At 38.4% G+C, this 214,456-nt stretch overlaps 3 protein-coding genes and 2 pseudogenes across 8 annotated transcripts in view; 3 read left to right on the top strand and 2 right to left on the bottom strand.

Moving 5' to 3' along the window:
- TRARG1 (trafficking regulator of GLUT4 (SLC2A4) 1) overlaps window positions 1–5,086 on the top strand; it is a 17,269-nt gene extending 12,183 nt beyond the window's left edge. The window contains exons 2-3 of the mRNA XM_079130994.1: window positions 538–670; window positions 2,390–5,086. Of these exons, the coding sequence (XP_078987120.1) occupies window positions 538–670; window positions 2,390–2,403 (147 nt within the window). The 3' untranslated portion in view covers window positions 2,404–5,086. The remainder of the gene's footprint in view (window positions 1–537; window positions 671–2,389) is intronic.
- A 23,504-nt stretch (window positions 5,087–28,590) lies between these two features.
- Window positions 28,591–79,329, bottom strand: GOSR1 (golgi SNAP receptor complex member 1). Of its 4 annotated transcripts, none has more exons than XM_079130981.1 (9): window positions 79,215–79,329; window positions 76,835–76,955; window positions 72,298–72,385; window positions 71,855–71,962; window positions 69,595–69,686; window positions 67,343–67,417; window positions 50,325–50,354; window positions 35,140–35,220; window positions 28,591–32,243 (listed from the first exon to the last, which is right to left on the bottom strand). In XM_079130981.1, the coding sequence occupies exons 1-8, from the start codon at window positions 79,243–79,245 to the stop codon at window positions 35,148–35,150; spliced, it is 618 nt and encodes a 205-aa protein (XP_078987107.1). In that variant the 5' UTR covers window positions 79,246–79,329; the 3' UTR covers window positions 28,591–32,243; window positions 35,140–35,147. The 4 variants fall into 4 exon arrangements, with proteins under 4 accessions (XP_078987107.1, XP_078987106.1, XP_078987105.1 ...); XM_079130979.1 differs by lacking the exons at window positions 28,591–32,243; window positions 35,140–35,220 and adding exons at window positions 39,067–41,054; window positions 44,496–44,578 and having other exon boundaries at window positions 76,841–76,955; XM_079130978.1 differs by lacking the exons at window positions 28,591–32,243; window positions 35,140–35,220 and adding exons at window positions 39,067–41,054; window positions 44,496–44,578.
- Window positions 63,443–67,335, top strand: LOC306656086 (NADH dehydrogenase [ubiquinone] iron-sulfur protein 3, mitochondrial-like; annotated as a pseudogene). Its single transcript has one exon. The product of its transcript is annotated as an NADH dehydrogenase [ubiquinone] iron-sulfur protein 3, mitochondrial-like (transcript).
- A 7,105-nt stretch (window positions 79,330–86,434) lies between the features above and the next one.
- Window positions 86,435–165,035, bottom strand: CPD (carboxypeptidase D). Its single transcript, XM_079130771.1, has 21 exons — window positions 164,229–165,035; window positions 156,922–157,169; window positions 138,216–138,358; window positions 137,277–137,446; window positions 136,004–136,356; window positions 135,069–135,260; window positions 132,602–132,769; window positions 123,894–124,003; window positions 118,384–118,486; window positions 117,560–117,702; window positions 115,930–116,099; window positions 113,132–113,455; window positions 105,037–105,232; window positions 101,814–101,949; window positions 100,477–100,608; window positions 98,305–98,400; window positions 98,143–98,207; window positions 93,350–93,481; window positions 92,655–92,840; window positions 92,263–92,362; window positions 86,435–90,540 (listed from the first exon to the last, which is right to left on the bottom strand). The coding sequence occupies exons 1-21, from the start codon at window positions 164,963–164,965 to the stop codon at window positions 90,314–90,316; spliced, it is 4,131 nt and encodes a 1,376-aa protein (XP_078986897.1). The 5' UTR covers window positions 164,966–165,035; the 3' UTR covers window positions 86,435–90,313.
- On the top strand, window positions 128,342–131,935 carry LOC306656049 (heterogeneous nuclear ribonucleoprotein A3-like; annotated as a pseudogene). Its single transcript has one exon. The product of its transcript is annotated as a heterogeneous nuclear ribonucleoprotein A3-like (transcript).
- Window positions 165,036–214,456: the final 49,421 nt, after the last annotated feature.

A 214,456-nucleotide genomic window follows, 5' to 3' on the forward strand; every position in this document is an offset into this window, starting at 1 on the left:
TCATATGATCTGAAAGGTGGGCTTGGTTGAACAGGGTGTGGTCTTGGGTGGGAAATAGTAGGAGGGAGGACAGTTCCCTTTTTTTTCTGTGGGCGAGGGGGGAGACTCACAGAGCAAAGGGGACAGGCAGAACCACCGGGCTCCCTTGGGGTCCCAGTGCGGCTGTAGGACTGAGCCTTAGGCTGAGGTCCAGGGGACTTTGGCTTGTCTGCTCCTGCAAGTTGGCCTGGACCTACCCTCTCTGACCCTGGGCCTCCACTGTATCACCTGCCCCTACTACCTGCCCTGTCACCATCCTGGATTTCTTGGTTTGGCTTCCACCTGTTTCCCTGCCAGTGAGGGGCAGCTCGGTTTAGGGGCCCCCCAAGAGGCCCAGGCCCTTCTCCAGGGGAGCCTTCTTCCTTTCCCTAAAGGGGTTGCTGGAGTGGGTGGCAGTGGGGGATGGCGTGTGTCTAGAAGCCCGTGCAGAGGCCACCAAGGGCTGCCGTCCTGAGGCCCGCTGCCGTCCTGAGGCCTCTGCTGTCCTCCTCTCTGCAGTCTAGAAGTAGCGTGCAGCAAGGGGACCTGGATGGGGCCCGGAGGCTAGGCCGCCTCGCCCGGCTGCTCAGCATCACCCTCCTCATCATGGGGATCATTATCATCGTCGTGGCTGTCACTGTCAACTTCGCAGGTGAGGCCCAGCCGCATTGGAGCAGGGGGAGCTCCTGGGGAAGGGGCAATGGTGGGTGAGGGGAGAAATGCAAGCTTTGTGGGGGCCAGAGTCTTATCCTCTCATTCCAGAAAAGTGGGCCAGTCCCCAGCAGTGACGACTGAGTGGGGACGAGCTTTCTGACTTGTCTTATGCCTGGGCAGTGAATCAACAGAAAAGGGTGTGGAGAGGGCACAGGCCTTGCAGCCAGACTCCAGTCTCAGCTCTGATGGCCCTGGGACCTGGGCCAGTGTCCTGTCTGGCCGAGCCTCAGTGTTTTTCTTGTATAAAGTGCCAGGAAGAAGCCTCTGGAGTGGAAGCTTTTGTGAGCATTACTTGAGATAATGGATGTGATTCTGCTCTCTAAACTCCGGGCTGGAGGCACAAACCTCCTGGCTGAGACAGCCCGGGCGGCTCAGAAGCAAACAATGCGTGCAGAGAAAGTCAGGAAGCAACACTTTGTGAGCACCCAAGGTGACCCAGTGGAGTCATTCCAGCCAGGGGAACCCTTTTCAAAGGAGATTCGCAGCTGCTCATAAAGCCCACACAGCGTTGTGAGTTTGGGAGCTACCCGGTCTCAGAGCTGCCCCATGCCCCGCGCCCTGGGACATGTCTGCTATTCAGTGATCAAGCAGATCTTTTCTCTACAAATATTGCTCTCAAATGTGTTCCATGAACCCACAGCAAAGGCATCAGGGGGGACCATGTCTGAAATGCCCCACCCCTCCCACCCACTGAACCAGATCTGCATTTTTGTAAGATTCCCAGTCCAGACATTAAAGTGTGGGAGGCGCTGGTCTGGAGTGTGGGGAGCTCAACTTGGGCAGAGAGCGTGGGATTCGGTGGTGGGACCAGGGACAACCATGGGTTTTCAAGAGAGGGAAGTGTTCAGGTTTTTGGTTAGCCTGCCTGGGCTCAGAATCCAGGGCCCCCACTTATCTTCCTGTGGAAACTGAAGCATGTCTCATAAGCCCTCTGAGCCTCAGTTTACTGCTTTAATGCAAAGAGAGATGGATGTGCAGGTGCCTGAGAGGCAGGAGCACAGGGTTAGGGTCACCTTATGAGGCTTCATTCCTAGGTAGGATGTCTCCTTATGATGGCAAGATGGAAACCAGCAGATCTAGTAGTGGCCCAATAGCTGCATACATTTTAATCAGGCCAGTAATTAAGTGGGAAAAAAAGTGCCTGTTTTTCTTTTGCTTTTCTTTCTTTCTTTCTTTCTTCTTTCTTTCTTTCTTTCTTTCTTTCTTTCTTTCTTTCTTTCTTTCTTTCTTTCTTCTTTCTTTCTTTTTATTTTTATTCTCCTCTCTCTCTCTCTCCCTCTCCCTCTCCCTCTCTTTCTTTTAAGTACTGGGGATTGAACTCAAGGCCATGCACACGCTATGCAAGCACTCTACCACTGAGCTACATCCTCAGTCCTTTTTTTTCATTTTGAGACAGAGTCTCACTAAGTGCCCAGTCTGGCCTCGAGCTTGCAATCCTCCTGCCCTGGACTCCTGATCTGAGTAAGCTGGATTGTAGGTGTATACAGGTGTGTGCGAAAATGACTCTTTTTCAACAATTATAGCAAAAGTCCTAGGGCCAATTTTGATTGGCCCAGGTAGTTTTCCCACTAGGAAACAAAACCAAATCCTCAATGCAGGTACTTAAAGACCCAATGTTCTGCACTCTGTTCTGCCATACCTGTTCTTTTCTTTACAGTTCAGAAGAAATAAAAATAACCAGGGAGCCATGCAGGCAGAGGCAGACCCTGGCCAGCCTGAGAGCTCTGAACCCACACCCTATCCACCACAGGAGGACTGGATGGTGATTGCCAAGTGCCCACTTGTCCTCAAACTCCAAAAGCACAAACTTGGAGGGAAACCCCAAGTCGCCCCACTCTCAGCCCACATTAGATGGAAAATCTGGAGAAAGAATGGAAAAGAAGAAAGGAAAGAAGGAAAGAAGGAAATTAAATGTACTGTGAAATCTATGAATAATGCGGTTTAATCTCGTGGACACATCCTGCATTTTGACCCCAAGGTCTGGTTTGTTTCTCATGCCCACAATTTCCTGGGACCTATGAAGTAGCTAAACTGCCAGAATGAGAAGAAAACCAGCTCCACAAACAAGACCAACTAGTGTAGGGAAAGCAGCAGCCCAGGCCCTTCATTCCGTGGACAGGAGCAAAGATGTGGGACTTTACCTTTTATATTTTTCTCGAAAGCACACTTTGCATGCTCTGTGCCACATGCCTGCTGTGACCCCCTACCTGAACTCACGGGTGAAGCTGCCACTCAGCACATGCCTTGGATACTCTCGGGCACCCAGTGGTGCCTCGTCCTGGAAAAGAGGCAATGGCCACACTTAAATCTTTGCAGGGTGGAGACACTTACAGGGATATTGGCAAAGACAAGTACAGGGGCAGCATGACCCTGTCATGACACACTGACCTCTTCCCGAACTTTTCAGCCTCAAAGCCTCTCTGCTGAGGACCCTGGCCCCAGCATGGTTCCCAGGACAACTCAGTGTGCCTCTTGCTCCCCGCCACACCGCCCTCACCCGTGTGCTGTAGCCTGGGACACCAACCAGGAACTTCTGGGACCTGACCCAACAAAGGGCAGCCCGTGGGGAGGGCAGAGCTCATCCTGCCAGATCCTCCATGATCCGGGGTGCAAGTTTGAGAACTTATGCAAAGTGGCTCAGAGGTCCAAATACAGAACACTCAGGGTCCCCATGCAGAGGCTCCCAGCCCAGCCCTATCTGATGCTCTGTGCTTGGCCCTGTGTCCCTGGACGTCCACGAGCAGAAAATGCTTTCTCTGTGGAAGTGGTCTGGGGACCACCCCTGGGGGACTTCCCATGAGCTTCCAAGCTGCTGGGGTATTCGTGCTGCCTGAAAAGGAATGGGCTGGGTTGGATCTGCAGTCCCAAGACAGAGGGAAGGGCTTAGTTGAAGGGTCCAGTATTTGCAGACTGAGGGGCCCCAAGCTTGGGAATACACTCACATGTCCATAGGCAGGGGGCTGGACACCATGGCCTCTGAGTCTTGGGACCTAATGGGACACCTGAAAGGAGCTGAGCAGGGCCCTCTGCCTCCCCGCTGTTTGCTGGCCCTGTGACCCTCCCCAGGTTTTCTGCCCAGCAGAGGCTGTGCCCACAGGAGCCTCACCTGCTCCCACGTGCCCCCCCGACTTCAACTCAGACCTGGGGAGGGATGCTCCAGGCTTCCCTGCCTCATGGTCAGGGTTACTACCCTCAATGGGGGGACAGGTTCCCAGCCACAGCCCGTTTTGCCTGTGCCCCACCAGGGCCCTCGTGCCCCTCTCTGAGGCCCTCGCCTGGCTCCCCGCCCTCTCGGCTCCAGGGCAGTGAGTTAGCACGGTCTCTGGCTGCTGCAAGGTGCTCTTGGTGCTGTGGCGGCTCTGAACCCTCCAGACAGGGTCTGTGTGACCGCTGGCGGGGCAGGGAAGCTGGATGGATCCCTCTGGGACTGGTGTCCCTACCTCAGTTCCCCACTAGGAACTCCCATTCCCGAAGAGGGGGGACTAGTTTGGTTTGCTTTATGAGCTCTTTGAGACCAAAATAAAGGTGTCCCTGTTTGTTGGGTAAGAACCAGGGGGGAGAGGGTATGAACCAGAGTATTCATATCACTTGGGAGATCAGGACGGGTAGGGGAGATGTAAGGTCTGTGGAATCGTCACTTGCAGGCTCCTGGTCTTGCATGGTCTCCTGGTAGGCCCCAATGTCCCCAGGTTCAGCAACCCTGGAGAAGAGGGAAAGGAACTGCATGACAGTCACATGGGGAAATGAGGCCACAGTGGGTCTCTGACCGCAGCCTGTGCCTCAGAGCATCGCCATGCCCAGGCCTTCCCACCCTGCAGTCACAGCCGCACAACAGGCCCCACTGTGAGGGCACGTGCGCGTGCGCACGCGCACACACACACACACACACACACACACACACACACACACACACCCTCCTGCTCCAAGCCCAGAACAGTGGAGGGCCCTGCTAAGGTGAAGCCAGGAGCAGACAGCCCCGCAGTGGCTGGGCTGGAATATTCTTGCATTCAGATCAGAGCAACCTGAGAGTCTTCTAGTGGTACTAGGGTCATAACTCAGAAGCCCCAAGAAGCCAAAGTGAACACAGGGCAGGAGTGAGAGAAGACTGAGGGGAAGGTCCCCACAGCCTCTGACCAGGGGCAGCCTGGCATCTCCAGGCCGCGCTGAAAGCGGGAGGAACAGTGATCCTGCTGTTCCAGCTCCATCATGGGTCCAGCCACCAGATGCATGAACACGGTGGTCCCTTGGCTGGGGTGCTGACCCAGCCTCTCCCTGGGACCCTCCCCCACTGCCATCACCATTCACACCAGTGACTCTGTATTTCTTGGCATGGAAAGAAATAAAGCTGAACGTACCTGCTCACCTGCCTGTGTGTGTGCACTGCCGAGGTCCAGGGGCTCCAAACAACTGAGGGGGGAGCAGTCCACTCAGCCTGTTGGTTCTCAGGGTGGGGGTGGCCCCTGGGGGCCCTGGGCACACTGGGGCTCCACGGCCAACGCAAGGCATTTCTCTAAGGAAATCACTCATCCTTACCAGGCCTCAGTGTGTCCCACTGGGCCACGCTGGAGCCATAGTTGGCCCCCAGGTGTTCTTTCTGGATATCAAGAAAGCTCTTGGGCTGGAGAGAGTGGGCAGGAAACCAACTGTGGCTGGCTCCAGCCATGTGCTGGGCTCTTTGTACACAATGATAAGTCCATGTGGCTATTTTAATGTCCCATGAGGGAGGCCAAGGGGGCAGGTGGACAGAGCCACCAGGCTGGGTGGCCAGTAAGAAGGGAAGGAAGTGCTGCCAGCATGGAGGGCAAGAGACTGGGGCAGAGCAGAGTGGACTGGGGCACGGGGTGGGGATGGGCTCACCTGGGTTCAAATCCTGCCAGGCTACTTACTAGGAGAGTCCTTGTGGGGGAACTCCATAGCCTCTCTGTGCCTTCTCAACCAGGAAATGAGAGAATCCAATGGAATAATCCATGTTCAGACTCCAGGACTCCCTCTCCAGCTGCTGACTCAGACTCACCAGCTCCCTCCATCGTGACAGAACAAAGGGCTGCCGCTGGAGCATTCATGGGAACCAAAGATCTGTCTGGGCCACAGCCTGTTCCCAGTTCTTTCCCCATCACTGGTCTGCCTGCCTTAGCTTGAACACGTCCTCAGGCCTGCCTCATGCCATGGAGGAGTGGGCCTTGTGTAAATTCTGTCCCCATGGCTCTGGCTTTGCCTAGTCCTACGGAGGGATAGTGATTAGCTTCCCTTACTTCCCAAAGCAACCAGGAAGTGGCTGTGTGCACATCAATCTCATCTCAGGAGTCCACGCAATTCAATTTAACAAGCACCTTCTATATGCAGACCTGGGGCCAGCAGCGGGCATGCGGAGATGAACAAGCACAGGCCTGGCTTTGCAGAGCTCCCGACCCAGTGAGAAAGGCCAGCAATTCCAGCGGACACTCAGGAGGGTTTGGGTGGGTGTTCACTAGAGCTCCAGCTGGAGCAGCAGGCTGCACCTGGTCGGGGAGAAGAGGGAGCACTTCCTCTAGGGACCTTCAGGGCCCCTTCTTCCACCCTCCCACAAACTTTTACTAAGCACATATTATGTGCCACCCACTGGACTGGATCCTGGGGGCACAAAGATAAAAAAGGGTAAATGAAGTAGGACGGCATTTCCGGCAGTGTCCTCTTGTAGCAGAAGCCCCTCCAGACCTTAAAAAGCATGCGAGCTTTTCCAAGGGAACTGTCCATTTTAATGTTTTTGGCTGCACCATCTAGCATGTGACACTCATGTTTCTGTGCAGCCTTGTGCCTCAGTGCTGCCCAGCAATGATATTTACAAAGGTATTTTAAACTCTACCAGGGGGTACAAAATTAGATGCAGTGCCACCAGGGTGACACTACAGGCAACACTGGGTGAATGGGCACCTGCTGCACAGCCCCTGTTGATGGTAACCACATTGATTTACTGCCTGGCTTGGTGGTCTGAACGTTTCTTTGGCATGATTTGTCAGACACAAGTCAATTTCATAAATTTAAAAGGGGCTGAAGGGAAGGCTTGTGTTTTGGAATCACTAAGGGAAAATTTGGAGCTCCATAAGAGGCTTCCAATGACAGATGACTGTGCTTCTGGTCAAGGGGACTCCAATTCCCCCATCTATAAACAGGGTGATGATCCCATGGCTCTGTGGGGACCAAGAACATGAGGGTGTGAGAGGACAAGAGCTGGGCACATATGTGGGACATAAACAGTAATGTCCTGATCCAGCCTGGTAGCCCCTCTCATCCCAGAATCTAGAAGGTTCTGGGTCCCCGCAGGCTGATTCATGAGTCACAGGTCTCCTCTATCCCAGCTTCCTTCTCTGATGCACAACAAGCCTGTGCCCAGGAACCGAGCACCCCTAACCCTGTGCCAAACCTTCCATGCATCAGCGATGCAGTCTTAAGCAGGATCCATCCCCTCTCTGGGCCTCAGTCTCTCCAGGTGAAGGAATGAGCTGGTCTAGAGCAGCCTTCTCATTCTGGTCACACGTGGGAATCATCAGTGAGCAATATACAACCCGGATACCTGGGTTGCCATTCCTAGCAAATCAGGCTTAACTGGGGTGTGGCCTGTACATCCAGGTTTTACAAGCTTCCCAGGTGTCCTCATGGTCATTTGAGGCCAAGAACCACTGATCTAGACTCCACAGCCTTGCTACTCAAAGTGTGGTCCCTAGACCATTAACATGAGCATCTCCTGTCAGGAAAGTGGAAGCTGAGGCTGCACCCTTACGCCTTCGCTCTACCAATTAAACGGCTTGCATGCACGTGAAAGTTGGACAGGCTCTGGTGGAGATAACTGAAGTGGCCTCCCTCCAGCTCTCTGGTTCCTCAGGAGTGGGCCAGCTTTGCCACAGTCTCAGAAATGGAGAACCCTGGAGAGACACTTCAAGCCGCATCTTCTCCACAGGGCCTGTGTCTCCCCACTGGAAAGAATAACCTTCCTTCCGTCCTTCTTGCCCTCCTACCTTTATGGGTAGATTGTGTTTACTAAGAAAATCTTGAAAATCTTGTTTCTCACCACCTTGCTTGCTTGAGAAGCAAAGAGAAAGGCAAGAGATACCCCAGATAATCTTGGGGGCCTCACAGTAGCAGAGGCTTGCACCTCACTTTCTAAAGTGTTGCCAGTAAGGCTGCAGCCTGGGGTGGGAGGGTTGAGTATGATTCCTGAGGGATGGTGGGGCCTTCTAGAATCTGCCCAGGCATGAGGGAAAGCCAAGTGGATGTCTTAGCTGCCTGGATGAAAATTTCTACTAACAATAAAAATGAACACCCCAGGCACACACACTCTCTCTCTCTCTCTCTCTCTCTCTCTCTCTCTCTCTCTCTCTCTCTCTCTCTCTCTCTCTTTCTGGATTGAACCCAGGGGTGCTTAACCACTGGGCCACATCCCTAGTCCTTTTTATTTATTTTCTATTTTGAGACAGGTTCTCACTAAGTTGCTTAGGGCCTTGGTAAATTTCTGAGGCTGGCTTTGAACTCGTGATCCTCCTGCCTCAGCCTCCTGAGCTGCCACCATGCCTGGCTACACCCTGGGTTCTCTAGAGTGTCCAACCCCAATCTCCAAGCTTAGAGGAAGAGGGAGGATGAAGGTACCCTGAAAAGCCATGCTGTCCCCAGAACCCCTGCCCTGGACAGGAATCCCCATTCCCATGGTCAACTTAAGTTCATATGATGCCTTCGTGAAAATTCCAAAATGGCCTCCATAGGCAGAGGAAGTATGGAAACTGAAAAAAAGTCTCCCTTCCTGGGGATGCTTGAAGCCTCAGCAACCAGCCTGGTGCGCTGAGGGTAGCTAGATTTCAGAGGACCTGGATACCACATAACAGGACACAACCTGACTGGCTGCTCTGATCGGGGAGAGCTGTGGAGAGACTTTCCTGGATCTGGCAATAGAGCTGCTGGGCTGGAAGCTGGGCCCCGCCAAGGCTTCTGCCTCCTGCATTATTGATCTGCTGCCTGGTCTTGGGTGTGAATAATTCATCAGGACAAGGAAGTACCCGAGTTTTGCAAATTGGCGGCATCCCGGCTCCTCCCCACATCTCCCCACTTCAACTCTCAGTGTTTTCTCCTCTTTGCTTAATGGGTTTCTGAGAGAGAGGAGGGAGAGAGAGAGAAAGAGACTGAACGGAATCTCAGGTTTCTCCGCCTGCCCAGAGGGCAGGCCCGGGAATGCCTCCAGCTCCAGATTTGGAATTGCAAGGAACTTGGTCTAGGCCAGGATGGAGCTGCCTGCAGCCCCTGAACCACAGAGCGCTCCCCTCTGTGCATTCCTCCTTGGCCAGTCAGAGACAATACAGGTGGACTGAGCTGCACATTCTCTTCACTTGCAGCCCATGTTCAGTAAACACGAGCTGATGTTGATGTGATTTATAATACATGATGGCTTCTTTCCCTATAGCTGAGGTCTTGGGAAGGAGGAGGTTGCTGGATAGCTGATAGGGGGAAGGTCCTGTGGTTAGAAATTCAGGAGGGTGGGTGCCAATGGGGATAGGTGATGCCCCAGGTAGGGCACCGTCGGTTGGGGCGGCAGGAAGGAGCAGGGGTTAGAGATGGAAGGACATCAAGAATCATCCAGAATTCTATAGTGATTTTCTATCCCTGATCAGACTTTTCCAAACTACATTCTCTGCAGGTTGGCAAGGGAGGATCCCCAGAACACTGCGGCTGTGTGGGGAAGGGCAGGCACGGGGTAAACCAGCTCAACTCTAATCCTCTGAGGATCTGAGCTCCGTTCTGTTCGACAGTTCCATTGAAGGCATGTGGATTAAGGGTAATGTAGAATGTATGCTCCTCAGGCTAAACTCAGGCATGCAAGAGATGCTGACCTCTTTATAATCAAATTTAATTTCTCCTTTGTCCCCATTCTGCCAGATGGCAGAAACTTCAGCTCAGTCAGATCAGATCCCTTGTCCCCTTCCTGGTGTGAGAAACTCACTCACCTGTCCAAACCCCAAAGTATGGCCTGAGAGACAATGGTACAGAGAAGAAAGCAAGATTCTAACAACCGTCTTGCAAGATCAGGTGCCTGCTGGTCAGGCACATCCGAAGCAGTTGCGTTCAGCATCTTTAGACTGGTGCACAAGGTTCCTCCCCCTGGTTCCTCACTGGCTGAGTACTAAGTACTAAGGGGCGTACTAAGTACTATAGTTCCCAAACGTGACCTAGGTTTTACCGTCTCCTAGTAGGTTATTTTAAAATATATATCTTTAGTTGCCCTGCCTCCCTTTGTTCTCTAGTGGTGGGGAAGTCTTCCTGCACTGAGTGCCTTTTGGCATGTCCACAGTTCGTCTCTGTGGGTCACCCCCACCCCTTCCCTCTCGCCTCCTGTAAATCAAGAGGCTGTGAATTTTTAGCTCTGATGTTAACTACTTGTAACTTTCCATGCTGCTCTCCCCTTCAGTTGCCTTTCTTACATCCCAATTTACATTTAAGGCTAAATCCTGTATTCTGACAATGGGCCACTGGATTTTATATTTCTCATACAGGGGGTTATGGCCCACGAAGGTGACCGTAGTCTGGTCCTCACTGTTGTCACTGAGATATCCTGATTCCATTGTTCTTAGTTCCTGAGGATGGCTGTTGAGTTGACCTTCAGTTCCCTGTTGATGCTCTGGTCCTCATATACTTACAGATAATTCAGTTTTTCCTTCTGAATCCATTGGGAAATAGCTGAGGCCCTCCAAACCACTGGTGTTTACATAAGGTGGAATTATTTTTTTTTCTCACTTAACAAGAAGTCCAGGTCTAGGATGCAGCTCAGTGGTAGAGCGCTTGCCTAGCATGTTCAAGACTCTGGGTTCCATCCCCAACACTGAGAAAAAAGTTCACACATGGGTAGCCTAGGGAGATGAAATGCTGCCATGGTGTCATCACTGGTTGTCACTGAGATAATCCCTCCATGGTGTCACCATTTATGTCCCAAGTATCTTCAGTCCTCTTGCTTCATGATCCTGGCTTAGGGCTTTTGTTCTACCGCATGGTCACAGGATGGCTGCTATAGCTCCAGTCATTTCAAGTAGCAAGGAGAAAAAAAGGAAGGAGGAAGAAAGGGGGAAGGCAAAAATGACACATGAAAGCTGAATAGTTTTCTTTTATAGAGCTTTCCTGGACATTCCACCTAGAGACTTCTGCTTTATGTTCTTTGACCACAGGTGGTTCATAGAACCACCTCTAGCTACAAAGGAGGCTGAGAAATATATATATATATATATATATATATATATATATATACACACACACACACATATACATATATATATATATATATATATATATATTTTTTTTTTTTTTTTTAAGCTGTGCACACTGATGCCCCAAGGAAAATCAAGGTTCTGTTCTGAAGAAAATGAGACTGGGTACTGAGTAGCACCTAGTGCTTCAACTGGATGTAAATTATCAAGGTATTAGTTAATTAATGTATGAACGAAAGTATCAAGTTAAAGTACAATCATTGAAAGAACAGTTGCAGAATGCCTACCTGTGTGCCAGACACGACTGTGTTTGGGGAACTTAGGGTCTAGAGTCTGGAGAGATTAAACAAATTAGTTCTTGATCACAACCTAGGGTAGTGTTACCAAACCCAGGCCTGGATGTTCATCCCATGGGAAAAAACATGGGATGTTCTCCCATGGGAGAGAGACAGGCTTTATTGGGGGCCAAAGAATGAAGACCTGGGTGCTCTGCTCACAGATCACTATCTCAAATTCAGGGAGATGCAGGACAAGAATAATGAGGGCCAGCTGGGTGCAGTGGCATGCACTGAGGTCCCAAGTACTCAGGAGGATGAGGGAAGTCAAGACCAGCCTGGGCAACTTAGTGAGACCCTGTCTCAACATGAAATTTAGAAAAGGGCTGGGATGCAGCTCAGTGATAGAGCACTCCCTGGGTTCAACCCTGGCTATCATCATCATGATATGATGATGATATAGTGAGAGAGGGGGGCTAATAAAGGGGAGGAATATTCATGTATTTTCTGGGAATAGGTGGAGATCTTTCAGGAAGCCAGGTGCCACCTACTCTCACTCCTTTCATGGTCTGGCATTTCTGGTCGTGGTGGCTGGTGGTGTCCTTTGCTGGGGATTTGAACCCAGGGCCTTATGCTTGCGAGGCAAGCACTCTACCAACTGAGCTATCTCCCCAGCCCCCTGGCAGGTGTCTTTAGGGGAAGAAGAGGCTGGGCAAGTCAAGTCCAGAAAAAGCACTTTCCCAAATGATCTGCATGTCCATGTGCAGAGCTGAGTAGAAATCTGGCCCCAAAGGTTAAGGAAGCAAAGGAGACAGATACAGTATGAAGGCACAGATGCCAAGCCTTTTCACCCTGTTCCTGTCACCCATGTGACATCTGCAGGTCCAAGCAAGAGTTAGAATTTTCGGCAAAGTGGCCTTTAAGTCCCTGGGCGCCTGTTATCACCACAACCCACATGCCAGAAGTGTCATCCACAGCAAAGTTCATAGGAGACGAGTAGGTATTGCCCAGCTGTGTGACCTCCCAAATTAGTGGTTTTAAAGACATTTATGAGCAAGTGAAGCTTGGGGGTTTATTAGGGTTTTCCCTGGTAACAGCAGGTGTTGGAAGCACCCATGAGAAGCTGTAATGGGGGGACCTAATACAGGTAAGGGAATCAGGGCACTCTCCCTGAGGAAGTGACATTTACACCACTTTCTGAGGAAGACATCCAGGTGTGGAAGTGGGGAAGGTGTTGAATCGGGGCCAGCCAATGACTGGCACGGGTCAGGTCAAGGTGGGACAATGCTGGGCTCTCATACAGCCATCAGGGAGGTCAGTTAGTGAACCTGGCTCACGCCCAGTGATTAATCTCTTAGTTAAGTGGATTAATAATCATGGTGGGTTGATTGATTGCTCATTTCCTATGATAAAACCATTTAAAGAAAGAAGGAAGGGATAGGCAGGCATGGGGGCTCACACCTAATCCCAGTTTTAAAAAATAAAAAGAAGAAGAAAGTGAGATAATCTGTATCTACATTGGAAGCAAACATGGACTCTAATTCAGTCCAGTTCTACAGCTCATACTGAAAGCTGCCACGTGCCATGTCATGGCGGGCACAGGGAGGAGGGGTGGGAAATGTAGCTCCAGCTTCCGGAGCTCCTGAGTCTTCAGGGAGGTGTAGGGAGCCAGCCTTCTGCTGGGTCTGTAGCGACCACCCCAACAGGGGACAAGGAAGTAGGCCTCAGCCTCGTGACTGGGAAAAAGCGTTCTACAGAAAAGGGCCCCACTGTCCAATAGGTCAGAAAAACCCTGAATTAAATCAAACTAAATCCAGTGACTTGACTGGAAAGCTTCTCAGAGCCTTTAATAGGCTGAAGTACACCATGGACTCTCCAAGAAATAATTAGATATTCAATATTTCCAAAATGAATGGTCTGCCTAGCTCTTTCTTTGAGGGACATTTTCTTCTAAATCTACTTTAGATTTGCAGAACTAAGCATTTCTCTGTGTTCATTAAAAATCGTAAACATTCTTTTTTTAATGACTGGATAACACATACAATCCACAGCCTATTTACTCATCTGTGCCCTCCCCTTGCTGGGCATTTAAGAGTCCAGTTTTTCTCCCTTCTGTTGTTTTTCTATAATTTAAAATAGGGCTTAAGCACTAAGAGGAGCAAATTTTTTAGGTGTTTCTGGGCAGGTCTTTGCTGCTGCTGCTCAGCTGGATTCCCTGATCTCCCAAGCCAGACAACTGGCTCCCACAGGGGCACCTGACTAGGTCACCATGGCAACCACAGGAGTCAGGAAGGGAAAATGCTCACAGGATGGGGACTGGACAAGGAAGTCCAGGCCTTGAGGTTGACCAGACTAGACTGTTGGGGGACTCTGTGGGGATGATGGCCTTTACTTTCTTCATGTCTCTGGGGAGCACCAGGCTACCACAGGTCAGTCAGAGCCTCCATCTTTCCAGGAGCCTGCTGGAACAAAGCTCAGGCTGGGAAGTTGAGTGACTGGGGCTAATTAGCCTTCATTCCTGCCTTGGTGTGAGCCCATGCCTCCAAAACTTCTTTAACTCTTTTTTATTGGATGGAGAATTTTCTTTTAGAAATTTCTCAATTTGGTTTGAATTCTAGGTTCCTCAAGGAAGCTGGTAACAAGTATCTCTTTTGTGTAGAGGAAGATGTCTCTGGGTGAGAGCAGAGCAGACCCTGGCCTTGGAACACTCCCAGGAATGCAGCCAGTAGAGGGACTGAGGTGCAAGGACCCGTGTCCCAGAGGCCCCTGTCTGATGGGTGCAACACTCGCCATGACTCTCAGACAGTTGTCCAATTCTGTAGAGCATCCCTCCTCCATGGAAACTTTCTGTGTGCCCGGGGCCAATGCGAGATTCATTCTTAATTGACAAAAGGGTGTTCCGGGGGTGCAGCTCGATGGTAGAGCACATGCCTAGCATGCACAAGACCCTGGGTTCAATTGCCAGCACTGCAAACAAACAAAACACTACATAAAAGCAACAGCAAGCTATTTATGTCAAACTGCTAACAGTAGCCACGTGGGTGGGCAGTGCGAAAACGGCTGCCTTTCGGTTTTTATTTCATAAGCCTTGTATCATTGGAAACTTACACTGAACTTTATTCCTATATTACTTTTATCATTCATAATTTAATTAAAAATAGGAATATACAAGGGAGGAAAAATGATCCCTTTACTCCATTAGCTGAAGCAATCAATGTGAATATCTGAGCATTATTGTCTTCCAGGCTTTTAAGAAGGGATTTGTTTTGAATATACAGCAACAGTCACTTTATAGGGCTCAGCTAAGTGCTCTTTGCACAGCAGCCGGACTTTGCAGAGCTTTTAAGACGCAGGGCTCTTCCATTTTCCTGGAGCCCGCCCTCTGCAGACATGCCAGCCTCGCCCAACCAAACAGACTGGAGCGCAAGGTGGAGGTGCGGTGGGCGTGGTCAGAGGGGCTGGAGGCCCTTGGAAGCCCCCTCCCCCTCTCTCTGCTCCGCCTCACTGAGCCTGATTCTGAAAAGCTCCCGGCCTGTGCATTGCCCCAGGGAGGGTCTCAGAGGTCATGTGTCGCCAACCTTTGCTCTGCATTCAATCCTGGCTCTGGGTCCTCACCAGATGACTGGACACTTCTGTCAGGCTCTTGTGGCCAGTCTCTCCTGGGCCCCACCCTACTGTCTTTCTTTGCTGTAATACTAACCCTGCCCTCCTGTGACCCCCGCTGCAGGCAGGGCTGCTTGGCCCCTGCTTTGTCCAGTGGGACACAAGGACTCCTCACGTCCTCCTCCTTCCTCTATGGAAGTCAGAGCCCCTTCCCCACTTATTGGGCCATTCTGAGCCAAGGTGTCCATGGAAGGGGCAATATGGATGCTGGGAAGCATGTATTAGTATTGAACCAGGATCTAAGAAAGGGCCAGTGTGATTTATTTCCACCACTAAAACCAGATCCTACAGTTCTCCCAAACTCTTCCATCTGTTGGGGGCTTTGGGAGGCTGGTTCCTTCTGGATGGTTGGCAGATAAAGAACTTCTAGGGTCTCAGGACATTCCCTGGAGAGGGGAACACAGTTCTAGGCTGAGCTGGAGGCCCTCCAGGGGAAACCAAGCACGAGGAACTTGTGTTTTGATCATGACCTCTGGGAGCTGCTCTCAGGCTGGCTAAACAGGCAGGAGGTAAACATGCACCCAAGGCAACCAGCATGTGGATCCCTGCACAGGGGGTTTAATTATGAGTGTGACATAATGACAACAGGACAAAAAGTGGGGCAAATAGAGGGGGAAAATGTTTTCCTGCAGCCTGTGGCCTCCGCATCTTTTATGCCTGGGTATGTCCCTTCACCCTCCTGGGTGATTTTCCCCAGGGCTGGGGAGTGTTTTGTTTCTTCCCTAATTTTATTTTCATTACATCATTGCTACAAGGTCCCTTGCAGCAAAATTGGAAAATGTAAAAGTACATAAAAGAAGAAAATAAAATCTTTCCCCTCTTCATAGCTAGCCACTTCCTTTCACACCAAGCAGCCTACAGTTTGGCACTTGCTGCCAACCGAATTCACCTTGTTGACTTATTTACTTGTTTACTGTCTGTTTCTCTCCATCACATGCCTAAGTCCCATGAAAGCAGGGACCTTGTCTGTCTGCACACAATGCTGTGAGCCCAGGAGAGGGCCTGGTGCGCGGCAGGCGCCCTACTGCATGCCTGATGGACAAGTACTCAGGGGAGGTCACCTTTCCTGCTACTCCCTGTACTGAATTCTATACCCAAAATATAAGGAAGTTTTCATGTCAGGTGGGGGTGTGGCTGAGGGAGGTTGTGGGCACAGGGAAGGCACAGAGAAGGTGAATCCCATGAAGGTGACATGAGAGTCACATGCCTACCCTGAGTAACCCGAAGAGGGACAGAATGAGGAAAAAGGAAGGGTTCCTGTCAGACCCCCACTGTGTGATGACTTTATCCTTTATTCTGGTAACCCTTTCTGGTTGTTTTTCTAGAAATCAGAGAGGTTCATTGACTAGCTCGAGATCTCGCAGCTGGTCAGCAGTGGAAGTTAGAACAGGAAATGCAGACGCAATAATAAGAGCTCCATCTTTTAGAAAAACCTATTAAATCAGAAAACCTGGGTTACATTTTAAGAAGGGTTTCAATTAATAAGACGCTCCGAGACACATCTCAAGGGACTTAAATGCCCTTTGCATTTGGATGCTGTTCTGTCAAAAGTCTTCGTCTGTGTTGCTAAGAAAATGGATTTCATAAGAGTGAATTTGACAGAGAGGTCTGGGCAAACTAATTAACTGAGGCAAAGGTCGCAGGAGTTTCTGAAGGGTGACCTTCCTTGAGGAAAGTCAGGACTCCTGCAGTCTGACTGATTTCATATGAATTTGCCTTGATCCACTGAACTGTAAAGCTCTGTGTTGGTTAAAATCTTTTAGATGATTGTGACACCATTGTGGTTAAGGTAGATGGTAACAGTTTTTCACTTACATACGGGCCACCACCGGATTTAAACTAGATATCACGTGTCCTTGCAAATTAAAAATGAACTGCCCGACTTTTCTTCTCTTTGTTCTTTTGAAACTACAAATGGTCCCAAAAGCAGCTTTTGAAGTGATCCTTGCAGCCTGCAGCCTCCCCACAGCAAGTTTACCAGTGTGATCCCAACAGAGAGACTCGGTTTCTAATTCAAATTCTGCAGGTCTCTTCGGTCCCCCATAGCAGGGCTCTTTCCAACAACCACCCCAGCGCGGTCCTCCTTCCTACAGCCGCAGCCATCCGCACTCAGCCAGCCAGGACTGTATCTTGTGTGCACTTAACACGACAGTCCAACCCATCATTTTATTTATTTTATTTTTTGGTGCTGGTGACTGAACTCAGGGCCTTATCATGGAGCTACAACCCCCAGCCCAATTTTTTTTTTTAATAATAACTTTATTTTATTTAGTTTTGTATATGGTGCGAAGGCTCAAAACTCAGTGCCTCACGCATGGTAGGCAAACGCTCTACCACCAAGCCACAAACCCAGCCCACCCAAAGCCCAATTTTTTTAACCAGAAGTCTAAAGGGTTCTCTTCTCTGGATTCCTGTTCACGTTCTGGGAAGTTTGTCCCTAAAAGTTTCTTCAAGCTTAGTCCTGGCCTGAATGGTAGCACCAAGTGCGCCCTCCACACACACACATCAAGGGTAAAGTCCCAGCTGCCCAAGGAGCCTCTCCAAGAAACCCCGTGGGGCAGCAGGCTGTGCCCCAGAGCCCTCTGCCCCTGGAGGCCTGCTGTGCTCAGAGGCATCTCCCCAGAGCAGATGTCGGGAAGCCTGCGCCTGCGCACTGAAGGTTTTGGAGGATGCATAGTCCTGAGGGAGAAAAAAGTCCCTGGAGTTTTCTCCCTGCTGGAAGGAGGGATTCATTGATGCAAACATTAAGAAAGCCCTGGGCTGGGGACTTGGCATGTGACTGGAGAGCAAACAGAAAGTTACCCCCACCACGCCTGGCTAGTGCAGGGATGACGGGGTAACGCGCAAAGCACAGAGCAGTAGAACCCGCAGCAGGTAGCAGAGTTCCATTTTCACCAATGGTTTCTCATTCTCAATGCTAGGCATCTGGAGGAGCATCCGGACGACCCCATTCCACTCTCAGAAGCTCAGTTTTGTTTTAACAGATTCACAAATAACATTTATTGAACATCCACCATATACCACTTCTTTTCACATCTCTTTTGAGCCTCATGACAACCTAAAAATAGGGATTAGTCTTCTCATTTTGCAGCTCAGAAAACAAAGCCTTAGAAATGTTGGAGTTATTATCCAAGGGCATACAGCCAGCCACTGGAAAATAAAAGTTGATATCTTTGTCTTCCATCCTGACAGATAAGACTCTTTGAAATCAGTTTTTCTTTTATTTCTTAAAAAAATTTTGAATTGTGGTAAAGTACACATAACAGAAATTTCCATCTCCCCAGCTACTCTGTTGTTCAGAAGCTAAGCTAGGCCACCACGTGTAGGGCGGTGTCAAGGAGGGTTAGAGGAGAGGCCGAGGCCTACTCAGCGGCTGCTACCCAGGTTACAATGAATGGGCCCAGCCTTTGTGACAAGCATGGGAGACAGAGAGGGAAACAGAGGACTGAGAAGCCACCACAGGGTGACAAACATAAGGTGTCTCATTTGGAGATAACTTGTCCCTCCTGAAGAAATGAATGACGTGTAAACCATAACTTTCCTGGCACTGGATCAAAAGTTCAAGGCCTGCCTGGGCAACTTAGTGAGACCTTGTCTCAAAATAAAAGGTAAAAAGGACTGGGGCTGTAGCTTGGTGGGAGGGCGCCCCTGGGCTCAATTCCCAGCGCCAAAACAAAACAAAAGAAAACCATCCCTCAACCACTTCGAAGTACACAGTGCCCTGGTGTCAAGGACATTCACTTTTACAACCATTGCCACCATCCCTCCCAGAGACCTTTCCATCCTGTCACACTGAAACCTGCGCCCGCTAAACAGCACCCCTTCACACTCCCGCCCGACCCTGGCAATCGCCATTCCACTTTCAGTCTCTAATTTTGACCATCTAGCTGCTCAGGTACGTGGAATCCTAGGATTTATCTTTTCGTGTCTGGCTGCTTCTACTCTTTGCCTGATGTCCTCAAGTTCATCCATGCTGCAGCGCACGTCAGGATCTCTCTCCTTTAAGACTGAACAATACTCCATTGTGCGTGTCCTCATTTTATCTATCCACTCAGCTGTTGATGAAAGTGTGTGCTGCTTCTACCATTTGGCCATTGTGCAAAATGCAGCTGTGAACACAGATGTGCAGATATCTCTCTGAGACCCTGCTTTCAATTCTTTGGGGGCACATCTATCCATACTATTTTTAATTTTTGAGGAACTTCACAATTTCTCATTGCAGCTTCTTACATCTTACATCCTCACCAACAGTGTACCAGAGTTCCAATTTCTCCACATCACCAACATTTTTGTCTTTTAATTTTGATAGTAGCCATCCTAACGGATGTGAGTTGTAAGCCCAGTTTTATAACCTGTTCACTGTCCCCCAAAAGAGTGAGGATGTAAAGGGAATAGACATATGGACATTGATCAGACATCAGGACCTGCCATGGAGGAAACTGAAATGTTAACAAGGCCTGGAGAAATGGAGGGAAATAACCACCTACATGGTTACCACGCTCGGTACCTGGTACCAATGCCAATTCCTAGCACTACACACACACACACACACACACACACACACACACACACACACACACGAGAGCAGTATTAGCACAAGGTAGAAGAAAAGATCAATGGAAAAGAGTAAAATATCCAGAAGTAGATCTAGAGACTCACGATTGCTTGATTCATAACACAGATGCTACTCTAGTGCCATGAGGAAAGGACCCAAGTACACTGGTCAACTGCATGTCCATGTGGAAATGACTTTGGACCTCTGCCCTCACAGCACTCATGGAAATCAACTGCAGAAAGAGTATAGTACTAAATGTGAAGACCAAAACGATACAGCTCCTACTAGAAGCCGTTGGAAAATATCTCTGAGGCCTTGAGAGTAGATGAACACTGACCCACAGAGGAAAAAATGGATAAACTGAGTTACATTAAAATTAAGAATAGCCAGCTACATTGCTGGTAGGGTTGCAAATTAGTGCAGCCACTCTGGAAAGCAGTGTGGAGATTCCTTAAAAAACTTGGAATTGACCATTTGACCCAGCTATCCCACTCCTTGGTTTAAGTCCCAAAGGACTTAAATTAGCATACTACAGTGATGCATGCAGCCACTTCAATGTTCATAGCTGCTCAATTCACAATAGCTAGATTGTGGAACCAACCTAGATGCCCTTCAATTGATGAATGGATAAAGAAACTGTGATATATATATATATATATATATATATATATATATATATATATATATACATACATACAATGGACTATTACCCAGCTATAAAGAATGATAAAATTATGGCATTTGCAAGTAAATGGATGCAGTTGAAGAATATCATGCTAAGTGAGATAAGCCAATCCCAAAAAACAAAGGCGGAATGATCTCTCTGATAAGTGGGTGATGATACATAATTGGGGGTGGGAGGGAGGCAAGAACGGAGGAAGGACAGATTGTATAGAGGAAAAAGAGGGGTGGGGAGGGGCAGAGGAAGGAAAAATAACAGAATAAGACAAACATCATTACCCTATGTACATGTATGATTACATAAATGGTGTGACTCTATTTTGTGTACAACAAGAGAAACAACAGTTGTACCCCATTTGTGTATAATGAATCAAAATAAGTTTTAAAAAATACAAAAACATTAGGGGGAAAAAAAAAGAATAGACAGCCACTTGGGAGGTTGAGGCAGGAGGATCACAAGTTGGAGGTCAGCCTCAGCAGCTTAGAGAGACCCTGTCTTAAGATAAAAATAAAAAATAAAATAACAAGAACTGGGGACATGGTTCAGTGGAATAGCCCTGGGTTCAATCCCCAGTAACAAACAAACAAACAAACAAAAACAAAACAACAAAATCCCCAAACATATAACCAAGCCCAGGAGTTTGAGACTAGCCTCCAACCATTGTTTTAAACCATCAATTCTTTTTTATTTGTTCTTTTTAGTTATATATGACAGTAGAATGTACTTTGACATATCATATATACATGAAATGTAACTTCCCATTTTTGTGGTTGTTCATGTTGAGTTACTCTGGTTGTATATTCATATATGAACACTGGAAAGTTATGTCCAATTCATTCTACTGTCTTTCCTTTTCCCATCCCCACTCCCTTCCTCCCATACCTCCCTGTCCAATCCGGTCGGTGAACCTTCCCCCACATCTCCCCACCTATTGTGAGTCAGCATCCATATATCAGAGAGAATATTCAGTCTTTGGTTTCTTGGGATTGGCTTATTGCACTTAGCATAATCGTCTCAGTTCCATCCATTTACCTGCAAATGCCATAATTTCATTCTTCTTCATGGTCAAGTAATATTCCAATGTGTATATATACCACATTTTCTTCATCCATTCATCTGCTGAAGGGCACCTAGGTTGATTCCATAGCTTAGCTATTGTGAATTGAGCTGCTATAAACCTTGATGTGGTCATGTCACTGTACTATGTTGATTTTAATTGCTTTGGGTGTATGCTAAGGAGTGGGATATCTGGGTCAAATGGTGGTTCCATTTCAAGTTTTCTGGGGAATCTCCATACTGCTTTCCAGAGTGGTTGCACCAATGTAGTCTCATCAGCAATGTAAGAGTGCACCTTTTTCCCACATCCTCACCCACATTTACTATCACTCTTATTCTTGATAATTGCTATTCTGACTGGAGTGAGTGGAAATCTCAGTGCAGTTTTAATTTGCATTTCTCTAATTGCTAATGATGTTGAACATTTTTAAATTTATTTCTTGACCAATTGCATTTCTTCTGTGAAGAGTCTATTTGGTTCCTTTGCCCATTTATTGACTGGGTTATTTGTAAAACCATCTATTCTTAAGAAAGTAAAAAGACAAGCTACAAAAAGGGGAGGGCATGTTTGCAATGTACTTATCCAACAAAGGAAAAATAACTGAAAAGATGTCCAATAAACATGCAAACATTTGAAGGAGCATTTCATTACAGAATGTATCTAATAGCTAATGAGCACTTAGAAACACTCAGCCTCAGGGATCATCAGGGAAATACAAATTTGGACCAACAACATCACGTGTTGTGAGGCTACGAAGGACTGGAATATTCATTCACGGCTGCTGGGAACGCAGATTGGTGCAACTACTTTAAAAAACTGCTTGACTGTATATTCTGAAACTGAAAGTATGCATAACTCATAATCCAATAATCCTCCCCCATCTATCAACAGAAAAGTATACGTATAGTCAAAAATGTTCATTGAAGCAAATATGTAACAGTTCCATACAAAAATAAAAATTGCTGGGGTGAGGTGGTGCGTGTCTATAATTCTAGCAGCTCAGGAGGCTAAGGCAGGAGAATGGAAAGTTCAAAGTCAGCCTCAGCAACTTATCAAGGCCCTATGCAACTCAGCCAGAGCCTGTCTCTAATAAAATATTTTTAAAAAGGGCTGGGGATATGTCTTAGTGGTTAAGTGCTGCTGGGTTCAATTCCCAGTACATAAATTTATAAATAAAATTTATAAACATAAATTTATAAATAAAAATTATCCACTTATAATAGATTGGCTAAGAACAATGTGGAGATTCAGAGGTTCTCAAATGTGAGTGGACCTCAGAATCATAGGGAGGCTGGTTAAACAGCTGATTTCTGGGCTCCCTCTGTCCACACAGGACTCATCTCATATTCCCTACCCCTCAACTGCCTTTATCACAGCTGAAGACATCGGCTGATCACCTCCGTCCCTTGTTGCCTCCTGACCCACATCAGCAACAGAGAGAGATAAGGAGGTCTGCCTTCTGGCCACCAGTACAAACAGGAAAATCTCTCTCATGTCGGGTCAGTCCTGTACCCTTGACTTTGTTGACATACTTATAAGCATTAACTCACATAACCCTGCCAACATAATTAGGTCATTATTATGATATAATTACAGCAGCCATCTTTTTTTTTTTTTTTTACATCTAAAGAAACAAGTTTATTATTTTCATAACCAACATGTAAATGGGCACTGATATGCAAAATAATGTCAGTTGATAAAAACAATGACAATTCACAGTAGGCCTACATAATACATGATCATATAACTGCAGAACTCTTTAAACACAAAATTTAGCTACTAGAACCAGAAGTTGAAGTCGGATTGAAGGTATCCTTAATATTAGGCCTAGGTCTCAAAAACCTACCAATTCTTTCTTTTTTTTTTATTGTAAACAAATGGGATACATGTTGTTTCTCTATTTGTACATGGAGTCAAGGCATACCATTTGTGTACCTACCAATTCTTGAATGAATTCTACTGTGGAACTGTTTCTTGACTACTTGTTGCATCTCTTTCAGTGTGAAGTGAAACCTTTGAAATTCAGGTGTGGAGTCCACAAAGTCAAGAGGGTAGTCCAAACTTTCTCTCACAGCAGATTAATTCAGCAGCCTGCTTCTTCGATTCCTTCTCTTTGGACAAATCCCTTTGTAATTACACCTTTAGGTTTTGGAGGACAACCTTTTTCTTCATCATCTCCATTTAACCACACCTTATCATCATCCAGCTTTGTTGCCAATTCACCACATTTTTCAAGAATCTCTCTGTAACCTCTACCTCTAAGCCTTGGAGATCATAGGTTTCCTTCTTGTAAAGATTTTTCCCGGGCATTTGCTATGGTTATTTTTTTTTTACTTCTTCCCAACTTTTTGCCCAATTAAAAACTGCATTTTTTATATTGTAGATTTTAATCTTGGAAATTCCTTTTTCTCTTTTCTGTTGCTCATCTTCACTTTCTTCAAAAATTACCAGACTCTCTTCAAGTTGCTTCCATCTATAAAGTCATTTGCAGCTCAAGATCACACCCTGATTCATCGGTTGGATCAAAGTTGACTGTTATGAGGAAAGAATATACATTTTATTCGACCATCCTCACTGGTTAGTAATTCAGTAGAAGGGTGAGCTGGGGAACTATCCAGAAGTAACAATGCCCCAACATCCTCTTCATGGAATCTTAGGACATTAATTTGAAAATGCTAAACCTCAAGAACAAAGTTTTGAAAGAACCATTCTGAAAACAATTCTCTGGTAAACCAAGCATCATTACTAGGTTTATATATCACAGGTAAGGTACTGGTGTCACACTTCTGGGCAGCTTTGATTTGCCAATAATAATTGATTTTAACTTATGGGTTCCATCTGCATTTGCACACAAAAAGATAACCGTTCTTGTTTATTTTCCTTCCTGGCAGGCAGATATCTTTTCTACTTGCCTGAGTGTTTTCTGGCATTGACTTCCAAAAGAGGTCAGTCTCATCCCTACTGTATACCTGAGCTAGATGCAGTTTCTCCTCTTTGATTATCATAGTCAGTTTTTGTCTAAATGGCTCAACATTTTCTGAAGTTGAACTTAGGATCTGTTCTCCACATACTTTTCGGTTCCCTATTGTGTGCCTTTTTCAAAACCTAAAAAGCCAACCAGTGCTAGCTCTGAAGTCTCTTTGCCCTAAACATTGTGCAAATCTCTCTGCAGCATCCTGAAGCTCCACGCCTCTAACAGGGACAGCAGCTGAGTGTTTCTGTTGGTACCACATGTAGACTGCATCATCTGCATCACTGAATGTAGCTCATGTCGTCCTCTTTCTCTTCTCAGCTCCTACTAATGGCATGTCCTGCTTCAGTACCAAGTCCAAAATCAATTTCTTATTCTTTTTAATGTTATAAAATGTTGATTTACTGATTCCAAATTCATCCATTACACTTTTAAGACATCGTCCAGCTTCAATCCTGCTGAGAACCTTCATTTTTTCCTCCAAATTCAATGTTGTATATTTCCCTCTTTTATTCATAGCGAATTTGATTTCCAAAATAAAAGAAAGGGAAACGCCTTACTGAATTGGGAAAAACATTTTAAAATAAGAAAAAGCTAATGGAGAGTCCCAGAAGGTTCTGGCATTTGTATTTGAGGGTAATGGGCTGAAAGGGATAAGGGCTCATGATTGAAGTGGGAGTCTTATGTACTCAGAATGTTGCCACTATCAAAGTCCTGCCTGGCTGCTGAAAGACATGGGAAATCCGTTTTTGGAACCCCATTGTTTTTTCTCTCCCTGATGATAGGGTTACCTACATACATTCTCTAATTCAACAGAGGGAAAGGGACAAAATCAAGAGGAGATGCACTGAGAGACTTGTGCTCACAAGAACAGAACCAGGTGGGTTAAATCAATACAAAGTTGATGCTCGAGAAGGGAGTAGGAAAGACTCAAGGGAAATGACAGAGTAATCCTGTATAGCAGAGATGCAGTGTGGCTTCTCTTCTTCCGAAACGACCCGACTTTACCTCACTGCTGGAACAGAAAACAGTGCTCATGTTGGCTCTGTTTGACGCATTTACTGGGCAACAGTTCATCTACCTGTATAGACCCCAAGCCTCAGGGACCCTGGCATTGGAACATGTAGAGAGCTGGAGCTTGGGGACAGTTGTATAGACCCTCTAAATGAAGGAAAGTCAGTAGGTTCTGTTCCACATATGAATGAAATTCAACATTTATTGTATTCAAACCTGAGTGTCTATTATGTTGCCAAGATTATATGTAAATAATTTGTTAGTGGCACTTTTCCACTCTCAGATCTTCTTCCTTGGGTATACCAAATGTATTCTCAAGTATTCTTTTTTTCACTGAAATGATTCCATATTTGGGATATCAAATTTCAGAATCATGGAAATTCCTAGAGCTAAGTCTGAAAGTTTTACAAATACTTAACCATAGTTTTTTTTTTTTTTTAAAGGTCTACCGTTTCACTTTTGTCTTTGTTTACATTAGGATGTTAACATACTTTTCATATTTGAGACTGTAATTTCTCTTTAGTGTAGATTTTACTTAATTTGAACCAAGCATCAGTCGCCTGAAGAATTCCAAAGGTTTCTCTAATGGTGTTTCTGACCAGTTGTTTCTCATAAGTGCTGCTAGCACACTCTTCTGTACCCTCAGGCCTCCTTTCAGGGCCTCCTGGTGCTGCCCAAAGCCATTCCAGGTCTTGAGAAATGTTCTACTTTAGATTAATTCCACGGTTTTCATCCCAGATAAACACTTTCATGAGAAGAAACAAAACTGCCACTTTTATCCATTCCAGGTGCTGCACGAGCTGCCTGCTCTCCAGGAGCCCGCAGCCACAGCCGGCATGGCCCGAGCAGGGTAGTGAGGTCGGGCCCGAAAGCGGGAGACTCCTTCGGCTTGGAAGCGACGACTCTTCGCGGCGCCAGGAGGGGAGCCGCCCCTCGGGAACGCCCTGAGCGCAGGCGCGCGGTCGTGGGGCACCTCGCAAAGGATCACAGCAGCCATCTTTACCACCCCTTTTAGAGAGAAGGAATTGACCATTAGCCAGAGCAAGTGAAAACTCACACTGTGAGGGAAAAGTAGAGATGGGATTGAAACCCACATCTGTGACTCTGGGTCTGATGCTCTCTCCTTCAAAACTGGGTACCTAGAATGTCAGGCATGCTTATTTGTCTTCTCCAGCTATCCAGGGGCCTCCAAGCTCCAAGTCCAAGGCAAGGCCTTCTTGCCCCCAGTGGCAAATACTGACACTCAAAGAAAGATGCTTTTTGCCTGATGTGAATACAGTACTGTTTAGCTCTGTGATGTGCTTGTGGTCATTAAGAGCTCAGTCTTGAAAGGGATTCTACAGGCAGTGTCTGCTATTTCTGTGGCTCATCAGCTGTCTGGGGAGGTGGACGCAGCTGTAATGAAATGCTGATTTTTAATTTTTTAAATTAATTATTTATTTTTGTTTTGTATTTTTTAAAATTTATTTTTATTGTAAACAAATGGGATACATCTTGTTTCTCTGGTTGTACATGAAGTAGGAGAATACCATTTGTGTAATCATACATTTACATAGGGTAATAGTTTTTGATTCATTCTGTTATTTTTTCCTTACCCCCACCCCTCCCACCCCTCTTTTCCCTCTATACAGTCCCTTCTTCCTCCATTCTTGCCCCCTCCCACCCCCCATTATGTGTCATCATCCACTTATCAGCGAGATGAGATCATTCGTCCTTTGGTTTTTTGAGATTGGCTTATCTGAAATGCTGATTTTTTGATCTAATCTTTTGGAGAGAGGCAGAATGCCTTTTTCTTCCACATATCGGTTTTTTTTTTTTTTTTTGGATCAGGGATTGAACTCAAGGGTGCTTACACTCTGAGCCACATCCCCAGCTTTTTTAAAATTTTTATTTAGAGATGAGGTCTCACTAGGCGGCTAACAGCCTTGCTAAGTTGCTGAGACTAGTTTCGAACCTGAGATCCTCCTGCCTCAGCCTCCTGAGTTGCTGGGATTGCAGGTGTGCACCACCGTGCCTGGCTCTATCAGCATTTTTGAACTAACTTCTTTTGACTTTAGCAGAGCCAGGTGAGAAGCAGTGACTCTTGGAGTGCAGCTTGTGGCCTGGAGGTATTCAGCACCAAGGCCAGCGTCACAGCTCAGTTGAAAGCCCAGCAGCCATAAAGCAAAGGTTCTTCAACACTGGCTGCAAGTTGGAATCACCTACACAGCTTAAAAACATACTTTTTAAAGGTCTCCGCTTCATCCTAGTCCAATTGGATCAGAAGTTCTGGGAGTAAGTTCCAGCTCTCTTACTGATGTTTTCTAAATGCAACTTAAGCGGGTGATTCTAATATGCAACAAAGATTGGGAACAACTGCAGTAATGAATCCACACAGGAAGTGGAGTGTCCCAAACAGGTAGCACTAGGGGACCATGAGACCATGAGTTTAAAAGGAAACTGGAGGGAGAGGTCATTTAGTTCTGCCTGCTCCAGACTGCTTCCATGACATGATTCCTGGCCCACTCTAAGTGGGTGAATGCTAATCTCTCCATCCTGGGGCCATCCCGACCTCTCTTCTTAGGATATCCAAAAGTTCAAGAAACAATTAAACATCCCTCTTGACAAATTGGAGAGTGCCACTGGGTCTTTAATCCATAACACAAACCAAAAACCATCCGCCCAGTTAGAAATCATGAGGTTGTAGACTTAGTAGTCTGAGAGTTAGCAGAATGTATTCTGCCTTTAAGATTTTTAAAAAGAAAACCAAGTGTCACTTGGTTATTTATAATGAGATCAAAATAAGATATGACTGCATAGTTAAAAAATAGGGTGTTGGTTATATTTAAACAATTAATCAGGGGTTGGGCATCTGCATGATGACATTCAATGTGCCACTGCAAAATGTGTTGCATATGAAGATTTAATGATGTGAAAGTTGTATGTGCTGCATAACATGAAAAAAATCTGATCAAAATACAGTATATACCATATTATCACTATTTTGAATAAAACGTGTGTTTTAGACTTTTTTTTTTTTTTTTTTTTTTGGTACTGGGAATTGAACCCAGAGGCACTTAACCACTGAGCCACATTCCCAGTAATTTTTCATATTTTATTTAGAGACGGGCTCTGGCTGCGTTGCTTAGGGCCTTGCTAAGTTGCTGAGGTTGGCTTTGAATTCTTTTCTTTTTTATTTATTTACTTTTATTTTTTCTTATTTTTTTAAGTTGTCAGGAGGCCTTTATTTTACTCATTTATATGTGGTGCTCAGAATCGAACCCAGTGCCTCATACATACTAGGCAAGCACTCTACCGCTGAGCCACGATACCAGCCCTGGCTTTGAATTCTTGATTCTCCTCCCTCAGGCTCCAGTGTCGCTGGGATTACAGACGTGCACCACTGCACCCAGCTAGACATTTGCAAATAAATAATATGCAAAGTAATAACAGCCATTATAGAATGTTGGGGGAATAGAACATTTTATTTGCCTTGCGTGATCCATATTTTCTACAATAAACACATGTTAATTTTGTTGGCAAAGAAAATTTTACTTAAAAAAGCTCAGATACTGAACCAGTGAATTGATCCATAACATTTTCCCATTTTCAACACAGAATTTCAAGGAGTTTTAGGCTGAAATACACCAAATTTCATGTCATAATCAAATGATGTCCAAATTATGGCAGCAATATACTTCCCTGGAATAAGTAACTTCTTAAAAAAAATATTGCATTGCTGGGGATTGAATTCAGGGCTTTGCACATGCTAGGCAAGCACTCTACCACTGAGCTATAACCCCACTAGGGGACCAGTCTTGCTAAATTGCCCAGTCTGGGCCTTGAACTTGCAATCCTCCTGCCTCAGCCTCTTGAGTAGCTGGGATTTGGGGCATGCACCATCACACCCAGTCAAGAACTTCTTTAAGGAAAATGTCAGTGTTTACTTAGAATTAACTATCAATCTGGTAGAACACAGCCTAGGAGATGAATTTAATTTATGTGAAATTTTTATGAACTAATGAATGGACTGAAGAACAAGATGGGAATAGTCACAAAGAGGTCTTGGAAGAGAAAGCATTTCTTGTTAATTCTCCATTGCTTTCTTAAAAGGATGTGAACTTGGATGGGGTGCTAACCTGCCCAGGCTCTACAATACCTACAAGCTACATCACATCCCAGGCGGAAAGCAGAAAGCACGCTGTGAGAAGGAAAATGAATCAAACCTGTGGTCACAGACAGGCTGGGAGAGCCCTTTCTGGGTTCTTTTCATGGGTGATCTTCAGTAGAAAAAGGGCAGGAAATCAGGAAGTTGGAACAGTATTCACTTCAATATAAACACCACATTCTGCTTGTCTTAGTGGAGCCATGGCCCAGACGTCATCATTGCCAACTGTGCGCCACATCAATGATTGAATCCGATCCAATGCGGAACGCTCATGGTCCCATTAATGGTTCAGTGCTCCAATTTCCTACCAGCGAGGAGTTTCTGAAGTGCTCTTGGCTAAACAGAACGGTCTCCATCTGTCCATTAAGAAATATGCTTTCAATACTGATGTTTTCAAAGCAGCTATTTCTCTTTTTAAAAATATAATTTAAATGATTAAAAAATGCAGTCTATGCTAAGTGAAAAATCCAGAGTCCTCCCCATCTATGACCTCCAGTCTGCTCATTGTTTTCAGTAGGCAACTGATTATGTTATTTTCTTGAATATCTTTCCCAATATTCTACATCCTATAACAAAGAGCGTATTAAAATGGGTGAAATATCTGAACAGACATTTCACCAAAAAGATATGCAGATAACAAGTGCACACATGAAAAGGTGATCGACATCCTTAATCATTAGGGAAATGCATGAGAGATCACACTGCACATCTCATTCAGTGGCTAAAACTTACACAAAATGATGGAAAGGATGTGAACTGGGACTCTCTTATACTCAGTTGCAAAATCAAACACTTAGGAAAATAGCTTGGCATTTTCTTAAGGGGTTAAAAACACATTTGCCAAATGATTCAGTGATTCTTCTTATAGGCGTTTACCAAAGAGAAGAGGAAGTATGTTTATATGTAGATGTGTGCATGAATGTTCAGAGCAGCTTTGCTTGTAATGGGCCCCAAATGGAAACCTGAGAGGGCGAGAGGAGAGAAATGGATGAGAAAATTGTGTCCCATTCACACACTTGTCACAAACAGGACACTGTTTCAGCAGTGAAACAGAATGGGTTATTGGGATACACAATGACATACTTGAATATCAAAATAGTGAAGCTGAGTGAAAAACGCCAGATTCCCCCACCTCAAAAGAATACATATTCTATGATTCTACTTATATAAAACTCTAGGAACCTATTATCCCATTGACTTGGGAAGCTAAGGCAGGAGGATGGAGAGTTCAAAGCCAGCCTCAGCAACTTAGTGAGGCCTTAAGCAACTTAGTGAGACCCAGTCTCAAAACAAAATATGAAAAAAAAAACTGGGGATGTGGCTCAGTGGTTAAGTGCCACTGGGTTCAATTCCCAGTACCAAAACCAACCAACCAACCAACCAACCAAACAAAAATTCTAGGAAATGCAAACTAATTTATTGTGACAGAAAGCAGAGCCATGGTTACTTGGGGTGAGGGGGTAGGAAAGGGCTGGAGGAGTTTGGAGGGTCACAAAGGAACTTTTGGGGGTGATAGATATAGTCACTATCTTGATTAGGGTAATGGTTTCCTAGGTGCATATGTAAGTCAAAACTTATCACATTGTTAACTTTAAATATTTAGTTTCTTGTCAGTTACACCTCAAGAGAGATATTTTTTAAAAGCATGTATGTGACACACATGTATCATTTTCTCCACTTAGCAATGTCTTAGGGATGATTTCTCATCAGTCCACAGTAAATTACCTTTCTTTTTTTTAATATTTTTTTTTTGGTTGTAGATGGACACAATACCTTTGTTTTTTATTTATTTATTTTCATGTGGTGTTGAGGATCCAACACGTGCTCACGCGTGCTAGGCAAGCGCTTTGCCACTGGGTCACAGCCCCAGCCTCAGTTACCTTTCTCTGTAAAAGCTACCTTACTTATTCATTCACTTACTGATGGACAGTTATTTAAAGTTTTTTTCATTCACAATCAATGGTGCCATGAATATCCTTATAGATACATCTTTTTTCGTCTATGAGATTCTTAGAGGTGGAGTCACTTGGTCATAGGTTATGTGCATAGATGCTACAAGATTGTCCCATTTCTCTTACTGGCTCAAGTCTTATGACTCTGAAATGGAAAGGATCATTTCTCATGGACTGCCAAGCAGCTACCTGAATTCCACAAGAGGGATCTCCTTGGCGATCACTCTCCCACGAGTTGATAGTGCGGTCCCATTTTACAGCTACTCTTTGCTTCCAAAGTTTTCTTTGATAATAGGGATGTCTTGAAATGGCTGTGGATATTTGGGGTATTGCAGTGCCCTCTTCACCTGACCAATCACAGGAAAAGAAAATGGAAGGGTTAGGTGTACACAACAGGGAAGGGGTGGTTAATGAAGAGGAAGAACGTGTGACAACATGCAATTCTAAGTTGCTGCACTTTAGTTCAGGGCAACTGGATTCTTCTATTTATCTCTTTCTCCCTTTTCAATATTTCCTGAGTGCATACTATGTTCCTTGTGCTGGGGAATATAAAGATGAACTAGGACAGTCACTGCCCACGAGGTACTCACAGTCCCCTCATGGGGAGACTGGGAGTTACCTACTGAATGTAACAGGATGGGATAAAATGCTCTGATGGAGGTTGAGGGAGCACAGAGGAAATCAGGAGGTACAGAGGAGGGGTGGGTCAGAGAGTCTTTCCAGGGGAAGAGGCATGGGTTGGGTATTTATGTTCCTCCCTTCAATGTCCATCTATTGAAATCCTAACCTCCAGCATGACAGTATTAGGCTTGGAAAGACAATTGGGTTAGATGTGCTGAGCCTCCATGAATGGAATAATTGACAAGAAGCTTGCTTTCTGTGGTGAGTATACAAGAGCCATCTGTAAACCAGGAAGTGGATCCTCATCAGACACTGGATCTACCAGCACCTTGATCTTGGATCACCCAGCCTCTGGAACTGTGAGAAATGAGTTGCTGTTTAGCCGAGTCTAAGGTAATTTGTTCTAGCAGTTCAAACCAAAAAGACATGTGGATCTTAGTCAAAATTGAGGGGAAAGTCATGTAACATACAATTATTTTAAAATGTATAATCCTGTGGCATTTAGTATATAGTCATAGAGTTGTGCAACCACCACCTCTGTGATTCCCAAACATTTTATTACACAAAAAAGAAAACCCTATGTGTCACTGCGGTACCAAATCCGCGGATATTTGTCACCGCTTGTAGCAACAATTTGCACGGGTCTTATGGGTGGTGGACTGGAAACTGAGCTACTTCTATCTCTGGGCTGCTTTCTTGCTTGCTTGTTTATAGAGGATAGAGGAAATGAGGCTTACTTGCTTTGAGAGGAGAGAGAGAGAGACTTTGCTTAAGAGAGAGACTTTGAGAGAAGGACAGGCTTTGCTTAGAGCTTAGAGGAAGAGAGACTTGCTACGCCTCACTTAAGGTCTGCTGCTTCTTACTGGTGCATTCTGCATCCTGTGAACTAAGGGTGCGTATACCTAAGGTGCTTTAGTGATGCGTCTCAGTTCTCTGCTCTGCGATCTGCCTTCTGCCGCTTTCTGCTAGCTGCTGTTTTGCTATCTTTTCTGCTAATGGCTTCTCTGCGCTTCTTTCTGCTAGCTGTTGCTCCACAGTCCTTCTGCTTGCCACTTCTTTCTGCTAGCTGCTGCGTTTCGCTGTCTCACTCTGCCTACGCTTATATCACCTCCAGGAGGCGGAGAGCAGGGCCACGCCTCTTACGCAAAGATTAGCAAGATGCTAGATGTCCGAGCAGGCACAATTAGGAGCGCTTGAGAACACATGTGCATACATTGTGTGCGTGGAGGATAAATCACCTGAATGTGCTTATGTCAATTAACCTCCTCGCTGCCGATGTGATCAGGCGCCATTCTGGCGCCATCAACATGGCACAGCCCCCAACACTATGCTCATTAAACAGTTTCTCCTGATATCTAGGATTTTAAAACAAGCAGGAAGCATTTCATAGGCAGGCTTGGAAAGAAGACCATTCCAGAAAGAGGAAGTTTACAAAGGTCTTGGGACATGAAGTCACCCAGAATGGTGAGAATGTGCGTGTCATGGGGGTGAAGGAGTGATGGACGAGGCAGCACAGAAGACAGGGCAGAGTGGAGATCAAATGTCCCATAGGCAGCATAAGCTGGTCAAAGGTGTAAGGAGGAATAGAGGCTCATTTGAACCATCTCCATTCCCAGAGTAGCGCTGCCAACTTTAACATGAATTCAATTGGAGTCAGGGTTTCTCAACATTGGCATTACTGACATTTTGGCTGGATAATTCTTTACTGTGGAGGCTTGTCCTATGCACTTTGTCCTATGCACATTTACTAAATACCAGTAGTAGCCTCTCCGCTTTGACAATCCAAGATGTCTCCAGACATTGTCAAATGTTCCTGGGGAAGGCACCTCTAGGCGAGACCAGTGGAAGAACTCTTGACCCAGTACTCCCCAGTTCTAAAAGAGAGATTTAATACTCTGGTGCAGTGGGAAGCATGCGCTCTGAGCTCCATGCTGACAACAGGATACAGGGCAAGACCATCTATAAAGGCATTGGATTCTAAACTCATGAAGACAAGAGAACTGGTATTAAAACTTTTGCGGCATTTTAAAACAATTTCTTCCTCCATTCACTCAACAGTCACTTGATGCCTACTATGTGCCAGGAACTGAGGACACCATCGCTGGGATGAGTGAGGGAATTAGCAGCTTTTTCCTTCTAGGCACACAAAGGAGATGCCAACATTCTAAAAGAACAGTAGCTCCTTGTGGATGGGTAGGGAAAGGAGGAAGGTGGGAAGACGACAGAGATGTTGAGCCTCCTGTGAGATGGGAAGTGGTGGGGAGGGACCATACACTTGTGTTGGCTTCCCACCAATGTCCCTTGCCCTCACAGTGCCCCTGAGAGGGTGGCAGCACCTTGGGGAAATGGCTATGGGATGGGACAAAGATCCCTGTGCACAAGGGTGGCACAGAAAGGGAGGAACTGGTGCCTTCAAAAGACTACATGGCTCAGTGGGATCTGTGGGATCCAGTGTGAATCTGAGTGTCTGCTCCAGGGTCTGGTCTGTGAAAGACTCTTGGGAGCTTTGCACAATCCAAGAGGCAAAGGGAAGTAAAATCAAGTATGAACAAGGTTGACTTTTATGTTTCATTTTTTGCAAGCCCAGTAGGGTAGGGGCTCTAAATCAAATTTAAATGTTTTGAAAAAGTTTAGTGACATTTTCTGTGTAAAATTCCTATACATGGTATATAGGTGAAGTCAATAGTACCCTGGCTCTCAGGGACTTTTCAGTCCTCACTGGCCATCATTTCTTGAGGACATTTTGAGTAATTCTGTACCATCATTATCTTTTATTTGACTTGATCTCCACAACTGCATAAAGTTGCTAGAGTCCATTTTGCAGCTAGGAATAGTTTAGTAACTTGCCATGGCCTAAAAGTATCAGATCCAGCACTAGAATATAGGATGCCCGACTCATTCTTTCTAGGAAGCCCTACTTATAGATGGGAAAATGGTTAGGCCAAGGGCAGCTGACTGCTATCAGGAGGACCCTGTGATTCTGAACAAATATTTCATCTTACAGAATTTGTGACCTCCTCTGTAAAAGGAGAAAGCCACTTCAGTAAGTAAAGAGGACTTCGTGTGTTTTATGTACACATTAAACAAAGTGGTGGGCAGACATTTTTTGGCTCTTTGACAGCATACTGCCCTCCATTCTTAGGTAGCAGCCAATATCTAGGACAGTGATGACAGGTTATTCAGGAAGTTAGGTTAGGTCACTATGTGTGGGGGTGATGTCAGGTGGGAAGTTAAAGGCAGGATATCCACTCACAGTGGCTGTTATACAAGTAATGAAGAATCCATCGACACAGGATCCATCTTGTGGGACATGCAGAGAAATAGGACTGAGGACCTATTCCAGGGTGAAAAACACAAAGTACCACAATCAGAGATAACTTGTCACTTTCAGGGAAATGACTGTTTAAATCACATGTTCCTTGCATTAGATTAAAAGAAAGTAACTATATATCCTTCTCAAGCTGTAAAGCAATTTGCATAAAAGACTAGATATTCAAAAAATATTTAAAAGAAATGAACTAGTTAAATAATTGTTTCTTAAAAGTTTTCTCTCTCAAAGGAGGGAAACTGAACACTGTAGATCAGGTAACAGACAAAAGACCATTGTCAGAGGGCAAGAACACCTTCAAGTAATAGCCAGTATTCCTCTAGGCAGGAACTTAGACTTCTTGGCAGTCTTATTAGTTTTTAAGTATCTTGGTAAAATTAATAGTACAAGAGTTTTGCAAGCAAAGCAGCTCTGCTGAACTGGGAATCTTAGCCAAGCTGAGCAGAAATCATCAGGCCAAAGTGTATTCCCTTCTGCTCCAACTCAGTCACACAAATCTATACTTTCTGAAGGAAGAAGATCCTTTTCTCCTGGCTTTGGCTTTAGACAAACAAGAAAAAATGTCCCAATGGCAAACATTTTCAGTGAGTTTTCCAGCCACCTGTTCATTTACTTCTAGGCATTTCTGATATCAGACAAGGGTGTGTTGGGGCAGAACCTCAGAGCCTTTTATATGAAAAGGGCAGATCAGTGCCAGGTGCAGTGGTGCACACCTGTAATCCCAGAGGCTTGGAAGGCTAAGGCAGGAGGATCATGAGTTCAAAGCCAGCCTTAGCAACTCAGTGAGGCCCTAAGCAACTTAGTGAAAGCTTGTCTCTAAACGAAAAGTAAAAAATAAAGGGCTAAAGATGTGGCATAGTGGCTAAGTGCCCCTGGGTTCAATTCCCAATACCAAAAAAAAAAAAAAAAAAAAAAAAAAAGGCAGATTAAAAAGCAGTGGCAGTCCTTTAGAAGCACTGGACTCAAAGGGAAAGGCGCCAACTGAGGGTCTGTAGTGATTGCTCTGAGTCAAGCCTTGCCTCTGCTTTCTAGGAATAACTCAGGTTCTATACTAGAGTATGAAGAGGTGGGTGGGGAATGTGGTCCAAGTTAAAAACACTTAAAAAAAAAAACAAAACGTTTTCTAGTGGGGCTCAGGGGTGCACACCTATACTCCCAGTCACTGGTGATATAGCACCCCTGGGTTCAATCCCCAGTATTGGAAAAAAAATAAATTAGTGGGTTGTTCACAAGATGATTTTTTTTTTTTTTTTTTTTTGATACCAGGGATTGAACCCAGGGGGCACTAAACCACTGAGCCACATCTCCAGTCCTCGCTCCCCTTTTTTTGAGCAGGGTCTCACCAAGTTGCTTAGGGCTAAATTGCTGAGGTTGGCTTTGAAATTGTGATCTTCCTGCCTCAGCCTCCTGAGCTGCTGGGATTACAGGCGTGGGCCACCATGCCCAGCCACGAGTTTTGAACATTGGTTAACAGTATTTTAGCACCTTTATTGTTTTATTGTGGACTTTAGGACACCATGAAAAATACTTGTTAACACCAAAGATTTCATAATTACTAGTCCCAAACTGCCTCTGTGGTTATCGTTCCAATACAAACAACTGTAGGCACAACCATTTAGATATTTAATTTATTATTAAATTACATAACAAAGCTTCTTCTATACAGTCAGAAAATGCACATTTAGATGAGAACAAAAATTAAGTACAAATACAATAAAATTGGTTCCAAGAAGCTATTTTAAAAGCAAAAAATTAGAAAGTGCATTTGGAAAAGAATAGATTTTAAAAAATCTGTATTGGCATTTTTCATGAGAAAACATCTTCCATCATAGTCAAGTGTAATTGGAATTGATTTCCGCCTTTCTAAGAGCTAACAGGATAGAAATGGATGAAAATAATTTGATACTAAAGTCAGATCTTAGGTTAGGTATGAAGAAAATGAGAAAGATCCCTTATGACATGGCTCAGCTTTGTCTCAGCTTCTTACCCAATAAACATCGTTAAAATTTACTTGTTCCTTCCTCATTTTCTTTCTCTCTATGAAACTTAAGGGTATGTAGGTTTATAAAGGAATAAATAAGATTAGTTTATTAAGACCATGATGAAAAGTTCTGCATCATTTTGGGGAGCAGGCTAAATAACTTCTAATCTAAAAAGAGAATGAAACAGTCATTGTAATTTGAGTAGAATCCATTTGTTCTTTACTTACATTTGCTAACAAACTCAGGGTAACACTGGACATGGTCATTTATCCCCAATAGCTTAATTTAATATTACATGTTAGAAAACTCAATCAACTTCCAGAAATTATATCTGGCTAATGACAAAACACAGGTTATTAGAAACCAAAAAGGCTAGATCAAGTCCTAAAAGTCATTTCCATCAAGTTGGGATCATTAACAGTGAAACATAAAATTCATGGGGAGGAATGAAAATCCAAGGTGCCTCAATTCCACAGGGACCAAGTTTTGCATCAAAAGGCCTAGTAAATATCTTTTTCTATTCAGATATGTTCACATTCAAAAATGGGAGAACTAAGTTAATATTATTTGGTTCCAGGTACAAAAAGTGTCCTCGAAGTGTTTTTTCTCATCTGTCTCCATTCTCAGGAGTTTACTCCCATGTTTGGTCAGAGTATGGGGCAGTATGGAAAAAGGTACTCTCTAAAAAAGTGAATTTTGGTAAAAGGAAAGAAGAATAGTGGAGAAGGAAAGCCCTTTTCTAACACTAGGAAAATAAAAAGTGAGCAATGCAGGTTACAGGGAGTCCTACAGCATCATTAATAATAATAATAACAAAAAGAACAAGATTTCCAAGATGGATAATCTTTAATATTTAGATATCTGAGCTTAAACTTGAGCAGTAAATTAAATATTTTCACTAAGGTCATTGACAAGCACTAAAACATAATCTTAATATACCATTCTGAACCAGGCAGTGGCACATGCCTGTAATTCCAACTTCTCAGGAGGCCAAAGAAGGAGGACTGCAAGGAGGACTGAAAGTACAAGGCGAGCCTGGAAAACTTTGCAAAACCCAATCTTAAAAAACAAACAAAAGAAGAAACAAAAAACACTATTTGAAAAACTTTGCCTTTTTTGTTGCTATGGGTTTTCAAATTTTTTTCATGAAATTTTTCAATAGTTAGTAAAAAGATCCAAAATGGAAAGACTTATATAAGACAATGGCCCAGTGAACATAACTTTCCTAAGAGGCAACATTTCACTGGGACCAGAAATAGAAAATTCCTTCTGACCTCATCTGGGTTCCGAGTGGCTTTAATAAGTACCTAGCTATTGGCTCCTGGGTGTAGCAACCGCTCTGTAAGCAAGATGGCAAAAAGGGGAGAAAAGCCAGATGATTAAAAAAAAAAAAAAAAAAAAAAAAAAGAAAAAAATTTAAAAGGCTTGAGACAAATTTAAATAAGCAATTTCAGGATCCAAATTAAGATCGTTTCCAAAAGGGGCACATAATTTCCTTTCTGCAGACAAAGGCAGGAACTGAAGAGGAAGGCAAGAGCACTCTTCCATCCATGTACACACTCTCTTAGCTATCTGGAGCACCTCACTATGGGTGACAGCAATGGGAGGTTAGTCAGACCCATCTGACACCAACATCTACACCAAACTTTTTCAACTTCCTTGGAAGAACTAGTTCCTTTATTTTCATAAAGAAAATAACCAACATAATTCTATTACTTCTTGTAAGCACAACCGTTCTGGAAAGGCTCATCAGCCATCACTGTTTCTTTGCTTGACTGCAGCAAGCTAGATTAGCCTGTGTCTTAGTTTTACTCTCCCACAATCAGGTTTAATGAATGAACCAAGTAATTGGACCAGTAATAAAGGCTGGTAGCATAATTAAATAAATAACTTTATTTATGATATTTCAGATTTTATAAATGCCAACTATATAGCAACCAAAGTCCCATAAATTCTAACGGAGGCACAATCACCAATCAAGGCCCTTTGAAAAATCAAAGATAATACGAATATCAGGGGAGAGAAGTTTTGTTTTCCCAAAAGAGAATTTAACAAATGAATTTCCCCAATCTTTTAAGTTTCACAATGGGAAAACTTAACTTTCTTTTAAGGGCATCCCCAGTCAATGAACTGATCAATCAACCCATATTTATAAAAATAAACCCCATAGTTAAGAAAAATATATCAAATGCCCTTCATACCCAGAATGTAAGAAAACGACACCAGAAGGATAAACCTCTCAAACAGTCCCACATCTGATGTTAGTCCACCCATGAAGCAGTTCATCAAGTCCACCTGAACAGCAGCATATACACACCATAGTGAAGAATGACAAGCTAATGTCCTCATTCCCTGTGGCACAATATGAAGCTGATATAAACATCAAAGTAAATTCCAACGGGGAAGAGCAGCCTTCTCTTGGTGAGGAGTATAGATGTTAGAAGTCTTTAAACTATCTGGTAGTTCAGTAAGACAAGTAATGGATTTACAGAAACTGAGAAATGGTTAAACTGGGAAAGAATTCTGGTGAGTAGTTTACAGTTTTGTCACTGTCCAGGGATGGTAATAGAAGACTGGTGCAGATAGATAGATTCTGTCACAGGCACCTTCAACAGTGAAATCATTCTTGAATGTTTGGAAAAGCTTAAGAGATTTGGAATGAATAGATTTTCACAGAACACAGAATTCCTGATACATCAGGCAGTAGTTCTTAAACTTTTGCTCCTAAGTTGTGAAGCATTTACAAAAGGATTATCTGGATAGTGACTCCTGAATGTCTTTTTTACATGTGGTTTGTTGAATAAATCTCATTGAAAATTGAGCAGTCTCCCTGCCTCCAGTTAGCAGCATTAATGCTGACATAATAAGCAAAAGTTGGGGGTGTTACAGACATTGGCTATTAGTTTCTTTATTTTGTCGTGGTAGAATTAAGATTTCATTATCTTGTAGTAGTAGTAGATTTCTTTATCTTGTAGTGGAAAAAAAAAACAAAAGAGGCAAAGCAATGACTGGTTCCTTAAAAAAAAAAAGTCTGTTATTCTTGATATTTTTCTAGCAATAAAGTCAACCCAGTATTTAAAAAAGAAAAGACAAAAGCTTTTTTGCTGTGTTTTCCATTTCAGACAACCTAAAACATGCTTGTTGTTGGCTTATCAGCATTTCAAAAGAATCTGTGAAAAATGGAGTTTTCCTTGAATATCAAAAGAGCTGGGGACAGAATAGAAATCTATAGCCCAGACTATCAAGAAAGGACTTGTGATTTCTCATCATGAGTGTTAAATAAAAGAACAAGAATTATTTTTATTCACAACCCAATCAGCCGGCTAAAAGAAAAGCAGTCTTTGGACATAGAGAAACCTGGCATTTTGAAGAGTCCAGCTGTAAGATCTGGCTTGTCATCAGACTTCAACATTGTCACTGAAGCACGGAAGTTCTGTTTTTGATTGGTTTACTTACCTCGTAGGGAGACAAAAGCAACTGAATGACCCCTCTGGTTTTTTTTTTTTTTTTTTTTTTTAAACTAAAAAATGGGGAAATGTGTGTTAGAAAAGATAGCACAGAAAAACTGTGGCTTCAGCACGACCTGACCATGTCACAGAGCCATACTATTAGTTTGAACTCATCCAGGTGGTCAGATTAATTGTCAGGACAGTCAACTTCTCCTTCCTCCTTTTCCTTATTCCAGATCACGGCATGAAAGTGGTGGTTGTCAAGAGTCCATGAAGATGTCCCATCAATGGAAAGCATACAGCAGCAAAAGGATGGTACAGATACCAATTACGCCACCTAGGATGAGTGAGTCTCGCCGCTTCCTAAGGTTGATCCTCTGAATTAGACTGTTCACAGCAGGAAAACGATCTTTGGGAAATGTTTATTAAGGTCATATTTGAAAGAAATCTCTTTATTGAAAAGTCACAGGAATTAAAAGAATAGGAATGAGTGGAGTCCAGAAAGAATAAGTAGTAAGAAGAAATTAGGGGGCATCACACTGAAGGAGTCTTTAGCAAACACATATTCCAAAATTGGGACAAATTCAAGTCTGCCAGTTTTGTATGCAATACTCAAATGAAGAGAGAAAAAGAAAATGACGACAGCGCCCATGTACTCTGGGATTACTGCCAAGCTTCGGGTCAGGGTCAGGGCCAGTGTGGTTAGGACCAGAGAGATTCTGCAGGGCAGGGAGGCACAGTACAGACAGCTACTACCTCCCTCATCCTACTCCCCCTGTCCTATTTCTCCTGTTGCCCCCCCAACCGCCTTCTTTCAGAGGATTGGGCAGTTCTGCCTGCGGGTTTTAAAAAAACCTGATCCTTTCTCCACAGAGAAATAACTGTTCTTGGATTCAAGAAAATGGTAGAAGCCTATCCTAGGGTCTATATAATTAGGTACTGGTAAATTATTTAAAATTTAAAATATACTTGGCAGCAATAGGCGGAATATAGAAGAAAAAAGGGTTAAAATGTTCTAATCGATTAAGAGAACTTTAAGATGGGAAATTTTCAATTTGGGGTTTTTTGTAATAGTTCTAATTCCATTTTACTTAGTATTTAAAGATATCTTCCTACTCTTACTTGTTTGTATGTTGTTGACCAAAGTAACCAAACTGGTTTGTATTTCTGGCAATGGGTTCTGACAATGCAGATGAATCCTCTTTATTAACAGAGGTAATTTATATTAAATTCAGGAAAACCAGTGACACAAACCCCCAAGGATACTAGAGAGCTGGAATAATTCCCCCTCCTTGAGAGAATTCCCTGTGTTTTTCTGTAACAAAATGACTCTCATCATGGACTACATTTGTGTACCCATATGGTCTACATGTTCTATGATCATGTCTTTTAATCTTGAAATTTCTTCCATGTCTATAGAATATATACTGCAGGCATTCATGTATTTTTTGAACTAATTGAAGGAAAAAATACAATTGGCAGAAATAGTTTTTAAAATGTGGAAAAATAAACAAGTACTGAAGTCACAAAGACTTTTACAAAGTAAAAATTTCATATGGAGAAAATGCTTAATCTTTTCTTGTTTAAATAATGATAAACAAATCCATTGAGATTATGGTAAATTTTTGACATCAAGAAACTATCAATAGTAGACATAGTTTTTATGTTTACCTTTAGAAACAACCCCTCTCCCATATAATAACCTAGTTCAGTGCATGTAATCAGGTGGGGCTGACCCTGCCCTCTGCCATCAAGAAGTCATATAAACTCAGAATTGGTCAGTGAGATTGTCCCTTCCCTTGGCCAATGATTGGGTTAGGAGTGGGCAGTAACTCAAGCTGGGGCAACCATAGTCCTCGTTGGGGCTTTTGTGACAACTATTAGAAAGGACTCTATTTTTCCCCAGTTTTCTGATTTGGTGTTGAGTCATCTCTATCATCATGAAGAAATGCCTGCCTGAGAGTGAGGTTAACAGAGGAAGGCCAAGTTACAAGATGGGAAGGGAGGGTAAAGAGAGAGAAAAGGCAAATTTCTGATGATAAAATCTGAGCCAGTGAATCCAGGCATGCCTTAAGTCAAACTCTATCTCTGGAATTTAGTTATTAATTCCCCTCTTTACTCCTTAAGTCAATCTGAATTAGGTTTCCGTTGCTACTTCTCTATGCTATGGAGTACTGACATCTCACACCCATTTTGCTTGTTTGTTTATTTTTGTTATTCTAGAATGAAGTGTAAAATTCCTGGGTGGCTAACCTGTACCAGGCACTATTCTGGGCTCTGGGATTCTTTATTGCCATAAGAGAACTTATGGTCCACCAGGGAAGAAAAACATTCAGGTAAAGAAGAAGACACAAATAACAATGGGGACAAATTCTAATGGACAATTTAGACAGGTTTTAGTGAGTATTACAAGTAACCCAGCTATCCAGCCTCTACATCCATTTAAAAGTTTCAGTGGTTTCACTAAATACTCTAACATTTTCTAAGTAATCCCTGTTTTTGCTGACAACCAAGTTCATAGTTTAAGGACAGGCTGAGTGTGGTGGCTCATGCCTGTAATTCCAGCAACTCAGGAAGTAGACATAGTAAGATCTGAAGTTTGAGGCCAGCCTTGGCAATTTAGAGAGGCCCTAAGTAACTTAGTGATACCATGTCTCAAAATAAAAAATAAAAAAAGAGCTGGGGATATACAGCTCAGTGGTAACTCTCCTCTCCCCGCAAAAAAAAAGACACCAGAATTTCATGAAAAATGCAATGGGAACTTAAAATGTGAATCTCTAATTTGTTCCTTACTGACTGTGGACCTGGGCCAGGCTACTTTACTGAGCAAAATTCTTCATCTGCAAAACAATAATAATTTCTACATTTTTTTCTTTTGTAGTAATGAGGAAATAATGCATGTAACAGTACTCAGTGAACTGGATAGCACTACATAAATAACAGGCAATTCTGGATGTGTGGTTTATGCAAGGGTAACAAGACAAGACAAAATCCACCAAAGAATGGAAAATATCAACAAACTCCAGGATATCCTTTTCCTTAAGCAAATAAGTATCCATGATCTTTTTTTTTGTGGTTCTGGGGATCGAACACAGGGACTTGTGCTTGCAACACAAGCACTCTACCGACTGAACTATCTCCCCAGCCCAGTATCCTTGATCTTAAATAGGTAAAAGTGACCTTGAATTATCTGGGACTAGAATATACTCAACCTTCTCCACAGTATTTGGGGAAGAAAGATTTTTTTCCCCTAAAAGGCTTGTCATCTTTGAGAATAAGTAAAATGCTTCTGAGGGGTAGGTTTATCAGTTTTCTTACTGGGTTTCTTGGAAGTATTAACAATCTGAATTTAAATTAGGAAATTGAAAAATTAAAGAAGTAGTGATCACAACAAATAAGCATCTATCCTGGAATTCAACTTGGGCATGAAGAGGCACAACACTTCTTTCAGCAGTTATAACTCATCTGTATATATGGCTATCATCTAAGCATCTACCACTGACTGACAAAGAAGCATATAATTTATAATGTTTAGATAATAATAATGTATACTGTGGAGTCCTACCATGGATTCACTACATTTACATGTAAGATAATTTTGTGAACAATTTTAAAATTCAGGGTTTTTTTTCTAAATCTACTGATATTAAACTCCAGGTGATACCTTCAGAAATACTATGAACTTTCACAAATTAGGAAGTATTCATCTTAAGTAATTACTCAGGGGCTCTATTGATGCCAGTTACCTCCCTTGCCCACCACCAAGAAAATAAAGGGAAGGAAACAGAAAAGAACAGGTACACTCATCCACCCACCCCACAAAGCAGGTTTCAAACTTTCAAAAGGATACTGGCCAAAGTGTTCATTTTGCTGTGAATTGACTTCAACATTCCTCTCTGTGAAGTCATATTTTCTTTCGTTGCCATAGCAATGCTTCAAGGAGGGAAAAAAGAAACAATTCAATTGTCATTTAATGTCAGTCTGCATGGATTAATCACACCCCTAAAAGTGAATGGAAAACTATGGTGAGCAACATCAACATGGGAAGCACCAGGCAGAAAAATTGGGGGAAATTCACTTCCCAAATCACCTTCCATTGTCTTTTTTCTGAATGACCTCACTGCAACCCAATGATGTCTTTGTGCAAGGCAGTAAGTCATTTGTTTCTTTCAACCTAACAAATGAAGTAAGACATTAGCAAGTCACATAAAGCTTCTTTAAATAGTTTTAAATGTATCCAACTACTAAAATATTCTTAATCAGGAAAAAATGTTGAGAGGGAAGCAGAGAGTTACAACCATAAAAATAGAACCTAAAGCACATATTCATATACAACCAGCTCAAGTTATGAACAAATTATGTTTCAGAATTCTACTTGAGAAACACTAGGCAGATTTTGGGACACACAAGCAACATTATGCTGGGTTTCCATACCAGCTGACAAAGGTCACAGACTGACTGATTATGACTGGAAAAGGGGGAAAAGCCACTCTTTGTAGAAAGCAATCTCTTCCATATGACTACTCTGAAGTCCTATTTAAAAGAATTGAAGTTAACATTTTTTCACTAGCACTTCCAGAATTACTTATTTTCTCTCTTATATGCATGTACATTAGAATTCCAGAGGGCACAGTGAGTATCCATTTTGATATGTAATACACAGAGGAGTGCTTTAGCTATTGACATTATAAAAATCTATAAGAAATAGAACGCTGTGGAGCAATTCTGAAAATATCTGAAACATTAAAAAACAAAAAGTAAAAAAGCAACAAAGACTGAGATTCTGGGAAGATGGCAAGTACAAATTCCTGATCCCATCTCCAACTTATCTTCCTCCAGAACAAAAGCAGACATGCTAGGGGAGTCCATCTGGGGCCCCAAGTTGCCTTGAGAACTCAGGGCAGAAAGCCAGGTGGAGGGCTGTACTTTCTCAAGTGAGGAGAGAACTAAGGAAACAATAGCATAGAACCCTAGATTTTCTTCAATTCTTGTACAAAGACTCCAGTTCCCTTGCTTCTTAAGGAACCCACACAGTGGAAGACTATGGGTCTGCATGTACAGGAGCTGCAGAGATGGAACGAACTGCTCCTAGTTCCTATAGCTGGTGAGATGTTCAGCCTCTAAGGGAAATACTGCTGGGCCTTCCATCAGCAGCTAGATGCCACTGCCTGGGTCTCTTAATATCCTGGTCTATCCAGGAGCTGATGAACACAATTTTGGGCAGTGGAACCAAGTGAAACCTCAGAGAATAGACTATAAGTATCTTTTTCACTTTCTTCCCTGTACCAGGGATTGAATACTGGGGCACTTAAACACTGAGCAATATCCCCAGGCTTTTAAAATTTTTATTCATTTTATTTTATTTAGTTGTAGATAGACACAATACCTTTATTTACTTAAAATTTTTTAATATGGTGTTGAGGATTGAACACAGTGCCTCACAAGTGCTAGGCAAGTGCTCTACCACTGAACAACAACCCCAGCCCTTTTATATTACACTTTAAGACAGGGTCTCACTAAGTTGCTGAGTCTGGCCTCAAACTTACGATCCTCCTGCCTCAGTCTCGTGAATCACTGGGATTACAGGTGTGTGCCATCACACTCATCTACCAGGTTATCTCACTAAAGTGAGATACTAGAGTGAGTACTCTGCACAAATGACATATGAACCAAAATTTTAATTTCAAGATTTGAGAAGGCAAAGAACAAACGAAACTGTAAAGAGATATATAAAAGGATACTTACTGAAACATTTTGGAATAGCAAAAAACAAACAAAAACACTAAATGACATCCCACAAAGCCAGTGACCTCAGGGAACAAAAAGCCAGGGAAAAAGAAAAAGCGAAACAATCTGTGAAAGATGCTGCTGAGATGGGCCAGAAAGATGTCTCTGTGGTTCTGGAAAAGGAGATGATCCTGTCAAGGAAGGCTGTGAGCAAGTTCTATGAATCCAACGTGCACACAAACTTGGTGCTTATAGGGATGAAGAACCAGCTGATGGTTCTGTAAGTGCCAGTTCCCCGCAAAAGAGCAGAGAACTGATGAAAGTCACGTAGAGTCTCATGAATATCCCAGAAATCCAGGCCACCATGTGGGAACTATCCAAAAAGATAAGGCTAGGTTAAGAGAGATATCAGAGAACACTTTTGAAAACACAGATGAGCCAGGCACAGTGGTGCACGCATGTATCCCAGCAACTTGGGAGGCTGAGACAGAAGGATCACAATTTTGAGACCAGTCTCAGCAATTTAGCGAGGTCCTGAGCAACTTAGTGAGAACTTGTCTCAAAATAAAAAATAAAATGAACTGGAGATATGACTCAGAGGTAAAGTCCCTCTGGGTTCAATCCCTGGTACCAAAAGGATAAAACAAAAACAAAACAAAAGTATAGATGATTAGGAAGAAATGAAAGAAGCCAAAATGAAAAGTGACAAAATTCTGTTTGAAATTACAGCAAGGGCCTATTTTAAAATAGGCATTATGATCTTGCAAGTAACAGAATTCAAACTGAGGCTGAGGAATCTTAGGTCAACCTCTGAATCTATATATCTATTATTGAAATTGGGACTATCACCATCTCCCATGCACTTTGACTCACAAGTGGATAGAAATTAAAAAATAATTTCCACAAAGCACTTTGTATTCCTTGGGGAATGAATATTATCATCATACATTAAGTTATTACCTTGTAGAATATGCATGATTTCCAGTATCACATAAAGTATATCCAGACATACTTTCCCATCTCATTCCATCATTTGGAGTTGAGCTGAGGGAAATCTGGGCTATTATTTCAAGGGTCAAACACTTAGGGGTGAAATATAAGCTCCAAATAATATATAATGCTTTTAAAATAATAAATCATTGATGTCCTTACGGGAACTTCAACTTTCTCACCTACTCTGTGAACTAAGTTACTTACTAATTTTTCAATAATAGATAATACTAGTTATACATCTAAAGCTAAACAAATCTATAAATTTAAAAATGTTAGTTTTTTTTAATAAATTGATGACAAAAATCTATATTCAGTTGTACAATATTTTAAATATGTATCTCCAAAAAGAAAGCGTAAATTTTGACATGTAGACTGAATAGAAGTAATTTTGTAACCATAACTAGCTTTATAGTCAGTGATAACTATTATATTTTGAAATAACAGGTAATATTGAAAGGAAAGATGAAGTAGCTTTGGTTTAACTAGAAAAATAATAGTAGCAGTGATTCAATGGTTCTCAAGTTTTCCTATTATTTGAGGTACCCCCAATTTTTATACTTATGTTACTAACCCTTAAATAGGCCAGCTCTAAACTGAAAACTTAATTAAGGTACCCCTGTCCTAGAAGATCAGGCAGAAAGAAAGAGAAATAAAATGAAGGAAAAAAAGGAAAAGAAATACAGGGAAACTTTGATCAGACTTAGGGAAGGAGCTACAAAGGAAATATTTCAGTTGACAAGTAGGTAATTCCATGAAAACTGTTCAGACAGAAGACACAGTGCATACCATTTATACAAAACTTCAAGAACATTATTAAAATCTATTATTATAAAAGAGTATAATCTATTAATATTATTAAATAATGATGGTAAAATAAAAAGTTCATGAGTCCCTACTGATAGAAACAAATACTTAAGAAATGAATACTGAAATATTTAGGAATAAAGAGGCATCATGCCTGCAACTTATTTTCAATTAGTTCAGAAAATAAACTTAAAAAGTCATGTGGCAAAATGTTAACATTTGGGGAATCTTGGCAAGGGTATATTTAATCTGTTGTACTACTGGAACTTTTCTAATGTTTGAAATGATATCAAAATAAAAGGCAAAAAAAGATTAGTTTTAAATAATATAGCTGCTACTTGTAGGTTACCTAGTAGCCAGGCACTGTACAAGGCACTTTTCTCATATTACTAATCTTTATACCAATCTTACAGGGCAGGCATTATCATCAATCTTTGATTTTAAACAGATAATAAAATAAAAATGGAAATAAAAATTAAGATGGCTATAGTTTGGTCAAGAGAGAGTAAAACTTCTCTGGCCATTTGTCAGGCTGCAGTATTTGGAGACAAGAAGTTACTCATTCTTTAACTTCCAGATAGAGAATGCTATTTGAAAAGAATAGTTTCCAATCCTGGGACTTCTGCTGACCCCTTCAGGACAGACCCCTAGCAGATAACTAATACTTCAATGTAGGAACAAACCCTCAGCACCAAATAATCCATTCAAAACAATTTATGTAGGTTGGCATTGTAGCCCAGTGGAAGAGAACTTGCCTAGCATGTGTGAGGCAGTGGGTTCAATCCTCAGCACCACATAGAAATAAATAAATAAAAATAAAGATATTGTGTCCATCTACACCTAAGAAAACAAAACAAAATTTATGTAACTAATAGGGTTGATCAAAAATTGTTCTAGAGGATAGAGTGCAGCCAGGTAGCAGAGTACTTGCTTATTAGCATGTGCAAGGTCCTAGGTTCCATATATAGAATCGTACAAAAACAACAAAAGTTCAAAACAAGTTACTTCAACATTATTTGCCCTTTTTTCTTTAAAAACCCAATCCTGTAAAACTAAATAGAACAAATAATAAAAAAAGAAAAATACATAAAAATAAAAATCCAGTCCTCTTTTCCTTTGATGGAACACTTGTTTGGTTTCTAACTGAACCTGTGTTACCAATTTGCAAATCTACCCTGTACCCAAATAAAAGCCATTTTTGCTTTTTTATTTTAACCTCAGTTATGATTCTTGGTTTACAAAGGTTCCAAGAAGTTAAAGCAACTTATCTAAAATCAGAAGTCAATTAGCATGGCCAGGTTTCAAACTAAATCACACTCCAAAGTTTGAATTCTTTCTACAAGGTGGTAATTATAGTAATGGTTGAGATAAAGCTCTTATGCTACAGTTAGCGAGACTCTAATTTCAATCCTCAACATTATCTATTAGTTAAGTGAGAACAGGCAAACTATTCAGTTTCATGTTTGTTTTGGAGACGGTGTTTATATAATGGGCTATTTGAGAGGATTACATAAAATGTGCATGCAAATCACTTCAGAGCAGGATCAAAGCCCATAAAAAGAATATAAATGTTTATTGTTTTCATGTACTTTATTCTACCTTTCCTGAAAAGTAGTGCTTTACACACTGCTTAATTCTAAAGCATAGAAACCATATCTAGTCATTACTTTTTTACTATCATAAAATACATAAAAATTTCAAACTTAGACAATCAAGTCAAACAAATGTTCCTTAATTTAAGCAAGAAACTAGTTCAATGTTATTATAGATAATAATGTAGTAGATTTTCTATAGCTGCTGTCACAGAAACCAAGGTTATATAAGTGGTAAAACAATCAGATTATGTTTAAGATTGTTTTCTATTAAAAAGTGAAAATAAAAAGATTGAGGCTAAAAATATTAAGTATGAATTAACTGGAAAAATAACCTAAATTAAACAGACTAATTCCAATAAATATGGGACTAAATGTTTTGGGCTTCAAATGTCTCTTTAAGGGAAGTTGCAGTATAAATACATTACTATGTAGTGAAATTTTCATGTTCAAGGAGGATGACTTGATTTTCACTTCAGTTAATAGGGTTAACTTCATCTGTTCATTAAATATTATGTGCAAACATACACCAACAAAGTAAAACAAAAAGAAGTTATTCCTACCTTATTGTTTCTTCTATCAGACGATCTGAACTGCAAAAAGAAAAAAAAGAAAGAAAAAAATTCAAATCCTGTAATTATTAAATATACTTAAAACTTGTATTAATTTTTCTACATTTACAGACCAACTTTTCAGCCATTTATGTACACTGAATACTTAGATTTTTGAAAGTATCTGGAAGAAATTCTAGACTCTGAAATTAACTTACCCACATGGACATAATGTATACCTTACTTTTGTTAGCTTAAATATTTTCTCACAGTAGATACCTGATTGTTAAAGTCAGAACAATTTTTGTGTGTATGGCACTGGGGATTGAACCCAGGGGTGCTCTAACACTGAGCTACATCCTCAATCCTTTTTAAGTTTTTTAAAAATTTGAGACAGGATCTTGCTAAGTTGCTGAGGTTATCCTGATCCTCCTGCCTCAGCCTCCTGAGTCACTGGGATTACAAGTATGCATGTCCAAGCCTGGCTAAATCAGAACAATGTTAATGACAGCACAAAGAAATACAAGCTCTTTAATCTAGATAACTCCAAAATGTCACCACCATCTATCCAAAACTTAAGAATTACAACAACTTGTTGAGACAGGATAGACAAATACAGTTCTGATGCCTGTAAGAGTAACAGGGACTTAAAAAGGTTGCCTCTTCTAAACGCAGTGCCCTTAGACCTACAGATGCCTAGTGGGTAACTAAAAACAGGATAAAGCTTGTCATCTCTGCCTTCATTTTATATGTTTTCAGGTCCCTGTTCAGTTCTGAATGTAGGAATGTGAAACATTTAAAGAGCATTCATCCCAAAACTAGTAATATAAATTTTATTAGTCCTTAAATTAGCTAAACTATTGTGTCCCCCTTCATGACTAAGAGGAGATTTGCAGGGACTATCAACTTTTATAGCATCAGACACTGGAGAGGTACCTAGAAGTCTCTTATCATTCCCTTTCCTGGAAGGATCACAGATCTGATAAACATCCTGAGCAACAAAGTGGAACTAACACCCCTCAGGCAATAAAGAACTTTTCCAGAGCCACCTCACAGAATTAGAACTGACAGAATGATTGTCCAGACCACAGTCTTAATTAGGGATAGGGCTGTGGCTCCATGGTAGAGCACTTGCCTAGCATGTGTGAGGCACTGGGTTTGATTCTCAGCACCACATATAAATAATTAAATAAATATCCATTGACAACTAAAAGAACATTAAAAAGAAAAGAAAAAGCTTAATTATGCACACTTCTTGCTCCCTGCTGCAATTCTTCCTCTATTTAAACTCAACATTTTTGTCAATGCTGGATCTCACTTTGTCTTCCAGATATGGCCATATTGCCTAAAGTTCTTTTTCTGCTTTTTACCATTACCTCTTCCGGGGTTTTGTTTTGTTTTGTTTTTGGGCAAATGGCTAGACATGGTTTGTTTGGACCTAAGAGTCAGGCCTCTGGCCTAGGACTACAGTAACATCCGCAGTAATTATTTACACCTTAAAGTTCCTTCCATTTTTGGGAAAGAGTATTTTTGGAAGCTAAGATGAACCTCATCTTACTAAACTTCAGAATACAAGAATGTGATTTAAAACAACAAGCATACATCTATAATCTGTAAATTGTATGCCTTTATGCATCACACATTAGAAAGAAAAGCAAAAAAGTCATTTTAGGGAGGAATTTATAGGTAGCTAAGTTTGGTAGAAGTGCAACTTTATAGCGGAAAGTAAGAAAACAAACTTTCAAATGAAGTTTGTATTTTCAAATGAAATTTGTATTCATTTGGCACAGTGCAAGGTACACAATGGGCACACAAACAAATATTACATGTTTTTCTCCAACTACTCTTTCCAAAAGAATTTCTAAGTCCATTCTACAAAATAAGTTCAAGTTTCATTATAAAATAGAATAGGAAATTCAAGTTACTATATGAATTAGGAACCAAGATGGGCTTTAAAATGTCATAAACAGCCAGGTTCATAAATAGCACATCTGTAATCCCAGCCTTGGGAGGCTGCTGAGGCAGGAAGATTGCAAATTCAAAGATAGCCTCAGCAATTCAGTGAGGCCTAAGCAACTTAGTGAGACCCTGTCTGAAAAACAAAAAACAAAAAAACAAAAAACCAAAACCCAAAAACCAAAAAACAAAAACAACAACAACAACAAAAAAAAAAAACATAAAAAGGGCTGGGGATGTGGCTCAGGGGTTAAGCACCCCTGGTACCAAAAAGAAAAAGGAAAAAAAAAAAAAAGTTACAAATACCTTGTAAAAATCCTGTGATTAAGAATTTAAAAATCACAGAGGGTGGTTAAAAGCCAGACTGTGCTGGTGTGGCAGTTTAAATGCTGGTTCTACAACTTACTAGCTATCTGAAATTAGACCTCAATTTCCTCATCTGTAAACTGGCAATAATAATAAACCCTATTTATTCAGAGAATTAAAGAGGTTCATGTATGTAAGGATTAGATCAGTATATGGCATGTAGTAAGAGCACTGAGTGTTTTTTTGCTCATTATGGTAGTTTCTCAGTAACTACAGATTGATTCTAAATTCAAGCACAAAGTTGACATAAATTTCCAAACAATTTCCTACCTGATGAAATCTATTCATTATTAAGTATGCGTTTATTCTTTTAACAAATGTGTACAGAAGTGCCCCTGAAGCGTACTGGGTCACACAGTAGCTACAAAGACGCTGACCACTCCAGACTTTACAATGGAGACAGACAACACACAGACCAAGAGCTGTCTTGGTAGAGTGGGTACAAGGTCACAAAAGAGGGTGTGATTAACTTGGGTTAACAGCTCCTTGTCAGCACAATGGTTTGGTGGAATGTCCTCATCAGGGCCTCTTAGTACATTAAAGGGCATAAAAAATAAAATATTCCAAAATACAGACAGCATAATGCAAAAGTAATGACAAGCTAAAGACACTAGTTTTGTGCTAATAGTCTCAATGATTAAAATCAATGAAATAAACTATTAAATTAAGTGCATGAACAATCTATAAATGTGCTAATTTCGTTAAGAATAATGATAGTTCTTACGATGCTTGTTAGGAGCCATGTCCTCTCCTAAATGACTGTTTGAACTTAATCCTCACAATAGCTCTAGGAGACAGATTCTACCATTCTCTTCATTTATAAATAAGGTAATTGAGGCCTAGAGACAGGAATTAATTTGCCCAAGAGTCAAACAGTTATAGAGCAGAGCAAGGATTCAAACCAAAGCAGACTGACTTCTGAGATTTGGCTTTTGCTATTTCAATAAGAGAGCTCTCCCCCTCTCTCCACCACAATCAGTCCCAGTTTTATCCTACTTATAGAGTACTCTCAACCCTACTCTAGCAAGAATCATAGTATAGGCCCTGCTAAGAGGATGAAAAGAAACTGCATGCTGAGAAAATATTTGCAAACCACGTATGTGACAAAAGATTAGTAACTTTGAATACTATGGTTAAAATAAAAATGATCCAAGTAGAAAATTGGTAAAAGACATGAAGAGACATTTCACTGAAGAAGATATGCAGATATCAAGTAAGCACACAGGAAGCTGTTCTATATCATTAACCATTAGGGTGATGCAAACTAAAACTACAATGAAGTATTACTACATACCTGTCAGAAGAGCTAAAATAAAAAATAAGTGAGAACACCAAATGTTGGTGGGGATGTGTAAAACCGGATCATTCATACATTACTAATAGAAATATAAAATGTATGCAGTCACTCTGGAAAACAGTTTTGCAGTTTAGAAGCTAGCTTAAAAAACTAAACTTGCAAATACCATATGACCTAAAAAGGAAACTCCTGGATATTTACCCGAGAAATGAAAACTTATGTTTACACAAAAACCTACACAGATGTTTACAGCAACTTTATTTGTAATAGACCAAAACAAGTAACAATCTAGATGTGCTTCAATGGATGAACGGTTAAACAAACCGTAGTATATCTATACCATGAAATACTAATACTACCCAGTAATAAAAAAGAGTTGGGGAGAGGGGCTGGGGGTGTAACTCAGGGAAGAGCACTTGCCTCACATGTGAGGCACCGGGTTCGATCCTCAGCACCACATAAAAATAAATACATCAAAGGTATTGTGTCCATCTATAACTAAAAAAAAAAAAAATTTTAAAGGGAGGGACCATTAATACACGTGACAACCTGGAACAATTCCCAGAGTATTATCCTGAATGAAAAAAGTCAATCTTATTACTCTAGAGGCTGAGACGTAAGGATCACTTGAGGCCAGCCTGGGCAACACAGCAAGACTCCATCATTTAAAAAAAAAAAGTCAATCTTGAAAGGTTACATACTGTATGATTCCACACATACATAATATTCTTGAAATGACAAAATTATAGTAATGGAGAATAGTGGTTGTCAAGGCCTAAAGAGGCTGGTAAAGGTGGGAGGGAAGTACATGTAATGTGTCTATAAAAGACATAATAAGGGATCCTTGTAGTAAAAGATGTGCTTCATATTTTGATTATATCAATGTCAATATCTGGGTTTTAATATTGTATTATGATTTTCCAAGATGCTACCACTAGAGAAAACTGGTAAAGAATATATGGAATGTCCCTGAATTTCTTACACTTGCATGCTAATCCATAACTAAATCAAAGTAAGAAATTAAAAATTCAAAAGCAAAAGTATTGAGCACTGTATCAAAGAACAACCATAAAAACCCAATGCTGGCTGGAGTTATAGCTCAGTGGTAGAGCATCTGCCCAGCATGTGTGAGGTACTGGGTTTGATTCTCAGCACCACATATAAATAAATTAATTAAATTAAAAAAAAAACCCAATGCCAATTTATACAGAATTCAAAGCTACATACCTTAAGTAGGGCACAATGTGAAGCAGCATTAAGAAAAACTAAAAAACTATCTCTGGAAATACATTTCTATCTAACTCAGTGAATGCCTAGAAAGAAATGTAAAAATACAAAGCCAAGCATTTAGCACAAATCACCAGAAAGCCAGCAAGATACACTTCATTATCTAAAGATTTAATAGTATTTCTCTTATATCTGTTCTCAACCATAAAGTCAGAGCTCAAGTTTGGTAACTAGCTAAAAAACTAGACTAACTACTAGACTGTAGTTAGAAAATAAACTAATTAAATTTTGTACTTCATAGAAAGTTCCCAAAAAAAAGTAGGGTTGAAATGACTACTAAGGAACAGCTTTCTATGTTGTTATATGTAAAGGAAATTCTTTGAGGTTCTTGTGGCACACAAATATAATCCTTGTTTTAAGTACTTTCCTTAAGAGGTAGCTTTCTGCAAATGACATTTCAATTTAAATCATATTTCATATGTAATAAAGCCATTTCCTATTTACATGAATAAAATAAAAAGTTTTGTAAAGCTAATACTTTTGTCTCTCTAATGTATAAAATTAGATTTTCATATAGGTTTTCTTAAAAGGATACATCGAAACAGATCATTTCATATATTTGAGATTTGACAATTTATTCTCAATTATAGTAATTTTATAGCACCAACTGAGCTACAATGAAAGAAAACAATGTTTGCTGTATTAACTGGAAAAAGAAAGCAATCTAAGGAATACTAAAATTACTACTGCAAATATCCTACCTACAGAGGAAGGAGTTATTTTCTCCTTTCAAATCCCCTTAAATATTAATCATTTTTCTTTTAGTCCTAAAATACACTGTAAAGCATATTTCAAAACCCTGGAGTCATCCTCAGAGTGATCTCTGTTTTACAGGAAGAAGACACTAACACTAGCCTAACCATGCATCATGCATGTAGCACACTAGAGCTATAATATTCACACATGAGTATTTCACAGACTACCCCCATCCTAGCATAAATACAGGAAGGCCAGTGATTTTTAAATTTATTCTTAACTGCCCAAAATCTCTAAGTCCTTATTCATTTGACTAAGACCAGATAAACTGAATAAACATTATTCATTAAAAAGCATCCTGGACTTTGTGTGAATGCAATTCAACAACACATTGGCTCCATAAAGATGGCATAATCTAGTAAAAATTGAATCTAAAAGTGCTTTCCTTTGGGATATAAAAATATATAATCAAGAGGCATTATCCTTCTTAGACAAGTACTTCATAACAGCCCAGAGGCATTCTGTAAAGTCATCGACAGCCTGTAATTAAGGAACAAGTTTCTGTTTCTCTCAAGACCAATTTAAACAAGCTAAAAACAATGAGCTAAATTTCATCACCAATTACTGTGTACTGAGGAATTACTAAAGACACATTTAGATAATTTTATTTTTAAAAAAATTATTAATTTCCCCCTCAAAAGCGTAAATAGTGCATGTTGCAAGAGTAAAAATGTGAATACAAGCATATATTGTAAAGCAATTTAAACCAACAAAATATAAGAACCTGGCAAAATCACTTGAGATAACACCTAATTAGAATTCTCTTTTAAAAGGGTAGGTGAGCAAGTTAATAAACATGTAAATGAGTAATCAGGTAAATACGAAAACAAACATAATAAATAAATAAAATTTAAGAACCAATCCCTCTGTAAGGTGCAACAATTGATGATCTGAAGTAACTGGCCAATCAGATCACCTATACCAAGCACTGTGGCGCTGCAGTCCCACTCACAATTTGTCTTTTTTTTTTTCCTATGTAAATATCTCTTAAAATATGCTAACTGAGGGTGGGGGACATTGCTTAGTGGAAGAACAGGCTAGCTCCTAGCAGGAGAGCAAGGCTCCAAATTCAATCAATCCCCAACACCAGGTAAAAAACAAAACAAAAAAACCTAAAACCCCTAACAATTAAGTAAGTTACAGAAGGTTACATACATGCTGTTTTAATGCTAATAGATTTTTATTTTACACATAACATCTGGAAAATACAGAAAAACAAAGATGAAATTAGAAACCATCTGTAATTTCTTTACTATTTACATCAATAGATTGGCATATTTCCCTACAGTCTGAGTAAACAAAGGAATATATTTACTACCTTTTATCATGGTTTATTTAGCATAGAAAATCTGTCCTATAATCACATGAATTTACCTAGTGACAAAAAGTTAAGCACCTGACTCAGAATTTTACCCAGCTGAAAAAGAGAAAAAAGAAAAATAAAGGTAAATCATTAGCAGAAAGATCTTGGGAAGTTACTTTTTACTTTTCTTTCTTTCTTTTTAAAATTTTTTTTTTATTTTTTAGTTGTAGATGGACACAATGCCTTTATTTTATTTATTTATTTTTATGTGGTGCTGAGGATCGAACCCAGTGCCTCACACGTGGGAGGCAAGCGCTCCACCATTGAGTCACAACCCCAGCCCATTTTTCTTTTTTAATAGACTTACTTTTTGGAATAGTTTCAGGTTTACAAAAATATTAAGTACAGAGGGCACAGAGTTCCCACACATCCATTCTCTCACACCTATTATTAACATCTTGTATTAGGGTAGTAATTTGTTAAAACTGATGAATAATATTGTTATGTTATTAACAAAAGTCCACAATTTGCATCAGTGTTCACTTTTTTGCACTCTACAGTTCTTTGGGTTTGGACGAGGGCATATCGTCATGTATCCACTATTACAATATTATATATAATATTTTAACTGGCCTAAATATCTATGCTCCACCTATTCATTTTTTCTTCCCCCTTGCCATCCTAAACCCCTTGCAATTGCTAATCTTGCCTTTTCCAGAATCTCATAAACAAGTAGTTGGAATTCTACAGTATGTAATCTTTTCAGATTGGCTTCTTTTATGTATTTTCAAGTTCCTCCAAGTCTTTTTGGCACTTGATAGCTTACTTCTGAAGAATACTTAACTCATATGGATGTGTCACAATTTATTTTTCCATTCACTTATTGAAAAGCTGCTACAAATATTCATGTGCAAGTGTTTGTAGATGTAAGTTTCCAAGTCATTTGATAACTAGGAGCATGACTGCTGGAATGTATGAAAAGACTATATTCAACTCTCTCTCTCTCTCTCTCTCTCTCTTTTTTTTTTTTCCTGTGCTGGGGATTGAACCCAGGGCCCTGTGCGATTTAGCTATATCCCCAGCCCTTTATCTTATTTTGAGACAGGGTGTTACTATGTTGACCAGGCTGGCCTTGAACTTGTGATCCTCTGGCTTCAGCCTCCCAAGGCTGGGATTATAGATGTGCACTACCATGCTCTGCTTATGTTCAACTTTTTTTTTTTTTTGCGGTGCTGGGGATTGAACCCAGGGCCCTATACTTGCAAGGCAAGCACTTTACCAACTGAGCTATCTCCCCAGCCCTATGTTCAGCTTTTTAAGAAAATGCTGAACAGTCTTCTAAAGTGTTTGTACCATTTTGCATTCCCACCAGCAATGAGAGTTCCTATTGTTCCACATCCTGGCCAGAATTGGTATTATCAGTTATTTTGGATTTTAGCCATTCATTTCATTTGTTTCTGAAACCTTTAAAAAAAAAAAAAAAAAAAGTTCTTTCATGTATCATTCAATATAAGCTAATCTCATCCACATAGGTGAAAATGGAACTATACTTTTTCAAAAGCAATTTGTAAATTATATAAGCCTATTATAGATACACTGTCGATCTAGATCAAGGCACTTAAATACCTCATAGCCTCTCTCTCTTTCTCTCTCTGGAATCTCCTTCTTAATTCTCATCATAAACAACTGTCATATATTTCAAAGTTCAGCTTAAAGTCCTGTCCTTGTGAAGCCTCCTCAATCCCAACTACACTCCAGGAAAAACTAATTCCTCTTTACAATCTAAAATTACACTCTCAAAACTATTTTTTTATCAGTTCACTCAGGAATATAATAAGTACTTAAGGTACATCAGACACTGTGTTATGAGTTGAAGAAAAATAAATTAGTAAAGCTTACAATTTTTTCACATTATCTCATTTAATACTTTTTGAAAATACAATGCCTCACAGATCATCACACTTATTTGTTTACAATTTCTCTAACCAGAATGAGCTCCCAAGAGTAAAGATTAAGTCTGATTCATCTTTGATTCCCCAGAGTTTAGTTTAGTATAATACCTAGCACACAGCAGACTCTAAATGCTTGATAAATGCATGAATAAATGATAACAGTCATTTCTTGCATTAATAAAATAACAATCAGGGTCAACACTGAACCAATCCTAATAAGTTTCCAGGAGGGGATAGTAAAATATCATACAAATACATCTGGGGAGAGAAAATTCCTGTGACAGAGCACCTCCAACCCAAGTCTAACTGTTTAACAAAGTCAACTGAAGATTCTATATTAAAGTTCCTAATTAGGTCATTCTGCTTAGCTGTCTATTTCAATATGGCAGGCAACTATACCACCTGGGCCAAATGGAACTTTGATATGTAATCTTAAAATACCCCATGAATGGAATGATAGACTTTTTTTGTGGGGGCGGGGGTTTGGGGATTGAATGAACCCAAAGGCCACTTAACCACTAAGCCACATCCTCATCCCCTTTTTATTTTGAGACAGGATCTCAGTAAGTTGCTTAGGCCCTTACTAAGTTACTAAGGCTGGCCTCAAACTTGTGATCCTCCTGCTTTAGCCTCCTGAGCCACTGGGATTATAGGTATGCACCACCATGCCTGGTGAAATGATAGATATTTCATGAAATAATCACATGCTATCACTTCTCATAAGCTAAAAATCCAAGTCTGTACTATATAAGTAAACTCTAGAATAGATGAGAGATATATCAAGAAATTTCCATATTTCAAAGTTTGTGGCTACTAATATTACATATAATTTCTGTCACATACTTCCCACTTTTCCACTTCAGAGCAATTGCTGCCTGAGAACCACTATCATTATTTTTTTTTTTAATTTTTATTTTTTGGTACTGAAGATTAAATTTGGGATGCTTAACCACTGAGCCACATCTCCAGTCCTTTTTTGAGACAGGGTCTCAGTAAGTTGCTTAGGGACTTGCTAACTTGCAGAGGCCGGCCTTGAACTCATGCTTCTCCTGCCTCAGTCTCTGAAGTCCCAGAGAGGACAGGTGTGCACCACGACAACCAGTTTTTTTTTTTTTTTTTTTTTGCGGTGCTGAGGATTGAACCCAGGGCCTCGTGTTTGCAAGGCAAGCACTCTACCAACTGAGCTAAATCCCCAGCCCCACAAACAATTTTTGAATGGTGTTTTCTCCTTGGGGAAATGTTTGACAAACTAAGAACATGTATGTGTATACATAAATCATTTTATGTGTAGTTACCAAGTAAATAACGATAAGTAGCAAATATGAAGCTAAACATAAAGCCAAAGTGTAAATACTGCTGTCAGTATAGGTGAAGCTTACACATTAGCCAAGCGATGTTGTCCTCAACACCATCTTCACAGCATATAACATACAAGTTTATATATCGGTAAAGCTACATGAACACATTATGACTCATTAGGGTCCAAAAACAGTTGAGAAACCTAGTGTCAAATCCTTGAAGACCAGGAGTCTATCTTATTATTCCATTCACAGATGTTATATCTGATCATTACTTAATTAGAAATTGGAGGTTATTAATCTATACAGAACTATACAAAGAACTTCTGAGATAAAATCACTGCTTATCAAGGTCACTTAATTATGATCACAGTCCTCTTATTTTTCAAATATGCTCATGGTCCATTGATACAATTAGAATTTCATTTAATTTCTAGCATCAAAAATATTTCAAATTCTATTTAAGAAATGTAAATTGAGAATACATAAAAGGATTTCTACTCTCTTTCTCCTTTAGTATTTGCTTTCCTTAATCTTACAACATTCATTATGTTCTGCTTATAAAGAATGCCTCACGGTTTACAAAGCCCATGCACAACTATTATCTTAGCAACTGCATAATCAAAATCATCCTAAGGGTCAGTGCAGTATGTAGAAGCAATACAATCGGAGGTCCTGGCCTTGAATTCCAGCTTTTAAAGCTGTGTGACCTCAGGGACATCTGGCTAAAATTTTAAGAGAAACAAAAAGGTGAAACCATTTTTAATGTTTTTAAAATGCCTACCTAAAATATTTCTGCAAACACAACTTTTTTTTCTTTTAATTTTTTTTTTTTTAAGCTGTAGGTGGACACAATACCTTTATTTCATTTTTACGTGGTGCTGGGATAACTCAGGGCCTCACACATGCTAGGTGAGCACTCTACCACTGAGCCACAACCCTAGTCCACAACTTTGAATCATGCAAATAACAAGGCTGGTAAACTTTAAAAATTCAAAATATCAAAAGTTTAAATGTAGACTAACAAATGTCATAAGAAAAACAGCTGTTAAAAAGTAAATCTCCGGGGGCTGGGGTTGTGGCTCAGTGGTAAGAGTGCTTGCCTAGTCTGTGTGAGACACTGGGTTCGATCTTTAGCAGCACATAAAAAGAAAAAATAAAGTTACTGTGTCCATCTACAACTAAAAATATTTTTTTAAAAAAAAGCAAATCTCCACCTGGGATTGTAATACTTCTTTAGTCTTTCATGGACAATTAAAAGTATACAATTAAAATACAAATACAGTTACTGGATATATTCTCAGATAATAATCCTATTTGCTAAATAGTCAAAGTAACAATTCTCAACTACAGAAGATTTTGTTTACTTAGGTGTAACTTGTTTTATAGAATGGGTCTTCATTTGAAAAATTATTTGAAACAAATTCTTTACATTTTTAGAGTGCTTTTAATTTATAAAATGACAGCACTAAAGTCATTCACCCTTACAACTGTGTAACTCTGGGGGAGGGGCATCGACCATTTAATTTTAAAGATTAAAAATAAACAAAAATGAGTGGCCAGGTCACTTGCTTTTCAGAGAGGTGAAAAACTGGTGTTTCATTCTCAGTAATGTTATGCCATACTGGTTCCTTAGTACAATAAAAATAAAATTTTAAAGAAGGGAAGGCAGTGTGATGTGGGAGAACTATGGAAATGGGTTAGAAAATGTGCATTTAGTAAGACCAATACTATTAAATAGTTATGAGACCTTGACCTACATCCTTTCTGAATCTTGTTTCCTCATCTCTAAATAAGAGAGATGCTTTTATTATTATTTTATTGTATACAGGAATTTAAATTTTAAAAAGGAATTTCGGGGGAATTATTTTGCAAAATAAAAAATTGGTACATTGGTAATTTCTCTTTGAGTCCTCAAAATCAGATTTTGTATATATTCAGCATTTAGATTAATCCTTCTTGTTATAGTATGTACTCAATAAATACTTGGAGAAAAAGTGAATGAATGAAACAGGTTTTCTATAATGGGACATACATATATATCTGTATGTACATAAAACCAAAATTAATACCTTCTGTTTATATCCATTTGTTCATACAACAAATAGATACTAAGTATTTATGATATAATAGGAACTTGAGACCCAACAATGCCAAAAACTAAAGAAGCTTATATTCAAGGAGGGTCAGATACTAAAAAAATAAAAAGAACAAATGATTACAGGTTGTCTTAACACTTTTTGAGGAATACAAAGTGCTTTGTTAAATAATAGCAAGGGAAGGCCTACTTCAAAAAAGAGAACTGTTTGAGGAGATGACAAGTGAGCTTAGACCATAAAGATGTCTATTAATAAGTTATATGCAAAACTACAAGAAGAATATTCTAAGTAGATTAAATAGAAAAGAAAAGAGTCTAAAAAGAAAAAAAGCTTGATGTCTTTGAGAAAAGAACCAAACAGTATGACTGGTACCTAGTAGGCAAAAGGAGAGAGTGGCATGGATGGAGCAATGGAAAGAGGACAATGAGGTTAGAGATTTAGGTAGCAGGATGATATAGGGCCCTATACTGGTGGGGAAATGGAGGGAGGAAAGGAGTATTAAAGTAAAAACTCATTTCAATAAATATATTAAAAAAAGGGATTTTACTTAACCATACTATTTTAAGGTATAAAACTTATAGTACAGAAGAAAGTGCAGTAAATTCAAATTGATGTAACCAATTGGCTAATAACTACCCCAGAGCCCTGAACATGCCACATCATCTTCTGATAATAGATTTTCCAATCCTCTAGCCAGAAGGATGGATTTGTGACTCAGGCTGAGCCAATTACAGTAAGCCACCTACTGGCCCAGAGATAAATCCAAGCAACTCATTCCTATAGCTACCAAAGAAACTAAATATTTAATTTAAAAATCTTGTCACAAAGAAAACTCCAGGATAAATTCACTGAAAATTCTAATACATATTTAAGGAACAAATAATAAGCCTGGACAAACTCAGAAAATAATAAAAGGGACACTTCCCAACTCATTTAATGGGGCCAATATTATTCATATAATACAACCAAAGACATCTTAAGAATAGAAAACTATAGACATTTCTCAAAATAATGCAGAAAAACCAAATAAAATAAATCCAGCAAAATAACAGAAAGGATAGCTTGGCAGACTGGCTTGCATCCAGGAAACATTGAGGCCGTGGCGGTCAGGGCCTCGTGGTGCTGGCTCATGGGAGACTCAGTGGTGGCTAGGGGACTGGACGACCCTCCATGCTATTGTAGTGGGTGAGGAGGCAGAGTGCCATGGCCAACATACTCCCCACCGTCAGACCACAGAATGATGTGGCCCACAAACGGCTCTCAGCTTTTGGAGAGTATGTAGCCGAAATCCTGCCCAAGTATGTCTAACAAGTTCAGGTGATCTTCTTCAATGAGTTAGAGATCTGTATCCATGCTGATGGAGTCATCCCAGTGCTGACTTTCTTCAGGGATCACACCAACACACAGTTCAAATCCTTGGCTGACTTGACAGCAAGGGAGGTACCAACTCGGCAAAATCGTTTTGAGATTGTCTACAACCTGCTGTCTCTGTGCTTCAACTCACTGATCCGTGTGAAGACCTATACAGATGAGCAGACACCCATTTGAGTCCACAGTCTCTGTGTACACGGCAGGCAAATGGTATGAGAGGGAGATGTTTGGAGTCTTCTTTGCTAACCACCCTGACCTAAGAAGGATCCTGAAGATAGCTTTGACGGCCATTCTTTCTGGAAAGACCTCTCCCTATCTGGCTATGTTGAGTTATGCTATGATGATGAGGTGATGCGGGTGGTGGCTGAGCCTGTGGAGCTGGCCCAAGAGTTCCTCAAGTCTGACCTGAACAGCCCCTAGGAGGCTTTCCCTGCCTATTGTCAGCCCCCTAAGAGTCTCAAGCTTGAAGCTCGAGACAAGAAGACTGAAGATAGCTCCAGGGAAGGCTTATGAATTCTAGAGAGCATCTTATCTATGACTGAATGTTCATATAAATAAATTCCTAGACTAAAAATAAAATAAAATAAATAATAGGATAATAAATACATCATAATCAAGTGGGGGTTGTTTTAGGAATTCAAGATTGGTTTACTACTTGAAAATAACATAATTCACCATATTATAGCAATAAAGGAGAAAAACAATCTCTTCAATAGATGCAAAAAGAAAGACATATAAAGAAAGAATTAATTCAATCCCATTCATGATAAAAATTTTTAACACAAAGAACATGGAAGTACTGTCCTCAAAAGCAATAACACCTAGCACACAAATCTTAGTTTCCGAATACCACTCTTCAGTGATAGGAACCAAATCTGCTTAGAGATGCCAAGCTGGGCACAGTGGCACATTCTGTAATCCCAGCAACTCGGGAGGCAAGAGGATTTCAAGTTCAAGGCCAACCTCCACAATACAGTAAGGCCCTATTTCAAAATAAAAAGAACTGGGGATATAGCCCAGTGATAAAGTGCCCCTGGGATCAATCCCCAATTCCAAAAAAAGAAGTGGTTGATTTCAGAGTTGAGGTAGGGAAAATTTAAGATAAGTCATGAATATTTCATGTTGCCAGAAAGTAAAAGAAGTACTCAAAGAAATGAGAAATATCAAATGATAGAAACTAACCTGAAGGAGCTCCCAATGGCAAATATAGAACAATTCAAATAACAAAGTAATTCTAGTGCTGGATTAAAACCCACAGCAATATGTGAATCTAACCTGATGTAGATAATTAAATGAATAAAATAAATGCTAGAGAAAAGACAGCTCTTTCTTACAGAATTATAATTAATAAATGTAAAAAGGACCCACGGAAATAGAAAATCACCAATAAGTAAATACTACAGTAGTAAATGGAGATGTAAGATTCACGAATGAATGTTAAAATCAGCGGGAAATGTTTGAGAAGAAAGATCATTTACATAGTCTCCAAATTTTGTCTGTTTCTGTCTACTCACCTATCTAGATAAGATCTTATGCTGACCAGGCTGGCCACAAACTCACTATCCTCTGACCCCACAACTTCCTGAATAGCTGGGATTACATGTATGTACCACCATGTCTAGATTCAAATCATCCTTTTAAAAGTAAACTACGGCATTTTTAACTGTTTAATTTCTTTTTTTTGAAAATTTTTTTTAGTTGTAGATGGACATAATTACCTTTATTTATTCATTTTTATGTGGTGCTGAGACTCGAACACAGTGCCTCACACATGCTATGCAAGTGCTCTACCACTGAGCCACATCCCCAGCCCCTGTTTAATTTCTTTTTGAAGCAATAAATATAGAAATACTAATGCAATCTAACCATTATTTTGTACTGCTTAAATATGCTATCCCTTAAATTACTCTGTACCACAAGAAGATATTAATATAGTTTTTGGTACAATGCAAAATTCTTTTTATAGTGGTCTTTATCAAATGTTTATGACAAAGCTATGACAATAAAATAAACATACTCTAGGAGACAGTGCCCCCTTGTGCCAATCAATAATATTCAACAAATTAAGGAAGAACAACCAATTATTAGTTCCAACACTATACTTATATACTTATACTTATATAAAGTTCCTAAAAAAAGCCTTGATCAGTTGGGAGTGCAGTCATTGGTAGAGTACTTGCCTGTGCACAATAAATAGAGAGATATATAAAAATAAAAAGACCCTGATCTTTCTGTGTGTACTTTTGGTTTGTTTTGTTCTGAGACAGGGTCTTGCTGTTGGACCAGTCTGGTTTCAAACTTGGAGGCTGAAGTGATCCTCCTGCTTTAAGTCAACTTAAAATAGCTAGGGCTATTGGTGTGCACCACCATGCCTGGCTCTTTCTGTGTTTTGATTTTAACAGCTTATATTTAAAGTGGCCATCTTTAAAGATAAATGAATTGGACAATACCTAAATCACATATGACACGACTAATGTGACATTCAGTAGCGGATAACTTCAAAACTTTTAACACTATTATGGATACAAGCTACTCAAGTGCTTTTGGGCTGAGTTCAGAGATAACTATTTTTTCTAATCCTTAAGTTCCATAACAAAATACAAACAGCAAAACAAAAAAATCAAAAAACCTAGTATACTTCAGAGAAAAATAGATGACAAAGAAAATGACTATGGTGACTTGCTTTAAAATAAGCATATATTTCATCCAAGTTTTTAGGTATTTTCTTTTGACATCTTGGACAACAGAACTTTTTTTTTTAATTTGATATATGGCCTAATTATCCTTTATAAAGCTTCTTCAATATGTGATAACAGACCATTAAAACATATAATCATTATTACTATAAGTATATACAGTACGTGCATAGATAAGACATATAGACAGTTACTGTGCCTATGTGTGTACATTCATGTGCACGTGTGTGCACACACAGTTACTGAAATGCTTTATTACAGACAAAAGTATTAAAGCACTAGACTTGCTAAAGAGAATACATTAAGACAATAAAAAACATAACAAGTAACAAGTGATGTAAAACACTGAAAAGCACTGTTTCTTCCTAATGGTTGGAACAACCACAATTCTTTTTTTTTTTCCCCTTTCTTTTTTTTTTTTCATGGTACTAGGAATTGAACTCAGGGTCTTGTGCATACTAGGCAAACATTCTGTCACTGAGTTACAGCCCCAGCCCACAGTTCCATTTCTATTGAGCATAGTCATTAGGAAAATCAAGTGAATTACCATTGATGAAGCACTTTCTATGATAACGTCATAAAATGTTTGTTGCATAAGTGAATTAATAAACATAAGAAACTCACAGAAGTTATATTCAATAATACCTACTTTCTGAGGTGGTCATGTTCTTTCAAAAATAGTTCAGTTCTTCTGTTGTTTACTCCAGATCCACTTTTATATGACCTAGAACACATAAAGAAAATTTAAGAACATTTTTGGAAGACAGTGTAAAATCAGATTAAGTGATTGACCCTACTGATAACAAAAGTGAACAAAGTGTGCCTCTTTCATTGTTTTGAATAATTAAAATATTTTAATTTCCTTTAAAAATGCTATTATAAATAAATATAAATGCTTCTCTAATTAAGACCTAAGAGTTCACTATAGTTTTCACCAAAATAACCCCACATTCTTAATCAACAACAAACAAATCTTACTTTTCCTTTCTTTGTCTATTATCGTCTATATCTTCTTTACTTCAAGTGGAAGTAAAACAATGGACTGATTAGAACATGGAGGGGAAAATCTATTGAAACAAAATGTTTTTCTTCAAAACAGTACATGCCATCCATCAACTAAAGTCTAAGGACCAATGTAATGAAGTGTTCAGTGAAGTGCCAATTTTGGCATACTTAAAGGTTTCTATCTTAGTTAAAATTTACAGAAAAATGTCTTATCACTACTGCTAACACTTTCATTTTTTCTGTTTTCCACTAAAAATAAAGTATAAAGATTGAATTTTTAAAAATTCAAGTAACTGCACAAATGCTGCTCTAAAAAAAGGAGAGTCATGTTGCTAAAACTGAGATACTGGCTGAGAGGCAGCACTACTATACAAAGCACAACAGAAAAATACCAGGAAAAGGACAATGATACAACTAACAACATATTGGACTTGGAAGATTGATGACTTGTATTTAATAGTCAATTAACCTAGACAAGTCTCTTAATAGCTAGTTTTGTAAAATAAGACTAATAATTTCTATCTTTATCAAAAGATTATTATGAAAGCAAAAAAGATAATATATGATAAAGTACTATGTAACTGCAAAAAACTACAAAACTCTCAGGTATTGTTTTTATGCCTCATCTCACTAATTATATTCTGCCTTGTGCTATACTATTTTGAATAATGTACCTTATTCCCCTGCAGCACCTAGATTATAAACTCCTACAGGCCAAGTTGGTCTTTTCATTTCTGTTTTCTATTGTGGTTGACATGTCTTACTCACAGTTGGCACTCAGGAAACAGTGTAATGAATGGTTGCACATATTTTTATCATCATTTTTCAAAACTAAGTTATTATAGAGGGTTGCATTCTAGTCACTCCTACGAAGTGTAAAAGTGCTGTTTATACATTAAAGACCACTCTCTACTACGGTTCTTACTGTACTCCTCAAAATGCATATGTAAGTCAACCGTACAGAAACTAAAGACTTATATAAACCCAAAAAGCAAAAATAATATTAATGATTGTCACAGTAGTACAACAAAATAAGGGAGCGTCAGGAAAGTGTTTCTCAGAGTACACACAATACATATCAGTTTATGATAAGTGTATATCATTATTTATGAAACCTAAGTAGCATAAATTTATCACAATGAGACAATGATAGGTATCATCAGATGGCCCCAAATAGGAAAGTTTCAGCTTCAATCAGATGGCCACAGGACTAGACTTGATGTCAGTCAAGTTTATTTGTGAAAAAAATTTCGAGAATATGTATGAAAAGGCTGAAGATGTGGCTCAGCAGTAGAGAGCTTGTAGTACCACCAAAAAAGAGTATGAAATGCTAGAATATATCATCAAGAGTGGGGTGAAGGAATGGAAGAAAAGAATAAATCTTTAAACTTATGGACTGAGATAAGCATAAAAATGTTGAAAGTCCTTAAATAATTTGAGGTAAAATGATGAGTCTGCATTAAATCTGGAAAAAACACGTATTTCAGAATTTCAGGGAAATAAAGGCTAACTAATAGCTACTGAATATAAAATTGTTAGGATAAGGGAGAACAGTAGGAGATAGATGTTAATCAAGGGAAACATGGAGAACTTCAGTTATTGGTGATGTTGTAATTCTTAGGGTTAGTAATAAGAGACCAGAAAAGAACTCATGAAGATATGATCTAAGCTGGACTTTGAATAAAGACAGGAAGGTGAAGGTTGGTGGGAGACAATGATAAAACTAGGGAACCAAGAGATAAGACTGACAAAGTTATCAGGACCGGACTGTAGCAGCAATGTTCAAAAAACATTGAAATGATAATTAGAAACCCTGAAATCTACATTCTGACTGCAATTAACTACAGTTATATTCTAAATCTTAATAAGCACTCTACAAAATAAAAGGTAACTTACTCAATGTCTTTTCGTACTGATCCCATGAGATTCTCCCTTTCCCGTATTGCCATAAAGTTTGCTTTGGTTTTATGAAATTCATGTGTATAATCCTGCAATAAATCAACATCTAGTCTCAACATAAGTCATGTCATCACACTGTAAATTTCTAAACACTATCTTTCCTTTCTATCTTCTAGTACCTTGTCTTATGAGGTAGAAATATAAAGAAAAAAAAAAAATCCTAACATAAAATGATTTCAAGTAGTCCAGGATAAAATTTTGGAAGTTTTGTTTATTTAAACTCAATGGACCTACTTAATAGGTTTATTTCTAAATTTCCTCTTTTTCTTCTTGCAGTGCTGGAGATCACACCCAGGATCTTGAGCATGCCCGCTTTACCACTGAGCTACACACCCCTCAGCCCAAATTCCCTCCTTTTGGTGACCCATTGGTAATATATTTTGGTAATTCCAAAAATGAACAAATGAAGAAGAACAAAATCAAAAGAATCACAAGGAACAAAATAATCTTTAAAACATTTTCCTTTATTTTTATACTACTGTATTTTTAAAAGACATTAAAGAATATTTATTACTTTTTTTAATTCAAAAAAGTACATAAACAGGATGAATCATCTTCCAGAAAGCGTCTATTAATTAATCATTTAAAATCAAATAAAACACACGAACATGGGGAGAAAAGAAAAAGAGAACCCAAAGGTATAAGGGTTAAAAGAAAAACAAGAAATCTTGCTCCACCACTCATAACTATTATCATCCCTTTCTTGTATTTTCATTCAAGAAACGTGTTTCTACATATTCAATCTTGTCCGTTATTTCTTTCATTTTTTCCCCCCTAGCATATAGGACTGAACCTGAGGGCACTCATTGCTGAGCTACATAGCCAGCCCTTTTTAAACTTTTAAAAATTTGAAGCATGGTGGCACTTGCCTGTAATCCCAGTGGCTCGAGAGGCTGAGGCAAGAGGATTTCAAGTTCAAAGCCAGCCTCAGCAGAGAGGCCCTAAGCAAATCAGCGAGATCTTATCTCTAAAAAGATATTTTAAAAAGGGGCTGGGGATGTGGCTTGGTAGTTAAGTGCCTGTGGGTTCCATCCCTGGTACCAAAATAAATAAATAAATAAATAAACAAGATTAAATTAATTGAAAAACAGTCTTGCTAAATTGCTGAGACTAGCCCTGAACTAGAATTCCTCTTGCCTTCGTCTCCCAACTTGCTGGGATTACAGGTGTACACCATTGTGCCTGGCCTGCTTTCACTTTTTGCTAAAGAAATCCCAATATACATTCTGATACACACTCTTTTTTATAGATCATAAAATATCAAGCAATCTTTCCATATAAGCAAATAGAAATCTACAACACTTTTTTCATTTTTACTTTTGGTTCTGGTGGTGTAGGGGACTGAACTCAGGGTCTCCTGCATGATAAGCAGATGTTCTACCACTGAACTATAACCCAAACCCCTACATCACTCTTTGTAATAGCTGTATAAAATATTATGACTATCATAATTTAATAAATTCACTACTGATAAACATTCTAGTTGTTTTCATTTATTTGCTATTAAAAATGCTGCCTTTAACTAATCCTAGCAATTTGGGAAACTGAGTCAGAAGGACATCAAGTTCAAGGCCAGCCTCAGAAACTTAGCAAGACCTTATCTCAAAATAAAAAAAAAAACAAACTAAAAAAGGTCTAGGGATGCAGCTAAATAGTAGAATGTCCCTGGGGTCAATCCCCAATACTGGAAAATAAGAGGCAAGGGGAGGCTTCTAACTGAACTACTACGTTTTTAATACCACCATATAAATATTTGTATTTATTTGGTTTAGTTTTTTTTATATACTTTTAACATTTTCCCAACCAATACACTATTTATAGTAAATTACTCCCCCTTGCATATTATCTTGAAAGTCTGATAAAACTGTAATCTAAATCACCATATTATTGTTGATGCATGAATATTGGCTATTTTCTGTTACAGCTAGCTGACAGGTCTTCTAGAAGTATATGGACCAAGTGGTAAGTATTCAATTTCATAAGGAAAAAGCAAGAGTTATTAAATATTTTCAGAATTTTACACTACTGACCAAAAAAGGGAAAAAAAAAATATATTTCTATAGCATGTAATTTATCTTCTCAGAAAATTTTTCTCTTTATTCTTTTAAATACATATGTACCTATCCTATTCAGGGATTAAAAAACAAATGAAACAAAATTCTTGTGATAATGTAAAAAGTTTCAAGCTTTATATTACCTGTAATATGTCTCTATGTCGCTGTAATGTATGCATCAGTGCTGCATTCAAGGAGGGGACACCTGCGCTATTGGTATATTCTGCCATTTTATCATTTACCCCTGTAAGCTAAGGAGAAAAAATAAATTAAAAAAAAAATTTAGAAAGCACCATAAGCAGCTAAAAGCAAATTATTTTTTTACATACATATGCCCTTTTGACTGACAACAGAACAAAACCCAAGATAGCAGGCAAGGATTCAGCATTTTCCCCCAAATAATTCATGAAGGCTAAAATAATACCCATATAACTTGGGATGGCTGTAATTAAATTCAAGTGGCATGGGAAGGAACACATCTTAAATGAATGGATGATTTCAGTAAATATGTCTGCATCAATTTAACACAGTACCATACATAACAAGTACACAGTTAATAGCAAAACAGTCAACAGAAAGCACTTACCCTTGCCAAAAGTTGTTCAATCTCAATTGCCATTGTCTCAAACATTCTGTCTTGGCTTGATCCATTTAAAAGGGGTGTCGTGTCAGAACTAAGGAAAAGTTCAATTAAAAGAATTCATTACTCGATTCTAGTCCTTTAAAACAAACCTAATAAGGTAATTATTCTTTTTTATAGATGATTTTTTAAGCTGTATTTATTTTTATGTGGTGCTGAGAATTGAACCCAGTGCCTTACATGTACAAGGCAAGCTTTCTACCACTTAGCTACAACCCCAGCCCAAGGTAATTATTCTTAAAGAGGTCAAGCACACTCCTGAAATAGTCCCTTTATTTATTTAGAAGTTATGATATTTACAGTTTTCCTATAAAGATCACATGTCCTACAATATTAAATTTAGTATAAAATATAATGAAATGTAAGATTTTCCCAAGCTTTAATACATCTACTCTTAATAATGGAAAGAAATTCCAAATGCTTGTTTACAGTTCCCCAAGTGGTAGAAAGTAAGCTATGGCAGCATCCAATTAAATTTTTAATTTGATTATGTGAAAGAAAACTGTAGAACTTTTGAATGAAGTCACTGAAATGGATTATAGCTTATGTTATGGGGTCTGAGAAATAATCTCTTAAATTTTTACCCTCCAAAATTACAGTTCCTTAAGTCTTAAGTTCTCTCTTTTTTTCTCTTTTTCTTATGCACCAGGGATTGAACCCTGGGGGGCATTTAACCACTGCGTCACATTCCTAGCCCTATTTATTTTTTATTTTGAGACAGGGTCTTGATAAGTTGCTTAGGGCCTCCCAAAATCACTAAGGCTGGCCTAGAACTTGCCTCCTGCCTCAGCTTCCCAAACTGCTGGGATTACAAGCATGTGCCCTGTGCCCAGAGGTCTCTTTTCTTGACTCTTACCAAGAAGAAATAAAATTGAGATTTAAATGATCCAGAATGGATAACTAGCTGTTGAATAATCAGGAACTAGCTTTCAGTCTGTAGATGCCATGTCTGGCATATTTATATACTAACCCTCTACATCTCCACTTGTAACATGCAATCATCTCATTTTATTTTGCAAAAATGTATTCAACTATCTTTTTATATCTGAATATTCAGTCAAAATTCTAACTCTAATTTTAAAGTGAAATATATGTTTGAAAGGCTCAAATTCTAATATTGCATGTCCTGAAAGTTTCTTTTGCCTCTTTTTGAAAAACCACTATCCTTCCTTAGGTCCCCAATATTACCATATGGACAGATGAATACAAATTGGAATTACTCTGGACACAGAAAAATGCCTTCTTCACCATCCTAGGAATCAGTTAAATTTAATTCCTTTTACTGTGCTCTCTAATCTTTCTGAAGACTTTGTCCTACCTAACAGTGGTAGGGTGTGGCAAATGAAACAGATTAAATCATTAGTTCAATATCAAAAAGTCCTTTAGCTACCACTATTTCCCCCTCTATATTTGCTTCAATAGCAGTAACAACAAGCAGTGAAACAACCAGAAAATAGCTAATATGGATTTTAATTTTAAGATATTTAACTAAAGTTTTTATTAGTTCTTGCAACATTCCAATTTATCTGCCCTAAAATATGCTATCAAAATATCTAATTCTTTATTATGTGTGAGAGCCAAGCCAAAGGGTTATCTCCTAGAATGTCCCCAAGCAAAAAATGTTCTGTATACTATTAATACAGATCCTCCCCTATCAGATAAATAAAAAGGAACAATGGGCCAACTGAAAATAAGGTTGAGGGAAGAAACTGCCTGTCTTGTTTGTGTGTGTGTGTGTATACATACATACATATATATACATATGTATATAAATACACACACACACACACACACACATATATTTTCTTTTCCTACCTCCTGGGACATAGTAGATGCTCATTAAATTATTCATTGAATGAATGAAATGAATGAATAACAGCAATCTCTGTTACTGGTTATTTCATATTCACTATTCTCAGGACAGTATTTGAGTTCAGGGAAATGGTCAAAAACTCATTCTTCACCATCCTAGGAATCAGTTAAATTTAATTTCTTTTATAGATGTGTGATGATTTATGACTTTGAAGTTCTCAAAATATATGAAGACAGGAAGGAAAGATTCCTAGAAGAAAAATTCTGCACGGCTGAGTTTATTTATTGTGACATGTTTTCAACCTGGCATCAAAAAAAAAAAAAAAAAGAAGAAGAAGAAGAAAAAAATTCTCTTTGGCATGTACATTGGATTTTGATCCTCACAACTTTAGGATTTTTATTTAAAGGGTCAGTTAGACTGAAGTAATTCTACAAAGTCAGTCCCAATTCGTAGTAGAATTTCTTTAGGAATGATTTGAGGATAGTTTTTCCTTTAAAAGAGTTAACAAGAGTATGATGCTTATAAAGAAGAGAGAACACAGAATAAGCACCATGGAATACTATCTTTGAACAAACATGAGGTTTAAAATTGTATACTTGCTGGAATAACCAAATGGGAGACTTAAATTCCATAAAAACATTTTCAACCATATAATGTTTACTTGTAAAAAAGAACATTCCTCATTCTCTTTACTTGCTAAAAACAATGATGCTGAGCCCAGAGCAATGCACTACAATGAAGTCCATGTGACATGCTACCAACTTATTTTGAGGTCGCAGAGTCAACTGCTATCTTTGCAACCTGTGTGCCCTTCATAATAAGGAACAACACTTTGCCTATAATGTTAACACGAGTCTTTAGTTGAATGTGCATAATACAGTAGATGGGCTATTTAGTGTGTGGTGGGCTCCATATATAGAAAGATGTGGGTTCAATTTCAAGTTAGGTTTTTGTTGTTTGTGGGGATTTTTTTGTTTTTTGTTTTTTTTTTTTTTGGTCCTGGGGATTGAACTCAGGTGCACCCAACCACTGAGCCACATCCTCAATCCTTTTTTGTATTTGATTTAGAGAAAGGGTCTCCCTGAGTTGCTTACCACCTTGTTAAGTTGCTGAGGCTCACTTTGAACTCGAGATCCTCCTGCCTCAGCCTCCAGAGCTGCAGGGATTACAAGTGTGTGCCACCACGCCCGGCCTGTTGTTTATATTTTTTAACTGAAAAATATCCCGCCCACCACTAATTTTTGAAAAAGCATGCAAGTAAGAGCGAATCAACAACTCTACCACCAACGATTTCATTGCAAGGATATATAGAAACATTCTACATAAAAAACGTTCACAGTATTTACATAAAGTTCTTAGAACAGTACCTAAAATATGATGAATACTCTTATCAATTATTAAAATTATTAATTAGCAAAAATTAGAAACAACATTCATCCATTGAAAGGTTAAACCCTGATACACAGAGTACAGTACTACAAACAGCAAATGAAAATACAAGCTGTGGAAATGCTTCCACAGCTGAATCTCAAAGCTAATGTTAAACAAAAAAGCAAGTTGCAAAATAATTATTGTAGACTTTATGAATTGCCTAGGAATATAAACACATGTAGGAAAAGTATATGGTGGGATACACACGCATATGAATCAAAGTAGGATGCCATCAGGGGCTTCAGATGAATCAGTTAGGGTCATTTTTAAAAATGGGAGACAGATCTATATATCGTTATTTACACCTTTCTAAGTGTCTTAGACATTTCCTAGTATTTTTGTGAAACAAGTAAATGACTTTAAGTAAGCATAAGATTCCAAGATATGAATATATTTTCCATAAGTTCAATACAGTAATATGCTAGTTTCTCACAAAAAGTATCAAAAATAAAAATAGTTTTGATGATTAATAGTGAGGATACACATTGTATAAGATTTACCATAAAAGAATAAACACCAAAAGAGCAGTATGTATACTTTGCATTTGGGTATTTTCTCAGACTCATTTAGCAATTAGAAAACAAAAGATACCATGTGGGCAAATCAGCCATGTTTCTGTAAACTGGCTAAGCTAGGAACTCCTCTTTCTCTCTGTTTTTTGGTGGTGCTGGGGATTGAACCCAGGGCCTTGCACATGCTAGGCAAGCTTACATCCCCAGCCCCAGAACTCTTATTTATCATGCTTGTTTTGTTCTTTTGTGGTCCTGGGGACTGAACCCAGGGCCTAATACATGCTGGGTAAGTGCTTTGCCACTGAGCTAAATCTCCAGCTCTGGAACTCTTATTTTTATTTTATTTTGTGTGTGTGTGTGTATGTTGCTGGTGATTGAACCCAGGGCCTTGTGCATGTGAGGCAAGCACTGTACTGTGGGGAGCTGTATCCCCAGCTATGGAACACTTATTTTTGATACAAACTCATTCTTAAACTCTAGTAGTTTCCTCCTGAGATCATCACAAACTTTACCTAAGGATCCCAAATAAATGCTAGTTTTAGGAATTAAGAATAATTTCAATAAGTCACTTAAAAATAAAACAACTGTGACAAAGAAAATAAAACATCAAAAATTTGCCAATAGGCAAATTACAAAGGTTATATATTTTAGTTTAGTTTGTTTATTTGTTTTAAATCTTTAAAAACATTTTATAGTTTAAGGCATAAGAGACAGAATCTGGTAGTACCTATACCTGTCGCGTCTTCCATCTCGGGTGCTGCTGTGACTGTAACTTGTACATAGTTTACTGAAGGAAACTAGTTTCAGGTCAAGTTCATTTTCCAGTTGTCGAGCCTGTTTCCTGAGATCTTTAACAAAATTATAAACGCAAATAATTAGACACGAAGATTCTATCATTAGACATGAAAATCATAAGACTATTCTGAAGAAAGCAAACTATAAAAATGTTCATATATTGACATTTGATTCAGTTCCTCACCCTTAAAGACAACCAAAGACTTAATCAAAAAAGTAAATTAATCACTTATTTAAACTTCCCATGGAGCAGGAAGGGAAGTAGCAGTGGGAGATGCAAACATTCAGCTTTATTCCAAAGACAGATGATGTTCTAATATCCGTGAAATTTCTACAGTGGCAGAGTGCTTGCCTAGCATGCACAAGGCCCTTAATTTAATCCCCAATACAGCAATAAAATAAAATAAAACAGACCACAAATTACAAAGAAAATGAATGTTTTACGATCAGGATCGCATCAATTTACCAGCTAACTTTATGTAAGAAAGAAGCCATAGTAATTTTTGACAGGAATTTTGCTATCTTTTTATGTTCCGAAGCTTTGTCAGGCTTATGAAATTCTTTTCTTAATAGTAAAATATCTAACAATTAACATAAAGAAAAATATAGCAATTAATAAAAATTTTAAATCATCTTTTCGCAAACTTACTGAAAAATTTGGGAGGTGAAACTAACCATCTGCTACTAACAATGTCAAATATGAGTATGACAGAAAAAAAAAGCATACATTTTAAAGGCAGAAGCAAACAAGCAAGCAGAGAATTTGGTATAGTAGCATTTAAGGGGCTGAGCATGAGAAGCTCAGATATATGTGTGAATTTCCGGATGTACTCTTATTCATGATGGTTAAAATAAAAGTATTGAAATATAGGAAGTATGGTATAAGAATGTCTCAGTGATAAAGAATACAAAACATTATTTCAAATACTTTGCAACCAGAAGTAGGAAGCACAGTAAGATAGTGGAGCATATTTTCCCAGAGACAAAATTCCTTGTTTGAATTTCAGCTGTTATTTATTGGCTCTAAGACTTACTTGCAAGCTACTTAATCTATAAATCTTTTTCAAAAAATCTCTTATCTTCAAGATTTTTCTATGCATTAGAAAAAGCAAATGCTTAAAGCACCCAGCCGGGAGCATTTTGGCAATAATGAGCTGCTATTTTATTACTGCATGGTGCTTCAAAAGAGCATAACCTGAAGACTAGTATTAAAGATACCAGTAGGCACTTCTACATAATTTAAAAATATTTTCTAGCTAGTATACACATTTCAAATGGGCAATTCAAACAGTATGCTTCTCTGTAATTTTAGTAACTGTCTTTTCTTACAGAAACATCAAGTAAAAAATCACTTCGAAAATATGTCAGACTAGTATGTACAAACTTAAAATTCAGTTTCTTAGACCAACTTGCTGATGGTGACAATCCCATGGTTTCCAGAGGCTTCAATGGGTAGCAAGAGGACGCAGGTCATAAAGGGTACAGGGATTTGGAAAGTGGTTTCTATGCTGCAGCAAGGAAAGAAGCAGTTGAAAGAAAAAGATGAGACTTCTTCCATCTTTGCTGTTCATCGAGGTCCAGGAATGAAATTTATATGACCTCACTTGATTGGGTCATATTTTCAGGAATTAAATAAATGCATTTGTCAATCACAGGAAGTTTTTTAGTTTTCTTTTTTTGTGGAAGAGGTACAGCGAATTACAACTCAGTTTCTCTCAACTTTCTCTTTTTAACAAAACCGATCCTAGACTCCAGGGTGAAGGAAAAGTTATTTTCTGTCTTCAAACACCCAATCCTCGAAATCTCAGCCTGAAGCTGCCACCAGGATCCAGTAGGAGACATTCCGCTCATAAGTCCCCGGATGGACGAGACTAAGTTCCCTTCTCTTTTCCCACTCAGTTTTCCAACAGTGACATAAACTCCAAGGCGCTCACTACTCCAGTCTCCCGGGCTCTGGATTTTCTAGCTGAACACTACTCAGTTTGTACCCAAAGCCCCGTTGTCCGAGCTTCACTATCTCTCGACCATTTTTACTTTGGTGACTCCGGCCCCTCTTTCTCTCCAACCCGGTTCTGTCCACTCTGCTCAACCCCTATTCCTGGTCTCGTTCACACCGTCGGGTCAGGCCAGCCCTCTCCCTCAGACCATTCGGTTTCCTCGGTCCCCAGGCCCCAGGGATTCCACTAGGCAATTCCTCCTCTAAGCTCGGCTGCTCAGGAAGCCTGACTCTTTCCACTGCTGCTTCTCCCAAGATCTATCCATACTCAGCCCCGCTACCCATTGCGGGACCCATCCGGAGGCCTCGCCCTCACCTTCCCAGTAATTGCTGGTTCCTGCCGCCATCTTTGTTGTCCAACGTCAGTCGGGATAGGAGAGTAGAGGCGATGCGGGCCAGAGAGTCACCTCTGCCCCTTCTTCCGCCCTGAGCGCCAGGGCCGATGGGATACTCGAACATCCGCAAACACCGCCATCTGGTGGGTCAATTTGTTATCTTACAGCTTTGGAGTAGCAAGATGAAAACTTGAGCTTTAAGCTCCTGAAGCTCCAGTTATGCAGGTCGGCTGGTGTTCGGACCTGTTTGGCGCACCAAATCTTCATCATCTCCTTCATCTTGATTTATCCCTTCGCTCAACAGGTGCCTACACGACTGAGAGTAGAGTCATCCTCAGACAGAATTCCCTCAATTTCCCCCACCTTCCCAGCCAACCTCTTAGGAAGCCAGAGGTTCTTCCTCATCCTGTCTCCGTCGTCCATCGTCAATCTAACATCTGTCATCGTGCTCTATCGTCCAGTCTCTGTAGCATCTGTGCCGTTCTCCACTGGCCACTTTCCCCTGTGTCTACCGTAGTTAGAGTTCCATTCCCTTTCCAACCAGCAAATCTAGAAAGTGTATGTTGATTCCATATGCTCTCCTTCTGACCCCTCAAACCATTAAAATCGATGATCGAACCCACCCTGTACAGATATATAAATTATTAGAGTCTATTGGAGTTGACATTTTACCAGTTCTGGTGAAATTATAGTCATTTTACCTCGTGACATCCTTTTCCCCACTCTCATTTGTAATTTTCTTTAATATTTCCTTTACCCGGGCATTGAGAATCATGTCAGACAGTAATTTTTGCTTCAACTGTCAAACTTACAGAATCCAAGAGAAAACCCTACTCTGTTTACCCACATTTTAGTCATTTCATTTTCTTTCCTTCTTGTTGTTCTAAGATTCCTTCTCTTATCATTTCCTTTCTGTTTTAGGAAATTCCTTCAGTCACTTTTTCTTAAAGAGGTCAGTAAATGACAAATTCTATTTTTTTTTTTTTTCATGAGAATGTCAATTTCTCTTTCATATAAAGTCTGGGTTCTTTCTTTCTTTCTTTCTTTCTTTCTTTCTTTTTTTTTCCTGCAGCACTTGAAAAAAAAAAAAAAATGCCAATTCTTTCTGGCCCCTACAGTTTCTGATGAGAAATTGGCTATTGTTTGAATTGTTTTGCCATTTTTTTCTCTCTCAGTTCTTTCAATAATTGTTCTTTTTCTTTAGTTTTAAAAGTTGATTATGTGTCTCAGGGTAGATTTCCTGGAGTTTTTCTGTTTGGGATTGTTCAATTTCTTGAATCTTTTGCCCAATTTGGGAAATTTTCAGACATTTCTTCAAAATTTTTTCTGCCCCTTTTTTATCTTTTTTCTGGGATTCTGATGACACGGCTGCTAGATATTTTGATAAAGTCCCCAAAATCCCTGAGATTCTGCTAATTATTAAAATATATTTTTCCATTGTTTAGATGGAGTGTTATCTACTATTCTGTCTTCAGGTTCACTGACAAATTGGGTCTTTCCTTTGCCCCTTCTATTCTACTTTTGAGTCCATTTGCTTAGTTTATTTCAATTATTGTACTTTTCAGATCTAAATTTCCAGTCAGTTCCTTATTTTATGTTCTATTTCTTTGCCAAGACTGTTTCCTTGATGAAAGTATGTGTGTCTGTGTGTGTGTGTGTGTGTGTGTGTGCGCGTGCGCGCGTTTATTTTGCTAGGAATGGAAACCAGGGCCTGATGTATGCTAGTGTTCTATCACTGAACTACATCCCGAACCCTTTAAATTTTTTTTTTTTTAAATTTTGAGACAGGGTCTCCCTAAGTTGCCCAGACTGGTCATCCTGCTCCAGGCTCCTAAATAACAGAGATTATATATAGGAATGTGCCAACCACACCTGTCAATGACACTTTAAAAACAATTTTTTTGTTCTAAGTTTTTTTTATAATTGTTCCCTAAAATAATAATGATTCTCCCCTTCCCCCTCCCCCTCCTCTTTTGTCATACTGTAGAATGAACCCAGGCCAGGGTATGCTGGGAAACTTCTCTCTGCTACTGAGCCACACCCCCACACACTTTTAAGACGTGGTCTAAGTTGCTGAGTCTGGTCTCCAACTTGCAATACTCCTGCCTCAGTCTCCTGAGTAAAGTAGCTGGGTTGCCTGGCTAGTGCCTCAAAATACTTTTACTATATCTATTTTAAAATCCATGTCAGATAACCCCAACATCTCTATCATCTTGATGTCCAGGTCTGTTGATTATGTTTTTTCACTCAATTGAAATTTTCTGGATTCTTGGCATGAGTTTTTTTTTTTTTTTTTTTGTATATTATATGTATATATATATCCTCTCCTATATTTTAGGTATATGCCTAATATACACTATATTGTGGGAATTATGAGACTGAATTTTGTTTAAATCCTCCATTTAAGCAGATTTCCTCCTACACTGTGCTAGAGGGGGAAGATGGAAATTGCCTTGGTTCTTCCAGGTGGGGCTGGAAGTGCAGGTTCTCCCTTGGCCTTCATGGATATCCAGGTGTGGGGAGAGCCTTAGTACTGCTCCCCATGTGGCCCCCACTGAGACCACAACAGAGATCCTCATTATTACTGTGCAGCGGTGAAAGTCCTGATCCCCTATTTTGCCTTCCTTGACACCACTAGATGTGTGTGTGTGGGGGGGGGGGGGGGGGGTGGTACTTCATTACAGCTGGGTGAGGGTCCACATCTAGCCCCTCCCCTCAGCCTTTGCTAGTCAGGGGTGAGAATGGGACTTGATTTGTTCTATAGCATTTGTTCGGAGTAGCACAATTATTGTCCAACAATATTCTGTCTTGCTAGACTACTCATTTCTTGGTATTTTGTCTAGAGAGAAAAGGCTTTCCTTTGGATTTTTGTTGTCTGCACCTTTTAGACTTTTGGATTTCCAGATTCTCTAGCACACATCATAGGATAAATGAAGCAAAGAGAAAAGCCAGGAACCCAGGGCCTTGTGCTTGCAAGGCAAGCACTCTACCAACTGAGCTAACTCCCCAGCCCCCCTCACTTCTTCATTGTTCTTTAGATTCTGAGGTTCCTAGCTGGCCTGGTCTGCCTTCTTTTCACATTTTTGAATATATGTAATGTATAAATGTTTTGCTGTATTTAGTGGGAGGAATGAGGGAAATACATCTATCCCATCTTGTCTAGAACTGAAATTCTCCATTTAAATTTTTAATAAATTTTAATTCTCTGCTCACATTCTTCATTTTCTATTTCCATTATTAAAATATGATTGATAACTGAAAAATCTGTACCTCCCATGGAACTATTTCTTATTTTTCCCCTTTGATCTTTCATTTGATCTTATTTTTGGTAAGAGTAACTTTTGATTGGATACTATATATTATAGATAACATTTGAGGATCTGGATAGCTTCCTCCAGACTGTTTCCTGCTGCTTCTTGCAAGGCAGTTCAAGGAGCTTAACCCAGCATGAGGTAGAACTAATGCCAGGTGGGATTCTATGCTTGTTAAAGTTGATCTATTTTTGGTTAGCTCTTTGAGTGGGTTTGTTTCCTCAGGGAAAGCCTCCTAACCAGTACCCCTTGCATTTGATAGGTGGGCTGAGCTATTCTTTTCCTTCAGCCAGTGATACTGCCTGAAACTGCTTGGGTTCTGTGCTTCTTGCCCGACCTCTCGATCAGCACTTACAAATCAACAGATGACTCAAGATAAACATTTTATTATCACTGCTCACCTCCCTTTGCTCTAGGCTCTTGATTTCATTAAGTTCTTCTTACCTTAGTGGTTCTGTAATTCCTCAGGGTTTTTTTTTTTTTTTTTTTTTTTTCATCTGACTTTTCTAATTGTTCTTGATGAGGATGTCTGTTTCAAGCCAGTCTCCCTAGAGCTGAAAGTAAAACTAAATTATCATGTCTAGTTTATTTGTAGATTGTGTAGATGTAGATTTCCACATAATCATATCTGCATATAATAAAATTGTTTATCATATCTGTTATTTTCATGACAGATCTGTCAGTAGAGCAAAATTCAGGTACTTCAGTGGGTTTTTTTGTTGGTTTGTTTTGGTGATGGGGAGAGGGTGAATGGGCTCCAGTTCTGTAGTTCTCATTTCACAAGCAGGATTCTGAATTGTCCTCTTTTGCTTCTCTCTTTCATCCCTAAGGGTGTTTTTCTTTGTTCATTTATTACCTTCACTGGAAGCTGTATTCTAAAGACTGCCCCTTTAAATCACACCCACACTCTTTAAATTGTGCTCACTTTGAAGTACCTTGCCTCCTTTGTGCTCTGACCTGCTTGGACACATGTTTTAGACCATTAAGACTGATGAGGCTTGGTAGTGCATGGGGGCTGTGGCAGGAAGATAGCAAGTTCAAAGCCAGCCTCAGCAAAAGTGAGGCGCTAAGCAACTCAGTGAGACCCTAAGTTCAGTCCCCAGTACCAAAAAAAAAGAAAAGAACGAAAGAAAAAGACTTTGGTGGACTTAGTCTGGCTGGCAGCAGTTTTAGGCGTATGTTGGAACATTCTGCTCTTTGGCATTCATCTCGTCTTCCCTGCAGGCTGTTTCTGTGAGGCCTGCGGTGTGGTGGGGTTGCAGGGTGGCACGTGTAAGTATATGCTAATATTTGGTGATTTTTCTCATTTTATTCAATTTGAAGTTTAAAAATTCTCGCTTCAGATTACACCTAGGGTGTGATTTCTATGATTTTTTTTGTCTCGTTTTGCATTATTTTGTAATGAAATATTGTACTTTGTGATTTCCAGAAGTTCTGCTATCTTACTGTTCTGTGATATTCATAGGTTTATCATAATATTTTTTGAAAATAATAATTTTTTTTTTGTAGCATTCAATAATGTCAACATCTGAAACCTGGATAGAAATTTTCTGCTCAGTTTTACTGATGGTGAAAAATTCCGAGGTCTCCTTCAACTCTAGAATAGAGATACTTCCACTGGAGATCTGAGTTTAACTCAGTCACCTAGAAATAGTGCCACAGGGCTTCACCCCTGGGTCAACCAAGCTATGCCCAGCTGACCGGCTCTAGACATCCCATTTCCTATGCCCAGTCCCTTTTGAAATGTTCTGTTCAAGTTCTGCTAAATAGAAAGTGCATATAATCCTTCCTCTTTGCTCTCCCAGCACCTACACCCTCCACATAAAAACACAGCAGCCAGCTCAGTTATTCTCTTAAACTTTGTAAATTTAAAATTATTAAAATTTAAAAATTTTTAAAATTTTATTCTAAAATTATTTTTTAAAAATTCAGTTCTCCAGTCCAGTAATTGCAACAATCTGCCCACTCCCCATCTATTCTATAATCTGTCTTCAGGATCAATTCTTAAGGATCTTAATGTATTTTCAGACTCAAAAGCCTGTCTGGTCTTGCAAAACTCTTCTATATAGTACATAAGTAACAATAATTATAAATATTGGCATCACTTCAAATATTTGAAATTAGTAGTGATTCATATCTCTCAATCTAAACCTTCCCCATAACCCCCTTCACTTTGATGAAACCTCAGTAAAAATCACAGAATATAATCTGTTTTATCCTAACAATTTCTATTTAATCTGCATTCTATTTCTACATGTTCCATCTTCAATTTCTCCACCTATTTTTATTTTCCATCCACAGCTTTGCCTTTATTGTTGCCTTTTCATATTGCTTCCATTTGAATAAATGCATTTGCTCCCTTCTCAATATATTCCCACTTTCCATTGCCATACCTTCAGACCTCGGTAGCTTTCACCCTTTTGTCTTTTGTCTTCCAGGTTGGCCTCTGAATTTGAACATCTTTTTACAGGCTGACCTATCTCATTCTTGTTCACCTTGTCTCCATTTGTTTACACAAAAATAGGAAACAAGGAACAGGATCCCATGTGACCTCAACCGGAAGTGCCAAAGAAATAGCATGTTTGCTTTCAACATACTACCAGTTAACATAGGGAGAAACTGCAATGTGAAAGTAAAAACTGGGCTGTCTGATTTCACTGTTTCCTAAATTGTGGGTAGTAACTAATGGCCTATTTACTTGAAGTTTGGAATAAATAGTGTAGAATCGGATGGCATTCCAATGCAAGTGAGAATGAGAGATGGCAGCCTATACAATGACACTTATTCATAATTGAGTACTGTGTTAACTTATCTCATTTAATCCCCACTATAATCCTATCAAGGATTATTCCTTAACCAATAGAGGAATTGAGACAAAGAATGTTACAAAACTTGTGCAACATAAGGTCACATAAGAAGCAAATCAATCAGGCCAGTCCAAGCTTGAACCTCTCTGCTTTACTTCCACTTTTATTTCTCTACCCTGGACTATTAGTTCGTTTGTCAGCAGAACCTATGTTTCTTACATAACTTCTTTCCAATCTCTATTACAGTAGCAGTATCAACAAATTGTTAAATAACAAGGGAATACTGAATTCATCATCACTGCCTAAAAGGGCCAGAACACATTACTCTAACTGGGTTTTATCTAGAAAAGGACCAAAATTTTTGTTTTTGTTTTGTGACACTGGGGGCTAGAACCTAGAGTCTTGTATATGCTAGTTAACTGCTCTACCATTGAGCTACATACATCCCCAGCCCTGTACTAAATTTTAATGTTTAAACTGGGTAAACCTTTCAACTTGATTAAATACAGGGTCTTGTGAATACTAGGCAAACACTTTACCACCAAGCTACCGCTCAGGCCCTTTTTGAATTTAAAAAAAATTTTGAGACAAGATCTCCTTAAGTTACCTAGGCAGGCCTTGAACTTATGATCTTCCTGCTTCAGCCTCCTGAATAGCTGGGATTACAGGTGTGTCACCTTGTCCAGCTACCTTTTGACCCTTCTTTATATCCTAAAGATAGGGCACAGAATAGAGGAGAGTGAGCATACTATACTGTTAAAATGCTGCATTCCTACTATTTGTTGTATCATTGTACAACAACTGAACATATCTAGTGGAATTACAAACAGAAGTGAAGTGTAGCTACTATATGCCATGAATACTTCAGAAGAAAGTTTTCAAGTCAATTCATAAAGACAGAAATGTTCTATAGGTGACACCCTGAATTCCCATCCTGGTACTATTCTTTCCCTAGAATAGGTAAAAAAAAAAAAAAAAAAAAAAAAAAAAAAAAAAAAAAAAATTATATAACTTTAAAACTGGAACTATAATTGTCTGATCTATTCCTTTTGATAAAAGATTATGAGACAAAACACAAAGACAAACATCATAAAATAACTTTTATACAGGATTAGTAGATCTGTTTACATATAAAAAACAGAAAGGACCTCATTACAGTTAGATTTCACATAAATTACACAGAATGACTTTTTAAAACTACTATTCAACTTCATTTAAAGTCCCTTTTAAAAATTTCATTTTGAAGGCACAGTGCATGAAATAAACCATACTGTAGCACTTGAGATGAATGGGTATTGGGCATGTCATATAAACAGCTATATATAGTTCTGGAGCTGGGGAGCATCATTCTAAAAAAACAGAGAGGTGAAAAGAGCATTAAAAAAATACCATTACCTCCAGAAAATCTGCAGCATGGCCAGCATAGAATGTAACTAGTACACTCATGTTATGCCATTTATAAAAATCATAATCATACATATTTACATAATTTTTATCCAATTGCTTCAAAATGGTAACTGACTTTCAAATTTCATAATGTAATCTGTCAAATCAAAATCAACCAGGACAATATTATGAAAGTCAAGTGGAATCTAATGAAATTATTGCCCAAAATAGGAGAATTGGGTGTTGGGAGAGATTTAGATTTCCTCATGAACTAGAAATCCAAGTTCAGTTGACATTAATCAAGGATCCTAATCATTCCCCAATCTGCTTTAATTAAAACAAATCAGAAACCCAAAGAGTTATCAGAAAGTTAAAGCCACTGAACACTAACCATAGTGGGATTTTTAGTAGTAACAATAAAGCATAAAGCAAAGATTTAAGGGAAATGCTGGGTTGCTACTGTTAAAACAGTTCCACCAGAGAACCATAATACAGGGCACTATCATAGCATTTGTAGCCAAGAAGCTTTTAATACAGCAAGGGGCAAAACCTGGCACAAGTGTCTTCTGGCATCAAGAAGATAAAACTATTTAATGCTGAGAATAAATGGAAATGGAGGAGCAGGTCATGGTTACTGAGTAACCTTGTATGAGCTCAGAAACACAATAAGCTCAGACATATGCACTACCTTTTATTTATTTGTCAACTTATAATTAGTTTTAAATTCAATATTCACTAATTTAGCAAATCCCATTCAGATGAAAGTTATTAAAGATTGACCAATCACACTGGGTCAAAAATACAATGTTTCCTTTCTGGAAGATGACAAAGTTCCAAAGCAAATTCCCTTCAATGAGATTTGTTAGCATTCCTTGACTGGATGGGATCTCACTTATTACCCAAGTGTTTCCACAAATTTATATCAAAACCAGAGTCTTTCTTTCTAAAATTACTTGGGCTTATCTTTTTGAACCACATAATTAGTACATTTATACAGGCAGACACTTTGAACATTACCTACTCAATCACTTTGCCTTTATTAAGGAGCTGGGAGGGAAGAAGGCTTACAGACTGATCACCAGGACAAAACCATGCCTTGTGAATAAAGAAAGGCACAACTCTGATTTGGGCACATATCTTAATACTGTGATACTTACTTGCCTACATGACTCCAAGGAAATGAAAAGTCTCTAGGAGAAACACTGAAGAAAGGTATTCTCCATCCCATATGGCTTCAATGCCTTCAGTTGTTAATGTGGTCTAATATTAGATTAGATCCACAAATAAAAGACAGAGCAGGGCTGAGAACACAGTCTTAGTAGTCATGGATCCTGTACATTCATGTTCATAGGTAACAGGCTGAGAAGGCCTTGTTTTCCAACTAAATGCATTATTTAGCAAGTAATAAAGACTGAGCAGAATTTGGTTTTCCTTCCAGGAAAAAGTAATAAAAGAACTATTTGTGTGTTAATTTCTTTAAAAAAAAATTATACATAGCTAAAAGGCATGGCCTTTAGTCACTGAGATGTATGTTATAGATACATTTAATTCAAGAAAGAAGTAAACGTAAAGGTATCCTCTAGTGAAGACCACTGCTTTTAAAGCAAAGGCTGTTGCATCAACTTGGTTTCATTTCTAGTTGCAATGTCCCAAGCAGGGCCAGTCACTAGTAGGCCCTTTGTTGGTTCTCTGACTTTGCACTCTTGAAAATAAAGCTGAAAAGAGCAATACATCACATCTTTAAGGAAATGTAAAATGTTATTAGAAGAAATTAAATCACGTATATTTAATATTAGCATTCCACAAACTATTCTGTGTATGTGGTGATACGATAGGTGGCAGAATTTAGAGTTGCTAATATCAGGATTAACATCAAAAAGGTTTAACGTTAAGTCATTCGAAATTATCACCACATTTATTAACAAATATTATGACCTCATTATTCCTGTAAAGCAAAATCTCTATATTATAAAGCCACTTTGGATGTATTTCTCACAAAACCTGGTTGAATGACCTAGGTTAATGGAGTAAACAACTCTACATGAAGACTTTGGGATAACTGATACATTAATGGATATGAAACACAATTTGAAAAGATGAGAGCTAGTTTTTGATCCCCTGATTTAGTACAAGTTCAGCAGCAACTTGGCCATTAAAACATTCAAAGGTATTAAACCATTAAATCATTGGTAAGACTCATACTTACAAAAAGCATCATTTCCACTGTATAAGACAGACACAATAAAATGCAAAACTTTCAGGTCTTTGCCTGACTGGCAGTGAAGATGTCACTTTCACACCACAGCATTTTACCACACGGCAGTCCATAGTTTACATTTTTTTTTTTTTTTTAAATGGAGGGAGCCATAACTAAAAGCTTTCAACTGAACTTTTAACAAAATTGGATGGTCATAAAAAAGAGACTGTCAAATGAAACATTAGGACAAAGAACCCCATCACTTGCAGAGGACTATGTGAACAAGACTGACTGGGCTATTTTTAATGATAGTATGCTATTACTGAGTGAAGGCTCGGGCTGGAGCATGAAGTGTAGATATTTTGTGTTCAAATGTACAGTAAGAATGTGCAAGTAGGTCTCTTCCACACTACCAGATATTTTCAATAGAATTCAGATTTCTAGATGGCTGGGTCATTTGAAAACCATAGGTGTACAACATAGAAAAAGGTTCAAATTTAGGAAATATTAAAGAATTAGGCATTCCTAGGATAAACTAGTGCTTCACAGATAAAAGCAGCAGCACCTGTGGATTTTTACCAAGTTAAAAGATAGGCAACATGAGTTTCACCTTTTGCTAGATCTCCCTCTCAGCTCCATTCAAGTGGACAATGAGACCTTGCACAATAAAGTCAATGAGTTCTCCCTTAAAATGGGGATATTTAGAACTTTACTAAACCTTACAAGAGAGGTAGTAAAATCTTGCTTACAACACAGCCTACCATTTCTGATCTAGCCTGGAAACATGTAGAAAACAAATATGGAAGCCCATTTATTCATTTCCTAATGTTACATATGTTTAAAAATCATTCAATCCATTAAACCTGAATAAGAGTAACTCCAGCTATCTAATAACTAGAGAAGAGTACTCCTCAGTAGGTTGAGAATACTTCGAGTTTTTAAAGCTTTGTGTCAGAATCTGACTGCTGTCCCTGCTTTAATGTTTCTGGATTCTTTTGGCCTTTAAAATAAAGGAAAAAAAAAAAAAGCTAAAGCCACTAGTAAACACCCAATGTGTAAAACACAACATCCACTAGTTGGCTTTATGCTGTTATTACATAAGCTCCAAATAGCTTGTCTTAAATTAAGAAGAAAAACAAAGTGGCTGTCCCATCTCTGCTGCATAAATAGAAATCAGATTTTTTAAAAAGGTTAAGAGTACTTTAAGGAAGGGAAGTTCAAAACTGCCAGAGAAATTCACAGAGAATACAGACTTAGCAGGTTAACTTCCCAAAGCTCTTTGAAGAAGCAAGATAGTCTCTCCTCTTAATGCAGTGTCTCCCAAGAGGAACTGTAATTTTGCTTGGTACTTATGCTGGGAGATATGCAAAGTGTATTTTTCAATGTTTGCTAGAATATAATGTTTCCTCTTCAGTGTCCGTTTCATCCTGGAACTCATGGCTTAGGAGGGACTTCTTGGAGCCAGTGGACATCATGCGAATCTCATCTTCATACTCATCATGATGCTGCCTGAGCCGATGAAAGCCATCCTTGTGTCTGTTGGACTTGATTGAGCATATGCACCAAATAATGCAGGCTGTTAGGATCAATGCCGACATGGTGGCTCCTGCCAAACGAAAACCATCATGTGGGGACATATTGAAGATTATGAATAAGCAGTTACTTACAATGACACTTTAAAAATTTTTTTTGGTAGTTATAGATGGACAGAATGCTTTTATTTTATTTGCTTATTTTCATGTGGTGTTAAGGATCAAACCTAGTGCATCACACGTGCTAGGCAAGCACTCTGCCACTGAGCTACAGCACCAGCCCACAATGACACTTTTAGTAATATGTTCCTCATTTACTTTATTTCATGTATTTAAGAACAAACTTTTATTTATGGTAGAAGCAGTACATATACAGTATGCAAAATTAGAAAATGCAGATGAGCAAAAACAATAAAAATCAATATGAAAACATCTACATCTTTACATTTCTATTACCCAGAGGTCATTTTCAATTCACTTAGTGCATATTTTTCCTGATCTTTGTTTATGCATGTGTATGTACATGCATTTTTTTCTTTTTTGACAATGAAACTTACATTGTTATTCAACAACCTGCTTTATATCAATCACTGACTTCCACTTTTCCTTTCCAGTGAATTTTCATTCAAAACCTCTTCTTTATTTAAAATTTGCATACAGCATTATCAAAATAAGAGTCTTAGTTAAAATAACAACCACAACAACAACAACAATAATAAAATTTAAGGGGCTGGGAGTGTGGCTCAGTGGTAGAGCACTTGCCTAGCATGTATGAGGCACTGGGTTCGATTCTCAGCACCACATACAAATAAATGTTCATCAACAACTAATAAAAATGTTTAAATAAAATAAAATTTAAGTTCACAATAGCTAATGGGTGGTAGAGCCAGATTTAAACCATGCTTGAATCCTAGCTACTGTGTCTTTAACCACTAAGTTTTTCATGCTTTCATCTGGTTCAAGCTAAGAACTCTTTCAGTGCTCCATGACAGGCTCTATGATTGCACCATATTCCTAATGTACCACTTTCTCTCCACTAAGGGTCTCTCCTGTATTCACATTATAATAAAACTTAGTAATTTTGCCTCAAGTCTACGTTGTGTTTAGAAGTGAGCCAAGATTCTTTTGTGTCAAACAGATAAAATACAGCTGAGTATTAATTTTATCACATTTTTTCCCTTAAGCTTTCAGTAATTCAAACAGTGTACAAATTAAACCTAGGAAAAAAACAAACGTTTCCTCTTTCCTGGATCTTGGAAAACCAGAACTAATGTAAGTCAAAGTCCTTGGAACTTATGACCTTAATATAAGGCAAATCATCCATTCAACAACTATTCATTAAAATCCACTACCTACCAACCATGGTTCTAGGCTCTGGGGATGCAGATAAACTCCATGCTGCCCATAGCTTATGTTTTAGTGGGAGAGATTGAAAATAGACAAATGAGTATAAATATATATGTGTATATGTATGTACACACACACACACATATATAAAATCTGATGGCAGGTAGTTATAAGTGCTATAATGGAAAAAACATGGGGAAGAGATAGTGACATGGATACTATGTTATCTAGGGTGATCAGAAAGGCCTCTCTGTGGAGGTGACACCTGATAAAGTGAGGGGGCAAGCCAGGAGAACATATGGGAAAACAGTGGTTTAGGAAAGTCATGTTTAGATAAGGAGACATTAAAAAAAATGATTAGCTGCAGGTGATTATGGAGGTGATCAATCTCAAACTGAAATAGCAAAACTGGTTTTAACTTCAACTACTAAAAGCTAAAATTTCTTTACCTGATACAGTTACCACAAGCTCCCTTGGCAAACCAAATATCCGGTTATCTGTGTCAAAGACTATTACCACAGAACTAGCTGCATCATGATGCACAAAGACCTGGAAAGATAAAGTACAACCATTATGAAAAAGTTTACACAAGGCATATTATATCTCTGCTACATTTTCAGGGCCTTTAAAGCAAACCACAGAAATGACTCATTGTCATCCAAAGTATACAAAAACGCTATAAAAATTTCCCTTTTGTTGCCAAAGGGATTACCAAAAGATAACAAGTTACCACAATCAAGAAGTGGTTACACTTTTTATTTTATTCCCTTCATGCATCAATAAATACAAGTATTATTAAAAACAAGAATTTACATAATGCTATTCAATTTGAGTTTCTTACCTGTGAATGTTGTTGCTGGTACCCATCAGCAATGGCATTGATGTTATGGACACCTGGGGCTAATAGTACATGGAAATAACCTCCCTCTTTTGTGTGTACTTTTATTCCTTCATTGAGTACAATTACTGCTTTAGATATTGGTTTTCCAGTCTTATCTTTAACAAATCCATGAACTCCCTTGTGAACCTGAAAAAAATGATTAAAATATAAATTATATTTTCATGCCAGATATTCTAGAGGCAAGATTGAAGCATGACCAAAAACAAATGAACACCACACACAAAACACCTGAAAGGCTGGTTTATTCTTTCTTCCCCACTGAACCAGATCACATTTGTTACTCATTAATGCTTCAGAGTCATAGGGATAGAGAGAAAAGAGAATGCTGATATAGTCAAAGCCTAAAGCATTAGAATCCAATCTTCCAACGCCTTTCCACCATAGTACCCTGACTCCAGGAACTGTGTGACAGCCAGATTGAAGAACTTGCAATACCTCACAAGGTCAAATTATTTTTCAGATATGTGGCTGTATGACACTTATTTAAACAACATAACATGAATAAAACTCTCTATATACTGTGTTATTTAAAATAAAAAATACAGATTTTTTTAATAAAAGATGAAGACAACATTTTGATAAAGGTTGAACATACTCCTGGGAGTATGATTCTTAGTTACAAAGGAAAGACTCACCTCTACTAACATGCTAAGAAGAGATCTTTTATTTTCTACCCACAGGGAAGGGAGTTGTGCTGCACTAGGAAAGTAGCAGCAGCTTATGTATACTGTGATTTCCGGGCAATGGCCGTAGGTGACGCTATAATCCTGCAATATAAAGTACAAAATTAAATGTAGGAAAATTGATAAGAAAGAAAAATAATAAATGGAATAAAAGGAAAACTTCGGTGATATAAACAAATATCTGTAATATATTTTACAGCAAATATAAATAAATAAACCACTCTGTATAATAATGGGTTGAAAACATGACAGCTCCTAAGAGAACCACTGAGGACAGGTCAATATCTAATTCATTTTTGCATCTCCAGTATTCACTACCATGCCTGGTAGGTAGAAGGGTTCTATTAGGATCTATAGAATAAATGAATAAATTTATAAGTACATGCAGAGAGCCAGCTTCCCTTTATATCCTGGAACTTCACTACTGCTCTTAAAGCTCTAGAGATGAATAAACTCCTGGCCTGGGGTTGTGGCTCAGTGGTAGAGCTCTTGCCTAACATGAAGCACTGGCTTCAGTTCTCAGCACTGCATATAAATAAGTAAATAATAGTCCATTGACAACTAAAAAAAATATTAAGAAAAGAAGAACAAGCCCCTGCTCTCTGATACCCTCAGTCTGAAGTCTGCTGGTGATAATAGCCACTGCCTACAATATAGCATTTATCCAAACACAGGAACTGCCTGGGTGAGCAGGTTCAAAAACTTCACTTACACCTTTTCCTCCCAAACATGTTCTTTTTCCAAATTTGGTTGATGGTATTAATGAAATCTCTTGTCTTTGACTCCTCTGTCTCACCATCAGCCATAATTTGCCAAAACCTGTCAATTTCACCTCTGTTATCTCTGAATTGTTATTCCTTGACTCTTTCCCATTGCTACTATCTTAATCTACCTTTTTTTTTTTGGTGGTGGTACTGGGGATTAACCCAGGGCACTTTATCATGGAGGTATAACCCCAGCCCTTTTATTTTTCATTTTAAGATAGGGTCTTACTAAATTGCCCAGGCTAGCCTTGAGTCACTGGGATTACAGGTGTGAACCCCCATGCCCAGCCCGTAATCCATGGTTTGGTTTTGTTCTGTGTTTTTTTGCAGGGGTACCGGGGATTGAACTCAGGGTCACTTGACCACTGAACCACATCCTCAGCCCTATTTTGTATTTTATTTAGAGGCAGGGTCTCACTGAGTTGCTTAGTGCCTCACTATTGCTAAGGCTGGCTCTGAACTCCAGATCCGCCTGCCTCAGCCTCCTGAGCCACTGAGATAACAGTCATACCATGCCTGCCTCCTTAGTTCACTTTTAAGAGGTTAATTTTTCCATACCATAGCTCAGATCATGTCACTATATCCTCACTCAAAGACTTCAGTGATTTTCCATTCCTACATACAACATTCAAGAAAACTGAAGGAGCTTCAATTTCCATCCTTGTCTCCATCACACCTCATATTCTAACTAAACAAGACTGTTTATCAACCTCTGTCCATATTGCTTTCTCTTTTTTGCTTCACCATCTCTGTCCTAAATCCTCTCTCCTCTATAAAGGGAAGGCTGCATCTTTGATTAGGTGTAGTTTTTAATTTCTCATGGCATGTTAAGAGCTGCTTTTTTCTAGATGAAATCAATTAACTCTCTAACAGTCATTGCTTAATAAGCCAGGGAATATGCCATTTTTTCACTATTATAGCAAAGTGTCTGACATAGTACATTCTTAGTAAATAAAGTAGGAAAGGGAGGCAGAGATGAGAATTACGTCAATTTTCTGGCTGCATATGTGAATGCAATGACCAGCTAACCATCCATCTGATTTGCAGTGGGTGGACCACCAATTAAAATGCCGTCAAAAAGAAACTGTAAAGAACACTTACATAAATGGAAAGGCATACATGTTTATGGGTAGGAAGACAATGTTATTAAGATGTCAATGCCACCCAAAGTGATCTACAGATTCTGCACAATTCTAATAAGATTCCAACAGCTTTTAATGCAGGAAAAACAAACAAATGAACGAAACAAAAAACAATCCTTAAATTACAAGGAGTCTTGAAGAGCCAAAAGGACCTTTAAAAGAACAAAGTTGAGTCAGGTGCAGTGGCCCATGCCTGTAATCTCAGCAACTCAGGAAGCTGGGGCAGAAGGATCCAAATTTGAGGTTAGTCTCAGTAATTTAGTGAGGCCCTCAGCAACTTAAAACCCTACTGCAAAATAAAATATAAAAAGGGCTGGGGATGTAGCTCAGTGGTAAAGCACTCTGGGTTCAATTGCCAGAACAACAGCAACAACAACAAAAAAAACAAAATAAAACAAACAAAAAAAATCAGAATATACCAAAACAAAACCCAAAGTTGTTGAAGGACTCACACTTACTACAAAGCTACAGTAATTAAAGCAGTGGTACTGGTGTAAGGGCAGACATGTAGACCAATGGAACAGAATTGAGATTCCAGAAATTAATCCATACGTTTATGGTCAATTGATTTCTTTTTAAATTCAGGGCCTTTCACATGCTAGGCAAGCACTGTCTAGCACTGAGTTACATCCACTGTCCTTTTAAATTTTATTTTGAGACAGGGTCTTGCTAAGATGCTTAGACTAGCCTTGAACTTGTGATCCTCCTGCTTCAGCCTCCTGAATAGTTGGGGTGACCATGCCTGGCTTGGGTCAATTGTTTTTTTGACAAGGTGACATGCCAAGACCATTCAATGGGGGAAGAATAGTCTTTCCAACAATGGGGCTGTGCCAACTGGATCTCTACAAAAAAACAAATGAAATCGAACTCTTATCTCACACCATATACAAAAAATGAACTCAAATGAGCTAAATCTGTAACTTTTAGAGGAAACATGGGTAAATCTTCATGACTCTGGATTTGGCAATGCATCTTAGATATAACAAAACCATGAGAAAGCAAAAAATAGATAAATTGGACTTCATCAAAATAAAAAAATCTTTGTATATCCAATTCACAATAGCCAAACTATGGAACTAGTCTAGGTGTTCATCAACAGATAAACAGATAAAGAAAATGGAGTTTTATTCAGCCATAAAAATACAGAATTGTCATCTGCAGAAAAATGCATGGAACCTGAGACCCTTCTGTTTATAGATATAAGCCAAACTCAGAGGTCAAGGGTCATATGCTTTCTCCAAATGTAGAAGACAGAGAGGAAAAAGGAGAAGAAAGTGGGGAGGTGATAACATGAAAAGCAAAAGGAATCAGAGAATAGAGGAAAGAGTCAGAGAGGTAGGGGAAGTAATGGGAGGCAGGGGAGTGTTGGGGAGGGATACTGGCCAAATTATATGGTTATATTGTGTGCATGTACTAACATTACCATTATGTACCACTATAATGCACCAATAAAAAATTGTGAAGGGGAAAAAAAGAAAAAAAAAAAAAAAAAAAAAAAAAAAAAAAAAAAAACACTGTGCCTCAAAGGACATGAACAAGAAATTTAAAAAGACAAAATACAAAATGGGAGAAAATATTTGCAAATCATATATCTGATAAAGATTCCATATGCAGAATATATAAAGAATCTTCATGAGTCAACAACAAAAGATAAATAACCCAATTTTAAAATGGGTCAAAATGTGGTGGTAATGCCAGTAATACTAGCAGCCCAGGAGCCTAAGGCAGGAGGATTACAAGTTTAAGGCCAGCCTGGACAACTCAGCAAAGCCCTAAGCAATTTAGAGAGACCCTGTCTCAAAATAAAATATAAAAAATGGGCTGGGATGTGGTTCAGTGGTAAGTGCCCTTGGGCTCAATTCTCAGTACATAAATAAATAAATAGGTCAAAGATCTGAATGGATAGTTTCCCAAAAAAGATATACAAATAGCCACCAAACACATGAAAAGATGCTCCAATATTGTCAGCCATCAGGGAATGCAAATCAAACAACAAGATACAAGTTTATGCCAATTAAGACAGTTATATAATTAAAGTAACAAGTGTTGGGGAGCATATAGAGAAAATGGAATCCTTGAACACTTCTGGTGGGATTGTAAAATGGTACAGTGGCTGTGGAAAAGTTTGGGGGTTCCTTAGAAAATTAAATCGAAATTTACAGGACTCAACTTCCAATCCTGGTACATATGCCCAAAATAAGTGAAAACAAGGGATCAAACAGACACTTGCATACCTATGCTCATTGTAGCATCATTTGCAACAGTCAAAACACAGAAACGACCCAAATGTCCATCAACACATGAATCAATAAACTAATGCAGTATATACACAGATTAGAACATTATTTGTCTATAAAAAGGAATAAAGTATTGATACGATACAAAATGGATGAACTCTAAAAACATCATGCTAAGTGAAAGAAGTCAGACACAAAAGGTTAAATATTGTATGAGTTCACTTATATGAAATATTTAGAATAGGAACAGTCATAGAGACAGAAAGTAGATTATTGTTACCAGAGCTATAGGGAGAGGGGAATAGGAAGTTACTACTTCGATGATACAGAATTTCTGTTGGGTCAATGAAAAAGTTGTGAAAATAGATATGGTGATGGTCATACAACAATGTAAGTATAATTAATGTCATTAAATTATATGGTTAAAATGGCCAAAGGGGAAAAAAGACAGAGACTACTATCAGATTAATTTAAGCCTAAACATATTAGGAAAGCCATGAGGCAGATGTCATTCACTATGCTATATCAGAAAAGTTACCTATTCTTTCATTCAGTGGCCAATATTCATAATTCCATTCTGACAGTGTTCTCATAAAGCATACCTTCATGCTGCCCAGGTGACTATGCCATTCTGCTCCACGCATCACTCCTCCTGGAATATTCTCATCTATAAAAGCATTGAGAGATATAGGGTCAAAGATCATAAGGCAAGACCCTCCCCAAAGGAACCACAATTAGTAACAAAGGATAGGAAAAACATCTACCTGACTTATTTGGGCAACTGGGCTGGCCCATATGCATTGATGGATGATTATTTGCATAAAGAGATGCCAAATGTTTCAGAGTCTCTTTGTTCTCCACTAAAAAATAAAAATTAATAAGAAATCTAAAAGATTTATGTCTAAGTTCAACATCACAAATATAAGTCATCTTCTTCTAATAAATCTTACACCACACTGAAGATTACTAAGACATTACAATTAGTTACATGGTTTTGTTTAGTCCAGGATAATCAGACACAGAAGACAATCATCATCCTTACATTAAAAGGTATTAATGGTAAAGCTATATAACAGGCTAAAAAACAAACTTGTTTTGGTGTGGCAAACTGTGGCCCATTAATAATATCCCTTATAAGTTGTACTAAAAACAGCACAAACTACCCCCATGTGCTATGATTCCACAAAGTTTCAACAAGTAACTGTTTAACTCACCACAAAATTGCAACCTGTTAGTTGAGGTTTAAAGCAGGGAAGGGCAATTCTATACTGCTGATATTTAATTACAAGAGAGTTTCTTCTAAACTCAAAATGGATTAAGGACCTCGGAATCAGACCAGAGACCCTGCAAATTATAGAAGAAAAAGTAGGCCCAGATCTTCAACATGTCGGCTTAGGACCAGACTTCCTCAACAGGACTCCCATAGCACAAGAAATAAAAGCAAGAATCAATAACTGGGATAGATTCAAACTAAATAGCTTTCTCTCAGCAAAGGAAACTATCAGCAATGCGAAGAAAGAGCCTACAGAGTGGGAGAATATCTTTGCCAATCATACTTAAGATAGAGCACTAATCTCCAGAATCTATAAAGAACTCAAAAAACTCTACACCAAGAATGCAAATAACCCAATCAACAAACGGGCTAAGGAAATGAACAGACACTTCACAGAAGAAGATCTACAAGCAATCAACAAACATATGGAAAAATGTTCAACATCTCTAGTAATAAGAGAAATGCAAATCAAAACCACCCTAAGATTCCATCTCACCCCAATCAGAATGGTGATTATCAAGAATACAAGCAACAATAGGTGTTGGCGAGGATGTGGGGAGAAAGGTACACTCATACATGGTGGGGCTGCAAATTAGTGCAGCCACTCTGGAAAGCAGTGTGGAGATTCCTTAGAAAACTTGGAATGGAACCACCATTTGACCCAGCTATCCCACTCCTTGGCCTATACCCCAAGGACTTAAAATCAGCATACTACAGAGATACAGCCACATCAATCTTCATAGCTGCTCAATTCACAATAGCCAGATTGTGGAACCAACCTAGATGCCCTTCAATTGATGAATGGATAAAGAAACTGTGGTATATATATACAATGGAATATTACTCAGCCATAAAGAATGATAAAATTATGGCATTTGCAGGCAAATGTATGAAATTGGAGAATATCATGCTAAGTGAGATAAGCCAATCTCAAAAAACCAAAGGACGAATGATCTCGCTGATAAGTGGATGATGGCACATAATGGGGGGTGGGAGGGGTTAGTGTTAGGGTTAGGGATGGGGGCAAGAATGGAAGAAGGACTGTATAGAGGGAAAAGAGGGGTGGGAGGGGTGGGGGGAAGGGAAAAAATAACAATGAATCAAACAACATTACCCTATGTAAATTTATGATTACATAAATGGTACGCCTTTACTCCATGTACAGAGAAACAATATGTATCCCATTTGTTTACAATAAAAATTAAAAAAAAAAAAAAAAAAAAAAGAGTTTCTTACCATAGGTATTGTGCTGTTTTTTTGGATTTTCATTCCCAAGGTCCCCACACATAATAATTGCCTAATAAATGATCATGTACTGAACTGAACAGATGTTTGTAAAAGATGGCTAGACTCAATAAAGCTAGGCCTTCATTAGATCTGATCTATCTTCTCTGAACTGTTGATTATTTATATATATACAAAACATATATACATATAGTATAGACAATATAATGTATACTATATATACAGTATACACTACACACACACACACACACACACACACACACACACACATAGTATAGGCAATCTTTTTGGGGGGATTGGCTATTTGTTCATAGAGTGTGCTCAAATACCATTCAAAAAATTTAGAAGGGACATTATTTTAACTTGGAATTTCTACCTATGCTTATATAGTATATAAGTGAAATGACATTGTACATACCTGTCTGTACTGGCTTGTCATATGGGTATGTGACTAGCACAGAACCACCATCTAAAGCAACAGAAAGACTGAAGTCTTGTTTTTGAATTAAATTTTCAATAATGGCTTTAGTCTCAGGCTGGGAGGCATTATCTGAAAAAGATAAATACCAAATATAAAATATCAAGTTCTAAATTTTAGTGTATCTAAGAAAATATTCTCTACTTGAACACAATCAAAATGCTAACTTCCAAATTTGTAATTACAAAATTTGTAAATATTTATTTCTCCATAAACTACTATCTCAAATAAGAAATATATACTCTAGAAGGTAGGTTATTTTGAGTTTTACAAACATCAGGATAATGTGTATAATTAATGATGTTAAGCAAGTTTAAGAAAATTCTTACTGAGAAAAAGATGTATATGTCCTGCTTTAAAAAATAACTGAGGGCCAGGTGTGGTGGTGGATGCCTGTAATCCCAGAGACTTGGGAGACTAAGGCAGGAGGATTGCAAGTTTGAGATCAGCCTCAGCAAGTAAATAAGGGGCTCAGCAACTTAGAGAGATCCTGTCTCAAAATAAAAAATAAGAAGGGGTAAGGGATGTAGCTCAATGGTAAAGTGCCTCTGTGTCCAATTCCCTGTACCAAACAACAATAATAAAAACAACACAAACTTAGGGAATATATCACCCACCTTTGAAACAAAATAAAATTTTCAAAAAGTATGGTGTTTTCTGCAGCATTGTTTGTAAAAACAAAACATTAGAAACAAAGTAAATGTCCCTCATTAGAAAGTGGTTGAATAAAACAGGGTATTGCCATACATTAATGGCATACCATGCCATTGATTTAAATGTGATATTGGTCAAATTATATTGTTATATTATGTGCATGTAGGAATATGTAATAAAAATCCTATTAATATGTACAACTATAATTCACCAATAAAAAATGTGGAAAAAATGGTAAAAGTGCATAAGTACTGAAATGGAAAGACATTAATCATAAATTTAATGAAAAAAGTTACAATCCTGTCAACTTGGGATGCTGAGACAAGAGGATCACAATATGGAAGGGAGAGAGAATACATACACATCCTACACAACCAGTGATGAAGCACCTCAATAATATTGATTGAATTTCTATTTTAAAAAACTTTAATTACTTTTGCAAATGAAAAAGGAGAGAAGTTCAAAATGTTTTTTGGATGTCTGTATTTATTTATACCTTGTAATCATAACCTAGATATGAAAGTACTCCATTACCAACCTACAAAATGGGATCAACCAATCTCCTAGCAAAGAGAAAGAAAATTATCTCCAAAGAACTTAAATGGTCTAAAAATTAGTCTTACTTGTGAAATCTGTATCCAAGTCTTTACCACGGGCATTTGTTTGTCCTATCTTTGAAGTACAGTCTTTTTCTTGTGCTCGCTCTCGCCCATCTGGATTTAGAGAAGGGACAATCACAATCCTGGTCCTGTCAATCAGCTAAAACAGAAATTAATAAGTTTAGCTCTGTGTGTAATTAACAGATACTTTTCCATACCTCAGAGAATCTTTACTGTTCATTTAAAATATCATTTAAAAGGAATTTAAATTTTAAAAAATTTTAAAAATAAAATAAAATTCCTTTTTGCTCTAAATAAATTTAAAAAGAAGCAAAAAAACCCAAGGGATCTCCTGATGACATAGGGGCCAGAAAACAATACCTGCACCCCAAATCCAGTCTATTTCCTGCTTTCCTTTGTGAGGTTTTATTGGTATACAATCATGTCCATTTGTTTACATGACTATTTTTGTGCAATAATGGCAGAGTTGAGTAATCAGAACACAGAATGTGTTACAACATAAAGCCTAAACTTTCTTTTTTTTTTTTTAGTTGTAGATGGACACAATGCCTTTATTTTATTTATTTATTTTTATGTGGTGCTGAGGATCAAACCCAGTGCCTCATACATGCTAGGCAAGCGCTGTATCACTGAGCCAAAACCACAGCCCATGAAGCCTAAAATTTCTAACAATAAATCAGAATAAGTGATGTTTGGCTTATTTACTCTAGTAATAATAGTCTATAAGTTGAAAATATTTGAGACCCTTTAATTCACTGGTTCATAAATCTCTTCCCTGGGTAAGATTTTTTTTTAAGGTATACCTTGGGTTTTACCACTGGCCTTCTGAATTAGAATTTCTGGTGATTACCAGGTATGTATATATTTTCTTTCTTTTCTTTTTTGGTGCTGGGATTAAATCCAGGGACACTTTGACACTGAGCTGCATCCCCAGTTCTTTCAGCTCTTTTTATTTTATTTTTTATTTTGAGACAGGGTCTTGCTAAGTTGCTTAGGGCCTCACTAAATTGCTGAGGCTGGCCCAAATTTGTGATCCTCCTGCTTCAGTCTCCTGAGCCACTTTCTGGGTACTTCTGAGCCTTAGCTCAAAACAAAGGCATTCTAAAGTGATCTCAACTTATGAGTGCAATTCAAGTCCAATTAAATCAGTAAAGCAAGTTTCCATAAACTAGGAGTTTTGAAATTTTTATTAGGTGGTTTACCTAAGATTTGTCATTTCTTATAACCATAAGACCAGTAGGTCACAGATACGGTTAAATATATGAATAACCCTGGCTGGGGTTGTTATTTAGTGGTAGAGCACTTGCCTAGCATGCATAAGGCTCAGAATTCAATCCCTAGTACCACAAACAGAACAACATATATCTAAGGAGATTTTTTTTTTTTTTTAATTGGGGGGGCAGTTCTGGGAGCATAAGGAGTTTCTAAAGAAAAACTAATGCCTCTGGGGATGGAGCCCAAGCATTGGTATTTTTTAAAACCTCGTGTGTCTAACGTATAGCCAGGGTTGAAAACTACTGTCTGAGATATGCTCCCATTTTAAAAAAAGAATGAAAAAATATCTTTGAGATACTACCTGCAACTTATAATAAGTCATCAATGGAATTTTTGGTAAAATAATTTTTGATCAAGTCTGATTGAAGTTCATCTTGCCTAGTTACACAGGTCCCTTCTGATCCTTATCATGACATTGGTTCTTTCCAAAATTTCTTTTGAGGGAGGCAGTATGTTACAAGAAAACCCATGGAACTTTAGAGTGAGTGAGATACACTGTTTTTTTGTTTTTTTTTTTTTTTCAATTTTTTTAATTTACTTACTTATTTACAGGAAAAAGGACACCAAAATAGATTCTACTCTTGGGTTTAAATGCCAATTCTACCAATTACTAGCTGTACCACATACTATAATTTAATGAATACCCCTGTCTTTGTTTCCATATGTAATTGGAGATAATCATTTTCACAGAGTTGAGAATTAAATTAATGATATATGTAAAGCATACATAGTACCTGGCACACAGTATATATTCAATAAATATCAATTCTTTTCCCCTTTACTAAATTCATTATAGACAATGCCAATTAATGAGTATTCTAGAATAATGCACTCTTTCCTTCCTTTCCCTGAGACAATACTAAACTAGACTGCTTAAACATACATGACTTTGGGGCTGGGGCTGTGTCTCAGTGGTAGAGCTCTTGCCAAACATGAGTGAGGCACTGGCTTTGATTCTCAGCAGCACATATAAATAAATGAATAATATAAAGATCTATCAACATAAAAAAAAAAAAAAAAACACATGACTAAGCCCCTGGATTAAAGTTCTTGTCTGCAGTCCTGAATGGTTAAAGTAGACAACACCATATCACCGTTTGTAAAGTCTCTTAGCAGCCAAGACATCCAACAATTTCTATGTATTACATCAAAAGAAAACTATGACTTTCATGACATTTTTCAACATAGTTTTCTAGTTATAAGCAACTGAAAATGGAAGTTCCTCAAGTTAGAATGTATAGAATTTTAAGTAAAAATTATAAGGGGTATCTTGACTTAAATAAAGGAGTAAAGAACTGAATGCAAATATCCAGAATTTTCTCCTCACTGCCTCTTAATATATACAAAGATATATAACAGAGGGCTAGGGATGTAGCTCAGTGCTAGAGTGCTTTGCGTAAGGCCTCAAGTTCAATCCACAGAACCACAAAAAGGAAAAGAAAAAAGAAAGAAAATGAAAAAATATAATAGAAAGATACTAGTAATAATGAGCATATACAAAGATCATTCATTTTTAAAGAGTAACACAATGTACTCAGCATAAAATTTAATTTAAGAAACATAAAATTTTTAAATGGTATCCTGATGTCCATGTCACTGAACTTTTTTTTTTCCTGGTACTAGGGATTGAACCCAGGGGTGCTTTACCACTGAGCTATATCACCGGCCCCTTATGCTTTTTTTTTTTGAGACAGGGTCTCACTAAATTGCTGAGGCTGGCCTCAAACTTGCAATCCTCCTGCTTCAGCCTCCCAAACTGCTGGGATTACAGGGGTTTTTTTTGTTTTTGTTTTTGTTTTTGCGGTGCTGGGGATCAAACCCAGGGCCTTGTGCTTGCAAGGCAAGCACTCTACCGACTGAGATATCTCCCCAGCCCGGGATTACAGGTTTGTACCACTGCACCCACCTAGTTTTTTCCTTTTAAAGCATGTCAAAATAGACTATCTCTTACTTGGGTAACAGCTGGGTTCTTTTTGTAGTTCAGGCAGAGAAATTCTGCCAGAGCCAAAAGCAGTTCAGTTCCAACTGGAGCATTTCCGTGAATACCAGCAACAAAACGAATCTTTGGTTCTTCAGGTTCAGATACGTTGGGTTTATTGGAGATTTCAAGGGACCATATGTGACGATATTCAGCACTCTGTCCCAAACTTTCAAAGGCCAGAAACAAAAAGCAAGTAATCAAGCATTATATTATTAACACTGATTTATGTATTTTTAAAAGGAAAATGAAAATAAGACATTAAAAGGCTTTAAAAAGTCTTTATAGAAATAATCATGTCAAAAAACCTTAAGAAAACTGGTTTTCCTTGACCAAAGAGAGTCAAATAGAAGCAAAATAGTATCAGATTTAGGAAGGAATTTGATTTCATTCAGCATTCCTCCAAATTTGGTCCTCTTCCTACCATCTTCACATCTGTCCCATCTTCTATGATCTATGTCTTTTAAATTAACTCATTTAAATTTTCATTATGGAAATAATTAAATATGTGTAGAGAACCTCCCTTTTAACTCCATGTCTATGTAAATAACACACTTTATACTTTACTGTAAATGCAGTATCAGTTTTGCAAATAAAAATAATTCAACGAAAACAAAACAATGGTCAAATGTTCTGCTTGCCCAAGAGCTGCGAGTTTTAAGACCTTCTTTCTTTTCTATATGGGGAGATTTACTACAGTTAGACAGGAAAGCATATTAACATTAAAATTGAGAAAGGTTAATAGGATAAAAGATTATTGCTTTCTCATCATGACATTCAATGATACTGCCTGTCTGCTGATGTGCCACCTAAAACTCCTATCCCCCACCACCAGCAGGCATGCCCCATTTAGGGGAAATAGTTAATGGAAAAGCACATCTTGAAATAGAAGTTTAAAAAAAATGTAAGCTAACTAGATAGCAAAACAGTGCCTAATTTGGGGATTATTTTAAAACAGGAAAGCTTATACCCTCTTTATGGCACTACGATAGATGATTTTAAAACCTGAATGAGGCAGAAATATTCAAGAATAAGTCAAGGAAGGGAGGTAATTGGTATTGCCAAAGTAAATAACATGCTTTGCATCTATAAACAGTATAAGTCAGAATTCAAGAAGCTTTTCTGGTAATATAAAAGGACCAATAAAGAAAGGCAAAAAAATAAAAGGCTAGATAATGTTCATTAGAACAGAAGAGAACTATAAACTCAGGGCAAAACATGAAGTCCCCAACTACGGTAGATAGGCCATAAGAATCAACTAATCAACTAATCATGGAAACAGTTTTGGAGTAACTGTAACAAGAACTGAAGAGGACAGTACCTGCAGGTTTGATTACACGTGGCTGCCGCATTTTGAGACAACAGCCAGGCCACGTAGGACCCCTGGCTGGACTGACTGAGCCCCATTTCTAGGATCCCTCAGCCCGACCGACCACTCCCTGCCTCTGGGGCCCTTACATCAACTGACTGCTCCCTGCTGCCAGGACCCCCAGACCAACTGACGGCACCCTAACACCGGGAACCCAGGCGGACTGATTGCACCTGGCCTCCAGGATCCCACAACCACACCAAACACACTGGACCCCCAGGACCCCTGCCAGACCAACTGCATCCCGTCTCCAGGACCTCCAGCTGACCATGTCTACCCCTGAGCTGCAACTCCCCATTTGACAACACATTTCGAAGCCAGAGTGGCAATCTTGAATAATCCTGGAAGCCATAGCTCTGATCTTCGGGTGGGGCAAATCCCATCCTGAGACGCCGGCTGGAGGCTTGAATCTCATTCTCAGGTACCTCTCATGCATCAGGCTACTGAACACTGGGAGGTTTTATTAGTATATGACTGTTATACAGTAGATTTTCTTTTTTCTCCTTTTTAAAAAAAATTTAAGTTTTTATTTCTTTACTTTCTTGCTTTCTTTTCCTTTTGTTTACCTGTTCCCTCAGAGTCTCTTTCTCCCTTTTTTGCATGCTAACATCCGATTTCTTTTAATTACACTCTCACCCTTTCTATTTTCTAGAACTTCTGTATATTCTTTTCTTATCCCATTAACAGCCATATTCTAAATCCCTCTGCATCCTCTTTGTCCTCCATTAGAAACTGCAGACCTTATTGCAAACCTGTTTGTTTTACCAAAGATAACATTTGAACTCATTTTGTTTATTATGACAATTTTGTTATTGCCCCCATAGGGGCTATTTGGTCTAGGATTGCATAGTGTCTGATTTGGGCACTGCTAATATTGATCTCCCTTAAAGAAAGGGTTTTGGGCCACTATAAGCCTATAGGGGGAAATCTGCAATACCCCAGATCTGCACTGCTAGAGGGGAAGATACATGAACAACATGAAAAAACAAGGGAAGAAAATGATCCAAACAAATCTAGATTCCATAGTAATAGAATCCAATGACAGTATGTTAGAAGAAATGTCAGAAAAGGACTTCAGATTATACATGATTAAGATGATTTGCGAAGTAAAGGATGAGATGAGAGCAAATGCAGGCAATGAATGATAATACCAATAAGCTGAAAGAGCACCTGCAGGAAGCAAAAGATCATTTCAACAAAGAGATAGAGATTCTCAAAAAATACCAAATGGAAATCCTTGAAATGAAGGAGACAAAAAACCAAATAAAAAACTCAATGGAAAGCATCACCAACAGACTAGACCACTTGGAAGACAGAACCTCAGACAATGAAGACAAAATATTTAATCTTGAATATAAAGCCCAAACAGAGAAGATGGTAAGAAATCATGAACAGAATCTCCAAGAACTATGGGACATCATGAAAAGACCAAATTTAAGAATTTTATTGGGATTGAGGAAGGCACAGAGATACAAACCAAAGGAATGAACAACCTATTCAATGAAATAATATCAGAAAATTTCCCAAACCTGAAGAATGAAATGGAAAATCAAATACAAGAGGCTTACAGAACACCAAATGCACAGAATCGCAACAGATCCACACCAAGGCACATTACAATGAAAATGCCTAACATTCAAAATAAAGATAGGATTTTGAAGGCCGCGAGAGAAAAGCATCAGATTACACATAGGGGGAGACCAATACGGATAGCAGCTGACTTCTCAACCCAGACTCTAAAAGCTAGAAGGGCCTGGACCAACATATTTCAAGCTCTGAAAGAACATGGTTGCCAACCAAGAATCCTATACCCAGTAAAACTAACCTTCAGATTGGAAGATGAAATAAAATCCTTCCATGATAAACAAAAGTTAAAAGAATTTACAAATAGAAAGCCTGCACTACAGAATGTTCTCAACAAAATATTCCATGAGGAGGAAATGAAAAACAACAATGGAGGTCAGCAAAGGGAGGAACTACCTTAGAGAAAAACCACTCAAAGGAGAAACCAAGCCGACTTAAAAACCATAAATAAGCCAAATGACTGGAAATACAAATCATTTCTCAATAATAACCCTGAACGTTAATGGCCTAAACTCCTCAATCAAAAGACATAAGACTGGCAGAATGGATTAAAAAGAAAGACCCAACAATATGCTGCCTGCAAGAGACTCATCTCATAGAAAAAGACATCCACAGACTAAAGGTGAAAGGATGGGGAAAAACCTACCATGCACATGGACTCAGTGTAAAAGCGGGGGTCTCCATCCTTGTATCAGATAAAGTGGACTTCAAGCCAAAGTTAGTCAGAAGAGATAAAGAAGGACATTTCATACTGCTTAAGGGAACCATAAATCAGGAAGACATGATGATAGTAAATATTTAGGCCCCAAACAATGGTTCATCCCTGTACATCAAACAAATCCTTCTCAATTTCAAGAATCACATAGACCACAACACAATAATTCTGGGCGACTTTAACGCACCGCTGTCACCACTAGATAGATCTTCCAAACAAAATCCAACCAAAGAAACCACAGAACTCAATAACACAATCAATAACCTAGACTTAATAGACATATAGAACATTCCATCCATCAATGAGCGGATACACTTTCTTCTCAGCAGCACATGGAACCTTCTCGAAAATAGACCATGTGTTATGCCACAAAGCAGCCCTTAGGAAATGCAAAAAAATAGAGATACTGCCTTGTGTTCTATCAGATCATAATGGACTGAAAGTAGAAATCAATGACAAAATAAAAAAAGGAAATTACTCCAAGACTTGGAGACTAAATAATATGCTATTGAATGAAACAAAAAACATCAGGGAGTAGATTTAAAAATTCTTAGAGATCAACGAGAACAATGATACAATATATCAAAATCTCTAGGACACTATGAAAGCGGTACTAAGAGGAAAATTCATTGCATGGAGCGCATTCCAGAGAAGAATGAAAAGTCGACAACTAAATGACCTAACATTACAGCTCAAAGCCCTAGAAAAAGAAGAACAGAATAACAGCAAAAGTAGTAGAAGACGGGAAATAATTAAAATCAGAGCTGAAATCAATGAAATTGAAACAAAAGAAACTATTCAAAAAATTGACAAAACAAAAAGTTGGTTCTTTGAGAATGTAAACAAAATAGATAAACCCTTAGCCACGCTAACAAACAGAAGGAGAAGACTCAAATTACTAAAATACATGATGCAAAAGGAAATATCACGACAGACACCACTGAGATACAGAACGTAATGAGAAGCTACTTTGAAAATCTGTATTCCAACAAAATAGAAACTACTGAAGACATTGACAAATTTCTAGAGACATATGCTCTTCCCAAACTAAACCAGGAGGACATACACGATTTAAACAGATCAATATCAGGCAATGAAATAGAAGAAGCCATTAAAAATCTACCATCCAAGAAAAGCCCAGGACCAGACGGATTCTCAGCCGAGTTCTACAAAACCTTCAAAGGAGAACTCATTCCAATACTTCTCAACGTATTCCAGGAAATAGAAAAGGAGGGTACCCTACCGAACTCATTCTATGAAGCTAGTATCACCCTCATACCCAAACCAGGAAAAGACACATCAAGGAAAGAAAATTATAGACCAATATCCTTGATGACTATAGATGCAAAGATCCTTAACAAAATATTGGCAAACCGTATCCAAAAACATCCTAAGAAGATTGTGCACCACGATCAAGTGGGGTTCATTCCTGGAATGCAAGGATGGTTCAACATTCGTAAATCAATAAATGTAATCCATCATGTCAATAGACTTAAGGATAAGAATCATATGGTTATTTCAATTGATGCAGAAAAAGCATTTGACAAAATACAACACCCCTTCATGCTCAAAACACTAGAAAAAATAGGGATAGTAGGAACATACCTGAACATTGTAAAGGCTATTTATGCTAAGCCCATGGCCAACATCATTCTTAATGGAGAAAAACTGAAACCATTCCCTTTAAAAACGGGAACAAGACAGGGATGTCCTCTTTCACCACTTCTATTCAACATTGTCCTGGAAACTCTAGCCAGAGCAATTAGGCAGACTAAAGAAATTAAAGGGATACAAATAGGAAAAGAGGAACTTAGGCTGTCACTATTTGCGGATAACATGATTCTATATTTAGAGGATCCAAAAACCTCCTCCAGAAAACTTCTAGACTTCATCAATGAATTCAGCAAAATAGCAGGCTATAAAATCAACAGGCATAAATCTACAGCATTTTTATACGCAAGCGACGAAACAGCTGAAAGGGAAATGAGGAAAACGACTCAATTTGCAATAGCCTCAAAAAAAAAATAAAATACTTGGGCATCCATCTAACCAAAGAGGTAAAAGGTCTCTACGATGAAAACTACAAAACATTAAAGAAAGAAATTGAGGAAGACCTTAGAAGATGGAAAGATCTCCCATGTTCTTGGATAGGCAGAATTAATATTGTCAAAATGGCCATACTACCAAAAGTGCTATACAGATTCAATGCAATTCCAATTAAAATCCCAATGACGTACCTCAGAGAAATAGAGCAAGCAATCATGAAATTCATCTGGAAGAATAAGAAACCCAGAATAGCTAAAGCAATCCTTAGCAGGAAGAATGAAACAGGGGATATCGCAATACCAAAACTTCAACTATACTACAAAGCAATAGTAACAAAAATGGCATGGTATTGGCACCAAAATAGACAGGTAGATCAATGGTACAGAATAGAGGACACGGACACAAACCCAAATAAATACAATTTTCTCATACTAGACAAAGGTGCCAAAAATATGCAATGGAGAAAAGATAGCCTCTTCAACAAATGGTGCTGGGAAAACTGAAAAGCCATATGCAACAGAATGAAACTAAACCCCTATCTCTCAGCCTGCACAAAAATCAACTCACAATGGATCAAGGACCTTGAAATCAGACCAGAGACCCTGCATCTTATAGAAGAAAAAGTAGGTCCAAATCTTCACCTTGTTGGCTTAAGATCAGACTTCCTAAACAGGACTCCCGTAGCACAAGAAATAAAAGCAAGAATCAATAACTGGGATAGATTCAAACTAAATAGCTTTCTCTCAGCAAAGGAAACTATCAGCAATGTGAAGAGAGAGCCTACAGAGTGGGAAAATATCTTTGCCACTCATACTTCAGATAGAGCACTAATTTCCAGAATATATAAAGAACTCAAAAAACTCTACACCAAAAATATAAATAACCCAATCTACAAATGGGCTAAGGAAATGAACAGACACTTCACAGAAGAAGATGTACAAGCAATCAACAGACATATGAAAAAATGTTCAATATCTTTAGTAATAAGAGAAATGGAAATCAAAACTACCCTAAGATTCCATCTCACTCCAATTAGAATGGCGATTATCAAGAATACAAGCAACAATAGGTGTTGAAGAGGATGTGAGGAAAAAGGTACACTCATACATTGCTGGTGGGACTGCAAATTAGCGCAGCCACTCTGGAAAGCAGTGTGGAGATTCCTTAGAAAACTTGGAATGGACCTACCATTTGACCCAGCTATCCCACTCCTCGGCCTATTCCCAAAGGACTTAAAATCAGCACACTACAGAGATACAGCCACATCAATGTTCATAGCGGCTCAATTCACAAGAGGCAGACTATGAAACCAACCTAGATGCCCTTCAATTGATGAATGGATAAAGAAAACTGTGGTATAAATATACAATGGAATATTACTCAGCTATAAAGAATAATAAAATTATGGCATTTGTAGGCAAATGGATGAAATTGGAGAATATCATGTTAAGTGAGATAAGCCAATCTCAAAAATCCAAAAGAGGAATGATCTCACTGATAAGCGGATGATGACACTCAATGGGGGTGGGAGGGGGACAAGAATGGAGGAAGGAGGGACTGTATAGAGGGAAAAGAGAGGTGGGAGGGGTGGGGGGAAGGAAAAAAACTAACGGAGTCAATCAAACATCATTACTCTATGTAAATATATGAATATAGAAATGGTATGCTGTTACTCCATGTACAAACTGAAACAACATGTATCCCTTTTGTTTACAATAAAAATAAATTAAAAAAAAAAAAAAGAACTGAAGAGGACCTATAATAAAACAGATAATGCAGAGAAGTGCTAGAAAATGAAGGAAAAGACTCTCAGTCATCAGTTTTACATAAGCTAGTACTACATATTTTCCCAAGAAGCCTCAAATAAATATATACCTAAAATTTCAGGTAACTAACTGTAAATAAAGACAAGAACAGGAAATTACAGTAACCACAATTCATTTTCTAATTTGAGAAAAAGATTATACATGGTCCAACAGGTGAGCTCATAGTTTCAAATTCCTCCCCTTGTCACTAATGAAATAAAACAAACCAAGCAACATTTAGTTATGTGAATGGGCACCTGAAAAGCGAAAAGAAAAGCGGTTGAGCATTCATTAGGAAGAGTAATTTTACATTTCCTAAAGCCTCAGGGTGATACATTGTTAATCTAACAAATAATTCTCCTCCAATGTTCCTCACAGACTCACTGTTTAAAAAGATCTCCATCAACTATCTGTTACAAAATAAGAATCTCCAACTCTGTACATTCAGCTCCCAAATATATCTAAATTATGAGACCCATTCAAGGTGGGTAATAAATCCTATTAAAGAAAAGAAAAAGGGAAGGCATTAGCAAGAAGGTTGACACTCACGTGGTAAGATTTGTAATATGTGGATAGTTCATTACAAGTCCTCTCAAAAATTCTGATAAGTCTTTATATGAATGGTATCGATAAAGAGCCAGATTTGAGGAGGAGCTTAACATAATGCCTTCCAAGCCATTCTCAGCTGAAAGGTCTTTAATTAAAGCTTCAAACTCTTTAGTAGTTGGGTCACTTGCATCTTCAGTGTTGGTGCTATCCCCCCTTCCTTTCTTTGATTCCTTGTTGCCATCTGTTGAGGATCGAACAAGTGTGAAGTTGACCTGAATAGCACCTTCGCTCTTGACAGTCACGTTCTGAGTAACTGGGTTATACCTATAATAAAACAGACAGATCAGAGCCCTGCTTCTTCAGCTGGAGTACCCAAGCACTGGGAAATATAGGATACAGGAATCCTTGGAATAATGTAAATTATCTCCCAAAAGAGTCAAGTTTTTAACTTGGATATAACTTTATTTTTAAAAAACATTAACAAAACCAGACATTCATGTCAAATATGAATGAGTTTTTAAAATTAAATAAAAATGACTTCAAATGAAAGTTTGTGCTTGCAGTGGATGACACCCATGTCTCCTAGAATCTGAGTTCACCTGTCTGCCATCAGAGTATGTAGATGGAAAAGTCTGGAAGCTTAAGAACATTCACTACCAAACACATCACTGTTGCCCTACTTCTCAGATACCCTGCTGCTTTAGTTTATTGAACACTGCCAAATGGAAGGAAAACAGAAAAGACCTTATTGCTTATTAGTGTAAGGTTCTAACTCCTCCATTTATGGACCACCAGATATTAACAACTATAAGTGTCTTCAGGTCTTCACAAAGTTACCCTCGTTCTCATGGGCCTTTAAACTAACTCCTCAAAAATAAGTTAGCCAGAAGCTGTGGAACTAACCTAGATGCCCTTCAACAGATGAATGGATAAAGAAAATGTGTTATATATACACAATGGAATTTTTAAAAAATTTTTTGTTCATTCTTTTTATTTATACATGGCAGTAGAATGTATTTTGACATATTATATATACATGGAGTATAACTTCACATTCTTGTGGTTGTACACAATGTGGAGTTACACTGGTTACACAATGGAATATTACTAAGTCATAAAAAAGAATGAAATTATGGCATTTGCTAGTAAATGGGTGGGACTGGATACAATCATGCTAAGTGAAACAAGCCAATCCAAAAAAAAAAAAAAAACAAAGGACAAATGTTCTGATGCACAGATGTTAACACGCAATAAGGGGGGCAGGGAAGGATATTTGAATATGAACCAGGTTAGGTAATATCAGAGAATTACTATTAATTTTCTTGGATAATGGCATTTGTGGATGATACACAGGAGATGGATGCCGAAATCTTTGGGGGGAAAAATCCTGAACACTTCCAATTTATACTGAAACAGTTCAACCAAAACCGGGCATCCTGTGTATGTGTTTCATCTAGAAAAGGCAAACACAGCAAAATATTAAAAATTGTTAAATCTAGGCATAGGAATAAGTGTTTATTGGACTAGTTTTGTAACTTTTCTGAATGTTTATATTTTTTCAGAATAACATGTTTTTTTAAATATTAGTACCAACCCCTGGACTTTATGCCACACCACTTAGGAAAATGATCATAGCAGAAATGTACTAGTACAATGTAGTAGATTATCCTAATTAACCACTGGATTAGACAAAAGGAATGAAGGCAAGGGAGGAGGATGAGAATAGGAAAGACAGTAAGATGAATCAGACATAACTTTCCTATGTTCATATATGAATACACAACCAGTGTAACTTCATATCATGTACAACTACAAGAATGGGAAGCTATACTCCATGTTTGTATAATATGTCAAAATACATTCTACTGTCATATACAACTATAAAGAACTAATTTTTTAAAAAAAGAAGTTAACTAGGAGGGGAACTATCCTGTGGTAGCCCATACGCTTATTGAATCGTGAAAAAATATAATGGGTAAAAATAAAAGATTTCAGATTAAACAGTCAAGTGGTTCCAATTCCAAGTCATTTGTAAAAGAAAATAAATCACAGGTTCTTTTTCTCCCTCAATAAAAAAAGTCATGAATTCATTTTCTTTTTAATAAACCTACACCAGGTGTGGAGGTGCATACTTATATTCCCAGCTACATGAGAGACTAAGGTGGGAGAAGCCCTTGAACTCAGGAATTTAAGGCTAACCTGAGCAACAAAGTGAGACCTAGGCTTAAAACAAAACAAAACAACAACAACAAAAAATTTAAATAAGTAAATCTTGGTGAAAAAATATCTGAAAAAAAAAAAAAAAAAGAAAAAGAAAAAGAAAAAAAAATCTGTAAAAAAAAGATTAAAAATGGCCTCACTTAGAGAACCTGCAATCAGGAGATTTCACTGAAGCAATAAGGCAAATGTGCAGCAGTAAAAACGAGTGTCTGTGAGAGTTTTAAAAGGCTTTGTTTGAAAGTGAACCAATGTAAAGTATAATATGACTAGAGTATGTGGCAGAACAGGGGTATTTTCTTTTTCTACAACAGGTACTTTCCAGAATTGTCACCAATAGTGAAGGAAATCCCTTATGATGGCTTCTGCATCTGGACAGGAAATCAGAGTAGAAGAAGATAAAGGTGCATAATTCCACAGATTTCTTATAGTTGACAGTTCCTGTACTCACTTTGCCACTAGTGGGGAGTTAACCCAGCTTTTTAAACTTCATGTTGCTCTAGGACTTTCTGGAAATAATCTTCCAGAATGGAACCTAGTTTTTATCCCAAAGACTCAATTCTCAGGCATTCATCACTCACCCTCGAGCAGATGCTGTGATTTTATAAGTTCCTGGAACCAAGAGACGCCAGTAATCGCCATTTTTGTAAGTAGTCACTGGGTGATTAATTTCAGCAACACTAATGGTGGCATTTAATATACCCCTGCCATCAGTGGCATCAAGGACAAATCCTTTAACACCTTGATGAACCTGGATAAAGGACAAGAACACCAGATTTTCATGGTAATCACCATCATCTAATTACTTTGGGAGCTCATATCCAAAATTACAGATTGTTAATAAATAATGTAAACAGAACAAATAGGAATTTAGGTCAGAGTAAAGCTAAATGTAAATGCCCATTAAACAAAATATTTTAGTCTCTAAAGGCTAATTTTTCATAGGTTAGGTTTACCTGTACCATGAAAATATAAATAACACTTTAAATTTTAGAACGGTCTATTTCAAAATACAGGATATTCTACAAGAAAACAGGCCTTGGCCTCTTCAAAAAGGAAATGTCAATTTTTTAAATGGAAGGACTATAAGAGAGTAAAATGAAATAATAAATGTAAGATAAAAATACAGCTATAAAATCCATTTTGGGGACGAGTGTGGATATTTGAATATGAACTAGGTTAGGTAATATCAGAGAATTACTATTAATTTTCTTGGGTAATGGCATTTGTGGATGATATACAGGAGATGGATGCCGAAATCTTTGGGGGGAAAAATCCTGAACACTTCCAATTTATACTGAAACAGTTCAACCAAAACCGGGCATCCTGTATATGTGTTTCATCTAGAAAAGGCAAACACAGCAAAATATTAAAAATTGTTAAATCTAGGCATAGGAATAAGTGTTTATTGGACTAGTTTTGTAACTTTTCTGAATGTTTATATTTTTTCAGAATAACGTGTTTTTAAATATTAGTACCAACCCCTGGACTTTATGCCACACCACTTAGGAAAATGATCATAGCAGAAATGTACTAGTACAATGTAGTAGATTATCCTAATTAACCACTGGCATATTACTTATAGTTTTTACCTATACGTTACCATGCATATCCAAACAGAAGAAAATTAATCATTTCACAGTAAATCACTGAATAAAAATCTGTACCCTATAACCCATCTATCACTTGACAAACACTTAGGTGTATAATTTATGTTGATCTTTGATAAGGTCAGAGTAAAGTGACTACTAGCCGTTAAGAAAAAAAGTCACTATCCTAAATTTTTTTTGGTGCTGGAGACTGAACCTAGGGACACTTTACCACTGATCTACATCCCCAATTCTTTGTATTTTTTATTTGGAGGCAGGATCTCACTAAATTGCTTAGGACCTCACTAAATTGCTGAGGCTGGCCTCAAATTTGCAATCCTCCTGCCTCAGCTTCCCAAGTTGCTGGGATTGCAGGTGTATACCATTGCACATGACTTATTTAATAATTTCCTTCAAATGTTTTCCCTATAAACAAACTTATTTGCATTCATGAATTTTCTAGATAAATATACTAAACAAACTGGAATACAAAGATTGGGTAAATACACTAGAACAAGTTGAAATTCAAAAGGATATATTCTAAAATCACTACATGAAAACCATGTGTCCACCCAAAAATCTTGCTCTTGAAAGGAACCATACTTGACTCCTGAATAATCACCTGCTTCATAAACTGGATTAGAGATCTTCGATTCTGTTCCCAAAACCTTGGCAGATCTTTCTCAAATGGGTATTTCACACAACCTAGTTCAATAGTTACTTCAAAGCAATTTGTTTGTAAATAGTTCCAGTCCTGCATACCACCTAAAGGACAAAAAATTAAAATAAGTTACTTTGAAGTTCTAAATAGTTCAGATCTTAAAAGGCAGGATGCATACCTAGCAAAAAGCCAAATTCATTTTGGATTAGCACTGGTTGAAAACCAATAATGCATTCATGGAAGGGCTCTTTGATGCTTGAGGTCCAGGCAAAACATCTGGATTCTCTGTGTACAAAAAGAATTCAAGTGTAGCCTATACTCTTCCTACTGGCAAAGGTAAGATTCTTTATAACAACCAGAAGTAAAGTGCAACACTTCCACTCAACCCTTTCATTAAGTTAAAGCTCATTACTTTTACTCAAAAGTCAAAAAGCACCAAATTCAAAATAGTTGAAAAAGTTATTTGAGTGTTGTAAACTATTTAAACAATTGTGGGAGGCGGTACTAGAAACTGAACCTAGGGGTGAGCTACCACTGAGCTATAGCCTTAGTCCTTTTGATTTTTTATTTTAAGACAGGGTCTTTTTAATTTAAGTTGCCCAGGTTTGACTTGAATTTGTGATTCTCCTGCCTCAGCCTCCCGAATCACTGGAATTACAGACCTATATCATTGTACCTGGCTAAACAAAAGTTTTTAAAAGAATGATTCTCTCTCGAAATTAAAAAAAAAACCCAAAAAACATAAAAGTAGAAAATCCAAGTTTTAAGGCCTTGATAATCTTTACCTGGGACATTATACCAGTTAGCTCCATTTGTTATTCCATGAGGAAAATATTCATTAGGGTACATATTCTTGCAAGGTCTACCTTGAAACATCTGGGAATTTTCCTGTGGGTGGGAAAAAGAATCTTTACTTACATGTGTTAGTGTCTACATCAAAAAACATAAAAAAGATATAGGAAAATAATAAAAGTGACTACCAATACGGTATGTGAAGGGGAAGGAGGTGAGGGGATGGGGCTATAGGAAGCACTGAGACTTTTTAATGTATAGTTTTCTATGCCAGTTAGAGTTTGACTATGTGAATTTATTTTTCAAAATTGAAATTAAATGTGCTTTGTAAAGAAACACAGAAGACTTCACTTGTTACTTGCTAGTATAAAATGTAGCCCAACAACTTTCTTAAAAAAAATTGGCTCATATTCATGAATTCATTTCTTACCTCCAAGGAACTTGAAAAAAAGACAAAACACATACAATTTGGAGTAAGCAGCTATCCCTGACATACAGGGGACTAAGATGGGTCCTCTTTGCTTTGCCTGCACAATGTACAATTATCCTACTACAATGGGTTATACATTTTCTGCTCTTAAGACAATACTCTTTGAAACAGTTTGTGTCTTTGTGTTCTCAGCATCTAGCCCAATGTCTGGCATCTAGTACATGTACAACTGCTTATTCAATGAAGGCAAAGAAAAACTGCCATGGAGACACAAATAAATGCCATGGGAATCCAGAGGAGAAAAATATTACTTCTTATCAAAGTGGCAAGGAAAGTTTCCTGGAAGAAATTAAAATTTGAGAGATGGTCAAAACTTCATTTTTCTCTTTTGGAAATAGAAAAAAGAAAAAGTGTGAAGGAAAGAAGAATAATTTCCCATTTCCCTACTACCTTGAGAATTAACCTTTAAAATTTAAAGTATATTAATGGTCCCCTTCCAGAAACTTAATATACCAATTGAAGGTCTGTGATCCTATAACACTCATAATAAAAACCATTATTTTAGATCATAGTAATAATTATACACACGCTCTTTTTTTTTGGGGGGGGGGGGGTAGGGAGGGGACTGAATCTATATCCCCAGTCCTTTTTATATTTTATTTTGAAACAGGAGCTCACTAAAATGCTGAAGCTGTTCTTGAACCTGCAATCCTCCTCTCCCAGTCTCCAGAGTTGTTGATTTTACAGGCATGTGCCACGGTGCCCAGCTTGTACATATTCTCTTTTGTTTTCTGGTTTTCCATGAAAGGCTTGTACAACTATCTTCTATGCCTCTGTCTTTATCTTCATTTCCATCAATAGCTATCTATCCATCCATCTAATTATATACATATACTACCATATCATTGGACTAATATGCATATTAATTTTTAAGACTTATTGAATCAATGATCTGTACTACAATTGATGGCATCTTAGAATGGAGGAAATATAGTTTTATGGCCTAGTAGAATGGGACAAAACACAGGTACATTTTGATAGATAAGGGGCTTCAGAAATGTGGAAATGAGTATAAATTAATAATCACTGGTCCATTCCAAGTTTTCTGAGTAATCTCCATACTCCTTTCCCAGAGTGGTTGCACCATTTGCGACTCCACCAGCAATATATGAGTGGTGCCTTTTCCCCCAAATCCATGCCAACATGTATTACTGCTTATGTTCTTGATAATAGCCATTCTAATTGGGGTGAGATGAAATCTTAGGGTGGTTTTGATTTACATTTTTCTAATGGTGTGAATCTACATCATGTATAACCATAGAAATGAAAAGTTGTACCCCATTTGTGTACAATGAATCAAAATGCAGTCTGTAAAACTAAAACTAAAAGTAAAAAAAAAAGAAAAGAAAAAAAAAACTACATCTGTAACCACATCTGGTAAAAAAAATAATAATAATCACTGGGATAACCATAACAAATACTACTTATTGAGTGCTTATTTAATGCCGGTCATATATTTTCTACAATATGTATATTACAAACATGGATAAAATTTTAAAATTAAAGAATACATTTAAAAATCTAAATAGAATATCTAACATTCCTCTTGCATCTTAATAGATCATCTAGTATAAAGTAACTCTGGATACCACAGTTCTAAGACAGTAACTATTAACATTTTGACTTCCTTCTGAGAACATAAGAAGTCAATGAAGACTTCTAATGGATGATATGATATATTAATGGCTCTAGGAGGCTTATTATACAATCCCAAGGGCAAAAAACAATCTTTTCAAAAAGATGGTGCTGAGAAAACTGAAAATCCAGATGCAAAAGAATAAATCTAGACCTCTTCCTCACATACCCAAAAATTAGTTCAAGATGAATCATAAATCTGAATGTATGAGCTAAAACTATAAGATTTTTAGAAAAAAAAAAAAGGAATAAACCTTTATTTCCTAAATATTATATCAAAAGCACAAATGAAAAAAAATATTTTGGACACAATTGACTTTTATTCTGTCTGTCCCCTTCCTCCTTTGTTTTTATTTTTTGACTTATCTGTAGTAAAGGTTTTGTTTCATATTCTCAATACATGTTAGGCATATTTAATCTGTTTGGGGTGCCAACTAATAATTTTCTTCTGCTTCTTGACTGCTTTTTGGTGGTAAGAGAGTTTCTTTGTTTATATGTGTAAAATTTCATTTCCTGACTTTTTGCAATAGTGCTCATGGACTTTATCTTCCTCTGTTCATTTTTATGATTTTGGGCTATTTTACATGAATCCTAGTTTAATGGTGACCTTTTCTCTCAGTCTAGTAAAGATCAGGTACTTCGGTGTGGTTATTTTGTTTGGGTGGGAAGGGTGAAGTTATAAGGCTTTGGACTTTATAGTTCTTTCAGCCTTGGAAAACCCTACATTTATCCCTTTTTTCTTCTTTTCCTCTTCACCATCTAATTGCCAAAGGGCACCTTATCATTTCTTTCATTTTTTTTCCCTCCTCCACCAGGAGCTATGAGTTTGGAAGATTTCCTTTTAAACTTACTCATCCTTTTAAATTGTGTTTATCCCTTTAAATCACACCAGTTCCTTCAAGTTGTATGCATTTTGAAATCTCTTTCCAATATTTCAGTGCTCTTATCTGCCCAGTTCCTTTTTTAGTATTTTTAGCTCTAGAATGTATGTAATGTACAGTCATTCCAAATCAACTTTAAGTTCACATTTCATTAGCTCCCCCCTTCTTCTGTGTTTTCCATAGATTTTCACAGTCGGCCTTTCTTTACCACAAAGCTGCATGCTAGGATAAAGGTGAAACCAACCCAAAGTAAATCATGCTGGGATTTCCTGTTTTTTAAAACTCACAGTTATTTTGCAGTTTCATGATCTTTTGTAACACCAGGGACAGTATTTTGGTAGTTGTAAAGTCATTTTGTATCATTTTGGAAGAAATTCTGGTAGGTTGATTGCTACATATCCATTACCGTCTTTGGCCACTCAGAAGTCTCCCCAAATTATTTATTTTTGAGAAATTCAGAAGCAAAACATTAAAAAAAAATTCTGGAAAGGTATCTTTAGGGGGGTTTGTTAAAGTTAATAGAAAACCTTATTTTTAGGTAAGCTGCTTATTAGCCAAGGGGAAAGAAGGCTGGGAGTAAAGACAGGACTTTAATGATCACCTTTCCCATTAACAGAAGATTCGAAGACCTAAGATTCCAGAGAATGCAGGATGCAGTGAGATCAAGAAATGGATGAGAGGTGGAGGTTGTGGCTCCGTGGTGGAGGGTTTGCCTAGCACGTATGAGGCACTGGGTTCGATTCTTAGCACCACTTATAAATAAATAAATAAATAAATAAAATAAAGTCCTATCAACATCGAAAAATATTTTTTTAAAAAATGGATGAGAATAAGGATAGGATACACACAAATAGTAATAGAGAAGATGGAATCTACATGAACTCATACTAGGTTACTCAGAGTTGCACTTTAATTCAATGCAAAGTGATCTACTGAGAATAAGAGGAATGGAACTAGAATAGAAGAGGACGAAGGCTTAGAATTATCATAGGGTCATAAGAGTCAATTACAAAACACTTAAAACTAGGACTGAGTGTTCAACTGGGGTTAGAGATCATACATATGAAGTGTAGCAAACTGCCATGACTATATGACTATTCTGGGCTGTACTTACTGGGATGGAGAAGAGAGTTGGTGGCAAAACCAACTGGGATGGAGAGGACTAAATATGGGGAAAGCAGATATGATACTCCCTGAGTATCCCTGAAAACATAAGTCCATGGGCCTAGGCTAAGTAAAAATAGAAATCAAAGATTTCAATTGTCTAAGAAAGAAAACTAAGGAACTAGAAATCTCAATGGAATTGAAAAGCAAAATCCTGAAAATGAATACAGAATGTGACGGGAATATGTGCAAAATCTGATCACTTAATTTTTATTTCAATGATTGAAACAATATCTATTCTGTTATTACTTTATGTAATGTCCCTCCAAAAAATGGTATGCCCAAACCAAAGGCAATAAATCTTTAAGGTGAAATCAACAGCTGTGTTCCTTTATTAGCAACCCTGAATAATCTCTCCAGGTCCATTCAGAGAGGATGGAGAAGGAGAAAAGGTGGAATGATAAAAGACTGTGATTAAAAGAGTCGCAGTAATAATCTTCATTATCTATAATCAATAAATCACAGTCTAAATCAGTAGATCCAAAATTAAAATTAATATGCCTGGCCTAGGCCTCAACTTTGAATACGTTTTCTAAGAACCATTTTTAAATGAACTTTTCACACACAAACACAAATTTTAACATTTCTGGTTGGTAAAAAAAAAAAATCCACCTTCCATTATAGGAAGTTTAGAAAGTTTGAAACTTCTGCCTGTTTCCCCTTGCTGTATACTACTATAGGATTTAAAATATCTTAAACCAGTCATTAGCATTTTTTTTTTTTTCTGTAAAGGGCGGACAGTAAAATTTTAGGCTTTACAGACCCAAAAGTCTCTGTTGTAACTACTCAACTTGTCCTCTGCATCTACTAAGATGGCTGCAGGGTTTTACTTTTTGAGTTTGTTAATATGGTGAATTACACTGACTTATTTTCAGATGTTAAAAGAAAAAGCAGCTACACAATCCATATAAGTATGTGTATACTACATGTCTGTATGCCAATAAAACTTAATTTACAAAAACAAATGGTGGGCTAGATTTGGCTCCAGACCTAGTTCATCAATCCTCCACTTTAACCTCTCATTTACTGGACTTACTGTCTTATGATAAGTTATTTACAGACTTAGTGTCTGTCAAATGAAGTAAACTAGCATGCACATATTCCAGGTACTATTCTAAAACCATAACAAAACACATTACCTGTTAAAGGCTAATAGAGAAGGGCAGGTAGCATGGCCAAAAGTGAGGTGAGAAACAAGAAAAAGTCCAAAGTCTGAGTGAAAAGAGTCATAGAAGGCTTAAGAAAGAAAGTACTTGAATTTCAGGACTTTATTTTAAAGCATCTTAAAAAATGAATTAATTTTATAGCACGTGATGCTCAAACGCATACCTACCTTGGAATAAGAAAGTGCTATTTGTTGAAACACCGCATCATCTGGTGATTTACTATAAATGGCAAGCCCTTGTTCATCATCATCAAAAGGGTAGTTAACCACCAAAGAGCCTATAAAGGAAAAGAGGAAAATACATCATGTTACAGGTTTCAAGATGGGTCATTAACATAAAGTAAGTTTTTCACAATACTTTTAGAGAAGGGAAATCAATAAAATTTCACCAAGGCTAATATCTTCAATATAAACGGAAAATAAAGAGTAAGGGTGTGGTTCAGTGGTAGAGTGCTTACCTAACATGCAAACACCTAGGTTCAATCACCAGCAATGTGAAAAAATGAAAAGAAAAAATACAGCAATTTCCTAAATAAAAATCTAAGTAGGCAAGTGAGAAGGTAAATAGCTATCTATGCATGATACCTAGAAGTTGCCTTCACTAGAAAGGTCTTGGGAATTTATCTGAATTTACCTGTCATGTAATTTATCTGTCAAAGCTGAAACTAGAAGTGTACAGGTATAATTCAAACAATTTTACTTTTATAATATTTAAGATGCAAAAAATTGAGCAAATTTTGATACTTTTTCAGTAAAATTCAGACATTTTAATGGAATTTTAAAATAAGAGACCCTTGAGATCCAACTATTCTATCCCCCTCATTTTGGAGATATAGAAGCTAAACTAGGGAAATTAAATGACTTATGAATCTTATGGATAGCAGAGCCAGCACTGACCTCTCTCCCACACACAACTAAAAATTTCTCCTATTGTCCTGCTGGAAATAATTCAACTGGGGTTAAATCATATGACTTTCTCTGACCTAAGATAAAGAAAGTGGTATTTCAGAACATAGAAAGGATATCAACCTCCCTTCAAGCTCCCCACAAGGCAAAGTGATCAGAGTGTTTCTCATGCAAAACCTTTGAGCTACACATGCTCATCTCCCATCACAGAACTGTATCTTTTATTTCCCTATAGTCATATTGTTTTCGTTCGTTCATATGTCCACTTACGATACTTTCTACTGAGCCATTCATCTTTGCGCTTTTTTAATATGCCACATCAAAGGAATGGAAATAAAAGGAATGGAATATTCAACTTCATTTCAGGAAGTAATCCTGTAATAATAAATGCCAACATACATTCACAGGAATAAAATTTTTTTAAATACGCAAGCTCTTGGGCTGGGGTTGTAGCTCAGTGGTAGAGCAGTTACCTAGCACATGCTAGGCACTGAGTTCCAATCCTCAGCACTAAATAAAAAATAAAGTTTTTTAAAAAATGCTCTTTCAAACCCCAAATAGCTCTAACAAGAACAAGATACTTTAACACCTCTTCTGACTCAAATTTAACTACTCGAAAACATTTAATTTCACCCTGGATCCATGGCCCATATGTAAAAATTCAAACAAAAAAAACTTAGCCATCAACTTCTAATACTTTCAAATGACTAATTTTCTTTTTTCTTTTTTTGGTACTGGGGATTGAACCCAGAGGTGCTTAACTACTGAGCCACATCCCCAGCCCTTTTTTATATTTTATTTTGAGACAGGGTCTTGCTGAGTTGCTTAGGGCTTTGCTGAGCTGGCTTTGAACTCACAATCCTCTTGCCTCAGCCTCCTGAGTTGCTGGGATTACAGGCATGTACCACCGTGCCTGGCTCAAATTACTTTATTTTCTAAAGTAAAAATAAATAAATGAATGAATTTTTAAAGGGGTCATAAAAGACTTAATGTTAGCCAGGTTACTTGGGAGGCTGAGACAGGAGGATTACAAGTTTCAGATCATCCTCAGCAACACAGTGAAGTCCTAAGCAACTCAGCGAGACTCTGTCTCTAAATAAAATACAAAAAAGGTTTAAGAATGTGGCTCAGAGGTTAAGGGCCCCTGTTTCAATCCCTGGTTCCAAAAAAAAAAAAAAAAAAAAAAAAAAAAACAAAGAGAAAGTCCAGGTAGATGGACCAATTTGGTCAAAAAAATGAAGAAGCTATAGGGGGATGCTGATTCCAAGTTACCACATACCAGTCTAGTCATAAGAACTGTATAGGTTGCTGTGTGGCAGTGTCCTGACCCTGCTCAATAGCAAACATATAGGATATAGTGAGTGCATGTACTTGCTTTGAATAGGATTTTATTTCTTTTTGAGAGAAAACAGATTTCACTATCACTGAGGGCAAATTCGGTTTCTAAACAGTTTTTTTCTTTTTAGCTGCTTACTTGTGCTACATTTCCCAATGATGTTCTTTTCATAAAAATGTTGATTTCATTGTCGTGTGACACAGAATGAAAAGTCAAATCAACTCTTCTATTAATTTTAAGAACAAAGTCTGTTTTCCAGTGGAGAACATAACTAGTGGATAACATTCCAAAACTATTTTTGCTTGCCTGTATTTTTCCTAGGACTAGGGAGCCTGTAAGTCTTGTTAACTGTTAAAACTTCTACACATTATGATGCTAAAAGAAACCTTATTAAACTTTGAGTCCTGAGGAAGGGATCCCATTGTTTCAATATTTATGCAGAATACAAGAGGATATTGAATTTAAGTTAAATACAGAGAATTTCTCTCCATTGAAGATGGTTGTGTACCGAAGAGTGTGAACTGTAACATACAGTCTGCTAAAAAGAAGAGTCCATGAGGATTTTATTCATTCACCAAGTATTTATTGGACAGAGTGCTAAGCAAGTGATTTAAGGATGATTAAGACATGATTTCCACAGTTAGGAGCTTGGTCATGTGCTTGCAAATTAAAGGTTTGTACCCATGAGCCTAATATGTAGGAAGTGTACTATTTTTGACACAAGTAAAACAGAATCTCCCTTCAAGGTGTTCTGCCCTCAGCAAAAGTAGAAGTCAACACCCCATGCCAACAAACCCATGACAAGAATTATGTGTAAGGATAGGTGGGGGACCCAGAAAACTTCTCAGTGGAGGAAATACATAGCAGAAGTCTTAGAGGAAGTCACATGAAGTGTTTTTTTACTCAACCCAACCTTTGATATAAGATTAAAAAATAAAAATCCTTAATAGTGGAAGGAAGGAAGGAAGGAAGGAAGGAAGGAAGGAAGGAAGGGAGGGAGGGAGGGAGGGAGGGAGGGAGGGAGGGAGGGAAAGGAAAGGAGTGATGGATGGAGGGAGGGAGGGAGGGAGGGAGGAGCGAGCCAGACACAAAAGGATAAATATTATATGGCTCCATTATAGGAAAAATACAGAACAGATAAATACAGAGAGAAAGAACACATATTGTTGGTCCTCTGAAGTTGAAGAGAGGGGAGAATGGGAAGGAACTGCTTAACAGTTATGGGGTTTCATTTGGGGAGATGAAGCTGTTTTGCACCAAGATGTAGTAGATTCTCAATTGTGAATGCACTAAATGACACCAGAATTGTTCACTCTAAAATAGTTAATTGAGAATTTCATCACAATTTTAAAAATTGGTATCAAAATTTCTAAAAAGGAAATCTTACTTTTTCCTATATTCTTTCAAAACTCTTCTAAATTGTTAAGTTGGCAGTGAAGGGGATCAGAATATACCACTCAAAATACATTACCTTGGCTCATTATTTTGAGTTGAAGACATCTGGGAAACAGCAGATATAGGAAGGGCTTTGTGCTCTCCCGGTTTCTGCCTAGATGCCTGGTATAAATTTCTCGTGAAAAAGGTGCCTTCTGGGTACCAGAGGGGTAAAAAAATCTTATCAGAGATAGGGAGTCAAAGCCAAGGTGAGTCTACAAACAAACCTTACTGTAACAGCCTCTATCATCCATAAATTTACCCATATATTTCCTAGTAAGTTTCCTACAATTTACTGCCTCCAGAATCCTAAATCTCTTTCCTTTATCTAGACACTTTTCACAACATATCACCCTTGGTTAAAAGAGTAAATAAGTGCTACAGTCTAATGGCTGCTTCATTTAGAGTTTTACTGTTTTCCTGCGAAGCCTCCCCCATCTCCTGTGCCACAATAAAAATATTAACATCAAACAAAATTCATATACTTTCCTCCTGTTAAACTGTTAATTACCTATTAATCACAAATTTTACCTGACAAACTTGAGAGTAGAGGAAAAGGTTTTTCACCCCTACCAGGAAAAAAAAGAAAAAGAAATGTATTTTCTTTTTTTAAATCTCTGTGCCAAGATTTTAGAACCATATAAGAATTTTTAAGATAAAAAAACAAAGTATGCATGGAAAGAAACACATCTGCATGATTGAAGATGCCTATATCTTAACTATATGCAAAGTCTTGAATGGATATCTGTAAAATATGTCCTAGAATATAACTATTATTGAATTTTCAGATTTAGCTAACATGATATATGAATTATTCTGAAAATATTTTTATTTTTTCTTCTGAAAATATTTTTAGAAGTTCAAAATGAAAAATATTTTCTACCAAACATAGCATAAGATACACAAAACATTTAAAAAATCAAAACTTTATTTTGCCAGCCAGGATGTAACTTTATAACTCCAATACAACTCTCTGAGAACAGCCCATGATTATTAACTGTAGAATTATTTTTTTCTACTACTGGCAATCTTCCAAAGAAATTTTTAGAGAATCTCAATTTACTTCCTAAATCTAAATATCCATAAAAATGTACTGTTATTCAAAAAGGTTATTCTATATGCCATCAAATCTCAGTTGTGATGCTTCTTTGGGACAGTTCAACAAATGTTCACACCAAGTTTCTTCCCTGTTGTCTGCAAAGCTATGCTTTCACTCTTTCTTTTAAAAAACAGCTTTATTGACATAATTCACATAACACATGACTCACCCATTTAAAGGTTTTTAGAGTACTCACAGGATTGTACAACCATTACTTAGTGTCTGGTTGAGAACATTTTCATGACTCCAAAAAGAAACCCAAAACCCATTAGCAGTCACTTTCCTTCTCCCTCTCACTCCAACCCAAGGCAACTACTAATCTACTTTCTGTCTTTATGGATTTGCCTATTCTAAACATTTCAAATAAATGTGATCATATTATATGTGATTGACTTCTGTCACCATGTTTTTCAAGGTTCACCTATGGCTCAAAACAGAGGTAAAACCACTGCCCAGTCACCACCAGCCCCATTCCAGGCTGTTGCCACTGCCACCAGGGGCAAGAAGGCCATGATCCAAAGGAACCAGAACAACTGAGGAAGCTGTTTATTGGTGGTCTGAGCTTTGAAAATACAGATGAGGGCTGGGGAGATAGCTCAGTTGGTAGAGTGCCTCACAAGCACAAGGCCCTGGGTTCAAATCCCCAGCATTGCAAAAAAAGAAAAAAGAAAGAAAAGAAAGAAACTACAGATGATAGTTTAAAAGAACATTTTGAGAAATGGGGAGGCACATTCATAGATTGTGTGATAATGAAAAACCCCCAAACAAACTGTTCCAGAGGCTTTAGTTTTGTGACTTACTCTTGTGTTGAAGAGGAGGATGAAGCAATGTGTGCTCAGCCACACAAGGTTGACAGACATGTAGTAGAACCAAAGAGAGCTGTAAAGCTTGGTGCCTATCTAACAGTAAAGAGAAATTTTGTTGGTGGTATTAAAGAAGATAATAGAAGAATATAACTTGAGAGATTACTTTGAAAAGTATGGCAAGATTCAAACTATAGAAGTTACATTTGCTTTTGTAACTTTTGATGATCATCATACAGTTGACAGAACTGTTGTTCACACACTATTAATGGGTGTAATTGTGAAGCGAAAAAGGCCCTTTCTAAACAAGAGATGCAGTCTGCTAGATCACAAAGAGGTTGTGGAGGTGGATCTGGCAACTTTATACGTTGTGGAGGAACCTTTGGAGGTAGTGGAGGTAACTTTGGCCATGGTGGAAACTTTGGTAGAAGAGGAGGTTGTGGTGGTAGAGGTGGTGGCAGCAGAGGTGATTACGGAGGAGGTGATGGTGGATATGAGAGATTTGGAGGTGACGATGGCAACTATGGCAGTGGTTCTGGTTATAGTAGTAGAGGAGGCTACCGTGATGGTGAACCAGGATATGGAAACCAAGGTGGTAGATATGGTGGTGATGGAGGAGAAGGATATGATGGTTACAATGAAGGAGGAAATTTTGGTGGTGGTAACTACAGTGCTGGTGCGAATTATAAACAGCAATCGAATTCTGGACCCAGGAAGCAGGGCAGTTTTGGTGGAAGAAATTCTGGCAGTCCCTATGATGGTGATTATGGATCTAGTAGTGCAAGTGGTGGATATGGTAGCAGAAGGTTTTAAAAACAGCACAGTTCTTAGCAGGAGAGAGAGTGACGAGTTGTCAGAAAAGCTGCAGGTTACTTTGAGAGGGTTGTCCCAAATGCATTAGAGGAACTAAAAATCACGGAAAAAAAGATGATCCATAGTCAGTAAAGTTACTGCAGCTTAAACAAGAAACCCTTCTTGTTCAGGACTGTCACAGCCACAGTTTGCACAAAGTGCAGCTATGATTAATACAAAACGGTATCAATTAGATGTAAATTCCTGAGGTCTTTTATTTGTTGAAGTTTTGTCTTTTTCTTCTCATTACATCAGGTATATTGCCCTGTAAATGTGGTAGTGGTACCAGGAATAAAAAATTAAGGAATTTTTAACTTTTCAATATTTGTGTGGTTCAGTTTTTCTACATTTTAGTACAGAAACTTCAACAAAATGCAGTTTTAAAGGTGTTTCCTTGTGAGTTAACAGTGAAGAAGATCATTGTTAACTACTATTTTGTTCAAGTTAACTGTAAAGAAACACCTGCTGACATGCAGTTTAAGGGGAATCTATTCTTGTCATTTCCAAACCAAAATAGCAATGGGAGCTATATGTGGACAGAATAGATATTTGTATGTTTGAAATGTACGTTAGATAAATGGGATTGGGTATTTAAATTAGCATATTTGTGAATTTAATAGCACTAAGATTACCTTCAAATGAAAAATCTCAAAATTCCTATTTGTTTTTTGTGCTTTTTCTTTCAAAATATAATCATGATTTTAGTGTGACAGATTTGCTGAGTCCTAGCTGGGTTTAGAACATCTCTGTTCTACATTTACCTTGGTCACATTTAAACCGCTGCCATAGTTTTTGGGTGTAAAAAATGTCTGCTAACCGCTATTTAAATTCTGAAAAAGGGTAGTGGATGTTTTCCCCCTCCAACCTTAAAAAACATTGTTAACTTTTTAAGATACAGGTCCAGTAAGCCTGCTATACTGGAGCAAATTAGTGGGTACCTGCTTTTGTTTTGTTTTCTTTTTAAAGTACATGAGGCCCAAACATCTTGACTTCCTTTCCTTGGCTTAATTTTTTCCCCCTGATAACTTTCAGAGCAAGATAATAAAAATCATGCCACTGAACCCTTAACTGGCTGACATGCTTTCCAGATTTTACCCTATACATTTTGCTGAATAACCAAGGACAGTTTAGGTATAATTGTACAAATAACTTGATGCAGCAGAAATGTAGCACAGTTGCTTAGGACAAGCTTCTCACTTCCCAAACACCTGAATTCCAAATTTGGATAGCCTAAATTCTTACTTAAATTCCCAAAGAACACATTCTTATTCCTTGTGCGTATTTCAACCTAAATTATGTTGCTGTGAGTTATCAATTTGTTTTGGAAGACCATGGTTGAGAAGAGTTATAGATAACAAGGTCATATATACAAAAACCAATGTTTACTGTTTTGCACCAGTAAGTGCTTAAAATTTCATTCAAGTCCTAAAAAGAAAAGTTAATCTTTGTTGTAACATGCACCAGTACTTGATTTCTTTCCATGCCAAATGGTAACCTTTGTGACTATACCACATTTTAGCCACTTCTCAGTTAATAGTTGTTTGTTGTTTCCACTTTTCAGTTATTATAAATAATGCTCAATGAACATTCATGTACAAGTTTGTGTACATGTTTTTAGTTCTCTTAGGTGTTGATACCTTCATTTTTATTCACACAATCATAGCTGAACTTTGGTATGATTTTTAATTTAAAAAAATTTTTTTCAGTTGTCAATGGATTTTTTTTAAATTTTATTTACTTATTTATTTATGTGATGCTGAGAATCGAACCCAGGGTCTCCCACATGCCAGGCAAGCACTTTACCACTGAGTCACAACTATATATATATATATATATATATATATATATATATGGCAATGAAAGATAAAGGAATGCCAAAATCTAAGCTTACATTGAAGAATTTACGAAATTTTAGGGAGAAAATAGTACTAAACATTTGGACCTATTAGTGTTCACTTTTTTATGAATGACAAAAGCATGTTACCAAGTTTCAAGTATGAGAAATAAATACAAAACATCTGAAGTACTACAAGAGGAAGAGGATGGGGGAGGACAAGAAAGTAGGGGTGAACAGGAGGGAGGATGGAAAGAGGGAGAAGAAAGAAGCAAGGAGAGAAGAGAAGAGAAAGGGAAGAGAAAGGAAAAGAGAAATGTGGAAGAGAAAAGGATTGTAGAGGGAGAAGAGAGAAGGGGCGAAGGGGGAAAAAGGGTAGGGGAAAAGTCAGGAAACTGACCTAAAAAGTAGTGAGAAAAGATCTTTACTGTTATCTACCATGGAAGCAGTAATAGAATATTCATTTTAAGAAAACCTAAGACTATAAATAGATAAAATTTCACCAGGATTTTAAAATACTCTCAAGAAAAACTAAAGCTCTAAAAAGAAAAAAAATAAAAAGTTAATCTATGTTGTAGCAAGCACTGGTAATGTACCATAAAGTTGCCATACCTCCGTGCAGGTTTGCAGACAGGACAAATGGATAGGCCTTCATCCAGCTCATTACAGCAATAGTTTCTGGTTGGGTAGGATCTGTAATCTGAACAAACTGGTCTGGGAAATTTCGGTTCAGGTCAAAGTTGTTGCTGTTGTTTCTGCCAATTGCACTTATTGAATCTCCTATGGGATGAAAGATTAAAACTTAAATCATGTTACTTATATTTTAATCCAACTCATACTGCTTCAGCTATCTTAACTCAAAGGTAACTGCGAACACATGCTTCACTATTATCAATTCCACTGTGATTAAACATATCTTTTTTATGCTATATACTTTAAAAACCTATCTCTTCTAGGTCTTTTGAACAGAGAGGTAAAACACACCATCCTTTCATTTTTGCCCTCTGGTCATACTTTGAGAGAAAAAAATCCAATTACACAAATTATGTTAAAAGCATTGCTCAACTGTCAATAATCCACACATAATGACATGATCACAATGTTGAGGGAGTATTACTGACCAGAGGGGGACTCTATTGTACTTTTATACAGCTCACTAAGACACTGTAAAGAAACAGACGAAATGAAAAGAAAATTTTGATAAGCTTACATTAAAGTGCTACGAAAAGGTAAAGTTAGCCAAGGACACAGTTGAAAATTTAATTTGATGAAGGATAAAGGTTCAATTTATACTTAACTATACATATTCCATTTTAATAGGAGGTGAGAACCCTATTACTATCATTAAAATGAGAAAAAAATTACATGTGAATGAAGAGAACAACCAGAGGACTCACTAGTGGCAAACATTGCACCTTTCTCGGAAAGGGGGTGGAGGGAATGTGGGAGAAATTTGTGATGCTGATAACTCCTTAGGGAATTAATCTGAATCAATATAAGGATTAACCCTAGCCTATTTGTTCAAGAGAGCTTCTGGGCAGTAACAACCAGCTAATTCTCCCAGTGGGCAGGTCAGTGCTAATAACCATGTGGCTGCACATTCACACTGAGTGTGGCCTGTTCTACTGACAGAGATCACTACCTAGAAGTAATTGTGGCAGAGTAAAATATCCCAACCCAAAGGGATTTATTGGGCATATTTTAATAAGTTGTTCAGAGAAACTGCATAGGAATAGCTCTGAAAAAAGAAATTTACATTCATCTCCATTAGTAAACAGCAATTGCATGCAACAGCTTTTCTATCTGATAACCCCCTTTCTGCCTGGGAAAGGTATTTCCATAGGAAGAAGAGATTGGGGATTTGACACTTGGCCCACAGGTGTCCTTTACCTGGGATACTTTATCCATGTAACAAACAACTCTTTCTCTCTATATACATTCTTCCCTCAACCTTCCACAGCCTACAGGCACTTCCCTTGCAAGAAGGCCAAACCCCTAACCCTTTGTTTAGCTGTATATAAGCTTAAACACCTTGCCTGCAGTTGAATCTCATTTTGTGTAGGACTCTTGTGTTTCCCCATATTAATAAATTTGCTTTTCCCCTGTTAATCTGCCCATTGTCAATTTATTATAGACTAAAATTATCAAACCTTCAGAGAGAAAAGAGAAAATATGAAACTTCCCTATAGAATCATGGGCTAGGAAAAGACAGATTCTCACTCTTCTAGTGTTCTGCATAAGGCACTCTCTGTAAACCTCTCCCAGACCTTACCATACTGCCCCCCAGGAAAGGCGGACCCACCTAGAGGAAGGAAAGGTGGGCCAGACAAGAGAAGCTGATCCGGAAGTCAACAATTGAGCAGATTTTGAATATGTATAAGGAGCCAAGCGTGGTGGCATACACCTGTGACCCCAGCAACTCCGGAGGCTGAAGCTAGGGGATTGCAAGTCCAAGGCCAGCCTCAGCACACAAGTGGGAACGTAACTTAGTGGTAAGCCCCTGGATTTAATCCCCAGTACCCAAGAATAAATAAAAAGAATATGCCTAAGAAACAGAACTGGGTCAAAAGCAGATTATATCTGACTTCAAGTATATCTGGTTTGATTTTTTACTTAAAAATAAAGTTTTTTTTTTATTAATTTTTTATTTGTTCTAATTACTTGTACATAAGAACTACTGCTAAAAATGCAAGAAATTTGTAAAGATTTTGTGCTATTTTTAACATATAAGAACCATTACCAAAATGAAATAAAAATTCTATTAAATATAAACTTGATCACATAATGAACAGTCTTGTATTAAACCACTTATAAGAATAAAAACAGGGGGCTGAGATGTTGCTCAGTGGTAGAGGGCTTGCCTAGCACCTGTGAGGCACTGGGTTCAATCCTCAGATCAAAAAAATAAAATAAAATAAAGCTATTGTGTCCATCTACAACCAAACATATATTAAAAAAAAAAAAAAAAAAAAAGAATAAAAACAGGGAGAAATTACAGGAAACAAGTTTAAATTCTCTTCTATTTCAAAGTAATCAAGCCATGTGATAATAAAAAGATCAGCATTTAGTTATTCTTTACCTTCCTGAGACTTTTCATAACCATCAGGGTTCATGGATGGCATAAGGTGAATTCTAGTATTACGAACCAGATCTGTTACTTCAGGGTCTGTTCCAAAGTTCTTACAAAGGTATTCGATGAGGTTCAATAGCAGTTCTCTCCCAACTACTTCATTTCCATGCATATTTCCAATGTACTTAAATTCTGGTTCACCTGAAAACAAAGCAATTTTATGTAAGGTTTTTTTTTTTTTTTTATCCTTTTCAGTTATCACAGACTTTGTTTTATAAAGGTCCTGAGCCAAACTGGGTGTGGTGGCATGCACCTATAATTCCAGCAACTCAGAAGGTCTCAAAATTTAAAAAAAAAAAAAAAATTTTTTTTAAAGGGATGTAGCTCAGTGGTTTAGCACCGCTGGGTTCAATCCCTGGTATTAAAAAAAAAAAAAAAAAAAAAAAAAAAAAATCATGAGCCCAAAATTTAGGAGAACAGGTATTTTGGCAAAAGAAAAATCTTTACATCTCATAAAACATCTTCCTTACTAACATGTATGTCTGAGCAGGTTTAAAGCATACACATATACACACACACATACATGTGCATTTAATATAAAAAAATACTATTAGGAGAAGAAATTAAATGTACATATTAAATACAATGCCTAATGCAGATTATCAAATGGATTTTCTTCTTTTCTGGGGAAAGACTGGCTACATTTTTTTATTTTCTTTTTCGATTATTATTATTATTATTTTTTTTTTTAAGTACTAGGGATCGAACTCAGGGCTTTGTGCTTGCAAGGCAAGCACTCTACCAGCTGAGCTATCTCCCCAGCCCTGATTATGTTTTCTAATTCAAGTTATATATACTATAGGTGACCTTTCTGGACAAAGCATAGCAATATAAACCAAAAGCTTTCAGAGGTCAGAAATTATGTGTAAGACCATACCAATTACCTGGTTCATGGACACCTGGGTTATCAGATATCTCCATCACATAGAGTTCTCTTGACTCTACTGATTTTCCCAGTGAATAAAGACGAGTAATATTAGGATATTCATTGGCAAATCTTCTCAAGAAGATTTCCATATCAGGGAAATGGTGGTGGTGAAAATCTTTGGGCTGAATTGGCTGGTGAGAAGATGATGTTCCCTGAGGAACATTAAGGATAGCAACAGAGCTAGGAGTTGCTATAGCCTCAGTCGTGTCAGGAATTAATGCAACCACAGCAGTTGGCTGAAGGGGGAAATCCACCTCTGTAGCTGGTCCTTCTTTCACTATTATGTTATTAATAGTCAATGGCATATATCTGGAAAAAATATTTGAAAAAGGAGATGGCTTGGGGTTAAGACACACGATACTTTAACATCATAACAACAGTAGCCCTGACGTACTCTTACACTTAGTAGTCTATCAAAACTCAAAACTAAATAAATGTGCAAATATAAGAGTTTTAGGATGTTATCTCATACAGAATCTCAGATTAAGTCTTTAAAGAATTATTTTTCTGGACTGGGGATACAGTTCAGTTGGTAGAGTGCTTGCCTTGCATGCACAAAGCCCTGGGTTCAATCCCCCCCCACCAAAAAAAAGAATTATTTTTCTTAACAACCTTTACAGGTACCACACACTAAACTGCTTACAAAAAAAAAAAAAAAAAAAATCACATTCAAGGGAAAGCATATGCTTATTACTCCACTGTAACTGTTTCTACACTACTCAAAGCATAAATTATCTAACTTTTTGCAGTGCTTTATCAAACTGACGTCCCAACCTCTTTTCCTAAGTAGTAAATTTCAAAATTAAATGAAAGATCATCAGTTAAATCCTTATGAAAGTGAGTTTTCACAAATGTGTACAGGGGAGGTAGAAAACCACTCCTCTGGTATATTAGAAAGCCAATGACATTCTTCGAATGTCATTTTCAGAGTCCTGGGTTTCTTCCACGTTTTTTTATCTAGCCAGTCTTGAGGCAATGCTTTACACAACTGAACTTCTTTTCAAACTTATAAAATTGTTTTTCCTCCCAATGCTACCATTATGCTTCACACAGTTAAGACTCTGACAAAACACTCCATGACAATATTCTTATATAAAAGGAGAAAAAAATGAGACAATAAGAAAAAATAAAAGCCAGATACAGTGAGTAATATTTATAAGACCTATTTTTCTGTCTTAGGTATAAAAGAGGCTTGACATTTTAATTAAAAATCTAGTTTAAATTCTTACCCAGGTGAAACTACTGTAAGATTATAAGTTCCAGGAACGAGTAATCTGTGGAAATCACCAAATCTCCCTGCTGTGATATTATGATTAATACCAGCCACTGAGATGGTTGCATTCTCTATCCCAGATCCTGTTACTGAATCTTTGACAAATCCTTTTATTCCAATGTGAACCTAAAATATAAGAATAAAATCTCAGAGACAATTTGGAAAGCAAGAGAATATAACACCTCTCTGCACTGATAGAATTTCTAAAAGATAGGATTACTCTTCTATCTTTCCAAAATATTTTTCAGTACACTTGAAATAAAGTACAGATGAAAGTATTAAATCCTTAAAGTCATAAATGACTGGACTCCACATTAATAAGGTGCTTTTGAAATTCCCTCTCCTCAAAGTCAGGCTTCTAATTTTCTCAACAAAGTATAATTTCTGGTATATCCAATAGTTGATTCATTTGTCTGGTATTTAAATTAAACTAATATTCATGGTTCATATAGTGGTAAAGGCTCTCTAGCAAATATGAACACATGACATGGTAAGAACCTGGGAGTACAAATTTACGGAGTTTTTTGGAAAGGTTTTTTGGTGCTGGGTATCAAACTCACAGCTTCATGCATGCCAAGCATACACTCACCCACTGAGTTACACCCCCACCCCACCAGTAGTACAAATTTAGCTAACCTAGTTTGTAAAAGTGTTCTAAGACAGGCAAAGGAAGCAACAATGGAGCAGAGAACTAGAAGTAGGGGACAGAAGAGGCAGAACTAGAATATGTTGTAACAGATTGTAATCTAAAAATCTCCAAAAATTATCTCCAATCTTAATAAAAACAGATCTGATAAATGATACCTAATAAAGACTGTCATTCCTAAGTAACCAAATTTCTCCCTTATTTAATCCATTATTTCTGTACTCCAGTCTTCCAGTCAGCTACTTTTACCTTTTCAATCAATGTGATCAAAGACTCACGATTGTTCTCCCATTCCTGTCGAAGCTGTGAAGCAGGTGGATATTTGCAACAAGACAGTTCTAATGTAATCTCAAAACAGTTGGCCCACACGTAATTGTAATCCTGCATACCACCTGTAACATGAAGGAAAAAAACAAACTTACTTGATGAAGGAAAAGAATTCTACCCTCCAAAAGACTGAAGAAACTAAATCACCCTTCTCTTGCCATGCATGAATTTTCTTTTCATTAAGCTGTCTGAAATTGGAGAAGCTTATTCAATTGGACATCCATAAGGAAGGTTAGAGGAATACACATTGATAAAGGAATATACATAAAGGAAATACACTTAACTAGTAAGATGAACAGTTATAAAGAGCATAACTACATCAGTTAATAACAATATTGAGGGGGCTGGAGTTGTGGCTCAGTGGTAGAGCACCTGCCTGGCATGTGTGAGGCCCTGGGTTCATATAAATAAATAAATAAAATTGAACAAAAGATTCATTGGTAACTAAAAAAAAATATATTAAAAAAAAAAACAATATTGATAAGAGCTCTACATTTGAGTGTTTACTACATGCCAGACCTGTCCGAAAAGCTTTACACGTATTAACATTTAATCTTCACAACAATTAAATGAGGTAGGTATTAATATTTTGCCATTTTGCAGATGTGAGAAGTAAAGTACAGGTGGTTAAGATTTATAGCAGAATAACAACCAAGGGTGCATGTGATCTTTAAGTTGTGAAGAATATTCATGCCAAAGCATCATTAAGTATCTACTATTCAAACTGTACTCCCCTTTATCAAGGCAGCAAGAGAAAAAAAGACAGTAACTAGGGTGCATAGCTACATAAATCAGGGAAAAATAAAACACAGGAACTCTTTCAGAATGGGTTTAATGGAAGACGGAATTAAAAGAGGAATAAGCATCCCTGGTCAATCATCTTCACCACTTTTATACCTACACAAGCCCACAAACTCATTTTGTAGAAAGTCTTTTACCTTATCAATCCTGTCACTTGATTTTTCTCACATCTTATTTTATGTGGATAAAGACTAGAGTGGAGACTATGATCTTACCTTGCTCCTGAAATATTGCTATCATATGGTTTCCAATGCCCTTTTTTTTTTTTTCATATTAAATGATCCCTGAAAGATGCCCTGAGAGCCCATGTTTGGCTCATTCAATGCACTACTCATCAAAATCCTCCTCTGTACCTGTGCCTGACAAGGAAGACTTCCTTTTTCCCAAATCATCCCCAGATATTTCTCCCCCTTTGGTAGGGCATAGTACAAATGTGGGTTTTGAGGGTCATCTTTTTCCAGTTCCAGCACATTTCAGGTGATGTTATAAAAGATCCTTCAGATCAGAGGAAGGAGAATAATTTCCCTTTCATTGACTTAGTACCAACAGGTATACTTAAGCCATAGATTCTTCTGCCACTTACTGGCTGAGAACCCTTTGGCATTAACATGGGTCTTTACATATGTGCAAGTGAGCATTAGATGATCACAAAGGATTCTTCCAACTCTCAGATTCTAAGATGTTTAAAAATACACGCTGGTTTGATTATAAGAGAAAAGGCAGGACAGAACACTTGATTAAAAAGATAATTCTGAAATCTGTTGGTAGAGAAAAGTCAATGTCACAGTATAAAGCACAGCTTACAAGGAATTCATCAAAGAACTGGGGCTTAGATAACAGAGAAGAGCAAACAATATAGTGCAATTGGTGAAACTTGGTGAGAAATGAAATAGCAAAAATACTGGAGCCTAAACTCTCGATCTCATTTCTGTTGAGGTTTGATTAAAAGCTCTGAGACACACCCGCTTTTGAACTATGTCTACCTTACATCATAAATATGCCCACCTTACCTCATAAATATGCCCTACTTCACTGACATATTCATAGAATAAATACAGCTGAAGGGGGAAAAAAGCTAGGTAAAGAGTAAAGAATCAAAAACTAGTAAAGGCAAAACTGAGCAAGGAACCTTGAAAAAATTCAGGATTCCAACAAATACCATTTGGAAAAAGAAATACAAAGAAAGAAACTGAACACATTCCCAAAGTTACCTGAGCAGGATCACACCAATGCTGATGTGATGTCAGATATGAAATGTCAGGTATCTCAGAATAATTAAAGGAGTTTATCCAATTCCATTCACATTCATCCATGTTAATCAAGTACTTAAAAATGAGGCCAAGTTTTTGTTTACTATCAAGAGGAAGAGACAACTGTATCCATAAATAGTTAACATAAACATGAGAATAGAGGGCGGTGATAATGGTTATAAAACAATGTGAATATATTAATGCCAGTGAACTGTACATGTAATATTATTAAAATGGTTATTATTATATTATGTATATTTTTCTATAATTTTTTAAAACAGTAATTGAGGTACTATGGGCCTATGCCAGTAGTCTAGTAGTTTTAGGGCTGAGGGAAGACCTAGAAAGGTTTCTTGGAGACTTTTCTTTTTTAATTTAGTTAGGTCTCAAAGAAAGATGAGTAAAACCATATGAGCCAGAAAAAGGGATGCAGGGAATCAGGAGCACTCCAGTTGGAGGAAATGGCTTTGTAAAAGGTGCAGGATAGGAGGGTCTGGCATTTGTTGACAAATATCTGTGAGGCTGATAAGCCACAGTATTAGGGCAGGAGCAGAGAACTGCAGGGGTATAGTTAAAAACAAAGGCTGGAAAGGCAAGCAGGGTCTAAGAGGCTGGGGATAAAGGCTTCCTTGCTTTTCTACAGCACTGGGTGGGGGGTGGGGAGGACAGAGAGTATTTTGTTTGTTTTCAATATGAAGCAGGATGATCACAAATTCTTAGACCCTCAACAACTCAGCAAGATCATGTCTCAATAAATAAATAGATAAAAAGGGTTAGGGATATAGCTCAATGATAAGTGCACATGGATAAAAATGATAAAGTAGGTGGCAAAAAAAAAAAGGAGGGGAGCTTTACTCATGTTTTACCAAATGAACTCTACAATCCACATATAAAATGAAATCATAGTGCCAGGCACAATCTGTAATCCCAGCAACTTGAGAGTCTGAGGCAGTCTTTGCAACTTAGCAAGGCCCTAAATAATTCAGTGAGACCTGTCTTAAAATAAAAAATAAAAAGGACTGGGGATGTAATTCATCCTTGGGTTCAATCTCCAGTATCAAAAAAAAAAAAAAAAAAAAAAGGTGGTTAATTAAATGCTTCAAAAAAAAAAAAAAAACCGTAACAGAAATCAGAAGCTAACGTAAGTATTTCCATACGCGCCTAGAAGAAAAGTCTTTTTAAGCATGACATCAAAGTGAGTGAAAGCATGAAAGCAAAATAATGATAAACTATTTAAAATATATAAAACATCTAATAAACATTGTAAAAATCATAAAATACAATACTATGAAAAAATGACAAAGGATTATAGAATGTTTCTGGGTAACAATTTAGAAACATTTATATAAAATCTTTTAAGTAGTCATGCCTTTAACACAGAAATTTCTTTTCCAGAAATTTATTCTAAGATAGCAGCTATGAGGAGAAAGACTATAGTGTTTAAATTGAAGAAAAATAAACATGGAAACAACAACAATGGAGGAAGACCAGTTCAGTAAACTATCATATAAAAATGAACTACCATGCAACCCTTTAAAGTGTTAGACATATTTACCACATATTTACCACATATTAGTCAAAAGGTTATATGCACATCTGTAAGTTTTTTCGTAGGATACAGAATTTTAAACAATTCTCCTTTTTTTTTTATTGTAAACAAATGGGATACACGTTGTTTCTCTGTACAACAATTCTCCTTTACTCAATTATAAAGCAACTCAAAATAGTTTGACAACCTCTCTTAAAAACAAGTTGTTTTGAAGTTTTTTTAAAGTCGGGTTTATGGAGGTATAATTTATATGATGTAAGATTCACCTTATTTAAGTATACAGTGTAATGTATAGAGTCATATAAGCATTAACAGAATTAGGATATGGAACATTAGCACCACCCCAGAAAGTTCCTTGCCCCAGCTTCCATGTCCTGGGCAATCATTAATTTCTTTCCCTATATTTTTGCCTTTCCCAACATGTCATATAAATGGAATTATGTCATATAAATGGAATTATGTAATATATATAGTCTTGTATCAGGCCTCTGTCATTTAGCACAATTCTTAAGGCTTTTGAGACTCATTCATGTTGGTGAATATATGTATATATATTTATTATTTATTTTATATATTTATAAATAGTGATTATTTTTTTGGTACTGGGGCTTAAACCCAGGGATGCACTGAGTCACATCTTCAGCCCCCCTTTTTTTAAAATTTTTGAGACAGCATCTAGCTAAGCTGCTTAGAGCCCCACTAAGTTGCTGAAGCTGGTTTTGAACTTATGATTCTCCTGCCTCAGCTTCCCAAGCCACTGGGATTACCAGTATGCACCACCATGCCCAGGTAAACAGAACTTTTTATTAATAAGTATTCTATTATATGGATGTAATATAATTTGTTTATTCATTCTTGTGTGTGCATAGTACTGGAGATTAATCCAGGGTCACTCTATCAACTAAGCTACATCCCCAGGCCATCATCTTTTTTATTTTGAGACAGTCTTGCTAAATTGCTTAGGGTCTCACTGAGCTGCCAAGACTAACCTCAAGTTTGTGATCTTTCTCCCTCACCATCCTGAGTTGCTAAGACTACAGGCCTGCATCATTTCCAGGCTTGTTTATTCATTCTCTATATGATAAATATTTTAGCTGTTTCCAATTTTTTGGTAATCATGAGTAAAGCTATGCGTAGATCTTAGGGTAGACAGATGACTTCATGTCTTTGAGGTAAATACCTAGGAGTGGTATGGTTGAGTCATAAAAGAAATTTAAGTTTAACTTTATAAGAAGTTTGTTTTTCAACATAGTTCTACCATTTTTACATTGCTACCAGCAATGAATGAATGTTCCAATTACTCCACATCATCAGCTAAAAAGTTGCTCAAATAACTGGTCAATCTTTAAAATTTGAAGCATTCTAATGAGTGTGTAGTGGTTTCTCCTTGTGGTTTTAATTTGTATTCCCCTAATGACTAATGATGATATTGAATTTTTTTTTTTCTTTCCCATAAAAGGGTATCTTTCATGTCCTTATTTATCATCCATATTGGGAGACCCTGGAAGTCAGAGACTTGGTCACATTGCAGATATGATGAAGTTTGTGAAAGGGACTCCATAAAGTTGTCTATGAATTCCTGGCTCACTCCTGTGCTGCACATGTGTGGATCTGATGTTAAATTGCACACCAAAAGCATGGAGAACGCAACTAAAGAATAGGTCGATGCCTAGTTCCTAGACTGGCCCCTCAGTGATGCACACACGGGTAGATCTCAGCAACACCACAAAGGCTTTGAAAACTGAACTCACATCAGAATCACTGCCTTTTATTGGCGAGTCAAAACTTGTAGCTGAACCTAACTGGGTCATTCCCTGCTAGAACAAACAAACACAAAGTTACCATTTAAAAATATATATATATGATTCAACAAGACCTATGGGCTAGAGGTGTGGCTCAGTGGTAGAGTCCTTGTCTACCACACTCAAAGATGGGGTTCAATCCCCATGACAGGGGTGGAAAAGTAGGGGACTAGAGAATGCAAAACAAACTAACATGTCTAATCATGAACACTAAAATGTCCAAGATACAATCCAAAATTATCAGATATACAAAGAACTAGTAAAAGTCTCAACAAATTGCAAGGAAAAAAGTCAACAGACTTCAATTCCAAGATGACCCAGATGTTGGAATTATCAAACTAACCTTAAAACAATTATAATCATGCTTCAAAGAATTATGATTAAACATTCTTAAAATGCAGTGAAAGAAAGAAATACAATTTGCTTATTCATTCTTTGTGTGTGTGTGTGTGTGTGTGTGTCACACACACAAATAAAGAACAAAATAGAAATTTTAGAAGTGGTTTGGAATGGTGGCACACACCTGTAATCCCAGCAGCTCTGGAAGCTGAGGCAGGACAATCATAGATTCAAGGCCAGCCTTAGCAATCCAGTGAGGCCCTAAGCAACTTAGCGAGACCCTGTTTCAAAATAAAAAAAATAAAAAGGGCTGGGGACATGGTTCAGTGGTTAAGCGTCCCTGGATTCAATCCCTAGAACCAAGATAAACAAAGTTTAGAAGTAAAGAACTCAGTAATTGAATTTAAAAATCTATTGGAAATGTTCAAAAGAATGGAAATGACTGGGGAAAGTGAGTTAACTTGAAGACTGACAAAGATTACCTTTGCACATGCTAAACAACTGAGAAAGGGGGGGAAAAAGACAGGAGGACATGTAGCTCACTGGTAGATTGCTTGCCTAGCATATGTGAAGCCCTGGGTTCATCCCTAGCACTGAAAAAAAAAACTTTTTAAAAAGAAAAAGAAGAAGAGAATTTTACAGACAATATTAAAAGGTGTAGCATTGTCACTGGAGTATTAGAAGAAGAGAAAAAAAGTAGTACCATGCTTAAAATTTTTTTGGGAACGAAATAATGGCTAAAACCAAATTTGGCAAAAGACATAACTTACATTTCAAGAAGTTCAGCAATCCCAAACAGGATAAACTCAAAGAAATCTATACCTAGATGCTTCATAATCAAATGGCTGAAAACCAAAGATAAAGAAGAAAGTCTTGAAAGTAGCCAAGAAAATGATAAATTGATACAGAGGGAAAACATTCAAAGGACTGAATTTCTCAGCAGAAGTCATGGAGGCCAGAAGGGCCTGACACAAAGTTGTAAAGTGCTTGTATAAACCAAACACACACAGAAAAAAAGGAAAAAAAAAAAAAAAAATGTCAACCTGTAACCCACGATCTTATATCCTGTGAAAATAACCCTTGGGAATAAAGGCAAAACAGATACCTGGTGAAGGAAAACTTAAAATCTAAGTAGATTTGATTTAAAAGAAATTCTAAAGGAAGTTCTTAAGGCAAAAGAGAAATGTTATCAGAGAGAAATCTGGAACTTCAAGAACGAATGAAAAGTAACAGATATGGTAACGATCTGGGTAAAATATAATAAACCATTTTTCTCTTAAGTTCTTTAGACAACATATGATAGACAGTGAAAGAAAAAACCATGCCATTGGTGCATTGTCAATGTATACAGAAGCAATACTTGTAATAAATACAACATAAACTGGGAGGATACAGAGTGATAGGAAGGGTTTATACATTACTTCTTTCTCTCTTTTTTTTTTTCTTTGACCATGATGGAATGAAGTAGAAATCAATAACAGGAATATATCTACAATCTTGACACAATCTCATAAAAGTAAAGCACATTTCCTCTGAGTCTATAACAATGAACTATTCTTAGAAGGTAGCCAGTGAGTTGTGATAACTACTTTAATCTATATTTTTCAAAACTCTCAAGAGCCAATCAATGTTAGAAGAGCAATAAATGAACTTTTATTTAGGCAAAGAAGATAGACCTTTACTAGCTTTAGAATATCAGAAAGTATTCACCGACTTCAAGTTTTAATTTAGAAGATCCTTAAAAACCTGGAAACAAATGGGAACATTAACTGTCTGAGTTATGGATAATGTAAAAAAAAAATTTTGTGAGATACCACAAGTAGGCATTATTTACCATCTATGTTAAATTTAACATTTTTCCATATTAAATGTCAAAGACTGTATAATAAGTAAGTATAAGTAATTCTAACTAAGTAGCTGATTCCAATCTACTGTCTTGATTTTTTTAATTTTTTGATTCATTGTACACAAATGGGGTACGACTTTTCATTTCTCTGGTTGTACACAACGTAGAGTCACACCATTTGTGTAATCATACATGTACATGTGTAATGATGTTTGTCTCATTCCATTATCTTTCCTTCCTTGATTCTTTTCTTCAATACAAAATCTATCCACACAAAGCTAGCCTCACTATAAAGGGAACAGGCATTGATCTGTAAGTAGATATAATACTACTAATAGTTGTAGCTACTGCCAGATTCAGTTAATGCGTTTGTTTATTTTTTTAGCTGATATTTCATTTGGTTCAACATAAAGAAAAATGTCAGATTTTACAATATCTTTTTTTTCCCCCCACTTTGGTACCAGCGATTGAAGTCAGGGACACCTAGCCACTGAGCCACATCCCTAGCCCTTTTTGTATTTTATTTAGAGGCAGGGTCTCGCTGAGTTGCTTTGGGCCTCACTAAGTTGCTGAGGCTGGCTTTGAACTCATGATCCTCCTGCCTCAGCCTCCCGAGCCATTGGGATTACAGCATGCACCACCATACTCAGCTAGATTTACAGGCATGCACCACCATGCTCAGCTAGCCAAAGAAAATTTTTATTTGGGGAGTAAACATTCAGCTACAGTAAAATAATAAAACACTTTAATAATAGTATGAAGTATCTGCTACTTACCCTACTTAGTAACTATCATAAATAAGCAAGCTTCTATTAGCTATCGGTCTCTCAAGGCTATCTAAACCAATGATCTTCAATTTATTCACACTAAAATAACTAAAAAATTATGCAACATCGGGTGTGTGTGTGTGTGTGTGCATGTGACACGCTGCTACTGAGGATGGAAAACAGTCTTATGGATACTAGGTAAATGCTCTATCACTGAGCTTAACCCCAGCCCAGCTCACAAATTTTTAATTTGGTATTCAAAAGTTTTGATTTTAAGTTCAAAGAACTGCAAACAAAGTAATATCCTGCACAATACAAAATTTTAAATAAAACCTTTACATTACTTTAAATGTTTCCAAATAAATGAAAACACCATGGAGATTTGATTCCTAGACTTGTCTTTATAAAAAAGTACATGAACACACCTCTTCCTTAACAGTAGAAATTTTACAACTTCCCTTTTCTTCCTTGAACTTTTTTCGCACTCCACTTCCTCCAGCAGAATTTAATTTGAATGTGATATACCTGCGTGCTTTAGCCATACTACAAATGTTCCAATCTATAATGACTATGTATGTGTATTTACATTTTTCTTATCTCCAATGATCATAATGCCCTAGTGTTATACTCTGTCATCCAGACTGTATTATTACAACAACCACTGGCTTACATTTATCAAAAAGGCATGGTTTCAGGGACTGGGATATAGCTCAGTTGGTAGAGTGCTTGCTTCACAAGCACAAGGCCCTGGGTTCAATCCCCAGCACCACAAAAAAAAAAAAAAAAAAAAGGCATGGTTTCATTATAATGTTTTACAAATAATAAGCATAATAAGAAATAATTACTAAAATATATCTTTTATATATGCATCAGCAATTTTTCTTTTCATTTGTGTTTATTTAAACACTACTCAAATCAACTGATTGAAATCAGGTCTCCCTTGGTAAGCAAAGAAGCTGAAAACAGTATTTTAAAAATGAACAAGCAAGTCTTCAATTCATTAATGACGCAGGTGTAGTGTTTCCTTATCCTGTACTTTGAAGCACCCAGTTGAAAATACATCTTTTAATAAAAGCTTTGGGGTGATGCTTTTACGATAGTATTAAAGAAATCACCAAGTTGTCCCTTCTGTTTTGCTGTCCCAAAAAAGTGTAAAAACTCCAAAGCAATATACCACAATGTGATTCAGATGGGCAGAAAAGGATGCCAGTCTTCAGTCAAGTGGGAGAAGAGGATATGAGAGAACCTCCCAGGCAGACCAACATTAAGAAAGAGTAGAAACAGACACCAAAGATCTGGAATTGAACTTTCTTAAAGCTATCTAAACTAACTAGTCTCCTTCTCCCCAAACCAATGATTTGCTTTTCAGCCTCAAGCAGAAATCCAATAGAAAAAAATATAGTCAATGCCTCAGTGTTAGACATAAGACATGTAGGTTTTTTTTTTTTTTAAATACCTCACCAGGCCAATTATTAAGTATAAAACTATATTAGTCAAGAAATTTATTAATCTTTTACAGGAAAACTATGATTTTTTTTTTAAACAGGAAAAGCATTTTAGAATACAGGAATATTGATAAACAATTTCCAGTTTATATTTAAATTTAGAGCTCAAAACTGCAGTAGATCTATGTGAGATATGTTCCAAGAACCCCAATGAATGCCTTAAACCAAAGACATTACCAAACTCTATGTATACTATGTTTTTTCCTATACATATGTACCTACGATAAAGTTTGATTTCTAAACACAGTACGTGCTTAACAAAAATAAGTAATAAAATAGAATAATTATAACAGTATATTGTTAGTTGTGTGAATTTGGTCTCTATTTCAAAATATAGTAATGAACTCCCCCCTTTCTTCATGTGATGGTCTGATACAGCATTAGGTTACTATGTAAGGGTGACCTGAAGTCAAGCACTGCCATGTCTCAACAGTCATCTGATACACAAGAGACAAAGGGCAGGTGGCATATACAGCATGGATATACTGAACAAAAGGAAAATTCATTTTTGGGTGAGACAACAGGACACTGCAAATTTCATCATGCTGCTCAGAACAGTGCATAATTTGAAACCCATGAACTATTTGTGTCTAGAATTTTTCATTTAATATTTTCAGGCCATGAATGAAAACTGGAATTCTTGAACCAAACCCCACAGATAAGGGGAGACTACAGTAATTTTAACTAAAACCTCAGAAAACAAAGCTGCAGATAAGGGAAGACTATTAGTTCAAAGAATAGTGAGAAATTCTTAAAATTAATTCTGACTGCTTTTAATTTCTTTACAGAAAATAAGTGAGTTAAGTGATGATTTACACTACTGAAGCGATCTTACAAGTTGATGGCATGATGCTCATAAAAATGTTAAATGGAAAATATGAGCTAAATGAATGGAAAACAGAGGTGGTCTTTAAAAATTCCCCAAATTCCTAATCTTTAAATTCAGGTTGACCAAACCTTAACTGAAATTGGTCTTTACATTCTGAGCAGCTTATCTTTGAAAATCTATTTCCTTCACCACTCCCACTAGATATATATTTGCTAATGATATGATTCTACAGAGCTCAACAGGCCTGCCTCTGTTTTTAGTTCCAACTGGGTCAACACCATCTCTCACAGAGATCTCTGAACTGCATTTCCCTCTTTTTAAAAGCATTCTCTCCTATTCTGTATCACCTGAGTTAAAGAGGAAAAAAAAAGGGCTGTGGCGGGCAGGGAGTATATCCACTTATAGACATATTTGTGAAGATTGAGGGGCCAAACCCTAAATAGCAGTCTTCACATGGCCCTATTATCACATTATAAAGTACACTAGTGCAATGCTCCTAAAGGTCAGATTCTATATTAGGCTATACTTCAGTTTACTAAAGCAAACTCATGACTCAAGTAGAAGCAAATATTCTGTTGAATTATGGTTGTACCTTTTTGCTTTCCTTTTAGATAAGAAAATACTCCATTTTAAAAAGAGAACAAAAGAGGAAGAAGAGAGTCAATCAACTCTTCAATGTATGAGATCGGCTAAGACCAAAAGTATGCACTGATATACATTTGATTATCAGTTATACTCACAATGAACAGACTGATAATTAGTATCTGAATTGTCAGCATTCCTTAAAGAAAACATCCTGGTACATCCTTCATTCACTTTGGAGGTGAAAAGTACCCATCTGTTCATTTACAGAAATGTTTTAGTTGAATTTCTGGCTCCAAGCAATTAATTACACCAGGAAATAATATCAATTCAATTTTCAAAATCATGTACTCTGACATATACTTTCCAAATTTCTCAAAACTCCTTAATCTGCCAGGTACAATGGCACATACCTATAATCCCAGCAATTTGAGAGGCTTACAAGGAGGATTCAAAATTCAAGGCCAGCCTCAGCAATTTAGCATGACCTTGAGCAACTTAATGAGACCTTGTCTCAAAACAAAAAATAAAAAGAACTGGGGATGCAGCTAAGTGACAAAGCACTCCTCAGCTCAATCCCAATACCAAAACAAAACAAACTCCTAAATCTCAGAACCTATTTCCTAACTGCCCTTGGGTACTTGTGATCAGAATATCAAGTACCACCTCCAATTTTAACTCTTCTTCAGAAAGTTAGGGAGAGAGGGAGAGGGAGACAGAGAGAGGGAGAAAGAGAGAGAATCAAATCAAATCATTTTTTCCATCATCTCATTTATTCTGGCTCAAAATCCTCAAAGTCATTTCTGTTGGTCCTTCCTCTCCTTGACATTCTGTTTTACCATTTAATCAGAATTATGCAATTCTTCTCCCACATATTCTTTTTTCATTCCCACATATCCCTCTAAACTCCTTTATCTCCTAAAGAGACCTAATTCCAAGTAACTGTAAAAACCTCCCTAATCTCCCTTCCTCTAGGACTGTCCCTTCCAATACATTTTATACAAAAAGAACTCCAAAAATAGCACCACCCTGTCCTTATTATTAAAAAATTCACATATAATATGAGATACAAAGAAACTATTAACATAAGTTGGATAAGCATTATACTGCTGAGATAACAAAAACAAAAACAAAAAAACACTTGGTGGGCAGGAGAGTGACTACTGGGGAGATTTCAGAGGATGTACAGGTAAACTGAAGGAAAACATTCTAGACAAAGAATAGCCTAATGTGTGAAGGTTCATTTTTGAGGAAGGACAAGTAGTTCAGCTGTGCAGAAGAGGTAGAAGATAAGGCTAGAAAAAGAGGTTGATCGGACTCTGCTCAAGTTTAGATTTGATTCTATCAAAATGTAAAACCAACAGAGACACAAGAAGTCTTTAAGTTTTTGTATGTTTGTTGCTTTGCTTTTAATACATTGTTTTTTAAAAACAAAATAACACAAGTATTTAACAGAACTAGACATATCTTCCCTAAGATGACAACTGATAAATTACTTAGTTATCTATACCTCAGATTAGTTAAAAGACTACAGGAAAATTAGATATGAGGGCAATATTCTTTCTGTACATGTTCACTAAGCCAATTGCTTTATTTAGCTATTCAAATCCACTGTGTTTTTGAGGGTATTTGTTTGTTTTTGTTTTGGTACCAGGAATTGAGCCTAGGGGCACTTAACCACCACTAAGCCACATCCCCAGCTCTATTTATTTATTTATGTATTTACTTATTTATTTATTTTTGAGACAGTCTCATTAAGTTGCTTAGGGCCTGGTTAGGGTGCTGAGACTGATCTTGAACTTGAGATCCTCCTGCCTCAGCCTCCCACGCTGCTGGGATTACAGGCTTGCACCACACACCCAGCACCTCCACTGTGATCTTATTCATATGTGTCTTCATGATCTGTTACTGAGAGAAGCACAACTTAAATTCTCCACTCTACTTATGAGTTTGTCTACTTATTAATATCAAATATTGTGGGGTTTGTTCTTTTAATTTTTTTCTTTGTTTTAGATTCCAATTTTCTGGTGTCATATGAGCAAACACATAATGCCCTGAAAACACTGCTCTAGATAAGTTTTCTGGTCCATTCTTGGACAAATCTGCTTGTTATACCACTGAAAACTGGTAATTATTTTCCTCATGCTCTTTCCTTTCCAGCAGCCATCTACTTCCAGTCAAGTATACCTCAATATTTAGAGCACATACATACTGCTCAGTTTGATTGCCACTTTAGAGAAAAAATGGTTGTCCACATGATCAAAGGTATTCATATTCACAAAAAAAAAAAAAAAAAAAAAAGAACTAGGTACATCATGCTATCTGGTCACAGTTTATAACTCTGCCCAGGGTATAAAAGGAGAGAAAAAAGGTTTGAAACATCCAGAGAACATTTTCTTCTTCCCAAAGAAAAAAAAAACAAAAATCAAAATTACTAATTTGAAAAACCTTAGTCCCCAAGTCAGCAATGGCTTAAAATAATAAAAAAAAAACAATTCTAATAATTTAAAAAACATAAATATAAAACATTATGGCAGCTGTCCTAACTATCATAGTATGAATAGACACATGAGCAACATGGAAAGCTGAAAATTTCCTATCTCAATACTCATTCAAATTATAGGGAGGAGAAACTGCGATAAATTGTGGCTCAGTCTGCACTTGAAATGACTGAGACATACAGACAAGTCAGGGCAAAAGAAAACCCTCAAGTAATAAGTAATCAAATGCAACATGTAAGGTGTTTTGTTCCTACTTAGAAGTTGAAAATAAAGTCTACCATATGGTAATGAATAATAGGGTTTTCTTTCAAACTGTAGGTCATTACCCATTAGTGAGATATATTAGTGGTTTGTGATAACTGGTTACTTTTTTTTTTTCCTTCACATAAGAGGATTTATTAAGCAAACAGAGTGTCTCCTTGCAGGATAAGAGAGAAAATGAGAGGAAAAGAAAGGGAAAGAGAAAAGGAGCGCAAGAAAGAGTGTGAAAAGCGAGGAGGAGAGAGAAAGCAAGTCAGGGGGAGAGAAAAGAAGTTACTTTTTAAAAATGAAACGTGTCAGGCATGGTAGCACATACCTGTAATCTCAGCCGTTCAGGAGGCTGAGATAGGAGGATCACAAGTTTAAGGCTAGCCTCACCAATTTAGCAAGGCCCTAAGCAACTTAGTGAGACCCTGTCTCAAAATAAAAAATAGAAAGGATTGGGGTGGGGCTGGGGTTGTGGCTAAGTGGTAGATCACTCACCGAGCAGGTGAGGCACTGGGTTCAATCCTTAGCAACGCATGAAAATAAAATAAAGGTATTATGTCCACCCACAACTAAAAAATTTAAAAAATTTTATAAAAAGGATTGGGGATGTGGCTCAGTCATTAAGCACCCTTGGGTTCAATCCCTAGTACTAAAATAAATAAACAAACTGAAAAACAAACAAACAGAACAGGCTATAAGAAATAATACCGCAATATATTTAAAAGGTTAAGATTTAAGGTACTGTGGTTGTGGCTCAGTGGTAGAGCACTTGCCTATCGTGTGAGGCACTGGGTTTGATCCTCAGTACCACATAAAAGTAAATAAATAACATAAAGGTACTGTTCATCAATAACCAAAATACTTTTTTAAAAAAAGATTTAAAAAGTATTATTCATAGACTTGTTTTAGTTTTATGTACGTACATATATGAAATATATACTAAAAATTAAAAGGTGTTTCATATTATAGGTCACTACTAAAAATAGAAAATCTAAGCTGGGTGCAGTAGGACTACATTGCTGAAATTCCAGCAACCCAGGGGGCTGAAGTATAGAAGGATCTCAGGTTCAAAGCCAGCCTTGGTCACTTAGTGAGGCCCTGTCTCAAAAATTAAAATATAAAAGAAAAAAAGAAAGAAACAACTGGGGTTGCTCAATGGTAAAGCACCCCTGGGTTCAATTCCCAGTACCATAGGAAAAAAAAGGTAGGCAAAAGGCATTTGACTCAGCACATTGTACTTTAAAAAAAATAAAATAAAAAATAAGAAGGTGCCCTGCTCCATGAACAAGTCCTTCTTAGGCTTGCAGAGTAATGAGGCTTTAGCAGGTAAGCATAACTATTCACAGGCCTTATCAGGATAATCACCCCCTAGATGAATCCTGAGGGTTTGAAAGATATGTTGAGAGGAGCAGGGACCTCCTACATAGGCAGCTAGACATGCTGAGTCAACCCTGGCTATGAAGGTAAAGTGGTTGAGGCCAATCACCCCACATTCCACACTAGTAATACACTATCTGATCCTCACAAGCAGGAACTGTTTCTGGTTTGCTCCCACTATGTCCCCCTCACCTAATACGGCATATGGAATGTGGCAAGTAATGTTTGCAGTAAATGTTTGCTAAATAAATAAATTATATTGCATAAGTCATTCCCTCTCTCAGGCCTTGAATTTCTGTAAAGCAAAAGGACTGGACTAGATCAATATATTCCCTTTCAGTTTTAAAGGTCTACATATACTTCTTTGAGCTATAATTCCTAAATACATCATATAGAATATCAGTAAAATCACTCTAGGACATCAGGGTTTGTATATATGCCAAGTCACAAGGTTTCACAGCATCTTCCTCACTGCAGTCCTGCCTAAGATAAACAAAATGAGTTTGCCCTGTTGAAATGACTGAAACCATCACAGCCTCCTCAAGGAGAAACTGTTTTAAATTTGCTAAGGTAGAAAGAGCAGCTGTTATAGAAATAACATAAAATATGTCTGACCATTCAGCTAAAACAAGAAAAGTTGATACATAAAAAACAATAATAGCATCAACAAAATTTTGCTTCTTCAGAAAACTGAAATAACCAAATGATCTAGTAACTAAATAACCAAATGATTTCTGACCTTAATATCACAGTACACTTACTTTCTGTGAAGGCAGGATATTTGTTTTCGAAATAGTATAATATAGACTTATATTCCTCAATTGTTGATTAGGAATTACTTTCTAACCTTCTAGAACTTTTTTCCAAAAAGGGCAAGTAAATTATTCTTCAACCTATTATTTTAAGTAACATCATCCAGAATTAATCTGACTAACTCACAAAACCACCAGTTCACAAAATTAGATTTTATTAAATGTATCTACTAAAGGTTGACATGTAAGGATTACACATTAAAGTATGTTCCTTATCTATCAAAAAAAAAAGTTTCAATGGTTTTCAAATCACCTCTAACTGTTATGGGGAACAGTTTGGCTTCTAAATATTTCAAACTTCTTTGTAGATGCTTGTTGTAGAAACACAGGTATGAACTATGGGGAGATCAGAAAACTCTACAGAGATATTAAGTCTTTAAGTTGACTTAACATAAAAAGTCAGAAAGCAATTTTAAAGGCTTAAATAAAGGCAAATAAGAGACACATCATAAGACACTTTGTATTTGACCATCAATAAAAAGATAAGAAAGCCCAAAGGCATTTCACCATAAGCAGATTCTAAGAGAAAATGTTTATAATGATGACATTTCCAAGAGTTGACCTGTTCCTTCTGTTTTTTCTTAAATAGACTGTGCACAAAAAGTTATTCTTCCAAGTATATCAAAAATTTTAAAAGAGCAATAACCATTCTCATGACACTTAAAAACAGGTAAACAATTTAAGCTTACTTTAACAATTCTTTAAAATAGCATTCCATGAAAACTAAAACCCTTGTATGTTGCTGTTAGAATGCATGTAATAGTATAGCCAGTATGGAAAACAGTTTGGCAGGTCCTCTAAACACAGAATTACTATTTGATTCTAGCAATTCCATTTCTAGCTACATACTCAAAATAACTGAAGGGAAGATGAGAACTTAGATATTTGTACAACAATGTTCATTATAGCATTATTCATGGTAGCAAGGTAGAAGCAACCCAGTGCCCATCAACAGATGAATGAACAAAATGTATTTTATACATTCAAGGAAAACAAACCATAAAAAAGAATAAAGTGCTGAAACATGTTACACAATGAATAAAACTGAGAACATTATGCTAAGTGAATAAACTAAATAGATACAAAAGAACAAATATTGGAAGATTCCAGTTATGTGAAATACCTAGAACAAGCAAGTTCACAGAGGTAGACAATTAGAGGTTCTCAGTGGCTACAAGGTTGAAGGGAATGGGAATTATTATTTAACAATTTCAGAGATTCTGTTTGACATAATAAAAAAGTTTGGAAATAGACTACAATGATGGGAAATAGATGTGAATACAAAAAAAAAAAAAAAAAAAAACATTAATTTTACATTTTAAAATGGCTAAGCCAGGCACAGTGGCTCACACCTGTAATCTCAGCCACCTGGGAGGCTGAGACAAGAGGATCCCAAGTTTGAGACCAGTGTCAGCAACTTACTGAGGCCCATGGCAACTCAGTGAGCAGTGAGACCCTCAAAACAAAAAATAAAAACAAAAAATAAAAAAAGGGCTGGGGATGTAGCTCAGAGGTAAAGCACCTCTGGATTCAATTCCCAGTACCAAAAGAACAAAAAAAAAAAAAAAAAAAAAAAAAAAAGCCTAAAATGGCAAATTTTTTCACTATTTGAAAAATAGAATAATTCCATGATCACCCCACAGAATAAAATACACAAGGAAATGTGGCTGTACACAAAATGGAAAGATCTCACTGATGGTTATATTAACCAAGTTGTCCAACATAGTCACTTACAGCTGATTTTATGTCTTCTGATGTGATGTGATATGATGTGGTCTATATAATAATGATCTTGCTAGAAAATTGGGCATGAATTTTAACATGAAAAAATTGCCAAATCCAGAATATGCAATGTTCCATAGGAAAATTGGTCTAGACTCTTCACAAGAATCAAATGCCAATTCCTGAACCTTGATTGGATTCTAGATCTGGAGAAAATAGAGCTACAAAGGATATTTTGGGGATAACAGGTGAAATTTGAATTATGGAGAGCATGTATGATGTAGGATATTGAATTACTGGTAATTTCTTGGTTATGATAATGATATATAATTGTATAGAAGACTGTACTTATCCCTGTACTTTAAGAAACATATGTGATGGAACTTATGGGTGAAGTATCATGAAAAATGCAACCTATTTTTGGATGGCTTGGCAAAAGATTATATGTGTCTGTGAAGGGGAGGACATGGGTATGTGTGGAGGTAAGGAGGCAAAGCATGTAGCCAATAAGATAACAGTGAGTGAATTTTAAATAAAGAGTATATAGGTGTTCATATTTTACTATGGGTTTGAAATTTTCAATATAAAAAAAAAGTTTTTTTTAAAGTTAGAATTCCACAAAGTTTCCTCTCTTTACTATGCTAAAGAAAGCTAAATAAAACAGAGGGAAATATAGCAAATTCAGCATTTTGCATACCTTCCACATCATACCAGTGTGCACCATTTGTGATTCCATCTTTGAAAGTCTCATCTTCATCTCCTGGACAATGAGGCTCACCAGTTTTCATTATGGGGTGATTTGAAGCATAAGCTTTTGCCAAGTATTTAAAGACTTCATCATCTGAGGTTTTGCTATAGATTCCAGTTGCTTTGTGCTCTGGAGAATCATCAAAAGGATAGCTTGCTACCACTGAGCCACCATGCAGATTTCCAGAAAGCACGAACCTTGAAAACATAACCAAATCGCATATCACTAAAAAATAAATAAATGAAAGACACAGAAAGCATAATGCATTTAAAGTTCCACAATATCATTCATAAATGAACTCATGTGTGTGTGTGTGTGTGTGTGTGTGTGTGTGTGTGTGTGTGTGTGTTGATGGGGATCAAACCCAGGACCTCCTATATATTAAACAAACACTAACAATGAGCTATATCCCCAGACCCATAAACAAATTCAAGTATCTCTCAGAGACCTAAAAGACAACTCTATCAGCTGTTATAAGCAGACCACTACTAACAGCAACAAAAAAATGGAAAGAAAGTATCATCAATTTAAAATTTCAAACAGCTTCAAGTTAACCACCAGTAACATTTAAAGAATGTTCTATCATTGAAAAAAGTAGTTGAATAACACAGTATAATGTTTCAAGAGATGTCTTATTTAAGGAATTTCAAATTCACGTGTAATATACTTTATTATGACTTTTCTAATATTCAACCTTTTTTTAACCTATAAAAATGACAATTTCATATAGTTTAACCTATCGTTTATGTTCCATAATATGTTAATTTCATAGAAAAATGTGGCTGTACAAATAAATATTTGTTGAATACTTAAGTTAGGTTATGCTTTCTATATTTACTGTTCAAATAATTTTAAAGATAGGGAGTCTAGTTTAAAACAGGATGTATTTTGTTTTGTTCCCGTTTCACAAAATACCTAGACTAAAATCACATTTTCAAGAAAGAGGCCACAGTTGAGAAGTTTCAGGAAAAAACAAAAAACAACCTGAAACAGCTAGATGTTTTCAGAGAAAAATAATATAGCATATCAAAAACTAGTCTTCCATTGCACCAAGAAATGGGGACATTTAAAAAATGAATTGACCTGGAGATAAGGTTGCTCCCATTGAAACAAACAAACAGACCTTTTTCTTGCCAGGCATGATGGCACATGCCTGCAATCCCATCAACTCAAGAGGCTGAGGCGAGAGGATCACAAGTTCAAGGTCAGCCTCAGCAACTTAGCAAGGCCCTATGCAATTTAGCGAGACCCTATCTCAAAAGAAAAAGGTTTAATAAAGGCTAAGGATCTGGCTCAGTGGTTAAATGCCACTTGGTTCAATCCTCAGGAGAAAATTAAAAAACAATAAAAAAAAATACCACCATCAAAAAGTTTTTCTAGTGTTCTGTGTATGTACGTGTTTGTTTTGCTAGGGATTAAATCCAAGACCTCATACATGTCACTCTACTACTGAGCTATAGCCATAGCCCTGTGTTTTCTATTTTTAAGTGAATCAATTTATAAGCTGGTCAAAAAAAAAACCAATTTTTTTTTTTAAAAATCCAGGGGCACTTAACCACCGAGCCATATCCCCACCCTTTTTTATTTTTTATTTTGAGAAAGGGTCTCACTAAGTTACCTAGGGTCTCACTTAATTGCTGAGGCTGGCTTTGGATTTGCAATCCTCCTACCTCAGCCTCCCAAACTGCTAGGATTACATGCATGTGCCATTGTACCCAGCTAATCTGGTCATATTTATAGATATAAAAATACTGAAAAACTTCTTTTCTGGTGAAAGCTACAGGAAAAAAAATGCTTACAATATGTTTACGCATCTTTCCCTTATGTAATAGATCACACCATTACAAGTAAATATTAAATACTTTCTCTTTGTACTGTAAATTGGATTTTCTTGCTTCTGCCTTTCTGTGGTTGAAATTAACTAACCTATAGAAATTCTACAGGGGGTTGATACATATATAACATTTCTCTATATATACTTGGAAGAAAATTAAATCTATCATATGTTTAATTTGAAAGGTTATTTTAAGCATGATCAGCATCATCCCAGAAGAGATCAAATAATGAAAATTACTTGTAACACAGAATCTGTTCACATCAGAAGAAAAAAATTAGCCAATAATGCTGTAATTAAACACTAGAACAGACTATAAAAAGAGACTAGTTTAGGGGCTGGGGAGATAGCTCAGTCAGTAGAGTGCTTGCCCTGTAAGCACAAGGCCCTGGGTTCGATCCCTAGCACCCCAACCAAAAAAAAAAAAAGATAGAGACTAGTTTAAGACTAATATAATTATAATTAGCACTCTTCCAGACACCAGAGAATGCCATTTGGTATAGTGGCAATAGTACAGCTTTGGAGCCAGGAAATTATGGTAAAAATGTTCAGTCTCCCAGATCTGTGGCTCAAGAGTTAGACAATCAGAAGTTTCTGCCCCTAAATTCAATAAACCCTAGATTCCTTCTTATCTGTAAAATGGGGATTAATGCTACCTGCTTCCCAGCACAATGACTGCTTTACAGCTCCTGTTCAACAACAATTCATTTCTTTGGAGATATCTAGCATCATGTTTAAGGAATCACTAACATACAGATTATCATTGTATTGTCTACTCCCACTGTCCCTCTTAAATGACACAGAAATAAAAACTAAGTACATATTCTAACTTCTAACTCTATACTAACAACCTCCCCCCTGCCCCACACCAACCCTATGTATTAAAAATTTACTTTATGGTTTGTATTTCTACAATTTAAGTACTTTTTCCCCCACTGAACTTTGAGAAAGTTATAAGAAGGCAGGCCCAGTTCAGGCAATCCATTCAGCAACAAATATTTTCTGAGTGTCATCTATGAGCTGAACACTGTTTTAGGCACTAGGAATACATTATGAACAACAATTAAAAAGCCCTGAACATTCTAAGTGAAGTATGCCACTTTCCATATTTTTAATTAAAACTTTAAAATCCAAGGTTCTCTACTAAATGCTATTTTTCATTTTGTTCAAATGTCCTGTAACACTTCTCAGAAATATATTTAAAAAGGTATAACCATGGACTCTCAGAGCAATAAAATATCTGCAATCTACTTGAGTGATAAATTCAAGTAGATCTTCCATACTCTATTTTTTTAGGTACTAATGTCAGGATTTCAAGAGAAAGTAACATCAATCACAATGGCTAAAAGATTACTCTTTTGAGTTTTTGTCAAACCAATTTTACATATCAATTCCAATCTTATTTGAAAGGTATTTCATGGGCTCCATTCAAATCAATTCTCTCAAGTGTTCCTCCTACTTGACTTCAATATTATATATCACTCCTTACTTTAAAATAGTTGGGCTAGTGACTAGTAGCTCATGGTAGAGCCTAGCCTATGTGAAGCCCCAAGTTCAATTCCCAGCAATTCAAAAAAATAAAATATAGAGCTAGCTTCAGCAGCACAGAGAAGATCAGCATGGCCCCTGCACAAGGATGACAAGAAAATTTGTGAAGTGTTTCATATTTTTACAGACCAAGGAACTGGACAGACACTTTACAGAAGACATACAGATGATTAATAAATGTATGAAAAAATGTTCAACATTTCTAGTAATTAGAGAAATGAAAATTAAAACAACTCTAAGGTTTCATCTTACTCCAATTAGAATGGCTATTATCAAGAACACAAACAATAATAGATGTTGGAGTGGATGTGGGGAAAAGGCACACTTTTACATTGCTGGTGGAGTTGCAAATTGATGCAACCACTCTGGAAAGCAGTGTGGAGAATTCTCATAAAACTTGGAATGGACCCACCTTTTGACCCAGCTGTCCCACTCCTCGGTTTATACCCAAATGACTTAAAATTAGCATACTACAGTAACACAGCCACATCAATGTTTATAGCAGCTCAATTCACAATAGCTAGATTGTGGAACCAACCTAGATGCCCTTCAACAGATGAATGGATAAAGAAACTGTGGTATATATACACAATGGAATATTATTCAGTCATAAAGAAGAATAATATTATGGCATCTGCAAATAAATGGATGGAATTGGAGAATATCATGCTAAGTGAAATAAACCAATCCCCAAAAAACCAAAGGCCGAATATTTTCTCTGATAAGAGGATGATGATATATAATGGGGGGGGGAGTGAGAGAAGAATGGAGGTACTTTAGATTATACAGAAGGAAATGGGGGCGGGGTATAAAAAATCGTGCCATGAGACAGGCATCATTACCCTATGTACATGTATGATTACACAAATGGTATGAATCTACATCGTGTACAGCCATAGAAACAAAATGATGTATCCCATTTGTGTTCAATGAATCAAAATGCAGTCTGTAAAAAATAAATTAATTAAATAAATAAAATAGCTGCTAAACATATGATAATAAGCCTATAAATATTAAAAAGTTAATTACTAAATTAATTCTTATGTTCACTAGACAATGCTATAGATAAAAAATTGAGAATGTGATGCCTGAAAAACTACAAAGATTCAGGAAATGGTAGATGAATATGCACAAGCCTCCCAAAATAACCCGCCTCAACACTATGATAATGATCTTCAAAACATCAAAAAATTGGGCTTGTGGATATAGCTCAGTGGTAGAGTGCTTGACAGGCCCTGAGGATCAATCCCCAGCACCATCAAAAAATCATTTATATGCTATCTTCTATTAAAGTCTGAACAAGTAAATTTACTTAAAGAAATCTAGTGTGTCAAAAATATGGAGTTGGGCTAGGGTTGTAGTTCAGCATGTGTAGGGCACTGAGTTTGATCTTCAGCATCACATAAAAGTTTTGTGTCCTTCTACAACTAAAAAAAATATATTTTTTTTAAATGGGGTCAAATAAATTCTAAACTTCAATACTGACACTAAAATTTTTTATAATTTCTAAAATACTTGTCTCAATAATCAATAGTACAAAAAACACCTTTTGGGTAAAGCATATAAAGTAAACAAAAAATAAAAATAAACTTCCCTTTCCTAAACTGGAAGAAATGAGTCTTAAAATTTTACATATTCAAAATAACAAGTCTATTTCTAACATAGCTCAGTGAGTAGGAGATCAAGAAATTACCCCCCAAATTTACTTCACTAAATACAAAGAAAAAGGTAGTTTTCTCATACAGCCTGTTTGTGTCTTTCTTTTTAATATCTTATCTATCAAAGCACCAATCTCAAATTGCGTGTGTACTTACATTTTTAATTAATTCACATATCAGTATCCTTCGTTATTGATTAATCATTAAATACACATTTTGAGTTAATTTTTGAAGACTGCAGACGGATGGATATACTCTTTGGCCTATACAATCACCTATTTTTTCTTTCTGATCAGTTACATACTTAAAAAAACAGTACAGTATGATTAGGGTAGTCCACTACCACAGAATAAAATGACTCTCCATATAATACCAACTGACCCACATGAGTTTTTAAAATCCTCCCACGCTCCTATCATTGAACTAAACCATACTGAACCAAAACTCAAAACTGTTAAATCACTAGTGATATGAAGAGACAATCAGAGAGCAAATTTGGGGTGCCAGATTAAAAATTTAGGCTTTCAATATTAACCTCAAGGTGACTTAGACTAAAAGGAAATTTCGTATTTGGTCATAGCAGAACTAATACTGAAAAGAAAAATCCCTGCAAGGGTTGTGCCAGGGTATTGTGAACACTTAAGCAATGAAAACAGTTCAGTTGATATATCACCTCAGAAAAAGGCTGGCCATCACAGCTTTTGACAATAAGTGTTACGTCAAAGTCAAATTTATGCAACTGTGCAGAGGTCATGACGTGGTCATATTTAAAAGAAAAAAAAATCGTCCTAGAAAGTGTATGTGAAATATCTACAAGGGCTCTTCTAAAGGGAGTAAAGTGAAAAGTGAAAGAAAAAGAATCTGGAGCTGTCATAATGCCCATCTTCTAGATCTGATGTATCTGACTGAAATCTTATATAAGAAATGATTCCAAGTCCCACAGAGAAACTTCTTCATTTATTATTATCTTATCTTACCTGTCATTCAGAAATCTCCAAATCAGGATGGAAATTAGCTACTACTTAAGAAGTCTTATGAAGACACAAAAATGGGGAGTATGCTGTCTACCGTGATGCTTGAAAAAACAAAGCTGTATATGCTCACTTCAGAGACTATTCCATTTGTAGTAAGTTCCCTTTTCCTTCACTCCTCTCTCCTCCCTTTCTGCTGTAAATCCTACCTATATCTTCAAACTCAGTTCAAGTTCTACTTCTTCCACTGAGATGGTCAATATTATTTCAGCTCAACCACACTTTGCTGGTGGGTACAATTTCTGTCAAGTTTAACTGGGTGAACATCTCATATAGATTTATAATATTTTCTTCTTATACACTAATTTCTTGAGGCCCTCATTCTTACAAAGTTTTTAAAATCCTACACAAACTTAATAACACTCAAGATGTATATCAAGTGTAACAATTAGTTATTCTGCCCAGGCCCCATAAATAAGGTGCAAAAATGACATCAGAAACCCTTGCAGTCTAAAATAAAAACAGTTCACAGATCTGTGCAAGTTCTCCAGTCAAGTCCATCTGCTCCTTAGCAGAGTCAGAAGTAAAAACTGGCAGAGATTCAGTCTCTATCAAATAATCAAGAGAAAGATTCTGGGGTTGTCATTGCCATTTCTGGGCTTCAGTCTCTTGCCCTAGTAAGAGCACTGAATAGGAATTGGATTGCCTGAGTCTAAGTCCCAGTTATACTCCTCACTAGGCAAATTAGTTTAACCAGTTTCACCCTCAATTTTCCCGTATGCAAAACCAAGATGTGAATGGTGACTATATCATCCAGTTGTGGCCAAAATCAAGTGTGATAATGCAGTCACGGAAAGTGGTTAGAACAGTGCTTCTAGAAATAAAATAACAATATTGACAGTTTATCTATAAAATGAGTGAGCTGACCTAGGTTATCCTTAGGGTCTCAACCATCGCTTATATTCCATGGTCCTGAAAGAAGAGGGACAGAATGCCAGAAAGGAATCTCCCCTTCAGCCATGCCTTGACCAAATGACATCCTCTAGGCACCGCTTCTTTGACAATTAGCGGGACTAGGAGGCTCCGCGGCCTGGGCTGTTTCTATTACAGGGTGTCACCCTCCATCCTCACTATCCCCACCCCTTAGGCCGGCAAGCATTGTTTGAGCGCCTACTGGGTGTCAGAACCAGCATCTTGCCCTTGAAGGTTCACGTGGATGCAGAAGAGAGGTCGGAAAACACTCACTTGTTTCTGCGGATCCAGTCTATGAGGGCGCGGACCTCTGGCACTTCGTCCAGGGCTGGGGGCTCGCCGGTACTGAACTGGTCCGGGAAGCTGCGGTTGAGGTCACGGCCACGGCTGTTGTCTCGGCCGCTGACCCCCCGCGGGCCGCCCTCGCTGAGGCCGCAGTCACCCTCGCGGGCGCGCTCGAAGCCGTCGGGGTTGAGGCTGGGCAGCACATACACGTCGGTAGTGTTGAGCAGACGGACGAGGCGCGGATCTCCCCGCCGGTAGCCGGACGCCAGCTCGCGGGCCAGGTAGACCAGCACCTGCCGCGACACGGTCTCGTCGCCATGCATGTTGCCCACCAGCTTCACCTGCGGCCGGCCGGGCAGGAGCGGCCCCGCGGCGTCCGGCCCCGCGTCGTCGTCCGCGAACAGCGGCCCCAGGCCAGCGGTGAGGCGCAGCACCCACAGCGGCCGGCCCTCCACTGAGCGGCCAATGCTGAAGAGGCGAGCCAGACCCGGGGGACCCGCGGCCGCTGCCTCCTTCAGCGCTTTGCCCAGCTCCTCTTCGTGGTAGTAGTGGTCGAACTGGCCCTCGGCAGCCTCGGCGCCCGCACTCGTCGTCGTCGTCGCCTCCGCCTTCTTGATGTGTGCCCCCCGGGCTGGGCTCCTCAACAGCAACAGCAGCAGCAGGCACAGCGGCAGATGGAGGCGCCCGAGCCGCCAGGGTGGCCGCACTTCCCAGCCGCTCGCCATCTTCCAGCAGCGCCGCTAACCCCGGCTCCGCTCCCGCGGCTCCGCTCTCCGGGCGGCCGGGGCCCGCCGGATCCCCTCCGCGCCTAGCAACCCCATCCCGCCCTCCGGTCGCGGCCAATCGCGAACGGGCCTGCTGCTGCGTCACGCCAGAGGGCGGGGCTATCCTTAAAGCGACCGTTTCCCTCTGGGCGTGCCTTCCCTGCTCCAGTCCCGGAGCAGTTTGGTCACTTGCTTCCTTCCCGCAGGTTTTTCTCCCTCTCCTCCTTGCCTTCCTATTTCCTTTTCCATGCTTGCTCTGTTTCTCCTTCACTCTGTTTCTTCTTTATGGCTTCTCCCCTTTAATTGTCACCCCTTTTTCCTCTTGAGTACTCTTACTAACTCTCTTTCCATCTTTGTTGTAGCTTTTCTCAGCTGCGTTTTAACATTTAGAGCTGAGAATCCAAAGAATCAAAAACTGCCAAAGAATCAAAAGACTCGAGGAAAGCCAATAGATTTGAAAGAATCAACGTACAAAGAATCAAAGGACGCATTAGTCCAATCTCCTCTGCCCCCTTTCCTCTGGATGCCACCTGCCTTAGCTTGAAGCCAGCTGCCTGCATGCTGTGAAGAGAATGGGACACTTGGAATAGTAAAAGGCCCACTACTTCACAAGGCAGTCTATTCCATTTTTTCAAGTTGCTATGTAGAAAGATGTTTCCTTAATGTTAAGTGGAAAACGGCTAGGTAGTATGCCCCCTTTGTGTTATTTATTTCTTTGGAGTCACCCCAATTGTTTTACTGCCACTAGTTCCCTGAGTGTAGTGGTTTCAGACCTCCTTAGGCAGATTGTATTTCATAGTTCACCTGTCCACCTCTCACACCTTTTCTGAGCCAATCATATGTGTATAACTGTGGCCTTGGAGTAGGCTTGACATTTCTGGAAACGCTTGTAAAGTGTAATTCCTGGGCTCCTCAATGTTTGTCTAAAGCTGGAGAATACAATGTTTCATCAAAACTAGAGAAGAGGACTTCTAAACTGTTCTTTAAAGTAGGTTTTAATCATATTAGCTTGAAGAAACACAAAACTTTTATAAAGTGTGAAATTCTACCCCTCTAACAACATAATTGCAATAACTGTTGTATTTCTTCTTTCAGAGCCAGATATTTCAAGACCCAGTCCCTGAACTATAATTGAACCCTAATATGACTAGTAGGGTTCATTCATTTCTCACATATTTATTGAGCAAATACTGTATGCCAAAGCTAGGTGCTGGTAAGCAATTCTTTCTTCTGCCAAACTAGAGACTTAATGCAGTTTGTGGTGAGTACTTAAGGAGAGATCCAGGGGCACAGGTAAGGGAACTCTCCTTCAACCTGAGAACAAGAAAGGAAAGAAAGAAGCTGTCAGGGAAGATGGGGGATTCTGGACAAAAGGAGAAGCAAGAATAGAAGGCTGCAAGGTTTGAGGGCACATACTGCAGATTAGGATTACTGTGTAAAGGGAATCACAGGTGTAGAGATATCAAGACACAAGCCAGAGAAGCTGACCTGAAGAGACTTGCATACCAGGATCTGGTGGGTACACTTGATTCAGAAGGCTATGGAGAGCCACAGATGGATTTTTAACTAATTTGGAAAAATCTCTGAAAGTAACATGAAGAATGGAATGGGAGACCTGAGACACAAGGCTGAGAGACCTGTGAGAAAGATATAATCCAAGAAGAAACAGAGGATAGTCAGCTGGCTCCAAGTGTATAGCCTAAGCAATTTGCAGGTGTTACTTGAAGTATAGAACAAGAGAAAGCACAGGCTTAGGTGGAGATGATAGAGAATACTCTGCATGAGAGCAAGCAAGTCACTCCAGTCCTGGGAACTCTTCTCCATAACCCATTTGGTCTAGTCTACCTTATTATGCACAGCAGCTGCAACTCATCAGAAACAAAGCCCCAACTCTGTGCAGAGACCTCTCCCCCCCTGGGAGTGCTTAATTATTACACTGTGCACTTTTACAATAATCCAAATCAAAGGAGCCCCTGGGGACATGTTAACCTCTAATCAAGCATTTCCTTTTCTACCATTTTACTCTCCTTTGAATCCTCTTCCCAGCCCCTGTGTCCTGCAGCCTTACCTAGTAAGGCCAGCTTAAATGTAAATAAACAAGCATGAGGGCAGTTGAATAATATGATGTAACTTGAGCCAGCTCCCTCCCAGGAATCCTCAAGCCTCCCACTTGCATTTGAGGCTTTTTTTCAGGGCAGGAGCTTTCTTAGCAGGTACACTGTGCCTGTGGTTGCAAGTGAAACCCAAAGCCCCAAATCGAGTCACAGCTCACTGGAGGAGAACAGCAGGGCGGGCAGAAGGCCCACTTTGTATTTGCCTACAGCTGAATACCTTCATCTGTGTCCCAGGAGCCTGGAAATCTTGTGACAGGTATCTTTTTCCTAACTCCCCGCCCCCTGGAAAGGTCTTGGCTCACACATGAGGGAAGTTGGGAAAGGCTTGAAGGTAAAAAACTTCCTGTTCACATAAGTGGAGTGACAATGAATGGATTTTTTAAAAACAAGGCAGAAGCTATTGGATGGCCAGCCTGATCCAATAACCGCTTCTTTAAAAGATTCATAGGTAATTGAGTCACAACATAGATCATAAACTTGTAAATGCCTCATTGTCTGGCACAAACACCCACAGATTTACAAATTTAATTTGCCAAGCATTTTTGGAGCACCCAAGCTAGTGAAAGTTCTGCTGTGCTGGGTGCGGGAAGATTGAAAGATGAATGAGGGAGATATTTTCCCTCCTAGATGTCAGAACCTAGTAAAGGTACCTAGAACATAACCATAATGAAGGGGTAAGATATATCTGAAGACCAGAGGTATGTAACATGCACCATGCTGAACTATACTGGTTGACTCATTTCATCCACAGAGTAGTCCTATCAGATAGGTAATATTATCATTCCCATTTCAAAAATAAAAGATAGAGGTACAAGGTCACACAGTTAGTAAGCTCCAGAAGTCTAACTTCAGAATCCATGTGTTTAACCTCTACAATAAAACTGCTTCTATGTCATGAATTTAAAAACAAAAACCTGCTTTTGGCACACAAAGGATAAAGCAATTATTATAAGAAGTCAGAGAAAACTTCCCCAATATTGTTAGATCATGAGCTTTGATTTTAGAACCAACTTCAAATCCTGGATCAGTCATTTTCCAGCTGCTTTAACTTCAACAGGTTATTTTGGTTTTCTGAGAATGAAATGAAATGATATATACATAATACATAATGCTTGATATATAACAAATCATCATTATTACTATTTGTGTGTGTGTGTGTGTGTGTGTTGCTAAGGATGGAACCCAGGGCCTCATGCATGCTAACCCTCTACCATGCTAGAGCTCATGGAAAGTGTTCTACCACTGAACTACACCCCCAGCCCAATTTTTGTTTTTAAATAGTAATAAGAATTCTCAAACTGAAAAAATAATGGATAAAAGAACATTCTAGGCAGAGGGACCAGCAAGGATAGAGGCACAGAGGAATGTAGTGAACAGTGGCAGAAATATAAAACATTTTGGGAGGAGCAGCAGGAGTCGAAACTATAAAGGTAAGATAGTACCAGATGATGAAAGGATTGGAACACTATGCCAAGGGGGGTTTGCTTTATTCTATAGCAAATTGAAAACTTGCAGAGCCATTTGTGAGGAGGAATGGTACAGATCACATCTTTTTTTTTTTTTTTTTTTTTTTTTTTTTTTTTTTAAGCAAGAGAATTTTAAGAAGCTACCTGGGGCAGGCTATAGAGTGGTTACCATGCAGACAAGAACTGATTCTGGCAAATTTAGGATGACAGAAAGATGTTTAGGGGTATATAACATGCACCATAATTTGAGAGATGTTTAGGTTTTTGGATTAATAAGACTGAGCAATTGCTTCAGTAAGTAGGAAGGAAGAAGTAAAAGATGACTTCATAGGCCTATAAAGATGATCAGGTAAGTGACCTTGTCATTATTCAAAATAAGGACAGCAAGAGAAAGGAAACTAAACAGGAGGGGTGTGGGGTATGTGGAGGGAAAAAATGGTTATTAGGTTTGGGACCTTTTAGGTTTGAGATGTCTACGTGTAATCCAGAGGTGGATATATCTAGCAGGCATTTGGAAGTTTCTGAAGCCTGTTTCAGGTGAGTTGAACAGGCAAGTGAAGTGTAACCTCCATAGGTAAAGGCATGAAGAGAAACAGAAAGGCCCAGTTGACCCCAAATAGTTTCTCTCACAGATCAGAAATTGGAGCATTGTAGAGTCTTCCTTCAGATTTAGACTTTGCATCTCTTAAGTCAATTTAAAAGTGAACACATTTATTCATTTATTCAATAGATATGAATTATACATATACTATATTTAGTCAGGCACAATTCACAGCAGTGAACAAAATAGAAGAAAATTCCTGGGACTGGGGATGTAGAAGTGGTAGAACAGTTACCTTGTATGCATGAGGCCCTGGGTTCAATTCCCAGCACCACAAAAGAGAGAGAGAGAAAAAAGGAAATTCCTTCCTACAGGAGAGCTTATGATTGGGAGGAAACAGATGGAAAGTGAATGTTGAAATAAATTGAGTTTTAGGCAATGATTTTAGTACTGTAGAGAAAAATAAAGCAGAGAAGGGGACTAGAGAGAGTAGATGCTATTTTCAATAGGGTGGTGGTCAGGGAACGGCTCACTAAGGAGAGGATGTTCACGACCTACGAGATGAGGAACTGAGCGCCATAGATGACTAGGAGAAGAGGAAAACCAAGTGGGAAAGCCTTGAGGGAAGAGTGTGCCTGAAGTGTTGAAGGCGGGGTGGGGAGGGGATCTACTGTCTGAGTACAGGGAGATCAGTGGGAACGGGTGGAAGGTACAAGATGCAAAGTGGTAGAAGATGGATCACAGTGTAAAGGACCAGGGGTAAGAGTTATTGCAGATCATTTAGGTCTATAGACCACAGTCAGGGACTTTGATTTTTGCAGAGATGTGACCTGATCTTACTAAGCTTTAAAAGTATCACTTTGACCTTGATGATGAAAGCACTCTGTGTCCAGAGGCAAAGGAACCACATAGGAGGTTGTGCAAAAATCAAACCAAGAAGCAAAATGGCTTGGACCAGCATGTTGAGAGAGGTGAAGCTGGTGAGAAGTGGTTGGATTTGAGGTACATTTTGAAGGTAGAATTGACAAAATTTATTAATGGATTGAATGTGAGAGAAATGGAAGAATCGAGGCTAAATTCTGGATTTGACCTAATCAACTAACTAGAAGGAGAGAGAGATGCCATCTACCAAATGGAGAAGATTTGGGGAAGAGTAGGTTGTGCAAAAATATCAATAGCTCAGTTTTTAGAGGTCTATTAGACATCCAAATAGATAGGCAGTTAGGCATATAAATCTGTAGTTCTAGGAGAGGTCTGGATTGAAGATATCTGCTCAAGGGTCCTGGGTGTAATGATTATTATACCACGAGGTGGGATCACCAATGGAGTAAGAAAGTAGGGGAGCCACAGAAACAGATCAGGAAGTGAAATCCTGAATCCTTGGGGTCACTTCAATCTATACAGGTGGGAACAGGAGGAGGAATAAGCAAAAACAACTGAGGAGTGGTCAGTAGGAGAAAAGTCAAGAGAGGGTAAGCTCTAAAGAGCAACATGAAGAACTTGTTTCAAGGAGGAAGGGATCAATTGTGTTAAATGCTACTCAGAGGGCAAGTAACATGAGGACTGAGCGGAGAACCCATTGGGTTTAACAATGCAGAGATTGCTGATGGACTCTCTGAGAGAAATTTTCAGGGAATGGTACAGGGAAAACCTGAATAAAAATGGTTCAAGATAGAATAGAACGCAAGTGAAATTGGTGAAATAATTCTTTTCAGGAGTCTATAAAGAAAATTTAAAAAATGGAACAAGCTAGAAGGGGCCATAAAGTCAAGAGAGAGGTTTAGTTTGTTTTTGCTCTTGGTTTTTGGTTTTAAGATAGGAGAAATTACAGATTGTCCATTATTTCCCATAATCATATGGGAATGATTTAGTAAAGAGAGAAAATTTGGACTAAGGAGGTGCTCAGTGATAGAACACTTGCCTAGCTTGCATGAGGCCCTGGATTCCATCCCCGGCTCCACAAAAGAGTAAATAACTAAAACAGAGAGAAAAATTTGATTATTTATTAGAGAGAAGAGAGAATTGCTAGAAATTTGCCTTGAGTATGATTAATTGAGAAGGATGGGCTCTACAGACCAATGGAGGGATTCATTTTAGGAGGAACACAAATATTCAAATGTGGTCACAAATGGAAAGGCAGAACCTATGGGTACAATCAAGTAGGTAGGTAATCCTGGTGCAGTAGCCCACAGTTATAATCCCAGCTATTCTGGAGTCTGATGCAGGAGGATGACAAATTAGAGGATAGCCTCAGCAACTTAGTGAGAACTATATCAAAATAAGAAATAAAAAGGACGAGGATGTCGTTCAGTGGGAGAACACCCCTGAGTTCAATCCCCAGTACTGGAAAGGAAAAAAAAAAAGTGAGTAGGGGAGGTGTTGAGAGCTGACTGATGTTCTCTAATGAGTGCTTTTATTTTTTTAATGAATTGGGAAACAAGGCCATCAGCTTAGAGTAAGGATGTTGGAGTAGGTGTTGGAGGTTTGAGGAAAGAGAAAGGTATGAAATAGTCATCTCAAAGAGTAGGAGAGGGCTGGGGGTATAGCTCAGTCAGTAGAGTGCTTGCCTTGCAAGCATAAGGCCCTGGGTTTGAACCCCAGCACTGCAAAAAAAAAAAAAAAAAAAAAAAAAAAAAAAAAAAAAAGTGGAAGAAAGAATAGAGAGTAATAGAAGTTTTCAGCCATTAACACTTAATAGGACCCAAGAGTTTCCTAACACATCATCTATATCTGAAAGCTAATGGGACATAGAACAGAAGGAGACTTTCGTTTGTTGAAGAGACTGTCTGATAGCATAAAAAGAGTGGTTGTGGTTACAGTTCAATGAATTGGGTTCTGAAAAACCAGTAGCTCACCCTGAAGGGATGGGAGGCCTCCGAGTTGATGAACATAGAGAAGGAAAGTACTAGATCATAATTAAAACCTCCACTTCAATTTTGCTCTATGTCTGGGTCCACCTTATTAATGCCCCAAGTGGCCACTTCCTCTGGATCACCTCAGCAAGAAGAAATCAAATCCCAAAAAACTTGCAGTCCAAGAAACTAGTGATGGTGAAGTCATCTCAGAACCCAAAAGGCAACCATCCAATAGCAAATGTCATTCGCAGTCAGAGTGATCACCACTATATTTATGTGTGTTTCTGTGATGTTATCTTCTCAAGGCTCACAACTCAGAGCTGGCAGGACAGCCTAGAAAGGTTCTAGTTTTAAGTCTCCAGTAACCAACTTAGGCAAGGATCACAGCAAGACATACAGCAAAGCTGTGATCTTCAGTTCTGTCTGCAAAAGCTCTCCAGAGCTCCCTGCCCTCATACTTTGAAGCTCATTGCACTTCACTCAACCTGAGGCATGTGTGTATTGTATGCACACCTAACTCACAAGGAGAAAAGGTGAGAGAAAGTAGCAAGCAAGACTAAAACAGATTTACATATTGGGGAAATCTGTGGACAGGATGTGGGAATAATTTTCAAGGTTAAGTGAGCATTAACAAAGAATTCAATCCAAATAACACCAAAAAAAAAAAGAAGAAGAAGAAGAAATGCAACATGCAGGTGGCCCAGCATATGGTTAGTGCCTTGAAGGAAGAAATTGAAGAAGCAACTGGGGGGCTGGTGTTGTAGCTCAGTGGTGGAGTGCTTGCCTCATATGTGTGAGGCACTGGGTTCAACGTTCAGCACTGCATAAAAATAAACAAAATAAAGGTGTTGTGTCCATCTAGAACTAAAAATGTTTGAAAAAAGAATTAACTGAGGGTCAAAGATTCTTTAACTTAGAGGAATTGACAAAAAGGATGATGAAAATACAAAGTGGCATTCAATTAGGATTTCCATATATTTGCTGATGTGTCACAAGCTGAAAACAAAACAAAACAAAAATCATGAACAATTTTAATTCTGAAGAGGAATTTTTTAATGGAACAAAATCTCAAAATGGGCAAGTAAGGGACTGGGGATATAGCTCAGTTAATAGAGTGCTTACCTTACAAGCACAGGTCCCTGGGTTCAATCCTCAGCACTGAAAAAAAAAAAAAGGGCAAGAAATTTTGGCCAGATCAGTTCTTGCAGGCGCTGCTGGTTTTGTACCCAGATCTTCTCTGCCAGGCCAATGCACCCACCTCCTTGCTGCAGTTTTACACCCTGTACCCTTCTGGGGGAAGATTTCTCTTTGCTGACAGAATCTTCTTTGTCCAGCAATCCTGAGAAGTTACACACATTGCCTCCCCCTACCCCTACCCCCACATCCCTTGCCAGGATATAATAGGCCCCCTCGCCTCTGAAAGGGACAAACTTTGGAGTAATTAATGCTCCACATTTTTCTGTGGAATCAGGCTGAAGTTAGAGTTCTTTCATCCTTCCTTAGCTTCTGCTCTTGTCCTGCTTCCCTTAATCCCTCAGGTTTCTCCTAAGGGCACTCCCTCAATAAATCACTCATACAAACATTCCTGTCTCAGTCTATGTTTTTAAGAGAACCCTTAAGAACATCAGGTAGGGCCTGGTCTATAATCTCAGCAGTTTGGGAGGCTGAGACAGGAGGAGAATCGAGTTCAAAGCCAGCCTCAGCAACTCAGGGAGGCCCTAAGCAATTCAGTGAGACCCTGTCTCTAAGTAAAATACAGAAAAGGCTTGAGGATGTGGACAGTGGTTAAGTGTCCCTGGGTTCTATCCCTGATTAAAAAAAAAATACACCAGGTAGGATGAAACTCTAGAGTACCTTCCTCTGTAGATTAGAAGGAATACATTTTACTTCCTTTGCTTTATGTTTTGTTGGTATTTTTAAAAAATTTATTATTTATTGTAAACAAATGGAATACATCTTATTTCTCTGTTTGTACATGAAGTAGAGGCATACCATTTTTGTAATCATACATTTACATAGGGTAATGGTGTTTGATTCATTCTGTTATTTTTTCCTTCCCCTCCATGTTGTTGTTTTTTAAAACTGAGTTTGCCCTTAATTCCTAGGATTCTTCACCTTTCTAGGCCAAAGAGAAATGAAATATGTTTATTGAGACTCCTTTTAAGATTTGCCCTTGGGAAGATATTGGGGAATGAAATTGACCAAATTTTATTGTTTTATCATGTACATGTACAAATATGTACAACAAATTCACTATTTCTTTAAAATTTTTTTTTGTAATTATAGATGAGTAGAATGCCTTTATTCTGTTTGTTTATTTTATGCGGTTCTAAGGATGGAACCCAATGCCTCACACGTGCTAGGCAAGCACTGTGCCACTGAGCTACAGCCCCAGCCCCCAAATCCACTATTATTTATAATTATAACTAAACAATAAATTTTTTAAAATAAATTAAACTAAATTAAAAAGACTTACTCTTGGTTATGTAGACCTGTTTTTTTGTGGTTTTGTGTGTTTGTTTGTTTGTTTGTTTTGTTTTGTTTTCTGGTGCAAGGGATTACACTCAGGGCCTTGCATATGCTAGATAAGTGCTCTACCACAGAGCTATACCTCCAGCCCATTTTACATTTTTGTTAGACCTAGGGCATGAATATGCTGCTGCTCATTCATGGCCAGGATAGTGATTTTGATCTGTATCTCCAAAAGATTAACTATTAGCCAACACCAAGTGGACAGTAAGTCTAGTCTCATGAGGCAGGGAGCAAAGGAAGTGGTTATCAGATACTTTCAGTATCAGAAAACCTGACTCATTCTAGATTAAATAATAAATGGAATTTATTGGCTTATATAACTGAGCAGTCCAAAGGAGAAATCTGAATTCAAGTATAGCTTTATCATGTGGCTAAATGGTCACCAAGCACTGGTTTCTTTTTATCCTTGGACTTGCCTTCCACAATGTTCACTTTATTCTAAGTCTGATTCTCCTTGTGATTTCAAGAGGGCTGACAGGATCTCCCAAAGTCACATGCTTTCTCATTCACATTCAGCAAGAAAACAGAAGATGTCCTTGTCCTAGCAAAATTGCCTAGTGTTCACACAGATTGGAGCAGTTTAGGTCATGTGCCCACTTCTGAACCAATAACTGTCACCAGGGATACAGAATATGCCGATTGGCTAGTCTTAGGACATAAACTCCATTGCTGGGTCCAGGGATGGAGTTCGAGTCCCATGAATTACTTGGATCCACAAATGGAAATCAGGGCTGGGTGTGTGGCTCTGGAGCTAAGGCAGGAGGATCGCAGGTTCAAAGCCAGTCTCAGGAACTTAGTGAGGCGGTAAGCAACCTAGTGAGATCCTGTCTCAAAATAAAAAATAAAAAGGGCTGCGGGTGTGGCTCGGTAGTTAAGCACCTTTGCGTTCAATCCCTGGTATAAAAAAAAAAAAGAAAGGAAAAACCCCACCAAACTGAAATCAGAGCCTTGGGCAAGGGGGTAGTGGAGAATGGAAGCACCAATTAATACCAATCTCCTTAGCAGAAAAGCAAACACAGCAGAATGTTGAGCATGACTTGTCCTGGACTTGGTGGTGGTATAACTGTGTATGGGAAAGAAAGAAGAGGAAGTCCCACAATGTTATGAATTAAGTGCAATTTGAACAAAGTGCTAATAGCCAACACCTTCATGGTACTTTAGAGTTTATAATATACTTTTCATACAGTCTGTCTCCCTAATACAATTTGAAAAGGAGCATTTGTCCTTATTCTGGGTTATTCTGACCCCCCCCCTCCCCGCCCCCATTTGGGGAACACTCCATCTTAGAGTCTTGGCAGAAGGCAGGGCCTTCTACCCACTCCACAGGCCGAAATGACCAGGGCCTTGCTCTGCCAGCATAGGGGCATGTGGCCTAGGTTTGGCTGAACAGATGAACCCATGACAATTTATATGGGGAACTAGTGATACAAAGAAGAGGAGTTGGGGATAATTCTTTCTGACTGTGGTGAAGTAGAGATGGAAGCAACCTATAGTTTCTGGAGCAACAGAGAAAACAGGACACTCAGCTCCCAGTGCCAATTCTGTTGGCAGGACAAGCTGCAGCAGCTGGTACTTGGTGACGTAGAGTTGTTTCTTAAGTTCTGCCACTTGCTTTGGGGCATTGTTCTTATCTGTGTATAATCTCTTCTTTTCCAACCCGTCTAGCACATCTGTGCATTAACGAATGTTCTTTTTAAAATTTATTTTTAATTCCACTTATTTTATGCTGAATTGATTCCTATGTTATCATAGCTTGGATCTCATATGTCCCCCCAGATGTTAAAAGCTTGACCACCAGCCCGTGGCACTATTAAGAGTTGATGGAACCCTTAAGAGATGGGATCTAGGGGAAAGAAGTTAGGTCATTAGGGGCATGCCCTTGGCAGGAATATTAGGATGCTGGTCTCTTCCTCTCTGCTTCCCAGTCACCATGAACTGAACAGACCTCCTCTGCCACTTGTCCCAGCCAGGATACACTGTGTTGTCATAGGCTCAAAGCAATAGCACTAACACCATAGGTTGAAAACTCCAAAACCATGAGTCAAAATAAATCTTTCCTCCCTTTCAGTTGATTTATCTCAGGTTTTTGTCGCAGAGACAAAAAGCTGACTAATACACATGCCCTAAGTTTTGTTTCTTCAGATTCTTCTACAGTATATTTTCTTCTGTGCACCCTCCTCTTCTGGCTTAGGAATAATTTGTTCAGATCATCTCAGTGGGGCAGGAGGAGCTCACTCACATACAGGTGCAGGTTAATTCAACCATGAGCTCTAACTACGGCTAGGCATCTTGGGTGCTTTGTCCACCTGGATGTGTTCAAAGATCAGAGAATCTACCTCTAAATTCTTAAGTTCAACCTTACTCTCTGCTTTTTAAAAAATATACAGTAAAAATTCGGCACTTCTTTTAGGCTACCAACTTTGTGTCCAACTCCCACTGTTTGACAAGGGGAAACAACTACCAACTCCACCATTTTAATGAGGGAATGCTACAGGCCTACCCTTGGTGGCTTGGGTAATCCAATGGGCGTTTTTTGCTTTGTTTTGTGTATATGGTGCTGGAGATTGAACCCAGGTCTCTGCTCATGCTAGCAAGCACTCTACCCCTGAGCTACCTTCCCAGTCCTCACAAGTGTTCTTACCATGAACATGAAGATTTGAACCTCTTGATTTGCAAATTTTGTGGGGGTGTTCTGGGTCAAGTAATAATATACCATTTCCACAGATCACCTAGGACTGCTTACAAGGAAAACCAATATCTTTTTTTTTTTTTTTTTTCAGTGCTGGGGACTGATACCCAAGGCCTCACACATGCTAGGCAAGTGCTCTACCAGAGCTACATCCTCAAACCATTATCCTTTCAGTAAATGCATTTTCAACTAGAATCAGTTTCTGTGGCTGCAACTTATTGAAATAAAACCCTTTGAGTTCTGTATTATCACCCTCATTTTACAAGTGAGAATACAGACTCAGAGAGATGACAAAACTGGTGCCTAGGACCATGCTACTTTCTAACTTCAAACTACACATTTTTCAGTATGTGCGTCACTTACAGATAAAGAGCAAATGGGACAGGCTCCTTCATTTCCAAAAACAATCCTTTCCTCTCCTTTTCTGTCTAGTGCCTAAAATGCGCTATTAAAGAGGAGTTCTCTGAGACCTGAGGTTTGTTTGTTTGTTTGTTTTTTGTTGGGTTGTGTTTTCTCAATTAAAAGGCAAACACTCCAGGGATCTTGAGAATGTATCTGCTGAAACCTAGGGAGTAGGTGGGAAAGGTGAGGAACCTCAGCTTCCAGAGGACTTGTTTAGCAGGCTGCGTGGGAGCAACGGCCCATGGGAGTGGAATGCTGGTGGGGTAGACACAGAAAAGGGAGAAATATTGAAGAGGAGGAATTAGGTTGCCAAAGACAAAGCTACCTATGTGAAGGGCAAAAAGCAGAACTTACATCCTATTTCTCAAGAGGATCTTTGGCTCAGCTTTGCATTTGGAAAAAGAGTGGAGCTCTAAGTAGGGGAAGCCCCAAGGAAAAATAGATTGCTTGATACTGATGGTTCTCAGCCCTGACTATCCATTTAGCATAACCCAGGGAATTTTAAAAATACTGGTGCAGTGGGGAATGCAGAATGGCTATTTAATAGGTACAGTATTCCCACCCCCTTGTCCTCAAGGAATGCATTCCAAACTCCCAACAGATGCCTGAGACCATGGATAGTGCCAAGCTCTCTATATACTATGTATTTTCCTATGCATACATACCTATAATAAAGTTTACACATACCTATAATAAAGTTTAATTTCCAAATTAGGCACATCAAGAGATTACAACAAATAACATAATAAAAAGAACAATTATAATAATATGCCATAATAAAGTTATGTGAATGTGGCCTCCCTCATCCCTCTCTCTCTAAATATTGGTAAGTTTTCTTTATGAGCAATGATAATATTTCTTTGCAGTTTGAGGTGCAACAGCAAAAGGAAAAAGAAATTCTTTTTCCTTCTTCACAATGTCTCAGATAGAAGATTAGGGTTTTGCTGTTGTTGTTTTTCTTGGGACTGGGGCTCAAACCCAGGGCCTCACACATGCTTGGAAAGTGCTCTACCACTGAGTTAGCTATGCATCCCTAGCTCCCAGAAGATTCCTACTATGTATCTAGCAACATCAGTTTTTGTTTTCTTTCCTTACTAAAGGGAGAAGAACTTAAACACCTTTTCACTGAAAGAAAGCACTTTATGGCTTTTCTTTAGCTTATTCAAATTGCCAGCCTTCCAACTCTTGTGCTTTTGGGTCCATTATTAAGTAAAATAATGGTTATTTGAACCCAAACACTGTGAAACTGCAACAGTGGATCTGATAATTCAGAGGCATACTAAATGATAAACGGGCAGGTAGTGTATACAGTGTGAATACATTGGACAAAGGGATGATTCGGTCCCAATGGGATGAAGCAGAACAGTGTGAGATGATTCCATCACACTACTCAGAATGGTGTACAATTTAAAACTTATGAGTTATTTATTTCTAGAATTTTCCATTTAATATTTTTATGTCCTGGTTGACCATGGTAACTAAAACTGCAGAATGTGAAACCACAGATAAGGGGAGACTACTGTACAGTTTCCTTTTAGGATGACAGAACTGTTGTGGAACTAGATAGAGTTCCCTCATGATATGTACAATGATATGGACAATGCTCTACCACCGAGCTACACCCCAACCCCCTAAGATGGTTAGTTTTATATCATGTGAACTTTGCCTTTAATTGTAAAACAAACAAACAAAAATACTGGCTCCCCACATTCCCTGAAAGGAGAGAGAGAGAGAGAGAGAGAGAGAGAGAGAGAGAGAGAGAGAGAGAGAGAGAGAGAGAGAGATAAAGAACATAGATGAGGACAGAAATTTTTAGAAAGAAAAGATTGGAGACAGCTCTATTAGGAAAGAGATGTTTGCTCTGTAATGAGCTCAGTAACTTCCTTCCTGACGCCCTCAAGATATCTTCAGTGAAGATCTATCATACTTGACTTTTTAAGACTTCTAGAAATTAGACTTGGGTTTCTTTTGGATGTGTCTCTATGCTGAGATAAGGCTAAATATAGCTTACTTTAGCTTGGGCTATATTAATACTTATTTTATAGGTTTGCTCAAGGCTGAACCTAGATTCTAGCAACAGATTAAAATGGGACCAAGTGCTAGCTGTGTCACCCAGACATAGTAAGTATGCCCAGATCTGAAGACATCTTCCAGTTAAAACTGCAAGAAATTAGGACTGTGTACTATTGCATAAAGGATCCAGAGCACAACTTACGCCCTGTAACCAGAGAAGTATTCAGTTACCAGTGATGCTCTGGTAGCCAGTAATTTCAGCCTCCAATTTTGATGAAAATACTTGCCGGAGACTGAACTGGCATAAACAAAGCACATTCACACCCAGCCAGCTGGACTCCATCTCAAGAATACAAGCTGAAGCACCAGAAGGTGAGGAGATTGATGCTATTTATGGGAACACTCTGCAGCCATCTCTCTGTTACAGGTCTGGATGGAAAATGATGCAAAGGGATTTATAGCCCTAGAGAAAGAAGCCAAAATACTGCAAACCCAAGCTAATGCGGAAGCTCCCTGGGAGAACCTGAAAGCCAGGGACACAAAATAGGGCAGTGGGTTTTCAAAATGAAAGAAGCAATTGTGAGAAGCCATTGCCAACTCATATGCTCGGTAGGGAAGGGAAGCACGCAAAGAAAGGAAAGAACAGACAATGAAGCCAGAGAAAATAGGGTGAACTGGTGCAACCCAAGATAAGACAGAACTGGTAGAGATTATAGCATATCTCTACAGGCACCAAAGCAGATGTTTCAGTCAAGTTCTTTAGTGCGTCTTCTCAATCCTGCCCCTCACCCCTTATTTTTGTCCCATTCTGAAGCCAGAATTGGGGACAGGCAGTTAGCATAGAAATAGGGGATTGGTCAAATCGAGGAAATGGAGGCCATGAAAGCCATCTGCATCGAAATTGGAGACTGCCTCTGGGACAATGGAATGTCAAGGATCTCAGAAGCCCGTTGAATCCCAAATTTACCTACCCTTATCAAGGACTACCGGCAAGGAGCTGCTTATTAATGCCTGCTGGGCCCTTACCTGCCTGAATCACTTTGGCCCTCCTGCTGCCATGTGCTTCTCACCTTTTTGTTATGTCACCGGGCATCTCCTGGGCCTAGTCACATAGACAGGAAGGAGAGATAAGGGAGGAGAAAACAGAACAAAAGAGATCCTAATGTATAAAAGAGGCAGGGGTGCTCACTTCTTGGCTTTCTAGACCATCAGCCATGGCCACCTTCTCCCTCCTTTAAATAAAACTGTATTATTTCCTTTAAATAAAACCTGCTTAATATGCTTGCCTTGGAGTGCTTCTCTGATGTTATACTTCTACACCTGAGGAAGCAGAACTCATCACCGGTAGACAGTGGTATCAATTCCAGCACTTGGTTCTACTCTACAAGGTCTTCCATTCACGTATTAGTTCATCCAACAGATTTTGGTGAAGCACAATCTTTATGCCAGACCCAGGACAAGGTTCTGGGGATACAGAAGTGACCAGAACACAACTAAGGGCAGACTAAGAGCCTCAGAGGCTTTAAGCAATAAAAGATTAGGATGTTGCCTTCCCCAAAGAAAATTCAAAATAAAATGTTATTTTTCAAAGTGATACAAGCCTTACCTATATGCTGAAATAATGTCTTTCTAAATTAGGAATTACAAAATTCAGATTTCATTAAAGATGAAATCTTTCACTCTTGCTGTCTCCCTTCAGGGGAGACTCAGCTATAGGTACTCCTTGCCTTTAAAAAGCTCACTGGAGAGGGCTGTAGGGCTCAGTGGTAGAGCATTTGCCTAGTGTGCATGAGGCCCTGGGTTCCATCCCCAACACAGGGGGAGAAAAATAACATGAATCATGAAGGCATGGCTTTAGCAATTGTGGACTTAGTCTGCATATCCTTGAACACTTGAATTAGAGGTTAGTGAATGGAATACAGGTACCATTGGAATCCAGAGGCTGAACTTTGCAGATAACACCAACTTGGGATTGAACTTGGTGAATAGAAGGTCCAGGGAAAAGCTGTATTGGAATGGGTCAAGGCCAAGTTTCTGAGATGGCTTCCATAGCAAGAGAATTAAATTTGGAACCCGAGAAACTGAGGAAGTCACAAGCTGGACAATGAAAGAGGTGTTAGAATCAATGATTTACGGAGTAGTGCTGGATTCCAAAAGTGAGGATTAAGTAGTCAAAAGAGAATACAGAAAGAGGGAATGTGAACAGGTTAGCAAGGTAGGATTTTGGTCCCTGGGCCCAACAACATGCTGCTTAACAAGAGTACTACCTTCCCAGTTCCTCAGCAAATCTGAGAGATTCCTTAGTTAACCTAAATAGAATGAGTTCATGGCTGGTTTAGAAAAATTTATAGCTGAGAGATGTAAAAATTAAGTGAGATAAGACATGTTTAGGCTATGTCCCTGGCTTGTGGTTGTCAGTGGATTAAAAAACAAGTATTTCAAGACTTTGGGATTTTGTAGAAGTGTAAACATTCTTTAAAAATCAGGAAGACTACATAGACATTGTTTTACCTGCCTCAAAGAGTACTCTACTTCTTTGGGAACTTCCCCTCTCCATTCCAAACATAGTTATGGCAGAGTTGCCCAATAACAGCTTCTCCATTCTTCAGTCACAGGGTGAACAAAACCCAGCTGGTCTCCACTCCTAATGCTGTGATTGATTCATAGATAACACATGTCCCAATTGATGATAATCAGAGTTCTCTAGCTGGAAGTGCTGGGAAGGTGCTTTCTTTTCTGCTCAAGTAGACTCTGGATAGAAGTCTTGACTTGCCAGAAAACAGGGCTGCAGTGTAGTGGGAACAAGTGAACTGTAAGGACGAAGTTCATGTGCAGAGAGAAGCAGAGGGGAGAGCTGCAGTGCCCAGGAGAGAGTTCTGAAGGTGGTTCCAGTCACTCCCAGGGCAGTGCCGCGTCTCCTCCATGGTTTGGTTGCGGGAGACAACAATTCTGCTTTCTACTTTAATTTGTGTTACTTCAACTTTGATTCAGAGTCCTATCCTAGGACAGCCATCAAGGAATATTTTCTGAAATAAATTGACTGGGGGAATTTATAAAAAGTTGAACAGGGAACTGGGGGACATGCTCAGTGGGAGAGCCCTTGCCTTGCATTGTTGAGGCCCTCAGTTCAAACCTCAGCACCAAAAAATAAAAAACTAAAAAAAAGTTATAGAGATAAGATCACATATCCACTGGAATGGCTAATATTCTAAAAACTGTCAATACTAAATGGTGAAAATGTGAAAAAAACTAGAACTCTTTCTACCTGGCTGGGGAGGGAGGAGGAGAGAGTAAATGGTTTAAAACAAAACACTTTGGAAAATGACATTTTAAATCAAGTTATACATATTATTCTCTGGATAGCAATTCTACTTCGAGGCATTTACCCAAGAGAAGTAAAAATATATGTTCACAAAAAGATATACAAGTATGTTCAGGGGGCTATGGATGTGGCTCAGTGGTTAAAGCATGTGTCTAGTACGCAAAAGGCCCTGGATTCAATCCCCAGCATCCCCAAATTCAATTCTTTATTCAAGAGCCCCAAAATGAAAGTAAACCAAAGGAGATTGGACTTTTTTTTCAAATTGTGTATATAAGGCAATAGCATAATACTTAGCAATAAAAAGGAATGACACTGTGACTGATCCAAAAATATTATGTTAAATCAAAGAAGCCAGACACAAAGGAATATGTACATACTGCTTAATTCCATTTATGTAAAGTAGAACAGGCAAAACTAATCTATAGTGATAAAAATTAGATCAGTGGTTATCTAGGAGGAGGTAGAAAGGAGACACAAGGGAACTTTCTGGGGTAATACTAATGTTCCATATTTTACTTAGGGTAGCAGTTATATTGATGTACATATTTGCCAAAACTCATCAAATTGCGCACTTAAAATCTGTGCATTTTATCACATGTAAATTTCCCATTGGTTTTTGTTTTTAAAGGATATTTGGTGGGATGTGGTGGCACACTCTTGTAATCCTATTAACTCAGTAGGCTGGGATAGGAGGATTGCAAGTTCAGGAACAACCTCAGCAAATTAGTGAGACCCTGTCTCATAAAAGGGCTGGGGATGTAAGTCAGTGGTAAAGCACCAATCCCCAGTACTGCATTACTGCATTCAAATATATATATATTCGTATACACCTATGTTTATAGCAGCATTATTCACAATGGTCAAAAAGTGGAAGTAATATAGGTGTCTATTGACAGATGAATGGATAAACAAAGTCAGTGAATACATATCCTGGGACACTATGCAACCCTTACTATTCAGTCCTAAAAAGGAAGAACATTTTCACATATGCTACAACAGGAATAAACCTTAAGGACATTAGGGTAAATAAAAGAATCAGGTCACATACACAAAATATTATTTGTTTCCACTTATATGAGGTCCTTGGAATAGTTAAATTCATAGAGACAGAGAGTAGAATGGTGGAGACCAAGGGCAGGGGGATGGGAATAGGGAGTTATTTCAAGGGTGCAGCGTTTCAGTTTTGCAAGAGGACGAGAGTTCTGGAGATGGGCAGTGGTAAATGTTGCAAAACAGTGTGAATGCACTTAATATCACTGAACTATACACTTTAAAGTGGTTTAAAATGATAAATTTTAGGTTATGTATATTTTGCCACCACTGGGGGAAAAAGAGTGTTGAAAAGAAGTTGCCTACTTTCTACTTTCTGAGGCAAGGACATAGAAAAACAGCAAACAGCAAAACCAGCCTCCATCTACTACCACCTGCTTTTCATAAAAGAAGAGATAATTTTGAAACTAAAATGTAAGAAGGACATAGTCTCAGGATTTTTTTTTTTTTTAAGTTTTTTTTCCCCTTTGAACCCTGTAAATAAATTTTATAATCTCTGGCATGGATCATGGTGAATTAAGTTGAAACCCAGTTCACCTCTTCCCTATTACAAGTGACTGTATTTTCTGCCTAGAATCCTGTAAGATTATTCACTTAGTTTGTGAAGTTTGTTACTTCATGTAGCTATGCATGTTTTATGTCCATGTTAATTTTTCCTACATTTGGAACATGTTCCCCCACACCATTTTGTTTTTTATTCCTTGCAGTTTAATAATAATTTTAAAAATTATTTACAATAATCATCAGTTTGGAGATCAGAGTTTGGAACCATTACAGTACAAGTGGGTTGATGTTACACCAGGGATAAGAACCCTGAGCCCACTGAAACGTTGTTTGATCCAATATGACATTTCCTGGATCCTGAAAGCATGCTTTTCATGCAGGTGTAGAAGAAAATCATGTAAAAATGTCCCATGAACATTATAGGGAGACAGAAGACCAGCGAGTCTCTCCACCAGAGAAAGAGCAATGTTGAGAAACCAGCATTCTGCCGAGCACTCACAATAGTGCACTTGCAGCTCTCCTGCACCTATATTCTAATGTGCGTGGCTTTAATGTGGCACCAGCTTCCCCAGCAAGAGCTCTTGCAACTGTGGCTTCCCCAGAAGGCAGGAAGTGAAGCAACCCTAGCTAGATGCAGCCCAAAGATTGAGCCTGTGTGGTAATGGCAAGGTAACAAGAAAAGGTAACAATAGGGAGATGAGGGTGTGGCTCAGTGGTAGAGTGCTTGTCCAGTATGCATAAGGGCCTGATTCAATTCCCAGCTGGTTTGGGAAGAAGAGTAAAAAGTACAAATATAAGACCATAAGGAAATTCACAGTTGATTGCAGCTTCAATCTTTGCTATGGAGTTCCAGAAAATTCTGGGAGTCTGCCAGTGACTAAGCTTCATGTGGTGAGGAACAAAGTGAATGGACATTGAAATTTGAAATGGTCCTAAGAGTTCTTAGGGTTCCACATGCAGTCTACTCACTTTCATATTCTTTAAGTGGATAATAAAATGCTTTATTAAAGTAGCATGACAGTGTTCCTTTAATGTATATCCAAAATTATGTATTTAAAAACAAAGGGAAGCTGGACACAGTGGCACACGCCTGAAATCCCAGTTAGCTTGAAGGCTGAGGAAGGAAGATCTCAAAGTTCACAGCTAGCCTCAGCAAATTAGCAAGCCCCTAAACAAATTAGGGAGACCCTGTCTCAAAAAAAAAAAAAAAAAAAAAAACAGGGGATGTGGTTCAGTGGTTAAGGGTAAGTGCCCCTGGGTTCAATCCCCAGTACCAAAAAAAAAAAAAACAAAAACCAAAAAAAAACAAAGGAGGCAGGGAATCTGATATGTTTAGACATATTTTTGAAGACAACGAACTTTCAGAAAAAATGGCAAATAGTACAAAAAATTTCCCCCCCAATGTTTGAAATTGGAACCCAAGGCATTATATATGCTAAGCAAGTGCTTTACCATTGAGCTACACTCCCCGACCCACCAAAAACTTTTTTATGCCCCTCCATTAGGGATTCCCTTTTCAATTGCTCAAGCTCTTTTACCTGTGCCAGAACATGCTCCACAGGGATGCTCTTCTAACCCTTCCTGGGCTCTGACACTATCACATTGGTCATCTTCATGCACTGACATCTTCCTCATCTGGCTCAGACTCTTAACACTACACTGAGCCACACACTCACATGAACACCTCCTTACTCTATATAGTCTCCCACACTCTTTGTTGTCTGTTGTTGTTGTTTACTATATTCTTAGCGATGGACCTTTTTATTTTATTTATATGTGGTGCTGAGAATCGAACCCAGTGCCTCACGCATGCTAGGCAAGTTGCTCCACCCACTGAGCCACAACCCCAGCCCTCCAACTTTCTGTACTGAAGCAATCTCAACACAGGTACCCTACTCAGATTTTGGCACCCTGTGCTGGGGTGTTCCCTTATGTGTATGCCCTCTTTGTTCCACTTAGGTTCTGAAACCCTTGCTGGGTCACACAAACAATTTGAATGTTCCACTACAGTTTGCTTGGTAACTCTTCTTCCCTTGTTCATATATGTGGTCCTAATTATAATATCTTTAATTGTTTGCCTTATTTCTAGTTTTACATGGATTCAAGATTTCATGATTAAATATATTTTCCCATTCACTAGTTTTTTTTATTCTGGAATAACTTAATTGACAACGGAACTTCCTCATCAGATGACTTTTGCAAAAAGTTTACGTGTACCTGACCTGAGATAAATTTTTGCATGTTTGATACTGTTCTTCGATTGCCTTTATACAAGAGTGGAAATTTAGTTGGGTGTAAAATCATTGAGTCACATTCATTTCTTCTACGAACTCTGTAAATAATTTTTATAATCTCCGGCATGGATCATGGCTGTGAATTAAGTTTGAACCCAGTTTTACCTCTTCCTACTACAAGTGACTTGTGTTTTCTGCCTAGAATCCTGTAAGATTATTCACTTAGTTTGTGGAGTTTAGTTACTTCATGTAGCTATGCCATGTTTTCATGTCCATGTTAATTTTTCCTACAACACATCCCTGAAGTTTGTAGATTCTACATTTCAGGAAACTACACTTTTCTCTTTGAATATGTTTATTTTCCATTTGTTCTGCTTTCTACCTCAGGGATACAAAAAATATATTTTTATATAATTATTTTATATAAAATTATATATATGATGTATTCCTGTTGTGTTTTATCCAGGTATCATTTCTATAACTTCAAAATTCTGTATAGATAAGGATAATAATTATTATCATAGGCGTGATCCAACTATGAGAATTTTTATGTTTTATCTCAGTTCAGTTCTCAGGTACTAAAAACTTTGTAAGTGATCTTTATTTTGTATGCGTGCAGGTATGTGCTTGAAGTGCTGGAGATTGCACCCAAGACCTTGCACATGCTAGCCAAGCACACAACCACTAAGCCACACTCAGCCCTAGAACTAATTTTTAGTGTTTTTTTTTTTTGTTTGTTTGTTTGTTTTGACAGTACTGGAACTCAAACCCACGGTCTTCCCATATGCTAGGCAAGCAATTTGCCACTGGACCTACAATCCCTAGAAGTAATATTTATTTATTATTTGTTTATTTATTTATTTTGTACTGGAGATTTAATTCAGTGGGCTTTATAGCTGAGCTACATCCCCAATCCTTTTATTTTTTATTTTGAGATGGGTCTTGTTACGTTTTAGGGCCTCATAAAATTTTTTGGGTGGGGGCAGGTACCAGGGATTGAACATAGGGGTGCTTAACCACTGCGTAACTTCCCCAGCTTTCTTTAATTTTTTATTTATTTTGAAACAGGGTCTCCCTGAGTTGCTTAGGGCCTCACTAAGTTGCTGAGACTGGCCTTGCACTTGTGATCCTCCTGCCTCTGCCTCTGGAGTCACTGGGATTACAGGAATGTGCTATCACACCCAGCTTTAATGTTTAACTATACAAGGCAAAGACATAAGTACTTTATATGTGCTGGCTCATTTAATTATTATGATAACTATATAAAATAAGGATTATTATGCTATTAATAATGAGGAGTTAGGCCTTAGAAAGGCTTTAAAGTTATATTATTACTAAATGGTAGAGTAGGTTTGGAATCTGAGTGTTTCAAGCAATGTCCACACAACACAGTACTCTCTCTTTCTCATGATGGGGAGTCCTGAGGGATAAAAACAATGTGTATGCTTCCAAGGCATATTCATCTCTCAAGAAGACAAATCTGTTGGTTCCCATGATGTCATATTATCTTTATAGTAACGTATGTTAGAATTATAAAACATATAACCTATAAAACTTTAAAAAGTAATTTTTAGCCACTGGTCACCAGTTTCTTTTTTTCAACTGCACTTTAGATTTTTTTCACCAAATGTCCCAAAAGGTACTTAAGTTCAATATATTTTATTAATGAACTAATTTATTTGCGATGCTGAGGATAGAACCCAAGGGCACTCTATCACTGAGCTGCATTCCCAGTCCTTTTTGTTTTGAGATGGGATCTTGCTAAATTGTCAATACTAGTCTTGAACTTGTGGTCCTCTTGCCTCAGCGTCCTGAGTTGATTACAGGCATGTGTCAGTGTGCCTGACTTCAAGATATATTTATGTACATTTTACAATGTACATGTATGATAAATCACATGTGTACATAATTTAGAAATAAATCAATATGCTAGGGATTCATGCTCAAGAATTTTTATTAATAATGTGTGCTCTCCTAAGGGTTTGGAGACCAATGTTTTAGAAAGACAAATCTGAGCCTATGTATGAATTAAAAAAAAAAAAAAAAAAAAGGGAAAAGAGAGGGCAGAAAGATGAGGACCAAGAAGGGAGACTAGTCCCAGTTACCTCTGCCACACAATATTCCAGGTCAGTGGTAAAAAGAGGCTGAATTAGGAAAAAAATTAATTTTGAATGGAAAGGAACAGATTCAAGAGAATGAGTAACAAGAAGACAGAAGTAACAATCCTTGATAATTAATGGTGTATAGAATGTAAGGGGGTATGTGTGTGCATGTGTTTACACACTCGTATATGTGTGTATAAACCAACATACATATGTATATATTTATACATATATAAATGTCTTAACATGAAATTTAAAAGCAATTGAAATAAATTTTTAATTTAAATTTTTATTTGATTTTACAGAAGTCAAAACATTTTTGTTCTCCATGTAACTGAATAAATTCCACTGTTTTAAAAAATATATGTATATTTTGGTTTAACAAGCTGTGATACAGTGATTCACAAGTATGTTTCTAATTTCAGTTTATTTTGAAAATAGGTTTTAATTGCCATGATAGCTGACAAAGATATTCTCGAAGTTACAAGTACTGAATGTACCAAAAATGCATAACTAAATCCTAATATTCATTACCATGTAGTAATTATGCAAAGTTTTATTGGAATTCAGTCAATGAATTGACTGATGTTAAAGAGTTATTCTTGCAAGCTAATTGAAAGGTATTGTAAATCAACAACTGGAATATTAATAGGTTACAATTTAAAAAAATTTTTAGTTGTAGATGGATGCAATACTTTATTTTATTTATTTATATGTGGTGCTGAAATCAAACCTAGTGCCTCCCACGTGCGAGGCAAGTGCTCTACCACTGAGCTACAACCCCAGCTTAGGTTAAAATATTTTTTCCTAGTGTTTTTGAGCATGCAGATAAAAGTTCTTTCTAAGTAATGACACAGTCCTATAATTTTCTGGAATAAAACAGTCATGGAAACATTTCTAGGAATTCATTTTCAAAATGTTTTCCTAATAAATAGAATTTCTGAAAAGCAGTTACTTTTCATTCACTGTTGAACACTTCCATTTCCATAAAGGTACTGATTATATGTATTTATTATTTTAAAATCACCTGTAGCAGGTTTTTTGTTTGTTTGTTTTTGTGGTGCTGGGGTTTACCACTGAGCCACATCCTCAGACCAGCAGTATGATATTTAAAGTCATTTGTCATCATAGAAAAGGTCAGAAATTTTTAAACACTAGTTTTTTTACAGGAGAAAAAAATGTGTCATTCATCTTTTAAATTGACAGTTCTCTTAAGTCCTTTACCCCCAAGGTAAAGGGGGTGCATGATCTATGAAGCTGTTTAATACAATTGATTTTTATAGTAGCTCTCCATCTCCTAGCACAGTAGAAAGATTCTTCTTTCTTTTTTCTCTTTTTGGTGCTGGATCATGCACATGCTAAGGATATAGTCTACCACTGAACTACAAACCCAGCCCTGATTCTATTACTTAAAGGTCATTTTTTTTTTTTTAAATGTGTGTGTTCTTTTTGTTAGTTTGTGTTTTATAAAAATAGTCTTAATGACAACCCACAGCACACAAATTCCTCTCAGGAGACTTCTCTTACTATTTGTGACAAGTGACAAGTGTGACTGCCAGCATCACTCGATAGATTATGTATCAGTAAAGTTCAATAATTTAAAAAAATCTATGTGTAGAAGTTCTAATATACCTTCTGTAGCCCAGGACTACATCCTCTGCACATCCAGGGATGAGCACACTTTCCCGCTTTAGCGATCACTGTCCTAAGCACCTCTAAGAACCGTTATGATCCTTTCATTCTCCTGCTAGCAAACCCTTGTTCTCTTTCCGTTGTCTGTGTCTCCACTGATAAAACCCAAACACTTTTATTTATTTATTTATTTATTTGGTATTGGGAATTGAACCAAGGGGTGCTTTACCACTGTGCTGACTGCCAGAATTTTTTATTTATTTTGAGACAGCATCTCCCTAAATTGCCCAGGCTGGTTTCGAACTTACCTCCTGCCTCAGCCTCCTAGGTGGCTGAGATTACAGGAGTGCATCACTGACTAGGACAAACTCTCTCTTTCTTGATAACACTGCTCTCTTAATTCTCTCCCAAGCACTTCTATGATCCTTTCACTGCCCTGCCAACAAACCCTTGTTAATGCCGGTGTGGTAGCGCATGCCTGTAATCCCAACAGCCAAGGAGGCTGAGGCAGGAGGATTGCAAGTTTGAGGTCAGCCTCAGCAACTGAGCGAGGCCCTTAGCAATTTAGCGAGATCCTGTCTCAAAATAAAAAATAAAAGAAAGCCTGAGGATGTTACTCAGTAGTTAAGGGGCCCTGGATTCACTCTCTGGCACCAAAAAACAAATAAACAAATAAAATAAACCTTGTTTTCTATCCATTTCCCATTTATCTATTGAAAAAGCCAAACTCTTTCTTGGTAACCCTCCTTCCCCAGTTCTTTCTGCCTTCTCATTAGCACTGCTTGTAAGGAATTCCCATGAAACCACACTGGACATGGGAAATCACAGAAGGGAATTTATTAAGCAAACAGAGTGTCTCCCTGAAGGGTAAGAGAGAAAATGAGAGGAAAAGAGAAAGGAGAGAGAAAGGGCACGTACTAGAGAGAGTGGAAAGCGAGGAGGAGGAAAAGCAAGTGTGTAGGAGAGAAGCAAGAGAGGAAAGATGGCGGTTGAATTCTGCTGGGCTTATCGGGACCAATATTGGAGAAGGATACTTGCAAGCTGATTGATGAACCAATAGCTAGCTAGGATGTTCACAGACTGACAAGTGGTTGGGAGGCGGGAAAATGACTGCAATGGAATGGGCAGGGGAGCAGCCTTATACATTACACTGCTGAGCCCTTCATAACTGCCCATTCTTCAGACTTGGGGACTGGCTCTGCTGCTGAGCAGAGGGACCAATCTCAGCAATTCACTGTTCCACCTAAACCAGCCTTTCTGCTGGATATTGACTGATCTTAGGATCTTTGTTCCCTGGACAGATTTTCCTGCCTCGTGCCCTCATTCCTCAGTGTTTGGGGTTGAGTCCAAGGCTAAGTAACAATAACAGCCAACACATCACTTGCTCCTTGACTATTATTGTTCTAAGTGCTTTATATATGTTCACTTATTTAATTCCCATAACTGTGAGATAATACTATTAATATCCCTATTTTATAGAAACTGAAACTGAAACAGGGGTTGGGTACATAACTTCCCCAGAGTTACTAACTGTAAGTGATGGAGGTGAATGGGTTTGACTCTTGGTGGTCAACTCCAGAGTATATAAATCTGGACTGTTCTGTCCTGCCTCATGCAACTGGCCATGCTAATTATGGTAGGGGTAGAAAAGCACTTCTAAGCCAGGCAGCTTTCAGCCAATGGCATGCCAAGTTCAATATGACACAGTGTTACTCTAGGGTGGATCAGATTCTCAAGTTCAAAGATTCTGGTACTAACTGGGAGCTAAAATATGAAAGAAGACCAGGAGCCATAGGTGGTTTGAAAGCTAGAGAGGAAAACAGAGATTGGTTGATTCCAAAGAAAAAGCACCTGACAGCGAAGAAATAGGCTGACAGAAAAGATGAATAACAGGTTTTTTTTGTGTGTGTGGTACTGGGGATTGACCCCATGGGCCTTCTACCACTGAGCTACATCCTCAGCCGTTTTTATTTTTATTTTTTTGAATCAGAGTCTCACTAAGTTGTTGAGAGCCTCACTAAGCCGTTGAGGCTGGCCTCAAACTTGAGATCCTTCTGTCTCAGCTTCTCAAGTTTCCAAGTTTCTGGGATTACAGATGTGTGCCACTGTTAACTTTTTTTTTTTTTTTTTTTTTTTAACTGGAAATTGAACAGCTTAACCACTGAGCTATGCCCCCAGCCCCTATTTTTTTTTTTTTTTTTTTTTTGAGAGAGTGTCTCACTAAATTGCTGAGGGCTGGCTTTGAACTTGCAGCAATCCTCCTGCCTCAGCCTACCAAGCCTCTGGAATTACAGGTGTGCACCACCGAACCCTGCATTGACTCTTAATTACAGCTTCAACACAAGACCTCCTTCTAACCAGATTGCTACACTCTTGAGCTGTCTCTGTCTTGTTCCAAAGGTGGCTACCCCCTCACTCCTGGGAAATATCAGGAGATCAGAAAGATAAGCATGGAAGTACAATTGCACACTCCTTCCCCCAAATTCATTTTTTGTTTGTTTTGTTTTTGTGGTGTTGGGATGGAACCCAGGGCCTCCTTGCATGTTAGGCAAGTGTTCTGCCACTGAACTGTACCCCCAGCCCTTCCAACTTTGAATTCACAGCAAATGACACCCCCAAAATTAGGTATTGTTACTTTTTAAGCAATACCTATTTTTTTCAGTAACTTTTACATTTAGGTCTGTAATCTTTTTTGCCAATAAAAGGCAAAAACGAATCCCCCCCCCCCCACTGGCAGAAACATTTATTTCCAGGGGCAACTTCAGTTTCTAAAGTAGGGCAATACCCTGTATCACCAGAGCCCCTGTTCCAAGTTGTAGCATTCAATGGTTCAGCAGTAGTGGCTGCAGCGTCTCTCTGGACTGATGTATCGCACTTTTTAGGCTGTGATCCTGGTTGCTTTTGGGACCCTCTTGTTTTGACCATTCTTTGAACTTACTTATCCATCCTCCTTAGCAATATCTCTTTAGTGAATTTTTGTGCTAAAATAAGCTGGAGGAAGTTTCTGTTACTTGCAACTAAGAACTCTGACTTGCATTTTTATTATTACTACCAACAATCCACCCTATTTCTAAAGAATTGGTAGCTCACTTTATATTAAAGTATTAATATAACCCACAAGTTAATAGTACACTTAATGATGGAAGACTGAAGTCTTTTCCTTAAAATCAGAAACAAGCCAAGAATGTCCGCTTTCTATTCAATGTCATACTACATATTCTAGTCAGGGAAATTAGAAAAGAAAAAATAAATAAATAAAAAACAGATAGGAAGGAAAGAGGTACAACTTCCTCTATTTGTAGATGACATGATCTGATCTTATAAGTAGAAAACCCTAAGGAATCCACTAAATATTTATTAAAATTAACAAGTTCAGCAAGATTGTATAAAACAAGAACAATATGCAAAAATCAATTGTTTTATACACTAGCAATGAATAATCGGAAATGAAATTAATAAAACAATTCCATTTACAGTTGCATCAAAAAGAATAAGGTACTTAGGAATCAATTTAACATAAGAAGTGCAAAACTTTTATACAGAAAAGTACAAAATATCATTGAAAGAAATTTAAGAAGGCTGGGCACAATGGCCTTCTGGGTACACCTGTAGTCACAGAGGCTTGGGAGGCTGACGCAGGAGGATCATGAGTTCAAAGCCAGCCTCAGCAATTTAGCAAGGCCCTAAGCAACTTAGTGAGACCCTGTCTCAAAATAAAATATAAAAAGGGTTGGAGGGGTGGCTCAGTAGTTAAGCACCCCTGGATTCAATCCCTGGGAGAGAGAGAGAGACAGAGACAGAGAGAGAGAGAGAGAGAGAGAGAGAGAGAGAGAGAGAGAGAGAGAGAGAGAGGGAAAGAGAAAGAAGAAGAAGGAGGAGGGGGGGGAGGGAGGAAGGAAGGAAAGAAAAGAAAGAAAAGAAAGAGAAATTAAAGAAGACCTACATAAAAGGAAGAGACATTTCATGCTCTTGGGTCAGAGAACTTGATATGGTTAAGATGGCAATACTCCAAACTGATCTATAAAGTCAATGCAATTCCTATCAAAATGCCAGTATCTTTTTTGCAGAAATTGATAAGATGCTCCTAGCATTCATATGAAAAATACCAGAGACTCAGAATTACCAGAACAATCTTGAAAAAGAAGAACAAAGTTGACGGACTTATACTTTGTTTTCAAAATCTAATGAAAATCTACAGTAATCAAGAGAGTGTAGTAACAGTGTAAGGATAGATATGTAGATCAGTAGAATAGAACTGGGTGTCCAGAAATAGCCTTCCTATTTTTGGTCAATTGATTTTTAGTAAGGGTGCCAAGAACTTCAGTGGGGAAAAGAAGAGTCTTTTCAACAAATGGTGGTGGGTCAACCGAATATTCACATGCAAAAAAATGAATTTTGACTTTTGTCTCACACTATATCCATTAAAATGGATTATGATCCTGGCAGGTGCAGTGACTGAGGCCTGTAATTCCAGCTCTTCAGGAGCCTGAGGAAGAAGGATCAAAAGTTCAAGGCCAGCCTGGGCAATTTAATGGGAGCCTGTCTCAAATTAAAAAAAAAAAGGGGGGGGGGGCGGGAAGCAGTGCTGGAGATATAGCTCAGTGGAAGAACCCTTGGGTAGTACATTCAGGACTGCAGGTTCAATTCTAATCATGAGGTGGAGGGGGGAAGGATTATCGTCCTAAATGTAAGAGTTAAAACCATAAGGCTCTTAGGGCTGGGGTGTGGCTCAGTGACAGAGTGCTTGCCTAGCATGCGTGAGGCACTCGGTTGTACCACACATCAATCAATCAATCAATAAAAATAAAGGTCCATCAACAACTAAAAAATAAATTTAAAAAAGCATAAAGCTCTTAGAAGAAAACCTGGGAGTAAATGTTTGTGACATTGGATTAGACACCAGAATATAAGTGACAAAAGAAAAAAAAAAAGCTAAGCTACATTATTCTTCCTTTCTTACTTTTTTTTTTTTTTTTTTTTTTTTTGAGACATGATCTTGTTATATTGCCAAAACTGGCCTTAAACACTATCAGGAAAGCGAAAAGACAACTGACAAGATAAGAGAATGTATTTGAAACAATATGATTGATAAAGGACTTCTATTTAAAATATATAAAAAAGCTTCCTTTGCTATACTGGGAATTGAATCCAGTGCTTTATCTCTGAGCTACCTCCTCAGTCCTTTTTTATTTTTTCTTTTGAGTCAGGGTCTCACTAAATTGCTCAGGCTGGCCTCGAACTTGTAATCCTTTTGCCTCATTCTCCTGAGTCAATGGGATTACAGGAGTGCACCACCAAGCCCATTGAGAATCTTACAACTCATTAATAAAAAGAAAAAAACAATTAAATATGGGCAAAGGAGCCCAGTGGGGGTGATGCATGCCAATAATTCCAGCAACTCGGGAGGCTGAAGCAGGAGGATCAACAGTTTGAGGCCAGCCTGGGCAACTTAGCAAAACCCTAGATCCAGATAAAAAGTAAAAAGGACTGGGGATGTAGCTCAGGGGTAAAGTGCCCCAGGGTTCACTCCCCAGTTTAAAAAAAAAAAATGGACAAAGGATTTTAACAGATATTTTTCCAAAGAAAATATACAAATGGCCAATAAGTACATGAAAAGATGCTCAACATTATTATTCATTAGGAAAATGCAAATGAGAACCACAATGAGATTGCAAATGAGTACAGGGTTTCTCTGGGGTGTGATAAAAATGTTTTAAAATTGATTATGGTGATGATTGCATAACTGTAAATTTATACATTGAGTTGTGTATATTGAATAGTTGAATTGTATGTAGGTGAATTATAGCTCAATAACCACCCCCAAAAACCCAAGAGATGTCACTTTTTGCTTATTAGGTTGGTTAAAATAGAAAAGAGAGACAATAACAAGTGTTGATGAATGTGTAAAAATTGCTACCTTCATACATTGCTGTTAGATTTGTAAAATGGTGCAGCCACTCTGAAAAACAGGTTGGAAATTCTTAAAAATGTTAAACATAGAGTTACTGTATGACCTAGTAATTGCACTTGTAAGTATATACCCAAAAGAAATGGCAACATATGTTCATACAAAACTTGTATATGAATGTTCATAGCAGTGTTATTCATAATAGCCCAAATTGGGAAATAATCCAAATGTCCATGAACTGACTAATGAATAAACAGAATGTGTTATATCTATACAATGACTATTTAACCAGGAATGAACCTTTAAAAAGGAATGAAGTTATGTACTACAGTATGGATGAATTTTTTTTTTTTTTTTTTTTTTTTGTACAGGGACTAAACCCAATGGCACTTGCTTAACCACTGAGCTATATCCCCAACTCTTTTTATTTTCATTTTTTATTTTGAGGTAGAATCTTGCTAAGTTACTACGACCTAAGTAAGTTGCTGAGGCTGGTTTTGAATCTGAGATCCTCCTACCTCAGCATCCCAAATTGCTGGGATTACAGGTATATGACACTGTATCCAGCAACATGGATGAATCTTGCATACATCATGCTAAGTGAAAGAGGTCAGATACAAAAGACCACATATTATGTGATTACATTTATTTATTTATTTACTGGAGATTGAACCCAGGGGCACTTAACCATTGAACCACATCCCCAGCCCTTTTTATTTTTTTTATTTTGAGACAGGGTCTCACTGAGTTACTTAGGGCCTTGCTAAGTTGCTGAGGCTGGCTTTGACCTTGTGATCCTCCTGCCTCAACCTTCCAAATCAATGTGACTACATTTGAATGCAATGTTCAGAATAAGCAAATCCAGAAAGGAGATTAGTGATTTCCAGAGGCTGGAAGTCCCAGAGAGAACAGGGAGTGACAGCTAAGAGTTTCTTTTGAGGTAATGAAATGTCTGAAATTAGATAACAGTTGCACAATTCTGTGAATATACTGAAAAACATGGAATTATACACTTTAAAGGGGCAAAGTTTATAATAACTATATCTCAATAAATCTGTCTTTAAGGTCTTTTTAAAATCATGAATATAATAGTGTAAATATCGCAGATCAGAATAGTATTATAAGGTGAATAGGATACTAGTTAAAATAGACTCTGTATGTTATAGGATAAGCATCTGAAAATATTTTTTAACACAAGCACCCAGAGAGTAACAATACAATTAGTAAAAGGAACAATGACTACAACTTTTGCATCTTATTGAGTGTGAGGGTTAATTTTATGTGTCCACTTAACTGAGCTAACAGGTGTCCCAGATATATGGTAAAACATTATTTGAGAGCATGCTTGTGAGGTGCATCTATAAGACATTAGCACTTGAATCAGTTGACTGAGTAAAGAGGATTGGTCCTCACCAGTTCTTACTAATTGGAATAGGCATCCTCCAATCCTATGAAGGACCAAGTAGAACAAAAAGGTGAAGGAAGGGGGAATTCTCCCCCTCCCTCTCCCCCTCTCCCGCCCCCCTCTCCCCCTCTTCCGCCTCCCTTTCCCCCTCTTCCCCTCTGCCCCCCCCCCCCCAGCTGCAACATCCATCTTCTTATGTCCTTGAACACCAACTGTCCTGGTTCTAAGGCCTTCAGACTTAAACTGAATTGTACCACCAGTTTTCCTGGATCTCCTGCTTACAAATGGCAGATAGTGCTATTCATAGTCAAGAATCAGTCCTATAATAAGTCAACAAATAGAAAGGCAAAGAGATATATTCTATTGGTTCTATTTCTTTGGAGAACCCTAACTGATAGAAATTTGTTCATCCCTATTCCTTGGTATATTATTTATTACAAACGTGTTCATATGTTAACATAAAGTCATCCAAGATTTTATAGCAGTATTTTCAAACAAAACATAGGGACTTCTCCAGAATAGGAAAAAAAAAAAATTTTCTAGAATAAGAACAAAATTATACTTTCCCAACTGGTGAATTTTATTTCTAACTAGAGAAAATACGAAAACCATAGCAACATCATTGATATCTCCATTTCTTTAGCAAAATAAGGCTATAAATCACTCTATTGCCAAATAAGTATAAATCCATTTGCCCAAGCCGACCCAATTTATGCTTGAAGAGAAAGCGAACAAAAATCCTTTATCTAATGACAGTCTAGGCTGTTGCAAAAATTCAATGGCACACAATGTAAAAAAAACTCTGAGAATATATAAGAAAAACTAAACTCAGTTTCTCCTATGTCTCACTTAATCAGATTTCTGTAACTAAATATGTAGGGATTTTCCCTCCACACAGAAAGAAATCAATTATGTTGCAGACACCAGCTGGGGGTCCTCTAATTCAATTTCATTCTGACACTATCTATCTGGAGAAAGGTCAGATCCCACAGGTTAAGGGCTCAGTTCCCAACTGCCACCCCTCCCCCACTTCAGATGCCAATCACAAGTCCTGGGTTGTTTTACCTGTGCTTCTGACCTAGAGGCTATAAATCAGGGTTTTCACAATCCCCTCCTCAGGCTCCATTAGAGTGGCTCACACAACTCAGGAAAACATTAGGTTTACTGGTTAATTATAAAGGATACAAATAGGGCTAGGGGTTGATAGTAGAGCACTGCCTAGCATGCTGGTTCTATCCCCAGCACTGCAAAAACCAAAACCAACCCTGATGAGCACCGCATTAAGATGTGAATAGGGCAAGGGATGGGAAAGGGATGAAGAGCTTCCATCCTCTCTCCAAGTACACAACCCCCCAGGAACCTCCATGTGTTCTGTCTGCTACCTTGAAACTCTCCAAACCCTGTCCTTTTTTTTTATGGTTTTTATGTTTTTTTTTAGGTTTTTATGGATGCAGCTTCATCTTTTTTTTTTTTTTTTTTTTTTTCCCCAAGTACTGAACCCAGAAGCCCTTTACCACTGAGCCTTTCTTAGTTTTCATTTTGAGGCAGGGTCTCTCTAAATTGCAAGTTTGGCTATGAACCTGTGGTCCTCCTGTCTCAGTCTCCCAAGTAGCTGGGATAATAGGCATGAGTTACCATGCCTGGTTTATGCAAGATTCTTTATCTATGATGGATCACATCACTGACAACCTTCATACTCTCTCCCCTACCCACTTCCTAGAGGTTGCCGACAGGAACTGAACATTCCCAATTCTCTAATCCTGCCTTAGAGTCCTTCCTGTGATCAACCTTCATCCTCAAGTTATCTAGGGTCTACCAATCACTAGTCATCTCATTACCATACAAAAGACACAGTGCTTTGAAGATTCCAAGGATTATAGGAGTTATGCACCAGGAAACAGGAAGACCAAATATACATTCGACAACATCACAAAAAGAAATGCCATTATGTATGCACCCTAGAAGATACACCCCTTCACATAGAAAGTAAATGGCCAATATGCTGAATATAAATCTGCCTTTGGAATGTGTGCACCACATATATGAGAGAAAAAGATGAAATGACATTTTATTCTATACACCATTGCAGACTTGTGCTGTAGGAAAAGAGATATTTCATTTATAACAATTTTTTGTGTGTGTGTGAGAAAAATACATGTTAGAGATAATACTGATGGAACCCTGGCCATATGTTTGTTCATTGTGATGCTGGAGGTCGAACCCAGGGTCTTAGCAATGAGACAGAAAAGCAACATCCCCTAAGATTAAAGGAGTAAAAACCCTGAGGGGAGGATGAGGGCAGATGCACTTCAGGGACCTTAACATATAGCTTGTTGACTGGTAAGAGCATGGTTTGTGCCTTTCACTATCCTGTTACTTACTCCCTCTCAAATTGTCCTATTAGCCTCAGAAACCAGGTACATCATTAAAGCCAGGAGGTCACCATGACTAAAGACAAACAACATAAAGGGTAAAACTGTTGAGGATTCACTGAAAAAGCAAATTCTCTGTTACTCACATGATTTGTGTTTTCTTCCACTCCCCACCTAAGCGTTCTCTTAACAGCTGCATCGACTTATCCTTATTCCAAGGCAAAGATGATTACACAGAGAGAGATATGACATTTGGCTCCAGACTGACCAGCCTTCCCTCAAGATTGAGGTGCTTTCACAGGATTCGCTGAGAAAACACCTTAGAAAATGCATCAAGAGTCAGTTAAAATTCCCAGACCCTGGCCCACCCCTGCAATCCTTACATCGGAATAAACACTAGCTGGCTTCTTTATTCAGGGAGCCAGCTTGATGCTCTCAATCAATGCTATGTATCCCTTCTGCTCAAGCAAGAGGTTCCAATAAAGAATTGTGTTCCTGTTACATTGTGCCTTTTTCTGATTCTTCTAATAGAGAACATAAGAAACCACCAAGCCAGTAATAGTACACTCTAAGCAAGCACCCTATCATTGAGCTACACCACCAGCCCAGGTCCTAGTTTAGTAAAGAAGGGGTTGCTCCAAGAATAAAAGTTTGCACCTGAATACTAACCCATCCACTGCTTAATTTATAGAAAGCAATTAGCAGATTACGTGTGCCCTGACCTTGAATCAGGGTTGAATCACCCAAATGTGATCTGGGTACAACCACTGAATGTCTTTTTATCCTTCCATGAGATAAACAGGCAATGAGAATAAGATTGTTTTTTACAGCGTTGCGTGTTGTCTATCATGATACTCCCACAAATTTTTTAAATAAATGAAACGATTTGTAGTATTTCTTCCTTGGCACTCATAATGCCTGTAGAGACAATTCTCTTTTCTTAAGTGGATAATCTCAGCTCTGTGTTTACATTCTGGTATGATCCGAACCTGTTACTTCAGGACTGATAGAGTTACAATTTTATATATTGAGAATGAGAATAAACTAGTAGCATCTCTGTATTAGTTATTCATTGCTATATAACAGGTAATGTCAAAACTTACTGACTTAAAACAACAAATATTTATTGTTTCACTGTTTCTGTGGGCAGGAATGTGGATGCAGGTTAGCTGGGGAACTCTGGCGTGGATCCCTGATGAGGCTATGGCTAACCCATCAGCTAGGGCTGCATTCATCTCAGGACTTAATGGGACATGGATTGGTTTCCAAGCTCACTCAGGATGCTGTCAGATCTCAGCCATCCTTGGCTGTTGGCTGGAGATATGAGTTCCTTGTCATGTGGGCCAGACATCGCAAAACACAGCAGCTGCTTCCCCCAGAGCAAGTGAGCTTGGAGAAAAAGAGGGTGAGCAAGTTGGGCAGGTCACAGTCTTCTTGTAACCTGATCTCAGAAGTGACATCCCATTACCTCTGCCCTATTCTATTTGTTAGAAATGAGTCATGAGGTCCAGCTGGCATTCAAGGGGAGATTACACAAGGGCATTGTGGGAGAGTAAAATATTCCACCCCAAATAGATTTCTTGGGCATATTTCTAATTGGTTACTTAAAGAAACTGCAGACACTGAAGGCTCTGAAGCTGTCCTTTTGTAAAAAGAAATTTACATAAGTGAACAGCAAATGGAGGAAAAGGTTTTTCTATTTTATACTCTCCTCTTTTGTAGAGGAAAAGTATTTTCATAAAAAGGAGAGATTGGGGGCCTGGCACCTGACCCAGACAGAAGTGACCACAGGTGGCTATTACCTGGGACTTCATCTGCATCACAAGACAGCCCTGGCTGGCCTACACTTTCTCCCACCAACCACCAGCTCCCTTCCCCCCAAAGCCTAAGGCCCTATACCTTTGTTAAGCCATCTTGCCTCTCTTTGAGTTTCACACTCCATGTATGCTCAATGAAGTTTGTTCTGTTTTGTTATCTATTGTCAGTTTATTTGATGGAGTAAAATTATTAAATCTTCAGAGAGAAAATAATAAATGTAAGACTTCCTTCAACATGAATACCAGGAAGAGGGGATCCCTTGGCGCTATTTCAGAGGCTACCTGCCACAAATTTCACAGATTTCCATACTTTGCCTCGAGTAGGATGCCTTACAATTCACCAGGTCTTGGTCAGTGAAGTTTTCTAAGGGTCCTCCATCTGACATGGCCTGCATTCTCAGTGTTCTGTGATTCAAGCAGGCAAAACCTGGCTGGGAGTATAGCTCAGTGGGGGATCACATACTTAACATTCATGAGGCCCTGGGTTCAATCCCCTTCCCTCCCACCAAAAAAAAAAAAAAAGTGTAGGTAGAACTTGACTGGCTGTGTTACTGTGTTGGAGATTGGTACAAGGTCTAAGTCAGCTGGATCTGACTGAAAAGTCTGGTGTCCTCAGGTACACACCCATTATGGAGCTGGTGGGTTTCCCCTGCCTCCTTGGTGGAACAGGTCTAAACTTGTTGTTCTTCCTTCCAAATGGGAGGAATAAAGTTTGCCATACCAGCCCAGGGCGATCCCTGGACTTCATAAATGAGACAGAAAATGAATTTGCATTTTGAAAGTCATTTCTGGTTTTTGTTGTTGTTGTTACTCCTGAGTCAAATCCGAACTAACAACTCAGCTCTCTTAGTTCAACTTCAAATCCTAAATTTATGCAATTTAAATCTAGCTGTGTCATAATCTGAGCAGCCCCACTATTGCTACAATGTTCTTCTTGTGGAAGGTATTGACTCTAAGAATAGGGCAAAAGTTACAACAAACCATTACCAGGTTTCCACTGGTAATAGGGTAAGGAGCCAGGATGTGCACAAGGTTGACTGTGTCCAGAATATGGGCAATCTGCAAAGATCTGGATTCCTATACTGAACCGCAGGGATGGGGCCAGAGCTAGGTCAGAGCAAGAGCTAGTCCTGGAGGTTTTAGCTCATGGAAGGATTAACAGGAGCTGTAGAGCCCTGAACTAGGCTCTCCTGCCATCTCCCTGAGTGCTATCTAGATCCAAAAGTCTGCCGGGTATAAGACCTGTGGGTCAAGTGCCTAACTCAGATTCTCAGAGCTGTCAGGTACCTTTAAGAACAAAATGGGAGTGGTCAGGGATGAGGAAATGCAGATAAAAGACAAAGCTTGTCTACTTCTGGAAGAGAAAGGAAGGAACAAAAAAATCTGTATAAGGCACCAACGTGTACAGTGTTTGCGTTGTGTATGCAATGCCAGCCAGAGGCTCTTGGAAAACAAAGGCTCTGTGTTTTCCTTTGGAGGCCTCTGATCCGTGGTGTCAGTGACTTTCTTTAGTCTCACCCACACCCAGGCTTATGTCAGGGCTATGCTGCCCTTACTTTCCTTTTCACAGCATGCTGAAAGATTTGGGGGTCTTTGGAGTCAACAACAGCAATGTAGAACCATAGTATCTATCAGTTTCTTAGGCTCAAAGTATTTGGTTGCAAAATGCAACACCTGGGTTGTGGAAAGGACCAGAATTTACCTTAGGGAACAGGAGTTTGTCAGAAAAAATGTGGACTGTGGATATTTTTCCAAGAGATTCTGACCTATATGTAATGTGGTCTGAGGATTGAACCTAGGATCTCAATCGTGCTAAGCAAACATTCTACCACTGAGCCACTTCCCCAGCCCTGACATTTAAATAACTGTTTAGGGCTCACTCCATTATCGTTAGTCTGTTCTTCCTTGAGTACATGCTGGCCCAAGAATGTCTCTAGTTCAAAAATCCATTTCCCAGCGTCTACTGTTTTAAAATATAGTTTCTCCAAAGGGTAGAGGATTAGGGTTAGTCCAGAAATGGTTAGTGTGGGAGGCTCAGTGTGGGCCCTCAAGTCAGGCAGACCTGCCCTGAAACCAAGATTCTCATACTGGAGTCCAAAGATTACTGGTAGTTATGGAATGAGAAGAAGAAGAAGAAAAAAAGTTGTAATGTGCATTTAAAAAAGGCAGGTGAGAAACTAAAAATATTGACAACACCTTAATGGGAATCAGTTGGGGGAGACAGAAAGGAAGTATGGTTAGCATACTAGAGCCTCTTAACAGGAGGTCAATTAATAAACCAAGAAATGATGGGGGCTGAGGACATAGCTCAGAGGCCCTGAGTTCATTTCCCAGCACAGGGAGGAAAAAAAGTATTTATATTTTTTTTCAACAAATATTTACCATGTACCAATTATTGTTCAAGCTTTGGGGATTCAGGCACAAAATAAACAAAGGAAGTCACTGCACTTCTTATTCTAATTACAAACCTATTGGTTAAAGATAGAGACATCAAAGTGACTGTTAGGTGGGAATTTGGGCGACTATATGACGGACGGAAGGCAGAGCAACTGAGGCAAAGGGCAGCGCGCCACACGGCGACCAATCATATGGGCAGAAAAACTCCACTGGCCCCTACCTCCACCTGTCACTGAGCAGGCCCTGGGCGGGGGGGGGGGGGGGGGGGGGGGGCGGGGGGGGGGGAAGGGGGGGTCACGTGAGATTTTCTCCTGCTCCCTACCCTGACCTGTAAACCGGAGGGGGGGGGGGGCAGCTGGGAATTTCCCTGAGAGCCAAATTCCAATAAAGCTTGCTTTGGCCACTTTCTGTCCCGATTTTATTTGACCACTAGTGTGCCCCCAAGCTTACAGTGACCACCAGAAGAAACAGTCTAAAAGTCTTGAAAGAGTTGGGGGGGGCGGGTGGAGACAGGTTTAGGAAAGGGGAGGCATGGAGAGAAATAATAAATGATTAAGTTCCACTATGTTATTTGATTTAAATTTTATTTAAATAATTAACAAAATACTTCACTCTTTACTTGCTATATGTTCTTAAAATAGAGTTCTTAAATTCCTTGAACCTCAGTTCTTTAATCTGGAAATCAGAGATAATTTCTCTGTCAAAGGTGTTTTTATTTGTTTGAGATGCTGGGATTGAACACAGGACCTTGCACATGCTAGGCAAGCACTCTACTGCAGACCTACCCACCCTAGGCTCCTCAGAGAATATTCATTACAGGAGTATGTGGCATGGAGTAGGCATACAAATGTCAGTCCCTTCCCTCATATCTCTCACATAATTTTTTACAGCTAAGGATCTTTATGCTGAGATGTGAGTGACATCAATTGTTAGGCCTGGCCTGAGCAAATCACATGACTTTGATGGTTTCTATCCACGTGATAAAAAGATGCTCATCTCAAATTTCTGTGTGCTAGAGGAATAGCATTGGAGAGAACTATAGAAGAGCTTTGATCTTCTCAAAAGAACATGGGCCAGGGCTGGGGGTATAGCTCAGTGGTAGAGTACTTGCTTATTATTCAAGAAGCCCTGAGCTCGATGCCTAGCACTGCGAAGCAAACCAACCAACCACTGGTCAAATCTTAACATGGTTTCCATGTAGAAAGTTGTCAATATGTGCTTCTCCCTTGTGGAAAAATAGGGTCATCTGCTGTCCTGATTGTATTCCTGCGTCAGAAGGTTTCACGGTCAGGTACTTAATCCCCGAGGCACAGAGGGCCTCCTGATATAGGGTGAGAACAATTGTGAATTCAAGAAAGACAGATCACTGTCTGGGATCAGGATGTAATTAGTAGAAAAACACTACAGATGTCAAAGTGACAGAACAAGGAGGATTGCTGAGATCCAAGCTGGCTAGAAAAAGGAGAGTGTACATATATACTCCTGTGTGTGTTTATGCAGATACAAATACACAGGAGAAGTACTCATGGGTTCTTTGGGGTGTGGTGCAAGCAAGGATATAAATATCTAACAAACAATTCTAAAGGGGAGAGCCCTGGCTGTTAGTAGTTGCCAATTTCAATGATGCAAATATTGTCACTCTGGCCAATTTCAAGCTACCAAAAGAAGTCACTGAATGCAGAGTTGGAGAAAGATACACAGAATTAGTTCTCACTAGTGGGTATAAAACAATTCCAGCACATTGCTGTTTCAGGTTTCCAGAATCAATTTCTTTCAAAACTGGAAAATCTCCCAGCTCCTTACTGTTATCTGCTTCTAAAGGTATGGATATAGCTTTTATTCTGGAACCCATCCATAGCTCCCAAACAGTTTCTTCATTGATACCAAATAGAGCTCCGTTTTGCCCACTGTGCAGTATGCCAATCTCTGAAGTGAAAGTTTTGCAAAGGAGAAAAAGTTTATTCATGAGGAGGCCAAGCATGCAGAGAACAGGAGAATGGATCTCAAATCTGCCTCCCTGAATTGGGAATATTTATGAACTTGGGCATGGGGAAAAGTGATTGGAGGTCACTAAGAATAGAAGAAGCAGGTTAAATCTGATGGGGTTATTCAGGAACTATGACCAGGAGCTTTATTCAGGTTTGCCCTCAATTTCAATTCCACCCTGATCATTTATTCCTTTGTAAAGTTCATAGTTAGTTCATCACAACTCATAGGAACTCTGGAACTGTAATTTTGGTGTTTTTTTTTTTCAAAATCTACACAATGGTTGGCAAGACCATTTGTTTATTCAGAAAGCAGCCAACAGGATGCTACAGACCTGTTGGCGAACCACTCCGACCCTAAAGATTTGGCAGACTCCTGCTGGCCACAGAAAATTCTGGGCATGCAGAAGGAGGGAACTCCTTATTTCTGGTGCCCCCACAATTTTGGCACTTTGGTAGTTTAGTGGGTGCCAGGTTCCTAAGCATGAGTATGAACCGCCTCCTCATCTCACAGGAAACCCTCTCATGGTCTCCAGGGGGGCTTCCCTTTAAAACTCCCCACCCTCTTTCCTCTCCTCTGAAATCCGTATCCTAGAGCCAGTCAGGACCTATGGGCCTAATGTGTCTATACTTCGTGTGTGGGGTGGGGTGGGGGAGTTCTTTAAGGGAAAAGATACAAAATGACAAACATTCAAGGACTAGAGACAGGATCTTTAGAAGGGACCTGTGCAAATGAAGGTCCCTGATGTTTCATTAACTTTCATTAAGTACGCCCTCCAAAGCCACAGGAAGAAATTGGAGGTTTGCCTGATGATGGTAGGTGGTGGAATGTCCTGTGTTTTTTCCTTTCGGATGAGGAAGAAGCTTTATGAATCCTGTTCCCACTTGCAAACTCTGCCTTCAAGACTGATACTGGAGGACGTCACCCACCTTCTTTGTTGCTGGAGATTGAACCCAGGGCTTTGTGCATGCACTCTACCGGATGAGTTATATCCCCAGCCCAGACACCGTCTTCTGAGGAAGGCATTTTATTCCATATTTCTCCTGCTATATCCCAGCTCCTACCTCACTGCTTGGAGAGGCCAGTCAGGCCTGTAACAAGCAGAGACCTGCTTCAAGGAACTATCTTCTCCAACCCCTGGTTCCAGAAGCTCTGTGGGCAAGAAGGGACCTCTAGTGGTCAGTCACAAAGGTCACATCACTGCCAACTTCTACCTATTCTCTGCAGGGTGTTCTGGGGCTGTAGCTCCAAGAAGTGGAAGAAACTGGGGAATAAAAACCCAACATAGTTTCTAACTTGCTAGCAATCTGGAGGCAGGGGGTTTTGGGGAAAAGGACACAGGTCCTGTCTTAGTTTTATTTCATTGTGTTTGTGTGTGTGTGTGTGTGTGTGTGTGTGTGTGTGTATGTGTATGCTCACGTGTGTTGCTGGGGATTGAACCCAGGGCCTGGCATATGACAGGCAAGTGCTGTAGCACTGAGCTACATCCCCAACCCCATCTTAGTTTTATGATCTTTAGCCAAAGACCTGCTGAGCCTTGGTGTCTTTACCTGTACAGAAGTGATGATCATGGGCACCTTTAGGTGGATGTGAAGATCAGATGAAAGAGCAAGTAATATATACTCAGTAAAGAACAAGAGATAGGAGGATCACAAGTTCAAAGTCAGTCTCTGCAATTTAGTGAGGCCCTAAGCTACTTATTGAGACCCTATCCCAAAATAAAAAATAAAAAATAAATTTTAAAGGGCTGGGAGCCTGGCCTAGTGGTTAAGCATCCCTGGGTTCAAACGCCAGTATCAATAAAATAAATTAGTTCTCTTACTCCTCTCTTCAAGTTAAAATTTCATGGAGGGCAATGAAGGAAGAATATAGGATAGATTAGAGGAATTTTTGGTTTTGATTTAGGTAGGCGGTGGAGGGAAAGACGATGTCTTAGTCTATTCAGACTAAGATGGGAGACCATCCTCCAGAAAAACACACATATGTATATACACGCACACATACACACACAATTTTTGCTTAAAGTTTCAGAAATTTCCTTGATGTTCTAAGAAACCAAATTAAGAAACTCTGAAGTAAGACTTTTGGGAAAAAATGTAGGGGGCAACCAATAATGGATTTTGATCCCCTGCTCTACTACTAAAGAGCTATGTCCCTTGGACAAATCCCTTTACCTCCCTGCATTTCATCTCCTCACCTATTTTTAAAAACCAAGGGTTAGGAGGGGTGGGGTTGTGGCTCAGTGGTAGAGTGCTTGCCTAGCGTGTGTGAGGGAGTGGGTTCCATTCTCAGCACTGTATATAAATAGATATATAAATAAAAATACAGGCCCATCAACAACTAAAAAAATATTAAAAAAAAACAAGGGTTAGGCTGATGTAGAATTAATAGATACAAGATAGAATGATAAGTTAAATGTGAGTTTCAGGAAAATAATCACTTTAAAAATATAACAATATGCCAAATATTGGCTTTCTCATGAATAAGCTTATTAGTAGTTGCATAGAACATACTTGTTCTAAAAAAAATTATTAGTTAATAGAGTGCTCTGTATTTTGACTTGCTAAATCTTGCAACCCTAGAGGTGGCAATTCAGGTTTTTGTGTGTGTTCAGGGAATCCAATCCAGGACCTTGCACATGCTAACCATACCATATCACTGAGATACACCCCCAGTAGCAATTCAGGTCTTGATTTAAGTTCTAAGATTTTTCATGAGGAAAGCATCCTGAGCTGTGCACAGTGGCTTGGGAGGTTGAGGCAAGAGGATTCAAAGCCAACCTCAGCAACTTAGCAAGGCCCTAAGTCAACTTAGCAAGACCCTGCCTCAAAATAAAAATTAACACATCTTAGCAAGCACCAAAAAACAGAAACCCCAAAAAATCCTAAAACAGTTTTTAAACCAATATTTATAAAGAAAATCATAAAATCCAATGCTTCTGCATACTCTATTATGTTACAGTCCAGTTTTGTGCTTTACTACACAGTTTGCTTATAGGACTTCTGTGCATTGTAAACATAAATAGCATGGAAAAGGTTAAATACCTGTGTTCAGATTGTAAGATCTAGTCCAGACTTGCTGTGTATATTGTAAAGTTAAATGAAAAAGAACTCCCCTTTGTATTATAGTTATGTGGTCTTATGTATGATAAACAGTTGAATAATTTGTAAGAAATAATAATGATTTAAAAAAAAATAAAAGGGCTGGGGATGTGGCTCAGTGATTAAGCTTCTCTGGTACAAAATAAATAAATGAATCCTGATATGTGGTGGTTGGGGAGTGGGTAGAGGATCATCATTCATCACTGTTTAGCTGAACTCCTATGACTACCTGTAAGAAGTTTAGTGGACATTATGTTGGATTCTGGGTCAAAAAAGGCAACACACTGGGACCCTGCATCAGTCCAAGAACCACTCTATCATCCTGATGCTAAGATCTCCAAATTTCTAGCTTTTCTTTCACTCTAAAACCTTCAGTGGAATTCCCAATGACCTGACCAGACAACCCTGCTGGACTGCAACCCTCTCGCCATTCACTGAGTTGTTGTATTTGTCACATCAAAGTTAGTCACAGTGACGTGAAGACCGAGGCTGAAGACCCATGGATGGCCTCGCCCAATACTTGGCTGCACCACCTGTCAGGCCTCTTCTACACTTTAGTTGTTTGCTTCTCTCTCCTACTTTTCACTCCCACACAATGGAAAGGACTATGAGGCGTGTACATCCATGAAGCCAGTCTTCCACAGGGCAGGCCCGAGTATACATCCCCCTCCTGGGGAAGGGCACCCAACTTGCACCTCTACTTTATTTGAGTGGGCAGGATGCCTACTCCTTTCTTCCTTCGTTCCTGCCTTTTGAGTACCTACCATGCATTAGGCACTGTGCTAGATATGTCCCCTTTCCTAAAGGGTTTTCATCTTCATCACCCTGGTCAATGCCTAGTCCCATAGTCTTTAAAAACCCAGGAGGCTTGTTAAAGATAAGATTCCTAGGTCTTATCAAAAAGAATGAAGGAAAGGTGATTCTTTTCTTTGCAACTGAGGCCGGAACCCAGGGCCTTTCAAATGCTGAGTGTACTCTAGCATTGAGGTATACACTCCAGGCCCCTGTAATTCTTATACTCACCTTAGTCTGAAAATCGTGGCTGCCAGTTCCTAGACTCCTTTTTCTTTTACCTTTCCAGAAATGCCTGGGCCTGTAGAATATGGAGTAGATGGGTCTCTATTTCTGGAATTTCCAGTTTTAATGCTGCCCTTCCTTCCCCACTTTCTAGGGCCTAAGCTATTTATGGAAGCTATGGAGTATTTAACTCTGTTTTGTTTATTTTTGTGGTGCTAAGGATTGAAACCAGGGCCTTGTACATACTAGGTAAGCACTCTACCACGGAGTTACACCCCAGCCCTGAACTTTATTAATACTCAAACCAGCTGAATTACTTGGGCTTAATGGTTAACTACTAGGCTTACCTAATTATGGAAAAATCTTTTCTCCCTCTGTCAGCTATAGGAAAGAGGAATGTTCCAGGAATGTATATGACCTTGAACAATCATATCATTTCTTTGACTCTCCAAAAGAGGCGCCATGCTACCATTTTTCTTATTGGAAATCCTTCTTCAGCACCTGAGGGTAATCTATGGGTCTCCTGGATTATCTTAGTAACTTTTCACTCTAGAATATAAGACCCTTGAAGCTCCAGAGTTTTGTTTTCCTCATCTATTTCTCAGAGTACTTACTTAATGTGGAGATCAGTGAACACTATTCATCGTAGTTTTGTAGAGCTTTTATAATTTTCCACAGATGGCAATAGTGACTTAAGAAACCATATTTTCCTAATCCAAAACAAAACCACCATATTGGTTTTAATGAGACTGGTATCCCAATATGAGAATACTTGGCACATAGTAGATACTCAATAAATATCTGCTAACTATATTTCCCCAACATTTTAATTATAAAAAAATGTCAAACATTCAGAATAGTTAAAAGAATATCACAATGAAGATCTATATACTCCTACCTGGATTCAGTAAATGTTAGTTAACATTTGTTATATTTATTTTATGTATGTATGTGTATTTATTTATTTTATTTATTTATGTATGTGTATTTATTTTATTTATTTATTTATTTATTTATTTATTTATTTATTTATTTATTTATTTTTGAATGCTAGAGATAGAATCCAGTTTGTGCATGCACAAACTCTACCACTGAGCTAGATTCCCACTCCCATTTTTGCTAGATCATTTGAAAGTCAGTTGTACTCATCATGACACTTAACCCCTAAGTATTTCAGCAGGCATCTCCTGGGAATTAGGACATTCTCCTAAATAATTTCAATACCATTATTACACCTATGAATACTTAACCATTATATCATCTAATATCCAGTTGTAGAAGTTGTTGTTGATGCCCTACCCACACCCCCTTGGCCTACATAGAGGTTACCTACAAACAATTCTCATATAGTAAGTAACTTCTTGTGTCTTTTTCTGGACATTCTTGGCTCTGGCTTGAGAGAGTACACTGTCCCTCAGAAGGTAAGCTGAAAGGGCTGGGACAACACTCCAAGACTGGAGAGAAGTTGTTGGATAAATACCCAAACTCCCTTTCCCATCATGAGTTGATCATACGATGTGTTCTACAGACATGTCAAAGGTTCCATGTTGATAGTTGCTGACATCACTAACTTGTCCATTAATACATCCTTTATTAGTTTTCCTCCCTTCTCTATCTTCTTACTGTGCTTCCTGAGATGACCTTTAAATAAACTATTTGCATCCAAAACTTTGTCTCAGGTCTGCTTTGCAGGAACTAAGAACCAAGACATCTGTCCCTGGCCAAATTCATTTTTAAATGATAATCATAGAGCACACTGCTCTTGGATCCATGGAGAAGCAAACTCAATACCTGCTTTAAGGGGAGCTTGGCCCCAGCCAACAGGAGTTGCTCTTAGTGATGATCCTTGCTTGAGCAATGTCATAGTGAGGTTGTGCTTGTTTATTATGCCCTGCCCAGCCTATCATAATAATATTAATACTAATAAGTAGTTACTGCTTAATAAGAGCTTATTGTGGAGCAGTTTTACATGTTCCATTTCATTTACTCCTCACAGTGATTCTGTAGGGAGGGAACTATTATTATCCCCATTGTATTGATGAAGCTGAATCTCATATAGAAGTTAAATAACTTTTTGAAGACTTACAGCTAGTAAGAGTCAGATCTCTGGTGTGCTTAACCAGTGTATGAAAATGTGTGAATAAACATAAATATTCTTCTATTTTTGTATAAACAGAAACAATAGTACTTGGCAGATAATATTTGCACTGGTAATAACACCATAAATATATGTCTTTTTATCAGCAAAATAAGTTATACCCAATTGCTAATTCTTAAAAGTATATTGCAAGGATTCCCCAATCAGGTGAGAGCCTCAATAAGCTAAAACTATCCCTGGCTTGGCACAGCTTATACACTGTGCCCAGGTTACCTATAGTAAGTAATACTTTGCCAATATTATTTAAATTGTGTGGAATCTTCTAGTGTTTCATCTGTTGCAAAAGTCAAACCTCTCCTTGGACTTGTCCCATCACAACCCCCCGGCTATCAGATTGTCAAAGCATAGTCATCCCATTGAGTATGAGTTCAGCAAGATGTGCTACAAACTTTTGCACAAGTTCAGTCTTCCTTGGAACAATACACCCCTGTTAGCAATATCCTGCTCCACCTAGAAACCTAGGTACACAGAAGAACTTAGATCTTAAGAAGATGTCTTTTTCAATTACTATCTTCTCTAAGAATCCATAAAGAGAAACAGACTTTGAACCCACTTTATCTAATTTATTTGACCCTACTGTCATAAAATGTTCAAATTCAAGGATTATAAAGGATAGTAACAGGGAAAGAATTTAAGGTTCTGGGGCAGAAGACCAGTCAGGCAAGGAAGTCAACTTTTCAATACTCACAGGTAAGTGGTAAGCCTGTCTTGAAGTACAGATAGACAAGTAAGGGAAATTCATTTTGAAAAACTACTGTCTTAGTGGAGAATAAGGAAAGAAAAGGTATCAATTCTCCCCTTTCACAGGATGGGGGAAGATCTGCCAAGAAGCCCACACTTCCAGGTTTTATTGAGTACTTATAGTGGAGAGTGTTTGAAAAACCTCTATTAATTCTGAAATCATCACTATTACAACAGTATGATAAAAATATATTTGGCAAAATATTAAAATTACAAAAGACTCAATATTAGTACTAATCACATCTTATTATTAAAAGATTGATATAGGCCTGCCAACCAGAAAGGGTGAGCCTGGCAGGGATAAAACTTGCTCCTGTCAGGACAGGCCTGGGACAGGGGAGGATTTATTATACCCAAAGTAGTTCTAGGTACTTTCCAGTTTTTGACAGCTAATACTTAGGTTAAGGGGACAAAACTCTATAAATTGTTAAGTCAATGGAATAGCCAGAGATTGAAAAGGATTAACAGTATTTTTTAAAGGAAGAGAATATTAATCTAGGCATGAGGGTGGTTAAGAGTATGGTCTTGGGAGTCCTGAATTTGAATCTTGACTTTGACATTTATTATTTTGGGGAATCTTGAAAAAAATGCGTCATGTCTTTATACCTTTAGAAACTACCTCAAGATGGTGGTGGTTGTGGACTCGATTGGGATTGAAGGAATGTATGTGAAGTGTTTAGCACGGTGTCCACTGCATGGAAGGCCTTCCATATGTGTTTCTTTTATACTTAAAGTAGTAATCTTTCTTTCTTTTCTTACTCTCTCTTTTTGAGTGCTGGGGATTAACTCAGGGCCTTGCATGTGTAGGCAAGTGCTTTACTACTGAACTACATCCCTAGTATACTATTGAAGTAATGGAAACATTTTTCTCAGATGGAAGAAGAGAATGTTTTAGGAAGAAGGAAGGATGCAGGAGCAAATGCACAGAATGGAAAAAGGATGCCTTGATTACTTATTAATTTTGGTCCATTCTGGGTTAAGAAGGAAAAGTATTAAGAGGGGAGTTGCAAAGACATTAACATCATTTAAAACTAGAGGCTATTTTTCAATTGAGTCCTTTCTGACCACATGTAGTTGGTTCGGGAGGCTGAGGC

Source organism: Sciurus vulgaris, assembly GCF_902686455.1.
Source record: "Sciurus vulgaris genome assembly, chromosome: 3".
In the NCBI taxonomy this organism is placed as follows: Eukaryota; Metazoa; Chordata; class Mammalia; order Rodentia; family Sciuridae; genus Sciurus; species Sciurus vulgaris.

What these genes read in the sequence shown, in the direction of transcription:
- CPD (XM_079130771.1), bottom strand. Translation starts at nt 164,965, where the DNA reads ATGGCGAGCGGCTGGGAAGTGCGGCCACCCTGGCGGCTCGGGCGCCTC. An exon ending in TAATCCAGTTTATGAAGCAG is followed by an intron (nt 116,100 to 117,559) that starts GTGATTATTCAG and finishes TCCTTTATCCAG; the next exon opens with GTTCATCAAGGTGTTAAAGG. An exon ending in CTTGGATACAGATTTCACAA is followed by an intron (nt 100,609 to 101,813) that starts GTAAGACTAATT and finishes TATCTTTTTCAG; the next exon opens with ATAATGCCTCCCAGCCTGAG.
- GOSR1 (XM_079130978.1), bottom strand. Translation starts at nt 79,245, where the DNA reads ATGGCGGCAGGAACCAGCAATTACTGGGAAG. An exon ending in TTGAACAACTTTTGGCAAGG is followed by an intron (nt 71,963 to 72,297) that starts GTAAGTGCTTTC and finishes TTTTCTCCTTAG; the next exon opens with CTTACAGGGGTAAATGATAA. An exon ending in GAACATGACCACCTCAGAAA is followed by an intron (nt 50,355 to 67,342) that starts GTAGGTATTATT and finishes TTCTTTTTGCAG; the next exon opens with TTCAGATCGTCTGATAGAAG.